The sequence below is a fragment of the Pleurodeles waltl genome, chromosome 2_1 (genome assembly GCF_031143425.1).
Source record: "Pleurodeles waltl isolate 20211129_DDA chromosome 2_1, aPleWal1.hap1.20221129, whole genome shotgun sequence".
In the NCBI taxonomy this organism is placed as follows: Eukaryota; Metazoa; Chordata; class Amphibia; order Caudata; family Salamandridae; genus Pleurodeles; species Pleurodeles waltl.
The window spans coordinates 777,117,851-777,406,208 of NC_090438.1; the positions used below are offsets into that span (position 1 = coordinate 777,117,851).

Sequence of the window (288,358 nt, forward strand, 5' to 3'; positions counted from 1 at the left end):
CGATTGCATCTCGAAACTCTGTCACTCTATTTGGTGACCTGAGACTTAGAGAAAACCATCTTTGCCCATTAGACTGCCCCTACACTTTTCTCCTTATGAGAAGAGTGTCTTTGTCTTTTAAACTTAGATAGACTGACGGCGATCTAACTGATGTCCTGAAGACGAAGACTAATCCTGAATGCTGACCTAATCAGAGGAGGGCAATTATATGTTGCTAATGAAAAATTCTTTATTTGCCTTTTCTTTCTAGGTACCAACTGCTGTATGTTTTTGATTAGAGACCTTAGTTAGATGTTTCCAAATTGGTGTTCAAAATTGTTTTGCATGACGCCCAACATGCTAATGCTAATTAGAGGTTAGACGAGGTATTCATTTTGACTGACAAACTGACGTGACTGACATGATAATATGCTGAACTTGTATCTTAGAACATTCAATGTATTGTGATCTGGTTATACTCATCTGATTATCTATGCTTCTGATTTCTGCACTATCGAAAGCTTACTGTGGCTGTCATCTTGTAATTGTGCTTATATGCTTCTTGACTTTGAGATTGATGCCTTTGCTACTAGATTGTAATCAATAGGGAATAAAACTCATAAAACTTCATTAAGGTGTGGTTATTCATGACTGAAAGGTCATGGTTGCGCCGAATGTTTATTAATGCCTAAAACAAGATATATTTTGGTGTTAAATATTGACAATGTTATTGACATATTGATTGGTGTTTTGATCAGTTATCTCGTCCTACGGTGTCTCACCACTGGGTCCAAAGATTCATTGGCCTAAAACGAGTCCTGATGTGTATAGATTAACATAGACGGACGCGTTAACACGTGTGTTCAGCTTCTTCAGTTTCCTGGACTTATGAATTTTTGTTCGGACTTATTATCCTTTATTATGGCTGTTCTTATTTTATTCTCTATTTTTCCCTTGTTTCGTTCTAGCTGACTTTCCGCACAAGAGGGCGTAATAATGACGTAATAATGTTATACATATGCCGATTGGTTGGCATGTTTGAACTACCTTTTGTTTCCCAGTGGCTCTTTTTCTTCACCTTTTGGGATTTGTAGTCATTTTGTTTTTCCTTGCTGCCATTTAATAAAGCAAGAAAAGAAACACATAATACTCACCTCCGTGTCTTTAATAAAACTAAAACTTTCTGTCATTAAAACTAGGAAAATCTACATTAAAAATACAAATTTTCGTGCAAATAGCTTTAAATGCACTACCTCTAAATTCACTTCGTGCATACCGCAAAATGGCGTCACGACAACCCCATATTTATTCCGTCATCAGCACGCAAGTCTTTTCTTGGTACTACACACTTTCTTTTTTCCGTTTATGCCCTTTTTTTTCTTGCGGGGGGGCGGAGCTTGTTTTGAGCCTATTTTATCAGGCAAGTACTGGTTTCGACGTTCTTTTGAAGAGAGATTGTGCTTGTTTTTTTCTGCAGTTTTGGCAACTCTGGCAATCCGATTTTCAAGCCGCCCTCACTGGACCATTGAAATCAGGTGGCTTTTTCCTTTTCGTTCACATGGCTTAATTTGCCCGGTGTTACTAATTTTTAAATTAGTCTCGCAGTTTTGTTTTCATTCCATGGTCTTGATTAATCGACGTTTTATTTGAAAAGGTTTCAAGTGCACGCTGTAAAAAAATAATCGAATCGTTTAATTCATACGGTTCTTTTTAGTATTTTAATAGTTGCTGGCCCCACATGTTTCACAGCAGAGTACCAAGAAGATCCTGTCAGAAAGTCACTAAACTTTGAATACAAAGTTAAACTGAGTTTGTTTACTGGTTTTTACACAGCTGTAAATGAAAACATGCATGCCGATGGCTTTTACGCCAACCTCTGATATTTTAGCGAGGTCTAGTTGTTCAACAAACGTACGGGATTGATTGACATTTGAGAATTATTAACCATACGTGCGAAATTGACATATGCCACGTGTGACACACTCACGTAGTACTAAGGGGCAGATTTATGAAAGAGGCGCTGCAGATAGTGCAGCGCCACTGTTCTTACGCCCGTTAGCGCCCCCTAACGTCACCATGGGTGTGCCATATTTAAAATAGGGCACACCATGACGTTAGTCAGGGAGACTAGCGTCATAATTTTTGACGATAGTCTGGTGCTTTGCAGGATTAGCGTCAGAAAAATATGACGCTACTCCTGCAAAGCACCCAGAGGCCCATTGAACACAAGAGCCTCTTTTTAAATAAATTCAGTTGAAAATGACGCAAAGAAATCTCATAGATTTCTTTGTGCCATTTTTTCACCCCCCACCCCTAGTGCTGGAACGAATCCTTCACATACATTATGCCTGGAACAGGCATAATATTGCTCAAGGGGTTACAAAGTGGCGCAGTGCTTGCTTTGTGCCACTTTGTAAACATGGTGCTGCGTATTTTGGCCTTGTAGCGCCACATTAGCATAAAAAATTACACTAATGAGGTGTTAGAATGGCTGTAGGCCCACATAAATCTGTGCCTAAGTGTGTAGTCAACCGGGCTTTACGTGCTTGTGCTTTTATAGCTGTACTGTTCAGTAATTACTACTGAAAAGCAAAAAAACCCACATTTTTATTTAATACAAATCCAAGACTGGCTGCAAGTGTTTTATACTTGAGATAACCATTGAACAATAGTATGGCTCTGAAAACGTTAATAAGAAAATACTGAGTACTACCTTTATTAAATGCTAACAAATGATTATCTCAAGAAATCTATTCGTGAAGGAACGTATAGCGAAGTAAAAAAGGAGGGTTTCAACTTCACTCATCTAAAGAAGGAGATAAGTTTCATTGTTACGCTTGGACACCAGCAAACTATTCTGCAGTTTAGCAGCTTGGTAGTGAAATAGTTTCTCATCTGTTTTTGACTGTTGCCCAGGGGCAATCAGCAAACGTTTTTTTGGACCTAAGTGCTGGATACTACAGTTTGAGTCAGTCCTTCAGTCAGAAGTTGGAAAAGTAAAAGGCTCGTGTGATTCCAAATAGGAGAGTTGGTAAATATAATTATTGTTAAGTTTTGTGTGGCCATCACAAATGAAGCATACATATGTAATGTCCACTGTGGTTGAACTTTGTGCAAATAATAGTAGAACCGATTTAATAATGTATTGATCAACTTTTACATCTACGCATTCCGCAGTACCCGAGCACAGACCTGCCACATTTCCTAGGTCCATTCTTAATGTTCTGTTCCAGTCCAGGTTTTTCTTCGAATTCTGGGCCTTTTAGCATTGTTCAGTCAATGAGACATGTCATAGCGAAGGTAAAGGAAAGTTTCAGTTCTAATAAGGACACGGAGGCGAGGTGTATGCAGTCCTTTCTTCACTTTTATTATTACAGCAAGTTCAAAGTTCAGATAAAAAAACACTACATATCCCATGAGTCCAAGAACATTCCCATGGTAACCATAAACCAATAGTAACACTGTCCGAATGTCTATATAAACCCATCAGCTCCAGTCCTTCCTCTTTTTTCACAGCTGCTCCCAATCTCCTTATGTGTAATATAATCCCTTTTTTGCAGACTTCCACAACTCCTTATGCTGTGTTGCACCAAGATGCACCGCTATATAACCGTAGTGCAGCCACCATACGTGAATGTTAAACGTAAGAGTTCAACCCCATTGCACATGTAAAGCTGCACTTTCCCAGCCACAATCCTTTTGTAGCTTGAATTGGGCTCCTTGTCCTTTTGGAACGCAGTGACCAGGTCAGTGGCGCTGAGTGGTCAGCTCCACAGTGAAACCTCTAGAGGATAAAGGGAGTGGAGTCCAGTGTGTTTATCAGTGCTCACTGAGGGAGATACCAAATAAGCTTATTACCCCCATTGCACTGCTGCCTCTTGTCCACTTCCCGCTATGGAGATGCTCAATTCGGAGAAGTCAGGCTTCACAGTACTACCCGGCGGGCAGGGCTATCTCAGGCTGTCTCTCCTAAGCGACACTACTGGAGTTTTTCACTATTGTTGGAGCAGCTCCCCGCTTGCGAAGGTGTAATAAGTTGCCTTTACCTGGTGGGGACTAGGGCAGGAATCCTTTCTTTGCACCCAACTGGAGCCCAGTGAATGTTCACAGTTGTCCACAAAGTCTTCCACAGTTTCCTCGCACTGCAAGGCTCAACCTGTGGAATAAAGCCCCTCAGACTCACCTCCAAGTAATGAACTGAATCCTTTGGCACATTCATACCTGTACCATGGAAACACATAGGCTCTGACTTCCTTGGTGCAAGTGAACATGCTGAGACAATCATGAGATTCAGCACCAATACATTTATCAGTGGTCCCTTCAGGCATACAGGGTCACCGCAGCATGGCAGTACGGGTTCACCCCGGCCCGCACAGCGCTTGACTCTCAGCTCATTCTCCAACGGCCCTCACCTGGCAAATGGGGGACACAGAGCCAACACGACACATGGGTATCACAGCGATCGGTGCACACCTTGCACTTGGAATTGTCTTTGCGGAGCTCCCTACTGCACCCACAGGGACACTGGGCTTGGCAGGTAGGCAGGCACTGGTGCTGTAGGATCCAGAGATGGTGATCTAGTTGTCCTGGGTGCACACTCAGGGCAGGCGTCCACGTCTTCAACCATGCAAAGGACATTTTCCTCTCACAGACACTCAGGACTACTCATAGATGATCTTGACTTTCCCTTCACGAAGAAAAGTACCCTTTTTGGATGGTCACCCCACACCTTTTGCACTAGATGCTGTTGGAAATGACTGAAAGTGCGATGGAGCCTGCTAACCAGGACCAAATACAAGTGCTCTCTCCCTAAATAGGTAACTGTGAATTGATATTCCCAACTGACAAGTACTTTAACCCCCTTATAACTCCCTATTATATGATAGCCAGTGGTATTCAGAGCATTGGTGTTAAAGGAGTAACCAGGGCCTGAAGTACTAACTGTGCCACACTGCGTTGCCCAAGCAAACTACTGACAGGCCTGCCATTGCAGACTTGCAGAGCAGTGCAAACTGATTGAACTGGACTGTGGCTACACCATGTGTGGCACAGCCCCATCACTGCTATTACCATATGTAAGTCACCCCTAAGCAGGCCTCCAGAGCCCAGGAAGCAGGGTGCATTATAGTAAAAATGTGGACATATAAGTGTAAGCCTATCTGTCCTTATTGTGGCCTTTTCCATTAAAGACTACTATAAGTGACTGATGGTCCATAGGATAACAAGTGCTGGCACCCGGGCAAACCCAAGGTCTCTATTATGGTACAGCCGAAATGGGTCATGTTTGCTATCAAACAATGTGCCTTCTTTTGTTGGGTGATGTGGCATGGACCCAGAATGCAACCTTAGAGGTTGCCTATCAAGTTACCCCTGTTATCTTTGCTCTGGCTGCCAGCTCACAACTGCTGCCATCAAGACAGGATTCCAAAACTCTGGGCAGAGATACAAGCCTCCCAGGAGTCAGGACAATGACCTGGATGGGAAAGAGGTCACTCTTTCCTCTCTCCCTGGAAGGCTAATGACCTGCACATTAAGGCAGTGAGCGTCAAAGGGCACACCGCCTCTGATATGCAAGCAGGCTGTCTCCCAGTGGAAGACAAAGCCGTCCCCATTCCCCCAGGCCCATTTGCATCCGGGCAGGTGGGAAAATTAACCAGGAGGCGTACACCCCATAATGCTAGCCAAACCTCTAGGGTGGGCAGTCTGGTCTGTACTGTCAAGGAATACCTCTACCATATTGAAAAGAGGCAGAATAGAGGATTTAAGGTAGAAAAGGTGCCACAACCCACCAAATGTGGTCACCTCGGGGCGGATTAGCTGCTCGGGCTAGTAGCCCATTGGCTGCTTGCACCCACACCTCTAACACTGCTAAATCTAAGACTTAAGAGCTCCCTTGGCACCAGAACCTCAGCTCTGCAACAACTTGCGACAAGAGGACACCCGCAACGACAACAGCAGGGACCTGCACTAGCAAAAGTTGTGAAACCATGAACCTGCGGCAGCCCCCTAGAAACTCCTTGACTATGACTCGTCCTGAACCAAATATTGCTTCCCTCAGCAAGAGGGAACCCTTTGTGACCCAGTGGCAAGTGCAGACACACTTGGACTAGTGGCATTAGTCCCCTGCCAACCGCAGGTAAAAAGTACTCACCAGATCAGAAGAAGCACTGGCCATCAGGCCCTCTAAGGAATCACCCAAAGACACGTGGTCCAGTGCATTGTCAGAAGTGTATTCCAGCTCCCTACTAAGTTACAGCTGGCTACCGTTTTCCGCTGGACCTCCAGAAGGGGAGTTAGCTTCTCCTCCAGCTTACTGCTGCCAAGGCTTGTTGGTGACCAGTCTTGTCCTTACTACTTTTACTTGATGCTGCAACTCGAGGGCACACTGCAACCCCTTCAGCCGCTGTCAACTATGACTCAAATGTCAAGATTTTGTATCCGTTTTCTCACACATACAGTCTCAGTGATAAAACCAGCAACCGCAGCTCCCGTTCATCTCCAAGGATAGCCAAACACACCTCTGCATCCGAGGAGCCAAGACTAGGTTGAGTTCTGCCTGGTGAATCGTGGTCCAGGGCCTCACCGAAGCTTAACCTCTTGTGAACTCCCACAAACTCTTTCTGCAAGTGACTGTCACAAGTACAGTTTTTCAGCACCTGCAACCCCGCATTCAGCACCAAGGACAGCAAGGACACCTCTGCACCGGGGCCTCACGAGCTAGGTAAAATTGGTCTGACTGTCATACGTTGGTCGTGGATCCCTATACTACCTTAACCACAAGTGGGTTCCACTGAGTTTACCCTACAATTGCCCTAGTGTCACTACTGACTTTTCCCATTGACCGCAATAGTGAGATTTAACAGCTTGTAAATTCACTTCTTTTATTTCTGATTTAAAATCTGTAACTCTGGTTATACGTAACTGATTCGCTTTGTTTTGGTCTCTAAAATTGGGTAAAAATCTGCTCTAGTTTTATAAATTGGTGTCAGATTTCATTTGAGTTGTGTCAATTACTTATCGTCCATGTTGGTACTCTGAACTGCTGAACACATGTTCCTTTAGTAAATCCTGACTGCTCTTTGACACACTACTAGGAATGAGCTAAGGATTTATTATTGTGAATCAGAGGGACCATCTTTGGAGTACTTTGAGAGTCTTACAAAATGAAGCCTAACTAATAGTCTACCTTCCTACACTTTATATGAAAGATTTTTCCAAAATAAAGAAGGTATGAATAAAACAGAGTAAGCCTATTTTTCTAGTTCTTCCTTTTGTGTTGGTGGGATCCACATAATGTTCTACTGGAGCACTTATCCTGGATTGCTACCTTGGTGTCATGACCTACACCTAAAAACAATGATTTATAGGTGGAAAGTTCAGGACTGGAGCCAGTGTCCATAATGACATGGAGTGATACGGTCACCCTAATTTGACCCGACCAGCTGCGTCCTAATTGCCACAGGCTGGAAATGTAAGTTGAAGTTCTACTCCAACGTATTGAAGAAACAATTTGGAACCACATTTGTGTGGATTCATCTTCGGTTATCACTGTATATTTGAGCTATGAGCTGTCTAGCTCCTCAAGGCCAGCACTAAGCACAGCTAATCTGTGGTGCTTCAGTTATTTTAACTAACTCACCAAAGACCATAGAAGAATTGCTTTACAACCCCTACAGAAGTTGCAAATGAGTCTCCTTTGAGTGATGACTGTGCCTGGTGAGCATATGACATCACCACATTTGTGTAATTTGTAAGACCCAAAGCTCATGTTCCCCTTCTCAGATTACCGCTAATCTCTCCCCGGTGCAGAGTGGACATGGACCCCTTAATAGTCTTGTGAACTAGGTGTCAGAAGAAGCATTCCAGAGCCTTACAACGGATCACCTGGACCTTGCCTGGGTGTGCAGTACCCCAGTATGTGGCTTGTCTACACTCTAGCCAGATCTAGACCTTCAGATTGGACCTGTGAGGTCATTAGTATGCACATTGTCCCTTGTGGGAAAATATTTCATTGAAATCCTAGAGTCAATGCACCCTGCACCCTTTATCTGTCAGTTTGGGTCTGCCTTGGCTTGAACCCATTGACACATTGTCATTAGCACCTGTTACACCCAATGTATGTGTGTAAAATTGCCATGAGACACTGACCTAAACCAGATTCAGTCATGGTCTCTATGGAATTTGTAGGCTGTACCAAATTTGTTTACGTGATCTAGGCATTTGAGGTTTCTGGCTACCAATTCCAGTTGATTGGCTAGCCTGAAAATCCACTCTAGCCATAGATTAGAATTGTTTAACTTTGGCTTGAAAAGTGGTACTGGACATGCACGTACTCCCTGGGCAATTATGAAAATCATGACTTCAAACATTGGAAAGTGAGGTTTTTTATTGTTTTGTTGTATTACTTTAATGATAATGTAAAATGGTAGTTTGTGTTTGTATTGGATCAGTAGTTAGTCCTCGTAGGGATCCAAAGAGTAGTATCTTTTCAAGACACCTCAGCATCGCCTCAGTTGGTTTCTATCTTAAATTATTTCAGCATTCTGTGCAGTCTGGATCTGTCCAAAATGTAGAAATCTCCTAAAAAATCATTGGCCCATTGTTTCATGCGAGGGGGTCACAGTTATTGTTTTTTGAGAACGGAGGATCTAAGAATTATGTACTCTGTTATTTTGTCATTTGTCATTTACTTTCACTGAAGTGATATTTTTCAAAAATTTCTATTATATTAGTTTTGGAACACCTTATTGAAGTATTATTCTTCTTTTAAAATAATAAACCATCTCGGGCATTCACTTCTTGATCAAGCTACCCTGTAAAGTCAGTGGTTCCTAGCAATCTGGTGAGGAAGGAACATCTGTAGTCTTAACGTGATACTGCAGGTGATCCCTACAAGTTTCACAGTCTGGGAAAGTCAGACACTAAATAGATGAACAATCTTTTTACCCGTTACTTTCTGGAATCATTACCCGTGATCAGGTAACATTTTAGAGCTCATAAATGAGAGATACCAGCAAGTAGGACACTCAGCTCCCAATTACTCTGACAAACTGTCTGCCTAATGTGCCCTGACAAAATCACTGGAGAAGATAACATAACATAGTGGCAATCTGCCAAGGCAAAGAGCTTACTGAGCTGTGAGCAAGGGAATCAATTACTTGTTACTTCATGTTCGCTAGAAGGAATCATGGTACTACAACTAAAAAGAACAAAATACAGTGCTATGTTAGCTCGCAAAGAAGATGAACTTTAAGTCCCTTGCAGAACGTATGAAGACTGACAGTGTGACAGAAACAACAGAAGATTATGATTGAGTACCATTGTATTTTATAACAAGACCGGTGGCTCCTATTATGCTTTCTTTTCTTGCTTTATTTTTAATGGCAGCTGCAGCCAAGAAAAAACACCAATCCCAAAAGGTTTGCAGAACAAGCAACCAATGGGAACAAAGACGAATCTAACCAATCAGATCCCAATACACATGAAGATATACCAATCCTGACTGCAAGCAGCCCTCTTTTCTTGCTGCTTGCAGTCGAGATAAGGATATCTCTTTGATGCTCTGATTCTATTTATTGTGCATTGTTTATTTAGCCTTTCAAAATATTACATGTTATTTTATGGTTGTTATAACTTTCATGCTGAGCGCGTGTTTGCGCTTCCATACGGTTTTAAAATTTTATTTTTAGACCTTTCTCCCTTCTCCCGTTGTCTCCCTCACGCCGAGTCCCAGCGTTCTATTACAAACTCCCTCCTCTCACGTTCCTCTTTCGGCCGGCTTCCAACGCGTCTGCATTCCACTGTGAACGCCTTTTGACGTGCGTCTTATTCCCTGCTATTACCGGCATTCAAAATCCGCTGCCCTTCTGTCGCGCAGACATACCAGCCTATTTCTAGACCTACCAGTCTCCGGTCGATCGCTTCCCAGCTGCATTTCTTTAACTGCCAGCCTCCTCACACTCGACAGTATTTGTCTTCACTGCTCTGCCACTTCCTGGTTAGGCGTGGCTTCATCGTTTCTGCTTTTTGGTTGGCAGACATTCTGTGAGTCACTGAACTTTTGTTCAAACCCTTCCCCTTTCTATTTAACCCTGTGTTTACCATTTTTTGTTTCTTGTTTTACCTTTCAGTAAAATTGATTTTTCAGCCTTTTTCACTGAAAATGATGGTTCTGAAGAGGCCTTTTCAAATAATTTAAACAACTTTATTCAATCTTCTGTAACCAAGGCAGTTTCTGCCTCTATGGCAAAAATTTAAAAACAAATCGAAAATACTGTGTCTTCCTGTCTCTCCCAATCACAATTGGCCCATTCTGAGGGGGGAAAGCAGAAAGCGCAAAGCCACGGAGGCTTCTATTTCTAATCAGCTAAACGCCTCTTCTGCGCTAAGGAACAGTGAGTTAAACTCACAGAGGACAGAGGACGAAGCTCCTCACATGCCTCCTAATACGGAGGGGAAAAATACCATGGGTTTAAAAAGTAAATCAAAAACAAAACATATTTCCAAAACCCATAAGATTGTGATTGAAGCCATTAAAGACACAGATGATGACATGGACGATGTTGGGTCCAATACAGATAATGACGATTTTAATACTTCTGATTTTTGGTTTGGGCCTCCTCCCAAAAAGGCAAAATCAGCATCATCTGATCAGTCCCCTTCCCCCCCTTTTAGACGCTGATGGTAATCCCATGTTTGACCCTGGCTTAATTAATCACCCCAATTCCACTGAATGGCTACACGTGGCAAATTACATCTTGGCTAAATTACGTCTTCCTCTAGACAAGCAAGTTAGATCCAAACTCCGTTCTAAGTGTCCTAGACCCTCGCTTCCCCTACACATTACATCCACTCCATCTATTGATTCGTCAATGATAACTTTCTTCTCTAAATTCGGGAAAGATCCCCGCAAGGGAGTAGACAGAGCTTGGTCTCTCTGCCAGGACAAAGTCCTTAATATAGTTGGTCCCCTAGCCGGTGTTTTTTAAATGGCTGAATCCGCAAGGCTCAATGATGACGCTATAGATCCTGAGGAATTGTCTCTCTGGATTCAGCGAGCCTTCTGTCTACTCGGCAACGCAAACTCTGCTATGACACATGAACGCCGCAAAGGACTTCTGCTCAAGTTGGATCCGAAACTTGCTAATCTGGCCGCTATGGATCCAGGGCCTAAAGCTGACGGACTCCTCTTAGGAGATTCTTTTTTCAAAGAGTTGAGTAGATAAGTTACCACTTTTGCCTCTTTAGATAAGGCACAGCAATCCCTCAAGAAGGTGTTCAATGCACAGGTTTTTGCCAGGGCCGGTAGAGGAAGAGGCCGCTTTACCGGCCGGTCCTTCAGAAATCAAGGCTTCAGAGTTTCCTACAATTCTCAACAGCAAGACTTCCGGCTGCAATTCTATCCCCAACGTTCCAGAGGGTTCAGGGACAGAAATCAACATAGTTCCAAGGCATACAATAACTCAGGTAAGCCAATTTTCTGGCCATCTTTCTATAGGGGGTCGTTTAAATTTTTTTCTCCACAGGTGGAAAGAGATTAGCTTAGATCCCTGGGTTCTCAACACCGTCAAAGGTTATGTAATAGAATTTTACGATACACCCATTCAAATGTTTCGTTCCCCGGTCTCAAATTCTCATCAAAAATGTCAAACCTGATCTCATCCGAAATCCAAGAACTTCTTCGAAAACGTGCTATTCAACACGCCCATCCTCTTCAATCAAGCTTTATAAGTCCCCTTTTTCTAGTAGTAAAGAAAAACTAAAAAATCAGACCAGTCATTAATCTCAAGCAATTCAACCAATTCGTCATTTATCGTCACTTCAAGATGGAAACAATCCTTCATCTCAGGGATTCACTTCTTTTGAACGACTGAATGGTCCGGCTGGATCTTCAAGATGCCTATTTAACAGTTCCCATTCATTACTCCCACAGAAAGTTTCTTCAGTTTCAATGGCTACATCAAACATATCAGTTTACCTGCCTACCCTTCGGCCTTTCCTCAGCCCCTTGGTGTTTCACCAAGTTAATGAAACCTATTGTAGCTCATCTCAGATCTCAAGGTTTCAGACTGATAATTTACCTAGACAGTATTCTCCTAATGCATCAAGACGTCTCTATTCTTCGTTCTGAACTTTCCTACACCATCTCTCTCCTTTCAGATCTAGGATTCATAATCAACAACGAGGAATCGGTCTTTCTTCCGTCGCAAAGCATGGAATTCCTAGGCTTTTTAGTCAATTCCACTCAAGGCACTCTTCAACTCCCAGAATCAAAAATAAAATGTATCAAATCAGAAATAATCCTCTCTTTACAGCAGACTTTTCTCTCCCTAAGGTCTCTTGCAAGAATTGTAGGACTTCTTTCTTCCTCGATTCAAGCAATCTTTCCAGGTCCTCTCCACTACCGAGCTCTTCAGAGACTAAAGATTCGCCATCCGCGCAAGGGTCTTGCCTATTCAGATTCCATCCCACTCGATCTCGAATCCCGTACAGAACTTCAATGGTGGCTAGACCATCTAGAAGCCTGGAACGGCAGGACCATCTTTGCATCAGCCCCATATCTTGTCTTAGAATCCGATGCAAGCCTAACAGGTTGGGGCGCAAGGTGTGTTCAAATATCAACTGGAGGCACATGGTCACCGCAGGTGTCTTCATTGCACATTAACTGATAGAGATGCTTGCAGGCTCCTTTGCGATCAGAAGCTTCACCAAAAACAGAGTCCACTGTTCAGTCCTTCTCCGTATAGACAACCCATCTGCAGTCAAATACATCAATCATATTGGCGGTACCAAATCCAAACCTCTAGCCAAATTAGCCCAAACTTTCTGGAAATTCTGCCTACACCGAAAAATTTCAGTTTGAGCAGAATACTTGCCAGGTTCTCTCAATTCAGTGGCAGATTGGTATTCGTGTAATCTCTCTGACTCCAGCGACTGGAAACGTAATTCTTCTGTTTTCAAGTTATTACATCACAAATGGGGTCCCTTCCAAATAGACCTCTTCGCATCTCGACTCAACTCCCAACTTCCTCTTTTCTTCAGCTGGAGACCAGATCCTCAGGCTCTAGCGACCGATGCTTTTCTTCAGCAGTGGTCCCATTCAATAAATTACGCCTTCCCTCCTTTCGTCATGATAAACAGAGTACTCGCTCATCTTCGGTGTCAGAAAGCCACTGTAGTTCTGATTGTCCCGTTCTGGCAATCCCAAGTGTGGTATCCTCCTCTTCTCGAACTATCTATCGATTTCCTGGTCCTCCTTCCTTCCTTCCCACCCCTCCTTCTCAATCCCCAAGGTCTTCCTCATGATCTCATCCTCAACAAATCTCTTCTTCTAGGAAAGTGTCAGGTCTTCCTCATCTTATCCAGGAATTTCACTAGAGGCTTCAACTTACATGAACAACTCCTGGGCTCCAGGCACATCCAAGGCTTACAAAGCAGCCTGGTCTATCTGGTCTACTGGTGTCTGGGAAAAGCTTATGATCCCTTTTCAGCAGATCTAAGTCTGATAGCTAATTTCCTTGCTTCTCAAGCTAGCTCAGGTAAATCCTACAGGGCCATCAATTTAAATAGGTCAGCTATTTCCCTCCACCATCCTTTCATAAATGGAAAACCTATAAGGGAACACCCTATCATCTGTCGCCTTTTAAAAGGAGTGAAATTCTCCAACCCTCCCCTTTTCAAATATACCGCCTTGTGGGATGTTAACCTTGTTTTACAAATGTTTTTATCTTGGCAGGTCAATGACTTGTTGTCTTTGAAGATGCTTTCCGCTAAATTAACCATGTTACTCTGTCTAGTCTCCACCAAACGTCTTTCTGATGTCAAAGCTTTGGATATCTCAGCCCGTCATTTTACTCCTACAGGCGTACTTTTCAATGTTTCTCAACGCACCAAAACCAATATTTCTTCTGTTTTCTATCCCTTTTTTCCCAATTATCCAAAATTATGTGTGGGAAATTTTTTAAAGGTTTATGAACAAAAGACTGCCGATCTTAGAACATCTTCAGCCTCCCAACTTTTAATTTCCTTCAGGAAACCCTATAAACCTGTTTCTTCACCTACTGGCCCGTTGGGTTAAATGGATAATGTCGCTTGCAGGCATTAACACCTCAAAATCTGGAGCCCATTCTGCTAGAGGAGCTATGGAGTCCAAAGCCTTCTGGGCTGGTTCCCGCTTGGAAGACATTCTAAGATCGGGAGATTGGTCAAATGATTTTACCTTTCGTACATTTTATTGTAAACCTGTTAATACTGCAACTTCTTTAGTAATTAATATGCTTTGAACAAGCATAATAGGAGCCTCCGGTCTTGTCATAAAATGTAGATTTTCCAAATAACTTATGATGGAAAGTCTTAATTTTATTAAAGACACAGAGGCGAGTATTATCCCACCGCATTTTGTACTAACTCTGTTCTATTTTACTCACCCTTTTTAGTTTCTACCAACGCTCCAGCGTCTACTTCGGGCTGAAGCTCCGGATTCTTCTACTCCTCAGAGCCTTCCTTCGTTCCAATCATCATTGAAACCTGATCCGTGTCCTCATCACCCCATCAAGTTCTCCTCTTCTCCTACTCTGAACAGAATTCAGGACTTCCTTGCATTTATCCTAGCCATATGTATAATTTTTTGTATTTTACCAATGTTTAAATCCTTCTCTTGACTATCTCGCAGTTGACAAGAGGGCTGCTTGCAGTCAGGATTGGTATATCTTCATGTGTATTGGGTTCTGATTGGTTAGATTCATCTTTGTTCCCATTGGTTGCTTGTTCTGCAAACCTTTTGGGATTTGTTTTTTTTCTTGGCTGCAGCTGCTATTAAAAAGAAAGCAAAAAAGAAAGCATAATACTCGCCATCATAAATTATTTGGAAAATCTACATTGTGCACTATAGGGAGAAACCCTGGCTGCATGTTGCAGAGAATAGTCATCTTCCCCATCCACTCTATATGCATATTCTCAATATCATGACAAACAGTACTTCACAGGAACAGAGCATAACAAGCTTGTTTTTCAGACTCATCTTATGCATTGGGACTAAAATTGCATCCTTCATATTGTGTTTAATTTTGAAATATACTTTTTTGGGAAGCATGTTGTGGCTTTTCAGAGGCATCAAGCGTTCATCATTTGATGGCTTTGATTTCAACCAAATGTAAACCAGTACCATGTATGAAGCATGTGGCTGTCCACTCAAAAAGAGGAAGATTCAGCAATAATCCTTTCCTCTCGCGTAGCTTATTCAGAGGAAAAGAACGTTCAGTGCTACACTGTGTCTCATTTTTTGGATTGCCCCTTTCTTGCTGACGCTTTTCAAATATTCCTACCTATTTTTCAATGAGTACCAGTTCTAGCCTGTGATTACAACTTGATACAGCTGGGTGTGTTCTGTTTTCATGTTTGATTTTTACAAAATGCCAGTTTATGTGCTCATGAAAAGTAAACCTGTCCAGTGCACTTGAATAAAAATATCAATCCTGACCTGCACTGCCCAGCCAGAAGATCCATATTAATAACGTTTTGAAGTTGGAAGGTGTGCATAGTGTTCTTACAGCATAATTGATTGTTTTACAACTTCTTATTTGCTTTCAAATTAAACTGTTAACTGTTAAAAGTTGGTGCACCTACACAGCTGGTTATTTGTTGTAGCTCTTCTGTGACAAACCTAAAGAAATCTGTCAGTTGTCGTCCTCTTGTATATGACACATGTCCCTTGAGTCAGGTTATGAACTTTGATCACTGCTGTTGGTGTAATTATGCAAGTTACTTTGCATGCAAGAGCAGAGCCCTGTGGGGGTGGAAAAGTGGTTTGGACACACCTATATAATCTGCTTTCACTGAAGGGATTCTCATCTTCTTCAGACATTTCCTTGAGAAAGAGTCAGTGTTCACATTGTAAGGTTACTTTGGACTAATCAAGTGCAGAAGTGGCATGATTTCTATCCTATTGGTGCAATGAAAGCTTTGGCTACCATCCATTTTAAAATTACACATCCCTCATTCTGTATCCAAGAGCTTCATCTTCACCCAGACCACACTGAGGCTCCAAAAAGCTCAGACAGTTGCTGTCCATTGAGATTTAAGGGGTTGATAATGCTTAATTTCTCTCAATCCCTCATAGAGAAATTGAAGTCTTGAAGAAAGATTGCAGTTAATGTGAGATGGAGATCTAGAGGGACATCAGATGTGAAATTCCTCTTTTTCAGAGTTTGAGGAATCCAAGTCAATATCTTCTTGTGGCACCTGCTTAGGTATTTGGGGGGGGGGGGAAGACATTGCATAGAAGATGTAGTGTCAAAAGTTCTTAGTCGTATTCTCTCCTCAAACTTTCACTACTTACTAGGTGAGTAAGATCTAGAATAAGAGAAAGAAGAGTCCTACACTTTTTGCCTGTGTTTGATGCAACTTTGACTGAAGTGCACTGGGTTTCTGCCTACCAGATCCCCAGGGCCAGTGTACCTTCCCCAAAACAAGACACCTGGTCACTTGATCCCCAAGTGACCAGGACCTGTAGCACCTTTGTGAGTCCCTAATAAGTCGTACCTCTAGTGCCTAGGAACCACAGAGGGGCCCTAGTAGCTGCAGTACAACTTGTGCCACTCTAAGGGACCGAGCACCAACCTTGTGCAAGAGTGCCACTACAGACTGCATGATAAGGTGCTCCCTAAAAGTGAAAACACAAAATGGGACACATACTGTGTGCCATGTCCCCTAACCAGTGCATGTAATATTTATAAGATACCCTACAGCAGGCCTCACAGCCCTAAGGCATTGTGTATAATATTACATGTGTGGACATATCTCCAAAATCAGATATTCTCCTACAAAGTCTTTGTCAATTTTTAGACATAGTGAGTGAACAGGGAGGCCATTTTAAGTACATGTGCTGGACACTGGTCAATACGAGTTCCCTAGCTACACGATGGCTTCACTGAAAATAGGATTTTTGGTACTAAACATCTCATATTCATAAACAATCACTCATTCTAGTGATATATTTATGAATACATGCACCCAGAGGGCACCTTAGAGGTGCCCCATGAAACCTTCCGACTGCTGGTGAGCTTACTGACCTGTTCTTGCCAGTTAGGAGTCTGGAGGTCAGAGACAAAGATGCTCTGGGAGAGGTGTTTACACACCCCTCCCAACAGATGACCTGCAAATCTGCATTGCAAGGCAAGCAGCTTCAAAGAGGCCCACTGTCTTTGGTATGCAGAACTGGCCTTCCTTAAAGGGAGATGCCGACCCCCGCTGCCCCAGGGCCATTCTGACACTGAACAGGTGGGAAAATTAGCTATGCAGGAGGTGTGTTACATTTTCAGACTGGACACACCCCTAGCGTGACCAGCCTGACATCGACACATCCTAGGAAATTCCACCATCTTGTGTGTTTTGGAATTTAGGAGCTCTGGACAGGGTGATGCCCACTCCCCACAGGAAGTGGTCATCTAGGGGGTGTAGTGACCCCAAGGGTAAGTAGCCAATTGGCTACAACCCTTCACTTCTTTAACGTTCCCTAAATTGGATCTGATACCAGATCCTCAGATATTTGGTGGACACAAAAGGAGTGGACAAGAAGCCTACAGAACCAGAGAACTGAGGAGCACAACAGACTTGGCGCCAACCCGGCTTGCCTGCCTGCTGCACCCGACCCTTGAGGAGCAATTGGCTTGCCATGCTGCTGCAGCCTCCAAGAAACTGGGAGAGCTGCCAGTGCTTTGCAAATCGCCAAGAAGAGCTCTCTTGGAGCAGATGAGCTGCTTCCCTGCATCTGCAGGCACCCAATGAAAGAACTATGAGGACCAGGACTGTCAAAAACCCTAGGCCAGACAACACAACTGCACCCAAGTTGCCTAGCCCCAGCTGAAGTGGGCCAACAATGCCAGCGTGGTTCCCAGGCCCTCCAGAGACAAATCCCATCCCGAGCTTGCCCTCTGTGGACTTTGCTAGCGCGCTTGGTCCTTAGTAAGTAAACTTACATGGCAACATGTATATGTTGATAAACCTTTTGATTCACATAAAGTATCCTAGCTACGGTGTAACTAATGTGCATCAATAATCAATACACAAACCAATAACCAAAAAATTAGTCAGTAGTTAATGACGTCAATATTCATGAAAAACCACAACTCAATATACGTTTAGCAAATTTTATTTCCCTATTGGTTACAACACTAAGGGGGTCATTCTGACCCTGACGGGCGGCGGAGGCCGCCCGCCAGAGTTCCCCCCTCCGAAATACCGCTCCGCGGTCGAAAGACCGCGGAGGGTATTCTAAGTTTTTCCCTGGGCTGGTGGGCGGTCGCCAAAAGACCGCCCGCCAGCCCAGGGAAAAACTCCCTTCCCACGAGGATGCCGGCTCGTAATCGAGCCGGCGGAGTGGGAAGGTGCGACGGGTGCTGTTGCACCCGTCGCGTATTTCACTGTCTGCCAAGCAGACAGTGAAATACTCGTAGGGGCCCTCTTACGGGGGCCCCTGCAGTGCCCATGCCAGTGGCATGGGCACCGCAGGGGCCCCCAGGGGCCCCGCGACCCCCCCCTACTGCCATCCGGTTCCCGGCGGGCGGACCGCCGGGAACTGGATGGCGGTAGGGGGGGTCGGAATCCCCTCGGCGGCGCAGCTAGCTGCGCCGCCTTGGAGGATTCAAAAGGGCGGCGGTACACTGGCGGGAGACCGCCAGTGTTGCCGGTCTGACCGCGGCTTTTCCGCCGCGGTCAGAATGCCCTGCGGGGCACCGCCGGCCTGTCGGCGGTGCTCCCGCCGACCCTGGCCCCGGCGGTCTAAGACCGCCGGGGTCAGAATGACCCCCTAAGTCATGAGGTTAATTCAAACTTTATTCAAATCCACTCAAGGTTAATTCGTTAGCGACCACCAATAACATAATCTAATCAGAACTTTAGAAAACATGCGTTTGAATGCCTCAACATAAGCCAATAACGATGAATATGTTAACATGAGTAGCAGAGTTCAGCAAATCAGTCCGTCAATCATTTGTCACCATATATGTCAACGTCTCAGAATAAGAACCCTACCTAACCCAGATTAGCATTAGCATGTGGGACTTGATGCGAAAACGGTTTAGAACATGAATTTGGAAAAACATCTAACTAGGAGAAAAACTATAAAACAGCGCAGTTGGTACCTAAAACAAAAAGGCACAAAAAGTCAATCAGTCACATTGTCATAGCTACCTACCTACGGTATGGATCAGCAACAAAGTCAGTCTTCGTCTTGAGGTCATCAATCGATCAGCATCGCATCAGGCTCTCAAGAGTATGAGCCCAGTGACAGAATCTCAAATCTCTTCGAAGATCCACGCCTAACCTTGAACATCTATTCTAAAGTTTTCTCCCCTTGTCACAACATTATATCAAAGTCACCCAGACTATCCCCCAATTCCTAATTGGTCAGTTAGTCACCAGTTATGACGCTACCCAATAATTTCAGTTCTTCAAATCTATGAATTCTACTATTACATGTTTCTCAAGGTGTCGAGTGGTTCACTGTACGATGTTCTCATCATCCGGCTCGTCAGGTATCAAAAATGTTGCATCATCTTCTCCAGTCAGTCTCTCCATTGTTCGAGTCCTGGGAAAGTACATCTTGTCTTCTTTACACAGTACTTGTTACATTTATGATTCGATCATCTCCTGTCAGATGGTTCACGCATAGGATGTTTGCTGAGCAGATTTTATTAAACAATAAGCAGTTCAGGGTCAGTTCAGCACATTAGTTTCTCTACATCGCACTAGTAATTCAGCTTCTGCATGAGGCCTGGCAAAACTAGGCCACAACTTCGGCTAAGTTAACTCTACAATATAATGCAAAACATACGTTATATATCTCAATATGACATACTACTACATTATTTTAATACATTTTCTATATTTCATCAGGGGTGTGGAATTTATTAAAATATCTACTTGTCCAGGGGACAGGTTGCTTCTCAAATCTACTTGTCCTGTAAAATGATCTACTTGTCCCTTTGATGCCATGTAGTGTGGCGCCAAATTATGGCAGCAATCTCATTATGTAAGAGCTCTGATAATAACCTCTCTGATATGCCAGGGCTACTACCATAGTAGGGCTTGAATACTTGAAGTTTCAATCCCTACTGTAGCAATTTCCTTATTTTGCCACCTTTCTGCAGATCTGCATACTGGGGCTGGAGGAAGCAGTAAGCAATAGTTCCAGGGCTGGAATGCCTCTGAGTCTGCAAACCTACTAACCTGCATGTTTTAAAGATTTTCACCAGCTTCTCTCTAATATTTTCCCATAATAAGAAAGGTTGGACATTTACTCCTTACAATGGCAGAATTAGAACTTCTTCCAGGGTTGGGAAGAAAGTGGCTGGAGGGAAAATGAACTTGCAAATGCTCAATAGATTTTCACATGAGCAAATCTACACATGCGTATTTAGCCATGCTAAAATACAGTTCACAAATATTTTATAGGGGTACGACATATACCATTGGTGCACTTTTGTGACTTTCTTTAAGAATCTGGAGCCACATGTAGGTAGGTTCAGATTTGCGACCTGCAAATTGCGAGTCAGAGCGAGTCGCAATTTGCGAGTCGCAAATCCGAATGTAGGATGGTGTCCCTGACACCATCTGTGATTCGCAAGGGCTTTGCAAATGCCCACCTCATGAATAATCATGAGGTGGATCGCAATTTGCGACCCCCTTGCGAATGGCGGCCCTCACAGGGATGGTGGCCTGCTGGAGACAGCAGACCACCATGTCTGTGACTGATTTTCAATAAAGCAGTTTTTTTTTTTTTTTGTAATGCAGCCCGTTTTCCTTAAAGGAAAACGAGATGCATTACAAAAACGAAAAATTAAACGTTTTCGTTTCATTTTTTCAGAGCAGGCAGTGGTCCGTAAGACCACTGCCTGCTCTGAAAAAATGTTTACAGTGACATTCACAATGGGGAAGGGGTCCCTAATTCCCTTTTGCGAAAGTGATAGCACCCATTTGAAATGGGTGCAAACTGCGATTGGTTTGCATCCGCGTTCGCAGAACAATCCTACATTGCACTGCGACTCGCAATGAGGAAGGGAACACCCCTTCCTAATTGCGAGTCGCAAACCCGTTTTGCGATTCGGTAACCAGGCTACCGAATCGCAAAACTGGGTTTGTGCATCGCAATGTGCTTTTTGCACGTCGCACACAGCGAAAGTCGATGTTTGCGACATGCAAAAAGCTGCCTACATGTGGGTCTTGGCCCCTAATTAGGTCTGGTGTTAACAAAGACATTTTGTTTTTATTAAACTTCTATTTCTCTCTCTTTCGGCTGGCTTTGCTGTGAGTAATTGCATTCTGCCCTTCCACAAGCAGTAGTTTTGTTCAGTGTCAGGAACTACAGTGGCAATCAGTGACGTAACGAAACCGGAGGCCGCCCCTTTGCAAAGAACATGGAGGAGCCACTCAGGGCAGGTGCTGTGTTGAAGGGGCCCCCTGGAGGGCGGCTGCGGGGCCTTTGTTATGCCACTGGTGGCAACGTGTGCTTTTAGAGTTCAAAAACGTTTTTTTTTTTTTTGCCAGTGTTTGTTACAATGTTGAGGGCCTGGTAGCTCCCACAACAATAAAGTGTTACAAAAGCCATGTCAAAACAAGACACACATTGATGAAACTAAAAGACTTATAAAAATATGTCAGATCAGTTGGCTTTGTCAGTGTTTGTTTATTTTCATGCTTCCCATAATCGTGTTGAAAATGGTTACACTGATTTTCCATTAGAAATATTTTTGGGAAATACTAGCATGCATCAAAACATTTTACTAAATGACACTTCATTTGCATCTAATCAGAGAGCATTCTGGGAGCATTATACTTAGCCTCATAGCCTAAACTTTTCAAACATGTGTATACACGTTTTTTTTTTTTTTTTACTGGAACCAACGTCAGTAGTGAAGTGTGACCTTAAAACATTTATTTACAGCACTCACCCTAATAATGAAGGTTTTCAAATAATGAACCATAAATACAAGTTCGAACAGCATTGTCTTTCGGAAACACATTACCTCAACTGCAGAGAGTTCCACTCTCTGTAAACTGGCAGCCAGAGGGTTTGTGCTGCAGAGGGTTGGGCCTACTTGTCCCAAGGACAAAGTAAACATAAAAACTTGTTGCCCTTGACCCCAAACAAGATGTCCGGGCGATAGGAATTCCACATCCCTGATTTCATACATGTTGTTCATTTTATTAGTACATTTGTGAATCTTGGTGACCACTCTCCAAGGGCACATTTACAAACGTGCACATTATTTTCTACATTATTCTTTTCTACATTTTATTAATATTATTCAAAATGCATAAACACTCATTAATATCTCTAATTAGCATATTGGCTTCAACACCATCCTGACAATGTCTGCAGCCTGATTCTGCCGACCCCGCTTCTTCGCAACCACCTCTGGTGACAGAGGTCCTCTGCACCTCTGAACCCGGACCCCAGACCGAGGAGAAGAGGACCACTGGTGTCCCTATGTTTCCCAGGCCCGTGAGACCCGAGTCCACTTGTTGGTTCCACAGGACTGCTCCCCCAGTCCACGCCTGCAACCTGTTTAAATGGGCCCCTTCTACCCTGACCGCCACCGGTGACGGTAAACCTGACTGTCCAAACCACCTGTGCACCCGGATGCCCTGGATCAAGGAGAACAGGACTAGTGGGGTCCCTACATCCCTGAGCTTTGCAAGACTTGAACCCCCTTGGTGGTTCACCCAGACTGGACTCTCCGGCCACCCCTGCAGCAAATAGCTGACACGGTACACCCGACGCTGACTACACCCACCACTACACCCAACTGCCCCTATGCTGCCAGTGGTGACCAGTTGGTGTGGCCTTGGACCTTGCCCCATACTTACCCTAGGTCCAGGAGATTGGTCACGGTAGTCGCTGTACTATACTGGTATGTAGTGCTTGTTCTTTGTCCTTAGGATTACATTACCACATCTGAAATATGGACTGTTAACTTTTGCAAACTCTAAAAATTCAAAAAGCGAAAAGTCCTCACCTGATTTAGTTGATCTTGGTATCAAAGTATATATAAAAGTATGTGTTATTCTTAGAAGATGATGTGGAATTTCTTTATTGAGCGTGTGTCTCACTGTATGAGTATGTGCCTTACACGCTTAGCACTACCCTCTGATATGCCTAACTGCTTGACCACACAGCCACAAAAGAGAGCATTTGGGATGTAATTTGTGCCCCTCTGATACCTCTGGGAATTGCTTGAACTCTTTGCACAGTGTACCTTATTTATGTTTTATGTCCACAATATAACAAGCCAGTTTCCTACATTGGTGGTACAACGGTAGGAAGAAGTCTTTGTGTGTACTGCACCACTCTGTCAGTATTGTGACTCCACTAAAGAATCCACAGTTGACTTTAGTTATCAAAAATATTCTTCAATTTGCTATTTTTTTATTTATCTAAATTTCTAATCTGGTCTGTTATGGCCTTGTTTAAGCCCACCAGTCCTTGTTATTTAGATATTTAAAAAGTATCGAAGATGTTAGGCCTTTAACAAAATCTAGTCTGCTAGATTTTTTCTAACTTACTAAAAAGGTTCCAACTATTCTAAAACCATATCTGAGCCAGCAGTTTCCTCCCAAGTGCTCATCCTGGGCTCCTACCAAAACCTTAAGTTGGCCCAACTTAAGGCCCTCTGCTAAGCATGGAAACTTGCCATGGGCCATTCGCCCGCAAAAGCCGGTCTGCTGTAGATACTAGTAAACATGATAGGACCATTGTAGAAAAAGAAACCCCCATTGGGGAGGAGGAGGATATGGATTCCTTCAGCACTCACTCAGTAACACCACTGGGAGCACTTCTGGCAGTAAAGTTGAGGAGGATCCTGAACTTCAAAAACTAGCCAAGAGGATCGAATTAGAAGCTAAACTCTTGGCTATAGAAAAAGAAAGGAATGCGATGGGCCTTGGACCCATCCCTGGCGGCAGCAATAACTTAAATAGGTAGAATGAAGTAGCTTCTGACCCTAGAATCCCCAAAAGGATTGTCCCCATGTAGAAGGTGATGACATCACCAAATGTTTTTTTGACCTTTGAGAGGGCTTGTACCATGAGGAAAGTCAGCAAAAAGTATTGGGGCTCTCTACTATGGGCAGGGCCGGTGCTAGGAATGGCAGTGTGGGCAGCTGCACAGGGCTCTGCCCCTGCTCAAATAAATGAGGCCCGCAGCAGAACACTGCCTTTAAAAAATATTCCAGCGTTACGGAGGCCTAACTGCGAAGCCCAAGGGAGGGGGCCCCCTACCATTGGACCTCGCAGCCATGGTCTGACAGGGCTTCAGATTAATTGCTGCATGAAAATAGCGATTAGATGAGTAATTGATGTGGCCCTCGGTGTAAAGTGAGCCTTGCCCCTGCGTGAATAAAAAGCAGGGTGTCCTGCAGGGCTCACAATAGAAGAAAGAATCATGTCCTGTCACCGAAGGCCATTACACACTTAGAATGCAGGAAAGAAAGAGATACGGCGGAAGAGGAGCATTTCATGGCAAAATCAGTATGAGTCTGGGCGAAAGACATAGCACGTAGAAGTGGGCAAGCCAATTAATTAACAGGACAAGCCTGGGGGGGCTTATCATAATTAAAAAAACTGCACATTTCTTTAACACAAGGAAGCGTTTTATTAGTAGATTAGGTTATATCACTGCATTGAGATTTATTCAGTGAAAGTTAGAATTTTTTAACATGAACTGAGAAACATTTGTGCCCTGGCCCTGATGATAATGGTTTTAGCAGGGCCACTGGAATTATGCAGCAGTAGCGGGCCAAATTATGCAGCAGGCTTTAGTAGATTATGTGGAAATAAAAGGCAAGTTATACAGCATACTTCATTATTTTGTCATTTTTAAACTCAGTAACACTGTTTGGGTATTGGTTGAACCTCAATAGTACAATTTTAATACCGAAATATAGCAATAAGCAACAAAAAGGTGACCAGTCCAGCTTTGCTAAGGGCCTTTCACTGAACTGCAACGTGTCGCTGCATTTTTACTAACTTTGAACCGTTTGAGCTAGAAACAATTTTTTATGTTGAAAACTGAAAATTATGTAGGAGATAATGGATTAGGTAGCAAATGCGGCAAGTCTGTAATTATGTGAAATTCGCCATTGCTGCACAATCTCATAATTCCAGTGGTTCTGGGTATTAGGTAATCAAGAGAAGGGCCACTGGAATTATGTGTCAGGAAAGGACGAAATTATGCAGCAGATTTTGATAACTTATGCAGCAAGAAAAAGCAATTTATGTTGTATAATGTGGTCCATTTTGTGAAAATACTACCTCATTAGTTTTAATTTTTCCCTGATATCACTATCTGGGCAAGTGTTTCATTTCATTAGTACCAGTGTGACACGCAAATTCAGCATTAAACAACAGAAAGATGACGCTTCAACTTTTGTGAAGGGCTTTCCACTGTGAAGCAACATGTGAAGCAACATGTTTCTGTGTTTTTAGTAATTTTTGATCCGTTTGAGCTAGAAACAAAATTATGTTTTTGTTAAAAGCTGAAGATTATGCAGCAGTTCCTTTATGTGGCAAATGTAGCTAATCCATAATTAAGTAGAAACTGCAGCGATAGCAAAATTGCATAATGCCAGTGGCCCCAGCTAAGAGGCACATCAGAGTTCATGTACCTGGTATATGGATTCTTATTAAGCAGCAAGAAAATTATATTCAATTACATCAAACACAAGACATGTCTATACAATCCACCCCCTGAATGTACATATTTGAAAGGGCTCTGGAGTGTAGAACGGGGGATGGTGAAATAACGCATCTGCCTAGGATCACACAATTTGGTCAAGCAGGTGAGGCTGGGATTGACCATAAGTTTTCCAGTTTTTCACTGCAATTCAGCCAATAGAGGGGTCTCGCTTTACATCATTAAAGCATACTGCTTTAAGTTTATTTCTTGGAAAATGAGACTAGAGCAGACTTCTCCAAGGCATAGCTCGTGAGCTACTAGTAGCTCTCCAAATGCCTGTAAGTAGCTCTCCTGTATGCAGACAGTTCTACTACATTATAAAGTTTTGTTCTGTTGAATTAATTGATGTTCCCCAAAATTAGACTGTCTTCAAGAGACTGTATTCAGAGATAAATGTGTATATTTTTAGAACTCATAAGCTGATGCTTAGAGAAACATTGTTGAATTTCCAAATTTAAAACTGGTATTTTAGTTGCTAAATCATATGGCCTTAGAGAGAATTATTACTAAAATGTCCTTGGTGGCATGGACATTCCAGCTACTGCAGTTGTGTATTAGCCATGTAGATGCATTCCACATTAATAAAGCCTTTTTTTACATTAATGCTGGCAGCTATGCCTGATGCACTAGGCCGATTACTGTTGGTAATTTTGCACATAGTGGCCACTAATGTAATCTTGTCTGATTTGCTTACTATTACAACACTGATAATATTAGTAGCTCGGAGTGATTTCCATTGACCATAAGTAGCTCTTATTACAGAAAAAGTTGGAGAGCCCTGAACTACAACATTGGCGACAGGCAAGGTCCACATGGTATTTTTGGCAATGTCACATAGCCAAAACCTTGACCATGGACATAAGCGCGCTTTGCAACAGGTAAAGATCACTTTAATGTTTTTCCAGCACAGATATTGGCCTGTATACACAAGATGCTGAGCCAAGGCCAGGATTCAAGCCTGGCTCCCCATGATGCATGATGGGCAGCTATAGCCAATAGGTCAAGCAGGAAAGCATTTTGAGCTAGAGGTTCGAGGACGATCTCAAGCTGAGCAGAGCCAAGGCTCTGGCTTGAGCTTTCAGTGGCTCACCCACCTATAATAGGATGCAAAGAGAGTATTATTAAGAGTGGCAGAATCCAAGAAAAAAATCTAATCTAAATCTAAACATCTTTTGGAGTGTAGGGGGGTGGAAGCAGAGAGGTGGGTGTAAAGAAAGCGAGCAGCTGAAACGAGGTAAGAGGGTAGGGTGAGAAGGGTTGTAATCAGCAGCACATAGGGGGTTTGTGGATGTAAGAAGATCAGAACCAGCAGATGCTTGTGACAATGGAGAAGTTGATATAAAGAGGGCAAGTCCAGCAACAAAAGTTGAGGCAAGAGAAGATAAGAGGGTGGGTGGAAAGATAATAGGATAAGAGCAGAGGCATTGAAGGGAAAGATGGCTGTAAGCGTGGCTGAATCAGAGAGACAAGGTAAGATATTTGGGGAGAGATGAGAGGTGAAGAGGAGATTATGCAAGTGTCAAGTGGATATAAGAGGGGGCTGAACAAGCAAGAGTAGATAATAGGTTGTGCAAGAGATGAGGTGAAAAGTAGAACATGGAGGTGAGAGGTGGGTGCAAGTGGGCACAATCAGCAAAAAAAAAGTAAGAGGCTAGAGAAAAGGTAAAAATGTTTTTGGACTAGTGCTTGCCGCTAAGTCTATTAAGCCGTCTGTCTTGAATTACTTATCTCTTTATTATCCGTGGAAAAAAATATAAAAAATAAATTTTAGTTTTGAAATGCATGGCCCACGTCCTGCTGCAGTGAATGCCAATGCCCGTCCTCATGTAGCTGCATGGTGTGCACTCAGGGCAGCGGTTGCAGGAAGCACAGGATCCCGAGCAGCTCCTCTACAAAGCCTGCAGTGCCGTTTCTCCTACTCTCTGGCTCTGTCTGCTGCACAGTGAAATGAGCATGGACCATCTATATTTTTGATTGAAATCCCGTGGGAAAGGAAGTGTTATGTAGTAGAACATCTGAGAGCCAGCACCATTCTGTGAACTAATTCATTTAGGTCTATGTGATAAGCAAAGACCACTACTGCCTGCTTTGGTTGACTTTGGTTCTCTTGAACTTTCTATCAAATCTCACTCCCAGTGGGACAATTTCCTGGACATGTGCTGATTGGAGATATAGAGATCACCGCTCCTGTCCAGACCTCCCTATGCAATATCTTGCTTGACTCATCCTCAGTTCCCATCAGTATAAAATATGTAAAAATCTATGGTTGTTGCTCTGTGCAAAAACCTTCAGCAAGCTCAAAACTTCTCAGCATCTTCTGAAATCACTATGCTATCTTTTTCTCGAGTGCCCCACAGTATTTTTATGTAAAGGGCAAAAAGCAGAAGTATATTATTATTATACTTTTCTTTGAGTCAGAGACAATAGATGAGTACGTGGCAGCATCTGTGGTGGATACCATTGTTTATGATTGCTGTTTCAGAATAGACAATTTCATTTGGTTAAGAGTTATTCCTGTTAGAAACCTGACTCTTCAAAGGTGGCAATATGGAGTAATCAAAGCTTACTTCAGGAGGTGCTAAAGGTAACAGAACTCAAATATAGTATGTCACACTAATCATACTCAACTTAACCAGCTAATCTAGCTATTTATTTTCAAAAAAGGGATTGATTTAGAGCATGTGGTTGTGGAATGAAATGCCAAAAAATTTATTCTGTGACTAATATTCCCCCAATTCCCAAAACACATCTTACAGTGTATCTGCGTGTGCAGTGTGTCCTGCAAAGTACCCCACCCTGCAGGATGTACGTGCTGCGAGGCCCATGGAAGAGTCTAAGCCTAGGTAGGAAATATGGAGAATCGACAATTTACCATATGGCTCTTGGCCATGCAAGTTGGTGAGATATATATTTTATTATTACTGTTGATAAACTGGGCTCCTTGTTTGGGCTGGCTTGGCCACTAGTGCACAAACTCAAAAGGCTGCTGCACGCTTAAGGTTGGTGTTCACAGAGTCAGTCTGACTGTGCTCACAAAGCAGACTGGCTCATTGTCATGTGCAGAATGACAATTGGCCGGTACAGTATGATGTGAGGCTAATGTGACCTTCTCCCACAGCAAGCAATCCCAGTCCTCAGGGAGTGACAGCAAGGCATGGGGAAATGGCTGCTTTTCAGGAGCACAGTTAGAATTGGATTCCTGTGGTAGGAGAGCAGAAGAAAGGGGCTGTGGATGAAGGAGGGTACTTGAAGAGTGACGGGGGCATTCCATAGAGTACATTAATGCACATGGAGTGATCTGTCAACACTGAGCCTATGCGAGCAGGTAGCCAGTAGTTTCAGGAAGGCAGATCTTGCATTGAAGGTTGGAAGACCAAAAGTGTTTGATGAGATACCTGGGGATTGACTGGAGTGACTTGTGGATGATAGAAATGGTCTTGCATTCAATTATCTGTTTAACCAAGATCCCAGTTGATTTATCTGAGGGCTGAGTGCAATTTGGTTATTAGTTCTCAGGCTAAATATGAGTTGAGTAGCATGGTTCTGGCCCCTTAGCAATTTGGCAAGTGTTTTCTCCGATATTAGGGATAAGTGTCTTAAATGCTTATAAACTGTAAGTCTCTGGTATTTAGCTTTATTTTTCATGTGAAGCAGGAACTCGCCCAACCTACCTATTCAGCAGTGTTACATTTCCTTTCCATACCACTGTAAACTGAACAAAATCTACTATAGTAAGCCCTTTCTGTTTTGTTGCTTCAATGCATCTTTAGTGAGTGACTCCCAGTGTAGCTTTGGTAGTCTTTGTTTCCTCTGGCAACTAACGGTTTTTCCTTTTAGTCATCTCTTATGTGTATTTTAGTTCAGCTCCTTGCATCTCTTACAAATGGAGTCTAAGAGTAATTGCTGTGTGTAGGCATTCAATGTGGTCCAGCTTGTAGTGCTTCTGCCAGCCAGTTTTTTAAGCAGACCACCTGTTTATAACATTTATGCAATCTCTTCTTCTTATCTGTTGCAATTTACAGTTTCTGTTTGCTGCAACTTTTGCAGGTCACTCACTCAATCTAACATGTATCGGTATATATTCATCCCCCACGCATGCTGAAAACTAAGGGGGTCATTACGACCCTGACGGCCGGCGGTAAGGTGGCGGTAACACCGCCAACAGGCTGGCGGTGTACCGCCAGCAATTATGACCGTGCGGAATTGCCACGGCTATACCTCCGGCCCCTCCAATATCCCGCCAGGAGTCCGCCTGGCGGTCATAATCCCCAGGGCAGCGGTGCAAGCACCGCTGCCCTGGGGATTATGAGTCCCCTACCGCCAGCCTGTCCGTGGCGGTACACACCGCCATTGAAAGGCTGGTGGTAAGGGGACTTGGGGTGCCCATGCACTTGGCATGGGCAGTGCAGGGGCCCCCAGGGATAGCCCCGTTGCGCATTTCACTGCCCGAATTTCGGGCAGTGAAATGCGCGACGGGTGCTACTGCACCCGCTGCACATCAGCATTGCCGCCGGCTCTATTACGAGCCGGCAGCAATGTTGATGTGACATTTCCGCTGGGCCAGCGGACGGTAACACTGTTACCGTCCGCTGGCCCAGCGGAAATGTCATAATAGGGAGCCAGGAATACCGCCGGCAATGGCGGTATTCTGTCTCCCGTGGCCTCGGCGGTCTTTTTACAAGACCGCCGAGGTCGTAATGACCCCCTAAATGCCTTATCTTGGACTTCACTGGTGTAATGGTGAGGGGGCTGGTCTGTCATTTGAAGTCACGTTGCATATCTCTGCACCAATCTGACTTGAAATGTTAATCATGCACTATTGTGGAAACACTTAGTGAACAATGGAGTAATTGTATCATTTTTGGAGAGCCTGGGCCCAGCTCCCCCCTTCTTTTGATTAATGTAAATGTATTTCCATTTAATGCAGCTTTAAAATATATGCACTTATTTTTGTTAGGATTATGTTTGATATTTTAGCTATTTTATTGACAATCTAGACTAGATAAGTAGTTTTTTTTCAAAGCTACTTCAGCAATGCCAACAATGTAATATTCAATTGATGTCACTTCCTGTGATGCTATATCCTAGAGGGGCCTCACAGTTTTCTGTTCTTCCTAGGGCTCCCACAAATCCCAGGACTGGCTCTGACTTGGGAGCTGTTTTCAGGCACGGGCAGGGATAGACTCCTGACACTCTATGGGACACATGCTGAGTCCTATGACCTCATGAAGAATACTCTGATAGAGGACTTTGGACTCACAAATGGGGAATATTGAATCAGGTTCAGGGAGACTCAAAACAAACCCTGAGTTAGTCCTGGGTTGATTTTTGTAGATTTTTCAGTGACAACACTAGGTGTTTGGTTAAAGGGAAATCAGGTGCACAATTATGATGGACTTTATAATTTGATGATAAAGGAACATCTGTTAAGTAACTGTACTTCTGAAAAGTTGCCTGCTGGACCTGGCTCCCCCCAGGAATTGGGGAGGAAGGCTGATCATTTGGTCAAAATTAGAGTGTCCACGAAAAGTCATAGAGGAGGTGACCAAAAGAAAAGGTCAGGGAAGAGCCCCTACCCCAACAGAAAAATGTGGACAACTCTTAAAATAAAGAAAATGAATCCTCTGTAGGCCCCAAAAAATCTGTTTAGGAGGGTGGACCCCAAGATACCTCTCAAAACAAAAGTGGGTACCAGGGTAAAAAGTGGGATGCCACCAAGGCGTGGTGCTTTGACTGTAACCAGACAGGTCACCTAATCAAGGACACATCCTGTCCTAAAAACAAACCCACTGGTGTGCCCCCAGGGTTTGCCAGTGTAGCCTTAGAGGGTGATTCCTCAGGTGAGGAAGACCGCATAGTCTTTAATTGGAAATTGGGATCCAAAGGTGAGTTGGAGATTCCAGAGGGGAGTAAACACTTCCACCACCTACTGGTGAATGGAATCCCAAACACTGCTCTGAGAGATACCTGTGCCAGTCACATCATTGTGCAAGGCAGACTTGTACTCTCAAGCCAGTATATCCCAGGTTAGACCAAAAGAGTAAGGGCTGTCCCAGGAGAGGTTACCGATAGGCCTGTGGCTTTAGTACCCCTAGAAATAGCTGGGTCCTTTATTTGGAGAAGGGTGGTAGTTAGGACACTCCCACCTTTGATTGTCTCCTTGGAAATTACGTCCCAGAGGTTGGGTAGAGCCCAAAGAGGAACTGTCCAGTGCTGGATCTCTCCTAAGTATTCTGGAGGTGTTGCTCCTGCAGTTAATGCAAGTATGCTCTAGAAGAAAATAAAAAAGAGAAAGTGTAGAAAAGGTGGGCAACATTTAGCTAAAGATCCACTGAGCCCAGGAGAATCTGTACCAGTAAGGAAGAACTCCACAGTTGGCACTAGTGAAGCCAGACCTTACTCACAAGAAGTCCTGACTAGCGAGGCAGCTGTTAAGCAGGAGTTGGTGGCTCCTCAGCAAACAGAAGAAAGAGTGGAAGAATGGTGTCTGTTATAGGCTGTAGTAGGCTCTCCCAGGTTGTGGCTGAGTCTCCTGGTCTGTTGGCTGGGGGTGTGGTTGAGTGTTGTGTAGGAAGCTGATTTCTTGTAGCAGTCCTTACTCCAGTATTGGAACTTTCATAGATTCACATGCTTGAATCATTCCCCGTCGTCGAGATGGGAGTCCTGGTACAATTTTCATAAGTAATGTTAAAACATATTGAAGAGAAAAAGGCCCTAGGCCTCTTCAATTTCATAGTCTATCAGAGTCATTTTGTGAAAAGGACCAAACCTGATCCTCCACCAATCAGGCGACAGCACCCTTCAGAACCTCCTGAGAGAAGCTCTAGCACCTCAGATTTTCTACTGCACATCGTGCTAGGGAGTCTCCTCAGAGCTCTGCTCTGTTTTCACACCTTTATTCAGCTCTTTTTCTCTCAGAGAAACTCATTTATTTGGATTTGTCAGCTATTTGTCAACTATGTCTGACAAGGAAAATAAAAGTCTCTTTAGAGACTGCAAGACTTGTGGGAAGAAAAGACTTCATTCTGAAGATCCTCATCAAGACTGCATTTACTGCCTGTACCCAGATCATTCAGCCAAGGACTGTAAGATTTGCCGTACTTTTTCTTCTAAGACCTTAAAGGATAAGGAAGGCAGATTATTAATATGGCTGCAGAAACTGAAGCATAGGAAGGATCCAGTTTCTGATTCTGAGAGTGAGGAATCATCAACATCCAAGAGATCAACTAAAAGGGCAAGATCACGCTCTAGATCTCCCTCACAAATCTCAAGGAAAGCCCTCAAAAAGACTGCTTCAGGGTCTTATAAGGGTAACAGCCCATCTTCTTCCCCAACTAAACTCTCAAGTAAAGAGGGGAAAAGACATTCTTCCAGTTCTGAGAGGCACAGGAAATCCTCATCTGTTCCACCATCTGTGCCTTTCAAAAAGCCATCCTCTGTGACTGGAAAAAAGGCCTCGTCGACGGATTCCCCGTCGACTGCACCGTCGGTGGGCGCATTGCCGACGACAACAGCTACTTCAGGTTTTCCATCTTCAACGGCTCCGTCGGCGACATCGTCGACGAGAACAAGTACACCACCGTCGACGAGAACTGCAACGACGACCTCAGCGTCGACGGCCGTCTACACCTCGTCATCGTCGACGGAGCTGATGTCAGTGTCAGCCCTACCGTCGTCGACGACTTCGTCGACGGTAGTCTCGTCGGCGAAGCTTTCTGCTATTAAAATAACGGTGCGTCCAGCATCAACTGCACCGTCTACGACAAAGTAAATTTACACGTCGTCGACGACACCGTAGACGAAGGAAAAACATCAAAAAAGAACAGAAAAGTTAACTCCAACCCACACTTCACCTAGTAAGGTATCCTCCCTGGTACCAGTACATCTTTTGGAGGGAGATGAAGATTCAGATGAAGATGGGCCTTTTGGAACAGCCCACAGCCCCTCTGAATTGAATGTAACATACCAGGAAGAGGAGGAATATGAGGAAGCTTATGATCCCCAGGCTTGCTTGGAGCATCAGCAGTATCAACAGGGAACGTATATTCCTTCCGACCTGCTAACTGGCCTTAGAGCGATGTTAGTGGATTACAACAGAAGGTTTCCTCCACAAGGAGAACAGCCTCCTCCATCGCCCATTTCTGGTCTTTCTACTCCACATCAAAGACCAACGTCTTTGCATCTCATAGATGTGCCCACCCCGGACATGACAATTCCCCAAGACACTGACATTTCAGAAGGAGATCAGGAGGAAGGAGAGCTCATAGATACTCACTCAGAGTGGGACGAGTATATTATTCCTGCTCCATCTTCTCCTTCTCATTCGAAGGTGGAGTCCCCACCTGAAGACATTGGAGGTTTTCACAATCTCCTAGAGAGGGCAGCCAAGCGTTTTGCTTTACCGCTACCTACGAAGCAAACAGATTGTTTCCTTTATGATTTTAAAGAGCCCTTCCAGAAGTCTGTGCGCTCTATCCCGATGGTGAACTACCTGTGGGAAGAAGGCCTTAAAGTCATGACTAATCCGGCAACAGTCACAGCAGTTTTACCACGTCTGGATAAGAAATACAAAGCTCCTGATGATGCACCAACATGCTTGACAGGACATCCTCCTCCAGATTCAGTAGTAGCTCAAGCGGCTCAAAGAAGATCAAAAAATCCTTCTGCTCCGATTTCCGCGCCCCCAGATAAGGAGGGTATGAGGCTAGATAACATAGGGAAAAGATTTTCGTCTATGGCCAGCCTAGTGCTTAGAGCTGCCAACTCCTTGGCTATTTTGTCTCGATACGACAGACAGCTTTGGGCGGATATTGCACCTTTTATTAATCAACTGCCAGAAGACGTAAAATCAGAGGCAAATAAGACTGTACAAGAGGGTCAACGCACGTCTGCAGAGCTTATAGACTGTCCAGGGATGTGGAATTCCTATCGCCTGACGCCCGGGACATCTTGTTTGGGGTCAAGGGCAACAAGTTTTTATGTTTACTTTGTCCTTGGGACAAGTAGGCCCAACCCTCTGCAGCACAAACCCTCTGGCTGCCTGTTTACAGAGAGTGGAACTCTCTGCAGTTGAGGTAATGTGTTTCCGAAAGACAATGCTGTTCGAACTTGTATTTATGGTTCATTATTTGAAAACCTTCATTATTAGGGTGAGTGCTGTAAATAAATGTTTTAAGGTCACACTTCACTACTGACGTTGGTTCCAGTACAAAAAACCAAAAACGTGTATACACATGTTTGAAAAGTTTAGGCTATGAGGCTAAGTATAATGCTCCCAGAATGCTCTCTGATTAGATGCAAATGAAGTGTCATTTAGTAAAATGTTTTGATGCATGCTAGTATTTCCCAAAAATATTTCTAATGGAAAATCAGTGTAACCATTTTCAACACGATTATGGGAAGCATGAAAATAAACAAACGCTGACAAAGCCAACTGATCTGACATATTTTTATAAGTCTTTTAGTTTCATCAATGCGTGTCTTGTTTTGACATGGCTTTTGTAACACTTTATTGTTGTGGGAGCTACCAGGCCCTCAACATTGTAACAAACACTGGCAAAAAAAAACCAAAACGTTTTTGAACTCTAAAAGCACACGTTGCCACCAGTGGCTTAACAAAGGCCCCGCAGCCGCCCTCCAGGGGGCCCCTTCAGCACAGCACCTGCCCTGAGTGAGTCTGGATAGGGGGCTCCTCCATGTTCTTTGCAAAGGGGCGGCCTCCAGTTTCATTACGTCACTGATTGCCACTGTAGTTCCTGACACTGAACAAAACTACTCCTTGTGGAAGGGCAGAATGCAATTACTCACAGCAAAGCCAGCCGAAAGAGAGAGAAATAGAAGTTTAATAAAAACAAAATGTCTTTGTTAACACCAGACCTAATTAGGGGCCAAGACCCACATGTAGGCAGCTTTTTGCATGTCGCAAACGTCGACTTTCGCTGTGTGCGACGTGCAAAAAGCACATTGCGATGCACAAACCCAGTTTTGCGATTCAGTAGCCTGGTTACCGAATCGCAAAACGGGTTTGCGACTCGCAATTAGTAAGGGGTGTTCCCTTCCTAATTGCGACTCGCAGTGCAATGTAGGATTGTTCTGCGAACGCGGATGCAAACCAATCGCAGTTTGCACCCATTTCAAATGGGTGCTATCACTTACGGACCACTGCCTGCTCTGAAAAAATGAAACGAAAACGTTTAATTTTTCGTTTTTGTAATGCATCTCGTTTTCCTTTAAGGAAAACGGGCTGCATTACAAAAAAAAAAAAACAGCTTTATTGAAAATCAGTCACAGACATGGTGGTCTGCTGTCTCCAGCAGGCCACAATCCCTGTGAGGGCCGCCATTCGCAAGGGGGTTGCAAATTGCGATCCACCTCATGATTATTCATGAGGTGGGCATTTGCGAAGCCCTTGCGAATCACAGATGGTGTCAGGGACACCATCCTACCTTCGGATTTGCGACTCGCAAATTGCGACTCGCTCTGACTCGCAATTTGCGGGTCGCAAATCTGAACCTACCTACATGTGGCTCCAGATTCTTAAAGAAAGTCACAAAAGTGCACCTATGGTATATGTCGTACCCCTATAAAATATTTGTGAACTGTATTTTAGCATGGGTAAATACGCATGTGTAGATTTGCTCATGTGAAAATCTATTGAGCATTTGCAAGTTCATTTTCCCTCCAGCCACTTTCTTCCCAACCCTGGAAGAAGTTCTAATTCTGCCATTGTAAGGAGTAAATGTCCAACCTTTCTTATTATGGGAAAATATTAGAGAGAAGCTGGTGAAAATCTTTAAAACATGCAGGTTAGTAGGTTTGCAGACTCAGAGGCATTCCAGCCCTGGAACTATTGCTTACTGCTTCCTCCAGCCCCAGTATGCAGATCTGCAGAAAGGTGGCAAAATAAGGAAATTGCTACAGTAGGGATTGAAACTTCAAGTATTCAAGCCTTACTATGGTAGTAGCCCTGGCATATCAGAGAGGTTATTATCAGAGCTCTTACATAATGAGATTGCTGCCGTAATTTGGCGCCACACTACATGGCACCAAAGGGACAAGTAGATCATTTTACAGGACAAGTAGATTTGAGAAGCAACCTGTCCCCTGGACAAGTAGATATTTTAATAAATTCCACACCCCTGAGACTGTGCAATGGATATAGCGACCACTGCTTTCAGACAGCTTGCAGGTGCTGCTGTATTAAGAAGACAGGGCTGGCTCAAAGCCACCTCATTTCGTCCAGAAGTCCAGAATAAAATCCTAGACTTACCCTTTGATGGCCAAGCGCTATTTGGGAAACATGTGGACGAAGCCCTACAGTCAATTAAAACAGACACGGACACGGCAAGGTCATTAGGGACCCTGCAATATCGAAGATCGTCCTTTCGTCCTGGGGGCGTGGCCAGCCCTCTTACAGAGGGGGATATCAACAACAGAGATACTCTTCCTATCCATCATCTTCACAACAATATCGGCCATACTACTCCCAAAGGCAACCGACTCAACCATCCTATAGTAGACCGGCAGGCCGTGGACGTTCAACCCGCCCCGCCAAAGATTCAGCTCGTAGAACCTGATGTTTTCGAGGCGCCGGCTACGCTCAGTCCTCCTCCTGTCACCCTGGGCGGGAGAATTTCCTTATTTCTCAGTCAATGGCAAACCATTACGTCAGACAAGTGGGTCCTACAATTAGTGGAACGGGGCCATACTTTAGAATTTGTCCAGATACCTCCCTCCAACCCTCCCCGCAGGACTCCTTCAAGATATCCTCAACAACTCAAAGAAGAGGTCTACAAGCTCCTTCTCAAGGGAGCTATAGAGAAGGTGCCTCGGGCTCAACGAGGAACAGGATTTTATTCCAGGTTCTTCATCATTCGAAAAAAGTGGAAGGATTGGAGGCCGATCCTCGATTTAAGGCAACTAAATGTATACCTAAAAAAGCAATCGTTTCGAATGATCAGCCTGCAAGACGTCCTTCTGCGTCTCAATCAAAGAGATTTTATGTCATCACTAGACCTCAAAGACGCATACTTCCACATACCAATCCACCCTGCCCACAGAAAGTATTTGAGATTTACCGTAGCCGGGAGCCATTATCAATATCGCGTCCTTCCCTTCTGGCTCACATCAGCCCCAAGAATATTTACCAAATGCCTAGCACCAGTGGCAGCCTTTCTCAGGAGAAGAAAGCACCAGGTCTTTCCATACTTAGACGACTGGTTAATAAAGGCAAAGACTTACGCAGGAGCACACAAGTCAACAAGAAAGTGCGTTTCCTTACTGACCAATCTCGGATTCACAATCAACTGGGAGAAGTCCAACCCTCTACCAGTACGCAGTATTACTTTTCTGGGAGCAAAACTGAACACAGAATCCGGCATGGCATGTCCCACGTTAGAGAGACAACAAAGGTTACTAACCCTAGGGAGTTTCATACACAAAAGACGAAAGGTTACAGTCCGTCTCTTCAAATCACTATTGGGCATGATGTCTTCATGCATACCTCTGATCCCTCTGTGTCGGCTAAAGATGCACCCCTTGCAGGAGCAGCTAAACCGTCAATGGCTCCAAGTATCAGGCACTTTCGAAGACCGGATACAAATCACTCCGATAATGATCAAAACCCTCAAGTGGTGATCTCAAAAGCATCATCTGTCAATCGGTCTCTCGTTTCTTCAACAGCCAGTCCCGTGGACCATAACAACAGATGCCTCACTGGAAGGCTGGGGCGCAGTATTACAGGACCTGAAAATAAGTGGCAAATGGCCAACTCATCTGGCATCAATGCATATCAATTGGCTAGAACTCAGGGCAGTGCACCTCGCCTTACAAGCGTTTCTCCCAAGAATCTCTGGATCGCGAGTGGTGATAAGAACGGACAACACCACTACGATGCACTATCTCAACAAACAAGGAGGTACAAGATCTCTCACCCTCTCCAGGGAAGCCCAAGCGATCTGGAACTGGGCCTCGCAGCAAGGCATCACACTATCGGCGGTACACTTGCCGGGAATAAACAACAAGGCAGCAGATGCACTCAGCAGGCAGAAATCGGACTGTCACGAGTGGGAACTAGACCAGACGGTACTGACCCAGATTTTTTCCCAGTGGGGAACACCAACAGTGGATCTGTTTGCGAAGAAGGACAACGCCAAATGCCAGTTCTTCGCAAGTTGGCATCACCAAAAGGGATCTTGGGGGAATGCGTTTTCGATAGTCTGGTCAGACATCTTTGCTTACGCCTTTCCTCCCATTCCGTTGATCCCAAGGGTCCTCACGAAGATGAAAACAGAACCATGCACTCTCATACTGATAGCCCCGTACTGGCCGCGCCAACATTGGTTCACAGAGCTCCTCATTCTGTCATTCAAACCTCCTCATATTCCACTGGAGCCGTTACCTCATTTACTAACAATGAACAACGGCCAAGTTCGGCACCCCGATCCGCAGTCAATGCGGTTATCAGCATGGCTCCTCGCCACAGAGAATTTGCGCATTTGAACATCCCGCAGGACTGCAGAGATATTTTGTCAAAGGCCAGAGCGGATAGCACTAACAAGGCGTATCAGTGTAAATGGAAAAGATTCTGTGCCTGGTGTCATCAGCGTCAAATCGACCCTCTACTTTCACCACCACAAGAGATATTGCCGTATCTCTTACAGTTAGCTCGATCTGGCCTAGCACACTCGTCCATTAAAGTTCATGTAGCAGCCATAGCTGCATACAGACGTTCAGATGAGACACCCTCGCTCTTCTCTTCTCGGCTGATTAAGAGATTTCTGAAGGGGCTGTTCAGGGTTTACCCTCCTTTCAGACCGCCACCTCCTTCATGGAATTTGAATATTGTTTTGGCACAACTGATGAAGCATCCATTTGAACCGATCCACCGTGCTTCCCTCAAATACTTGTCGTGGAAGGTTGCCTTATTGATAGCTCTTACATCAGCTAGGCGGGTCAGTGAGGTGCAAGCGCTGTCCATCCAAGAGCCATTCCTGCAGCTTAAACAAGATAGACTACTAATGCTCACTAACCCGCATTTTATTCCAAAGGTTCCGTCAGACTTTTACATGAACTAACCTTTGGTCTTCAAGTCCTTTTTCCCTCATCCATCTACTCCAGCGGAGAGAGCATTACACTCTAGACGTGAAAAGATGCGTTCAATTTTATTTGGACAGGACTAAAGCTTTTCGGCGCTCTAATCAGCTATTTGTGGCGTACAGTGCTCCTAGGAAGGGGTACCCGCTATCCAAGCAGAGTATTTCTAGATGGATGGCCTTGCTATTCGCTTCTGCCATCAGGCAGCGGGCAAACCTTTGCAGTCATCTGTGCATGCTCACTCGACGAGAAAAGTCTCATCGTCAGCGGCACTGTTTGCCGGAGTGCCACTACAAGACATATGTAGGGCAGCAACATGGAAGAACTGTCATACCTTCACTAAGCAATATTGCTTGGAGTCCCTCTCGCACGGAGAGGTAGCAGTGGGCCAGGCGGTTCTTAGGAATCTCTTCAGGTGAAGGTGAGCCATTTCTCCTCCATCCCTCCATCCTAGAACAGGTATGCACATTGGAAAAAAAAACAAAAAAAAGAAAAAACAGAAATGCATCTAAAGATAAGACAACGCTATCATAATCCCATAAGTAAGCGGGTTTTCAGACATTGATCATGTTACAGTAGTGTCTTATGATGTTTTATTACTGGTTTGTTATTCAAATTTCATCATGTATCTTCACAGGTATATCTCTATATATATTAGAGATAAGGAGATACTTATATTTATATATATAGATATATATATAGATATATATATATATATATATAGATAGAGAGACATATGTCAGTACACTCATATACTTCATCAATTCATGCATGATGATGATAAGGGTTTGTGGTTTAAGATAATTTGTTTATTAAAGATGTTGTCATTTTACAATGTGCATAGTTATTGCTTTCTACTCTGATTCAAGCATGTGAATCTATGAAAGTTCCAATACTGGAGTAAGAAAATAAGTTACTTACCTGTAACTGTAGTTCTCCAGTATTGGAATCTTTCATAGATTCACATGCGACCCACCCGCCTCCCCGGAGAAGCTCACTTCACCTCTTTCTTTCTATTTATACATATATTCAACATAATATAAGCACTTGTGCTTGGAAAATCTGAGGTGCTAGAGCTTCTCTCAGGAGGTTCTGAAGGGTGCTGTCGCCTGATTGGTGGAGGATCAGGTTTGGTCCTTTTCACAAAATGACTCTGATAGACTATGAAATTGAAGAGGCCTAGGGCCTTTTTCTCTTCAATATGTTTTAACATTACTTATGAAAATTGTACCGGGACTCCCATCTCGACGACGGGGAATGATTCAAGCATGTGAATCTATGAAAGATTCCAATACTGGAGAACTACAGTTACAGGTAAGTAACTTATTTTCTCCCCTCCCACCGCCCCACAAACATTCACACTTTTTGCTTGGTTTTTGATGCAACTTTGACTGAAGTGCATTGGGTTCCTGCTAAACAGGACTCCAATACCAGTGTTCCTTCCCCAAAACACGACACCTGGTCACTTGATCCACAAGTGATCAGGTCTCATGGCACCTTAATAAGTCCCTTATAAGGGGTACCTGTAGTAACTAGGGCCTAGGTACTGTAGAAGGCACAGAGGGCTGCAGCACAACTTCTGCCACTCTAAGGAACCCGGCACCAACCTCATGCAAGAGAGCAACTGCAGGCTGCATGACAAGGTTCTCCCTAAAAGTGAAAACACAACTTGGCACACAGACTGTGCCATGTCCCCTAAACACTGCATGTAATATTTGTAAGTCACCCCTACAGCATGCCTCACAGACCTAAGGCAGGATGCATTATGTTACATGTGTGGACAAATCTGCAAGAGCAGATGTGCCCCTTCTATGTCTTTGTTAATTCTTCTATATAGTGAGTGAACAGGGAAGCCATTTTAAGTACATGTGGTGGACTGTTGTCAGTACGAGTTCCCAATCTACATGATGGCTTCAGTGAAAATAGGGATGATTGGTATCAAACATTTCATATTAATAAACCCTCACTGATTCCAGTGATGGATTTATTAATACATACACCCAGAGGGCACTTTAGAGGTGCCCCCTGAAAACCTACCCACTGATAATGAGCTCACTAACCTGTTCTGAACAGTCTGCCACCAACCGACAAGAATCTGACCCTCAAAGGTGAGAACCTTTGCTCTCTGCAGGTCAGAGACAAAGCCTGCTCTGGGCGGGGTGTTCACACACCCCTCCCAACAGGATGACCTGCAAATCTGCATTCCAATGCAGGCAGCCTAAAAGAAGTCCTCTGCCTTTGGTATGCAGAACTGGCCTTTCTCAGAGAGAGATGTTGACAAACCTCCATCCCACATCACTTATATCGCGGATAATGCAATGAAATGCATTTACCACAATGTATTTACAACACATATGAGTTTACCACGCATGTCTTTACCACGAATTTCATTGTAAAGGCATGAATGGTAAAGGTGTATGTGTGGTAAAGGTTTTAAAGGGAAGTACAGGTATGTATTAAGTGGGTTGAATGATATATATATTATGGGCATTTTTAGATTTTAGGGTGGGCATGGGTTTTGGGGTGGTGAAAGCATTTTTAAGTTTTCAGGTGGTATGGGTTTTGGGGTGGTAAGGGTATTTTTTAGGTTTTAGGGTGGGTATGGATTTTGGGGTGGTAATGGCATTTTTAGGTTTTGGGGTGGGTAAGGGTTTTGGTGTGGTAAGGGCATTTTTAAGTTTTAAAGTGGGTTTGGGTTTTGGGGTGGTAAGAGCATTTTTAGATTTTCGGGTGGGTATGGGGTGGTAAGGGGTGTTTAGGTTTTAGGGTGGGTATGGGTTTTGGGGTGGTAAGGGCATTTTTATGTTTCAGGGTGGTTATGGGTTTTGAGGTGGTAAGGGGTGTTCAGTTTTTAGGGTGGGCATTGGTTTTGGGGTGGTAAGGGCATTTTTAGGTTTTAGGGTGGGTATGGGTTTTGGGGTGGTAAGGGCATTTTTAGGTTTTAGGGTGGGTATGGGTTTTGGGGTGGGAAGAGGTGTTCAATGTTTAGGATGGGCACGGGGTTTGGGGTGGTAAGGAAATTTTTAGGATTTAGGGTGGGTATGGGTTTTGAGGTGGTAAGGTTTTTTATTTTTTAGGCTCTAGGGTGGGCATGGGTTTTGGGGTGGTAAGGGTATTTTTAGGTTTTTAGGTGGGTATGGGGTTTGGGGTGGTAAGGCGTGTTTAGGTTTTACAGTGGGTATGGGTCTTGGGGTGGTAAGGTAATTTGTAGGGTTTAGGGTAGGTAGGGTTTTTGGGTGGAAAGGTGTGTTTGTGTGTGTATGTATGTATATATATATATATATATATATATATATATGTGTGTATGTTATACTTTCCTTTAGTTTTTACCATGCATATGCCTTTACCAACTATGCCTTTACTATGAAAGTTTCGTGGTAATGACATTTGTGGTAAAAGCATTTGCATTGTAAAAACATTTTGTGGTAAGTGCATGCGTGGTAATGACCATGCATTGTACTTACCGCTTTGTAAAGGCATGCGTTGTTCCATCATACATCCTACTGAACAGACACAGTCTAGAAAATTCTGCCTTCTTACGTGTTGTGGAATTTAGGAACTCTCAACAGGGTGATGCCCACTCCTCACAGAAAGAGGTCATCTAGGGGGGTGTAGTGACCCCAATGTTAAGTAGTCCAATGGCTACAACCCTCCACTCCCCTTAATGCCCCCTAAATTTAGTATTTACAGGACCCCCCTAATACCAGATCCTCAGATCTTCGCTGGACATAAAAGAAGGAGTTGACAAGAAGCCTATGGAACCCAAGAACTGAGGAGCACGACTGACTTGGCGCAAGCCCTGCTAGCCTGCCTGCTGCACCTGACCCTCGAGTAGCAACTAACCTGTCCTGCGGCTGCAGCCTCCAAGAAGCCAGGAGAGCTGCCAGTGCTTTGCAAATCTCCAGGAAGAACTCCCTTGGAGCAGAGGAGCTGCTTCCCTGCATCTGCAGGCACCCAAAGAAAGAACTGTGAGGACAGGGACAGACAAAAACCCGATGCCGGACAACACCTCTGCATCTGAACTGCCTAGCCCGAGCTGATGTGGGCCAATTGTGCCAGCATGGTTCCCAGGCCCTCCGGAGGCGAAACCGACACTGAGCTTGCCCTCTGTGGACTTCTTATTCTGAGGAGAAGAGGACCTCTGGTGTCCCTACGTCCCTCAGGGTTGTGAAACCTGAGCCCACTTGTTGGTTTGGCCAGAATGGTCCTCCAGTCCACGTCTGCAGCCAGTTTCTGTGGGCCCCCTCCACTGCGACCCCCAGAGGTGACAGTAAACCTGACGGTTCAAATCACCTTTTCACCCGCATGCCCCGGACCAAGGAGAACAGGACCAGTGGGGTCCTTATGTCCCTAAGCATCACAAGACTTGAACCCCTTTGTTCGTTCATTCGGACTTGACCCTCAGTCCACCTCTGCAGCAACTTGGTGCCCCGATCTATCCCCATAGACTTACACTGGCCACCCAATGCTGAACTGCACCATTGCACCCGGCCTCCCCAGTGTTGCCCGAGGTGACCCATTGTTGTGGCCTTGGACCTTGCCCTATACTTACCCTAAGTCCAGGAGATTGGTCCCATAAGTCTCTGTACTATATCTGTATGCAGTGCTTGTTCTTCCTTCTTAGAATAGCATTACCACATCTGAATATGCCCCAAGTGTCCACTTTTGCAAACTCTAAAAATTCATAACTGGAAAAGTCCTCACCTGATTCAGGTGATTTTGGTGTCAAAGTTTATATAAGAGTATGTGTTATTTTTATAAATTGGTGTCAGATTTCTTTATTGAGAGTGTGTCTCACTTACTGTATTATTGTGTGCTTACATGCTTCACACTACTCTCTCATATATCGGCTTGGCCACTCTGCCACAAAAGGGAGCATTTGGGAAGTCGTTTGTACCTCTTTGATGCCTCTGGGTATTGCTTGGACTTTTTACACAGTGTACCTTATGTTGGTCCACTATATAAAGAGCCAACTTCCTACACTTAAATGTCTCCGTAAGTGCAGTAACTGGCAGTTCGAAACTGAAAGTTTGCACAGGCTCATGACTGACCGTCTTCATGTTTAGCCTGCATGCACAAAGCCTAAACATAACTACCCTGAGGAGTGCGAGCTTCCTTTGTAAGCAACCCATATGGTTCAGCTTAATGTTCCCGAACAGCACAAATTTTTATGAAATATACTCAACAAATGTGCCAGATACCCAGTAGTGTAGTAATGGACATAGACATTAAACCTCCCTACTGCACAATAAACAATAGTACCAGGTACTCATAGTTTCTGATGCAGGACTGTTTGCTCCTGGCAAGGATACACATTTGTTTCTCTTTCTCTTTCTTTAGTCTTAGGTACCTCATGCAGGTTTCAACATAGGTGCAGACCTCCTCCCTTTTGTCTGGTTGACACTAGCTTGCACTCAGTGTTTCAATGTTGGTCTTATCCAGAATTTGGGTCTGCAGTATACCTCAGTCCAGTCTCCAGCTCTTCAGTCGTGGCTGTCAAAGTAATTGGGGAAGATGCGTCAGCAGATATATTATGTGGCTGCTTTACTCCTTTCAGGTAGATGTAGGCCACGCAGCAGAGCTCGGAAGCAGCAGCAAGCATGTAGCTTACTTGAGTTAGTGGCCCTCTTCCCGACACTCTGTGTCTGCAGCAGATGCGTCAGCAGTTTACAGCAAGCCCTATTCCCTCCTGGACTGGGGAAGTGGCAGGTTTGCAGGTCGGAAGACGGTAGCTGAGTGACTTCTAGGTGTTCTAGTGCAGCAGCAGTCTGATCAGGCACACCACCGGTCAACACCTCAGCAGCTGCATGCACCCCTTAGAAAGTGCCTCGATGCCGCAGCTCACTTGCACTGGTGTAGTCTGCATGGGCACACATTTGGTATAGTGCCATGGAGCTCGAGGCAGCAGCTCAGTTGCACTAGTGTAGTCTGCATGGGCACACGTTTGAGTTAATGCCATGGGGCTATGTATGGTACAAGACCATTTAGGAACATTTGGGGCAAATTCCATAGCTGAGATAGCAAAGTAGATTCAGGCACATTTGTCGTGTACTGCAATTTAGCTGTAGTCTCTGCTTGAGTGCGCAGAGTGCTCAGACACACATGGGACAACGGCCAGGGTTATTACTGTAAGGATTGCAGGACAATCCTTTCAGCCACCCTTGGCTGTGTCATGAATCTTCCGGAGTGGTGACCAGTTCTGAGCGTGGAGCACATCAGTCGCGCTTCCACGAGCCTCTGTCAGATGGGTCCCCAGCTCTGGGGTCTACTGCTCTTGCCCACGCCAGTAATCAGCTATCAATGCAGGTTTAGCTTGTTCCTTCCCTCTTCTTCCAGGTAGGTCCTTCAGGTGTTCTAAGACAAGGAGCAGCTATTACTCAGGTCTGACTCCAGGTGATTTTCCTTCACCCCTTTGGAGCTGGCTGCCAGGCAGCACCAGCCCTGCTAGCACAGTAGTCCTCTGGGTACTCAGTAGAGTACCTCCTCCTTGGTGGAAGAGAAGATGAAACTGGAACAACAAGTGTGTCAACAGCTTCCACTCATTTACAGGTGCAGCAGATAGGGTATGTGTGTTTTCTGTCTACCCTTCCAGAACCAGTTTGGTTCAATTCTTCTTTTCATGTGTCCTTTTCAGGCTGTTTTCCAAACTCAGCCTTTGTTTAGAGTGATGCTCCGCATAGCAGGGTCATCTCCATGCTTGGACACTCACCAAAGAGTCACAAATAGGTGTGAGCATGACCTGACTATTACTGGCACATCGGATACTGACCGTGAAGAGAGACAAAAAGCTGACCCCTTTCTAAAGGACCTGCCACACTCTAACAACAAGAAGTGCAGTCCAATACTTCACCCTTGCCTTCCACCAAATGGGGACTAATTAACAGCTCTCTGCAGCAAAAGGACCTCATTGAATTTCTAACGGAAGCTTGCCTGCTCTTTCCATTCCTCTTTCCCCACTTCCTTGTCTACGTCTTAATCCCTCCAGTCTCATAAATGTCAGCAGGACACTTTCACTCTCTGGTCAAGTAAGCTCCACTGTATCCTGTGCAACTCTGAAGGCCAGGGGCTTACAAAATGGAACCAATAGACCTCCTTCACTGTGGTTAACTCAGATAGATATAGTGCTTACCACGCAAGCCACACAATACATACATACATACATACACCATCTGCTTGGGAAAGCAGCAGAGGTATCCAGGTTCATCTATAGCAGTGGCACTATACACTATTAGGCCACCACTCCTGTGACACTGATAAAACAAAATTGGTCACACTAGGATCACTACGGAACATCGTATGACAGTACGCTGCCACCCCTGTATTACACGCTTCAACCCATGAAAGGACAGTTGTCCCCTGTCACTATAGAGAGAGCACTTGGAAGTCCCTCCAGGGCCAGAACAGGTCCAAGACTGGACTTATATCAAGAGTCAGGCCTAGGCCTTCACGTACATGCTAGGTTAGTGTGTGACTGGGGCCAACAATCTCCAAAAACCAGGGTACAAGAAACTCTCAGTTGGGCCCTCAGGGCAGGGGACATGACTACACCATGCAGGGGACATTCCCATCCCAACAGCTATGAGGAGAGATGTAGGGATAATTGCAAAACATTATTGTAGGGCAGTGATTTCTGTAATTATTCACATGCAATAGAACCTCAATTCTTTTTCAAGTGGAGCAAGGGAATGTTTTGCCATTCCCTGTTTCTACACCCCCTCTGAATGAAAACAGTACCAGCAGCGTGGGTTCGCATAGGACAAAAGCTATTGGCTGAACAGAAGAGAAGCAGTGTCCACATAGATGTATGACACTACTATGTCTGCAAGTGCCCAAGAAGCGTTTGTAATGTCTGCACAGAGGAGCCCAGCATTTAGGGATACCTAGAAACACCATGCGTATTCAAAAAAACACCCCCCTACAAATGGAATTCCTTGCATTGTAGTGTGTTCCTCCTCGCAGTATTGTAGGATCTGTGTCAAACTTTATGCAGGATCTTGTTTTCACTGCAAAAGCTACTGAAACCTGCTCATTATCTCTATTAGCTTTCTGAAATACATTCTTTGTCTACTAAACATGATTATGTAAATTGTTGAAAGAACAGTGGAAAGAGGAAGGGGAAATCAGAGCCATATCAGTTGTAGTTTATGGCGCACTGGTAACATATTTGCATCTCATTTTCCTGTCTGGCACGCAGAAAAGATGTATATGTGGACAGAAGATATTTGCATTGAATTTAGTGAACCAAAACTTACCTTCCCATCTGTGGTGTTTAACACAGGATTTAGGCTTTGGAGTCCCAAATAATTTATTTTAGGGATGGCTTACAAGGTCCTGAATGCTACATTCATTTTTGCCATCTGAAGCACTTTGACAGAGGGTTAAACTTGAAAGACCCAATGCAGTGGCTGTGTGATATCCAGCTCTTCGTTTTCCCATTGTAACTGACCAGTATGTTTTCCTCTGCTAATAACGTGTGCTAGAAGTCCTCTAACTGGTGCCCTATATGATATGTATATTTTGCTAACTAACTTAGTGCTTTGGGCAATAGGGCCCAGAGTAGTACTCTTTTTATCACCCTTTCCATGACTCTACTAATAATTCCTGGCAGCTGATTAATGATTTGGTGGTAAATGCCTTTTTTACCTTCTCCCCATTGCGGAGACTGCCTAGAGACTCTATATAAATCTACGTAGTCTGTTATGGGAGAGTGCCTGGTTTTCCCCGATTGCATGTGGTGTATGTGTGTGAATTTCATCCCTGTATGTAGTAAAGTCCTTTTATTTTCAAAAGCATATCTGGCCTTTGTTATGTTAATACAATTTCTAGAGCGTGAACATTGATTCCTCCTGGAGAATCCATGCTCTGAAGGACAAAACAGCTCATCAGGTCAGAGGCAGAAAAAAAAGAGAGCCCAAACTATCATGGGGGAAAGTTAAACAGCTATGTTTTAAGCCTTTGTTTTTTTTAAATATGTGCAATAACTTTCAAGACCTAAGGAAGAGATGGAACCTGCTCCAGTGGAGAGGGGCCAAGTATCCAAATGAGCGCTCACCACTTTTGCCCTTATGAATCCGATAGTGGTTAGCCAGTGCCTCATCTGAAGATCTAAGATTTTCTTAAAGGTTGGCAAAAAACTGACCACAGCTGCATTGTGGGCTGAAGCCTGATTGATAAGGGTCCAGAGGACAGTCGTTGATTTTTGTCTGGGCAGCAGACAGTAAATGTTTTTTCCATTTGGTGCCATTGAAAAACCCAAAATAGTGGTAGGATCTTTCCGGCTTTTAGCTTGCACAGGAAGATGGCTTGAATACGTTCATTTTTTACTAATTTGAGGGGGGGTTCAAATGCTTCTAAGAATCATGATTCTATGCTCTGAAAGGGGATAATGCTTGGTTCATAAGAGGGTGGCTTGAGGCATTGATTATATACGAGGGGTCCTTGGATGCAGTCTGTTGAGGGATTATCACTGCAGTGAATGCATGCCAGTGTTGATATGAAGTCCTATTTTGTTCTTTTTCCCTTTTCAATCAATAACCTGTTGATGCTGTTGCATTTGTTTTCCATCTGTGACATTGGAGACTGTTGGTTTGAGATCTTATTGACCGTGCATGTGTTTTATAAGGCTGAGAAGATGTTTCTACTTATGAAGTCTGGTGCTTCTAGGTTTATTAGCTTTTCTTGACTGTGATTTGCTCTTTTGCAGCCTGTGAATTCTTCTAAATGTAGTAGTGGGAAGAGTTTTGCTTTCTTTGTGTTGGCTTTCAAGCAGAGGAGTGGATGTCTATGTGGGCTAGTAGTCCAAGGTTCGGTGGGTGTAGTTCTATGTTCATGGTGGCGGTGTTGTCCCTAGTGTATATAATTTTTGCCAGCTGCATATAGTTGGTGCTGATGCAATGCTTCCTCTACTTATGCTATTAAAAGTGCTGAGATTAGAAAGCTAAATATAGGGGCCGAATGAGCATGCTGGCAAACTGCAGTCTATGATTGTAGTTGTTAGTAGTCACAAAGTGTGCTGCCAGACAATCACTCCTCGCTCTGAGACTCCCCAAGCATGCTTTTTTCGCACAGGAGAAGCAGACATTATTTGTGTACATTGTAAAATCCTATGGCAGAAAGAATTGAAACATATATTTTTGAGCCTAAAACATCTTTGAACTTCCAAATGTATGCAGTCTCTACATCTACATCTATGTCTTTTGCTGCCCTCTTTCTGAATTGTTCAACGGACTATACACTCTGGGGGTGATTCTGATTCGCCAGAATTCCGCCCCCATTATACCGCTCCGCGGTCAGAAGACCGCGGAGGGTATTATGAGTTTTTCCCTGGGCTGGCGGGCGGTCTCCAAAAGACCGCCCGCCAGCCCAGGGAAAAACTCCCTTCCCACGAGGATGCCGGCTCGTAATCGAGCCGGCGGAGTGGGAAGGTGCGACGGGTGCAGTGGCACCCGTCGCGTATTTCAGTGTCTGCAAGGCAGACACTGAAATACTTTGCGGGGCCCTCTTACGGGGGCCCCTGCCGTGCCCATGCCATTGGCATGGGCACAGCAGGGGCCCCCAGGGGCCCCGCGACCCCCCCTACCGCCATCCTGTTCATGGCGGCTTTCCCGCCATGAACAGGATGGCGGTAGGGGGGGTCAGAATCCTCATGGCGGCGGAGCGCGCTCCGCCACCATGAAGGATTCCCCCGAGCAGCGGTAAGTCGGCGGGAGCCCGCCGACTTGCCGCTTCTGACTGCGGCTGAACCGCCGCGGTCAGAATGCTCGTGGGAGCACCGCCAGCCACCGGCCGCCAGGGTCAGAATGACCCCCTCTGTCTTCTCACTTCATAAGTTGGCCAAATGATAAATATAGAAATGAAATCGTTTACAAAGCAAAAGTTCAGAATCTGTAAGACCAGTTGAAACTAATGTGTGAGCTAACGTATGTTGCATCCTGATTTATTAAACGCATGAAAAGTACCGTATCTACTCAATAATATAAAAGCTATCATGTATGCATGGTTAAGATGAGCATCGCTTACTATAACTACCCAACTCTGGCATTGTGTTTGCTATTACCGTCCCAAGAACGAAGTTCAAATGTTAGCAAAGCAGAACAGACCTTAGTGATCACAATAGGTAGGCAACAAAATGAAGTAATCCTCGGGATCAAAACGTGTGACTTGTGGGTTCCACATGTAACTCTAACCAAGACCTGCTGTATCCGTGCAGCGCTGTGCAGAATGCACATTGACATTACTAAACTGCTTGATTGCAAACAAGTTTTAAAAATGAAAATCCATAAATATAAATGAGCTATTGCGTTGTCTAGGGCTAACTTTTAGATTGTGTTTGAGGAAAAGGTAGCACAGTGGGAGTTGCAGGTTTGTGATGTGCCTTGTTTGACAGTAAATGTAGGTACCTAGGGACTCAGTTGGATTTACAGCTGAGGGCAGGCTGCAAGAGACACCTGTGGTGTTTTAGCAAGGTGTAGGAGTCTTTTGGCTAGTGAACAGGGCCTGTAAAGGTTCAAGATGCATAGCGGATGAGTTGAGGGTCTCCTGTGCAGTGGGGGTACTTTAAATATATCTCAGGGGAATTACCAAAATATTGTGGAAAAAATATTGTGTTACAAGAATATTGTGGCAAAAATATTATCAACTCAAAAATGCCATGGGCTAAATTATAGAATGTAAGAATATTGTGTTTTGGGTATGTAACATTGTTTATTAAGTATTGCAAATTAATGTTGTTTAACATATTTGTATTAAATATTATTTTTTAATTAAACACCATTACATTTACATATTTAAAAGATTGTAATTTGTATTTTTACTTTTACATTTATCTTTTTATCTACGAGCATATGCTTACATATTTTTTATACTGTTATGTATTTAAATGTTTTTTTAAAGTTTAAGAATTTAAATTGCACATCTAACACCTCCAAACTACAACCTTTTCCCTACTGGTTATAGTGCCCCAAGCACTGAACATTTTTCGTGTGCCACCTTGTAGCTATATACTCAATTGTGAAATATCAGGAGCCCTGTCAGAACTTACTGACCTAACCCTTAACTTTAATAAAGCAAGAAAGTGCTGCTGAGTGTGGTTAGAATTGGCACCGGCAACAGTAAGGGCACTGGGACGTCACGTTGTTCACTTTATTTCTCACTTCTGACCAGACATACAATAGTTTACCTATGAGAGCTGGGCAGAATGTAGAAGGGTGTAAGAAGAAAACTTGGATATCATATTTGAGATTGTTTCTGGTATTAATTTATATATTACTATTTTTTAATACTTGCCTCGTTTTGTAGAGAGGTTAGGCGATATGACCTGCATTCCACAAGGTTTTCCCCAAGATGGGGCAGCATCAACATTGTTTGCATCAGCCATAGATGGAGCTACTTTTGAAATGAAAGAGTTATAGAACCCTATAAGGAAATGTACCATACGTGCTCAGAAAGTTTTGTAAAACAATGTCCATGGAGCTTTAGAGATTCCAATAATTTTTATTGTTTAAATTACCTCTTCTTAGTCACAGGTTGTTTCAGTATGTCGACCAGAGATGCCAAAATTCATTTTATATTATCTTGCGTCAGATAAGCCTTGATAGACTTAGGATCAGTCAGGCCTGCCCCATAAAGTTACTGATAGTATTGATAGAACCATTCTCATTTTTTGTGTCATCCAGTTTTGCGTCCACATTGTCATTTCTGTTAAAGGGAATACATTATTTTGTTTGCTACACATTCATAGGATTTGTCGTTTGAGCTCGCAAAGTCGCATTCTGCTCTTTTAAGATCTAAAGAGTCGACTTCTAGGAGTCCACATTTAACACTACACCTGTGATTGTAAGTGTTGACATTGCATTTCTGCTACTTCTAACTCATCTACCAAGCTTGCCTTTTTCTTCTCTGATTTTCTCTGAGCAAACCTTCTCAGCCATCATATGTCCATTTAGCACCACTTTTAACACATTCCCATGTCATGTTTATTGAATACTTCCCAGTGCCATTGTATGATAGAAATGTCTTCATCTGACCTGCCTCTGCCATTTTAAAGGCTTTGGGTCTGATTTAGAACTTGGAGGAAGGGTTACTCCTTTACAACCGTGACAGAAATCCTCTCTCCCAAAATCTAGATCTCATGTGAAATAATGGGATTTAGATTTTGGGAGATAGAATATGCGTCACAATTGTGAGGGAGTAACCCTTCCGCCAATTTCTAAATCATGCCCTTTATGCCTAATGTAAAAGTCATAGTGTGGTGCAAACACTGTGATTCATAAAATCATATGGTTTGTGACCGCAAAATGGTTATCCTCTGTATGAAACCCATTTTGTGAGTCGGAAAAGCATTTATAACTCATTATCAGATGTGCACCCTATTCTGAATTGCATTTTGGGAGACTTGCCTCCTAATTGCATGCATTATACATTCTTCTTGCAGCACAGATCTTTTTAGGAGCACCCACGTCGCCCCACAATCCATTAGAAACTTTTGTGCTGCATTTGAAGAATAAAAAGAAAAAACTGGCAATATCAATGTCTTGGGTGCTTGGCAAGTTCATTTAAGATGTTCCACACTGTAAGCCAAAGGAGCACATCATTTAATTCAGTGAGAAATACCAATAAATAACTTGCACTAGACCCTTGCCTTAGTTTCCATCCTCTGCATGCCTCATCTCTCTAAAAGGAGCAAATTTGAAGTCACATTTATGTTTGCCTTAAATTCTATCATTGTACTTCTACAAATTACCAACACTTCATTTCAAGTATCTCAGTCTATCCTTCTTTGAAAGTCATACCCTGCAATCTAACAATACCTAATCTCTTCTAGCTCTTCTGTTAACCCCACCAAATATCTATTGCCCCATCTAATGATCACATCTAACCTCTTTTAATTTAATATACCACAAATAAACTGGTATAAATGCATGGAATGGTTTCCTTAAAAGCATAAGGCCGATCCCAATAATCAACATCAACCAATAACCAATGGATTAACCACTCACCTTGGTTTATGCTGCTTGGCATAAAACTCTTTAACGACTCGCCAATGGTACTAACTGCTTAAATAAACATTTGGAGAACACCACAACAGCTTGTAACTCAAAAAGCATTTGCTTTTGCGATTGCCCCAACAGACTCTAAAGTGCTTATTAATACTGTACCCCAAATAGCTACCAGATATTACCCTCTCCCCCCCCACATTTGCCATTTAGGAAGATTCACTTAACTGCTCCAGCCCCCAACACACCTTATCACTTATATTTCTCACCAGAAATGCTGCAATCATATTCCATGTGTCAACTGTTCTGTGGCCTAAGTGATCCGAACGTGACCCATTTGTTCTGCGATGGTCCTTTCATTGTTACCTGAAGCTTATTTTATGCTGCTAGTTTCTTAAGCCTGCTTCAGTGATCCTCTGTACCTTTGTGTCACACCTCAGCATAGATTACAAGACTGCGAAGTCTAAAGTTTTCAGCATCACTAACTCCTTAAAGATGCTGCAGTACATTTGTTATTAGCTATTTTTAGATATCTTTTATTAATTTTGCAAGCAAGGTACAACTACCATATAGAAGAAACAACATGCTTCCCCCATGCCCCCCCCAAATTCGCTCCCAGCAAACAACATGGAATTTCTCAAATATCGTAGTTTCTCCAAATAAGAAAGCTAATCCTTCACTGTTTATTGTTCTTTTATGTAGTAGAGTCTTCGTCCGTGTCATATTCAGAGGTTGCTCGTGAGTTGTCTGATATCGTGTCACCTGGGTGTTTGAGGCAATCTAACAGTGTGTCCCATTGTCGTGCTGTTTCTCGAGTTCCTCTCCCCTGTGCTGCCTCTTGATGTAATATATTTCCCTCTGCCTCTGCCCATTTTATCACTGTGTTCTGCCACCTCTGAATGTCCTTTCAATGAATCTTAATTTCTCTTTTGGCAAATATTAGTGCTAGGTCAATATATTTATTAGTAGTCTTTTTGGTGGAAGGGCGGGGAAAATGTCCTAATAGTGCTGTCAAGGGTGACAGCCTCAGTTTCCTGTCTGTATCCACAGACAAGTTCTTGAATACCTCTTCCCAGTAAGGCACTATTTTCAGACAGTGCTACAGCATGTGTTCCAATCCTGCCTCTGGTTCTGGGCAGCGGGGGCAACCCCCACCTCTGGTAGCATACATTTTTTTGGGGTAAGATAAGCTCTGTGGTAGATATAGAGGTTTAATAATTTAAAGCAAGCATTCCTAGTTGGCGAATATATATGTGTAGTAATCCTGGCCCATCTCTGCTCGTCTGTAGGTATCACCAACTCTGTCTGCCACTTCAACCTGAGTTTATCCAAAGGAATGGCTGTGTCTTTGTGTAAGGCCTTGTAAATTGCTGATATAACACCCCTTTCTCCCCCATGTGAGCAAATAATGCGGCATCCTTCATGTATTGGTGGTTTGTGACACCCCAACCTCCAGGACCTCTGTATAATCCTAATGATCGCGTTGTATAGAAGAAACATTCCGGAAGGGACATCAAACTGCTCCCTGAGCTCAGCAAAAGTACGTAACTCTTCGTTATGATACAGGTCCCCCAGTACTTTAATATTATATGTAGCTGGTTTCTTGATCCCTGCTAGGGCTCGCACCCCGGTACATGCATCAGACCTTCTATTGGTATTTCCGGAGCAATATGGGAGTGCTGTACCTGAGCGCTGCAGCGCTGCAGACTGCGTTCCTAACATACCTGTATAGTATGCAATTCTTGTGGTAGCTGCTGTTGTTTCCCTCAAGGGCTCAGCAGTACGCTCAGGAGAGCACCTAAATTATACTGTGAGTTACATTCTGCTGATTCCTCACCTAGAGATCTTGCCAGCCATTCTCCATGTCTGGTGCAGCCAGTCCCCCCTCTAATGTGTGTTTCTGAAGAGTGCCCAATGCCAGTCTGTGCCTGGCCGATCCCCAGATTAAACTAGTCATCATAGAGTTAATGTCTCTGAATACTGATTTTGCAACAATCAGCGGGAGAGTAGAGAAATAGTACAACAATGTTGGCAACATTATCATTTTTAGTAACGCCACTCTCCCTGTGACCGATAGCGAAGCGTTCTCCAGAACTGCATGTCAGTTCTCAATTTCCTTATTGCCTGATGTATATTCCCCTCTAATAAGTCTTCTGATTTATGGTATATGTTGACTCCTAGGTAACGAAATGTAGTGGGTGCCCAAGTTAGCCCTCGTGTGTCATTGATCTTCGGGACCCCCTCCATTAGGGGGAAGATTTCTGCCAATTTATCCGTAAACTCGATGCACCCCCAAATTGCTCCAACATAGCCATAGCTCCTGGTAGGCCAGTTTCTGCATCCCCCAGGAAGATCAGCATGTCGTCTGAATATATTGCAATATGGTGTTCTTGCATCCCCACCTGGAGCCCTTAAAAATAGGTGCCTGATATTGCCATTCGGGCAAGCGGTTCCACCGCAGTAGCAAAAAGCAAGGGCGACAGGGGACAGCCCTGCCTGGTGCCCCTGACGATTTGGTATGGATCAGATATTGTTCTACCCGTACGTACTCGCGCTTTGGTATTCGTATAGAGCGGCTGCGTCCAGCAGATAAAGTCCTGCCCCAGTCCCAATCTCAGCATTACCTTCTCCAGGAAATCCCATGGAAGGCTATCAAAAGCCTTTTCAATATCCACTGAAATAATCGCTGCCCGCTGCAAGGTTGGAGACGCAGAGTGCAGTATTGAGACTAATCGTCTTATGTTCTGTGCTGTGCTACGCTGGGAGACAAACCCAGATTGATCCCTATGGATCAGTGTCGTCATATAGGGTAGAAGGCGGGCAGCAAGTGTTCGACTAAGTATCTTATAGTCCATGTTAAGCATGGACAAGGGGCGGCAGGAGCGCACATCCCCCGCCTGCCTGCCAGGTTTTAGAAGGGGTATCATGACAGCTCTGTTTGTGGACTGAGGCAGAGACCCTGTCCCCCCCGCCTCTGCGTATAAGGTGCACAAGTGTGGGGACAGCTGTTCCAGCTATACACTATAAAACTCTACAGGGAGTCCATCAGCCCCCGGAACCTTTCCTCTTGCCAAATTTTGGACAGCGGCTTTGATATCCGCATTCGTGATTGGCTCAGCGAGGGCTTGTCTATCCACCTCCCCCAGCAGTGGGAGGTCAAGTTCGTCCAGATCTTTTACTTGGATGGAGCTCAGAGCCTCCACAGGTGGGGCATATAGTTGGGCATAATAGCTAGTGAATCTGGCGTTTATTTCATTCTGCCCATAGAGACAACAGCCTGCTGCGTCTTCAATCTCTATTACCAAGTTCTGAGGTCTCGGTGGAGCCGCGAGCCACGCCAGCAGTAAGCCCGCTTTGTCTCCCTCTGCGTGCTGCCTAGATAAGTACTTTCTGTAATCAAAACAGCTCAACTTTTCTGTTGCCATTGCAATTTTTTCTTTTACATCAGCAAGAAGAGGGGCCAGAGCTGGGTTATTGGGCCTGTGACACTCAGTGTCTCTAAGGGAATCTTCATGTTTCTGCATATCTAGTTCTAAGGTCCAACAAACCCCTATGTTCTCCGCTATACACTTTCCCCTAATGACCGTTTTGAATGTCTCCCATTCAATCGCTCTGGAGGACGCTGTTCCTGTATTATAGGCAAAAAAAAGCCTTTATTGCAGTCGATATCGAGTGTTTGAATGCCTCGTCCTCAAGCATTTCTGTTCTGAGACACCAAGTTGGTATGCTTGGTTTTTCTCTGCGCCAGGTCAGTGATAATAGCAGGGGATTATGATCTGAAATAGTGCGGCATAGATATTCCGCTGCTTCTACTACGCTTTGTATCTCAGGGGAGGCAAGGAATGCATCCAGACGTACATGCAAGTCGTGTAGTGTGGAATTAAAAGAATAGTCTCGGGCTACAGGGTGATTGTGTCTCCAACTATCACTAAACCTCCACTGTCGCTGCCATTCAGAGAACAGTCTAGCCACTTTAGTTGTTAGGGAACGCGGCGGGGGGGTGCGACCTATCCAATTCAGGGTCTGCAATACAGTTATTATCTCCCCCTATCAGAGTAGCTCATGTAAAGTAGGGTCCCACTTCCAGCGGAAACGTATTAAGAAAGACTCCCTGTTCTTGATTTGTGCATATATGCCCCCCTATTGTGATATCTCTACCCTCCAGCCTCCCAGCCACTAAAACATATCGCCCCTCCTTATCTATTATTTCATGCAACGTTTGGAAAGGTACTCCAAGGCAAACCCACATTAAGACACATCTTGGAAAGGCTGAGTAAGTTGTTGCAAATATTTGGCCACACCATCTCTTCGCGAGGGCCCTGACTTCTGGTTCTAAGAGGTGTGTTTCCTGTAATAAGGCTATGTGGACTCCCCTTCTCTTAAGCTGATTGTATACCTTGTACCTCTTACACATGCTATTCAAAACCCTAGCATTTCAGGTAACAATTTTATAAGTCAAGGGGGAACCCATAAAGTACAAGTGTGAGAAGTGATGCTGTATTTACTCCCCCACAACAGCCTGGGACTTATCCTCAAAAATACATTCCTAGTTTGAAGTACTGCTAAAGTCACTGTACTGGGAGCAAATCTACTATAATGCACATAACTAAAACCCCAATACCCCAACTCCCTTTCCCCAGGACCGGTATCTAAAACTATCCCCGTCCAAACAGTTAAAGCAGAAACTAACATCATGTGAGTAGGGCGACACCCCAGAGCCCGAGAGCCCGCATCCCGGCGCGTCTTGGGGCCCAATCAGGCTGAATCATGTTCCAACAATCTTATTACACAGCTGCTCCTATATCTATCATGGGTTATTATGTTGTGCAGTCAGAAGATAGAACCCCGGTTTCCCGTTGTGAGCCACTTTGAGTTAACCTCCCCTCTCCCCCTTGCAGGACCCATGCATCAACTGTGTAATATCCCACACTGTACTGTAAAATAAGCTGTTACAGTCTGACTGCATAGTCATTCTCCAAGATCCTCTGCATCTATGTACATGGTGTTCAAATATGATCCTCCGAGGATCTCGGGGTTACTTTAGGCATACTGACGGATGTGTCCTGAGAGGAGAAGGAATTACTACCAAAATTGGAGTCATGATCAGAGAGAGCCTCGGAGGACTGAGTTAAAGCAGAATTCCCCCACTCATAACTGCTGCAACATCCACTGCTTCTTGCATTTCCTTCAATGCCTTGTGTCGCGGAGGTGCCACCTTTGTTCCTCGCCTGCTTGACCTGTTGTGTCTCCTGTTGGTTGCATGGGGTTCCCAGCTGTGGATTGGAGGTCGAAGGGTCATTAGATTCCAACCAGTCCCATACCAATTGGGGAGAGGTGAAAAAGTGTGTCTTATCACAGTAGGAAACTCTCAGTTTAGCCGGGAAGAGCATAGCATATTGAATTCCACGGTCACAAAGCCGCCTTTTAGAGTCTTTGAAAGAGGCTCTTTGCTTTTGCGTTTCCCTGGTAAAGTCTGGAAATATCATTATCCATTGGTTTCCCAGCGTTATTTTCCCCTTCAGTCTTGCCTGTGCTAGGATAAAATCTCTGTCTTTAAAATGGAGTAATTTTGCAACAACCGGGTGAGGTCCTGCTCCTGGGGGAGGAGGTCTAGCTGGTACTCTGTGGGCTCTTTCAATGGCAAAGAAGGGGGACAAGACATCTGGAGCCACTGCTTCCTTTATCCATTTCCCTAGGAAAGTCTCCATATGCGCCGCACCCTGTTCCACCTTTTCAGGAAGTTCCACTAGCCGAATATTGCTTCTGCAGGCATGGTTTTCGGCGACTTCCACTCTTGTTTTCAACGTTTTTACTCGGTAGGTAAGCCCTATCAGGTCTGCAAAGAGGGCTTTTTGGTCTGGGGCCAGTTGTTCCAGAGTCCTTTCATTTGAAGCAACTTTATTGGTGAGCCTGCGATGGTCGTCTCTCAGCAAGGATAGATCCACCGTTAGAGTATCAATTTTTTGTTCAAGGGCCTCTCAGGAGTCTTGGATCGCCTGGAATATAGTGTCGAGTGTGGTCTCAGGGGTTGGTGCAATGCTGCCTGCCCCAGCGTTAGTAGCTTGCTCAGGTGGTTTAGCAGCACCCATACCCTCCATTTCCTGGGCCTACCTCCTTTTTGGCTTGCCGATCGTACCAGACTCACTCTCCCACTTCCTTTAGGGTCAAGCGCCGTTGGCATCCACAGAGTGCTAGTGTTTATTTAATCCAGTGGACAGGTCGACCAGCACCAGCAACTGCTCACTCAAATCTCCAGTAATTTCGGAGGGGATCAGCTCATATGGACCAGTTATTCCCTGGTTAGTGCCCCTCGCTGGGTGGTGATGCGGCCTTGTAAATCGGGTTGTATTCCTGTGCTTTACTTTGCTGCAGCTGCTCATGACGAGGACACCTCAGCCCACCATGCCACTCTCTTCAGGGTTCACAAGCGCTAGGGTATCTGTGTCCCTAGCTGAGCTCCGCTACACTGAATTATGTGTCAAGGGCCAGTTGCGGCACAGAGGGGTCGTGCTTACTTCTCCCAATCCCTTAGCACTGAGGAGGGGCCGGGGGATACATTGCTGATGGCTCCAGCCATCTCCCCCGAAGCCGCATGAACAGGCATACAGTAACAGAGCGAGCCTCCTGCTCTAGTAAGTTCAAGTGTGGTCTCTGTTTATCTTTACTTCGCCCGCTAGAAATACTCCGAGATGCTTGGAAGGGGGGTGCAGTCGCTCTTGCCGTACCTGGTTTTATTGTCTTTTCGACTGCCTATGCATCCAATTCACCTCTGGCTCCACTCTGTGCGAGTCGCACGGTCTCTTCCAACACTCGGACAGCAGCCGCCATTTTGGTACGCCCTGGCTTAGGGCCTGAGGGTTCCGTGTGGAGTCATGTCACCTCCCCCAGTCCCGGCATTGGTGGTCGTCGGTGCCCCAGTCTTTCAGAGCTCCCGGACACCGTTCAAAACTTTTCTTGAGGCTGCTGTGTCATCAGGATTTTAAGGGCCCACCGACGGCCGCCAGGAGCTCCGTGTCAAGCGTGCGGCTTCATCGGTCGCAGGCCATGTCCCCCTCTTACTTCAGCTATATCCTCCACAATTGGGTGCTTTCTGTTTTGCTGTGCAGTACCTGAGTAGATAGGGCCCTACTCCTGAGCGTGCTCATGACTCTTGCTTGTCACCTGCTTTTTCCTCTTCCTTCAGCTTAAAGATTTATTTTTTAATGATTTTATTCCATATCTTTTGTCCTTCCCAGTAAATGTCAACCTAAATGGGTGTCACTTGTAGTATTGCATTTTGTTGCTCTGCAAATATTGAGTTAGTGGTTTACACTCCATGCCATTCTGCACTCTTATAGTAGCTGTATGTGATGACCTTTACAAATTACTTCCTCATCTTCTCACACTGTTTCCATTATACTTTTTTAACAATATTAGCAGGGTTGATATAGTGAGAGCCCACTTTGTTTATTCTAGGTGTGTATTTCATTTCAATTGATGACACTTATGATTAACCAAGAACTACTTCGAGCATCTTTCACACATGCAAGTTTAAGTTGTTCTGTTCTAATTCAGATATTGTTTCATATTTGTCGATTTTCTAAGTCTTCTTTCTCCTGAATGATATTCTGGTCAAGCGTTGCCGCTCTAGCCCATAGCCTCCTATCAATTTTTCTATCCGCTATTGTGCCTTCCTGACCCCTGTTCCCCACTACCCAAACCCAAACCCAAGTTGTTTAATTCTCTGAAAATCTCCTGCAGGCCTCTTTTAATATCTAATTTATTTAAGTTAATATCTCCTTTAATACCCTTGAGAAAGAGTTAGCATATTGTCGGGCTTCAAGATGAAGTAGGTATAGATTTGTGTTTGGAGTTTGAAGGGATAGCATATATTTAACAGATGATTCTTTCCTCCCTCATCCACCTGCCTTACTATGAGCAAGTTTAGGGCTAATCCCTCCTGTCTATGGAAGTCTATTTCATCCTCAGCCTGTTTTCTGTAGTTTTGGCCATCTCCCCAGTTGATCTGAACAAGCTGCGGTCTACTTTCTCATGCAGGTACAGCCTCTCCAGATTCTCTCTTGTCCTCCCCTCACCAGCTGTTATGTGAAGTTCAGTTATCATGAACTTTGCCATCCAAGCTTGATGTGACTGTTCTCAAGCCTTATCACCCCCAACTTTCAGTATTTCATCAAGGTCTCTGTCTCAGTGGTTGTTTTAATTTCAAGGAGCATAATGTGAGAGAAAGGCAATTATTATTTACACTCTAGACAATTTATCAGTTTTGTTACCAGGAGTTAAATATGTCCACCTTCTCCATGCATCACAGGCTGTCAGAGAGGGCCATGGGGAAAGCAGAGGTTACTGGGCCCAACTATGGAAATTGTGGGCTTTTACCCCTGCTGTCCCAGAGCCCAGCTACTATGGGTCCTGAGCAACTAAACTAAATACTACCCATTCAGCACTTGTCTCTCACTGGTAGCACAGATTGAGCAGTCCACGGCTTTTCTGGGTGGGGTAGGTGCAAGGAATGTACATGCACAAGACTCGGAATACAAACGGTAACTGCAATAAGCTGATTGTCCAGTAAAATGTAAGCTCACCAAGTATAGAAACAGCACACTAAATAATCACCACAGTGTCTTAGCGTTAGCGAAGTCCCTGGCAGTGTCCGTAAGTCACCCTGTATCTTCTAATGTGGCTAGTTATTCCCCACTCAATATTGAAAGTGACTTTCAAATGCGGCCCACGTTAGTCAACCTGCAACAAAATCCTGTTCTGGCCTTAAGAGTCAACTTCAGTAGTGAAACTTGCTACGTTTGTGCAAATCCCAAGAAGACCTGATTTCCTAGTTCAGTGTTGCCGGAACCAAAGGCAGCTGGGGAGCGCAGGCAGACCAGAGCACATTTTCATGGGTTTGGCCATTTGATGCTGGAGGGCAATAACTACTTACTGTCTTTTCCTATTAATGCATTTGGGCTGCTACAGTCTACAGACAGTCCATGTTGCTTCCAAAATGGAGCCCGCAGGTCTCCATGCTATGTACGATGCACAAACACTCAGATACTAGCACTCCTGTGCAAGCATCACACGTTACACAGTGCTACACACAGTCATTATGTAGGCCAATTGTGAGTTAAGAACACAATCACGATCGGCACACACAGGAGATTTTAGGGTACCACAATCTGGTCTGCAGAAACACTTTATAAAAAGTAGGAAAACGGAGACTGACATGCAGTGGTGTTGGATAGATCACTTGATAGCTACAATTCCCACATGGCAAATACCATGGCTTCACTGCAAACACAGGAGCTAAGACCTACATTCCTCCCGATTACAAGGGCTACTTTAGGACTTGGGATATGTTGGCAAGGAAAAGGAAACTAACAACCTTCTCCTCACTGTTCACACCCATATGCTTCAATTCAGATCCCTCCCCAGCAATGAATGCCATCACGTACGTAAAATAGATTGTAAATGTTTCATGATGGAATCTTTTTTCAGAAATGCCCACATTCAAACATTTAAGGACCTCAAGCACCAATACCATCTCCCAGAAAGCATACGCTTTACCTTCTTTCAAGCTCGCCATTGGCTCCTTCACCCAGGCACGAATCCTTGTCCATTCATGTCACTGACAGCATTCGAGAAATGGCTCATGAGTACCCAAACGTATAAACACACTATCTGCACACACTCCCAATTTTTGAATGATGACCAAAGCACTACCAAATCCCCAGCACAGAGGAAGTTGGAGCGGGAACTAGGCGAAACTATCACTTGCACAAAATGGAGTAAAATCTATGGCAAAACTGTAGCATCCAGAAGGGAATGTCAGAGCAAGGTTACATAGTACAAATGAATATATCACTGGTATAAAACAACTCACAAATTAGCAGATTGAGGCAAATGGCAAGATTTAGGCAAAGCTTTTGAGATAGCTATTACTAGAGATCTCAGTGCTATCCTGCTGGATGTTTCTCACCAAAGAACTAGATCGTATAAGTTACTTAGATGCAGACAACTCGCATTAGCCCTTACAGCAGCAATACAGACTCTTTTAACGAAGTAGAGACTACAGTTCCTGCCATTTCCCAAGGATTAGCTTAATAGGCTATTGAACATGCTTGTCTTTGAGTATATCACACAACACTTAGAAAAGCAATATAAAACATACAACACAAACTGGGCCTTTCCTTTAGTCCACCAATATCTTGTCTAAAGAACATCCTCAACACTTTAGAGCTCTTTGCCTTATCCCAGACTAGAGGTTTTATAGATTACGTTTTACAGTACAAGGATTGACATCTTCATAAGCTACCTAAAACTCATTCTCACAGATGTTTACAAGACATGGCTCTGACAAGGTTGATTCTAACCAAGAGAGGGACATTAATATGCCGAGTACCCTTCACTTTGCTTGAGCTAGAGTAATGCTGGCGTATAGATGGGGAAAAAGAAGGCGAGTTCAAAGGTTTTTTTTTTTCTTTTTTTTGCATGACAGCAGACTAACACTCCTCTCCAGTCATTGATCTAGGTGATGGTATGTGTCTACTAATACTAATAAAAAAGGTTTCACTAAAAAGAACACAGCTTTGGAACTTTACTTGAGTATAGGCTGGTATCCACCACTCCAGTGACAGTTAAAAAGGCCTGTTCACACTACTGATTACCACTAAATGCTGAATCCGTATACTGTCTCCACTGCACTCATGTCACTTAATCCCTCACAAGGGCTGTAGAACATTACCACTGCATGGGTAGCACTTGGCGCACCCCTTACGGTCGAACAAGACTGCATTACTGTAAAACAGACCTAGGTCATGGCGCACATACAAAATATGTGTTCGCCCATTACCCAAAAAACAGTTCTTGGGTCCCGGATATCCATCCAGCTGCTACACTCAGGGCAGCTGGGGCACTCAGGCCAGGGATGCACGTCCGTCACCATGTCCGTCACTTTTACATCCACACACAGGCAAAGTCTTCTTTCACATTGATTCTGACAACCAGCTATACATCTTAGTCAGTAGCCAGTCTTTTTCACTCCACTGTGCTTTTATTTAATTCTCACTTTGAGGTTCAGACCTCCACCTGCATTTGTGACTTGATTTCCATGAGACACAGCTTTGAAGTTTGGTCAAACTTTTCCTGCTGATTTCACCCTTCTCCTTACCTTCTTCGAGGCTTAGCTCTGACTAGATTCACAATTAAAAACCTATTGGTATCAACTGCTTAGTTTCAGTTTGTCCCTAGCCCTCTCAGGTTCTCCATCAGGAACCATAGGTTTGTGCTCTTTTCTACCCTTTATACCTTGGTTGCTAGGGCGCCACATTATCTCCGGCTGCTGAGGAGTCACTTATTTGATGGGGGCTGCCTCTAAATGTTATTAAAGCGCAGATTCCCTTTGGGAGCAGATAGAAATATGGAGTTTAGGGTCTCTGAGTTCACAATTTAAAAATACATCTTTTAGTAAAGTTGGTTTTGAGATTGTGTATTTGAAAAAGCCACTTTTAGAAAGTAGGCATTTTCTTGCTTAAACCATTCTGTGACTCTGCCTGTTTGTGGATTCCCTCTCTAGGTCAGTTTGACAGTTGGGCTGGCTGATTGCACCTCTCTCTAGACAGTGACACAAAGGGTCCTGGGGTGTAGCCTGAATATCCTGATGACCCATATGGGCTTGAGGGGAGGAGAGGTCACTTACACCTGAATTGGCTGCGCCTGCCCTCACACAATGCACTCTCCAACATCCTGGTGTGTGGCTGGGGACTGGCCTGGACAAGAAAGGATCTTACAGACACTTGAGACTTTACTTTGAAGTTTGCCAACTTCAAAGGCAGAAAGGGGTATAAGTAGTGGACCCAAAACCCCAGACTTTAGATTACTTCAAGGAGTCAAGAGGAGCCTCTGCCTGGAGAAGAGCTGAAGAGCTGAGGAGAAGTGCTGCCCTCGCCTGTGACTGTGCTGTGTTAGGCTATCCTGCAGGTGCTGCTTCTGCCTGTGCAACGGGACAGAGACTGGACTTTGTTGCATTCCTGCTTGAGAAGTGACTCCAAGGGCTTGGAGTAGAGCTTGCCTCCTGTTTTGAAGCCCCAGGGACAGCAAAGGCTTCACCAACCAGACCTGAGTCTACTTGCTGTGGACTCTAGCTTGCCACAGGGTGCCGTTCCAGTTCCTGGACCCCTGGAAGTTTATTCTTGGAAGCAAAACAGTCTAACGATGCTGGACGACGCAGTGCGACTTTGCAAAGGACGCCGCTGTCCGGAACCACAATGACACTTTCCCCAAGGCTGTGGACCTCGCTGAGTGCTACGAATCCGACGACCCTGTGAGCTGACGCTGCTACCCCGGAACCGCGACGCTGTCTGCCCCGAGGTCATGGACCTCGTAGAAGTCCGACGATCCTGTAGGCCTCATGACGCTGCAGCCGCGGATCCCACCCAACTTTTCTGACACCGGAGTGTTGTAAGTCCAACGTCCGTGACGACCCGACGCCATCACATCGCCTGTGGCCCTTTGACTTTATCGTGACCCTGTAAGGTTACCTGCAGCATCGTGACTCTGACGGACTTCACATCTGCCAGATCCAAGGGACTGACTTTGCATCTGACGTCGTTCACCTCCACCATCCTGTAGTGAGGACCCCACGCCGGTGTGCGATGACAGTCATTCTTCCCCGTGGGATCGGAACTAACGTCGCACTGGACCCAGCAAAGCCGCTCTCCCCGAGTCCGTGCACCGGCCTGTTTTCTACTTGTTTCTTAAGGTACTGTACCTCGGGGTCCAACAATTCCATAAACGGCGCCATTGGCGGCGCACTGTAGAAAACGCCTCCGTCACGACGCCGCATTATACCAACTTGCAGTATTTGTGCCTCAAGGCACTGTTTTCTTGCTTTTAAGTGCTAAATTCGTATTTTAACTGTATATTGTGTATTTTTATCGTATTTGGTCTTGTTTATTTAGATAAAATATTGACTATTTTTCCAAACCTGTGTTGTGTCATTTTTTAGTATTTGTACATAAACATTGTCTCTGAGTTAAGCCTGCCTGCTCGTCCCAAGCTACGAAGGGGGTGAGCAGGGGTTAGCTGAGGCTGATTCCTCTTTTACCCTGACTCGAGTCAGCATCCTTGCTTGGACAGGGGGTAACTTGACTGAGAACCAAAGACCCCATTTCTAACATATATGTAATATCTGAAGTGGGCAGGACATAAATGGATTCAGAATGATATGAGCTTAAATGCTGTTACTAAAAAGGAGGTTGCTCTCTTACTCTGTGGCTCCCGCCAGGCCTTGAGGCATTACAGGGATAAAGTACACCTTTGCAGAGCCCCAGTGGGGCCATGGTGTGTGTCTGTACATGTCTAAACATGCAAATCGAAAGCTGTGGAGCTGGGAGTCTGGTGGCTTCAACTGCTAGGAAGTCAAGCCTTTTACTGACCATTAACATGACAATGCCTGTTGTTAGGTGACAGCAGATGGAAAGACTGGGTGTAACTTAGGCAATCAATACAAAGAAAACAAATGGCTGAGTGGCATCCGGTGTTGCTTTTGACATGCATGCAACTCACATTGAAAACTAACAGGACAGTGGACCTTCGTACATCTCCAGTCTCAACTTCGCGTTGACCGTCATAGTAACAGTACTTTGGTGTGTGCAATGTGTACTTGGTGGCGTCTGCACCTAGGGACGTAGGTGCAACATACTAGACCACTTTTAGGCTTATTCGGTATTAGTTCCCAGCCCCAGAGTGTGCAGATATCCTTCCACAGATTTCAGTGTCCTTAGCAGGGCGTCAGACTCCAGTCCACTGTCCCAGACCTCACACAGCCTCTTTCTGCAGGAAGGGAGCACTGACTCACCGCTCGCCCTCTTCAGGGCACTCTTGGGTCACTGGAAGTACACAGGCATGATGAGGGCAGCTACGGAGGGCACCTTTGTTGAAGCAGAAGTTAGAGGGCGCGAGGGGGAAACCGCAGCATGTCCCGGCCTGAGGAGAAAGAGAGGATGGGCGAGAGGTGCTGACGCATCTACTGAGCCAAAGCGCAGACACATTACAACTAGGAAACAGAAGCCTCCATTAAATGGGTTATGAGCAAAAAGACCGGCCCTAAAACAAACATGATGGCTGTTTCAACAGTATACGTTTCAATGCAGTTTCAGCGCATTCTAGGGATGTGATTACAAAAAAGTGTAAAGTGTGTAAAAAAAGATTTATGACCTACAATGACTATCAAATAAAATGTAAGTAATATCTTATTTCATTTTAAAGAAGTTGTTATTACATTTTATTTTTATATAACATCCTTTTTTTGTGTGCAGTATACAAATTATGTTAGTATACGTAGAAGGTTAACCTATTCCATTATTATCTACCCTGTTCTGGGGTGACAGTTAAGGACTCTAAATATTCAAGCATGTCCGTTAGATCTGCTTGGTGTGAGATAGGAACCTGAAGTTCTTCTATAGCTTTCACAACTCATCTGACATTTGATCTTGGTCTTTGAGTGTTGAGCTAATGTGATGAGATACGGACAAAATGTATAAGACTGTTTACAAAAATGGAGCAGAGTGAGTGAAAACAGTACAGATCATGCCAATTGCTTTTCAAAAAAGAAAAAAAAAAGTAGTTTGTAAAACAGATGTTAAAATGGTGGCCTGTGGATAGATATGGTACTTGATCCCTGCTTTCAGATAGGGCTAAACAGAGCAAGAGGCATGACAATTGCATGCTGTGGACAAATGGGGAGAAAGAATAAGAGAGCGATGGAGCCAGCTAAAGGGAAGCTTATGGGCGGCTGAAGCCCACAATGTATATACAATAGGTCTCGAAGAGACAGTGCAAGCGCTGTCTAACCGAGGCCTAAAAAGGATGGATGGATGGATGAGTGAGTGAAAGAATGGATGGTGCATTAAAGGGTAAATTAATAGATAGAAAAGATGAATGGATGGAAAGGCTGGATGGATGGAGCAAAAGGATGGATGAATGAGCGAAACGATGCATGGAAGTGAGGATGTATTAGTGAAAGGGAGGGTAGATTTATGGATGGATAGTTAAATGAGTGAAAGGGTGAATGGATGGATAAGTGAAAGGAGGGGTGAAGGGTGGTTGGATTAATGCAATGGATTGATGCTTTGATGGAAGAGGAAGCAAGCTCTTCTGGGGAGGGTTACGATGATTTGCTTTGCTTGCTTGGTGCCCTAAGAGCTTTGTTTCAAAGTAAGGTATTTTAATTTTCTGGCCACTTCCTTGATGTATTGTACTCTGAAACATAGCACTTTAGACTTGGAGACTATTGGTGTAACTTCTCTGCCTCAATGCTTTTCACCCACATCAGACTTGATTTATGTCATGCTCTGAAATTATTTTTACACTTAGGTGCTCGTCACAAGTTCTGTGCTTGCCCACATTTTGATTTCTCTCATGCCGTTCCTTAATTGGGTAATGTTTTCAATCTAATCATGCTAAAGGGGAAATTGAGCCAATTTCGCAGCAGCATTCTCTGCCAATGTATAATGGTGTGCAGCTATTTTTGGAGTAGATCCGCATATGAGTAGTTTAATTGAGGTTATAAAGGATTAGCAAAGGCAATCCACCTAGCCGCAGCATTCACGTGATGCAGCTTCAGCCAAAAAAATCTGCTTTTGGCTACTAAGTCCGGAAGATTTGGAAAACAGGAACAGCTGAACCAGTGTATAACGGGGATCAAAACAATTGCATAGGGCAACAACACTAAAAAGTTCAGAATCAACCAAGTTACGGAATGGTCAGAATAAGACTTGCAAAAAAGCCATCTAGAAGGCTCATGGGTTTTCGTTTTGCTTAGCTGCGGTGAATTAGCAATTTTCAAAGTTTTCTTTAAGGGAAAGTGTGTACAGAGCAGCCAGACCGGAAGAGCCGGCCAGTGATGAGCTTGCATTTTTTGTGCTCGCTGGCTGCATGAACGCTAGCCTGGATGGAAGTTGCAAATGTCGACCTTTGATAGGTCTTGTGAAAGTCTTTGGTTCAGCAGTGGCCGTGCAGCCACTAGGAAGCTTTACGGTGTCTGATGCAACCACACCGGCTGTTGTTGTTTAGTGGTCGAAGCAAGCAAGGAACCCTCTCCGTTTGATAGTGCCAACAAAATTAAGGACATGGAATTTGCTCTAATGATTAGTAGTATAGTTTACTTTATGTTGGTCTCATGGTGGGTGCTGTAACTGGGGCGTAGCTTGGTCAGTAAATTGGGGTGGGGCTTCACATTTTCCAACAATCACGCTGGCATGTAATGTCAAAATACATTATAGGACAAGCAGGACACTTGAGAGAGCTTAAGGGACAGTAGAAAGTGAGACACATGCGGATTGGTTGTGGTACTTGGTGAGGCATTCTAAAGTATCTTATGGGGTTAAGGCACCTGCTGCAGAGATCTTTGTGTGCCCAGCGTTTTTCAATGTATAATAATAACACTCTGGTGGTTAATGCAATTGCTGGAGAGATCTATTTTGCCTGGTCACAGTTTTGACTGATAACGTAGCATAGAAGTTTAATCTGCCTACCACAAAGAACATAGTATAACATGCAAACAGCACATGTGTATTTTATGTGGATGGATAAGTTGGTTACTTTTTTTTACACAAATCCTTTTATTAGTATAGACAACCCCAACTGCTGGGTTACATTTTCCATCCCGACGTTTTGTTCCTCCTGACCATGTACTCTTAGCATATAATATATCCACTGTGATGCAAGACAAGGGTTTACTATTGGACGGGAGTCCCCTCAAATAGTAACCCCTTGTCTGATGTTTACAGTGGACATGCGGTGTCAAATTACGTTTTATTGGTTGGGGAAACACAGCCAGGAAGGGCTGACTCTTAGCAAGCCATGATGGTGCACCTTGTTGCTCTCTTCGAAGTTTTCACCAGAATCCCTACATTTGGAAAGACTCTTAACCTATAATGCCTCACAATATGGGTGATATGTGACTCCTACACCTTGTAACCCTCATTATCTTAAGTAGCATTTCATGTGCATTGATTTACTCACTTGTATGAGCCATCATCTCATAATGTATGTGGTGTAAAGTGCTTTTACACCTTGCATTGGATGAACAGCTTTATAAAACAATAGAATAAAAATTAAATCAATGCTATTTAACTGGAAATGTATGTAATTACTCATACAGATACATCTGACATTTTTACGGTGCATGCATGTTACTTACATAGAGCAATTGAACAAAGTCAACAACCTGCTTCCAAATGATAGCTTCTCATGTCCTTATGAAGTAATAACCTACCTGCCTTTGTTTCTCTCCATTGTATTGGCATCTAGATATTAGGCTCCAGATATACCCAAAACTCCACCCAGGATAACACTTGAACAAAAGAAGGACTAATGGCACTTTATATCCACCTCTGTTTAGAGCCCAGCTGGAAGTAAATAAGAAAACCATCTCACCACCTGCAGGTTTCTGCAGGAAGTGGAAAGCAGACAAAGTTCTGATGCTTCCGAATGTGACCCATATTACACCAGAACAAGTTCAGCTTGTTTCATTATGGCCAGCCCGATATGGCACAATATTAGCTGCCAGATCCGGGAACCGGCAGGATCTCCCCCAAGTCCTTCACTGCTCCTTAGAAAAATGAAAAACTGATTTTAAAATCTTGGTATTGGTATTGCTCGTCAGTCGATGATTCAGGTTTGTAATGTTACTTGGTTGTAAACAAATCTGTTAATGACTTTGATCAAAGCACACAATGCTTCTGCTTTTGTGCCTGCAGACTACCTATTCCTGGGCACCACTTTGCTTTGCACTCAAGAATCCGAAATACATCTGGGTAGAAATTAACAAGATAATTTCAGAGTAACAACAGATCCCCAGAAAGGTATTTCCAGTGGACCCACGCCTTCTCCCATATGACCTACTAGTTAATGTTAATTTGAGCAGTTAAATGGGCAGATATCGGTGTCAAGGTACCATACAAGCGTGCTCTACAATTCATCCTAGCACTTCATGGCATTATCCTTTGCATATCATTTACACGGTAAATAACATATTCTAAATGTAGCTGTTCATATGTTTTTATTATTCAGTATTAATTAATAATATTTTTGTTCCTCTTTGTGGACCCTTAGCATACTTTACAAAATAGTGGCAAAAATGGTAGATTGTCTACATCCGTTAATAATTTCAGGAATGAATACTTGGTTTGTCCAATTCCAATCCACCGTGGCAGGCATAGACCATCAAACGCTTCTGCTGTTCCCTGTGCGTGTCTTGGCTATTCCTTGTTGGAAGGTGATGATTGTTCAGCATCACAAATGACAACTTCGTTGGCAATCTCAGTACAGTAAAGTGCATTTACTGCGAACTTCCCTTTCACCGACAAAACCAGTTCTCTCTCTCTGTCCTAATTGCTATAGGGCTGCGTAGTCAGCAGTTCTTCCGCAAATAAAAGGTTCAGTCACTCATGGCTCTGAAGTGAACAGGTGCGTTGGCAGCAGAGGAGCTGTGTCACGTGCTAGTGTAGGACAGAAAAAGCGAGATCTCTTTTGTGTTCTAAAAATTGTTTTTTTTTCTTTAAGGCACAATGAATAGTTCGAGAACTCCACAGGGAGACGAAAATGCTCCGAGGCAGCAAAGTAAAGTTGTCGACGAGGAGGAATGGAAGAAGAAATGGGAGCAAAAAAAGACCGCATTTCACAAAGATCAGGTGCACAGGTAAGTTCCTGTTAAATGTTCGTTAGGAACTTCGATTTGTTGCCCAGGCTACCTTATCGGCACTCCTACTCCTAGGTTTGTGGGCTGCCTATTGTGTGAATATCTCGACCATTTTTGTAGCTGTTTAACCCCTTCGCTGACAGACCTTTTCCCCCTCCTGTGCCAAGCCTTTTTTTGGCTATTTGGGGTAGTTCCTGCTTAGGCCCTCATAACGTTTTGTCCACATAAGCTACCCACGCCAAATTTGCATCCTTTTTTCCAACATCCTAGGGATTCTAGAGGTACCCAGACTTTGTGGGTTCCCCTGAAGGAGACCAAGAAATTAGCCAAAATACAGCTAAAATTTCGTTTTTTAAAAAAAAACTAATGGGAAAAAAAGGGCTGCAGAAGAAGGCTTGTGGTTTTTCCCCTGAAAATGGCATCAATAAAGGGTTTGCGGTGCTAAAATCACCAGCTTCCCAGGTTTCAGAAACAGGCAGAATTGACTCAGAAAACCCAATTTTACAACACAATTTTGGCATTTTACTGGGACGTACCCCATTTTAAAAATATTTTGTGCTTTCAGCCTCCTTCCAGTTAGTGACAGAAATGGGTGTGAAACCAATGCTCGAAGTTACACATTTCTGAAAAGTAGACAAAATACTGAATTCAGCAAGGGGTAATTTGTGTAGATCCTACAAGGTTTTCCTACAGAAAATAACAGCTGAAATAAAAAAATATTGAAATTGAGGTGAAAAAACATCATTTTTTCTCAATGTTTTACTCTGTAACTTCTTCCTGCGATGTAAGATTTTTGAAAGCAATATACCGTTATGTCTACTGGACTCTTCTGATTGCGGGGATATGTAGGGCTTGTAGGTTCATCAAGAACCCTAGGTAACCAGAACCAATAAATGAGTTGCACCTTGCAATGGGTTTTCATTCTATACTGGGTATACAGCAATTCACTTGGTGAAATATAAAGAGTGAAAAATAGGTATCAAGCAAACCTTTGTATTTCCAAAATGGGCACAAGATAAGGTGTTGAGAAGCAGTAGTTATTTGCACATCTCTTAATTCCGGGGTGCCCAGACTAGCATGTGAATTACAGGGCATTTCTCAAATAGATGTCTTTTTTACACACTGTCTTACATTTGCAAGGAAAAAATGTAGAGAAAGACGAGGGGCAATAACAGTTGTTTTGCTATTCTGTGTTCCCCCAAGTCCCCTGATAAAAATGGTACCTCACTTGCGTGGGTAGGTCTAATGCTTACGACAGTAAACGCAACATGGACACGTCACATTTTTACATTGAAATCTGATGTGTTTTTTGCAAAGCGCCTAGCTGAAGATTTTGGCCTCTAGCTCAGTCGTCAACTAGTGAAACCAACCAAACCTGCGCATTTTTTAAAACTAGACACCTGGGGGAATCCAGGATGGGGTGACTTGTGGGGCACATTTCTGTGGCAGAAAGTTCTGGAATCTGAGAGGAGCCACAAATTTCCTTCTACCCAGCGTTCCCCCAAGTCTCCCGATAAAAATGATACCTTACTTGCGTGGGTAGGCCTAGCGCCCGCGACAGGAAACACCCCAAAGCGCAACGTGGACACATCCAAAATTTTGGAAGAAAACAGAGGTGTTTATTGCGAAGTGCCTACCTGTAGATTTTGGCCTCTAGCTCAGCCGGCACCTAGGGAAACCTACCAAACCTGTGCATTTCTGAAAACTAGAGACCTAGGGGAATCCAAGATGGGGTGACTTGCGGGGTTCGGACCAGGTTCTGTTACCCAGAATCCTTTGCAAACCTCAAAATCTGGCTAAAAAAATACTTTTTCCTCACATTTCAGTGACAAAAAGTTTTGGAATCTGTGAGGAGCCACAAATGTCCTTCGACCCAGCGTTCCTCCAAGTCTCCCGATAAAAATGGTACCACACTTTTGTGAGTAGGCCTAGTGCCCGTGACAGGAAATGCCCTAAAACACAACGTGGGCACATAACATTTTCCCAAAGAAAACAGAGCTGTTTTTTGCAAAGTGCCAAACTATGGATTTTGGCCTCTAGCTCAGCCGGCACCTAGGGAAACCTAGCACATTTTTTAAAACTAGACACCTAGGGGAATCTAAAATTGGGGTGACTTGTGGGGCTCTCACCGGGTTCTGTTACCCAGAATCATTTGCAAACCTCAAAATTTGGCCCAAAAACACTTTTTCCTCACATTTCAGAGACAGAAAGTTCTGGAATCTGGGAGGAGCCACAAATTTCCTTCCACCCAGCGTTCCCTCAAGTCTCCCGATAAAAATGGTACCTCACTTGTTTGGGTAGGCCTAGCGCCCGTGACAGGAAATGCCCCAAAACACAACGTGGACAAATCACATTTTCCCATAGAAAACAGAGCTGTGTTTTGCAAAGTGCCAAGCTGTGAATTTTGACCTCTAGCTCAGATGGGACCTAGGGAAACCTACCAAATCTGCGCATTTTTGAAAGCTAGACACCTAAGGGAATCCAAGATGGGGTGACTTGTGGGGCTCTCACCAGGTTCTGTTACCCAGAATCCTTTGCAAACCTCAAAATATGGCCAGAAAAACACCTTTTCCTCACATTTCAGTGACAGAAAGTTCTGGAATCTGAGAGGAGCCACACATTTCCTTCCACCCAGCATTCCCCCAAGTCTCCCGATAAAAATGGTACCTGTGTGGGTAGGCCTGGTGCCCGCAAAAGGAAATGCCCCAAAACACTATGTGGACACATCAAAATTATTAAATACTAAACTACCCATTTTTGCTGGGGGGGGGGGGTGGACCTGCGTTTTTGGTCCTGGGCTCAGCAGCAATATAGGCAAACCTACCAAACCCAAACATTTCTGAAAACTAGAGCCCCGAGGGAATCCAGGGAGGTGTGACTTGCGTGGATCCCCCAATGTTTTTGTCAGGTGTTAGCCGCGGCGCCTACATTGCCGATCAGGATAATGTAGTCCTTTTGGACTACATATCCCATGACGCCTAGAGGGAAAGAGGTCGCTTAAAAATCAAGCACATACAGGAAGTAATGTGCGTTATTCGTTCCCTAGAACCCAGTCGGATGGACAACGAGGGCTCTTGTTGACGGCGTTTCCGAGGTTGAGTTGTTTGCTTAGGAGGTATAATTCCTCCTCCGGTTTTCCTTGGAGCCTGGGACTTTCCCGATATCAGCGGGAGTGTCGAGATATTTTCCCTGGGGAACCTGAAACGAAGGAGAGGTGGTAAGCGGTGAGACGATTTGGTGCCGGAATCCCTCGCCTTTCTTTTCCCATTATTACAGTTCGACAAGGACTCTGGTAACTTCTGAAGCACGGCGGTCTTTTGTTTGAGTTACCAATAAAGCACGAACGATTATCTTTGGGGCCAGAGAACATTATAGGTTTGGCTACGACAGAAGGTTAATGTTTATTTTTGCGGGACTTGAACTGCCGGGACGATTTTTCTTTTCAATACGTAATGAAATAACACAGGGTTATTCCTACAAATTGCGTGACTATGACATGGGGCTTAGTGGATTAACTGAGTCATAGGAAGGACTACGAGATAGGTTCTTATCGTCGTTAATTTTATTCCCTTTCTTTTTGTTTCTGTTTCCTCATTATTTTGTGACTATCTTGTATAAAAGTGGGTATTGAGCAACCCACTAGAGATCATCGGTGTTAGTTGTTGGCTTGTGGCGTCCATCTATGATTCAGATGGAGCACAGATAGGCGTTGGACTAGTTCTGCCCTCTTGAGTTATGGGCAGGTACGGTCGTTGGTACTTTAGCGAGACATTGCGAGAGTAGACAGGCAATGTGATACTAACACTGTGTATTCCTCTCTTTACAAATATCCCGTCCCTGCTGTTCCTTCCCCTTCCTTCCCTCACCTGATTACTCCAATGCACCGTGGGTTATATAGGTGACTTGGTGGTGTCAGGAGGTGGACCTTTATTTGCATCGCACCGAGTCTGAGGAGCTTCTACAACGTGACAGAATAACGCACCCACGAATAACGCTCCTCCCGCTCGGTGTGATGCAAAGATGGCGTCTATGGATGATGTATTACAGGCGTTAGTAGTAGTGCAACAAGAGTTGGCTAATTCTAGGGTGGAGGCAGCAGCATTAAAGGAAAAGGTAGAAAGGCTTACTAGGAATCCCTTCGATGCTTCAGCATCCACACCACAGGTAACCGTGAATGTCTCCCCTCCTATCCCTTTGGCCAGCCCGGAACGATATTCAGGGGACCCCAGGAAGGTTCAGGCCTTTCTAACTCAGTTGTCTCTACAATTCTCTTGTAGACCCGCGTTTTTTCCCTCTAACCTTTCCAGGGTAATGTTCGCTATTTCTTATCTTTCGGGAGACGCAGCCAATTGGGCCGTACCATTGGTCAGGAACGATGACCCCTTGTTATCGGATTGGAATGCCTTTCGGACGGCTTTCGAGAGGGTGTTTGATCATAGAACAACCACTTTTAGTGCTGACAGGGAATTACTGGAGTTGAGACAGGGGAGGTCTGATCTGGTCTCTTATCTCACGACCTTTAATAGATTGGTGGCAGAATCAGGGTGGCCAGAGGAGAAGAGAATGCCTCTCTATTATCAAGGTTTACGAGACGACATGAAGGATATACTCGCTCAAATAGACCCGCAGCCTTCCACTTGTACAGATCTTGTGAATCTTACCCTGAGACTGAACCACAGATTAGCAGAAAGAAGGGGAGAGCGTAGAGCGGGGGATAGGCGACCAGGCCTTCCAGAAAGGGAAGTGCGATCTGTTTTTACTCCCAATGATATAGGTGGGGAGCCTATGGACGTGGGAGCCGTTAGGGCACCCTTGTCAAAGTCCGAGAAGGAGAGTAGGAGGGTACAGGGGTTGTGCATGTATTGCGGCAGGAAGGGTCATTATGTAAGAGAGTGTCCCCAAAAACCACGTAAGAGATTCTCCTACTCCCCCACTCAAAAGGCAGCGGTTACGGCAGGAAAAACATCGGAGAAAGAGGATTTGCCCGTTATAGAACCCCAACCGGTGTTACGGTTAACTTCCTTAGCCCTTTTTCCACAGGAGGAAAAGGCGTCCCACCTTTTGTTAGCAGTGGAGCTGGTGTCCAAAGAACAAAAGTTTCCAGTATGGGCGATGATAGACTCCGGAGCCACGGGAAATTTCATAGATGCAGGGGTGGTTAGGAGATTGGGACTTCCTAGCATTCCGAGAAAGGACCCCGAAATAGTGTTGGCGGTTGATGGTACACTGCTGAAATCTGGCCCCCTTACAGAACATACTGAGGACGTTGGGTTGATCTTCAATGGGGTATCTCCGGAACATAAAGAAAGAATTAGACTGGATATAATAGAGGCTCCTCAGTATGAAATTATTTTAGGAATGCCCTGGTTAAGAAAACACAATCCTGTTATAGATTGGCAAACCAAGACGGTTAGTTTTCAGTCCTCGAGGTGTGAGAATATCTGCTTCTTGTATGACGAATCCCCCATGTTAGCATTGGCTCAAGGGTTACAGTTGGCCACAGTGATGGAGAAAACAGTGATATTGCCCTCTGTTTATACCGAGTTCAAGGATGTGTTCGACGAAGGTCAGGCTGAAACATTGCCACCCCATCGTGTATATGATTGCAAGATAGATCTGATTCCTGGAGCTCTCCTTCCTTCCTGTAGGGTATATGCTCTATCAGACCCAGAAACCAAGCATTTGAGAAAATACTTGGATCACTTCCTGGAGATCGGGTTCATTAGACCATCTTGTTCTCCGGCAGCCTCTCCACTCTTTTTCATAGCTAAAGCCAATAAAGAGTTGAGAACCTGCATCGATTATCGAATGCTGAACAAGAATACAGTGAGGAATAGATACCCTCTTCCTCTCATTCCTGTGTTATTGGAACAGGTGAAAGAGGCGATAATCTATACAAGGTTGGACCTGAAGGGAGCTTATCATCTGGTCAGAATCCGCGAAGGGGACGAGTGGAAAACGGCTTTCAAAACCCGTTATGGTCTGTTTGAGTACTTGGTAATGCCGTTCGGGTTGTGTAACGCCCCGGCGGCGTTTCAGTATTTTCTGAACGATGTTCTCAAGGAATACGTAGACCGTTTCGTGATCGTTTATATAGATGACATTCTGGTGTATTCCACATCCCTGGATCGCCACTTTGACCATGTTTCCTTAGTACTCCTAGCATTGCGACAGCATAGTCTTTTTTGCAAACTGAGCAAATGCGAGTTCCATGTCCGGAAGGTTGAGTTCTTGGGGGTGGATTTAAGCCCTGAAGGGTTTTGCATGTCGACAAGAAAAATACAGGCTGTTCAGGAGTGGCCAGTACCCACTAGTGTGAGAGACGTGCAATGCTTCCTTGGGTTTTCCAATTACTATAGAAGATTCATCTTTCATTTTTCTCACATTGTGTCACCTATAACAAGGTTACTAAGAAAGGGGGTGTCTTTTGTTTGGTCAGAGGAAGCAGAGGAGGCCTTTTGCTTTTTGAAACAGGCCTTCTGCTCCGCACCTATACTTCAACATCCACAGCCGGATGCCCCGTTTATCGTCGAAGCGGATGCCTCGGATATAGCGATTGGGGCCGTGTTATCACAAAGAAACAAAACCACCGGACAGCTTCATCCTGTTGCGTTTTTATCTAGGAAACTATCGGCTGCGGAACTTAACTACACGGTGGCAGAAAAGGAATTGTTAGCCATCAAAAAGGCATTCCAGGAATGGCGACACTACCTATGGGGAGCTCAACACCCGGTCACGGTATATACTGATCACCGAAATATGCAGTATATGAAGGAGGCAAGACAACTTACCCAGCGGCAAATGAGGTGGATGCTGTTTTTTTCAGAATACGAGTTTGTGGTGACCTTCCGTCCTGGGGTTGACAATCGCAAGGCAGATTCACTGTCTCGACAAGAGGACGTGAGAACCATCGCTTCAAGACCTGAGGAAGCAATCATCAAACCTGAAAGAGTGCTTTGTGTCCTTCATATCTCCCATTTCTTAGAAAAGGTTTCTAAGCATAAGTCTGCTGCTCAGTGGAAGAAATGGGCAGAGTTAAGTCAGGACCGTACCCTTAAGCATGGAATACCGTTGTAAGGTAATCGTTTGTATTTGCCAACACGTGAACTCCGAGTGCAAGCCTTTAATTGGTGTCATGATGCGGTAACGGCTGGTCATCCTGGTTACACCAAAACGGCGCAAATAGTTCAACGACATTTCAGGTGGGAAGGTTGGGCTAAAGACGTTGCGGCCTGGGTGGCTCGGTGTGAGATATGTGCACGGGCCAAGGGAGAAAACGCGAAGAGCCAGGGCCGACTGATACCTTTGCCCACTCCGGATAAACCATGGCAAACCATTAGCGTGGATTTTGTGGTAGGATTACCAATGGATCAGGGGTACAACGCTATCATGGTGGTAATCGACAGCCTTACCAAGATGGGTCATTTTCTCCCTTGTAGAAATCTGCCTACAGCCAGTCAAACCGCCCATCTAATTTTGTCTCAAGTGGTGCGATTACATGGTCTACCGAGAACCATTATTTCGGACAGAGGCCCCCAGTTTGTTGCTAGGTTTTGGCGTATGTGGTGCAAGGTGCTGCGCATTGAATCCGCACTGTCCACCAGTTTCCACCCACAAACCGATGGCCAGACGGAGCGCCTCAATCAAACCCTGAAAAAATATCTGAGGTGCTATGCAAAGGATGCTCAAGAATCCTGGGTTTCGTTGCTATGGCTGGCAGAACTATCATACAACAATGCTTGGCATAGCTCGATACGGGAATCTCCTTTTCGTGCTAACACGGGGTTCCACGCGGAAATGTTGCCCATAAACATACCTAGGGAAGTCACGGATCAACCTACGGTTCATACCATGATTAGGAATCTCCAATCCGTGCAAAAGAAGATACAACTCAATCTGGAGAAGGCCAAAGAACAGTATAAAAAGTGGGGTGATGAACATCGGCGTGAGGGGCCGGCATATCAGCCAGGCGATAGAGTGTGGCTTTCCACCAAGTATATACGCTTCAAGATGCGTAGCGTCTTTCATCCTCGTTACATTGGTCCCTATGAGGTGTTACGCCAGATAAACCCTGTGGCTTACCGTCTCAACTTACCTGCTTCCTTAAGGATCCATCCGGTATTTCATTGCAGCCTTTTGAAACCGGCTCTTTCAGCGACCCGGCAGGCGGTGCCTCCGGTGGTCAGAGATGGGCAGCTGGAGTACGAGGTGCGCAGAGTGTTGGATTCCAAACGACGGGGGGGTAAGCTGTGGTACTTGGTTTCATGGAAGGGGTACAATGCTGAGGATGATTCATGGGAGCCGGAAAGCAATGTCCATGCCCCTAGGGCGGTACGGCTGTTTCATGCCCGTCATCCCTCTAAACCTGGTCCTAGGAGGCGCTTTGGAGGCGGGCGTACTGTCAGGTGTTAGCCGCGGCGCCTACATTGCCGATCAGGATAATGTAGTCCTTTTGGACTACATATCCCATGACGCCTAGAGGGAAAGAGGTCGCTTAAAAATCAAGCACATACAGGAAGTAATGTGCGTTATTCGTTCCCTAGAACCCAGTCGGATGGACAACGAGGGCTCTTGTTGACGGCGTTTCCGAGGTTGAGTTGTTTGCTTAGGAGGTATAATTCCTCCTCCAGTTTTCCTTGGAGCCTGGGACTTTCCCGATATCAGCGGGAGTGTCGAGATATTTTCCCTGGGGAACCTGAAACGAAGGAGAGGTGGTAAGCGGTGAGACGATTTGGTGCCGGAATCCCTCGCCTTTCTTTTCCCATTATTACAGTTCGACAAGGACTCTGGTAACTTCTGAAGCACGGCGGTCTTTTGTTTGAGTTACCAATAAAGCACGAACGATTATCTTTGGGGCCAGAGAACATTATAGGTTTGGCTACGACAGAAGGTTAATGTTTATTTTTGCGGGACTTGAACTGCCGGGACGATTTTTCTTTTCAATACGTAATGAAATAACACAGGGTTATTCCTACAAATTGCGTGACTATGACATGGGGCTTAGTGGATTAACTGAGTCATAGGAAGGACTACGAGATAGGTTCTTATCGTCGTTAATTTTATTCCCTTTCTTTTTGTTTCTGTTTCCTCATTATTTTGTGACTATCTTGTATAAAAGTGGGTATTGAGCAACCCACTAGAGATCATCGGTGTTAGTTGTTGGCTTGTGGCGTCCATCTATGATTCAGATGGAGCACAGATAGGCGTTGGACTAGTTCTGCCCTCATGAGTTATGGGCAGGTACGGTCGTTGGTACTTTAGCGAGACATTGCGAGAGTAGACACGCAATGTGATACTAACACTGTGTATTCCTCTCTTTACAGATATCCCGTCCCTGCTGTTCCTTCCCCTTCCTTCCCTCACCTGATTACTCCAATGCACCGTGGGTTATATAGGTGACTTGGTGGTGTCAGGAGGTGGACCTTTATTTGCATCGCACCGAGTCTGAGGAGCTTCTACAACGTGACAGTTTTCTTACCCAGAATCCTCAGAAAACCTCAAATTTAGGTAAAAATAAAATTTTCCCCACATTTCTGTGTGGGATCACCGCACAGGGGCGAATTTCCTACCACCCAACGTTCCCGTCAGTCTCCCGGTAAAAATGATACCTCACTTGTGTAGGTGGGCCAAGTGCCTGTGACAGGGAAGAGACAAAAACATGTCGAAATTGAGGGGGAAGCAAAGCGGGTCCAAAAGGACAGATTGAAAAAAAAATTATTTATAGGCTGACAAGTGGGGCAGAATTTTTATTGGTGTAGATGAAACAATGCTGGGTGGTAGGAATTTTGTGGATTCCTGCAGATTCCGAAAGGTTCCATCACAAAAATGTGTGATTTCCAGCAAAGTTGGATGTTTGCAGGGCATTGTCGGTACGAAAATGGAGCGGGTGCATGTGAAGTACACCACACTGGACTCACCCATATGTTTAGTTTTCAGATGTTTTCTACATGGCAGCGCCCCAAAGTCCAAAAAGTGCAGCCCTCACCATTCTAAGTGGGACGATTTTGAGAGTTAGCCAAGCTCTCATGGCCCAAATGTAAAACCAAAACCCAAAATAACCAAATGTCCTGTTGCTTGCAGTGGGATAAGATGTTTTAGTGTGCGGGGGGAGCTGAAAAACTGTTACCCCCTTCAGTTGGGGTGGAGGCATCCACCACACAATCTTTTTTTTATTCCCTGCCATCTAGTAGCCTTCCCCCCCCGCGTCCCCTGGTTGTGGATCAGGGGTAATTGCCCCATCTACCCACCGGTGGGCAGAACAACTTTGGCCCCATTTATTTGGGGTGAGGGTATGGCCATACCCCCACCCTCTTATTTTGAAAAAAAAAATCTTCCATGTTCTCTGGTGGTCTTTCTGCCCTTCTTGGGGGCAGGTGGGCCTTCCAAAAATAGGCCGATCTGCCCCAGGGTGGGGGGGGGGGGGTGGAGGCAGATATGGCCTACAGTAATGTGCCCCATTGGGAGCTGCCCAAGGGGCTGCCCCCCAAACAAAACACACATACACACACACCAATCCCTGGTGCCTAAGCGGTTTCTGCCTCCCTGCGGGCAGATCAGCCTAATAGAAATAGGCCAGTTTGCCAGCGAAGGGGGGCAGAAATGGCCTAAAAACTATTTGTGCCCCCCCCCACACCCACTCCGGAGCGACCCTTGCCTTGCTCCCGTCATCAATATATATAAAAAAAAAAAATCCCTGGTGACTAGTAGCTTCTGCCCCATCGGCCTAATTAATATAGGCCGGTCTGCCCCCAGGAGGAGCAGAAAAGGCCTAGTAAAAAATTGGCCCCCAGGGAGCGACCCTTGCCTAAGGGGTCGCCCCCACCTTATCAATATAAATGAACAAAAAAAAACATCCCTGGTGTCTAGTGGCTTCTGCGCCCCCTGGGGGCAGATCGGCCTAATTAATATAGGGCAGAAAAGGCATGATAAAAAAATTGCCCCCCAGGGAGCGACCCTTGCCCAAGGGGTGGCCCCCATTATCAATATAAATAAATAAATAAAAATCCCTGGTGCCTAATGGCCTCTGCCCCCTGGGGGCAGCTCGGCCTAATTAATATAGGCCAATCTGCCCCCCGGGGGGGCAGAAATGGCCTTACATTAAATGTCCCCCCTTGGGGAGCGACTCTTGCCAAAGGGGTCGCTCCCCTTCTTTGTTTACACAAAGTAAACAAAATCCCTGGTGTCTAGTGGGCATTCCTGCAGCATGATCGCTATACGATCGTTCTACAGGAATTCATAGAGAGACAGGAAACGGGAAGGAAAAGCCTTTCCTTCCCTTTTCATGCCTCTCTGCCTCCCGTACCGAGGAGAAACTAATCAGTTTCTCCTCGGTCCGCGCTGGAAACATTGCTTCCAGCGTGATGGGAGTTGACCTCTGATGAGGTCAGCCTGCATTGGCATGCTGACGGTCAGCCCTGCCTTATGGGGATGGGGGAAGGCCCTCAGGGGGGAGCACCAGTGCTTCCCCCGAGGGCCCATACCAGGACGTAGTGGGTACGCCTGTGGCACCTCCGCGCCCTGCCACCGGACGTAACCACTACGTCCGTGGTGGGGAAGGGGTTAATGGTCCGGCAGTGGTTCATTGGTTTAGGCTGTAGGTAGTTGCGCTGTACAACCACACTTGTCAGAGATTTCATTCAGTTTGTGCCTGACTGAAAAGGAAATAAATGTGGAAATGAGACAACTGTGTTTAATTTAATGTTTTTCTTCAGAAATATATATATTTTTTTAAATGGAGAATCTACATCCTTGCAGTCGTATGAAATATGGGAAGGGCACAATGCTTTACATGCCATCGTTAAGCTCAGTGCCAACACCTATATATTTTCCAACGTTCTTTGATCAGAAGAAGTTAGAATTATTTTTTTTGCATTTTTTCAGGTTCTAAAAGTAATGACTGTCATGATGTCAACATCACAGTAGCTCTACATCATAAGATCGTTGGTTGATGCTATTACATAAAATTCCATTATATAAGACCCAGTTTAGAGGGAGGGACTGTGTGCTTTGTAATGTGAGCATTTTTTTATGTCTTTGAGGCTGTCCTAGGTAACCTTCTCTCCTTGCCTTGTATTGTGACCGCACTCTGTTGAACTGCCTTTCCTTGTTTTGTGATTGCCCTCTATATATTTGACAGTCTCTTAATCTATCTTGGGTAAAGGTGTGTTCATAGCATTGTGTGGTCATTGATACACATTCTCCGCATACTCCAGCCATTTAGTGTTGGGCGAGGACATTTTGAAAGGTGTTTTTGGGTCTCTCCTAGACAGCACAGACTGTCTGGTTACAAAAGACCTATTGTGCACTTAGAGTGGGCTTCCACCATGATTTATTGCTTACAATTGGTTGGCTTTATTGTAACTCTACTTTGCTTACTTCCTATTCAGTAGCTTGCGTTCATTTTCTTGTGTTTGTCTTTTCCCTAGAGTATAGCTGCTTTATTAAACTTATGATTGTATGACTCATGCATTTCAACTGCTCCCTTTTAGGAAACTATTTTTTATTTTTCATTGAGTACTCAGAGTGCCTGTGTGTTTTCCAACTGTATCTCTCCTGTGCTTCTCCCCCTCAAAATACAGCTTCAACTACTTACCCACTCCGCACTCTGTGCTGCTCTCTCTCATGTGCTTTCCACCCACACTCCCCTTCTTTCGCGCACTCGGATTTGTTTGCTCCCGTGTTGCTGTCTCCCTCTTGTGCTGCTTTTCTTTTTCTTTCCCACCCGTACCTCCAATAATGCTCATCCCCGCAGTCCTTTAAAGCGATTTTTCTCTTTACCGATCCAAACAACATCTGTCATCATGGATTGGTAAATTTAAAACAAAATAAAAGAAAAAAAGATGCGTGCATCATTCTGTAGGCACACGCAGTCGGGACTAGCAACATGGCTGCGTCATTGTGCTTCTTTTTTGCTTTTTTGTTCCGGTAAAGAGACAATCAGTGTGAGGACCAGGTACTGGGGTGTTTGCACAGGGTGCTATGGTAAAAGTAAGTAGTAAATAACAGAAAGAAAGGCAGGCAAAGTCTGCTGACCTCCAAACTCACTACTCTTCAAATGGATTATTGCTTTCTGCTTTAGATTGTGACCGATGTGTCAGACAATGAAAGGCAGCACAGAAACAGACCTTATCTCACCACAGTTCAGAGCTCCTCGTATCTGTGCTCGCAGTGCTTAATTTGGAAATAAAAAGTGCTGCTGCTCAAAGCTCTCTTCTGGAACACGCGGCTTCTGCAATTAAATGTGCGAGCACAGAATACTGAAGCACCATAATCCTAAAGCCATCTTTAGTCTCATTCATCAATTTACAGCCACTCCCTGCCCCTTCAGCTCACCCTTGCAGCTTTCTGCTTTCCCCCTTTGTGAAGCCTTTTAGTTTTTCTCTTCCTCCGTCTTTCTCATATGAGTCTTTTGCTTGCAGCAAATGCTTGAGGCATTAAAATAAGTGCCGACCCTCAAAAATAAGTCCTGGTGCCACGCACCGGAAACCACCGCCTCAAATTAAGCACTCTGTGCTGAGCAGCAGCTGAAGCATGTAATGAACGTAGGAGAGACAGAGCTTGACCCAATATTCTGATACTTCTGATTCTGTGCCTATGACAAGCCGTTGGGGAGATGCAGCAGTATGTATAACTATTTAGATCAACATATCCCCTGAAGAAGGGCTTTGGCCCGAATTGCATTGGTACTTTAAAGTGTTTATTTATGTAGTGGCTGTACACCATTTGGCAATGATGGGGCATAACACATGAAGATAAATGTGGCATTGATGAAGAAAAAATGTAACTAATTTACCATCAGTGGTGAATTGACTTTCTTACACTAGGAATACCATCTTTAAACAAGGTTAACAAGAACCTCAGTTTGAGATGGAATAGTAGTGCACAAAGGGGACACTGTTCCCAAGAAGGCAGCAGCGCTTCCAGTTCATTTGCATTTACGAACAAGATCAGAGAGCAATACCCTAGTGCACACTTAACCTATGAAAAGGGATCATTTTCAGAACACAACAAGGGGTGCATTGCCCATCACAGTTGAACACCTATGACATTTATATCATAATTATTGATTTATCACTCTTGCCACATAATATTCCACACAGTATTCAGATTGAAGCACAATCTGTTTCTAGCTCAGATTCATCAAAATAATCCTCCTGCCACCGAATGTGCAGCATGTAGGAGGCTGGCTCAGTTTATGGTGTACTCCTATGGTGTGGCATCCTATACTGAGTCCAGGCAACCCTTAGTGATAGTGTTTAGATGTCCAGATAGCAAAAGCTCTTCAGGGGTAGCTGTGGTGAGCAGTTCAAGCTTATCTAGGAGGAGTGTAAAGCACTTTCAATACCACGATAGTCAGTCAGTAACCATTCACAAGAAAGAACCACACCTGGTGTAGCAGAAATAAAGGTTGCTTTATTACAACACTAAAGCTATACTAACATTGGTATATATCCACCTGTAGATATCAACACACACAAATTTACACTTAGCATCAAGCAGGAAAAGCATAAAAATACATGGGGCCCTATGGAGGGGGCAAAGCATATACTAAGAAAGTGGTATAAGAATGGAGGTGCCCAACCAAGGTAAGTATGTTATGATCCAAAGGGCTGAGGGAGTAGGAAATTACCAGAGGTAAGTACTAGAAATCCCACAGGCGCCCGCGTGCAGAATTGTTATTGAGCCAGGTGTCCCATAGGCTAACATAGGACCGTTCCGGTTGGATTTTAATGGATTCAGGACCCTTCCCAGTGGACCCCTAGCAAACTAGTTGGCAGAAAGAAGGTTGGAGAGTTACCTCCTTCCCCCTGTGGATTCCAAGAAGACTGGAGTATCTACATCAGGGAGCCCAGGTGCATAGGGGTGAAGTGGCATTGGAAGCCCACGTTGTAGTCAATGGAAGCCTTGGTTGTCCAGTGGCTGTCGCGACCTGTGGACCAGGCCTGTGGAACCAGAAGGTTGATTCCGGACGTGAAGAACCTGAAAAAGAAGGGGACAGTGTCCGAACTACTCAGAGATATCCAGGGGGGTGCAGGTAGGCAATGCCTACCCTCTTGGAGGTGAATTTACTGCAGGACGGTGAACGAAGACCCTGTGCGGAGTCCAGGGGGATGCAGGAGATCCTTGGAGTCTCCCACGAGCTGTCCCACATCAGTTGCTGGATTGCAGGAGGGTCAGAGGCCAGCAGGACCACCAACGAGCCTTGGCAAATGCAAATTGCTGATTCAGTTTTTAGAGGACCAGCAGGGTCCTAATGACTCGACCCTTGAAGGGGAGTCAGGGCAGGCCTTCAGCAGAAAGGAAAGCCAGTCGGAGTCGGAGGAGCCCCACGTGTGACCCATTGGCATCAGGCACAGGAAGGCACAGAGTGGCCTCAGAAGCACAACAAAACAGGAATCCCACGTCGCAGGAGCTGCAGTGTGGAGCTGAATCTGGAGGTGCAGAGTGCTGGAGGTGTGGCTTTTAGGAACTCGAAGATCTCTTGGAGGAAGAGCCAACAAGCATTGGCAAGAGCAGCAGTCATGGTGCACAGGGGTTCCCTTCCGGTGGCTGCAGCAAGGGTCCACCTCTTCGAACTTGGTCAGAAGACAAGTTGGATCCAGAGGGGACCACAGATCCACCACCTGTGAGCAGAGTGGTCCAACGGACACCAGGATCCACTAGTCGGTCGTCATCATCTTGAGGTGCCTGTGGATGCAGGAGAGTGACTCCTTCACTCCAAGGGAGAGTCCTTCTTGCTTCTTGGATGCAGGCAGTATCCTTGTGACCCTGGGGGATGCACAGCCACGGATTTTGCAGAAATCTTGCTGGAGCTGGAGAAACAATGTTGCAGTGGGAGCCCCCGAACTGGATACAGTCTTTAAGTTCCAAAAGCAGACCAGCAGCGGTTCCGGAGGCCATGAGCAGAAGAGTTCCTTGAAAAGTCTTGCTTGACAGATCTGAGGCCCCACCCTCTGGGCGGCCCTTAAATAACCCTAAAAGGGGTTTGGTCTTTCTCTGTATGACCCACCTATCAGAGGCGGTCAGAGACATCATCTACCTGACCTAACCAGTCAGACGCTCCCAAAGGCCTCCATCCACCTTGTTTCCAAGATAGCAGAATCATCCTGCCACCTGGCACAGCTCTGTGCACCTTCCTAGGGGAGAAGCTAGACATGGGTGGGGGGTTCACTACTCTGTCATTTGTGTAGTTTCAGACCAGAGTGGGAACTGGTGGTTCCTAATCTAGTGCAAAGCGAATTATGCAAGGAGGCCACGAAATGTGCCTTTCAAAGCAGTCTGGTGGCGCTATAAGGCCACCCTAGCTAGAGACACCTATTTCAAAGGGAGAGGTGATGACACCTCTTCCTTACAGGAAATCCCTTGTTGTGCCTTTCCCTGCCTGAGTTAGGCTCATCAACAGGAGAGCAGAACAGTGTCTGGGGTCGGCAGCAGCGTGGGCTGGCAGCCAGACCCCATAAGGCTTCACAGGCAGAACTGGGGGATCCTCTAAGGAACCCCCAGAGTACATGGGATTGTGCAACTAGCACTGAAATATTTGTAGTTGCATGCTTCTAACATGTTTGATACCAAACATGCCTAGGTTTGGAGAAGCCATTATGTAGTTGGACCACTCATGTTGACCAGTGTCTACTACATACCTTAAGATGGCTTCCCTACACTTACAAAGCCCAGGGAATGAAGTCTGGGTTTGTAGAGGTATCCTCACACTTAATGACATGCACCCTGCCCTTGGACAGAAGGGCATACCAGAGGGGTGAGTTACAGTGTCCAAGTGCAGTGACCGTGATGTAAGGCAAGGCTTATATCTGAAGTGTAATGTGCATGTACCATTTCACACAGGTGCACTGGCAGGCCTGCAGACACAGTTTTGATGCTGCGAGTTGTACCATTGCCATGGATACCTAAGTACCATATAATAAGGAATTACATAGGTGCATTAGTATGCCAATTGTGGGTGTAAAATGTTTACCAGCAACCAAATTTAGAGGAGTAAGCACAGACACTGGTGTCCTGATTAGGAGGATCCCAGTGCACTACAGACTAAACACACTGACACCAGACAGAAAGTGGGGGTAACTATGTCAGAAAGATGCTACTTTCCTACAAAGCACAATGTGACTATTCGTGCTACATAATTTAGATGACCTGTGTTACATAATTTGCTGCATAATTGTGATGGTTGTAGCAGTGTTAAAGCACTGAGAAGTTGTTTGGAAACTGTCATTTTGATAATGAAACACATATTTCATAGAGACCAATTAAATATTTTCCATATTTCTGTGTCACTGTGAGGTGTGGGCTTTTGTACTACTACATTTTGTGCAACAGAAGCACCCAAACATGATCTGTCTAGCTATCTATCTAGAATATGTGACAGAACAACTAGGTCCTAAACAACGATAGCCTAAATCACTACTGCTAAACAACTAAAAAGTCTCTATAACGAAGTACTGAAAACTACTGTCTAAACAACAATTTTGCCTGAATAACAATTGCCTGAACAACAAATTTTAAGGTAAGCTTTTTCTTTTTTTTAATGGTTTATTAGTTGTTTAGAATTTTTATATATATATATATATAGATATATATATATATAGATATATAGATATACGTACATATATCTATATATATATGTGTGTGTGTATATATATATATATATATATATACATATATGTATATTCTAAACAACTTATATATATATATAATAATAATATACATACATATATATATATATATATATATGTATATATATATATATCGATGCAAAGCAGTCCTCTCACGGCGCGCTCCTCAGTTCGTGCCTGCGTCAGGGATAGACCAATTCCCTGTAATTAATTCCTTCCAAAAATAATTTTAAGTACTCCAAAAGACTTTGTATCAATATTTATTCTTCTTCAGAACAACCATCCTCATCACCAACGCGTTTCGACTATCACAGTCTTGATCATGGTAAGTGAGTGCGTTGTTTATGTTGCCTATTTATATGTACTTCCAATCTCTGCCATTAAGCAGCATTCTGGTAAAAGTAGTGCAACTAAACAAAATACAACCTAAACATGAAAAACAAGTGGAGGAACGAAAACAGAGAAAATTCATAAGGGATGAGGTGGATTACAATACAGGAAGGATCCTACCGTTTGCTAAAATGTTTGATATTTTAAAACAACAATTGTACACAGGACAACTGATGTTGGGGGAGCCTGACAATATAACGAATAGTGAAACGAGATGAAACTATTATACATGGATCAATCAACACCAAGAAGCAGAGGCAGAGGACGAGGACGTGGATGGGGAAAATCAGTGCCACAAGAAGAAAAAAATGGAGAAGGACACGAAGAGGGGCCAAGAAAAACAAGAGGTTACCCATTGCACAACAGACAAAGGAAATAATGGATAAGAATGAAGACAAGGGCGAGGATAATATTGTCATTAATTTATCAAAGCATGAACTAACAAAGCAAGATCTGAGTTTACTTCGGAGGGACCTTAAATTCTGCCCTGAAAGACATTTTGACTATGTAGAAACGAGAATTGATCTCTATAAGTTCATTCGAAAACTGAAGCTAGCTAAGTTCTTCCCCAAGAAGGAGCCCAAAATACAAGCGGCATCTAACCAAAAACAGGATAGATTAAAACTAAGTATTGAACAAAAAGCTGATCTAAAAAATGTGTTTGACCTGGCGCATAATCTACGAGAGGATGAGCTAACGGAAACACAAGTACTAACGGAATTAAATATTGACACAGAGGGCCAGGGCTTTTCTAAGTTTAAACCAAAATCAAAATCTTGCCCCAATTTGATCTCAGGAAACAAGATTGACACGTTCTATGAACTAGTGCTCACAGACTTAGAAAAAGTGGTGAATACGATACATATGAACTATAAAGAGAATCTAAGCTGTGTAGAGCGAGATGCGCTAAAGAAACCGGCCAACAATGGGGAATTAGAAATCAAACCAGCCGACAAGGGAGGGAACATTGTGGTGATGGAGAAGAGTGACTACTTGGAAGAGGCTCTCTGTCAACTAAATGTAACCACGAACTATTGTAAAGTATCAAAGAATCCCCTCAATCATCTAACCATGGACCTACAAAAGAGACTTCACAAATGGCACTCAGAACGTATATTGCATGATGATGAACAGCAATATTTGATGAATGAGTGTCCACTGTCCAACTATGTACTTTCTCCCAAAAATACACAAAACACTAATCAAACCACCTGGTAGACCCATTATATCCATCTGTGGGTCCTTATATGAAAATCTATCACAATATGTGGACTACTTTCTAGCACCGCTGGTTAGAAATCTAAGTTCATACATACGAGATACATGGGAATTTTTTAGATTTCTTGAGGACATTGCGTGGCAAGATGGATATCTACTAGTCACCATAGATGTAGTTTCCCTCTATACATCAATCTCACACACAGTGGGACTTAGAGCAGTAGAATACGTCCTGCAACAGAGAAGCATTCATGAGCTGAAACACTCAGAGATGCTATTGGAAATGGTAGAACTATGTCCGAGGAACAACGCATTCATCTTTAATCACCAATTCTATTCCCATACCTGTGGGACTGCCATGGGGGTTTCCTTTTCGCCAGCTACGCAAACCTCACCATGGGTTGGTGGGAGAAACATGTGGCTTGGAGGGAGGAGAATGATTCATGCATGGAAAAAACTGTCATATGTCTCCGTTACATAGATTACCTATTCTTGATTTAGAATGGTCAAGAGAAACAGTGTAAGGAATTCTTGGACATATTAAATATCAATGACCTGGGTCTACAATTCACATACAAAATGAGCAGGACAAGAATAGAATTTTTGGATGTGACTGTATATATTGAGGATGAGAAAATACAGACAATGCTACACCGTAAGACAACAGCAACCAATAGTGTACTACATGGCTCAAGCTTCCACCCGATTTCACTAAAGAAAAGTTTTCCTTATGGGGAATTCATCAGGATGAAGAGAAACTGTTCCGATGCAAAAGAAATGGAAATTAAGTTTAGAGAAACACAGCAGAGGTTCCTCAAGAGAGGATACAAGTATTGGGATGTAAAACAAGGGGAAAATAAAGGAAGATCTATGACACGTACACAGATACTGATGAACAGTCACAATTCAGTGAAAGAGGAGGATGATACAAACATCAGACTGATTCTGACCTACAGTAAAGAAAATCATAACATTTTGAACATTTTAAATAAACTTGGACTGTGATAAAAAAAAATCCAGATATTGGTAAACTCACAGGGATGCGACCGGATGTGACGTACAGAAGGGCACCCTCATTGAGAGACTATTTGGTAAAGAGCCACTTTATGTTGACAACACAAGAGAATTGGTTACAAGAAAAAAACAAAGGATTCACACGCTGCAATAAATGTAAAGCTTGTCGCATTGGCATCAATAAAAAGGACTTCTTGGATTTCAAAGGAAGAAATATACCCATAGAAGAGAAGATAACATGTGACACCTCAAACGTATATTGGAACATATAAGGGCGGTACAAAACGGAGATAGGAGCAATGCCCTAACAAAGCACCTACAGTGCCATGATGAAGCAGACTGGCAATATATGCGATATTATGGAATTGCCTGTGTGAAAAAACATGAAAGAGGAGGTGATAGGATACTGCAACTAAGACTTTTGGAGTCCAAAATGATTATCAAACTCAAGACTAAGGTGCCATATGGACTCAACGGTCATATGGTTGCATATACATGAATCTACATAGGACAAGGGAGCAGAAGCTCCCCTCTCCAATGATGTGCCCTTATGTTTCTTAAATGGATCTGTGGACCCTTAGTCGATTCACAAATTTACGGAGTATCTGGAAATTAACAAAATACCTCACCAAATGTAGCTATTTGAATTGTGCCCGGGATCCCATTTGTAACACTGATTTCTCACAAACAATCAAACTGATTTATGCCTTATGTCTAGAGCAATTCTGTTGATTTGTTTTTACCGCAGTACAAAGCATTTTCCTATCGGAGTTAAAATGGAAAACGCTCCATTTTTTAGGCCCTCCCTTCGCGCTACTTTTATTTTTTACCTCCTTGCAGCGATCACACAAACCTTGACATGCCAAAACGTAGCATTTTTCACTATTTGATTGAAATGTTTTGTGCAGATTTGTTAAATGCTTTCAAAGTTACAAGCATAGCAAGACTCGTCTTTTTAATGGAAACTCTTTTTACTATAGAGTTACTGTCACCGACGTTGTAATATATATTTGTGGAAGTAATTAGTATGTACGGAATTCTAATAATTCTCCTTACGTAAGGCATCACATTTTTGTAAATTACATCAGCATACTTTATTCATAGTCCTGTTCTGTTTTTTTCTCCACAGATTATTGCGTGCACACCTGAATGCTCTTCTGAACAATAGAACTGGACTCAGGATATTCTTCCCATTGTGTGGCAAAGCTGTTGACATGAAGTGGTAATAAAATATCATCTATTTTCACATGCCCTTCCTTATGAACAAGTTTAATAGATACCAGCAGAAAACGTAACAGTAACTTGTGCATCCTGTTCTACTTGAATTATTGTAAAGACTTGATTTAGGTTTGTTCTAACAGCATGAACCGGAATATGGTGTAAATTCTTCCATTAATTACAATAATTTTAAAATCTAGTTAAATTTGAGGGACAGAGTAATCATCTATCCAGTTTATTTGGGTTCTGATGTAAAATCTCAGATAGAACAGCTGCACTAAACTATGTGTAAGGCTTAATTTACAAATAATGTTTGGTGAATCGATGTCTCTTCTGGGCTTTCCACCCGTTATAGATAACTTCCCAATGGGGCTGACTTGGAGCGCGTAAGAGAACTGTAGTAGATGTCTTAACAAATTAATTTGTGCGTTCTAAGCATTCTGAAGACATTGTTGCTTCATCCTTTGCACTAAGTGTGAGTGGTAAACAGTTAGTGATATAGATACTCGTGATCCTGGTTGCCACTGTTGAAGCAAAGCAACAGTGACAATTTACCTGGCTGTTTGTCAGCATTCCCATTATGTAGATGGTATCCCAGTTTTGGAGATCTAAATTTCATTCTTGGGAGGCATCATTGCCCTTGAATGCCTAGCTGTTTAAATGTAAGGCTTCCGGCTACAGGATGTGTCATCGTTCAATTGGAAGTCATATAGAAAGCCATAAAGTCTTCAACCACAGGGAATTGCAAAACTAAAGCAAAAATATATTCTGCTCCATGAACAACATGGCAGGATATTAGCCCATTTTCATATGGAAGCAAAAGGGATCTTTAACCACAAATTGCTAGTGCAACAGTTGTAAGCATAAGAAAAAATTACAGTTTGTGCTACCTTTATGTTGAGCCATTATTGGAGGCTCTGTATGCTTTGTTTATATGAATTCCGAACTTTTTTCAACCTCCTGCATCAAACTACAAACTTGAGAAGATGGTGCAACGTTCCTGATGTATATCAGAATGTCACCACAAACCTCATATTGGTGATTCATATTCACACTGATTGACCATTCATTTCATCAACATGAATCCTCAAATATTATTAATGTTTTAGTTTATAAATGCTCATACAGCAACAGGAGAACCTGTCTAATGGAAGAACTCATTCAGCAGTTTCACTGAATGTTTTTAGTAATAAAAGCTGAATATTGTAACTGACGATCGTGGCCTTTTTGATTACCATGCGGTTGCCACTCAGTTGTACAAATCCAGTTTGAGATCTCTCCTCCTCTATTTACACCTGTTGCGTTTTTTGTTCGTATTGGTTGCTTTCCAGTAAAGACCATTGTGTGCAACCCGCACTGCCATTGAATTTTTCAATGTATCCTTCTAATGAACTGTACTGGGCTAGACTAATGCTTTGGCCATCATTGAGAAATCTTTTTTTTGATAATTTGTACTGTCTTTACTTTATACAACAGCTATAATATAAGGCCAGCGCCTTTTCAGTTGTTAATGGTGTGCTGTACATCTGTTAAAGACAAATAATCTGTTGACAGTGGCCTGAGGCTTTTGTGGGCCATTTCTGGAATCAGTCACGCCTTGAGCATGTGCTTGCGGCAATACAGTAGTTTGACATCTCAGAAAGTTATCTGAAGAATCAGATACCTAATGTAGATTACAATGAAATCTTGAGGACAGTCTTTTTTCTCCATTGACACATTTTAACCGTTTAAATAACTTATTTTTAGGATTGTCCTAAGTTGCATGAAGCAGTACTTGAATCATAAACCTGTCTTGTTGATCGTGGCTTTCTGATCAACAATGAAGCTTCATACCTGCATGTCAGAGAGTCCAGAAATATGAACATTTGTTTGAAGTAACGCTTCATACCATTAATACCAGATAACAGAGTGAAAAAGCTGTGTACAAATTAAATGTCTTGATTTGGAAATAACGTTGTTCACGGACTGCACACATATCGACTTTCTTCCTTCCGTTCCATCATAAACCCCATGGTGGTTTGGAGCTTTTAATTTTGCTGGTGGCTTTCTCTTTCTACATTGCAAGGTAACATTTATTGACAGCAGGATTATTGTTTTCTAAGGACTTTGCCAGTGAAAGATTACCTATAAAGTGCTAAACTATTTTTGGCGAAAAATGTAAAAAAGTGAAAGGGACTGCTGTGTCATTGCAGCAGTGCTAGAGCTTAAAGTTTAACCAGACGTCATCAAACAAAGGGTCCCATGGGATCCTTATTGTTGGTCGTGTTTCTTGGTGATGCATGAGTGGTTAAAGAGAAATGGAGGTTTTCTTCCCACAGGAAAACCCCTTCAAAAAATTGGTCGCCATAAGTAGAAAATGAAACAAATTCCCTGTTAGGGTTGATATTGGTTTCTGGTCTGCCATATATTTGCCATTTGTTTATTTAAACAGCAAGACAGTATTGTAATTACATTTTTATATTGATATTGTTTCAGGTGTCCATAATGACATGTATAAAAGTAACAGGCCAACAATGCAACATTGCAGCATTTCCCCACATATGCAATACACAGTTCTCATAAAAACGCACACGTGGGAGTACAGGGGGGTAAAATCTGCACATACTACATTCTCTTAACCAATAATATGCACCTGCTCAGTCCAGGACCTTAGGCCCAGGAGACGACTCTAGCGACCATCGCCACTCTCACAGCATCTCATCACTTCTCAAAAAACCTTCTTCTATTTAAAGGGTCACCTAGTGAGCACCTTAGGGCTACAGGCATAAATCACTACCCTCCCCCTTCTCCCTCTCTAGCTGTTCCACCATCTCTCACAATAACGCTAGGTCACCTTCCACATTCTCATTTGTAATTATTATATTTATATAGTTCTTACCTATGCTTAGTTTGTAAAATTGTAAGTGCCAGGTCCCTTGTCAGGAGGCCACTGTAGCTTGCAACACCCATTACCCCAGGAAGCCCTACCGATGACAGTACCAACACAGCTACTAATCATCACACTCCTACAAGTGTGGCAATTCAGACTATTCCAGTCCCGCAAATCTATAAGAATGTCTTGAGTACATGTATTTGCCATTTTTAACTTATATTGAATAAAGAACTGTTGTTGTGCTCACCTCTAAATTAGACAGGCAGCGCCACCATCTGGCAGATTGACATAAGTGCAACTGTTAACAATTAAGTGCCAGTGCAGAGCACCAGAAACTCCCTCCTCAAATTAAGCATTGTCACTTACTACCACTGACAAGGCGCTGGAGTGCTTTGTGTCAGGGCAGTATGCTGCTCCTGATGCCATGGTTAGGGGTTAGTCCAGTGTCTTTTGTGACTGTTGGTTTTTGGGTTTAGTTGTCTGTGGTCAATCAACCCTTTCTATGCATTCACTCCACTTTCTCTGTGGTAGATTAAATGAATAGGAGTTAGATGTTGTCATGAGCAGAATATGGGGGGAAGTGGATAGTGCAGATGTTTGGTGCAGTTAATAGATGAGATAGAGGAGGTTAGGTGCTGTTAGGTTGCAGGACTATGACTTTTAAAATAGGAGAGGTTGTGATCTTTGAAATGGGTTGTAGGTAGATTGCAGAACTACTTTACTAGCAATTAAGACAAATGTGAAAGGTACTTAGAGAAGGTTGTGCCCAGAGAGAAAAGGCGTGCAGGGGATGGGAGAGGAAGAAGAGAGTCATTGGAAGGGGAAAGGAGAGGTGCCAATTTTAAATTGTAAGTAACAGTAAAAGATCAGTTTTTCATATCAAATTTTATGAATAAAGAGGGCACTTTTTAAGCCAGTATGCAATTTGAGTATGCAATACTCTAGACTGAGTAAACATTGTTTGCATGTGAAGATGGTGCTATATTCAGAACTTCTGGTAACCACTAGACTCAGGCAAATAGTCTGCGATGCTAGGCTACCACTAGACCACTGCTTTAGCACGGACAATGGATCAACTCAAGGGTTAGACGCTTAAAATAATGACTGGGTGCAGATCTTGACCAGAGATGCTGCAAATGCTGGAGTGGATGTCTTCTCAAGTTTGGCTCACAATATTAATTGTAAAGCGAGGTGATATCTATTTGGGGTACTTCTGGTTTGACATGGCACAAAATGGAGGGAGAGTACAGCTTCCACAGACAATGCAAGTGTACTACCTGGATTCCTGTGATTGGAGGCTGGCGACCCAGACACCGAAATGTAATGAAAACTTTGTTAGCAAGGGACTGCTGATTAGACTTTATGAAGCACTTCCCTTTTATAGGTGGTAGGGGCGAGGGTTGGAACTGCAAATTCTGTTGGCAAGGTGAAAGGGATCCTCAGGGGAGGCCCAGCCTTTTTTAGGTCGAGCGTAGGTAGCGCCCATGCACTGTCTCTACGAGACATGCGATATTCACTCCATGGGCTTTTAGCCCGCCCATTGGCTTTTTATTCGTTACTTGTAATGTCCTTAAAAAATGGTTGCTTGCTGTTAGGTAATATATCTTCTTATTCCCTCCTTTTGCTCATTTGTTCCCTCCCGCAGAGCTGGGACTAACAACTGGTGTTGTTCCACTGTAGTCCTTATCTGTTCATTTCATACACTATTTTTTTTTGTTAGTTTCCATGTTGTGTTCCAAACGCCGCTTGTTTGGCTACTTTCCTACTCATTTTCCAAACACCTCCTGGTAGATCAGTTTGCTGCTCATGTTCCAAGCCTGCCGCCGGGTTTCAAATCGCACAAAGATACCTATACATAGGTGTGTCTTTTTTGTTATTGGTTTACTTTTTGACTTATCACTTTCCTGCTCTGTTTTCAAGTTGTGCTCCGTAATTTGAACTCCATCAGCGTGACGTTTTTTTTATGCAATAGCCTTCTCGCACCAGTATCTGGACTGCATTGGGAAACAGCTCTGCATCGCATCTATCTGCTGTCCCCGTTTAAAACTCACAACGTCACTGATAAATGGTGCTGTGACTTTTTTCAAAATAGCTATGTGTTTCTTTTCTATTTGTTTGTTTGTAATGTGCTTCAGGGCATTTAAAAAGGTAGCGTGTGTTTGCCTCCAAATTGATATGTTTAAATTGAAAACATTGTTTATGTAGGCATACTGTTTAAACAATGTGTTTGCCTCCGTACGTATCACTTGCAAATTAAAAGTATAGATAAGAATGGAAAGACACGCTGCCTTTTACATGCCCCTAATGCACATTAACTCTATCTGAGTGCTGCTCGTTTTCTTTCCACAGTGGCGCAATTTTAGGAAAAGTATTCTCTCACCGACAATTAATTGTATTTTTAAACTGCCCTGCACTGCATCCCCTGACATCATCTTTCAATTTGCACAAAGGCACCAATAAAAAATAAAAAATAAAAAAACTTTTAATAAGTTTAAACAAGACGTAGCATTAAAATACTGTTGCAATATAGCAAACACGACAGGACAGGACACGCTGCCTTTTAATTTGCATAAAGCGTGTGCAAGTAGAAAGGCAGCGTCTCTTTCTCTCATATGATAAACTGCTACAGTATTTTCATTCAACATCTTGTTTATGGTTTATTACACATTTGTGCATATTTGTTCAATCTTACACATTTATGGGTGCATTTTTGCGATTTAAAACATTTCCAAATGTTTAAGGTAATATGTCTTAGGGGTATCTAAAAGGTAGCCTGTCTTTTCCATCCAATTTGCAAATCCAAAAGTAAAAGAACGAAAACACACGCAGTTTTATACATACCATAAAAAGACATTCCCCTGAAAACACAAACTATTAACTTCACAAAAATTAAAATATACGTAAAACACCCCAGATGTCGTTTACCAGCTGATAATAAGTTTGGTGAAGCTAATAAACTAGGGTCATATCTCAGTGGTAAGCTTACCATCTGGTAATTGCGGACAATTCAGTAAAGGTTTACATTCCCAAACAAGACCTATATGCAGTCCAGGAGAGCGAAGCAATCTTTATAGCTATGCTTCTGCTTTCACAGCTCAACCAGAAACTATTCAGGTCTCCTCCGTCACCCCTCTCTCCTTGTTGCGCCCTTTTAACTGCCAATAAAATAAGGTGTCAGTGATTACCAAATGGCCTGCATCACGGCAGCCCGTCTCTTTTCCCCGATTAGAATCAGTTGACCCAAACAATGTACCTACACAATCCCTTTTCAACTTCAAAAAAGGATTTACAATAAAAACAAATGCAACATTTTGGAGATATAGCTAACCATCTCAACAGAATGCAACATTTGCAACATAAATATATAGCAACAAAGTCACAAGCACTCTGTCTTTATTATGCTGCAGAAACATATTACCAGTAAGCATAACAAAAAAAGACGTGTTTCAAGCGCAAACAAGTGTATAACAAACCGAAAGTTACAATAAAAAGATTCAGATTCTGTTTTGTTAACAGCACTTCACATGAGTGCTGCATCCTGGGTACGCTGCCTATCTGGTTAATATTTTATGAACTACTTCTCTGTTTGGAGGTGGGGGATGTTCCCCAAGGGAGGCAGGTATATATTAGCATAAACACACGCCAACTCTGCACCAGACGAAAGCAGAAAAAAATCATGTTGTTGTTATGCCTTCTTATATAGTAGTTCACAATTAAGGTGCATCAAATCAGTGTTGCTTCTCCTTCACTATTCACACTCAAACTACATGTGCACCATTTTGTCACCTTAACCTGCAAATATGCTTTTTTCTTAACAATGCAAACAATGTGTTCATGTCAGATACTCACGTTCTCCCAACCCCATGATTTATAACTTTATTAACAATTCACGTTGTGTACGTCAACATATTTTAGGGCTAATATGTAATGTCTGGTTTATTACAATAAACCCCACCTGTAATGCACACATTTCTAGATCTCCTTTGGGAAAGAGGGGTTTCTCAAGCACCATGCCAACTGTTCTCAAACCACTTTACATGGATGGCCATCTGTTTCAAAATATGCACTATAAATTAAATCAGAAATATTGCGTAACTTTTCATTCCAATTGTAATTTAAGATTTTTAAACGTTTAATATCTAGACATACTGGTGAAAAAAATGTGTGTTATAGAGCAAAATCTTGCGTGTGCAAACGAAATAAAAATATTTCAATTTGACCCCGTGCTTCCTTTCAACACCAAGAAATACATTCTCCATCATGTTTCGTTCGGCAGCGGCTCATCCTCTAACTTTAGGCAGTTAGCTAAATGTATTTACAAACAAAACCCATCTGTGGGTCGCAGCAGCAATGTTACCACTTCTGCATCTCCTTTTACAACCCAAGTAGAAACCATGCTACCCTCTTTGTCACACCCTTCTTCCTTCTTATTAAATAAAGTGTTGATGCTTTCCAAACTGCTTGCATGCGGGACGCCTGTCTCTCTTCTACGCTGAGAAACAATTTACACAAAGCTAAAACATTGGCAAAGCCATCGGCGAGTCCTGTTGTCTATGTCAATGCTTGTTCTTCCTTGATTAAGCTTTTATTTGGACTGATGTCAGCCTGTGGAACCCTCGCACCTTTGTTGTGGGTGCTGCAGGGTTTAAACTATCCTGCTGTGAGGTGCATCAATAGACAACAAGCATTTGCAATACAGTGGGTCTATCGTTTGCTCGAGTTAGAGCTATAAGTGTTGTAAGATCCTAACTGGACTTCTCTTGCCACATAAATTGAAAATGAAAAGTAAAACAGTTGACATAAGCGAGCCGATTCAAAGCACCATTGCCGCCATATGCGCATAGGAGAGACACAGAAGGAAAAATAAGTTTGTTCGTAGTCAAACATATCAGCAAAAGTGCAATTATCCATGTAACAGGGTCGATGGCCAAGGCGGTAACAAAACTGGCCCAAGGAGGAATAAACCTAAAGCATTTACCAATGATAACAAAGTATTTTTGAAAGGCAGTCCCATGAACGAGTGATAGTGATGTGCGTTGGGTAGGCGTGGTTAAAAGCTCACAGAGAGATTACAACAGGCCACAGTGCTTGTGTGCTCTACCTAAAAACAGTTTCTAGAGAGGAACCGGGAGGGGACATTTTCAGCGGGAACATGCCAGATTAGATCCTCAATATGTAGACTTTAGAAACATGTATCACCCTTGTTTTAAAGTGCTCCTGCCTTGTAGTAAACAAGCAGAAGTAAAACTCAACACTCAATAAAGTTAGTTAGAAAGCAGCAATGGAGACTGGCGTATAGAAGCATTAAGGATACAGAAGTCACTGTTGTGGTAACAAAAGTATTCACAGCAAGGCATAGTCGGTAAAAATGTAATGTATACAACGGAACGACTGTCACAGATTAACTTGTCTTCCACTGTGAGAACAGGAGGCAGCACAGGGCGAACGCAGATATAATCACCATTTCATCAAATACACTTAAACACAGTTTAAAAAGGCAACAACAGCATTATAATTTGGGGCAGATTTATTTGTTTATATCCGTGTGCTAATAATATAAAAAAGAAAGGTGGAATGTCTGGCACGACGACCAGGTCTTGGAGCAATTATTTCTGATTCTGCTTATAGTTATTACTGCTTCCATCCAGGCAAGACTGTGTTTTTCTTAGTGCCTCAAAAGGTAAAGAAGGTGCTTCCTACTTATCACTTCCACATTCAGTTGAATGTTCTATTAAACATAATAACTTGAAGTGTAGAATTTTTGGAATAACGATTAAAAAAAATAAAAACATTTTCTTTGTACCTCACATGCACGACCTCGTGTGCATTTCCCTGCATCTCACGTATGGCATCATATGCCTTCTCTCTTCAGCACACTTGCACAGACTTGTGCGTGTCTGCTTCATGGACCTCACATACAGTGTCATGAGTTTGTTCCCTGTATCTTACATGCACAATATCATGTCTGTTTGTTCCTTGCACATAACATGCACATTGTCATGGCATTGTGTCCTTGTACCTCACATGCACAGCCTCATGTATGCCTGATACCTGTACCTCAAATGCAGCATCATGTGTACCTGCTCCTCCTTGCACCACACATTCACAGCCCATGTGCCTGCACCTCACTATTTTCAGTTTTTTCTATGCATCTCACATGCACAGCTTCATGTCTGCTTGTACCACAAATGCCCAGCGCACGTGTGCCTGCTCCTCACATGCAGCATCAAATGTGCCCCCTCTCTGCACCGGACATACACAATTTCAGTTTGTTCGCTGCACCTTACAGTGCCATATCTAAATGTCCCTGCACCTCACATTAAAAGCTCCTTCTCTCTGCTCTGTAACTGAACCTCAAGTACTCAGCTGTTGTGTCTGCCTTTTTTCAGAACCACACATGTAGATAAGTATGTCTGCCTGCTTCTTGCACCTCACATTACAGCTGTCTGCCACACTGTGCCTCACCTCCACATAGTGTGGGTCCCTGCACCTCACAAGCCCAGTTCCAATCTGCCTTTCCCTTGGCACTTTCCCCATACATGCCTGAGGCTGTTCCCCACACATCATATGTACAGCGCTACTTGCCTTCCAGGCTCCTGTTTATAGGAAGCACACGCACAGATAAAAATGTCTGTCAGGCAAAAGCTGAAGTATCTGATACCCTCATTCCACCCACAAAATCTTGTATAGACAGCCCTGATTACGGGCACAGCTCTGTATTTAAGAACACAGCTACTCCCTTGCATGTGCAGCCATACACAAGTACTAGTCCCACGGTGCAGCTGAGGGCAATGTTTCTTAATCATCCCTTTCCCAGGACTACCTGGAAAGGACTTCCCTGAAAGTCTAACCAGCAGGCAGGGTTTGCTGTGGTTATGTTTGGGGAAGGTCTTTTAGAAGCACTGTAATAACATTCTCTCTGTACATTACCAGGTGATGGAGAGCTGCACTGCTTTCTGGTAAAGTAGACAGAGGTGGTCTATGAAGTTTTGGCACATTATGCTCCTCCAGGAGGCTGACCGAAAACAGAAAGCTCTTCACCAGTTCACAAGGTCCTTCCTTGACACCAAAGGAAAACCTTCATCTGCACCCTGCAAGCTTTTTCCCCTTCAATTCACCTGTTTCCCCACAGGTCCTCTTAGGCTTCCTAGCCTTCATATCAAGGCTCCCTGCCCCGTGAGTCACGACCACCATCTCCTGCAACTTACAGGCTCCTTCACTTGCATCCTGGAGGCTCCATCACTGGCAAGACACAAATTCCTTCTTCGACACCTCCAAGAATCTTTCCTCTTCACCTTACAGGCTCCTTGTCCACAGTCCACAGGTTTGTTCAACTGCACCTTATAAGTTCCTTCAATGCACTTCAGAAATTCCCTTTCCAGACCACAGAGTCCTTCAGTGACACCTGAAAGGTTTTTTCTCCATCAACTGGCCGTAGACTCATCAAGTGTATTTTATTGAAAGTTAAATCTGTATGCTAAATAAGAGATCAGAAATTGCAGTAGGCCTACAGGAGAATTAGATAAGTGATTCTGCTTTGGCCCTAGCACTGCCGGATGTCGGTGAAAAAGAGACTTAGGAAGTCATGATCGAATCAAGGGCTGATGTGATAGAAATGAAACAATCAAATACTCCCCAGAAAATAGTTTACAAGCAAAGTCAAAAACTAGGGAAAACATTACAAAATAATGAGTCTATAATGTATCTGAAGAAACATTAAAAATAAGAATAACAAGGGTTGTGGGGTAACAATCATCAATGATGTGTGTCTGTGGTATCTGTTGCTTTTACATTTTGTAAGGATGTGTGCTTCTTTGGGTGTTGAAGGAAGGTAGAGATGGAGTGAGAAAACCACTGTTTAGGTAGAACTCACTGATGGCTAATGTGTCATTATGGTTCTGTCACGGTTATGTATTGTATCTGAAAAATACAACAAAAAATATGTATTAAAAGGACAAATAATACAAAGAAAAGAACAGTGCTAAAATGAATTTGTGATAGGCATCACAGTAGACTCAACAATGAGAAGACTGGAATTGACAAAAATGAATCCATGTGCTCCAACACATAAACTCCATAAGTTTATCATTGCTGTCTGCATATCATGTCAGTAAGTGACATCTAACACAAGAATTGAAGTGCTAACCTTATTTAATGTTTGTTTAGGTTAGCAGATATGGGACACACAATTACTGGAGTGGACGTTAGTGAAATTGGACTAAAAGACTTCTTCACTGAACAGAACGTTCCATATGTTGAAGAAGACGTTCCTGAAATACCTGGGGCCAAATTATTTAAGGTTTGATTTGTATGTTGAACCATAGCTACCTCCACCTGCCTTCTAACCCTCTGATTTCCCTATGAGTGTTTTTTAAGATTGAAATAGTGGATTTGGTTTGCAAGTGTTCCTTGAAGACTGATCACATTTTGCTCCTAAAACCTCCTTCAAAGGCTAATTCTCTCTCATTACAGTTTGATTCTTCTTACTGTTTTGTTCCCAAGTAGTGGGATCCTGGTGATACATTCTGTGATGGCGATGGGAACTGATTCTCAAAGCACTTAAAATTGAGCGGAGGATGCAGCCGTTAGCTTCTGGCTCACCCCCTTCTACAACATTATATTTGCCCCATAGACGTAAATGCAGTGGATTGCATGTATTCAAATACTTGTGTGACACTTTATTTTCCAATTTTTAACATATCAACATTCGTAGAGAAAATATATGTTTGTAGCATGTCTGGCGGTAGATATACATGCTTTGCATACTTCTGCCATCTAGTGTTGGGCTCAGGCTTTTGCAATTTGTTTTTCATCTAATAAGAGCCTCACGTCACTAAATGTGATGTGACTCCTCCTGGTGGACACTGCGCATAGGCACTGACTCCATTTTAGATAATTGTTTTCTGCTTCTCAGGTTCAGACGTGTTTTGAGAGGACCCCGAGTTTCTTGTGTGCTGAACTCGGGTCTTCAGCCTGGATGATTATCTTTTGATCCTGGTGCATTGGCTATGACTTGTCACCATTCTTTCATCTTTCGGACACAGCAATACCTCCAGAGATACTGAAACTCTTTGTTGAGCTCTAGGGGCAACCGGGTCCCCCTGCCAACTGACCGCACCCTTTGTGGTTCATGTGTCATCTCCAGACTTCCAACACTAGAGAATGTTGATCGCATGTGGGTGATGGAATGGACACCCTTTCAAATTGACCTCACTGTTATTCCATATACATGTTGGCAGACCACCATAATGTGTGCACATTTGCATGCCTTTGGAACACCATGATGCCTCCTGTGTGTTGATCCACGCCTTCCAATCCCAGAAGTCTCTGAGGTACCAAAGGTACACCACAAGATGTACCAATAAACAGAGCCCCAAACATCTTTGGGGAAGAAAATTCCTGTAGTGCTGAAGAACAGGAAGACGCTGAGCCATCCCGACTCCGTCCTCACAGACTATACACAGCCCGGATACTGTCTACTCCAGTGCATCAGAGCATGAGGTGATGGAGGACAAAGCCCAGTGGCCCTCTTACTAAGACCACATCCAGGGTCTTGAGTGTACCATTAAGGCCAGAAACCCATACCATCAAGCCATGGCCCTCGGAAAAAGGCCAGTGCTGAGGTAAAACACCAGTCCAGCAGGAGTCTGGTGTTGAGCTCCAACTAAGCACCCAAACAGATGCCCCTTAAGTGCCCCTGCCACCTTTGGGCATCGATCGGCACCTGGATAATGCTTCAGAACCGAGCAAGCTGCCACCCCAAGGTGTCAAACCCCATTGACTGTCTTGCCTCTCCTGCTCCAATGGCACCAAGTACCTTTGCTCTGACCCGAAACAAGCAATAAGGTTTCACCTGCACTTGTGGGCAAGACTTCCATAACTCCAAAAAGCCTTCCTTGATGCCAGACTCTCAGTTGAAGCCTCTGTCATCAGTCAACTCCAAGGAAGTGGAGTATCCTGTACAGTGGAGATTGTAGTTTTTACCAGTACTGTAAGGCATTTTGATGTCTGCTGCAGATAATGTCACATAGTCTTTTAATGTAAGAGTAGTTACTCCAAGGGTTGAAAAAAGTTTAAGCCCCAATGTGGTGACCCTGTGTCTACCAAGAGCCAGGTTCCTCCCAACTCTTTAGTAGTCCACACCGTCCACTAGTGTGTCTGTGCGTAAGTCATTGGTGAGCTCTTATCCCCAAGGAGATTAAAAAGATTGATAAGGGAGTCAAGAGGGTAGTGGTTGGGGCAGCAGCGCATTGGTACATGGCTAATTCTGTTGCACTCCTATCCATGTATGAGAGGGCTCAGTGGGAGGAGATGTCGGGGAGTATAAGAAAAAAGGTGAGGAAATTGTGTCCGAGGACAAGATCATCTCATGTCATGGATATAGCTCTTAAAGGCATCAGTACTAGCATCCTCCACAGGCGTCATAACTGGTGCTCTGTCTCCCGGTTCGAACCCAAGGTCCAGCAGCAGCTCTTCTTCCTCCTGTTTGACAGGGAACAGCTCTTCAAACCCTAGGTTGATGAATTTCCGGTGAAAATAATGGGTGATACAGAGGCAGTGAAATCACTGAGGGTGCTATAAACTGCACCACAATGGGGCTCCTTTCCGGGTTACAGCAGCAAGACCTACAAGGGTAAGTGAAGAGGTGCTTCCAAGGGTACTGCCACTTCCAGACAGTGACTTGCCCTGCCTCTCCTCGATCACTCGCCACCTCTTTCTCTTGGGAAGAAATCACATCCAACCAGTGGGTCGTAGCAGTGGTGTGCTGCGGGTGTAACCTTGAACTACACATAACTCCTTCCAATGTTTCACCCTGTACGCATGCTCTCAGAAAGGAACACCTTTTCTTCCTTCAGGAACAAGTTCAGGCCCTCCCACAGAAGGAAGCCATAGAAAGAGTGCCTCTGCAAAATGGTAAGGACATTTTCATGTGAACCAGCAGGATGTCACCCCTCCTCCAATAGGGCGATTACATGATGGAGCTCAACCTCAATGACGTCTACTTCCACACACCCATTCACCCTGCTCATCGCTGGTACCTTAGCTTTGTGGAAAGTGGACAGAACTTCTAATTCAAAGTACTTTCTTTCTGGGTCATTGTGGCTGCAAGGTTGTTTACGAAGTGCCTCACAGTGGTGGTTGCGCATCTGCGAAGGGGGAGATTTCATGATTTCCCCTACCTCAACGATTGGCTAATCAAGAGCGGCAGCAGGCTGCAGTGTCTAGCCCACAAACAGGTAGCAGTTTTCCTGTTTCGCAGCTTGCAACCCCAGGAGATAGGGAAAGCGAACTCAACCAGCAAAGAGTCACCGCCTTTTAGCAGCTGCTGCTTCTTTTTTAGCACAATCATCAGCTCACGGTCAGGACTTTGATGCACCTTCTAAGAATGATGGGCTCCTGTATCGCCTTTGTATCTCAGGCTAGGCTGCATATGGGCCCACTGAAGAGGGTGCCTCACAGTTCAATAATGGAGAGTCACTTGGAAAATCTAGTGTTATTTGAGGTCAGGACTCATCACTATCTACAATGGTGGAAACTTGTTGCACGGCAGGCCTTTCTTAGACCCTGTTCTGCAGGTGACCATTAACACAGTTGCCTCTCTCACAAGTTTGGATGTGCATCTCAATTACATCACTGCACAGGGAATGTTGCCCCCTCAGCAGCTGGTTCGCCACATCAACTACCTGAAACTCTTAGCTGTTCATCTGGCTGTCAAAACCTTCCTCCAGTTCATTCAGGACAAAGAAGTCCTCATCAAGACAGACAACATGACTGCCATGTACTACCTACTGAAAAAGGAGGGCACACACTCTTCCCGGCTGTCACAATGCAGGGATATTGGCATTGGGCATTTGGCAACAATATATACTTCATGGGGGCACACCTTCTGAAGGTGGACACTGACTTTGTGGACCTGCTCAGACTCTTTGGGCCTTTTCAGTGAAAAGTGCACTATAATTGATTTGGTCAAGGATATTTGCCTATGCTTTTACTAATTTCCCACTACTTCCTCAGATGGTGAGGAAGTTAAGGCAAACATTGCTGATGTTCATACTGATAGCTCCTACCGCTATCCTACCACCTGTCCATCAGCCCTACTGACGAGCTCGTGTTCAGGCCGGTCCTTCTCTTACAGAGGCAAGGTCAAGCTAGATATCCAAACAATACAACCTGGTGATCTGACACTTAAAGTCCTAGAATTTTGGGTTTTCAATATTCCCTATGAAAATATGTCTATCGTAAGAGAAGCTTGACGTCCCACAACACAGGCCTGATATGCTGCAAAATACAAAAGATTAGTTCACTACTGTATTTCCAGAAATCTGGATCCGTTAAAGCCTACCGTCTAGGACATCATCTGTGATGTCCTCCATTTGCAAAAGTCAGGCCTCACATACACCTCTGTATGTTTACAGTTAACAGCATTTGAAGCTTAAATGCAGAACAGAGAACATTCATCCCTTTTAGAATTGCGGTTGTTACAGCATTCAGGGATGGTCTCTAGAGGGTTATACCCATAGAGTGCCTCCTTCCCCCTGTGTAGAATCTTAATATAGTCTTTACAAGGTGTATGTGGTCACTCTTTAAATCTTTGCACTCATGCCCCCTAAGTTGCTGTCCTGGAAGGTAACATTCCTTGTGACCATTACATGTCTCAGATGCATTAGTGAACTGCATTCACCTATCCTTCAAGAGCCATTTCTTCAGGTCCATAAAGGCAAGCTTGTTCTTGGAACTAATCCATAGTTAAACTTTTGGGTGGTTTCATCATTCCATGTTAAACAGACTATAGAGCTTCCAGACTTTTTCCTGCTGCCAGATTCGGTAGCGGAAAGAGTGCTGCACACCTTAGGTATCGAAAGAGCTCTTATACATAACACCGAAAGGACCAAGCCTTTTGGCAATTTTGACCAGCTCTTCAGAGGCTTTTCAAAACCTTACAAAAGTCATCCAATCTCTAAGGCAGGCATAGCTAGATGGATAGTGAGATTTATCCAAACCTGCTACTATGAAGCAAAGAGAGTCCTACCGGTATACCGAACGCACTTTACTAGTAAGAAAGGGTTCACCATGACCTTCTTAGGAAACATTATGACAACTGATATTTGCAAAGCAGCAACCTGGTGAACATCACACACTTCTACAACTGTGTGGATATCTTAGCCACCTAAATGACATGGTGGACAGTTTTAGGGACCTTCCTTAATACATCTGCATCTTCACACACCAGCCACCTCTTCTAGAGGGCATTGATTTACAGATAATGCAAAGCATATGCATCTCGAGTCATGCAAGCGCATTTGTTTGTAGCTGGTAGTGCTATAGATTCATGTGTCTGCTGAAAGCCTGTGTTTTTGCATATTGTATTGTATTGTATTGTAATCGTATTTATATAGCGCTTACTACCCCCGATGAGGCGTCAAAGCGCTTTTCGATGAGTAGCACGCTACTCTGGAACCCAACAAGAATTAGTGATGGATTAGTATCGGGAAATAATGAGTACAGTTTTAGTATTATTATGAGTTAATTTGAGCCGCGGATATGAGAGTTTGTTAGTTAGATTGACTGGAGTAATGGAGGGGTGGAGGAGGAAAGAAATCCAGAAGTGTTCATTTGGAGTATATCCTACATTTACTCAACCCAAAGGCTTGGGATGAGTAAAGGGGGGTGGAGGAGGGAAGAGAATGTGGAAGGGTTAGGGTGAGCATAGTAGCAGGGCGAGATAAATGCGGGAGAATTTAGTAGGGTTGTGTGGGAGGTCACAGTAGTAGAGTGAGGTTTGGTGAGTTAGATGTGGAAGCGGAGGGAAGAGCTTAGACAGAGTTATTTAGGAGATTAAAGTAGTAGAAGGAACTTGGGATGAGTCAGAGTGAGAATGGAGGATAGTTTGATAGAGACATGACATATGATGATGAGTAGATAAGTGTGATAAGATGAGAGCAGGAATTCATAGATATCTAGTATAACAACCCACCCAGGAGCTATGTTCACTGGAAACTCCATACATAATCTCACCCATTGTGCGAAAACAATCTAACATGAAGTCGATGCCCATGTGCAATGTCCACCAGGAGGACGGAGGAGTCATATCACATCTTGTTACGCAAGAGACGTCTTCAAAGAAAAAACACTTGTGAATGTCCAAACCCAGCACTAGATGGGAGGTGTATGCAAAGCATGAATCTACAGTACTATACACTACAAACAGATATTTACAAGATAAGTAAAATTTTCCTTGTGTGACTTCAAAAGTGTCTCAGTTTTGTAAGTATGTGGACTCATTTTATTTTTCTGATTATTGCAGAGCTCATCTGGAAATATTTCACTCTACTGTTGTAGTTTCTATGATTTTATCAGGTAAGAATTCATAGTATTTTTTCAGCATGTAGTTAATGTCTAGGTCATGTTTTCTGTTCTTCGTGGTTTACAATTTTGATTTTCCTCTAGTTGAACTGTGGCGTTTTATCTAAATTGCTTGACTTGTAGCTTGGATTGCCTATTACTAAATTACATTTGCTGACATTTTAGAAACTGGAAATGCGTTGAAGGACTGTGATTTGCAAAATGCCGGTTTGAAACTGCAAAATGTCATTTTACTAAACCCATTTTGTGACTCATTAAAGCCTTTTAAAATTGCAAAATGGGTATACTGACTCATTCCGTTTCGGAAGAGGTTGGTGTAAAAGGGACATTCCTTCCAATTTGCAAATCTAAATGAAATGTGTCAGTGGTTTATTACTTCAATTGTGGTCGCAAACCATTGAAATATTGACTACTTCTCAACGGAGGTGGTAAGCCATTTGAAAAGGGGAAGCGGTACTAGTTAGATGACTACCTTTGAGAATTGTGTCTGATAACCTTGGGTAGCTGGTGGTGGTCCAGAGGACCACTGCCTGCACCTCCATCCCCAATATGTTCCCAAACAGGAAACCTTTTTCATAGGCAGCAATGATGGTTTGCTGTCCCTTGACGCCACTGTTATTGTGCTTGTGCCTATCAAAGGGGTTGGAAATAGTGACCTGCCTAATTATTATTAATTAGGCAGTCGTAATATAACCCGTGCAACTGGAGAATTGTGACACAACCTATCAATACATAGAAACAGGTCCTAAATGGACAGTGAACATTTTTCAACCACTATTTGTGATTGGGTTGTTTATCCAACATGCTCCTGGTTCCTCAAACAAATAAGACACATGGGTAAAGGTTAGTTATCTGCATGATAACAGCATCGACTAACAGTATAAGACCATTCTTAGTTTTGAGAGCAGACCATTCTAAAAATGAAAACCCTTTCAACTCCAGCCTAAGGGCGTAGTAAAAACCACAATAGCTTAAAGTAGCTTGCCCTTCCTTCCCCCACTGACTGCTGCTATATGTTTTTCAGTTACATCCGCTTTCGGGAGAGGAGCTGGATCTCACAGGAGGTTCAGCCGTATTTTACACACGCTTGATGTTCCTAGTTAATCAGTTTCTTTCTGAGCACCCATGAGCCTCTTGCAGATGCCCGAAACTCCCTCTTCACCAGCAGCATGGTAAATGGAACATGAGCTCTAAAGCAAGTTAGGAATGTGGACTTTTCTGACCCCAGTTAGATAATACTAGACAACAATACTTGGAGTGCAGTTGTACCCTCCCTTCTCTGGGACACAGTGTCATTACATCTGCTGCACTAATGGCATTTTCTCCAATTGTATTATTTTCAGCAGAAACCGTTCTCCTTCTGCTGTGATTTTCAGACAGGTACAACCCGCTGTAATTGTGATACATTTGCAGCAGCCAAAGGGGATGGCTTAGGTGTGCAGAAACACGTTTTGTAGTATCATATCCTGATTCACAGAATCACAATAACTGAAATTTTGCAGATGCAATTAGCCCTTTTATTAGCAGAATATGGGCGTTCCCTGGGCAGGAGGGGGCAGTGACCATTGGAAATGTGGATTTGTCTACTGATTAACATATTTAAAACGATAGGTGTAAATGTGTAAATGGAGTGCACTAGGTTCTCATTAACACCCAATATTTACAGGTGCAGATGAACAGGTTTCTCCGCAAAGAAACAAGGAACATTCCGCCCCCCAAAGGTTAAAAAAAAAGTTCACGTTCATTAGCAAACTTCCTGCTATTGAGTTAGGCATACACAATCTACTGTTTGCAGAGTGTGTGTGTTTCAGTTATTTGAGAAAAATATGTAAATCCACTACAGTCACACAAGTAAACATGTGAAAAAGATTTAGGATTTTTAAACCATTTTTGTTTCAGCACAAGGCTTCAGATTCACCAAAAGTATCAAAGAGCAGCCAGCAGTTGATCACAGGTGCAGTTCCAGCAACACTACAAACTGTGTAGCAAGGCAGACATCCAGGCACAGTTATTAGTAGCCAGGCCGTTAAACATCTAACATGAACTGATGCAATAATGGAAAGGAAGGAGCAAAGAGTCTTCCGATGCACAGGGCAAACAATGACTCCAAAACACACAACTCCTTATTAGTAAAAGTGAATGGGGCACAGTCCTTTCTGTTTATACTAATTGTATGTGAATATTCCCATTGTATTTCCCATTTTTGATGTTTTGGGACCAATTCACAAAGTCATGAAAGCGTATATAAAAAGTACTTTAGGAATACCACTTTATGGTTTCCAAAATGCCCTTTTGAATAGACCCCCATAGTCTTTAGTCGAACTGAGCATCTTCTGACATGCACTGACTTCTGTATTTAATGGAGGATGACACTTGGCCCTCTTTATTTGTCCACTATCTGAGGACTGCAGCGCCAGTGCCAACACAGGAGTCAGACAAGAAACATCTGGTGCGATCTAGTGTAGTGTCCCGTCCACTTGCCAACCCACATGCCACAGTTGATGGTAAATCTCTGAGCAGCTCCAGTGCAGAGTGAGGGGCACAGTGATCCTGAATATATTATACGATACAAGTGCCCCGGCATCCTCTCCAGTCAAGGTGCTGCCTTCTGTGTTCCGCTTGTATTCAATTTCTTTTTCGTTGTTCTCTTTTTGTAAAAGATGTGTCTGAAGGCGGGGCTTGCCATGTCTTTGCAAACATTAGAGTGTGTGGTGTAGTCATGGGCCCTTGGCGCCTAGAATTATTGCCCTGTGCATTGTTCCAATTGAAGAAGCAGCTGTAACCGTCCCAGCCAAAGGCCAAGATCTGAAGAACTTTAATCCTGCGTTGATTATCCAATATAACAACTGTATGTGTAGAGTTAGACTAATTTAAGAATCATTCTATAAGAGCAGGTTTAAGGAAAAATGCCAAAAAGGGCAACGTCCAGTACCAATGAGCGGCACTTCACATACAGAAGCAAGATTATAATTTTGTTGTGAGTTGAAATGCCTCATGCGACAAGGTGTGCCTAGAGCTTATTAGGGCAGACACACTTACAGTGGCAGCTGGTAATCTTTTGAGAGTGCTCAGGGGAGTTAAGGGAGGGTTGCCTTGAATTCCAACATTCAAAGCAATCACTTTTTTGGTGGAGTGCTTGTGGGGGTTCTCTCATGGAGTCAGTTTTGCAAATAATTGGCTCATGTTGGAAAATGGGTTATTGGTAAGGGCAGGTAAGTACCTACACTTAGCAATAGACCACCAACCTCCATTTAGGTCCAGTTAGGTCTCAGCAAATTAAACCCAGCTCAACCCTTGGTAGCTTGGCAACGAGCAACAAGGCTTAATTTAGGAGACAGAGTGTAACGCATTCAAATATCACAAAACAGTAATTAAATAAAACACAGGAAACAGTTTAAAAATCCAAAATCAATTTATAACAATAGGTAAATTTTTTATCTTTAATATGACACAAAAACGAATAAAATCGGATAAGGGGAACCAGAGATATGAATTTGTAAAGAATTATTGTTTTCTAGCACCTAGAAACAAAAAGCACCAATCTGGTCATCTGGTCGCACCTCGACCGGGGCAAAGTCAAAGTTTAAGGCCAACCTCGATGGAGCCCGGCTCGGCTACAGCCCGCAGGAGGCATTGGTCAAAAGTTTACCTTTGGACTTAGTCGTTTTTCTGAAGATTTTCTTCAGCGGGACGAACCTGCCAATCCAATCCGACCTCCTGGAACTCTTCCTCGGATACGTGTCGTGGGAACCCACTGTGGAGATTTTTACCTTCGGACTTAGTCGTTTTTTCGAGGTGAAAATCTTTCGACCGGGGCAAACCTGGATCTTGATCCGACGTCCTTGAAGCCATCCTCGGATATGCTGGATGGGAGGTCGCGGTCAACTTCCTACGTTTGGACTTAGTCTCTTTTTTTTAGATTTTCCTCACCGGGACGAACCTGCAAGTCAGGCTGGGTCGCAGTTGAGGCAAGCCGGCTAGAGTTGCCGCGGCAGGTCGGTCCCTCTATGGAGCTTTTTTCCCTAAGTTCTCCGAAGTCCTCCGAACTTCTGGATCTTCTTCAAGAAGTTCTTTTAATGTTTTTGTGGGGTCCACAGCTCACCCCAAGGTTCCAGAAGCTCTGAGATGCTCCTTGGGGGTGTGGACTACAACTCCCAGAATGCACGTGGCACAAACTCCTTTTTGGCCACTGGACAGTGTTCAGCTGGTTGGTTTCTTCAGGAGTTGGTATAGGGGACTCTGGTTAGCAAGTTTTCACCTGTAGCAAACAGGGAGTCCCTCCTTGAACCAGTTGAAGCCAGGCAAAGTCCTTCTGGTGGTGAAGCCCAAGTGTGCAGCTGGTGCAATCCTTCAGAGTGCAGGGTCCAGGTGCAGGCCAGAGGTCCAACAGGGCAGTCCTTCTTCTCCTGTAGTTCTTCCTTGTTGGAATCTGTTGGGGATCTGATCTGTGGGTGCAGGTCTGCCAGTTTTATCTTTGTTCCTGGGTGAAAAACAGGGGGGTCCTGGTTCTCCAATCAGGGGCAGGGTCCTTCCCCCTGTGATGACCACTTCCTGGGAAGTGTGGCAAAAATCAATCCCAGGGAGCAACATTCCTCAAAAATCCATTGTGGCTGAAAGTGATTTTTGGAGGTTACATCTGGCTGAGCCCACCCACTGGTGTGGCTACAAATCCTAAACACACCCCTCTCCTGCCCTCCCCTAATCTAACCAAGGGGGCACCTAACTGTCTGGGTTTTCAGGATGTGGGGGTGTTGCTGGGTTGCTCCAAATGTCCTTCTCTGCCTTTGAAGACCAGTTTGGCAGCCCTCCCCCTTCCTGCCTCACCATCTGCTGAGGGGAGATCTCCTTCTTCAAGCACATCTCTTTGTGTGGAGCCAGGCCACTTCACACCTCATCAAGGCAGCCTGGCCAGGCTGCCAGAGACTGGCCAATCAGAGCACAGCAGCAAAAACCCTGCAGGGCTGAAGTTGGCAACTTTTTAGGTAAAGTTTAAAACTCTTTACCTGAACAAGTTATATTAAATCCCACAACTTGAAGTTGTGGGATTTATTATAACAATTAATTTGATACCAACCTCTTGGTATCTGTCACTTAAGGGGACTTTTCAAATTAAAATAAAGCCATTCTAGCCTATGGAGGCCATTCACTACAGTGAGGAAAAAACTAATTTGGCTATTTTACCTCACCAGGGCTTATAAAACAATTTTTATAAGGTCCCTGCTTATAATTACATGGCACCCAGCCCTAGGGGCACATAGGACACACCTTAGGGGTGACTTATATGTAAAAATAAGGTAGTTTAAGACTTTGGAACTACTTTTAATTCCAAAGTCGAATTTGCATGTAACTTTAATTTAAAAGCAGCAAGCAAGGCAGGCCTGCCTTTAAAATGACACTGGGCACCTCAGCAGTGCACCTATGTTGGCACTACCTATGCTGGGGTCCCTAAACCTCTATGCCCTACCATATACTAAGGACTTATATGTAGGTTAACTTTGCCAATTATAATTAGCCTAATTTGCATATCCACTTTACACAGAGCACTGGCCCTGGGACTGGTAAGCAGTACCCAGGGCACAGCCAAGAGTCAGTAACCACCTGTACCTGTCCAAAAAGTGTGGGGGTGACCAGGGCAAAAAAGAGGACTTTCCTACAACCTTGAATCGCAGAGAGAACCGATGCATTGTCTGTGCCACACAAGAAAATCTGACACAGTGCCTTATTTTTCACAACACCTCTGTGTCTCCCCTGCGTTGTTATTTTTGACACATCCCAGGTACCATGTGTTAAAAGGACACACCTACTGATTCTTAAGGATTGAGACTCATTTAAACCTTTAAAAAGTGATATCTTGACTTGAGCATATTGGATTTTTGTCATTTTGGTCTTATTTTATTCAGATAATGTAAGGAAATGGCTCCCTGTTGCAAGTACCCCCCACTTTTTGCCTGATACTGATGCTGACTTGACTGAGAAGTGTGCTGTGATCCTGCTAACCAGGCCCCAGCACCAGTGTTCTTTCACCTAAAATGTACCATTGTCTCCACAATTGGCACAACCCTGGCACCCAGGTAAGTCCCTTGTAACTGGTACCCCTGGTACCAAGGGCCCTGATGCCAAGGAAGGTCTCTAAGGGCTGCAGCATGTCTTATGCCACCCTAGGGACCCCTCACTCAGCACAGACACACTGCTTGCCAACTTGTGTGTGCTGTTTGGGGAGAAAATGACTAAGTCGACATGGCACTCCCCTCAGGGTGCCATGCCAACCTCACACTGCCTGTGACATAGGTAAGTCATCCCTCTAGCAGGCCTTACAGCCCTAAGGCAGGGTGCACTATACCACAGGTGAGGGCATAGGTGCACACGCACTATGCCCCTACAGTGTCTAAGCAAAACCTTAGACATTGTAAGTGCAGTGTAGCCATAAGAGTATATGGTCTGGGAGTCTGTCAAAAACGAACTCCACAGCTCCATAATGGCTACACTGAATACTGGGAAGTTTGGTATCAAACTTCTCAGAATAATAAACCTACACTGATGCCAGTGTTGGATTTATAAAAAAAAATGCACACAGAGGGCATCTTAGAGATGCCCCCTGTATTTTACCCAATTGTTCAGTGCAGAAGTGACTGGTCTGTGCCAGCCTGCTGCTGAGAGACGAGTTTCTGACCCCATATGGTGAGGGCCTTTGTGCTCTCTGAGGACAGAAACAAAAGCCTGCTCTGGGTGGAGGTGCTTCACACCTCCCCCCTGCAGGAACTGTAACACCTAGCAGTGAGCCTCAAAGGCTCAGGCTTCGTGTTACAATGCCCCAGGGCACTCCAGCTAGTGGAGATGCCCGCCCCCTGGACACAGCCCCCACTTTTGGCGGCAAGTCCAGGGGAGATAATGAGAAAAACAAGGAGGAGTCACCCACCAGTCAGGGCAGCCCCTAAGGTGTCCTGAGCTGAGGTGACCCCTGCCTTTAGAAATCCTCCATCTTGATTTTGGAGGATTCCCCCAATAGGAATAGGGATGTGCCCCCTCCCCTCAGGGAGGAGGCACAAAGAGGGTGTAGCCACCCTCAAGGACAGTAACCATTGGCTACTGCCCTCCCAGACCTAAACACACCCCTAAATTCAGTATGTAGGGGCACCCCAGAACCTAGGAAACTAGATTCCTGCAACCTAAGACGAAGAAGGACTGCTGAGCTGAAAAATCTGCAGAGAAGACGGAGACACCAACTGCTTTGGCCCCAGCTCTACCGGCCTGTCTCCCCACTTCTAAAGAAACTGCTCCAGCGACGCGTTCCACAGGGTCCAACGACCTCTGAAGCCTCAGAGGGCTACCTGCATCTAGAAGGACCAAGAACTCCCGAGGACAGCGGCTCTGCTCCACAAAGAAGCAACTTTGAAACAACACACGTTTCCCGCCGGAAGCGTGAGACTTTGCACTCTGCACCCGACGCCCCCGGCTCGACTTGTGGAGAACAAACACTACAGGGAGGACTCCCCGGCGACTGCGAGCCCGTGAGTAGCCAGAGATGACCCCCCTGAGCCCCCACAGCGACGCCTGCAGAGGGAATCCCGAGGCTCCCCCGACTGCCTGCTTCAAAGACCCGACACCTGGTAAGGACACTGCATCCGCAGCCCCCAGGACCTGAAGGATCCGACCTCCAGTGCAGGAGCGACCCCCAGGTGGCCCTCTCCCTTGCCCAGGTGGTGACTACCCCAAGGAGCCCCCCCCTTGCCTGCCTGCATCGCTGAAGAGACCCCTTGGTCTCCCATTGGATTGCATTGCGAACCCGACGCCTGTTTGCACACTGCACCCGGTGCCCCCGTGCCGCTGAGGGTGTTCTTTTTGTGCTGACTTGTGTCCCCCCCGGTTCCCTACAAAACCCCCCTGGTCTGCCCTCCGAAGACGTGGGTATTTACCTGCTGGAAGACTGGAATCGGGGCACCCCCTTCTCCATTGAAGCCTATGCATTTTGGGTACCACTTTGACCTCTGCACCTGACCGGCCCTGAGCTGCTGGTGTGGTAACTTTGGGGTTGCCCTGAACCCCCAACGGTGGGCTACCTTGGACCCAACTTTGAACCCTGTAGGTGGTTTACTTACCTGCAAAACTAACAAACACTTACCTCCCCAGGAACTATTGAAAATTGCACTGTGTCTAGTTTTAAAATAGATATATGCCATTTGTGTGAAAACTGTATATGCTATTTTGCTAATTCAAAGTTCCTAATGTTCCTAAGTGAAGTACCTTTTATTTAAAGTATTGTTTGTTAATCTTGAACCTGTGGTTCTTAAAATAAACTAAGAAAATGTATTTTTCTATACAAAGACCTATTGGCCTGGAATTGTCTTTGAGTGTGTGTTCCTCATTTATTGCCTGTGTGTGTACAACAAATGCTTACAACTACCCTCTGATAAGCCTACTGCTCGACCACACTGCCACAAAATAGAGCATTAGAATTATCTCTTTTTGCCACTATCTTACCTCTAAGGGGAACCCTTGGACTCTGTGCATGCTATTTCTTACTTTGAAATAGTACATACAGAGCCAACTTCCTACATTGGTGGATTAGCGGTGGGGTACAAGACTTTGCATTTGCTCGACTACTCAGCCAATACCTGATCACACGACTAAAAAGTCCTGCTAGGGCCTTGTGTTAGTCCCTGTTAGCATTTCTTTTAGAGCTTAAAAGTTTTGTAAAAGTTTGAATTAAGTTCTAGACATAGTTTTAGATTCTTAAAAAGTATTCCAACTTTTAGAAACATAGGGCCTGATTACAACTTTGGAGGAGGTGTTAATCCGTCCCAAATGTGACGGATATACCACCAGCCGTATTACGAGTTCCAGAGGATATAATGGACTCGTAATACGGCTGGTGGTATATCCGTCACTTTACCGTCACTTTTGGGACGGATTAACACCTCCTCCAAAGTTGTAATCAGGCACATAGGGGGTCATTAAGACCGAGGCTGCGGTAGACAGAATACCGCCGTTGCCGGCGGTATTTCTGTCTCCCTATTATGACATTGCCGCTGGGCCAGCGGAAATGTCACATCAACATTGCAGCCGGCTCGTAATAGAGCCGGCGGCAATGCTGATGTTCAGCGGGTGCAGTAGCACCCGTCGCGCATTTCACTGCCCGAAATTCGGGCAGTGAAATGCGCGACGGGGCTATGCCTGGGGGCCCCTGCACTGCCCATGCCAAGTGCATGGGCAGTGCAGGGGCCCCCAGGGGCACCCCAAGTCCCCTTACCGCCGGCCTTTCCATGGCGGTGTGTACCGCCATGGACAGGCCGGCGGTTGGGGACTCATAATCCCCAGGGCAGTGGTGCTGGCACCGCTGCCCTGGGGATTATGACCGCCAGGCAGAATCCTGGCGGGAAAGTGGAGGGGCCGGCGGTATGGCCGTGGCAATTCCGCCATGGTCATAATTGCTGGCGGAACACCGCCAGCCTGTTGGCGGTGTTACCGCTGGCCGCCAGGGTCGTAATGACCCCCTTAATGTCTACTGCAGAAGAGATAGTGATGGAACTCAACCTCACCCCTTACCTGCATCTTAGGATGTCAGAGTTAAGGTCTCTGCAAAATCAAAAATATTAAAACTGGTTCAAACCCTACCAAAGTACAGCTCCAGGAGCTTTTGGCAGAGTTTGCTAAACCTCTAAAAACAACCCCTCTGATGATACCTTCCCAGAGGGGGAAGCTAGTGATGTGGAGGAATTCCCACCCCCACTCCTAGTTAGGGAGACCTGGGTTTCTCCAACCCTGTCTCCACAAGTGATAGTCAGAGATGCTGCTTCTCTCACAGGAGAGTCCAGCAACTCTGGAAGCATTGAGGGCAGCCTCAATGAAGAGGACCTCCTGCTAGCCAGGATGGCCAAAAGATTGGCTATAGAGAGACAGCTCCTAGCCATAAAAAGGGAAAGACAAGAGATGGGTCTTGGTCCCATCAATGGTGGCAGCAACATAATAGGGTCAGAGATTCTCCTGACATGTTGAAAATCACTAAAGGGATTTTAACTAAATATGAAGATGGTGATGACATCACCAAATGGTTCACAGCTTTTGAGAGGGCTTGTGCAACCAGAAAAGTAAACCGAGCTCACTGGGGTGCTCTCCTTTGGGAAATGTTCACTGGAAAGTGTAGGGATAGACTCCTCACACTCTCTGGAAAAGATGCAGAATCCTATGACCTCATGAAGGCTACCCTGATTGAGGGCTTTGGATTCTCAACTGAGGAGTACAGGATTAGGTTCAGGGGGGGGGGGTCAAAAATCCTTGAGCCAGACCTGGGTTGATTTTGTAGACTACTCAGTGAAAACACTGGATGGTTGGGTAACTGGAAAAGAAGTGCATGACTATGTTGGGCTTTATAATTTGTTTATGAAAGAACACATTTTAAGTAACTGCTTCAATGAAAAGTTGCATCAGTATCTGGTAGACCTAGGTCCAATTTCTCCCCAAGAATTGGGAAAGAAGGCAGACCACTGGGTCAAGACTAGGGTAACCAAAACTTCCACTGGGGGTGACCAAAAGAAAGGGCTTACAAAGCCTCCCCAGGAGAAAGTGGGTGACACTAGAAACAAAGAAAAAGAGTCCTCTGTAGGCGCCCAAAAACCAGACCAGGTGGGTGGGCCCCAAGACACAACCCAAAACAAAGGTGGGTACCAGGGTAAGAACTGGGATGCCACTAAGGCATGGTGCCATAACTGTAGACAGACAGGGCACCACACCAAGGGCACTTCTTGTTCCAAAAACAAACCCCCTAGCAAAATCCCAGGGGTGACCAGTGTAGTCATTGGGGATGACTCCTCAGATGAGGAGGTCTTCATAGCCTTCAACTGGAAAAAGGGCCCAACAGGTGAGTTGGAGATTCCAGAGGGAAGTAGACAATTCCACCACCTACTGGTGAATGGAATCCCAACCACTGCCCTGAGAGACACTTGTGCCTGTCACACTATTGTGCATGACAGGCTGGTGTTCTCAAACCAGTACATCCCAGGTGAGACTGCCAGAGTAAGAGTTAGCCCAGACAGAGTCACTGATAGGCCTGTGGCTTTTGTGCCCATAGAAGTGGGTGGGACTTTTAGCTGGAGAAGGGTGGTAGTCAGTACAGACCTCCCCCTTGATTGTCTCCTTGGAAATGACTACCCAGAGGTTAGTCAGAGCCCAAGAGAGGAACTGGTCCAGTGCCAGTCCTCTCCCAAGGATTCTGAAGGTGCTACCCCTGCAGTAACTGCAAGTAGGCCCCAAAAGAAAAAGAAAGGAAAGCAGAGTAGGAAAGGTGGACAACCTTTAGCCAAGGTTCCAGCAAGCCAAGGAGATTCTGCTCCAGTAGGGGAGAACTCCAAAAGTGGCACTGGTAAAGTCCAACCTGACCCACAAGAAGTCCTGGCTAGTCAGGCAACTGTTAAACCTGAGTGGGTGGCTCCTCAGTTAACAGAAGAAAGAGTGGAAGAAGGGTGTTTACTACAAGATGTAGTAACCCCCCACTCTAACATAGCAGACAGGCACCCTGAACCCAAAGAAGCCTGTAATTTAGCTCCATCCCTTGCAGGTGAAGAGCTAAAGGTGTGGTTCTGGGCACTGACAGCTGTCAGTGGCCTCTGCTGGGTGTTAGCCTTTATGGCTGCACTATCCTTTGCATGGTGGTCTGACCCCATGCCAAATAGCAAGTTAGGCCCCCTGACCCTGTTGGTCATGGTGGGGTTACTTCAGCTCTGGGTAACCTCTTTGGGTAAGCTATGGGTGACCCTGGCTAAGATAAGATTAGCAGAGGTGGATACCTCTAACCCCAAAATAGAGAGAATGGGTGAAGACATTAAAAGCACAGACAAGAGGCAATTCAGACTAGGTCCTATCACTGTGGAAGTGGGTCAGTTCCCCAGAGGGAATGACCTGAACAGGAGGATGTAAGGCAGAGTAGGCCCTGCAACAAACCAGCCTATTTCCTCTACTCATCCTCGCCTGACAGACTAGGAAGACTCTCCCAGCTTTGGCTGAGTCTCCTGGCCTTTGGGCTGGGGGGGGCTTGTGTAAGGAAATGGCTCTCTGTTGCAATTACCCCACACTTCTTGCCTAATACTGATGCTGACTTGACTGAGAAGTGTGCTGGGACCCTGCTAACAAGGCCCCAGCACCAGTGTTCTTTCACCTAAAATGTACCATTGTCTCCACAATTGGCACAACCCTGGCACCCAGGTAAGTCCCTTGTAACTGGTACCCCTGGTACCAATGGTCCTGATGCCAGGGAAGGTCTCTAAGGGCTGCAGCATGTCTTATGCCACCCTAGGGACCCCTCACTCAGCACAGACACACTGCTTGCCAGCTTGTGTGTGCTGGTGGGTAGACAATGACTAAGTCGACATGGCACTCCCCTCAGGGTGCCATGCCAACCTCACACTGCCTGTGGCATAGGTAAGTCACCCCTCTAGCAGGCCTTACATCCCTAAGGCAGGGTGCATTATACCACAGGTGAGGGCATAGGTGCATGAGCACTATGCCCCTACAGTGTCTAAGCAAAACCTTAGACATTGTAAGTGCAGGGTAGCCATAAGAGTATATGGTCTGGGAGTCTGTCAGAAACGAACTCCACAGCTCCATAATGGCTACACTGAATACTGGGAAGTTTGGTATCAAACTTCTCAGAATAATAAACCCACACTGATGCCAATGATGGATTTATAAAACAAATGCACACAGAGGGCATCTTAGAGATGCCCTCTGTATTTTACCCAATTGTTCAGTGCAGGACTGACTGGTCTGTGCCAGCCTGCTGCTGAGAGACGAGTTTCTGACCCCATGTGGTGAGGGCCTTTGTGCTCTCTGAGGACAGAAACAAAAGCCTGCTCTGGGTGGAGGTGCTTCACACCTCCCCCCTGCAGGAACTGTAACACCTAGCAGTGAGCCTCAAAGGCTCAGGCTTCGTGTTACAATGCCCCAGGGCACTCCAGCTAGTGGAGATGCCCGCCCCCTGGACACAGCCCCCACTTTTGGCGGCAAGTCCAGGGGAGATAATGAGAAAAACAAGGAGGAGTCACCCACCAGTCAGGACAGCCCCTAAGGTGTCCTGAGCTGAGGTGACCCCTGCCTTTAGAAATCCTCCATCTTGATTTTGGAGAATTCCCCCAATAGGAATAGGAATGTGCCCCCCTTCCCTCAGGGAGGAGGCACAGAGAGGGTGTAGCCACCCTCAAGGACAGTAACCATTGGCTACTGCCCTCCCAGACCTAAACACACACCTAAATTCAGTATTTAGGGGCACCCCAGAACCTAGGAAACTAGATTCCTGCAACCTAAGACGAAGAAGGACTGCTGAGCTGAAAAACCTGCAGAGAAGACGGAGACACCAACTGCTTTGGCCCCAGCTCTACCGGCCTGTCTCCCCACTTCTAAAGAAACTGCTCCAGCAACGTGTTCCACAGGGTCCAGCGACCTCTGAAGCCTCAGAGGGCTACCCTGCATCTAGAAGGACCAAGAACTCCCGAGGACAGCGGCTCTGCTCCACAAAGACTGCAACTTTGCAACAAAGAAGCAACTTTGAAACAACACACGTTTTCTGCCGGAAGCGTGAGACTTTGCACTCTGCACCCGACGCCCCCAGCTCGACTTGTGGAGAACAAACACTACAGGGAGGACTCCCCGGCGACTGCGAGCCCGTGAGTAGCCAGAGCTGACCCCCCTGAGCCCCAACAGTGACGCCTGCAGAGGGAATCCCGAGGCTCCCCCTGACCGCGACTGCCTGCTTCAAAGACCCGACGCTTGGTAAGGACACTGCAGCCCCCAGGACCTGAAGGATCCGACCTCCAGTGCAGGAGCGACCCCCAGGTGGCCCTCTCCCTTGCCCTGGTGGTGGCTACCCCGAGAAGCCCCCCCGCCCCCCTTGCCTGCCTTCATCGCTGAAGAGACCCCTTGGTCTCCCATTGGATTACATTGCGAACCCGATGCCTGTTTGCACACTGCACCCGGCCGCCCCTTGCCACTGAGGGTGTTCTTTTTGTGCTGACTTGTGTCCCCCCCCCGGTACCCTACAAAACCCCCCTGGTCTGCCCTCCGAAGACGCAGGTACTTACCTGCTGGCAGACTGGAACCGGGGCACCCCCTTCTCCATTGAAGCCTATGCGTTATGGGCACCACTTTGACCTCTGCACCTGACCGGCCCTGAGCTGCTGGTGTGGTAACTTTAGGGTTGCCCTGAACCCCCAACGGTGGGCTACCTTGGACCCAACTTTGAACCCTGTAGGTGGTTTACTTACCTGCAAAACTAACAAACACTTACCTCCCCAGGAACTGTTGAAAATTGCACTAAGTGTCTAGTTTTAAAATAGCTATATGCCATTTGTGTGAAACTGTATATGCTATTTTGCTAATTCAAAGTTCCTAAAGTTCCTAAGTGAAGTACCTTTCATTTAAAGTATTGTCTGTTAATCTTGAACCTGTGGTTCTTAAAATAAACTAAGCAAAGATATTTTTCTATACAAAAACCTATGGGCCTGGAATTGTCTTTGAGTGTGTGTTCCTCATTTATTGCCTGTTTGTGTACAACAAATGCTTAACACTACCCTCTGATAAGCCTACTGCTCGACCACACTACCACAAAATAGAGCATTAGAATTATCTCTTTTGCCACTATCTTACCTCTAAGGGGAACCCTTGGACTCTGTGCATGCTATTTCTTAATTTGAAATAATACATACAGAGCCAGAGATGTATGTGATGCTTTCATGGTTAATTGACCGAATAAAGCTTGACATACAGAGCCAACTTCCTACAGATAAATATTATAATTTTTTCTAAACTGGAGTGGAGTACTTTTTGGAGGGGGAAAGGCTTAGCAATTAAAGGGTTAAGCCTTCCCTAGTGCCAGACACTATGGTTTGCACAAAATACTTTGACCAGAAGCACTACAACAGTACTGCCATGCGTGTCAGTGGAAGCGTGGTCTGTGGGGATTGTGAACATGTGTGCCTTTGAATGGGGTATATTTGTATGGGTGACTGAGGGCCTATATTGTATGCACTTGTGCACACAGTAAGTACCTTTTGCCATGTGTGGCAACATTACATGTATACCACTAACATACAACCAGTTCTTTAAATGGGGAGAAATATAAAGTGTAGAGAAATGTTTTGGAAAAATATTCATAATATGGAAAAAATTCTTCACTGTAAAGTTCTCCCCTTTTAATAATGGCTACATGTTTCAGTTTTAAATATGGCACCATGTTTACCATCTCCTGTGAGCAAGATGCCTTCTGTGTGTAAAGGTGACACTTTTTGGAATGGGAGGAAATTAAATTGAAGAGTTAACTTTTTGTATATATGAACTCCATAAAACCAATCATTCAAAATGAGTCATATTTCCAAATGTCACATTTACAAACAGCAGGCATCTTGTTCCCAGTTGCCTGAAGACACGGTGCCATGTTTATCACAGAAAAATACAGCCATTTGTTTAAATGGGAGGAATTTAAAGTGATGAGACATGCACCATAAAACATTAAAATGTAATTGGATTAGTTAAAAGTGCAGAAGAAAATTGTGGGCCTGATTTAGACATTGGTGGATGGATATCCTGTCTGCCGAAATATAAATCCTATCATTTCCTTTGGGATTTAGATTTCGGCAGACGGGATATCCGTCATTGTTCTGACGGAGTAACCCATCCGCCAATATCTAAATCAGGCCCCAACTCTTCATAGAAGTAGTTGTCATCATTTTAAATTTCTCCCATTTAAAAAAAATAACTGTTTTTTTCAGTACTAAATATGGCACAATGTCTTTGGTCACTGGGGGCAAGAGGCCTGCTGTTTGCAAACGTAGCACTTAGAAATGAGAGAACATTAAAATGAACAGTTAACTTAATCATTAAGGCAATTTTTCATTTTCATTTTCTCCCATTTAAAAGCACGCAGAAGCACCATTATGCTCCAATATTGAGATGACAAAGACTTTTATTTTTACCCCTGCCTCAGTCATCAATTTGACTAAGCACTGCTCATTATCTGGACCTGCTATCTGCAGCCTAATGATAATAGTGTAAAATAAACTCAGCCTTCCCTTAACTTTAAAAGGAAAGTGTGACCCTTTGCTGATTTAAAAATGAACTCAAGGCTGCGAGCTGCTCTGAAGATGTCTGATCAACTGGTTTGGAACACCTGGATTAGACTAATTGTTGTTGAAGACAACAATGTTGTATTATTTCAGTTGTTTATCTGTCGAAAAATGCCAAAGCATTTTTATAGCAAGGCACTTATAAGTGGCCTTCTATGTATGTATGTGGTATTTGTATACCCAGACCTAACTGAAAGGCAGCAGAGCTCTGTACAGTTGAAGGCCGTGATAATGACACTGACCCTGGACTGTGCATTAGAACATGCTTAAGGTGTTTTGGGGGTAGGGAGGATGGGGATTGGGCTAATGAAAGTCATTAATTTGCCCAGCAAATCAACTGGATAGTCCATCTCCAGGGGCATTGAGAAAGGGCCACTAAACCGCAAAATTCAAGCATGCAAAATCCTACTCTCAGATTCTTCTGTATTGTCAGAGAGCAAGCACTTGCACCCACTGTTTCCAAGAGTCCTTTTGACATTGTAAAACGTTTGCTTTATATCTGGACGTAATCCTCATAATCCTGTATACAACCCAGAAGGGTACATCAGCAGATATGCCTTAGCAAGCCCCAGGACCACTTTAGGCCTGATATTTGAATTCTGAACCCTTTTGTGCCCTCTCTGTGGCGATTTCTAACTGCCTAGAAATCTCTCTGTATTAGAAATCTTTTCTTTAATCTATAGGTTCCTTTAGCCCATGCATCATGTTCTCTTCCTTCCCTTTACTGCACTTACATCCCAACATCCATTTAAAAGGTGTGGAACAGCACTGTTAGCTGGAGAGGCAGTCAAGAAGAAAAGGAAAGAGTAGAGGCTAGTTGTTCCTAAACAGTTTTCAAGCATTCTTTGGGCAGTAACTCATGGATGGGCAATCTGTGGAGAGGCATTTTTTGGGCGTATTGTAGCTCTCAGATTTTATTCGTGTTTTTTACTGTTTTGTGTTGAATAAAAAGAACCCTTGACATTTATACATATGTTTCCGTATTAAAGCTTGAAACGTTTCTGGCTTCTTCAACATCATTACATTTTAAATAAACAGTTTATAAGGTCTGTTCATGTATTTTAAATGTATCTTTTATTTTTCTGACAGAATTCCTGCAAAGTATGATGGGATTTGGGATAGAGGATCTCTGGTAGCAATTAACCCATGTGATAGAGAGCGGTGAGTAAAATTCTTTAGCTCCACTCTTTCAGTGATTTATACGTTTTTGCAGATGAACTGCCAGTAAAAATTGCAGACTCTTTTGACTGAGTCTTTCTACTTTCACAACATTTTGCATTCCGATCAGCCAATTGACATAAATATTCTGGTAAAATACCATACCAGCACAAGTGTTTTACTTAATTTATTTTGCTCAACAAACAGTGGCCCCATTCCACCCAAATGTTTAGTATTGCACATAATCCCGCTGTTACTGCATGAAGCAACTCTTGATATTCTCATAAATGACTTCGTGGAAGGGGGTTATTTAATTTAAAATGTTCGCAAAAAGGGGTATTTTACTGTTCATTTTTCCAAATTTATTGCACTGAAATCCCAGAAGGGTACATCAGCCCTAGGGCCTAAGGGCATCTAAAAAGTGTAGGTCTGCCATTGAACCCAGAAGCATTATTCTTCTGCAGTAGCAAGTGCATGCATATGATCATGAAAAGTCTATGTAGCCTGTAAAACATCTGGAGACACAGCAGACAGTTCTGTGTCACATAAATAAAATAGTGTATTTATGTATTGGGACCCGGCAGAAAATTCTGTGACATGGAACGTTGCATAAGGCTCTACTATTGTCGCAAATTACCCTGTGCCTATTACTAATTCAACACCATTCAATATTCCATCATACCTTCTCTACTTAAAATATTAAATCACACCTGAATTGCTGCCTTTATATGTCATGATTCTGGCATCACATTCAGCGATGTTATTGATATGCGTCTTGGGCATGCATACATGTTCCAAGGTGGTGCTTACATTTTTCAGATCACTTGTAGTATGATGAGTGTAGTGTGCGTCCTAAATGTTCCAGATTTTTACCGGTATGCTACAGAGTGTGCCTGGGGCTATTCTCTTTTGCAAAGCATTTTGGAGGCAGGTGAATGTGGTAGGGAGGCTGGCCAGTATTCCATGTGCTATGGAGCTTCTTGTTTTGCCATTGAGTTGCTCATTATTCTCTCTGGATTGCTTAATGTACCAATTTCATATCCAGTATGCCTAGGTGGTGCTGACTGACCATGTGCTACTCAGTATTCATATGTCATGCTCATTGTGCCAAGATGCTTGCCAGTGGTCTAGTTTCCTGCGCAATAAGCTAGGAAGCAGCTAATTGATGATACTCTGTGTGTCATTGGGCTGTCAAATATGCCAGGGTGTGCAACTCAAAATACATGAGAAGTGTGAATGTCAAAGGGCATGTGGTGCTGCTCAGTTTGCTTTGCAGAGGTTAATGCTCAAAGGAGCTACTCAGTATGACATCAGGGAATCTCATTAGCATTGTGCCATTACACTAGTGGCCTACCCAATGCGGCGGGGATCTGCTCAGTATGTCAGGGTACTAATGCTCACTAGGCCACTGTATGGTGTACAATAACTCAGTAGGCACTCTGTGGCAGGAGTGGAGATCACTATGCCAGACTAGTCTCTGCTATGCCAATATCCAATACCTCATACCTGGGATTGTGTGCTGTTCGGTATATCATGGTTCTGCTCCCCTTCCTTTTTCACAATGTGCACAATGTCCAAGCCACTGTTGTTAGGCTTTATAAGGATCCGTAAAAGCCTGAATGGGTTTCTCTTGTGCATTAAAAGAGAACAGTTATATGCCTCTTACCTGATATCCTCTTGCCCTGTTGTTTGACTTCCTGGTATTTCATCTGGAGCGGAAGAGGTGTCACCTCTTTCTTTTGGACAGCCGTTAACTTTGGGTTGTGAGTCTTGGCATCAGCAGGGTATTTTTAAACCTTTCATATGCTACCTTGATAGTTCTGCATTATTGCCTAGTTTTTAAATAGTTGTTTGAAAGTAGGGCATCCTCCCATGACCCCTGAAATGTGTGCAGAGCAGTCATAACTTTTGATGTTTTACAAACCTTTATGTAAACAAAATAGTTGGAGGACTGCCTGCCATCCCTTAATCTAGTAAATTGCTCTGAAAATATTATGTCCGTCAGGGGCACAGTGAAGCACCCGCTGCATCATCTTCAGCAGGGAGTCAGAATAACTTTTTCTTTATTGCCAATTGAAGTCAGACTGAGTGAACAAGGAAGAGAAAAGGAAAGAAGACTTCAAAGAAGGGAGAAATGAATGAAAAAATAGAGGGAAGGAAGGTCAGAAAAAGTAAGAAGGGTGACTGGAAGAAAAGCAAGTAAAAATTAAATGATAAAAAATAGAAAAGGGGAAAGAAGGACAGCAGGAAAATACAAAATAAATAACAAAAAAAATAGACTAGGGAGGAAAGACGAAAGAAGGAAAAAGAAAGGAATAAAGAAAGAACAAAAAGAGAATTAAAATAGGAACGAGTACTGAAAGAAGGGGAGAAGGAAGGGCAGGAGTATAAGTAAGGCATGTAAATAATGAATGAGAAAAATTATGAAGGAATTAAAGATGAAGGGAAGAAAAGAAAATTACATAAAAAGGATAGAAAAGTAACAAGAAGGTGAAATGTAATGGAAGACAAATGGACAGAATGAAATTAAGATAGAAGGAAGGGATTAAAGGAGAGTGGAAAGGAGAAAATAGAATATCATGAAGTAGAAAAAAAGAATGATATGAAGGAGTAAAAGATAAAAAGATAGAAGGCAAGAATTAATGACAGAAGAAACAGAGAAGGAAAAAATTAATGAAGTTTAAAAGGAAAGAGAGCCCACAGAAGAAAAGATAGCAGAGAGGAAATAAGGAAAGGTTGTTATCCATGCAGCTATTTGGCCAAATTCTTTTAAAATCATGTATTAAAAGCATCACTTTGCACTATTTTTTCAATGGGGGTGGAAGGAATAATTCTCACAGGCCTGCATAGAAATGGTTAGGATCTACCACTCTGCCCGCATGTTTAGTGCCATGTTGGTCAAGGTGGGGGGCATTTTATATTTCTAGCTACTCCGTTGATGTCCTTTATCTTACATTGTTTAATCAATGGTAATAAAAATATTAATTGATTGTTTTGTATATATTTATTATGGTATTTTTTAAGAAAATTGTATACACTGTTTTGTCTGCTATATGGTCTTGCAGCTCTGAAAATGTGTTCTTGTTTTTTAAAAAGTTTGACTTGTATCTTTCTCTGTTAGCTATTCCAAGGCAATGCTTTCCTTGATGGAGCAGGACTGTTGTTATCTACTGGTCACTGTGTCATACAATCCGGATTTGCTAGAAGGTATGGTTCACTTTAAATTTATTATATTTTTTTCAACCTAAACTATTTTTATTGAGCAATTTTAAGTGCCACCAAGTCATAAAAGGTTTACCTAACAAGTTTTGAAACTGGAATATTTATGAGCTGAAATAAAATTATCTAAAACTTTACAAAAATAAAACAAGCCTCATTAGACAGTGCTGACGGCAAAGGTGCAAGTGATTAAATGTGAGGGGTTCCTGTATATTTAAAAAAATGCAGGCTTTAATTACATTTAAATAGCAATTCTAGGCCTAGGACACACAAAGCAAATGAACTACAACCCCCCCAAACCTCCATAAAAATCGACAAATTTTAAAACTCCTCAGGGATTTTCTGCCATGTCCCTTCAACCACAAAAATGGTTAACTAAAGCAAATTGAATATCATTAATGTAGTGCAAGAGTGATGGTTAGTAGGTTTGATTAAATATCTCTGATGTTCACCAAGGTGTAACAGATCATTCTCAAGATATTTGGAATATATTCACTTTGTTAAAGGCACTTTTATATTTTTCAAATATGTACCAGGTAGAAGATTCTGCTGAAGACCCATAACTCATGGCTCTGGCGTTAGTTCCTATTTATCAAGAGGTCCTGCTATCTGGGGTGTACCCCTCCCTATGGAAAGAAACTACAGTGGTACCCCTTAAGAAGAAGCCAGATGGTGATAGTCAAGACCTAAACAATTTACGGCCAATAGCACTTCTTCCCTATCTGGCAAAGGTTTTAGAGAAAATGTTGAATTTGGAACTGGTGGAAGCCCTTGATGACTCCCAACATGGTTTCAGAAAAGCACATAGCACGGAGACGACCCTAATCTCATCCTTTGATGCTATCCAGAAACTGGTAGATGAAGGTCAAGGGGTTACCCTACCTCTACTAGATTTGTCGGCGGCGTTCAATACTATCTCTCCTCACCTTCTAACGTCCCGCCTTTATCAAGTGGGGATTAGAGAGCGAGCGCTTCAGCTCTTGGAATCTTTTCTTACTAATAGATGGACCACTGTAAGCTGTGGCGATTTTAGATCCACACCTTATTTATTACCTTGTGGGATTCCCCAGGGATCTTCCTTGAGTCCCACTCTGTTTAATGTGTATGTTGCCCCACTGGCCAGTCTGATTAGTTCCTTTGGCTTCATTCCGTCCTCTTACGCAGATGACTCTCAGCTTATCATCCCAATTAAAAAGCCTTGGGAGGAGGTTGCGGATCGGTTCAACAACTGCAAGCTAACAGTGAGCAACTGGATGAACACTAATTGGCTTAAAATGAATGCCACCAAAACCGAAATTTGTTGTTTCGGATTAGGAAAGGAGTTATGGAGCTCACGTTGGTGGCCTTCAGAATGTGGCACGCTCCCCGTACCCACCACTGTCAGTAGGAATTTGGGCATCTTTTTTGATGATCATCTATCCTTTAAAAATCAGGTAAATCACACCTTAAAGACTTGCTTCTGGCTCATCAAAATGCTTAGGAAAATGTTCCTTATCTCTCACATGAATGGAGAGTCTCCGCTACCTTAGCACTGGTGATGTCAAAGGTAGCTTATTGTAATGCCTTATTCCTTTATCTGGATAAGGCTTTGATTAATAAGTTGCAATTGGTCTAGAACGCTGCCGCCAGAGCGGTTCTCAATCTTTCACGGTGGAAATCAGTCAGAGGAAGCCTCAAACAATTACATTGGCTGCCATTTGCTCAGCGTATTATCTTCAAATCGCTTTGTTTAATGTATAAAGCAGCTCATGGGATCGGTCCCCGTTATCTTACCACCAGGCTCTGTTGGCATGTTCCTAAGAGAAACTTGAGGTCCGCTAAAGCCTATTGAATTCAGGTCCCTCGTACTTATAAAGCTAAATGGAATGATAAAGCTTTCACCGTGGCAGCTCCCAAAGGTTGGAACTCGCTTCCCTTGATCATTAGGCAAGAACCCTGCTAGTTAAGATTTAGGAAATTGGTTAAAACATGGCTTTTCCCCCAATAGTACCTGTCTTGTACCTCTTTTTGTACTTTTACATTTTTCTTATTCTTTCTCATCATCTTCTGTTTCCTGGGTGGGGCCTCTGCATTCTTGTTTCCCCCGCGCTCTCTCCTTCTGCAATATCGCTTCGATGCTCTTCGTGAGTCGGAATGTGCTTTATAAATACGGGATACATACATATATAACGCATAGGGAAAGATCAACAGCAGAGTATTCACCTTCCCAAGTTTATTCTACTATATGGTTCCTAATTTGCGGCATAAAATACATGGGAGCCTGCAATCCCTGTATAAAAGCCGTCTCCAACTTCCTTATTTCACCCGTGTCTAGTAACCAGTAAAAAATAAATGATATAGCTGTTAAACTATTGTAAGTTATGACAGTTGAGTTCTGTGTCTCTGTGCCTACTGCCAGAGCCAGTAACCAGAGTGAAAGGCAGATCATGTACCATAATTATAGCTGCAATATAAAGCAAGGAAATATGAATGGTTTTTCCTTCTTTTGATAAGTTTTTTCTGGAAATGAAAAGTGATCAGCTGAAACAAGATATTTATGGGCACATAAATATAAGTCATTGAAGAAAACATAGAATCTCTGCATGTTTCTACACAATCTGAGCCACTGCTTTTGTAACTTGATATACAGGAAACCGATTCTAATATCTTTTTGGAAAAATTACTATTGGCTTTTTGTTGTGTTTTCACAGTACAAATACTAATTTTAATCTTCTGCTCTGTAGTGAACGTCAAAGAGCAAGACACAAAGGATTTAATCAGGTTTGGGAAGTATGAAGGTGTAACCGTGTATTATAAGAAATAAAATATCCTCTGTCATACATTAAAAGAATGCTGTCACCTCGGAGTTCAATGACCTTATAGTGGAAAGTGACCCTCGGTTCTGTTCCTCTATACGGTCTTTGGAACTCGTTGGGTGACTTGCAGTATTCTTACAATGTACGACAATGGGTAATTTATCCCAAATATAATAAAGAATCCGCCCCAGACAAAGTGATCAGTCTCCCTAGCTTGAACCATTGATGAGCATTCTTATGTGTCAAACTGGCCTATCTCTAAGGCAGGTTGAGGCTGCAAAATACTTTGGTTGACAACTAGCATAGTACTCCTTAGGTTGTGCTTGGTTGGAAGGATGCCAGTTTTTAGTGTGTGGTAAGTTTAAAGTATTTTGGTTGTGCTCCTATTGTGCCAGCTGTCATGGAGCAAAGAGGAGTGAAAGATGGAACAATGCATACGCAACATAGTTGTGTTCAGTTGTAAGGGTAGGTTTTAGTGATATGGTTTATATGGGAAGTGTTTCTTTGTTTTTTGTGACCATCACTAAAATAGCCTTATTATATCCCTTCAACAATGTTGCAGCAGGCAGATAGCTGAGCTGAGCTGTGATCAAGCTCATGATCCTTGTGTGAGTGTTCGATTCTGCTTCTTGGTTGTATGGGATCCTACTTCATATGTTGGGAAGGAGTACAGTCTTTACTGCCTTCTAGGTGTTATTTGATATTTCTTGTCTTTGTGGGGAGAGTGTTTGGTAGTTTTGGGCCTGTACACAGGGCGTTCTACCAATGCATGTCTTCTTGTATGACAGGTGGTTAGCAGGAGGGGATGGTGTAACGCAAAATGTTGTATTCTGTACCCTGTGGGTGATGGAGAATCAGTCAGCATCTGGTGGGCAGATAAGTACATGGAGGTCTGGGGTGATGTGGGCACATACTTGTAGTGGTTGTATGGCTGCAACATTTTTTAGATGATGAAGCTTTGAGACGTTGGTTCAATGTGGAAAGGAGATTATATGGCAAGGGTCAGTTACCTACTGTTTCATCTGTCACAGAGGTAGGAGGAAATGTAGTCTAGCCATGTTCTTCTAGGCTGATTAAAAGTGAGGGGTTGTGAACTTAGTCAGAAGCGCCAAACAGGTCCTGTCAGTAGTAGAATATTATCTTTGTGTCTGTTTGCACTTGTTGTCAGACCATCGAAGATTAAGGTCAGGGTGGATTCTGTTTGTTATTATCTTCAAGTCATCTGAGATTCACTACCTATGCCAAGGTGGAAATGATTTTGATGGTTAGAGAGTAGATTGGTTTCTTCCATAAAGTTGGAGATCTGAGTGAAATGTGCTCTTTCAATTTACCTAAAAGCAGACCACTGGAATTTGGTCAGTAGCTCTCCGAGTATGCTGGATCAAGGCTCTACTTGAGGACTGGCCTGATATACAATGTCTCAAAGTTAGTCTGCCAGGTGCCCAAGCTTGTTGGGGGTTTTAACGATGGTTCATGCTGGTGTCTCTATGTTTGTACTATGTATGCTCTTTTCAAAGGTTTGTGGAAGGCTGGGTTCTAATAGGAAGCCACTCATGCGTCAAAACTAAGGCCCTGAAAGTGGGAGTCCCTGTCATAGACATTAGATCACAGTGCGTGAAGGATGGGTGGGTCGGTAAGGAATCTGCAACTAGATATTGTCTCTGCCAGATAAGGCGTTACGGAAGATAAGTAACTTGTCCATCTGATAGATACATTTAGTTGCAGATTCCTTTCCTTAGAATAGACACTCAAGCAATATCATCCCCGGAGGTGGATCTACGGACTTAGGATCATACTAGAAAGTCCTGCATGACTGAACGGGCAGAGTGCCCATCCTTACGGACTTGACTGTCTAGGCAGTAGTTTCTGGTAAATGTGTGCAGAGATGCCCACATTGCCGCCTGACAGATGTCAAGGGCTGGAACTCTACGTGTAATGCAGTGGTCGCAGGTTTAGCTCTGGTAGAATGAGCACGCAAACCCTCAGGGGGTTGCTTCTTAGCCAGTGTGTAGCACATTTTAATGCAGAGTATGACCCACCTGGAGTTAGTTCTCTTCTGCTTTGCCCAACCTTTCTTCGCACCCACGTAACCAACAAAGAGTTGATCATTCACCCAGAACGCTTTGGTACGATCAAGGTAGAATGCCAACCCTATTTTTGGGTCCAGATGGTGGAGTCTCTCCTCTTCCTTAGAAGGATGTGGGGGTGCATAAAGAGTAGGAAAGGTGATGGAGTGGCCTATATGAATCGGTGTGACCACTTTTGTCAAAAAGGAAGCCCTAGTGAGAAGTAACACTTTGTCAGGATAGATGGAAATGTCGGGCGGCTTATATCAAAATGCCTGCAGCTCACTCACTCTCCTGCCAGAGGTAATGGCCACAAGAAAGGCTGATTTCAAAGTGAGAAGTCTGAGAGGACAATTATGGAGAGGCTCGAAAGGAGCGCACATCAAGAATCTCAAAACTAAATTCAAACCCCATTGGAGCATAGTGAATGGAGATGGGGAAAACATATGAGTAAGGCCTAAGAAGAAAGGTTAAACAACAGAATCTCAGAAAGGGGGTCAACAGACTTGTCTGTGCACCATGCCACAGGTTTCTTCCAATGACCAGCTTATACTGTTTTTGTGGAGGAACGTCTGGCTGCCAAGATTAAGTTACAAACTTTGGACGGAAGGTCAAAAGCTGTCAACTGCTCAAGAAGACTGGGACTGGACAGGTTCAGGTGTAGAACCCTTCCCTGCTTCTGCAACAGACGATACTCCTGAAGGGGCAGTCAGATCGGAGGATTGATGGCCATGCTCAGTAGCTCAGGATACCAGACTGTTTGTGACCAGTCTGGAGCCAAAAGGATTACTTGGGCCTGATCGTTCTTGATCCTTTTGAGAACCCTGTGATATGGGTGGAAAGGCTTACAGGAGGCCTAAGTTTGACTTGAGATGAAAACTGTTGCCGATCGATTGCCGCCTTGGAAACTCCAGTGCGCAATACTGGTGACATTGCGCTTTCTCTGCGGACGCAAACAGATCTAACCAAGGCTCTCGACGCTGCTGAAAGAGACCTTGCACCTCCTTTGGATGGAGACACCATTCGTGATCAACTAAGCAATGCCAGCTGAGTTTGTCCTCTCTGGCGTTCAGAGAGGCCGCCTGATGTTGAACCACCAGGAAAATGCCCTGATATTTCAGCCATGTCCAGAGGCGCAGAACCTGACAAAAGGTCCACAACCTCATCTCACCCTGGTTGTTGCAGTGCCTCTGATCTCTGCCACTCCCAGATGGCTGCCCCATCCCAGGAGTGATGCGTCTGTCACTACTGTCAGATCTGGTTGGGGAAGAGAAAGGGATCTGCCTCTGATCCAATCGCGGTTCGTTAACCACCACTGTAGATCTTGCACAGTTCCCTCCATGATCTGGACAATGTCAGAGAGATTCCCATGACACTGCACCCGCTGGAACTTTGAGTCCCACTGCAGAGCTCGCATATGCCATATGGCATGAGTCACCAGCGGGATGCAGGAGGCCATGAGGCCCAGCAGCCTCAGAGTCATTCTCAACGAAATCCAGGATAGAGGCTGAAACATCGGTATCATAGCCTGAATATCTCGAAATGGCCACTCAGGAGGATAAGCCTGAAACTGCACTGTGTCCAACATCTCTGATGAACGGAGCATCTGAGAGGGAGTCACGTGTGACTTTGTTACGTTTATAGTGAACAACAGGAAATGCAGGTGGTCTGCTGTAGTCTGGATATGGGAGGCGACAGCCTGGGGCGTGCCAGCCTTCAACAGCCAGTCGTCAAGATAGGGTAAGACTGAAACCCCTGATCTGCGCAGATGAGCTGCAACCAACACTCAAGGGGCACTGATAAGGCCAAAAGGAGCATGGTGAACTGAAAGTGCTCATGGTCTACCGTGAACAGCAAGTAGCATCTGTGGGCAGGCAGGACTGGAGTATGGAAGTAAGCATCTTGCAAGTCTATTGCTACCATCCAGTCTCCTGGGTTCAGGGCAGATAACACCTGAGCCAGAATGTGCATTTTGAACTTCTCCTTGAGGAAGAGATTAAGGGACCCACGGTCTAGGATAGGGTGGAGGCCCTTGTCTTTTTTGGGTACCAGAAAGTAGCAAGAATAGCAACCACAACCTATTTCTGGCACAGCAACCCTCTCTATGGCTTCCTTGACCAAGAGAGCTATAACTTCCTCTCGGAGAAGTGCTAAGTGATCCTTCATCATCCGATCATAGGAGGGTAGCATAGATGGAGGGGTATTCTTGATGGGGAGGGAATAGCTCTTTCAGACTAGCGGCAGAACCCACCTGTCTGACGTGATGGATTGCCAGAGGAGCAGGTGATGAAAAATCCTCCCTCCGACTGGTCCTTGGTCTGAAATCGTCAGACTAGGAAGGTTTGGAGGCAGCTGCGGGGTGAGGGTTTGGGGGGGGGGTGGTACGGAGATGATGAGTGTGGATTGGCCAGACCGTTGGCTCCCTGATCCACGAGGACAGTGGATACCACGTCCCTGGCGACACAGAGGCTGGGCAGCACGGTGGATGGACGGGAACAGACGTGGCTGGGCGTCCCATCCATAGCCACGAAAGGAAGGGATGAAAAGCAGAGTGAGGGGGGCGAAGGGCTTCCGTGAGGCCCAAGGACCTGGCCATAGCACGAGAATCCTTAAAGCGCTTGAGTGCTGAGTCTGCTTTCTCTCCGAAGAGACGAGTGCCATCAAAGGGCATGTTCATAAGATTGCCTTGGACATCCCCCAAAAAGCCAGATGCCCTCAACGAGGCATGGTGCCGCAGGGCCACGTGTCAAGGCAAGCACTCTGTCCAGTGAGTCGGTCATGTCCAGTCCACATCAGATTGTGAACTTCGCTGCGTCACTGCTTGGGAGAATACAGTTTGGGCCTCCACTGGGACCTGTGGCAGTACTTGCGCAACCATATCCCACTGTGTGTTTGAATAACGTCCCAAAAGGTATGCGTTGTTTACTCACTGCAATGTCAGGCTGGCGGAAGAAAACATCTTCTTCTCAAGTGTTCAGCCTCCTGGATTCCCTATGTGGGGGTACGGAAGGGAAGCACCATGAGAGGTAGAGGCTTGGATGACCAAGCTCTCAGGGGTGAGGTACTGTGTAAGGAAACATTGGTTGCCTGGAGCAGCACGATGGTGATAGGCATTTGTCCTGTTCACAGGAAACCCTGTGCTGGGTTTGGACCAGGTACCCAGCAGGACATCTGTAATGGGCTTCATTAAAGTGGAGCAGGGGTTTGAAGGATGAAGCTCTAGGTTGAAGTACCTCTGTCAGGAGGTTAGTCCTCACTGCCACTGAAAGCAATTTAAGGTCCCAGACCTCAGCTGATCTTCGCACCACCATAGAATAGGACACTCCCTCCTCCGTAGCCACGGTAGGGGTAGTAAGTTTGCCAGTATCTGGGGAGGTATCCCGGCCACTGGCTATATCCAAGTCCATTCCCCAGCCCATAGCGTCTTGGAGTCAGTATTTCAAAGGGTCCAGCAACCCCTCCCATTCCTCACCGTAACCTTGCCGATAGGAAAGGGGCTCAGGACCTGACATAGGAGGCACGGCTCCTGTCGGTGCCAGAATTGACGTTGTGCGACTCCCATCCGGCTGTGTGTCGGAGTCTGCAGTGAGGATGGGGAAAGTGCCATCCGGGAGGGTGGGCTGCTCTTGGAGCATTGGGGAACTTCGAGATGGTACAACCAACGCTGTCTTGGATCCAGGCACGGATCCATGGGTGCCCCTTGGAGCCGAGGCCGAAGCCTTCGGCACAGAACCCAAAGAGACCACTTCTGACTCCATGGGGCCTGATGGCACTCAAACTCTTTTAACTGGGCAGGGGTTGCTCCGACTCCCGGAAACTCATGGAGGCGCAGACTTGGCCCAGATGCAGGCTCTGGAGACGTAGGCCTAGAACAATGACGCTCCTGCCCCCTCATCGGCTGACGGACGAGGTGAAGTCGAAGAAGGTTTTGTTTTCTTCGACTTCTTCTTGTGCCTCGAATTTCCCGATCGTCCCCTAGGACTTAGAGTGGGATGATGACGATGGAGCACTCCGCACCTGCTGCAGAGACATTCTTCTTGGCTTGCGGGCAGTCGACCGTCGGGCCGCCATCAGCTTCAGGGACCGCTCCCTCAAAGCCTTTGGATGCATGACCGGACACTGGGATCACGACTTCAGGTTGTGGTCACGCTTCAAACACTAAAGAAACTTGAGGTTCGGATCCGTCACAGACATCCCCAATGACAGGATCCGCAGGGCTAGAACCTGGTCTTCCTAGATGACATGCTCGACCCAACAGGAGTTAGCAACTTAAAAAAACTTTGACAAAAAGTAGAAAAAAGTTCAGTCTAAAATTTTACTTCAGATCAGCACTGGCTAGCATGGAAAAAAAAGAACTGAAATCAGCATGCCAGAGTGGTGCCTCTATATGACCCATGACGTCATATCCGGCACGGACGATGGCGACGAGGAACGCAGAGCCAATAGACGCCTCCTAAATGCATGCAGGGGTACTGTTCAAGAAAAATCTCCGGATCCAGGCCGACTCCTGGGGAAAATTCTAAGGTAAGGAATATGCAACTAGATGTCTCCATCAGATAAAAAAAAATTGGGATGCAGTGTATAGTTTGACTGAGCGAGTAGTAAGAAAAACCTTTTGAATGCTTAATTCACATTAGATTGATGGCAAGATTCATCTAAGAAATTATGTCCTTGATTGATCTGCAGTGAGTTTTCAACATTTTGACCTTTGTGTTGATCTTATAAAATATACTTATCAGCTGATGACATCATGTAATACTGGTATAATAACCATTGTCAAGAAAGCAATGATCATTCCATGTGAATTCTAACTGTACCATGCTCCCCGTATTCTTTATGTCTGTTTTTCAGGACCACCATTCTATGTCCCTAATTCTGTAATCGAAAAGTTATATGGTGAGTTGTTTCCTTAATTCTTATTGTACATTGTTTGGATGAGGGATTATGTATTCCACACAGAAAAGTCTGCAGAATCATAATATTCAATTAAGTCTGCAATCTTGTTTGCATATTTGTTTCAGCTTCTCTTGTAGCCAGTAATAAGGTTTTCAGCGTGTATGTTACAAACCCTCACTATAAATAAATACATTTATCTATTGTAGTCCATATGTGAAGCCAAGTATTTAAGCTATGCTGTTTTCTGTCATGTAGTCTGTGGGAGTAAGAGCACTTTACATCCTGGAAATCAAACAACTCTGACATAGGAATAGGGACAGGAACAAACAGAGGATTGATACAGTTAGAAGACCCGTGGGCCCACACCAAACAAAACAATTTACTAATGTTAATAGCATGAAAGCAGGGAACTTATAAAGGCAAGGTAACAAAAGATTAAATACTGCTTTTTTGGTTTAGCATCTTATTATCCCTAAAAAGTAGCAGATTCACACAACTATCTTTTTACTTCCTTCCCTTTACAAAAAGTCTATTTGACATGAGGGTGTATGAAGTAGACTGTTTGTTCTGAGCAACATTGTTATTAAAAGAGCTCTCGTGAAAATTGACTTTACGTATTGTCTTTGGTAAGTGCTAGTTAGTCAAGATCTTAAGTGTCAGTTGTTGTAAAATTAGTGGACAGATGTAGGTGTTGTTATTCCAATAAATGCAAAGGTAAATGGCCAACATAAATACAAATAAAAAAAAGGTTATTTCTGTCTTGTGCAATATACTTTCTCACAAACAAAATTGTTTTCCACTTTCATGAGGCAGTTTTGTAGGCTGGGCACTTGTGCCGACTTGCAGAATGATGCCACCATCTGCCTTGCAGCTGCCAGCAGTTGTGAAATGACCCTTCTCACCCTAAAGATAGTGGGAATACCAAATTTGCATTTGCTTAAGGAAAACACTTTTAGTGAGCTTGACATTATCACATCTAAAAGTACACTATTATCTAGAGTAACACTGTCTCCAAAGTTTGAATCAGGATGACCAAATATATGAGAACATGTTAGAACCTCTACAACACAGACTAGATTTTCTGTTCTTGAATTGTTGAGATTTTACCTTATCTTCTACAACTTTAGGAGCAAATTGTAACCTGTTCTTTGTTTTTCATGAATCTTGATGAAGGCCCAGCATTCAGTCATGTTTTTTCCCAATTTACATCTTCAAAATACGCTCCTGTTTTTCAGGCCAAGGCCTAATGTAAATAGGGGATATTGGTGAATTCCAAGACAACAGCAACCTTTATATTTCTACCATTGGACATCTTAAGCACAAGCTAAAAACATGTATTTCTAAGCTGGAGTCAGAACCTACAGACCTCTCATCTCCCCTCGCGACAGTACCCTGTAGTGCATCCGAACATAGCGCAGCAGTCAGACTCTCCAACCAATATGTCTCCTTTATTTTGAGGGATGGGTTAGATACCTGCACGGTTCAATATGTGGTTTTATTTTATTTATTTTTATTATGCAGTAAAGCAAGATACAACAATGCAGCAAATAAAACACCCACCTAAGTTCCCAAGGCTACACAGGTGACTGCTAGGTTCACATTAAATGCATTAACACATAGGTACTGACATTCAAAATTTGTGGGACAAACATGCAGTTATGGCAGTGCTGTAGGTTTTGTGGCTGTTAAGTCCTGGGCCAGGGAGGGAGACTGTTGGTTCATCTAGAGTGCTAAGTATGTACTGAAGGGGCCCCAGATGTTTTTGAGACAAGTTCTTGCTGGCCTCAGCCCCCAGTAGTCTTCATGGTGTTCCTGACATTAGCCCCATCCGTGAGCCAATCTGACAGTTTGGGGCTGCCCCTGTGACCCTAATGGAACACAACTCCTCTTTTTGCAATGAGTAGAAATATTATCAAGCTGCGAGTGCCAGTAAGGACATCACTGACATACCCCAGTAGAGCAACGAATGGGGTCGTCTTACAGAGTCTGCTATCACCAAGCCTATGTAGGCTTATAGTGCTGTCCACTGTTTAGCGATTTTGGGGCTGGTCCATTCAAGATGCAGGAAATCTGAGTCTTCAGCCCCGCAGCGTGTGCAGCTCACCCATGGCACCAGGTCCATCCTCGCAAAGCCAAAGTATAAGTCTCAGTGGTTTTAATGTATCTGTGAGAAATTCACAGCTACCCCACACCATTGTTAGAAAGCAGATTTCTAGTAAGCTAAAATACAGGCTCAGCTCAGCAAAGTGTATATGTTCGCAGCTGATAGGGGAAAGGGATACGTGGTTAATACCATTGTCGGGGTGCTGATATAAGGACCAAGATTGTTCCTTTCTTGTAGGCTCTTCATGTATCTCAACTTCTTCTCCGGATCCCCTCCTCTAAATCTTTTTGTTTCATAGATGCTTGAGAGTTCAACCAGGTATTTGATATGATAAATCGAGTAGTCATATAATATTATTAGAAAAAAATTGTACACATTTTGTGGACCCAGTCTTCACCTTCTTTCAAGAAGACATTAGGGCTTTGCATGCCTGTCTTTGTGTGGCGTCCCTCCAAATGAACCTCAATGCATTTTTTTGATCTGCAGCCCCTTTCAGGGAGACATTAGAACTTTGCATGTTTGTCTTGGTATGGTAGTCTTCCAAATGCACCTTAGTAATTTTTTTGATCTAATCCCATTTGAGGGAGATATTAAGGCTTTGCGTGCCTGTCTTTGTAAGACGGCCATCCAAATAAACCACAGTACATTTGTGAGCCCCTGATAACTTAACTGGAAACAGTAGTTGATAGAACCTGGAATTGATGCAATAATCTTGGTGTTGCAATTGTTTTCTAATTGATGAGCCTACCCAAGAACTCATATCATTTGCCATGGTTTCTATTGAATTGGGAACTGGGGTAGTAATCCTTATACATGAAACCAGCATCACTATCGATATGCTCCTAAAATCACCACAGAGTGTTGGGCTTCCTTGCAATTCATATGAGGTCATGAAAACCATTAATTGTTGTTTGATCAAGAGTTAAATTGACTTCAAAGCTGCATTCAGCTTCTAAGTCGCTGGGCGCTTGGAAGACTGGTGGACATGTATCAACCTCTCAGATTCAAGGATCATACTCAAAAGTAATTATCAGACAACATGATAATGTGGTCTTTGTTCCCAGGGGAGATGCCCCTGATGTCATCACTCTTTCTAATGATTGTGGAGAAGGGCTTCACAGCCAAAGTAAAAGGAAGGCAGAGGACATTCATCCACAGCAGCCCGCTTTTATAAAACTGTGTTGTATTGGAAAACATTTAATGCCACTCTCAACTTAGGGGCTGCATTAATTGCAAATATAGTCCTGATTAACCTTGGAACCAGCTTGAATCTAGGGAGTTTCTGAGTTGGAAAATACTATTTGCTAATGTCTTTATGGCATTGAGGGAAAGAAGTCAGAACGCTGTTATCCTGTCTCAGTTAGCGATGCATATGAGATTACTGATTTACTGTACACTGTTCTCCAAATCCCTCCCCAAAATACTTCTCACAATCCCAGCCTGGCATACACTAATGTTTGCCAGAGAAGTGGCTCACGCCTTCTTGACAGAATTTTTGCCTATAGTTTTGCATTCAGGCTTAGGAGAGTAATTAAACTGGTACAAAGTGTGCAACGTGAACACTTTTTATAAATTTTAGGAATAACGAGTACCTAGTCAGTCCTCCCCTCTGTTCCCAAGATTGATGAATTACTCTTAAGAAAGTTAGAAAGGAGGCTGTTAGGCTCTGATGCTTTATTGCAGTTTAGCACATTATTTGTCACACATATTTCTTTGTTTTAGCTTAGGGCTTCTAAATTATAACAGCAGTATGACCACGGCACACAAATAGTATGATCAAAGTTCGTGTTGAGGAAAAGTATCCCTGGTATTCCCTGGAGGTTCGGGATGTGGACAAATAAAGTAGGAAAGTCCACAGTCGATGATGCACAGTGTCTTTTATTTGTAGGCACAGTTCGCCACAAACTTGCGTTGTCTTCAGAAAACAGCCAACACGTGTTTCGTCACACAGGTGACTTCATCAAGGCTGGGCCGTCCGGCCAAGGAAATGAGCATCATGTAGAGTCGACACTGATGTGAGTAAATACTAAGTAGTAGAGAGAGTTTTGTGATGTGGATCGCGTGTGGAGCGACAGCCTCACATCAGATAGTGAGTGGAGACGCGCTCGTGCTACACCCGACGACCTTTCCACACCGTACACAGGGTCCCAACCCGAGGCTTATCAGGGCCTTTCTCGCTTACCTTCAATCCATTGGTATCCAAACGCAAGTTTGTGGCGAACTGTGCCTACAAATAAAAGACACTGTGCATCATCGACTGTGGACTTTCCTACTTTATTTGTCCACATCCCGAACCTCCAGGGAATACCAGGGATACTTTTCCTCTACACGAACTTTGATCATACTATTGTGTGCCGTGGTCATACTGCTGTTATTATTATTGTGTACCTGGTACACATACTTGTGCCCATTAGGGTAGTTGGGCACCCGACCTGTCTGGCACCAATTTCTCGTTTTACTCGTTGTTACTCTACGGAGGTGCGGCTCTGCTCACCCCTACTACCTTTGTATTTTTGTCTTCTAAATTATCTTTATCTTCGAAGAGTAACTGGGACAGAACTATATTATCCAGATATTTCTAATTTCAGCCTGCCACCACTATCAGTTCCTGAGAGAAACACCAATGGGTCTGCTCCTTTGTTTCCTCACTTCACATCCCTAGTGATGATGTTACAGATCTGGGGCATAAAACTAGTCTTTAACTCCTAAACCAGGAGTCTGTCATGCATTTTCCCTTTTTGTAATATTTTGGTTGAACACTGCACATGGCAAACTCTGTGCTATTGGAAAGCAGTGTATTGAAGTCACCACATACTGCTACTAGTTTGCTTTAGACCTTCTGTAAGGTTGAATGTCTATGTCTTACTGTTCCACCCTGCTCCTAATGTCATAATTTCTAATGTACCTGTAATGTTTACTGCACAGGACTCATATCCCAGTTCCTATGGCACGAGCTCAAAATCATTTTAAAGAGAGTTGCTCACAGCAGAGAACTAAGGGCCTGATTTAGATCTTGGCGGAGGGGTTACTCCAACGCAATGGTGATGGATATACCATCTGCCGAAATCTAAAGTCGAAAACAATGATATTAAGATTTTGGCAAATGGGATATCCATCACAGTTGCGGCGGTGTAACCCCTCCGCCAAGATCTAAATCCGGCCCTAAGTTCTGTTGGAGATGAGTTTCACTCGACGTGGTACTCCATTTAAAAAGAGTGCAGATCATCCACAGTCCAGGCCATAACACGACTACAGTATAGAGTATCTGCCTCTTAGTGATTGATACAGGCCATTTTACCTCCACCTCAAGTTGAGGAGGATGTCTACCGTATCTGTCTGGTAAATCTGTTTAACTTGCCATGATATGAGTCCCTCACATTGCCCAGTGAAATAGACAGGCATTCAATGGGTGTACCTTGGTGTATATAGCATGGTTGTGTTGGGTACCCCACACGGATGCCATCAATGTGTGTGTGTATGAGTGTAGCCCAGATAAGGTAGGTTGCAATGTCAAACAGCAAAGATTTAATCTAGCTGCCTCTCACGTTTCCCTGCATGTTCCTGCATTGCTTATTCCTCTTTATGTACAGTCCATTATACCCTTTGTGTGTTGGGGTTACATCCACAAACATTCAGTGGAACTGAGAACGATCTTTTGTAGTCTTCTCACTGGATCAGACAGTTCAAAAGGTCCATCTTTGGCTTACAAGGAAGCATCGCCTTGACAATCACTGTTGCTGAAAGCATGACTACTGCTGCAAACTAAACAAAGACTCCATTCCCTCTCCTTGTGGTCAGCTGTTGCAGAAAAATATTGAAGGCCAACAATATTGTTTAGCTGTTAAGTCCACAATAAAAGGTTCTACTAGCAGTTGCCTGCCATAGCACCATAACTCTGAGACCATCAAGAAAAGTTTGTTACAGAGAGACAAAACTGAACTTTGAGCAAGGTGCAGTAGAACCTGACTGGATCCCCCAAAATATGCGTTGAGCTCTGAGTGGCAGATTGAATACCCCATCTGCCACTCAGTGAGGACTTAAGCTGGCTGTGTGAGTATTCATGAACAAACTCTCTGCCTTCGGAAGTCACACCAGTGGTGTAAATAGCTTTCTTCTTTGCCATATCAAAATTCAACAGTATATGTATGTTCAGCAGCACCTGATACAAGTTCTCATATGCCTATAAGTGTAACTGCTCCAGCTCTAATGACCAGAGTGGCAAGCCCCTCTCCATGTCCAGCTAAGCCATCCCACACTATTTCAACAGGGGTTTCTCCACTGAGAAGAGACTTTTACCTCCTAGAAGTTATTACATTCTGAGGAGTCATCATTCTTCAAGGGATTAATATAGGAAATCATAAACTCCTTGTTGAGCCTATTTGCCTCAAATAGCTTCCATCTTCCAAGAACTCACATGTCTAGGACGGCGACTTCCACTGTATTGTCATCTTCTTCTGTCGGAATGTATTCTCCAGATCCCTCAGATTCTCCACCTGTGCAGATTTCATTCATGGATGACTTTAACACCTTACCCAAGGTTTTAATGAGATGCAGCAAAACTGAATATCCCGATCCAAAACAATCTGGCAACTACTTCAGTGATTTTCAAGACTTTTTACCAATGCAGTTTATTGAGACCTATTCTCCCTATGTTGTCCAGTGTGCTAGAAATGCACAGACAACCATAATCTGAGCATCTGGTTTTATTTTTAGGAGACTGGAATTATCAACTAAAGAAAGGGATCCGTTATTTGGAAAAATCTGGTATAGACCCAGGTTTTGTGACTCTGGAGAAGTAGTATAGACAAATTGAAGGCAAGCATAAATCACTAGTAGATAGTAGACATACGAGGCAGGTATCTGTAAGGCACACCATGCCAAATGTTGTTTTGAAAGAGGTGATGCCACAAGGAAGATCAACTTTATTTTGACTGCAAATTCTTGTGTAATGGAAAATGAACATTTTATTGAAAAAAAAACTGTTTTACATTTTTGTATTTGAGCATATAATTTTTCACTTAGGAGATTAAGTAATCTGAGTGAAATACATAAAGAAAACAAATACATAACGGTTAAGAGAAATACAAATATTTCAGTTTGAGTAAAAAGAAAACCTGAATCTTCAATTTGATTGTTCCTCATTGGCAAAGAAGATATAAGGAGCACAACAGTAGTGTAGTAACAACTTTAAATACATGTAATAGGTTATATTTGTGGAATGTTAACTAGATTGGCTAGAGCCAGCCATAGAGCTCTTTCTGGCTCCTGCCTATGCAAATACAGCTCTGACATGTGTTCTGTAGAAATACAGGCCTATTGAGCAACACCCTCTTTTCCTGAGAATAGATCTGCAGCCCACGTTTCAGTAGCAAAAAAGAGTAACACTGTGTGCCATCCCAGAAAGGAGAGAAAACAGTACACCTGCCGCAAAGGCTTGCATCTTCTCTGTAACTGACTGACTTTTGGTGCTGCTGCTTTGCTAGGGAGATACAACAGATCTCAGTGGGCTCTCTGAAGCAGTACGCAGTTAACCTAACTTGTGGTATATATATATATTTGTTTTTAATCTTTCTGAGGGGATGATTGTGTCAAACCAAATTAGAAGTGCTCCAGAAGACTCCTCCAATGTGTCAGCCAGCTCATTTTATTGTCATTGATTGGGAATAAGATGTTCATCCTGGCTTAACCTGAACTGGACTATAACCAGAATCTAAAAAATAATTTTAGATCTTCCCTTTTCCTGTAATATGCTGTACATCACTAGTATATATGAAGTAATGCATAGGATCAAGACCAAAATGAAGACTCTAAAGGTCTAACCCATCTCCTCACCCGTCAGCGTTTCCTGTAAGCAGTGTTTTCTGTTGATGGATATGCTTTCCATGTGGACTGAAGGGAGAGCGGCAAGGAAAGTCGTCCCCCCACCCCCTAAGGTCCTATGCTTGATATTCTATACTGCCATTTATACTTACGTTATCCATCCAAAGTCCATATTCAGGTCTTCACAATAATCCCAGGCCCTCAACTTATATTTTTTGTACAGAACTTTGGGTGTGCACACTCATCCTGAGGAGTCATGGCATTGAATTTGAGGAACAAGCGCTGGGTACAGTCATAATATCTCCTCTCACGGAGAAACCAGGAGAAGCAGCTCACCTTTTGAAGCCTAAAGAGAGGAAAAAACTCCATCTCCACATCCACTTCCTCAGTCGTCCGAGAAGGAAAGAATATATTTACTTTTCTCTGGATGAAGAATCTGTGGCCCGGTTGAAAAATAAGAGTCTTCAAAGACGACTTCACAGATGGAGTCCTTTCAAAAAACCCATTAGAAAAATCTTGTCCCAATAGAGGGTTGAGTTTTATAAAGCACCATGATAGTGTGGACATACTTGTCCATCTCCCCTGCAAAGGGGTCATCAGGCAAAATTCCCAATGTCACTAGCCCAGCCTTGTAATTCATCAGCTCTCTAGAACTTTGGGTCTACCTTTAGTAGGATTTATCTTCTCCACACAGCTCATTGGCATTCCTAAGGATGCATATAGCGTGTTCTCCTCTCCTGGCCAAGAGGACTTAGTCTTAGAGGAAGCATGGTAACCAGGGTAGCCTGATGATTTAAGAAGCATGTGCACTGCCTTTTACCTCATAGTCCATACAGTATACATTTTTGACCTACTTAAATGAATTAATACATTAGAGGAACTTTCACTGGTCTGCTGGAAGGTGCCAGAGGTAGTAATTCCTCTGAGAAAATTGGAGCACATACAACCGAGAAGCGCTACCCCATAGTGATAAATGGCTGAAGCGGAAGAGTAGGGCACGTACGCATCACTAATAAGGTAGCACAGGAAACCAGTGGGAGTCATACAGGGTAAGTAGGCAAACAGGCCTGTTGCTCTCTCAGACCACCCAAACCAAAGAGTATAGACAAAACCTGAAATGGTGGCTTGAATATGTTATAGGAAGTGTATGATAATGTTTGCAACAATTCAATGTCCTCAGTGGCTACAGTAAAGGGACATAGCAGCTGTGGCACTAGCTCTGTGGGGTCTCCCTAAATGTTGAAGTTAACTGGAACAACTGTGTATTGGCAGTACTCTCTACACTCACAGACAAAAAACCCAAACGACCTAACTTAAATTCTGGTGCACCGTTTGTTTGGCATTGATGTTGAGTAAGGCTTTTTGTGGTTAGTATTCAGTATTTATAATTCTGATGATTTGTTTCTAAAGTTTAACTTGTTCCCTTTTTTTTTAGGCGAATCCTGTGACATCAAGTTACTAGAGACAGTCGATGCACTCGATGAACGACATAGAGTGTGGGGCCTTGATTATTTCCGTGAGACAATACATCTGCTCACACTAAAGGCTAATACTCCCTGATAATGAAATCATTAAACGACAAAGCACTCCTATGCTGTTCAACAATGATCCTTGTTTTATTTTTCAGAACACTGTATTAAAACCTTTTGGAAAATTATACTTTTGTATGAAATATAATGTTGCTAAATCTCATCTACTCAAGTGTTTATTTCAAGGGCAAGTGCTGTGTGCATCTGTGTGTGAATATTTTCTCTGTTGCTCCCTAAATGCAAATGATGCTTTCTGGAGACTCACATACTGTTCATCTCTTAGCCTTTAAGTGTCTTTGAGTTTATGTATGGATTTAACACAGATTCCTTTAAAAAAATATTGTGGAATAGCACAGTTAACAAAAAGAGTACATAGAAGCCGTATAGAATCACAATGGAGTCTATCAAGCTATGAAGTTCTTTGCAAAGCAGGGCAACATCTGCAACAGATAATGTTCAGTAAAGCAAGCACAAGCTTTCAATTAGACAGGCCCAATGCTTTTGGAACTTGTAAAGTCCTGGACAGCTTCCTCCACTCTTACATGTATTTCACCAGTTTATGATCAGTTTGAATTATATTCATGTGTATCTCCTCGGCACCCACCTCTACCCCGTGGTCTTTACTTTAGTACGGTAAACCTAGGGCTTATGTCTTGCATCCTTGTATTGTAATGCATTTGTTTTTCCTTTAAGAGGCCCAACAACCCAGTATGATATTGCATTTATTTTATACAATGTAGGATATTTATTTCTAACATAGTTCAACCACTCTCTTCAGATGGAACACCACCTGTCTCCAGTATATTCCAACATCAGGATCGGACTATGTGCAGTACATCAGAATCATTGAAGTCACAGAATGGGCATTTTTTTGAATGTGTAGTGTGTACCTTAGTAGAATAGTAGGGGTAAGGTGCATACTATGGAAGATTTTAAATTGAGTGAGTAGAATCTAGCATTGCTTGCCACCTTCTTTTATGTATGTCAGGGTATCCAAGCTTGCATCCAAAAGCTGCACACTGCAGTTCCTTTCCCATTTTATTTTCATTGGTAGGTCTTGACGTGGCCTCTCCTTAAGGAGCAGTCTGTATAGAGATGATAATGGATGCCCTCTCTTTGTCAGTGATATCAATCTTGGCAGCACTGCTGGTTCAGGTGGTCTACCAGGGAGCCTTTCTCATGCAGTATGTGTCACCCTAGTTAGTCTAGCGAATATTAAAAAATGTCATACCTTCATAACCATTTGTGCTCTAGCTTCTTAAAGAGTACTGAGGGACTCCCTACAGTAACGTTTCTTATCAACTTGTAACATGTCTAACAACAAAGAGAGTTTTAGGAATTCCCTTAGTCCCCACAGTGGCATCTGTTTCAGTGTGTATACTCTTTGCCCATTCCCAGATCTGGGACCTTTGGAGACATCAAATGCCAAACAAACTTCTCCACCTTTGGTGGTGTCAGAAACTGATATCTCCCTTCTATGTTCCTTTGACAACCACTCACCAAGATAGATTATTTTCTTGGTTCATACATCTTCAGTGTGAAGAGATGATGGTGCTAAGATGCCAAAACATATCACTATAATGCCTCTGTTCACAAAAGTAAGTTTACCCATGTAGTTTCACTCGTGTAAATCTAGTTGTAGTAATATGCTTGTAAGGTGTAATGGAATGTGGAAGGGGGCTACATTCCAGTAGGGATGATTGGAAGGTTGAGGCAGAGGACTGGAGACTGTGGAACTGAGAGGAAGCTGTGAGTTATATATGCTGTTCAAGACTGATGTAACTGGAATAAAGGACTTCTAAACTCCATCAGTCTTGTGTAATCACTACACTAGTTTTTAGCTATTCACCATTTTCTGGTGTAGATCTATACCTAAGTATAAACTTAACTTGTCTTTTCAGTGGGTAAAGACATCTAAGACTGAATTTACAAGTTAAAGGTTACTACTAGTAACATTTCACAGATAGATAAAGATCACCGCCATCGTGGCGGAGATCTCCGCTACTGTGGTGGAGTTCTCCTTATGGTAAAGTATATGGAAAATAAATAATGTTTATTAATTTAGAAAATATTTTTTAAATATTTGAATAGAAAATATATATGTAAAATACATTAAAATAATTAATCTTATCCTGGAACGAATAAAATGTTACAGCACATTAACTTGTGACAATTTTTTTTTTATTAAATAATTGAATCATTTAAATATGAATATTACTTTTAAAACAAAACTAAACCAATCTCACTAGCATTTTTATTTTTTATTAGTATTTAGTAAGTGTAATTAATAGCTGTGTTTAATGTAAATTATTATTAAAAGGTTAAAAATTAAATGTTTTTTAAAACCGGTTACCTATTAATTATTAAAATAATAAAAAGTTTAATGATCAGTTATGTATATATATGTGTGCATATCCAATTTATGAAAAAAGACCTGCTCTCAGAGCTGTTCCTACTGTGATTTTATTGAGGAAAACAGATCTCGACGAGTTTCGACTTTGAACACAGTCTTGATTACAATAAGAAATTGTGCTCACATAGGTGTATTTACATGACAAAGGTATAACACAGTCACCATCTTGGAATGACTTTTAAGCAAAACATCACTGACTTTAGTTAGCTTTCATTGCAAAAGGGACTATCTGATTGAGGCTTCTAGCTACAGATTCCTTACCTTAAAATGATCTCCAGGCATCAGAATGAATCTGAAAATTGTTTGTGTGCTGTACCCCTGTGCACCGATAGGTGATGTTTTTTCAGTTTTGTTTGGTATGGATGTCCACTAGAAAAGCTGGCTACAAGACCTGCAGTGCCAGCCACTGACAGATGTTGGTGACGGCCCCTCATCTTGTTTGCCTCTGGTGCCTCCAGTGTGACCATGATGCAAAGGCCTGCATTGACTGCAGTGTCATGCACTCCAAGGCCTTGAGGGAGCGATCCCTCAGGCCCCTTGTCACTCAACTTGTGATGCTGCAGCCGTCTTGAGGAAGGTCCCGGGATCGGTCGCAGGACCATCGAGCTTTGCCGCAGTCAAAGTCGTCTTGGCGTTCAGGTAAGTTCCACCAAAACAAAACGAGCAAGAAGTTGAAGAGGTCTTCGACTTCACCTTGTCTGTCAAATTCATCCAATGAGATGAGGGAAAGTTGTCATTCAAAGCTTGGCTCTGTGGTTGAGACTGCGCCTGGGCTGACTCTGCACCTCCCTGAGTTTCTGGAACCCAGAGCGAACCCGCCCTACTCCGTGAATTTTATGAGACCATGCACCTCATATTTGGGGGGCCTAGCAGGGCCAGAAAGCCCTAAACTGGTTCCCTGCCAGCGGGTCCACCGTGGCATCTTTCGGCCCCCTTGGATCCATGGATGGTTCTGGATTGGCACCGGTCATACCATCTTGACCTTACCTATGCCAGTCCAGATGATGAGGCTCCTGGCTCCCCCTGTGGCGTCCTCCTCAACTCAGACATGGAGCTGGAGGGGAGTCGTCCAATGCCTACTCTGGTGCTGACTACAGCCATCCAGACCAGAACCTGAGCCCTATTCCTACGGGCTAGAACTTGGGGGAGGATTGGGAGGGGACACTGAACCCTGGGGGAATACCAGCCCCTAGACCCCAGCCTGGACTGGAGTGAGGTCTTGGCAGATGCTAGTGGATTGGACACCTCCCCAGATACTAGCATTGTCTCTCTTCCTACCGTGGCTGCAGAGGAGGAGGCTTCTTTCGCTATGGTGGTGAGAACGGCGGCCGAAGTTCAAACCTTAGCCTGCCCTCAGTGACAGTCAAGACTAATGTCTTGACAGAGGTGCTTCAGCCAGGAGTGACTCTCTCGGAACCACTTCTCCCATTTAATGAAGCCCTTATGGATGTCCTGCTTGAGACTTGGTCCAAGCCCAGCACAGAAGCTCCTGTGAAAAGGACAATTGCCCACCGCCATTGCCCTGCCCCAAGGGACCCCAATCTCCTTACGCTACATCCTACCCCAGAAAGCTTGTGATACAAGTCTCCAATTCCAGTGTAAACCCTTTCACATTCCCTATATCCAAGAAGCTGGACATCTTAGGCAAGAAAATATTTTCTTCCACAAGTCTGGCACTGTTATCCATGAACACTGCATGCCTTTTTGGCCGTTACTCCCATGCAACTTGGGATTCGGTTGTGCACGTGCTGTCCCTGATCCCCGAGGAGGCTTGGGCCATACTCTCTCAAGCTATAGCAGATGAGAGAGATGCAGCCAAGTTCACGACTCGGTAAGCAGAGCAGTTTCTTCAACAGTGGCCCTATGGCACCACACCTGTCTGAGAAAACTGGCTTTTCAGGGGATGTTCAAGCCTCGCTTATGGGCATGCCCTTTGATGGCTTCCGTCTCTTCAGGGACAAGGCAGACTCAGTGCTGGAGCACTTCAAGGGTAGCAGAGCTACGGACAGGTCTTTGGGCCTTTCTGTGGCTCCCCTTGAGCCTCAGTCTGCCTTCCTTTCCTTTTGTGGCCACGAAAGGTGCTTCCAGCAGCGTCCTTACCCACCCAGACACCATGGCACACAAGCTCCCCAGCCTCTGCATGGTTGGTATCCCAGATCCAGAGGTCAGGGCTGGATATGCCATCACCTGCACCACTGGAGGTCAATAACATCAGACCGTTGGGTTCTCCAGTTTTTCCAAAGAGGCTACTCCCTCCCTTTCGTGACTACCCATCCATCCATGCTACCCACTTGCGACTGGTTGACAAAGGACTATCTCTCCTTACTCTGCCAGGAAATGACAATTTCCATGACCAAGGGAGCCATAGAGAAGGTGTTGATGCCAGAAGTTGGTAGAGGTTGTTATTCTTACTACTTTCTAGTGCCCAAAAAGGATGGATGCCTTTGATCTGAGCCCTCTCAATTTCTTCCTCAAGAAGGAGAAATTTAGAATGCTCTATCTCGCTCAAGTCCTGTCTACCTTGGGCCCTAGAGACTGTGTGGTAGCTTTGGACTTGCAGGGTGCATATTTTCCCATTCCCGTCCTGCTTGCCCACAGATGTTACCTGCGGTTCATGGTGGGCCACAACAACGTTCAGTTCACCGTGCTCCCTTTTGGGCTTACCAGCACCCATTGGGTTCACCAAGGTGATGGCGGTGGTTGCAGCTCATCTGCGGAGATCATCTTTACCAGTCTTTTATCTCAATGATTGGATGTTGAAGGCGGGCTCGCCCCAGGCAGTCGTCTCCCACCTCAAGACTATGGTGGACCTCCTGCACTCACTGGGCTTCACTATCAATGTGCCAAAGTCACACCTGCCTCCCTCTCAGATGCTTCCTTTCATTGGAACTGTTCTGCACATAGTGTAGTTTCAGGCTTATCCTCCCTAACAGCGCGTCCAGGATACTCGGGCTATGATACAGCTGTTTCAGCCTCTATCTTGGGTTTCGGTAAGACTGACTTTGAGGCTGCTGGGCCTCAGGGCCTCTAGCATCCTGCTTGTGACATATGCCCACTGGCATATGCGAGCTCAGCAGTGGACCTGAAGTTACAGTGGGCGCAGCATCAGGGGAATCTCTCTGACCTGGTCCAGATCTCAGTGGGAACTTCAAAAGATCAGCAGAGATGGTTAAAGAACCACAATTGGGTTAAAGCCAGGCCTTTTCCCTTATCAACCAGATCTGACAGCCATCTGAGAGGTGCAGATCAGAAGCCTCTGGTCTTCCCGGGGAATATGGACTCCACATTGATCTACTGGAGCTCCAGGCGATCCAGCTGGCATTGAAAGCCTTTCTGTCCTCCATCAAGGAAAGGTTAGTGCAGGTGTTCACGGACAACATCATGCGGTACTACAACAAACAGGGCAGGGTGGTGTGGTGAACCCTGAAATGTCAGGGTATATACCAGGTGGTTCAGCACCTGGTGGGCTATCTGAAGGCCATTGCGGACAAGCTCAGCCGAAGATGCCTAGCGGATAATGAATTGCTCCTCCATCCCGAGGTGGTGTAAGCTCTCTTTCAGCATTGGGGAGAGCCTTGATTAGATCCGTTTGCCACCGCAGAGAACATGCAATGTCAGTTGTTCACTGCATTGGAAATTCTGAGGCTGCTCTTGTCTGGAGGGACTTTTCGTCAGGAGTGTAGCTCAGGCCTGCTGTACCCCTTTCTGCCCATACCACTCCTGGCTATAGTTCTCAAAAAGATCAGGAACGACCAGGCACAAGTAATCCTTGTGGCTCTGGACTGGGCTCGGAGGATTTGGTATCCCAAGCTGTTGAGCATTGCCATCGGTCCTCCGATCAGGCTGCCCCTTTAAGAGGATCTTCTGTCACAGCAGCAGGCGAGGGTTCATCACCCAAACCTGTCAACACTCCACTTTCATGCATGGAGATTGAGTGGCGATAGTTGACAGCTTTCGACCGCCCTAAGTCTGCAATGTTACCTTGGCAGCCAGGCGTCCCTCAACCAAGACAGTATACGCTTACCGCTGGGGCAAGTTTGTGGCATGGTGTGCAGAAAAGCAAGTTGACTCTCTTCATGCATCGCATTCTAAGATCCTTCTGTTAATTATTTTTCTCCAGTGTTGGATCTGTCATAGATTCACATACTTAAATCATTCCCCGTTGTCGAAGTGGATGTCCCACGGTACCATAATAAAACAGTATATATATATATATCACTATCAAATACTATAATGGCAATGAAAAGTTAGTTTGATAGCCTAGGTCCTTTTTAAAAAAAGGACCAAACTTGAACTATGAGCAATCAGGCGACAGCACCTTCTAGAATACTCTCAACAGAGGCTGAGTCCCTCAGATTTTCTACTGCACGTCGTGTGAAGGGAGTCTCCCAGAGCTCTGCTCACTTCTTCAACTATTACTTCCTTTTGGATCATCCAAGATTATGGCCCTCATTTCGACCTCGGCGGTCTTTTGGAAAGACCGCTGAGGTATTGCCGCACTGAAGACCGCCAGTGCAGGCAGTTTTTCGTGTAGCGTATTATGACTGCTGGCAGCCCTCTGTCCTTTTTCGGACAGAGAGCCGCCAGCAGCCATACTGGCGGTCGGCGGGGAAGTGGAGGCTGCTCCACCTCCACCGCCCACCATCAGAACACCGCCCACCGAATCACATCCCATGATTCGGTGTGGGGGTGTTCTGGTGACGGGTGCTGGCGGCAGAGCAGCCCCATGGATCCCGTCCCCTCCCAGAGGATCACAGGAACAGGTAAGGTGATCATCCGTTAGGGGACGAGGGTGGGGGGTGTTGTGTGGTGTGTGCGTGCATGGGGGTGTGAGTGTGTAGAGGGGGTATGTGAGTGCGTGTATGCATGCGGGGGTGTTGTGTATTTGGAAATGTGTACGTCTGTCTATGTTTGACTGAGTATGTGTGCGTGTATGTCTGTATGTATATGTGCGTGTATGACTGCTGGAATGTTTGTTAGTATGTGTGCGAGTATGTGTGGTGGTGGTGTCTATGTGCATGAAGGGGGGAGTGTTGATGTGGGGAGTGGGGTACTACCACCTTTGGAGGGTGGCAGGGGGGTTGGGGGTGTGGGGGGAAGACTCGGGGTGGGGCAGGGTGGCGGGGGAGACCCCTATCAGTGCCTTCCCTGGCACTGATAGTGCCTACCGCCATGGATTTCGTGGTGGTTCCAAACCACACGAAATCCATGGTGGTATGCAGGGTCCTGATACCGCTGGCGGTCTGGTGACGACCGCCGTGCTGGAGACCGAAGTCTCCAGCCCAGCGGTCGTCACTACCCTGGCGGACGGAATGGAGAAGTGGCGGATGACCATGGCGGTAACCTCCATGGTCATAATTCAATTTGTTTTCCGCCGGCCTGTTGGCGGTATTACCGCCACTTCTCCTCTGTCCTCCAGGGTCATAATGAGGGCCTATATTTTATGTTTCATTTCTCAAACCCCTGGCACTAATATGTCAGACTAGCAGAAAACAAAATAAAGGACTACAGAATATGTAACCTTTTCCTCAAAAAATCTCACATTCTGAGAGATGAGGTTATTATTGGAACTACAGAATCTTAAATGTGTCACTTATGATGAGGAGAGTGTGAATTCCTTCACCTCAAAGGAGAGGTCAATGGGAGAGGTGCAAAGAGTCCCCAGAAAGCGCTCAGAAAAACCATAAAAAGACTTACTATAAGTCTCCATAAGGCGCTTCTCACAGGCAGAGAACATTGGAAAAACAGACCCTCAACTCCCTCTCAAACACTGACACTACATTGGCCTTGTCTACAATAGCCTAGGCTATGACAGCCATCATCTACGATGGCCTCATCTACGAAGGACCTTGTCTACGAAGAGCCTCGTCTATGATGACCTAACCTATGATGGCCTAATCTACGAAGGGCCTCATCTACGAAGGGCCTCATCTGTGATGGCCTCCTCTATGATGACCTTGTCTATGATGGCCTCGCCTACAATGGCCTCATCTACGATTGCCTCGTCTACAGCCTCATCTACGATGGTCATCGACGACAGTCGTCTATGGTGGTCGTCAAAGACAGTCGTGCATGGTGGTCGTTGACTACAGTCATCTATGGTGATTATTGAAAATGGTAGTCTATGGTGGTTGTCTCAACGGCAGCCTCATCTATGATGGTCATCCACGCCGGCCCCATCTATGATGGTCATCTACAATGGCCTCATCTATGATGGTCATCTACGACAGCCTCATCTTTGATAGTCGTCTACGATGGCCTCAGCTACAATGGTCTTCTACATCAGTCGTCTACGAAAGCCTCATGTATGATGGTCATCTAAGCCAGCCTCAAGTAGGATGGTCTACAACAGCCTCATCTATGATGGTCGTCTACGACAGCCTCATCTTTGATGCTCTTCTACGATGATCTACGACTGCCTCATCTGTGGTGGTCGTCTACGACTGCCTCATCTGTGATGTTTGTCTACGACAGTGTCATCTGTGATGGTCCTCTACCACGGTCGTCGACGATGGCCTCATCTATGATTGTCATCTACGACAGCCTCATCTAGGATGGTCATCTGTGACAGCTTTTTAGTAAGCTGACATACTGTGTGGTGAGCACCTATGGTGTTATCACCTTATACCAGGTCCGGGTATCTCCTATTAGTGAAGTGTAGGCAGTGTCTAGGAAGCCAGGGCTCTCTAGAGGTAGCTGGGAATGAGCAGCCAAGACTTAGCTAGGAGACATGCAAAGCTTATGCAATACCACTAAAGTCACACAGCACTTACAGACATGAAAGAACCACACAGTGTTACAAAAATGAAGGTACTCTATTATGGTAACACAAATACTAAAATACTTTGAAGGCACTATCCCCACTGGGGGTAAGTGAACACATTGTCATACACACATTAGCAATCAGTAAATAGCATAGAAAGCAATAGGCATTGGTAAAAGCAATAGCAAATAGTGAGGGCCCTAGGGGAAGGCTGAACCATATACTAAAAAAGTGGAATGTGAAAGACAGTCCCCCACCTAAGGGTGAGGAATCAGGAGAAGGGAGCAGGAGGAACTAGGAACCCCAAAAGGTAAGTACCAGGGTGCCCCCAGTGACCAGGAGAGGAGAGGTAAGTACCTGGCTTTCCCCAAACCCACTAGGGGGACTCTGGAAAAGGATTTTGCAAGACCCGGACAAGACTGGAAGAACCTAAAGGTGGATCCTAGTAGAAGAGGACCTGCAAAGGAAGGGGATCAAGTCCAGTTTGAGATGGAGTGTTCGGTTGTGGCCGGAGACCTACCCGCCCTTATGTGGATGCAGGACCAGGTCGACAGTGGAGGAGGAAGGTCAGCAGTGCAACACAGGAGCAGAAGAAGAGTCCCAGAAGTGATGTCCACTGTTGGCGTTCATGATGCAGTCCGTCAGTGGAGCTGGAATGCCACCAAAAAGCCTTGGCAAATGCAAGACTTAGAGAAGGTTTTGCAAGGCTGAAGAGGACCAGCAAGGTCCAGTGGACTTGACCCAAGGAGGGAAGTCCGGGGTGACCCTCAGCAGCTGGGAGAGTCACAAGAAAAGGAGGTAGCCCCCACAGGCGACCCTCGGGCAGCAGGCACAGGAGTTGCAGTGAGACCCACTCAGCACACCCTAAGAAGTGTCCCACGTCACTAGAGCAGCAGGCAGGAAGAAGTGCTGGGAGCCGGGGCTCCAAGAAGCCTGAAGTTCCCGTGGAGGAGGAACAAAGAAGCCTTGGTAGCTGCAAGAGTCGCTGTGCACAGGGGTACTGTACTGCAAGGAGAGGCAAGGGCTTACCGTCTCCCTAGTTGGACAGTTGGTAGAGAGGACCAAGGGGACCACTCCAGACCACCATCTGTGATGTAGGATCCACGCAGTTCCGTAGGAGAGACGATCCATGCAGCCGGACGTCAGTGCAGTTGATGCCTGCAGATGCAGTGGAGTGACTCCTTCACTCCAAGGGAGATTCCTACTACTTCTTGTGCAGTCTGAAGATTCATCGCCCTCAGAGGATGCACAGCTTGGGGAAATGTTGCAGTTGCTAGAAGGAGCCGGAGAAACAATGCTGCAGAATGGAGTCGCTGGACTTTCAGATTGTCGGTTCCTGGAAGGTTCATTTGCATTCCCAGTGGCCAGAAGATGAAGAAAATGATGCAGAGGAGTCCTGCTGGAATCTTGCAAATCGAATCTGAGGACCCACCCAAGAGGGGGACCCTAAATAGCCCAGGAAGCAGGATTGGTCACCCAGCAGGGAGACCACCTATCAGGTGGGGGCGGTGACGTCACCTACCTGATCTGGCCACACAACTATTTGCAGGGGCCTCTGCCCACCTTGGATTCAAGATGACAGAATTAAGTGGCCATCTGGAGGAGCTCTGGGCATCAACCCTGGGGTGGTGATGGACAGGAGAGTGGTCACTTCCTTTTCCATTGTTCATTTTTGTGCCAAAGCAGGAACCGGGGATCCTTGGACTGGTGCAAACCGGTTTATGCAAGGAGGGCACCAAATATGCCCTTCAAAGCATACCAGTGGCTTAGGGAGGCTACCCCTCCCAAGCCATGTAACACCTATTTCCAAGGGAGAGGGTGTTACCTCCCACTCTTACAGGAAACCCTTTTTTCTGCCTCCCTCTACCTGAGCTGGTCCAAGGGAGAGGGCGTTACCTCCCACTCCTACAGGAAATCCTTTGTTCTGCCTCCCTCTACCTGAGCTGGTCAAGCAGCAGGAGGGTGGGAACCTGTCTGTGGGGTAGTAGCAGTGTGAGCTGCCCTGAAAACCCCATAAGACTAGTAGGAGCAATGCTGGGGGTCCTCTAAGGAGCCCCCAGAGTGCATGAAATCATACAACCAATACTGGCAACAGTATTGGGGTATGATTCCAACATGTTTACTATTATGTAGCTGGACACAGGTAGTGACCTCTGTCCAGTACATGTGTAAAATGGCTTCCTCGCACTTACGAAGTCCAGAGTAATGGAGCTGGAGTTCGTATGGGCATCTCTGCTCATGCAGGGGTGCCCTTACACACAGGTACCTGGTCCCAGCCCTCTGGGCTAGGAGGTCCTACCATAGGGCTGAGATACAGTGACCTGGTGCAGTGAACTGTAGTGAAAGGGGGCATGCACCTTTTCACGCAGACTACAATGGCAGGCCTGCAGAATCTTTTTGCATGGGCTCCCATGGATAACACAATACATGCTGCAGCCCATAGGGAACCCCTAGGCCCTAATGCCCTGGGTACCTAGGTAACATATACTAGGAACTTACATGGGGGCACCAGTATGCCAATTGTGGGGTGTGCAAAGTCCTAAGCAACCAAATTTAGAGGGAGAGAGCACAGTCACTGGGGTCTTGGTTAGTAGGCTCTCAGTGAACACATTCAGAACATTCTAACTGCAGGCAAAAAGTGGGGATAACCATTCCAAAAAGAGGGTACTTTCCTATAAGCCTTATCTAGGATGGTCGTCTATGACAGCCTCATCTCTGATGATCGTCTATGACAGCCTCATCTACGATGTTCGTCCACGACAGTCACCTACAACGGCCTCATCTATGATGGTCGCCTACAACAGCTTCATCTATGATGGTCATGTATGTCAGTCTCATCTAAGATGTTCGTCTACGACAGCCTCATATATGACGGGTGTCTACAATGACCTAGTCTATGTAACCACGTCTACGTCGGCCTTGTTCACGTCTACATTGTTTAAACGGCATAGTTTATGATGGTGGCCTTGTCTATGACTACATCCTCTACGACTAAGGCCTTGTCAACGACAAACTTTGTTGACGTCAGCCTAGTCATTTACGTCCGCCCCGTCGATGACAATACAAAGACAAAAGCACGCAATCGTCAACAAGAACAAAACACACATAATCCAGGATATTTTAATGTCCAGAGTTAAGGGGACTAATATGAGCATTGCTACAATAGTCAGCAATATATGGAAAAGCAATGTGTCGAGCAATTACACCACTCTGGTGGTCATTCTGACCCCGGCGGTAAAATGCACTTACCGCCGGTCAGAAGACCGCCATAACACCGCCGCGGCCGCGGAAACCCGCCACGGTCATTCTGACCCGCAGAAGGCAAACCTCCGAAAATCCGACAGCCACAACCGACCGCAGACCAGCGGTCGGCGGAAAGGTGGAGGTGACAAAACCTCCACCGCCACGCCAACAGAAATACGCCCATGCCATTACGACCCACGAATCCACGCGGCGGTCATTCAAACGCGGTATTCCATTGGCGGGACACACCGCCGCGGTCAGAATACACACAAACGAACAAAACTCAGCCACATTGGACGATTTGAATCCCACACACCTGATACACATACACACACCACTCCCACACACACAATACAATATAAAACACACACCCACATCACCCACAAACCCCTACGCAAAAAAATTCTGAAAGAAGGCCAGAGCGAGACACCAGCATCCACAAACTAGCAGCCACAGCCACTCAACACCATCACCCACACACTATCCACACACAAAACAACACACACCACCACACTCAACACACTTAACTACACATACTCCACCCCACACATCATACACACCACCCCATGGCACCCCAAAGACAACCCCGCTTCACAGACGAAGAACTCAGGGTCATGGTGGAGGAAATCGTTCGGGTAGAGCCCCAGCTGTTCGGCACACAGATACAATACACCAGCATTGCCCGGAGGACGGAGCTATGGCAGAGGATTGTCGACAGGGTCAACGCTGTGGGACAGCACCCCAGAAATCGGGAAGACATCAGGAAGCGATGGAACGACCTACGGGGGAAGGTGCGTTCCATGGTATCCAGGCACAACATCGCCGTGCAGAAGACTGGCGGAGGACCCCCACCTCAACCCCCACAATTCACATCATGGGAGGAGGAAGTCTTGAACATCCTGCATCCTGACGGCCTCGCAGGAGTCGGCGGAGGAATGGATACTGGTAAGTTGAAGCTTCACTACTGCTTCCCCCCCACCTGCATGCCAAATCATACCCCAACCCTCACCCCCATCCTCGAACCCCACCCTCACCCCCACCCCCATCCTCACCCCCACCCTCACCCCCACCACCATCCTCACCCCCACCACCATCCTCACCCCCACCCCCAGCACACCTATTCCCCGCCAATGTCTCACCATCACAACCCACACATCCCAAAACCTAGGCCTGCATGCGTCCACTAAGCATGGACACCCATCACCAAAGCATGCCCAATGCATATACACATCCCCCCCACAAGCCACCCTCACCAAAGCCCCCACACACGAATGCCAGCACTTGGGGACACGAGAACCCATAGATACACCCATATACCACACATTGAAACTATAACCATACCTCTATACCCCTGCAGGACCCGACCGTCAACACACCGCGGCGGAGGGGCCAGAATTCTCCACACCCCCCACCCAAGAGGCCGTCAGCGATGACAGCAGCTCTGTCGACCTGGACACCGATGACCAGCCCGGACCATCGGGGACCTCTGGACAGTCGGTTCCCCTCACACAGGCCCAGGCCACTACAGACCCAAACCCCTCTGGGAACACCAGCACAGCTCCCACCCAGCGGGCCCATGCCTCTGTCTCCAGGGCGCGTCAATCTGCGGTGTGTCTACCACTACAGGGCAACCAGGATAACCCACCACCCCAACAACAACAGGGACCTGGGGGCAGTGGTAGTGGGCACACCGGCCAGGGGGCAGAGGCCCAGGGAAACAGGGCAACTCGGAGGGCAGCTGTGCGACAGGGGGGGGACGGGCCCAGGGAACCCACTCTCCACGAGGTCCTCACCACCATCATGGGAGCATACAACCGCTCCCAGGAGACGATGGCGACGGTACTGGCCCGGTTCCAGGAGATCTAGGTACTGCAGGAGGAACACTATCGGGGGTACAGGGAGGACATCAGAGCCATCAACACCACCCTGGTTACCATGGTAGGGCTGCTGCAGGACCTCGTCAACACCAGGGCGGACACTCAACAACACCCAAGGGCCCCTGCCACTAGCCTGGACCAAGAACAGCCAACCACCTCCGCCGGCGCTAGTGGACAGGAGGCCCCCGCACAGCAGCAGCCCACCAGACCCCCACCTCCTGCAGGAGAAGAACCACCCCGCAAGAGGGCCCTGAGATCTCGCAAGAAGACAGAGTAGGATGTCAAGACCCCCGCCAGCAATGGATACCACCTGATGTCATCCCACTGTCCCACATTGTCACCCTGTCCATCCTTGAACTGCCCATGCTCCATCTCTCCACAGGCCTCTGGACAATGCACCTGTGTGACTGTTACTCTGGACTCTGCCATGGACATTCCTTCACCATAGCCCCCACCCACTTGAAACCACCCATCCCATTTTGAGCACTTAAATAAACACCTATTTTGCACAAAACTATCTGGAGTCTGGCTGTGATTTCAATATATTGTAATTGACATGACAGTGCAAATATGTCCTTGTACATGGTGAAGTCAACAAACAGCTGCCACAAAGCTGTAGTCCATGGGGAAACGAAGCACAGGACTCGTAGTGGGGACCCCAGATCTGAAATAGGGAGGGAAAAGCCACAACTCAGTCATCATACACTGGGGCAAATAGACAGGCAGCAGAGATGCAGGAGAGTAGTTCACATTTACTAAATTATCTTTGAAATGTTACCTGTGTCCTATTGGAAGTACTGTTCAATGATTCTGTCCCTGTTGTCTGTTTCAGCCCCGTCATCTTCCTCCTCGTCACTCTCCTCAGGTTCCACAGCTGCCACAACACCACCGTCTCGACCATCCTCCTGCAGGAAAGGCACCTGGCGGCGCAAAGCCAGGTTGTGAAGCATGCAGCAGGCCACGATGATGTGACACACCTTCTTAGGTGAGTACATTAGGGATCCACCTGTCATATGCAGGCACCGAAACCTAGCCTTTAGGAGGCCAAAGGTGCGTTCGATCACCCTCCTAGTACGCCCATGGGCCTCATTGTACCGTTCCTCTGCCCTGGTCCGGGGATTCCTTACTGGGGTCAGTAGCCACGACAGGTTGGGGTACCCAGAGTCCCCCACTAGCCATACACGGTGTCTCTGTAGCTGGTCCATCACGTAAGGGATGCTGCTATTCCTTAGGATGTAGGCGTCATGCACTGACCCTGGGAATTTGGCATTTACATGCGAGATGTACTGGTCAGCCAAACACACCACCTGGATGTTCATTGAATGGTAACTTTTTCTGTTCCTGTACACCTGCTCCCTGTCTCTTGGGGGAACCAAAGCCACATGGGTCCCATCAATGGCACCAATGACGTTGGGAATATGTCCAAGGGCGTAGAAATCACCCTTCACTGTAGCCAATTCGCCCACCTCAGGGAAAATGATGTAGCTCCTCACGGATTTCATCAGGGCAGACAACACTCTGGATAACACCTTCGAAAACATGGGCTGAGACATCCCAGAAGCAATTCCCACTGTTGTCTGAAATGACCCACTTGCCAAGAAATGTAGTACTGACATGACCTGCACCAGAGGGGGAATCCCTGTGGGTTGGCGGATGGGGGACATCAGGTCGGGCTCCAGCTGGGCACACAGTTCATGGATAGTGGCACGGTTAAGACGGTAGGTCAGGATAATGTGGCGTTCTTCCATTGTCGACAGGTCCTCCAGCGGTCGGTACACGGGAGGATTCATCCGTCTCCTCGCCCAACCCAGCGGACGGTGCCTAGGAAGGACAACATGGAGCACACAGTCAAGCAACCCACAGGTACGTACTCACAGCTAGCACAGTAAACGATTCTCTATGCAGTGAATGGCGTGTCTGAGTGGCTATGCAAGGCCTAGGCCTGTGTGACGCAGTTGAAATTGAGCCATGTGGGCCCTGGAAATGGCGGCTGCCTGACCTGTGAAGTGTGACAATGGGATGTGAGGTCAATGCGCTGGCGTGGCACACCGCGGCGGGCGGCGGGCGAAGACCGCGGCGCGAAGCCGCATTGGTTAACATTGAAGCCTATGGGTTTCAGGAGCCAAGGGCGGCGGCGGTGGCGGGACGCACCGCCGCGGTACGCACCGCCGCGGACGTGACCGCCATTTTCTATCTACTTATCCACTTGCGACTTGAACTTTCACAGGAGAGGACCTATACTGCAAGTGTTGCTGTGACCTCGGTCTGGAAGGGACAATGGCTGCTGCGCCTGGGGAAAGGGCCCCTGCCTTCACTGGAGAGGAGTTGGAGAAACTTGTGGATGGGGTCCTCCCCCAGTATGCGCTACTCTACGGTCCTCCAGACCAACAAGTGAGTTTAATTCAATCTGGATTTGGGGCCACTGGCTGGCTTGGGGGCCTGGCGGGGGCCTGGCGGGGATGGGGGGCATGTTGGGCCTGGCGGGGGGCATGGCGGGGATGGGGGGCATGTTGGGCCTGGCGGGGGGCATGGCGGGGGGCCTGGCGGGGATGGGGGGCATGTTGGGGCTGGCGGGGGGCATGGCGGGGGGCCTGGCGGGGATGGGGGGCATGTTGGGGCTGGCGGGGGGCATGGCTGGGGGCCTGGCGGGGATGGGGGGCATGTTGGGGCTGGCGGGGGGCATGGCGGGGGGCCTGGCGGGGATGGGGGGCATGTTGGGGCTGGCGGGGGGCATGGCGGGGGGCCTGGCGGGGATGGGGGGCATGTTGGGCCTGGCGGGGGGCATGGCGGGGGGCCTGGCGGGGATGGGGGGCATGTTGGGGCTGGCGGGGGGCATGGCGGGGGGCCTGGCGGGGATGGGGGGCATGTTGGGCCTGGCGGGGGGCATGGCGGGGGGCATGGCGGGGATGGGGGGCATGTTGGGCCTGGCGGGGGCATGGCGGGGGGCCTGGCGGGGATGGGGGGCATGTTGGGCCTGGCGGGGGGCATGGCGGGGGGCCTGGCGGGGATGGGGGGCATGTTGGGCCTGGCGGGGGCATGGCGGGGGGCATGGCGGGGATGGGGGGCATGTTGGGCCTGGCGGGGGCATGGCGGGGGGCCTGGCGGGGATGGGGGGCGTTGGGCCACTGGCAAGGAAAATGCTGACAAACTTGAACGTGGTATTTCTCCCTCCCTGTACGTGTCACATAGGTCCGCGCCCATGAGAAGATCGGGATTTGGCGTGCCATCGCCAAGGAAGTCCGGACCCTGGGGGTCCACCATCGACGGGGCACCCACTGCCGCAAGAGGTGGGAGGACATCCGCCGCGGGACCAAGAAGACCGCCGAGTCTCTGCTGGGGATGGCCTCCCAACGTAGGCGGGGTGCCTGCCGTCAACTGAGCCCCCTGATGTTCCGGATCCTGGCGGTGGCCTACCCTGATTTGGATGGGCGCGTGAGGGCAGCACAGCAGACACAAGGGGGTGAGTACAAGCATTATCTACTCTGTTGTCGCGCAGTGGAGGTGTCTGGGTGGGGGAGGAGGGCTGGGGGTCCCCCTAGGCCAGGGCGATATCTGTAGGCTGGGCACCCCCGTAAGCCCCTGTGTCCCCAGCCACCACCCTCAGTAGTTTGTCAGTACAGCCATCCCTGGGCCGTGTCATCCATGGGTGCAGTTGTCAAATCTAGGCGTGTAGGGCATGTTCCACGGAATGCGTAGCGGACCACAAGTGCGCAACTTAGTGCAGGGGGCATCTGTGTCTGTCATGTCCGCTAACTGTACCGGAGATCCATCTACTCAATATCCCTTTATTTCTCTCTCCCCCCCCCTTTTTGTTTGTCTTTCTGTGCTTGTGTGCATCAGCATCATCAGGCGGAGGAGAAGTGGCATCGGGGCAGGAGGGAGCTGCATCTCACATGGCCCAGGAGGGCCATGCCACAGAGTCAGACTGGACCAGTGAGACGGAGGGCGAGGGGAGCTCCACGACGGGGACAACTGGACCCTGCAGCGACACGGACACGTCCTCGGAAGGGGGCTCCCTTGCGGGGGTGGCACCATCCGTGCCCCCCGCCATTACAGGTACAGCCGCCACCCAGCGCACCATCTCCGCCCTCCCAGCAGCCCCTCAGCGTTCGCCCCGTGCCCGCTCTGCCAGGAAGCCGGGCATCTCCTTCGCCCCAGGCACCTCAGGCCCTGCCCCTGTTACCCCCGCTGCCCTCAGTGAGGAGGTCATTGACCTCCTCCGAACGCTCATTGTTGGGCAGACTACCCTTTTGAATGCCATCCAGGGGGTGGAGAGGGAGGTTCATCGCAGCAATGCGTACCTGGAGGGCATTCATTCGGGTCAGGCTGCCCATCAGCGATCGTTCCAGGCTCTGGCCTCAGCACTGACGGCAGCCATTGTCCCTGTCTCCTGCCTCCCTCTACTAACTCCCTCCTCCCAGTCTCCTGTTCCTCTGCCTGTCCCACCCACACCATCAGACCAGCCTGCACACACCTCAACACCCAAGAGAAGCTCATCCAAACATAAGCACCACAGATCACGCAGACATTCACACACGCAACATTCCGATGCAGACATGCCAACAGTCACTACCACCTCTGTGACCCCCACCTCCTCGTCTCCCTCCTCCCTCCCTGTGACGTCTACACTCACACCTCCATTCACCTCACCATCAGCCAGTGTTTCCATCACCAGCACACCCTCCACTCCAGTCCGCACACGTGCAGTCACCACCCCCACTGCCATTTACACGTCCCCTGTGTCCTCTCCCACTGTGTCTGTCACCCCCTCTTCCACACCACACAAACGCAGCCACCCACCCACCCAACAGCCATCCACCTCACGACAGCCTATCCCTCCTGCACCTGCACCCAAAGACAGCAAACGTGACTCACCTACAACCACATCCTCTCCCTCCACTCCCATTCCCACTGTACCTACCACTCTCCATTGTCCCAAGAAACTCTTCCTCGCCACTACTAACTTCTTTCCTGACCCTGAGCCCCCCCCTCCTTCTCGTCGGGGTAAGAAGAGCACCTCAGCCACCACCAGCCCTGCAGCCCCCTTGACAAGGGTGCAGGGGTATTGGAGCCCGCCAGCCCGCATGTCTGGATCTTCGCCCAGCAGCAAGGGGACAGCCAGCCCACCCCCTGGGAAGAGGAGCAGAAGGCGGAAGGGGCGCCGCAGGAGCCCGCCTTCTACATCCCCCCCGGACACCACCCAGAGACAGTCACCAGCCACAGCTCCAAAGGGAGGAAAGGGCCACAGGCCCACGACTAAGGAGGGCAAGGGCAGCAAGTCGGAGAGGTCAGGCAGCAGGCCTGCTGCCCAGGAGGAGCCCACAACCCCCATAGCCGCTGCCCCGGGAGGAACCGGCACAGCTGCCCCGGGAGAGCCCACCACCCCCATAGCCGCTGCCCAGGGAGGACCCAGCCCAGCTGGCCAGGAGGGCCCCACCACCCACAGCCCAGGTGGGCATTGAAGGAGCACCATCCCCGCTGCCCAGGAGGGCACCACCAGGCAATGAGCAGTTGGCCATAGACCGGCCGCCGTCTCAAGAACCGCTGAACTGGGCCCCGCCGTCTCAAGCACCGCTCCGCTGGGCACCGCCGTCTCAAGAACCGCTCCGCTGGGCCCCGCCGTCTCAAGCACTGCTGAACTGGGCCCCGCCGTCTCAAGAACCACTGAACTGGGCCCCGCCGTCTCAAGCACCGCTGAACTGGGCCCCGCCGTCTCAAGAACCGCTGAACTGGGCCCTTCAAGGCAAGGACCGCTGAACTGGGCCCCGCCGTCTCAAGCACCGCTCCGCTGGGCCCCGCCGTCTCAAGAACCGCTGAACTGGGCCCCGCCGTCTCAAGCACCGCTGAACTGGGCCCCGCCGTCTCAAGAACCGCTGAACTGGGCCCGCCGTCTCAAGCACCGCTGAACTGGGCCCCGCCGTCTCAAGAACCGCTGAACTGGGCCCCGCCGTCTCAAGCACCGCTGAACTGGGCCCCGCCGTCTCAAGAACCGCTGAACTGGGCCCCGCCATCTCAAGCACCGCTGAACTGGGCCCCGCCGTCTCAAGCACCGCTGAACTGGGCCCCGCCGTCTCAAGAACCGCTGAACTGGGCCCCGCCGTCTCAAGCACCGCTCCGCTGGGCCCCGCCGTCTCAAGAACCGATGAACTGGGCCCTTCAAGGCAAGAACCGCTGGCCCTTTGGCAGACGTGGCAGGGCAGGATCTATCTCGGGCAGGGCTGCAGGATGTCCTCTGGCCAACTTGCCTCCTCCAGTGGCAGTGGGGTCTGTTATGGACTGTATGGACCGTGGCTTTGCACTCCCCAGGATGGCCCAGTGGGCAGGCCACCCACTGTATGGACTGTATGGACTGTGGCTTTGCACTCCCCAGGATGGCCCAGTGGGCAGGCCACCCACTGTATGGACTGTTTGGACTGTGGCTTTGCACTCCCCAGGATGGCCCAGTGGGCAGGCCACCCACTGTATGGGCTGTATGGACAGTGGCTTTGCACTCCCCAGGATGGCCCAGTGGGCAGGCCACCCACTGTATGGACTGTATGGACAGTGGCTTTGCACTCCCCAGGATGGCCCAGTGGGCAGGCCACCCACTGTATGGACTGTATGGACAGTGGCTTTGCACTCCCCAGGATGGCCCAGTGGGCAGGCCACCCACTGTATGGACTGTATGGACTGTGGCTTTGCACTCCCCAGGATGGCCCAGTGGGCAGGCCACCCACTGTATGGACTGTTTGGACTGTGGCTTTGCACTCCCCAGGATGGCCCAGTGGGCAGGCCACCCACTGTATGGGCTGTATGGACAGTGGCTTTGCACTCCCCAGGATGGCCCAGTGGGCAGGCCACCCACTGTATGGACTGTATGGACAGTGGCTTTGCACTCCCCAGGATGGCCCAGTGGGCAGGCCACCCACTGTATGGACTGTATGGACTGTGGCTTTGCACTCCCCAGAATGGCCCAGTGGGCAGGCCACCCACTGTATGGACTGTGGCTTTGCACTCCCCAGGATGGCCCAGTGGGCAGGCCACCCACTGTATGGACTGTTTGGACTGTGGCTTAGCACTCCCCAGGATGGCCCAGTGGTCATGGAGTCCCCTCGTGGATCTGGCGTCGTGTACTCAAGTGGCTGAGGTGCCCCCCCTTCCCTTCCCCCTGAGGTGCCTGTCCTATTTTCTTTCTGATGCCCCTGCAGTGTTCTCTCCGTGGAGTTCTTGTCGTGGGACTGGGCCTTGCCCCTTTGCACAGGACCCCTGTGATCCACGGACAGTGGTTGGACTACATTTAGTAGCTGTGTATATTTTGTACATAGTTTATTTATTTATTGGGATTACTGGTGTACATATTTCAATATATCTGCCCGTTTATGATCTCTTCTTTTGGTCTTTGCATTATTTCGGAGGGGGGGGGGTTTGTGGGTTGTGACAGTGATCTGTGGGAATGCATTGATGTGTGTGTTGTAGTGGGTGTGGGTGGGTGGGTGTGTGCCGGTAATCTTTTCCCTCCCCTGTGTCGTAGGTGCAGTACTCACCGATGTCTTCCGCGCCGCCGGGCGTGCTCCTGGTATATGAGCAGGTATAGGAGTGCGGGGATGACCTGCAACTCTGGTTCCATACTGCCGGAATCTCGCGTGGAGTGCGTAGAGGTGAGCGTTTTCCCGTTCGTAGTCTGTTTCCGCCGTGTTCTTATCGGCGGTGCTCCCGCCCCGGAAAAGGTGGCGGATTGGTGGGTCGTGATAGGGTGGGCGGTACATTGTCTGCCGCCTGGCTGTTGGCGGGGACCGCCGCGCTGTTTGTTTGTACCGCCGTGGCGGGCGGAGTGTTAATACGGCGGGCTGTGTTGGCGGTTCCCGCCAGGGTCAGAATTGCATATTTTAGACCGCCGGCCTGTTGGCGGCTTGGCCGCCGCTTTATCACCGACCGCCAGGGTCAGAATGAGGGCCTCTGTCTCCAACTTCAGAGCATAGGTGAGGTTCATGTAGCTCTAGTACTAGACCTATAGTCCATGTTACACTCACAACTGGTGTACTCCCCACCAGATGAATTTTGGTAGTTTCCATACCCTTTAGGGAGTGAGGGACCAAATACTTCCATCTTCCAATAGTAAACAAGCAACCAGTTTGTTTTTTCTTTATAATTCACTGGCAAAACGATGTAGGTATAACCACCAGATGTGGTCAGACATGGTCACATACATAAAATGTCCGCCGGAAGACAGAAGGGACAAAAACAAAAAGAAAAGAAAAAGATGCTGCATGGAGGTTGGAATGTCCTCATCATACAACATAGATTGCTCTATAGATATAGCTTCAATAGGAATCCCAGTCTGGCAGGGTCAGTGGTCCTTGGACGCCAAGGTTGATTCAAGGCCACAACATTTATAATCTGTGGTGTAAATATATCTAATATTTTTATCTTACCATGCTGACGCTCTTTTTGGCAAGCACATCAACAATACTTAGCAAGCAGTCAAGGCTCTGCAAGATCTTTTGGCACATTACAATTTTAAAATAAACACTCTTTAGAGGAACCCGCAAAAGTCACTTACTAGCATCAAGGAGAATACCAGAGGTATCTGACATAGCAACCCTCTCAGTAACCCTTAGGCTAGCTTACCTACAGTGACAACGGTCTGGTGTTGTTTACGCCATCTTATGGGAGACACAATTTCAAAAACGTTTTTCATATATGGCGGAAAATAGCATCGGACAAATAAGTCCTGGATCTCATCACATATAAACAGATGTTACACTTCACCCAGATTCTGCCAACTACACCAAAACGAGGGCTCCCACCAGATCTCCATCTCCTTCAGAAGGGTGTGCTAGCTATGCTAACCAAAGGTTCCATAGGGAAAGGCCCACATTCTCAGCAAGCAACGGGCTTCTATCCTCGTTTTTTCCTCATACACACGAAAACAGAGGAGTGGCGATCCATCCTAGACCTCCAAAAATTAAACTAGTATTTCCGGAAACAATCCTTTTACGTGGTCACCCTTGTCCACAGTACATGACAGCTCTTAATTCACAGGAATCATACTTCCACATTCCCACCCACTCATCAGAACTCTTCCATTTGGCTGCAAATCAGCTTTTTTCAGGAAGGACGGTCATCAGGTTTTCTCCTACTTCGACAACTGGTTGATAAAAGCACCAGCGGCATTTCAAGCGTCCAATGCCACAGATGCTTGCCTAAAGTTGTTTCACAAGCTAAGGTGGTCATTCTGAACATGGAGGTAAACCTCGCCCCACTGGCTGTGGCCATAACTACCGCCAACATGCTGGCGGTCCAGACCGCCAAATAATGAAGCACAAGTAAGTATTGCAACCTAGTACACATTGGAAGAAAGGGCACAATTACACATGCAACGCACTCCCAACCACTCCCACCATCCCAAGCTATACACACCATAACAAGATATACTTACCAGACACAAGCCAACAAAGACCTGCACCAAAGTACACACGTGCACACCACACCCCCACAGTGAAATGCTGAACAGCGTCACTATATTGCGCCAACAGCACTACTGGGCACTCAAATTTTATTTGCACCAAAAATTAATACTGTCCAAATAAGGCCGTTAGCCATTCCATTTGTAAATCCTTCACGGCCCAATATAGGCCGAACTTGACTCCAACATGTGCAACGGGTATTTCACTTTAAAGGGGCATCAATGCGGCAGTCAAGCACCTCAGGGAACAGGGGCACGGTTATGTCTGGAAAGGGGGGTTTTGGGCTTAGGTTTGGGAGCTGGAGGGGGTTTGGGCTTGCCCTTGGAAGGTGGGGGAGTGGGCTTCGACCGGGGATGGCAGAGGGACCTAGAGCAACACGGGGCTTCCTCCTCCCTGGGGAAGGGGCACAGGAATGGGAAGGGAAGACCGGGGCGGACTCGGACGAGGAAGGAGTGGACTGGGCAAGGAGATGGGCACGTTTAGGGACAAGACGGGGTTGGCCAGTGGATTCGAACAGGTCAGCACTGGAGAGGAAAAGCTTCTTAGGGGGCAGTTGGGGGGATTTGGAGGCAGGTCTGGGAGTGGAGGTTGAGGGAGTGCTTGTACCAGGTGTAGATGTGCCGGACATGGATGCAGGTGCTTATAAAGAATGCTGATGTGTGGTGGATGTGTGTGGTGTGTATGTCTGCGAATGTTTGAGTGTTTTGGAGGAGGGAGGGTGGACACAGTGGGGCAAGACAGGCTGCCTGTGTACGTGGATGTTGTCTGGGTGTCTGCAGGTCTGGTGAGTGTGCTGCAAGTGTCTGCCAATGTAGTTGTGGTGAGTGCCAGTGTGGTGTCTGGGGTGCATGTCTGGATGTAAGATGTTGTGGTGACTGCATAATTGGGGGCAGCAGCAGTGACTGAGGGTGCAGTGCTTGTGCGTGTGCATGATGAGGTGACAGAAAGGGTGGCAGGGAGGATGAAACACTGGGGGAAGTGGATGTTGTGTGTGTGCTCTGGTATGTTGGGTGTGTGCATGCCTGTGGTGGGAAGTGTGGTGCTTGTGTTTCTCTGTGTGCTTCTTGTGTGTTGACGTGAGTGCATGGCTGTCTGTACGTGTGCTTGGGATGGATGAAGGGAGTGGGGTGGTGGAAGGGGTAGAGGTGGTGGGAGGGGGGCGGAAAGACCAGGGACACTGGCTACCATCAAAGAGGAGGCCAGAGCCTGAAAAGATCTCTGTAGGCCAGACATGGCACCTTGAATGAATTCCAGGTATGCATTGCATTGCTGCATCTGCGATGCTAGCCCCTGGATGGCATTCACAATGGTTGTCTGCCCTACAGAGATGGTCCTCAGGAGGTCAACAGCCTCCTCCCTGAGGGCAGCAGGGCTGACTGGGGCAGGGGTGAGGTGCCTGGGGTGAAGGAGATGCCCACCCTCCTAGGTGAGCAGGCACGGGCAGCTGGGTGGGGAGCAACTGGGAGGGCAGTGATGGCATGGGGGGTGACGGGAGATGACATAGAATGGGTGTGCCAGTAGGGTCCACCACCACCAGGGAGCTGCCATCGGAGGAGGTATCAGAGTCACTACTGCCAATGGTAGTTGTCTCCCCCGTGGTACCCCCCTCGCCCTCCAACCCACTGGTCCTCTTGGCGTCCGCCGACTCTGCCTTCTTGGAACCGTGGGCTGCTGCATCCCCACTCGCCGGTGCCACTGCTCCCTTGCCAGATGCTGATGTACACAAAGGACACAAGAGCACAGGGGTGGAGAGACAAACATGGGAGAACTTTGTAAATACCTGAATATATGGAAATCTCTGGCTCACACACACTCACATTCAGATCTCACACCTACACGCAGCACCTACAACATTAGTCATTATACATTACCTACAGGAAACACGGACCTGATAAAATGTGTGGAGTACACCCATGGGAGACCATGCCCAGCCAATGCACTTAATGAGGCCACAAGGCATACCAGATGACACAAAGGGGACCCCCCCCAGGGGCCTATTGGGACCGCCCAAACTTAACCTCACACCATCACTGGGACTTTGAGGGGGCAGGACTGCAGGACCACACCTGTCTAAGTGCCTGGCACTAGAAAGCATACATACCACAGCACCAACATCCATCCATCAAAGCAGTATCACAAGTGTTGGTTCTCACCCCCTTGTGGCTGCTGTGCTGCCTTCAAGTGCCCATCCAAATCCAGATAGGCCACCGCCAGAATGCGGACCATTAGGGGGGTCAGGGTCTGACGGGCACCCCTTCCTCGTTGGGAGGCCTTCCCCAGCTGGGACTCTCATATCTTCCTGGCCCAGCACCTCATGTCTTCCCACCGCTTCCTGCAGTGGGTGCTCCGCCGGTTGTAGACCCCCAGGGACCGCACTTCCTTGGTGATGGCTTGCCACAGTCCCCTCTTCTGATGGGTGCTGACCTGTATGGGACACACAGAGCAAAGAAACGGACGTCAGTATGCGTGCACCGAATACAGATGACATGTTGTTTCCTATGAAACGGCCATTGTTGAAAGCCATGTTATCAACTCACATACAGTACATGCCAAACAGTCTACGGCTGGGCAGTCACAAATCGAACCCACATGCATACAGGCATCTGCTGCAATCACACACATCTAAGGATGACCGACTCCAACTCACGTGCTCCTCTGGTCGCCCATACAACTTGGCATACATGGGTAGGACCCCGTCCACTAGCTTCTCCAGCTCCTCTGTGGTGAAGGCTAGGGCCCGTTCCCCTGTGACCCACGCCATGTCAGGGACCAGAGTCAGGACACAGCAGCACACACAGTGGAGTACTGCCCTGCACAGGAATCAGGAGTCAAGTGTCAAGGGTCTGACGACATGCAGTAGGTTCCGCGGCGGTGTGACGGCAATCATGATTGGCCCAGGTTCCACATTGACAACCATGTAATCCAATGATTGGGTGCACGGCGGTGAACTTCTGTCATGACGACTAACGCCAGGGGAATTAAGTGACTTCCACTCCATCATACCTGGATGGCAGGAGGCTGCCATCTTGCTACTACCACGTCATCATAGCCTGGCCAGGGGCCTCATCCATGGCCTCCTAATCTCCGACCTTAGTCGCTTGCTGACATGAGTTTAGGATCCTCACATGCACCCTTCTTTGGAATTGTGTCCACACTGGTATGCTGTCATAACAGAGTTGACCCTGCACACATATGCCTAACGGTGTACCTAATAATTTGCATCTGTGTGTGCTGCCCACGTGTCACACTTAAATTGATACAGTAACATCATGTGATGCAGGTGTATGTGTACCCTCAATATGTGTTCTTTCCTCCACCATAGGTACAGAACCCTGTGGCGAGGGAGGGCCCCATCTATATACAGACCTCTGGTTGATTTGAAAACTGTGGAGGAACGTCACATCATTGTCCCCTCCAGACTCAATAGTGCTACAATCCTTGACCTCTGTGCATTACTGGATCCTGTACTGAAACCGGCTAATCGGAATCAGCATGCCATCCCTAAAACTGTGCAAGTGCTTTCTGTGCTCCATTTTTTGGCTACGGGCTTATTTCAGGTGACAGTGGGCATGGGTGCAGGGGTCTCACAGCTAATGTTTAGCCTCATCCTGTGAAAAGTCCTGGATGCATTCGTCCAACACCTGCAGACATATGTCCAGTTCCCCCAAAGGCCTGAACTTCCTGCCATCAAATCTGGATTTTATGCATTTGCCAACATCCCCCATGTGATTGGTGCCATTGATGGATCCCACATAGCTCTCATACCCCCAAGAGTGAATGAACAGGAGTACAGGAATCGAAAGAACTTCCACTCCATGACTATACAACTGGTGTGTACAGCTGACCAGTACATATCAAATATCAATGCCAGGTTCCCAGGCTTAGTCCATGATTCCTTTATCCTGAGAAACTGCAGTGTACCACTCTTGATGGGACAACTACAAGGGGACAGAGGATGGCTCATAGGTGAGTGTGCATGACACTGGATCTGTACATAGCTGACAGCCAGCCAATATGCATGTGAAGTCAGTTCATTATGGTTCTGTTTTGCCCACTTTTGCGGGTGATTCTGGCTACCCCAACTTGCAATGGCTTCTGACACCTGTGAGGAATCCTAGGACAGATGAAGAGAGGAATTACAATGAGGCCCATGGACGTACTAGGAGGGTGATAGAGCACACTATAGGTCTCCTGAAGGCTAGATTTCGTTGCCTCCATCTCTCTGGGGGATCCCTGTGCTATGTCCCTGACAAGGTGTGTAAGATAGTGGTGGCCTACTGCATGCTGCACAACTGAGGAAAGCTATCCCCCTTCTGGAAGAGAAGGGTGCTGTCCAACCAGCCCAGCAACCTCAGAGAGGGGATGAGAGTGATGGTGAGGAAAAGAGGGGGAAGATCTCAACTCCAGGACCCAGCTGATCCGCCTACACTTCCAGCGACTCTAAGGTACTGTTCAATGATGCTGATGTCTTCACTGCATAGTTTCAGTCTGACTCATGTAATTGGTAATATTGTGTCTACAGTCATTGACACTGTTAACTGATGACTGAAGTGGCATGTGCCAGGAAACCCAATATTGTGTACATTGTGATTTACTTCAGACACTACAGTGCATTGGATCCCCTCCTGCAATAAAGGTATGAATATGGAACTGATTGGCTAATGCACACACTCACAATTGATATCTCATAATGACGAGGGATATCGATTTGAGTGCATAAGTATTTTTATTAAGTGACACAAAATACGTATTTTGTTGGACAGTGATAGGGAGTGGGCTCATGGTGCATATCCATAGTCAGGTACATACGCTGAGCTGTTGGTGGCACTGGGTTTTGTTCCTTGTGTCCATTGGTAAATGGTGTGATGGTAGTGACATGTCAACAAGGGAGCACAGTCGCACACAAGGGAGACAGTTCAGGCCAGAGTCACTTCCTAGTGGTGGCCTTGGTCTTGGCTGGTGTTCCAGAAGCATGTCTGGGTCTGAGGGCATGTTTCAGTGACTGGAGCTGGGCTGCAGGGCTAGGGGTGCTGGTTCCCTGTGAGTCCTCTGGCAGTGCTACCAGTCCACTAGCTGCTGTAGACGTAGATGGCAGGGCAGTGTCCTGGCTAGTAGTAGGGGCTTGCAGGTGGGTGGAGGTCTCAGACTGGGTGTGGTACTGGTGTTGCAGCACCCCTGCAATGGTGGCATTGAGCTGTTTCCATTGCCCCACAGCCTCTTGGTGGTGTGCTATCTGCAGCCTCTGATTGTGCTCCAAGGTGGCCAGGATCTGGCCCATCCTGTCCTGGGTATGGTGGTATGCTCCCAGGACCTCAGAAATCACCTCCTGAGCTGTAGCATCCATCCTTTGGCTACCCCCCTGGGCCACTGATGCCCTCCCTCTGTCCCTCGCCCCCTGTGTCCTCTGCATAAGTCCGGCAGTCCCACTTGCACTGGGCCCTTCATCATCCTGCCTGTTGGTGGGTGGAGACTGTGGCCTCTGTGAATGTGGCCCACCAGTCTGTGGCCGGGAGACACTGGTGTGGGGTTGTTTGGCCAGAGCTGATATTGGTGGCTGGGTGGTAGGGCTGTCAGTGGTATCCTAGGTGGGGCTGCTGGAATGTGATAGTCCAGGACTGTGTGATGGGCCAGGGTATTCCACACTTTCCAAACATCCCTCTCTAGTCTCCTGAGTGGGGCCTCTGTCTCCGTGTGGGGCGCTGGCACTCCTTGGCATTTCCGTCTGGGTGGCATGGATGGTGGTGCCTGTGGGGGGGGGAATGGACGTGTGTGTCATGTACTTTTTGGGAAATTGATGCACAGCTCTGCCCTATTTTGTGCTTTTATTCTCCCTGTCGTGGCATGCAGGGTCCCTTCATGTACATATCTTTGCATTTTATGTGGGGGGGGTGGAGGTGCATTGTGGGTGCTGTAGTGCCACTGGGAATCCATGCAGGGGTAGGTGACTGTGCACAGGGGGCAGGATGGGGGCCTGTTTGTGGGATTGTGGGCATGCAGGGTAATTGGATGTGGGTGTTGTGGACTGGGTGGGGATGGGGTCCAGTTGGTAGTAAGAGGGGTGGGGTGTTGCATGCATTATAGGTGTGGTGACTGTTGAGGTATTGTAATTGATTTACCCAAGTCCACTCCTCCATTGAGTCCAGTGAGGCCCTCCGGGTGCAGGATAGCCAGTACCTTCTCCTCCCAGTCAGTGTACTCAGGGTGTAGGTAGGGGACCTTCACCAGTCTTTTGTACGGCGATGTTGTGCCTGGATGCCTGTGAGAAAGTAGCCTCTTTCTAGCATAGTTACCCCCACTTTTGTCCTGTTTGTAAGTGTGTGTCAGTGTGTTTTCACTGTCACTGGGATCCTGCTAGCCAGGACCCCAGTTCTCATAGATAAAAACCTGTATGTCAGTGTGTTTTTTCTGTCTCACTGGGATCCTGCTAGCCAGGACCCCACTGAGCATAGTTTGTGGCCTAATGTATGTGTTGTCAGTAGTGCTTGACTGTCACTAAGGCTCTGCTAACCAGAACCTCAGTGCTTATGCTCTCTCTGCTTTTAAATTTGTCACTATAGGCTAGTGACTCCATTTACCAATTTCAATTGGCACACTGGACCCCCTTATAAGTCCCTAGTATATGGTACCTAGGTACCAAGGGCACTGGGGTTCCAGGAGATCCATATGGGCTGCAGCATTTCTTTTGCCACCCATAAGGAGCTCAGACAAACCCTTACACAGGACTGCCATTGCAGCCTGCGTGAAATAGTGCACACACTATTTCACAGCCATTTTCATTGCATTTAAGTAACTTATAAGTCAGCTATATGTCTAACCTTCACTTGCTGAAGGTTAGGTGCAAAGTTACTAAGTGTGATGGCACCCTGGCACTAGCAAAGGTGCCCCCAAATAGTTCAGGGCCATTTCCCGGGACTTTGTGAGTGTGGAGATTACACGTGTGCACTACATATGTGTCAATACCTATATGTAGCTTCACAATGGTAACTCCGAATATGTCCATGTAACATGTCTAAGATCATGGAATTGTCCCCCCATTCCAAATCTGGTATGGGGGAGCCAATTCCATGTATCCTGGGGGATCCACTATGGACCCCCAGTACTGCCAAACCAGCTCTCTGCAACTTGCACTGCAGCTACAGGTGCTGCCACCTCACAGACAGGGTTCTGCCCTCCTGGTGTCTGGGCAGCCCAGTCCCAGGAAGGCAGAACAAAGCCTCCGGAAATACTTTGAAAGGTACAGATGGTTCATGGACCCCTTGTCCCCTGCTCTGGCACTAAACTTGACAAAGGAAAGGTGAGTGACCACTCCCCTGTCCATCACCACCCCAGGGATGGTGCCCAGAGCTCCTCCAGTGTGTCCCAGACTTCAGCCATCTTGCTTTGCAAGGTGTGGGGGCACTCTGAAGTGCCAGTGCCAGCAGGTGACGTCAGACACCCATCCTGATAGGTCCATACCTGATAAGGTAGCCAATCCCCCTCTCAGGGCTATTTAAGGTCTCTCCTGGGGGTTCTCTTCAGATTCTGCTTGCAAGTTTCCTTCAGGAATCCTCTACAACTACTTCAGCATCCTCTGACCTCGGATCAACCGCAGCCTGCTCCAAGAAACGCTTTAATTGCAACAAAGCATCCACAAGAGATACTTTTCTTCTGCAACCTCATCTCCAAGTCAGCAACTGCAACAGTTTCCATGGTGTACACGCTCTGGGGACTCCCTGTCTTCATCCTGCACCAGAAGGGCCAAAGAAATCTCCTGTGGCGTAACAGAGTCACTCCCCTGCTCCAGGAGGCACCTTCCAAGATGACGACCGGTACCCTTGGACTCGTCTCACAGCGACGAGCATGCTCCTAAGGACACAGAGGGTGGACATCATCGACATAGAATGTCCTGAGGTCCTGCTGATGCAATTTGGAGGAGGTAAGACCTTGCCTACCCAGAGAGCGATGGTACCCCTGTGTAAGGCATCTTCTTCACCTCCTGAGGCCTCTGTGCACTATTTGCTAAATTCCTTCGCTCACAGCCTGGCCCAGGTCCCCAGCACTCTGTCCTGCGACGCTCAACTCGCTGGGTTGTTCTCCGGCGGCGTGGGACTTTCTTTTGTTGTGCTGCATCAACCGCATTTTGCACCTCCTTTGTCCCTGGATCCTGCGACTCCCGGGGGTGCTGGCTGGCATCCTGAGGGCTCTCTAAAGTGCTGAGAGCTCCCTCATCCTCCTCACACAGAGTTGAGGCCCCCAGGTCCCTCCTGGGTCCATCCAGCACCATTTTGATGCAAAACTTACTTTTGTCGTAGCCAAGGCTTGTTGACGACTTCCAACATGAAATCACGTCTGCAACGATCTTCACGTCTTGGGGACATCCTTTGCATCGTGCAGGAACCCGCTGGCATCTTCCTAGGGTGCATTCCTGCAGTCTTCGACTAACCTGGGACTCTTCTTTTCCACCCTCTTCTGGGTTGGCAGGGTCTCCTGTCTTTCCTAGAACTTCTTTTGACTTCTGGACTTGGTCACCTTCCTTAGCAGGTCTTCAGGCCCAGGAATCCAGCTGTTGTTGTTCTCAGACTTGGTTGGTTGCTGCAAAACCCCAATCCTGAGGTGTAGTGTGTCGTAAGTAAACTTGCAGTACTTTACTTCTGCTTTTCTGGGCTCTGGGGTGGGGCAATTTACTTACCTTTGCTGTATTCTTACCCTCCCAGCAATTCTGCACACACTACGCTTGCCTAGGGGGGAATTCGTGATTCGCATTCCCCTTTCTTAGTATATGGTTTGTGTTGCCCCTAGACCTATTTTCTCCCATTGCATTCTATAGCATTTCCTATTGTTTGCATTATTGTATGACTATTTACTTGTCTAATTTTGGTGTCTAGTGTATATATTGTGTATAATACTTATCTCCAGAAGGAGTATTGTCTCTAAAATATTTTTGGTGCTGTGTCACCCAAATAAATACCTTTATTTTTGGTAACACTGAGTATTGTCTTTACTTGTGTATAAGTACTGTGCAACTATAAGTGGTATTGCATGAGCTTTGCATGTCTCCTAATTGAGCCTAAGCTGTTCTGTTATAGCTATCTCTATCAGCCTAAGCTGCTAGAACACTACTACATTTCACAAATAAGGGATAACTGGACCTGGTATAAGGTGTAAGTATCCAAGGTACCTACTACAAACCAGGCCAGTCTCCTACATTGGTGGTGCAGCGGTGGGATAAGTACTTGCAATTGCTTTACCACTTTGTTACCTGTGCTTTTCACAAGAAAAGCTTGCTCCAATACTTAGAGCATAAATAATATATAGCTAGAAACAATTTTCTAACTTTCTTAAAAGTTCTTTAAACTTTGCAAAAGTTTTTATAAAGTCTTGAAAAGTCTTCTTCTTTTTCTCTAAAAAGTTAGCTCTGTTATTCTACTAACTTTTTACTCACTTCCCTAAACTTTTTTCTTTCACTATGTCTTCTGTAGAAGTTTCCCCTAGAGTTGTCAAGACTACCTATGAGAGTCTAAACTTTAAAAGTTTGAGGGGTCTTTACACTGAAAGAAGTTTAGGGATTGGGAAGACCCCAATAAGGAGTTCCTCTTAAATCTTCTCTTCCAAGATGATCAGGGACTCAGCACTGGTCCAGTACCCAAGGTACCCACTACAAACCAGGCCAGCCACCTACAAGCCATAGACCTCACCTTCCCATGCAGATCGTTCCATCTCTTTAGGATGTCCTCCCTTGTGCGTGGATGGTTTCCCACTGCGTTTACCTTGGTTACAATTGTCTGCCAAAGCTCCATCTTCCTGGCGACGGGTGTCTGTTGCACCTGAGCCCCGAATAGTTGTGGCTCGACCCTGAGTATTTCGTCCACCATGGTCCTTAGCTCCCTTTCTGTGAAGCGGGGGTGTTTATGGGGTACCATGGTCTGTGTTGTGGGTGGTGTGTTGTGGGTGTATTGGTGAGGGTGGTGTTGTGTGGTTATGTGTGTGGCTTATAAGGGTGTTTGGGGTTTGTATGTGTTTTGGTGGTGTATTTGTGCGTGTGGTTTTTGTTATGTTGTGTTCAATGTATGCATGTTGTGTTGTCAATAGCCCTAATTACAATCCTGGCGGTCGGTGTTAAAGTGGTGGTAATACCGCAAACAGGGCGGCGGAAAAAAAAATGGGATTACGACCGTGGCCGAAACCCCCAACATAGACAGCCACTTTAACTTTCCGACCGCCACGGTGGTAGAAACAAACAGCGCGGCGGACACAGCCAACAGACAGGCGGAAGACAAAGTACCGCCCACTGTATTACAAGAGGCCTATCCGCCACCTTTTCCGGGGCGGAACCAATGCTATCAAAAGCATGGCGGAAACAGTACACAGAAGGGAAAACACTCACCTCTCGACACCCAACGAGGAACCTGGACGCCATGGAGCCCGAACTTCAGGTATTACCCATGTTGGTTTACCTCCTCTTCCACCAGGAGTACGAACGGCGGCGGCGGCGACCACGGTGAGTACTGCACCTACAACACAGGGGGGAGGAAAGAGAGTGACACACACGCGCAACACCCAACACCCCCACCCTCACCCACAACAACATACACATAAATACATGTAGCAAGATTACATATACACCCTCCCACCTCTTGGAAGAACGCAAGGACAAAAGGAAATGATTGTAATGATTGTAATCATGAAAAATCCATTAGTCAAAACTCCAAATACAGTATATACAAATATGTACACCAACTACACAAGTCCGGATAGTGTACTAATCATTGTCCATGGACCACTGGGCCCAAAATGCATGGGCGAAGCCCACACATGATACCTGACTCGAAACAGAGAGAACACTGCTGGGGCATCAGATCGAAAATACACAGGCACCTCAGAGAGAGAGGGAGGGGGGGCACCTCAGCCTGATGAACGCACGACGCCACTGCTGCACGAAGGGGCTCCATGCCCATTGCTGTATCCTGGGGAGTGCAAAGCCACAGTCTCTCAAGTCTCTCCAGTGGGTGGTTTGCCCACTGCTGTATCCTGGGGAGTGCAAAGCCACAGTCTCTCAAGTCTCTCCAGTGGGTGGTTTGCCCACTGCTTTATCCTCGGGAGTGCGAAGCCACAGTCTCTCAAGTCTCTCCAGTGGGTGGTTTGCCCACTGCTGTATCCTGGGGAGTGCAAAGCCACAGTCTCTCAAGTGGATAACAGTCTCCACTGGTTCTGGAGGGGGCCCGGTGCCCAGAGTGCTTCCAAGGACTGAGGTAGTGGATGTGATACTCCACTGGTTCTGGAGGGGGCCTGGTGCCCAGAGTGCTTCATCCTGCCAAGGACTGAGGTAGTGGATGTGATACTCCACTGGTTCTGAAGGGGGCATGGTGCCCAGAGTGCTTCATCCTGCCAAGGACTGAGGTAGTGGATGTGATACTCCACTGGTTCTGGAGGGGGCATGGTGCCCAGAGTGCTCCACGGGCAGTGTGGCCGGTACAATTCCCTCACCTGGGTGTGCGTGCCACGACATTTGCGAGGTTCAGGTAGCATGCTACGCCATGGAGGCAGCTACATACCCCACACTGCTGCGGCTGTGCCTTCCACCTGCAGGTGCAAACAGTGATGGAAGTCATGCCTCATGGAAGCCGCCCAGGGTCCAGGAACTCTCCTCCAGCCTTAGACGACTGACCACTGGGGATGGTAGCCATGTCAGCGGTGCTGCCTGTGTTTGAGGACGCCGCGGGTCGGGTGGAGGAAGTTGGAGGGGGTAGACTGGACACAGGGACAATGGCTGCCAACAGTGCTGAGGCCAGAGCCTGAAATGCTCTCTGTTGGGCTGCCTGCCCAGAATGAATGCCCTCCAGGTATGCATTTGTTTGTTGCAAATGCCTCTCTACACCCTGGATGGCATTCACAATGGTAGATTGCCCAACAGTGAGGGATCTCAGGAGGTCAATAGCCTCCTCACTGAGGGCAGCAGGGCTGACTGGGGCAGGGCCTGAGGTGCCTGGGGCGAAGGAGATGCCCACCCTCCTGGGTGAGCAGGCACCGGACTCACGCTGAGGGGCTGCTGGGAGGGCGGTGCTGGTAGGGAGCGTGGTGGCTGTACCTGTTGATGTGGTGGGCACAGAGGTGCCCGCCACTGCAAGGGAGCTCCCATCAGAGGAGGAGTTGCTTTCACTGCTGTCTGCTCCTGTCCCCGCCGTGGAGCTCCCCTCACCCTCCATCCCACTGGTGGCTTCAGACTCCATTGTTTCGCCTTCCAGGGCCAAGTGGGTTGCAGCTCCCTCCTGCTCTGGTGCCAATGCTCCTCCGCCTGATGATGCTATTGCATACAAGAACAGGGAGACCACAAAAAGGGGAGGGAAGAGAGAAGGAAGACATGTTCAGTGCATGCAACACCACTACCGTTGGCGGACACAACAAACAGGGAGCAGCCCTCTGCACTACGCCATGCACTGACAGTTCCTAGAAATTTCAGCTGACCATGGGGTACGAGGCCTAAGACCAATTGCTGCACACCTGGAAGTCACAGGAGCCTGACTAGGTGTAGATGGCTCTTACCACTGGTGGGTTTGGGGTGCCACATGGCCTACCTCACAAGGGACTTTGCCTACCAAGTTCGCCCTGGCCTAGGGGAACCCACTGCCCACCTCCCCTACCCAGACACCTCGTAATGCACGCTGAGTCTGCTGAATGAGAGTGTACTCACCCCCTTGTGGCTGCTGTGATGCCCTCAAACGCCCATTCAACTCCGGATACACCACTGCCAGGATCCGGAACATCATGGGGGGTAATGGTGTGACGGGCACCCCTCCCACGTTGGGAGGCCATCCCCAGGTGGGCTTCCGCCGTCTTCTTGCTCCAGCGGCACAGGTCCTCCCATCTTTTATGGCAGTGGGTGCTCCGTCTGTGGTAGACCCCCAGGGTCCGGACGTCCTTGGCGATGGCACGCCAAATACCCTTTTTCTGGTGGGCGCTGACCTAGAGGAATGGTACAGGGGGAAAGGAAATTACTTACCCATCCGGACCGTCATACTCATTGCCCCCCAGTTCCCACCCATGCCCTGATGCACATACACTCCCCATCCGCACATGCAAGCCTCAGCCCCCCCAATGTATCTTCCATCCACACCACTCAAAACAGGCATCGCCCATACAGCATGCTCACAGTGTACTCACCTGTTTGTCTGGAGGACCGTACAGTTGCGTGTACTGGGGGAGGACCCCATCCACTAGTTTCTCAAACTCCTCCGAAGTGAAGGCAGGGGCCCTTTCCCCAGACACATGATCCATCGTCGCTTCCAGACACAGGTCACCGCAGCACTTGCAGTGTAGGTCCTCTCCTGTTGAAGGTCAGGTATCAAGTAAGTGAACAGACAGAAAATGGGCGTCACGTCCGCGGTGGTGCATACCGTCACCTCCGGCGTACATCGTCATTGGCTCCGGGGACTCATAGGGCCCAATGTTAACCAATGCAGAATTGTGCTGCGGTCTTTGACCGCCCACCACAACGGTGTACAACGCCAGCGCAGGTACCTCATATTTCCTTGACCCACTTTACAGGTCAGGCAGCCGCCATTTCAGGAGGCCACATGGGATGGATGTTAACTGCGTTACACCTATCTAGGCCGGGAATATAGACAGATACCGGCACATTGCGGATTAATAATATTTCTGCAAATAACACATTGTGATACCTCAGTGTTGGATGACTCTCTGCTTGCTGTTCTCCTCCATAGGGCACGTCCGCTAGGGCAGGTGATGAGACGGCGGCATCCTCCGGTATACAGACCCCTGGTGGACCTGTCGACAATGGAAGAGAGACACATCCCAGTCACATACATACTTGATTGTGCTACAATCCAGGAACTGTGCGCCCAGTTGGAGCCAGACCTGATTTCATCTATCCGCCATCCCACAGGAATCCCTCCTCTAGTGCAGGTCCTCTCTGTACTCCATTTCCTGGCCAGTTGGTCTTTTCAAACAAAAGTGGCCATGGCATCAGGGATGTCACAGCCAATGTTCTCTAACTGTGTTGTCCAGAGTGTTGTCTGCCCTGCTGAAACACATGCGCAGCTACATCGTGTTCCCTCAGGTGGAGGATTTGCCCACAGTGAAAGGTGACTTGTATGCCCTGGGACATATCCCCAACATCATTGGTGCCATTGATGGTACACATGTGGCATTTGTCCCCCCGCAGGAATGAACAGGTGTACAAAAACCAGAAGAGCTACCATTCGATGAATGTGCAGATGGTGTGTTTGGCAGACCAGTACATCTCCCATGTGAATGCCAAGTATCCTGGCTCTGTGCATGACGTTTATATTTTGAGGAATAGCAGCATCCCTTATGTGATGGGGCAAATCCAGAGGCACCGTCTGTGGCTAATAGGTGAGGCCAAGGTCCCAATACAGTTGACATAGGTGTCTGGGTATGGGGCTGTCCCTAAGGGTTAGTGTGTGTCTAACAGTTGTCCATCGACATTTGCAGGTGACTCTGGTTACCCCAACCTGTCATGGCTACTGACCCCAGTGAGGAATCCCAGGACAAGGGCAGAGGAACCCTACAATGAGGCACATGGGTGAACTAGGAGGATGATCGAACGCACCTTCGGCCTCCTGAAGGCCAGATTCCGGTGCCTCCATCTGACAGGTGGGTCCCTATACTATTCACCGAAGAAGGTGTGCCAGATAATCGTGGCCTGCTGTATGCTGCACAACCTGGCTTTGCGACGCCAGGTGCCTTTTCTGCAGGAGGATGGGCCAGATGGTGGTCTTGTGGCAGCTGTGGAGCCTGTGGACAGTGAAGAAGAGGAGGCAGAAGAAGAGGATATCGACAACGAAACAACATCATCATGCAATACTTCCAGTGAGACACAGGTAAGAAGATGTCACTGCTTCCCACATCTCATACTATTGTTTGAGCTAGCATAAGTCTGTCATTTTCATTTAGTGTTTGGACCCTGACTTGTCACTTTGACTTTCCATTTCACAGATCTGGGTCCCACTTTGTGCCCTCTGCTATGTTTACTGCTGGCCTACAGCTGTGTTACATTGGTATGTGAACAAGTACATTGACATTGCTATATTCCATAGTTATTGCAATTACACATTTGTGAAAGCACAGACTGACTCCAGATTGTTTTGTGGTTGAAGTGTGTTTATTCCTGTGCTAATAAGTGGAGGGGGTTGTAAAATGGGCTGGGAGGATGGTGGGGAAATGTCATGGCAGAGTCCAGTCTATTTGTTTCACAGGTGCATTGTCCAAAGGGGCATAGGAAGTGGAGCAATGGCAGTTTAAGGATGGACAGGGTGACCTAGTGGGACAGAAGGGTGACATTCAGGGGGGTCTCATTTCATGGCGGGGGTCTTGGCAATGTTCTCTGTCTTGTTTCTGGATCTCAGGGACCGTTTGCGGGGTGGTTCTCCATCTGCAGGGGGTTGGGGTGCTGGTGTCCTGTTGTTCCTGTGGCGGTGCCTCCTGTCCACTAGCGCCGGCGGAGGTGGGGGGCCGTTCATCGTTCAGGCTAGTGTCAGGGGCCCCCTGTTGTGCCACTGTGTCCCTCCTGGTGTTGAGAAGGTCTGCCAGCACCCCTGCAATGGTGACCATGGTGGTGTTAATGGACTTCTAGTCCTCCCTGATCCCAAGGTAGTGTTCCTCCTGCACCCACTTGGTCTCCTGAATCTTGGCCAGTACTATTGCCATCGTCTCCTGGGAATGATGGTAAGCTCCCGTGATGTTGGAGAGTGCCTCGTGGAGAGTGGGTTCCCTGGGCCTGTCCTCCCCCTGTCGCACAGCAGTCCTCCCAGCTTCCCTGTTATCCTGTGCCTCTGTCACCTGAACCGTGTGCCCACTGCCCCCAGGTCCCTGATCGTCCTGTGTTAGTGAGTTTGCCTGGATCCCTGTAGTGGTGGACACACTGCTGATTGACGTGTCCTGGGGACAGAGGGATGGGCCCAGCTGGGTGGGTGCTGTGCTGGTGTTTCCTGAGGGGGGAGGCTCTGTGGTGGCTTGTGACAGTGTCAGGGGAACCGACTGTCCTGCGGTCCCAGATGGGCCGGGCTGGTCATCTTGATCCAGGCGTGCAGAGCTGCTGTCATCACTGTGGGCCTTTTCTGTGGGGGGACTGGATATGTCTGGCACCTCCTGTCCGGTGACGTTGGCTAGGGGTCCTGTTGGGATGTAAATGCATAGTTATTGTATCTGTGTGTGCCATTGTGTGCAATGGGTGAGTGACCCTCTACACCAGTGCTTGCATTATTGGCTTGGCCCTTGTGTTATTGGTGATTTTGGGGCATGAGTGAGTCTCTGTACTGGCCATGCTTGGGTGATGGGTGTCCATGCATTGGTGTTACATGCAGGGCTTGGTTTTGGGATGTGTGGGTTGTATTGGTGGGGTATCTGTGGGTTGTTGGGGTGATGGGTGTGAGGGTAAGGGTGGGAGTATGTGATGGCATGCAGGTGGGGTGGGGTGGGGGGGATAAGGTAGTAAAGATTTGCCTTACCAGAGTCCAGTCCTCCTGCTACTCCTGCGAGGCCCTCAGGTTGCAGTATTGCCAAGACTTGCTTCTCCCATGTTGTTTTGTTGTGGGGGAGGAGGTGGGGGTCCACCGCCAGTCCTCTGTACAGCATTTTGGTGTCTGGAGACCACGGAACGCACCTTCCCCCGTAGGTCATTCCACCTCTTCCTGATGTCATCCCGTGTTCTTGGATGCTGTCACACTGCGTTGACCCTGCTGACGATTCTGCGCCATAGCTCCATCTTCCTTGCAATGGATGTCTGCTGCACCTGTGATCCGAATAGCTGTGGCTCTACCCAGACGATTTCCACCACCATGACCCTGAGCTCTTCCTCAGAGAACCTGGGGTATTGTTGAGGTGCCATGATGTGGTGTGGGTGATGTGTGAGGTGGTGTCTGTTGTGATGTGTGTGGGGATGTGTTGGTGTGTGTTGTTTGAGGTGCGTGGATGTTGTGTAAGTGATGGTGTTGTGTGTCTGTGGATGCTGGTGTTGTTTTAGGTAGTGTCTATCTCTGGCCTGCTTTCAAATTTCTGGTAGTAAGGGTTTGTGGGTAATGTGGGTGTGTGTTTTATATTGGATTGGGTGTGTGGGTGTGGTGTGTGTATGTGTATCAGGTGTGTGTATTTCGAATTGTCCAATGTGGTTGTGTTTTGTATATGTGTGTGTATTTTGAGCGCGGCGGTGTGTACCGCCAATGGTTTACGGCGATTGAAAGACCGCCGCGTTGATTCATGGGTTGTGATACTGTGGCCGTATTCTTGTTGGCGTGTCGGTTTTGTTTTCGCCAGTTTATCATTGACCTTTGTGGTGGCGGACTTGTGTGGGTGTCTATATTGTGGCGGATTCCAGGCTGTGGGTCGTAACATCTGTTTCAGAAATCCGCAGCCGCAGCAGTATGTTGGCGGTCTTCTGCACGGCAGTAAGCGGGATTTACCGACAGGGTTATAATGAGGGCCAATATCTGTTGTGGTATTGGCGTTGCAAAGGATTGTGGGGTGTGTATGTGTGTGTTTTATAGTGTTGTGGATGTGTGTCAGATGTGTGGGATTCAGAGTTGCCAATGCGTGCTTTTGTTGTTGGTGCGTTGCATTGCTGGCCGTGGCGGTCTGTACCGCCAATGGTCATTCGGCATCTACTATCCGCCATGCTGATTTGTGCATCATTATTTGGTGGGCAGAGGATTTGTCTGCATGACGGTGGCGGGGTGTGGTTGCCTGCCTTTCCGCCGTCGTAGGCCCTGGTGGTGGGTGGAGGTTGCAGTATTTTTGAAGGTTTGTCTTTTTTGTATCATAATTCGGCGGTGTCCAGTCTTCCGCTACTGGCGGTCTTCTGTTCACCGTCACCACGGCGGTCGGCGGTGATTGCCGCCAAGTTCATAATCATGGCCTAAGTCTCCTTGTCAGTCATCAAAGAACATCAACTTCTCCATCCAAGAAGATACTGTTCCTGGGCCTCAACACTAGATGCTGTCCGAAACGAAGACTTTCCATTTTAAGACAAGCAATGAAGGCTCTAGGAACTAGTTAAAAAAAAATCAGTGCGTCTGTTCAATTAGCTTTTGAGCTTCATGTCCTCAGCGATCAATAAGATCCCTCTTGCATGCCTGAAAATGAAAGCCTTACAGGAGCTGCTGTAAAAACAACAGATTCAATCAAACAACTCTTTCCAGAGCCTGGTGAATTTCACACAGGTATGATGGAAACTCTAGCCTGGTGGTCCCAGACTACAGATGCTTCCCTGGAAAGTTGGGGCAGTCATCTACAGAACCTGCAAATCCATGGAATGTGGTCTCTGCTTCAGAACAGCATACATATCAATCCCCTAGAGCTCAAAGACATCTACTCAGTCTCCAAACTTTCCTTCCATTAATAGCAGAGTCTTGGTGATAGTTCTCACAGACAATACCACCATCATGCAAATGTGAATAAACAAAGCGGCACAAGATCACTGGCGCTGTCCAAAGAAGACCAGGAAATCTGGAGCCGGCTAACAACACACAGAATAACTCTTCGGGCTGAACATGTTCCTGGGACTAGAAATCTCATAGCAGACATGCTAAGCAAAATTGGAAACTGCCTCCATGAATGGCATTTTGATCAGTTGACACTAAGTATAATCTTCTTGTTCTGGGTAAACGGGCTCTGCATCCCTTTGCAGTAAACGAAAACCGTGAATGCCAGTTCTATGCAAGTTGGCATCCATATCCAGGATCGTGGGGGAATGCCTTTTGACAGATGGCCCGGGCTCTATGCCTACCCTTTTCCCTGATACCTTTAATACCAAAGGTTCTCACCAAGAGAAAAGTGAGTGGTGTCTCATCCTCATTGACCCCAGGTGGCCCATGCTGTATTGGTTCACAGGGATTCTCCTGCTGTCAGAATACAACCACTTTCACCTACCAACATTCTGTAAACTTTTGACCATGAACTAATGCCAGGTCCTTCATCCTGACCCAACCTCTTTCCAGGTGTATTCTCCAAGTCAAGGCAGAAGCCACGATAAAAACATGTAAACATTAATGAAAACATTACTGCCTATGGCGCCAGAAGTCAAACCAACATCATCTATTGGCATAATCTGGCAAAGAACTACCCTATCGCCTCTCCCTAGCTCAGTCATGGTTGGTACATGCATCCGTCATGGTACAGCTTGCAGCAATATCAAGATATAGATGCTCATCACATTTTCTTTCTTTCTTCTCTTGCAGAATCGTCAAACAGTTCATAAAAGATTTTTCCTCCAATAAGGGCTCATTCTCCAGACTGGCACCTGAACATTGTTCTATTTCAACTCATGAAGAGTTCTTTCAAACCCATTCACAGAGCGTACCTCATATTTATTACATGGAAGGTCGCCTTGTTACTAGCGCTCACTCAGACAAGTACAGTAGAGGAGATACAGGGTTTCTCAACTCAAGAACCTTCTTGCGCTTCACTGGCAATTTAGTACTTCTCTGAACCCATCCACAGATTTATTCCCAAGGTTCTTTCTGATTTTCCCTCAATGAACCTATAATATTTCAGACTTTCTTTCCGAATTCAACATCACTAGCATCGAGCTATATCTAAAATTCTACTTATATCGCACAAAATCATTAGAACTGACCAACTGTTAGTCTTTGATGGACACACTTGGGTGCTCCAGTCACAATGGCAACAATCGCTCTATTATTTTCAGCTGCATTCCAGTTTTGCCACTCAAAGACCAGCAAACCCTTCACAGAGAAAACGAGGGCACACTCAACTAGGGGAGTTTCCACCTCAGCTACTTTGTTTGCGGAAGTGCCTCAGGAGAAGATATGTTGCGTTGTGACTTGGAAAGGTGTGCATATAATTCATGCAGCATTATTACCTGGAATTGGCACAGCACAGTGATGCAGTGGCTGGACAGGTTTTACTACACCACTTATTTTAATGAGGGGTGCCTACAGTAACTGCTTGCTATTCTGATTCAAGCATGTGAACCTATGAAAGATCCAATACTGGAGAAGCATATAAGTTACTTACCTGTAACTGCAGTTCTCCAGTATTGGTATCTTTCATAGATTCACATGCGACCCGCTCTCCTCCCCGGAGAGGCTTCCCTTATAGCTCAGGATTATTTATTTCTATGTGTGCTTGAAAATCTGAGAGACTCAGTCTCTGTTGAGAGTATTCTAAAGGGTGCTGTCGCCTGATTGGTTATAGTTCAAGCTCTTTTAAAACGGACATAGGTAGGCTACTAAACTGACTTTTCATTGCCATTATAGCCTATAATGCTACAGCCTTTAATAATGCCTTTTCTGGCAGATTCCATACCAATCCACCCATCTTTCATGTTCTCTGAACAGATTTCAAGGGTCAATGCTGTTCCCCTTTTACGGCCCTAGTTTTCCCCACCAGTGGTCAGTATTCTTTGTGGCTCCGCGCTTCTGACATGGAAAGTTGCAAAAAGGAACTGATGTTAGCATGCTGGGCTGGAGCATATACTGTATAGGCATTGCACGTCAGTTCTGGTGCAGACAATACTGACGACGCCACACAGAGCCTGACCTCACCACCTACCAGCGTGCAAGGGTACTGCTCATGAAACATTTCCGGATCCAGTCTGACTTCTGGGTTTAATTATAAGGTAATGAATCTGCAGCTAGATAGTCTCTACTAGATAAGGAATTAGCAAAGGTAAGTAACTTGTTCTTCAGAAATGAAAATAAACAAAATTAATAATATTTTCCAAGCTTAAAGGAGGCACTCTATAGGTAGATCTAAAATGTTGAGTGCTTATTCTTATCCTTGTTGTAGTTTGACTCTTGCTCTAGGCAAGACTGCTGGTTTAAGGATATCAGTACTTATGTTTGTAAGTGACTATGCCAGCCCTACAACAAGTCACAACCGTCGTCCCAACCCTCTCGGCTCACAAGCAGCACCTCACCAAAAACCCACACAGTAAAAGGTGATTTGTGGCAGCTTTTACGCATTGACTCAAGAGTGTGACATCTCAGGGAGAGTGGTGGTTAAACGGAGATTACCCCTTTCTCACATAAACACCATGGGGGTCATTCTGACCTTGGCGGTCCATGACCACCATGGCGGAGTGCGGCGGAAGCACCGCCAACAGGCTGGCGGTGCTTCCTGGGCGATTCTGACCGCGGCAGTAAAGCCGCGGTCGGAAAAGGGGAGCCGGCGGTTACCTACCGGTTTCCCGCTGGCCCAGGGAACCGCCGTCCGCCGCGGTCAGAATGACCGCCCATGTCTCAATCAAACACAGGCAATGAATAAGATGCAGTACAGTTTCAATGGGTTTCACTTAGCAGAATTACAATCTGCAATAAATTGCCTGGTCTGCAATGATTAGGATGTTGAACAGTGCAAGAAACAGAATGGTAAAGACAAGAGTAATTAATACAAAGATTCCCACCATCTGCCAATAACATGAAATGACATAAAGTATGAGATATGTCTTAATACCCTAGCATAATGAGCCTAACCTCTTACCTAAAAGAGAGCTAGGTATGTTAAACCTAATCTGCCAATGCCATGTCAATGAGAAGAGCCTCCAACCCTTGTTACCTTGGAATGAGGACTCTAAACTCCATAGGGACACAAAGACTGGGTCAGCGTCAATGCAACGTCCAACATCGATAGCAGTGATGGCATCTGTTCGGAATACCTCTGACTATCTGTCAGAGGAGTAATTATACAGATCTGCTTGGAGTCCTGATGTAGGTCTGTTCCTAAACAATATATAACAAGACATGCTTGGGACAGTAATTTATGTAAACAATTCCCTCGAAAGCGTGAAGAGGGAAAGTACCTAATGTGAACAGCTACATTTTGTTTATCTTTATCGCTTGATATTGATGCCTTAGCACAGTGGCATTGATAACGCAAAACTAAAACATGGGCCTAAGTAAAAACAAGGCAGCTACCTTAAAAGATTTTATTAAATAAATGCGCTAAAACAGAGCAAGCTAAGTAGGGTAAAAGTCACTAGGTGACAGGGACACGAGTCTACAAGCCAATGGCTAAGCTAGCTCCTGTATCCCATTAAAACAAACTAGGATTCACTACAACCTATAATGATTTTCAGAACTGTTGTACCTGTTAGATTATTCTATGGATAAGACAATATATTCATGACCATAGTAACCTACAATCACAGTGACAACTGTTATGAGTCAAGCTCCAACCAGCACTGTAATATGACTTTTCGCTTATCACCCAATCCACAATATGTAAAATATCTTCTTGCATTTCTCTAGTAGAGTCTATGCTTTCTAGTCCATATCAAACATTACATTTATTCAAATGAGCACCAGTATTCCAACTTCCTGGCAGACAGCGACTATTGTCCCTATCTATAAGAAGGGTAAAAAACAACACCCTAATTGCTATAGACTGATGTTTTTAATTCATTTAGATGCCAGAATTGTGTGTCATGTTATTCTTCATGGAATTGAGGTGAGAGAGATCAAGTTTTAATATGATAGTGGCATAGAAGTTAGCATATAGTGACTAATTCTATCACAGGACCGGAGGCGAGGATTATGCAGATCTTTCTTCACTTTTTATTAAACAGCAAGTTCAAAGTCAAACAAAACATGAACAAAAAACTACAAGTTCCATGAGCCCGCCGCCATGGTAACGAGTATCCAATGAGGTGCACTCCTTCATGTTGGTATAAATATCCCGAAATGCGTCACACTTCCTCTTTCTTCACTGCTGCGAGTCAGATAAGTGCCTTTTTCTGCCTCCGGTTAGAAGTTTGTTTGTTGGCTCGCGTTACTGCTTCAATTGTGTTTTCCGTGTATTTAATTGTTATAGCAACGTTCGTTGCTACGAGCGGTCCGGAACAGACGTTTCCGCTCGAGCGTTTCATTTTTCTGTTTCGCCCTCGGCGTGTTTAAATACGCGTCGGACCCACCAGAGGGCGCGCGCGCTGCGTTTTTCAGCGTCAGAGAGCGTGTTACTCTCAGCTCTCGGCGCTCGCACCTCGCGTTTGTTATTTTCTTTAAGAATTGAGGGTTTTTACCTCAGTAGCACGTTTTCGTGCCTCTGGTGCAGTTTTTTCCCTACCTGTGACACCCGTTTGGGTAAGGATTACCCCATTGGGAAGGCATTATTTCTTGACTTTACTTGAGTGACAGAGAGGGTAGGGATTTACCCTATATATTATATATATTTTTGTTGGGTGTATACTCTGTCCAGTCCTCATTATGCAATCCTCTCAAGTGAATGAACCTTTTACCAACATGTCCCCAGGTGAGGGTCCCTCTCACCGTACCCTTCCCCCTGGGGTGGACGCTTTATTTTCACAGGCTATTTCTCACGCTTTAGCCCCTCTTAGGGATACTGTAGCTAAACTTACTGAACAGGTGTCCAGGGGTACGGGCATGTTTGGTGTGACGGGAGCGGAGGGTGATTCCTCTACCCTTTCGGCTCCCAGGAAAATGCGCAAGCGCGACGCGGGGCACCTGGAGGATGGTGAGTTTTTATCCAACCCCAAGAGTGCGCGCGCGCATAAGCGCTTACCCTCCCGGGAGGGCCGTTTGCCCGGGGTAATGGGTGACATGCTTCACCACCTATGGAACCCTGATTTGGGATCCCCTAAAGGCTTCATGGGAGGTTCAGATGAGGACTCATCATCTTTGGATGACGACTCAGGTCGCCCTTGGCGTCCTGGTGCTACCCTACCAGATCCTTCGGATCACGGCGATTCTGACTCCGATATGTTTGAACCGGAGGGTATCTACCATCCGCGTTCCTCGGAGTGACGTCCAGACCACAAGGTAGCGGAATATGTCGCCAGCAAAATTAGGCAACCTCTGGACAAAGAGGTGCGAGCTCGTCTACGGGCGGAGTGCCCACGCCCGTCTTTATCGGATAAGGTCGCTTTTACGCCTGACATTGACCCTAAAATGTGTACGTTTATTGCCAAGTATACCAAGGATCCCAAAAAAAGGGATTGATCGCTCCTGGAGGGCATGCCAAGATGAACTTCTTGATGTGTTAGGTCCCCTCACACAGATTATTCAATTAGCGGAGCGTGCCAAGCAAGCAAACACTCTCCTTCAGACAGACATCATAGCAGGATGGGCTCAGAGAGCTGTTTGTCTCCGGGGCAACGCGAACTGTGCCATCTCTGCAGAAAGACGCAGGTCTTTATTGATCAAAATCGACCCCAAGTTAGGGGAACTGTCTAACTCAGAGGCAGGGGCTGTTGCCCAAGGCAATTTATTTGGCGTCCCTTTTGTGAAAGAGTTAGGAAAATTTGTGGCTACTTTTTCAGCTTTGGATAAAAGCACAATCTTTAATCTTCCTAGGGTTTCTAGTGGATTCCCGATCGGCGTCTCTCAGTCTCCCGACGACGAAGATTTCCAAGATAAAGAAGGAACTGAGAAAAGTCCTTCGACGAGACCAGATTTCACTACGTCAGTTAGCCAGAGTGGTCGGCCTGCTTTCCTCTTCGATTCAGGCCATTTTTCCTGGTCCCCTACACTACAAAGCCCTGCAACGCTTGAAAGCGTTTCACCTTCGCCGAGGGGTGACGTACTCCGAGCTGATCTCCCTGTCTCAGGAGGCAAGGACGGAGTTGTTTTGGTGGCTGGACCACATGGAGGCATGGAATGGCAGGGCCATTTTTGGAGCAGCCCCGGATCTGGTGATCGAGTCAGACGCCAGTCGCCAGGGATGGGGGGCTCGTTGCGGGGACATCTCGTTCGGGGGTCGCTGTACCCCGCAGGAACTAACCATGCATATCAACTGCCTGGAGCTCCTGGCGGGATCATTTGCGATCAAATCTCTCACGAGAGACAAAGTCTCATGTGTAGTTCTACGGATGGACAATGTATCGGCAGTACAATACATAAATCGTCTAGGGGGGACAAGATCAAGAGCCCTAGCGGAACTAGCGAAAGATTTTTGGCATTTTTGCCTTCAACACCAAATCTCAGTCACAGCAGAGTATCTTCCGGGATCCCAGAATATCTGGGCAGACTGGAATTCTCGGTTTCTCCAGGATCCCAGCGATTGGCGACTACATCACTCGGTTTTTCAGGCGATCATGGATCGTTGGGGTCCCTGCTCAGTGGATCTCTTTGCGTCTCGTTGGAATGCTCAGCTTCCCCTATACTTCAGCTGGCGCCCGGATCCGGGAGCGGCGGCAGTAGATGCGTTTCTCCAACATTGGGGGACCCTTCAGGGTTATGCTTTTCCCCCGTTTCTTCTTATCCCGTGGGTTGCTGCTCAAGTTCGCCGCCAAGAGGCGACGGTGATTCTAATAACCCCCTGGTGGAGGTCACAGGCGTGGTTCCCGACTCTGCTGGAACTCTCGTGCGAATGTCCTCTTCGCCTCCCGGATTTTCCCTCAATACTCCTGGATCCGTCGGGTTTCTGTCACCCTCTAGTCCTTCTAGGTCATCTTTCCCTCATAGCTTGGAAGATTTCCGGCATCGTTGGCAAGACAACCGACTTTTGCAGGAAGCTAATAACTTCATCGCACAGGCCTGGGCCCCTGGTACATGCAAACGATATAGATCAGCATGGAATAGATGGTCTCGTTGGTGTGTGGGCAAACACTGCGATCCCATGGGGGCCAGTATTACCGACATCATCAATTTCCTTGCAGAATTAGCAAAATCCGGCTAGGCGTATCGCACGATCAATTCTTTTCGTTCGGCCATCTCCGCGGGCCACCCTCCCCTGAACAATCTCCCGATCGGGGAGCATCCCTGGATATGTAAACTTCTTAAGGGTATTAGACTCTCCAGACCTCCACAACCCAGATATTCGGAGCTCTGGGATGTGGACTTAGTTCTTAATCTTTTATCCTCTTGGCGGGACAACCAGTATTTGTCGACGAAAGAATTGTCAGCCAAATTAGCCATGCTTCTCTGCCTCATTTCCTGTAAGCGAGTGTCAGATATCAGAGCACTGGATGTTTCCGCTCGAGTCTTTACTCCAGAAGGAGTCACGTTTACTATTGCAAGGAGGACAAAGACTAATACCAGGTCGGTATCCTATCCCGCTTTTCCTGATTCCCCGAAACTATCTGTGTTTAGATGTCTCAAAGTCTATGAGGAAGTGACCAGTTCTTGTAGACCTCCAGGTGAGAATCAATTGTTGATTTCTATAAAGAGACCGTTCAAGGCGGTTTCTTCTCCTTCCATTGCCAGATGGATTCGATGGATTCTCTCTGAGGCAGGAATAGATATTCAAGTTTTTGGCGCCCATTCTACTCGGGGAGCTATGGCTTCCAAAGCCATACAAGTGGGGGGCGGATTAGAGGACATCATGCATGCTGCTGATTGGTCTTCAGATTCTACTTTTAAGAAGTTTTACTTTAAACCAATTCATGAAGCAGCCGCACTAGTGGTGAGTAAGCTTTGAACTTGCATAATCCTCGCCTCCGGTCCTGTGATAGAATACGAAATTTCCTAGCTATCGTGAAGGAAAGTTTCAATTCTATTAAGGACACGGAGGCGACTATTATCCCACCCACATACATTACGCTGGTATGTTCCCTCCCGATTACATCTATCTGCGTAGCAAGGTAGTATACTTGCGTTTATACCTTTATTTATTATTATTCTGCTCATATTCTAATTTACATTAGGCAGCACTTGATTCAGATGTATTTACATTTTATATTTAAATGTATGTTAAGGTTCATGACTTTATTGCCTTCGGTATGTTTCTGTGTTCTATTGGATTAGCATCTAATTATACCTCTTTTGTAGGTTTCGAAACTACAACCAATTGACTCTACCAGGATTCCTTCCGCAGTGAAGTCGAGGAAGTGTGACGCATTTCGGGATATTTATACCAACATGAAGGAGTGCACCTCATTGGATACTCGTTACCATGGCGGCGGGCTCATGGAACTTGTAGTTTTTTGTTCATGTTTTGTTTGACTTTGAACTTGCTGTTTAATAAAAAGTGAAGAAAGATCTGCATAATCCTCGCCTCCGTGTCCTTAATAGAATTGAAACTTTCCTTCACGATAGCTAGGAAATTTCGTATTAACCTACGTTTAAACGCCTAACAGCGAAAATAACAAAAGCTGTAAAATTTGTACATTTGTGGACCATGTGGCCGCCATTTGTATTGTGCACCAAGTTTTAATATGAGAAATTTAGCTTTCATATTCAATTTTATTAATGTGAGTTAGATGTGTGCAGAACAATAAATGCATGTTTAAATTAGTTCTAACCTGTCATAAATAATGTTTATTTGCTTTGCATATTTGATTTGAATTGTAAGGTGCGCAATAGATTTATTATTGTATTGAATGTTTTTATGTGTATTAAGGCTTTTCTAGCTTGACCAGGGCCGAAAGATTCATTTTGCAGCAGTAATGTTAAATTATTTGTATATTCTGGCCCCTCTTACCTGAATTCTTTTCTTAGTATGTTAATGTGATGTTGAATGTCCTATTGTATTGATGGTAAGAAACATGTTTGTTATTAATAATGGTGCAATATTTGTTCTAGCAGTTGAACAAGACAGAAAACTCATGATTTCTATGGGAAACAGGTTTAGTTTCTTGAGAGAAGAACCCAATGTTGCAAGTTATTAAAGAATGTAATATTTTGTTGGAACTGTTTAAAATCATTGAAGTGACAATTCACATTTGCTGAGAAAATTCGGAATAGTTGTATAATTGGTGGTGTCATCAACAGCCATTGGGCACCGAATTTGACGTCCGAAGTGAGACCACCCGAAGGACCAATGAATGGATCATGCATATTTCTGCTTTAGTGAGAAACTTTGAAATTTTAAAGTCAGTCTTCTCCCCTGCCTCAAAGCTGTTCAGAATTTTGTTGGAGTCCATCTATTTCTGTTCGCTGTCACCCTCTGTTTCTTTAAGTCCCCAGATGAGTTTTCTCATCTTAGTCTAATTGCCCTAGTTAGTTATGTTGTTCAGTGTTAATATGTCCAACTAATTCTGAACTGCTGATTCATCCTATGTGCAGCCTCTGTTTTGCACTGTCCCGATGCTGCTGTCAGCTGACGCATGATAAAGTGACCACTCTTGACAATTAAACACTTCTGTGTGCTGTCCCATGAGGAGAGGTAGAACTAAATGTGGTTTATTGTTTCCTTTTCAGTTAGATAATAACACCAATGTAATTTTATAGTGAGTCACCATAGAAGTCTTTTTTCAGTTTAAAAAAAAAAAATTATTGTTGCTTTTGCCCGCATGTGTTAGCCCGTCCCCACATATGCAAGTCCTAATCTGTGTTAGTGACAAGAATGGCCCAGCCCTTAAACCTGAAATTTGAAATTATTTTTTAAAACTGTATTTAGATGATTTATTGATGTCACCATCTTCCGTTGTGAAGTCTAATAATAAAGTGCATATTGTGTTGTTGCTAATCTAGATTATTCTTTTGGAGTGTTTAATAGTATTGATGTTCACTAGGTTCAATCTTTTCCGACGTTTTGGTCAATTTATTGTTTTTATGTATGTTTATAACTTAGTTTTGCGCACCATATATGTGACATTAATTTTGAGACTGTAATAAAGTTTTTAAACTTTATTCGGTTTGGTGTTTGATTTAGTGTTAAATTGTTCATGGTGTTTAGAATTGTATAATGTCATTGATTTGTGATTGAGTGATTCTGACTACTAGACTCTTTGCCAAGTCCAAAGATCTAGTCGGCCTCGATAGGTGAGAAGGCGTCTCACCTGCAGATGTGTGGTTTCTGAACCAGAAGTGGGGAGAAGATTCTTCCAGGTGCAGCGTGCCAACAGTTTTGGTAGCAGAGCTATGGTTTTGTCTCGTTAGGAGGAGAGATCGAATTTTCCCACACTGTGAGTTGCTTTTGGTGTAGTGTTGGGATTGATGAAATTCCAGTGTTGTATCACAAGTGTACAGTATGATTTCGAGTAGGGTTTGCACTTGCAATGCTTTAGCAAATTGTGGTGAAGCGTGACGTAAGAAGTGAATTGGAAGTCGGCGTAATACAGGTAATTGAGTAGGGAGTTTGCATACTCCAAGTAAGATAGTGGGGAGTTGGCGTACTCCAGGTGAATGTTGCACTTTTTGCTCCAAAATTGCCCACATGGTTGTTGTTGTTAATGGGTGCTGCGAAGCATAAGACTCTGGAGTATTGTACAAGTGTATGGCGACACTTGGTTCATTTATTGTCTACATTGAGGTGTTGGTCGATTGAGCGCTGTCATCAATACCAGTAGATTCCCCTTGAGTGTGTGTTGTTGATTGGTATCAGGTGAATCCTCAGTGCACCAGGAGAATCCGTACCAATCAGAGTGGGTTTGCGGGTCAAATCTTACTTGTGTTTGTGAGAAAGCCATAGCTGGAAGAGTAGCTTTTTGTGTGAAAGGCTACACTCTAAAGTTCTGTACAGCTTTCTAAGCATTTGAGTCCTACCTGTAGTGAGCAGACAGGTTTGTTTTTGTGACCGCAATATTTGCATGTAGGTTTTGCATCAGAGGTGTATGAGAAGTCTCAGCTGCTGAGTAAAGTGAGTGTGACGTGAGTTGTTCAGCACTGGGATATGTCAGTCGGTGAGGAAATCTACGCATATATTGATGGACAACGCTGCACTGTGTATGTTAAGAACAGCTTGTAAAAAGGATTGTGGGACTGAAAACTATTTCCTAGTTTCATAGATATTGTGTTTGTGAATTAGATTTGTGTAAAAATGAAGTTTTTTTTAAAGCTTTAAGGAGTGCATTGAGAGGAGATTTTTTTATTTCAGTTAGGAAGGTGAGTCTACTCCACCTGAGGGTACACCAGCAATCGAAGTGATGAAGGAGAGAAGATTTTCAACATGTCTCTGTGTAAATCAGTGGTGCAAAATAACTGAGAAGTAGGGTACCTTAGCTTTTCCTTGTTACGGATCTTTTAATTTGAGAATTTTAGAGAATTTGAGGAGGGTGTTGTATGAGTCAAAACCCCTTACTATACAAAGCACTTGCCATTTGGGAATTAGTTTCGAGACAGAAAGAGGCTCAGAAATTTGAAAGGAGAACAAGGAAAGCAGATAAGACACTAGCAGAAGCTAGATGGGATGCAGAGCAGAGAATGTGGAGAGCAGATACATTATACGCAGTGAAGCTGTTTCCAGCAACTGCACAGGAAGGTGATGGAAGTGTTAAGCCTAAAGCCAAAACGAAATCTGAGGAAGTTGTAGAACAGAAATTGGGGGAAAATAAAAGGGTAGCAGCTGTCGAGAGTGATTCGGATTATAACTCTGAATAGTCCCCCACCATATAATGCAGTTGAATCAATGAATCAGAATGTAGTTCCAAGTGTTGCCACAGCCCTAGCTGCTCAAAGCCAGGTCCAGATGATTCCAAATCTGCCTACTGCTAATATTGCCCAGGTGCCAGCAGTTTAGCCAACACCTCCAAATGTTAGTACAGTTCAGAATGGCCCAGTTCCAGTAATGTCACAGCCAATGCAGAATTCAGGAATGCCTCAGTTTGAATCCACACCTACTGCATAGACACCTGCACAGTATGTGAACCAGAGACAGACCATGCCTATGTATTCCCCGTTGCAGACACCACAGAATGTTGCTCAGAAACAGTAAAATCAAACTTTTGGTACAGTATTAACTGGCTACCTGACGTCAGTGAGATGCAAGGTAGGCATTCCCATCTAAAAAATGGTGCTAAACCCATAGCCCCATGTTTATCCCCCCATGCTAAAATGACGCACGGGTGGGTGGAGGGGACCTCTGGACCCATGGAAAGGGTCCACAGGTGCCCTCCTCAAGCCACAGGAGCACCTCCGTCCGCACCAGAGGGACAACGGAGCATGGGGGACCCCATCCCAGGTGAGTAGGGTAAGTATACGTAAGTATTTTTTTTTATTGAAGTGCCATAGGGGGCACAACTTGGGGCCCCCTGCATGGCACAGGTTGCAATGGCCATGCCAAGGGGACCCTTGTCCCCTGTGCTGGCCATTGGGGTGGTGGGCATGACTCCTTTCTTCATGTGGTATGGATGGTTTTGCGTCAGAAAATAATGCTAGGCTAGTTAGAGCCATTTTTTGCCTCTAAGCAGCCTAACCCCCTTCTCCCATACCGCCACCCCCACCCGGATAACATCATTTTTTTTTACGCTAGCCCACCCTTCGTGCCGGATTGCGCGATTCCATAAATTTGGCGCCCAACAGGCATCCTTGAATGGTTCAAGCCTGCGCTATATATTTTGACGCAAATATTGCACAAACGCAGTTTTGCATCAAAAAGTATAAATATGGGCCTTAGAGTCTATGATCATGTTATTTCAGTCTGCTTCAGTACAGTACATTGATGACCTGATGGTTGTGTCCATTACAAGTGAAACTTGCAGACAAAATACTATAGCGTTATTGAATCGTTTGGGTGAAAACAAACACAAGGTTTCCCATGCTAAGTTACAGTATTACCAGAAATAGCTAAAGTATTTGGGTCACCAAATTGAGAAAGTTGTGAGGAAAGTGTCCCGAGAAACAGTTGCAGCAATTACGCAAATTAATCCCCCAGTCACACAGAGAGATGTCATAATGGTTTTGGGCATGGTGAGCTGTTGTCGCCAATGGATTCCGAATTTTTCTGTAATTTCCAAACTGTTGCAGAAGTTGACACACAAGGAAGTCACAGACCCCTTCAACGAAGAATGCATGAAAGTTTTCACTGAGTTGAGAGAAAGTGTGTGCAGAGCTCCAGCTTTGGGAATGCCTGATTACACAAGAGGTCTTGCTCTGTTTTGTCATGAAGATGATGGTTGTACTCTTTCTGTTTTGACGCAGTCGCGTGGAGGAACAAACAGGCCAGTGACATATTTTGCAGCCTGTCGCTGCTGCTTTGACCAGCTGTTTAAAAGCTGCGTGCAGCACGGGTGTTAGCATAAATCAATGCGAAGACATTGTGAAGGGACACCATTTAATTGTTTATGTCCCACACTCAATTGAAGTTCTCAAAAACCCAATATTTGACCAATTCCCATCTTACTCATTATGAGTTTTTGATCCTTGGGTCAGCCAATGTAACTTTTAAGAGGTGTGCGGTTTAAACCCTGCCACGTTATTGCCTGTCAATGTGAATGATCCAAATGATGGTAGTGAAATGGAGCATGACTGCCTCAATGTCACTGAACTGTTCACCAAACCCAGACCTGATATTCAGGATACTCCTTTAGAGGAGAATGATCAAGTTGTCTTTGTTGATGGTTCCTGTTTAAGAGACAGTGAAGGTACCCTGAGAGCTGGATATTCAGTTTGCACCCTCTCAGAAGTGGTCAAAGCCTCATGGCTTCAAGGAGTCGTTTCTGCCAAAGTAGCTGAATTGGTTGCTCTTACAAGAGCATGCTGCGTATCAGAGCAGCTCAAAATTACAATATTCACATATAGTTAACAAGGATTTGGCATTGTGCACAACTTTGGGAAGTTATGGCACCAGCGAGGTTTCATGATCTCGTCAGGATCACCCATTTGAAATGGGGAGGAAATTTATAATTTATTGAATGCCTCAGTTACCTGAGAAGATTGCAGGTTGTTAAGTGTATAGCTCATCAACGGTTGAATGATTATGTATCGCTGGGCAATGCTTATTGCATCACCTTAATGAAGAGTGGAGTAGTGGAAGTGACACCAGTGAGACAAATCAAAATTTCCTGAAGTCATTTGTTGATATCTGGGATGAACTTAAGAGGTTGCATGAGGAGGCACAGATGAAGAACACAGAGTTGGATAAAAGCAGGTGGTATTCAAAGAGAGGGAGATGATGTTTGGATTTCAAATGAAGTTGTGTTGCCAGATTGTTTGTTGAATTAGATGGCTAGGTATTATCATGGTCAGGTTCATCTCGTAGAGATGCAATGATTCGCACATTCAAACAAACATGGTACAACCCCAGAGTTAGATTGATTGCAGTTTGTCACAGATGTGTTACATGCTAACAAATTAATGTTGGGAAACGCTCAGTGGTTAATTTGAGCCACATAAGCAAATCGGGAGGTTCATTTAACAGAATGCAACTTGATTTCATTGAGATGCGTGCCTGTAATGGATTGAAGTATGTATTGGTCATTGTTTGGTGTTCTCCCATCGTATGGATGCTTATCCAACACGTAAGAATGATAGTCTCACTGTAGATTTCTTTGGAATCAGATCGAGGAACTCATTTTAATAATGAGATTATAAAGTTGCTGTGTGCAGCACTGAACATTGAACAAAAATTGCATTGCAGTGTCAGACCAGAGGCATCTGGATTGGTGGAACAAATGAATGGAACACTAAAAGTTCGATTGGCAAAGGTTTGTGCCTCTCCAGTGTTGAAATGGCGTGATGCATTGCCATTTGTCCTGATGAACATGTGTAGTACCCCTGACAGGAAGACAGGATTGTCTCCCCACAAGATTCTAATGGGTCTTTCAGTGAGGCTACCAGAAGTACCTGCAAATGCACTTGTGAACTTAACAGATGACTTAGTGCTGGATTATTGCAAAGGTCTAGCTGATGTGGTTTGCTCTTTGTCTCATCAGGTTGAAGCAGCCACAGTTCAAATGCACAAAGAACAGTGTCATAGCTTGAAAGCTGGAGATTGTGCTTTAATAAAGAAGCAGGTGAGGAAGACTTGCTTAGAGCCAAGGTGGAAAGGACAGTTTAAAGTTATCTTGGTGCTGACAACAGCTGTGAAGTGTGCTGGTCCTCCGAACTGGATCCACACAAGCCATACACATAAAGTTCTGTGTCCACTCCAAAACATAGAGTCTGATCCCACAAGAGCAAATGCTGATGAAGAAGGGGTTCAGCTTGATCAAGCTGTGAGGATGGAACTGGTGGCTAAAACAGAAAGTGTGCAACTTGGTAAAGGTGCAAACAGCCTGCATGCAGACAAGAGTGCAGGAGAGCAAAGTCAAAGTCAACTGATTCCTGTCAGTACAGCAAAAATTGCAAAAGCAGTTGCACCCAAAAGAAAAACAGTGAAAGGAGAAATTGGCCTGCAGTTGCACATGAACTGGCTGCTGATAAACTCCCATCAATAACAGAAGCAGTCGAAGAGGAAAATCAAAGTGAATAAGAAGATGGTGCTGTAAGGAGAACGAAAAGGAAAAGAGTGCCAAGTCGCAGATACTCTTCACCTGAATGGATCTACCTTGTCACAAATTAATGGGAGAGTGAGTTTATGGCCTTTTGTTTTGACTGTGAGAATTCAGTTGAACATTCTGGAACTTGAAATCTCATTCGAACTGAGCTTTTAAATGACCTTGCCAATTAATCAACAAAGACATTACACTCTGAAAATGACCATAAGTGATCACCAGACTGTGTTCTACTGAAAACAAACATTTGAACTATTTTAAGAGCTTTTAGTTGAATCTTGAATAATTTTCTTGAAGATCCTTGAATTGCTGTATAGTGCAAAGATTTTTTTAAATCATTGTATTTTGATTTTTGCTTTTATATTTTGATTTTTCTCCTCTGATTCCACGGAAGCGATGAACCCTGGACAGGGCTAGCACAGTAGGTGTAAATGTGTAAATATGTATGATTTGGTGTAATTATAGTATGTATGGTTATGTGCATTTTATTGATTGTGGGAATGAGTGTTTCATTGAAAGTAGAGGTGCAAAGCACAGCAACTCCAGTGCAGAGAGTGACAACATCCAAGCAGGATAAGATTTATAAGGATGAGGGATTTTTTCATTTAGATGACACAAAGGGAGACTTATTTTCCAATGTTTATTATAGTTTGCTGTATGAGTATGTGGATATGATGAATGTGCCTGGCTGTTATGTGTGTACGCAAATTCCTTTGTCAGAACAAGAAGGGGGTCGCTTATCATAGCTTATGGGATTAGGTGCAGTACATTCAGTATTTATATTCTAACTATGACTTAGTTTTCTCTTTTCCCATTAACCAGCATTTGAGCAGCATTGCAAATGCTAAGAACATGGATATCGTAGGAGGATTCTCTTTGAGCCTATATTGACATTTGGCAATTCAAATGCACACCGGAATAATTTGCCATGGCTTCTTACACAGGTATAAAAGGAGTTAATTAATCAAGTAGATGATAGAAGAAAGGCAATGAAAGAAAGGATGGACAAGGGAATAGCAAGAAGAAACATTTCACAACACACCTGATGCACAAGGACGCTTAGCTTTAGATTGGCAACATGTAGGGAAACTTTGTATATATAGGCCACAATCAAAAGCTGACAATAGTTTTGTAGAACATGTGTTCCTGTTCGAGAGTGTATGGGATTTTATGCTAAATGGACAAGACCCCACTGTAGTTGTTGTTCATCACATATGTGGTAAGAACGCTTATTACAAATTGCCAAAAGGCTGGTATTGTACATTTTATTTAGGGGTGTGTTTTTCAGAAAATTTACCAAGTGGACAACATTGACAATCTAGCAGGGATTGAGACACCTAAAATGAGATTTTAAAGAGGAGCAAGTGGCCCAGAGATTACAGAAGATATTTTTGGAGCTTTTATTCCATCAGTGGGTGTGATCTTGAATGACAGAAAGATAAGGAACTTATCAACGATTATAGATAAGATTTCAACTGATTTTTTAGGTGCAATGCTCCTAATGCAGTGGTTCCCAATCTGTGTGCCGCGGCTCCCTGGTGCGCCGTCAAAACTAGCCACGGGCGCCGCACACAGTTTGGGAACCACTCGGAGGTGCTTTGAATCGGTAGCTTTCATCATGGTATTTATTGTAAACAGAACACCCTGCATTAATTACTGTGACCAGCGGAGGGCGCCAAAGTACCATTAATAATATCCCTATGACAAAAGAACAAAAATAGTTTCCAATAAATGATTTTCAGCAACCTGAACAAGGGAATAAAGACAAACTGTAAATAGTGTAGGAACAGGTAAATAGAGACAGACATGAGACTCCAGAGCGCCCAGCCTCTGTGAAAAATCTGAATGTGGGAACAATGAAACCAGAGTTCATTTCTCTGGCGCTGACAAAGCAAGACGGATACCAGAAAGACATAATGTATGAAGGTGTCTGAGAAGAAAAGAGAATATCCAAGAAAAACTGAAAAATAATAACTGACCCATTCTAGCACAGGAAGGAGATGTCAGAAGCAGCGCCAGAAGGGTTACATCCTTTCACCAGTTTTGTCAAAGGAGGAGATGTGGCCTAGCAGTTAGAGCTGTTGACTTTAGAACTGGGGAACCAGGCTGGAGTCCTGGCGTTGGCTACCATCCTTTGATTCTGTGCAAATTACTTAATCTCATCAGTGCCTATTTAAAAATAAAGCCTGACCCTATGTAGTGTCATCTGGTGCTCTTCTAAAGCTCTCTAATGCCCTCATGAGTTTCATCCCAATTATTTTCCAGGCTAAAAATGGTAGTACTCCCGAGGCTGGGATTACGTTCCCCCACCTGCCAAAAAAAAGTAACATAATGGGGAGCCGTTGCCAACACAGCCAATAGGTCAAAGGAGCCGGGGATCGAAAAAAGTTTGGGAACCACTGTCCTAATGGAAACAGAAATGGTTGCGGCAAGGTCTACGATTCTGCAGAATTGCCTTGCGTTAGACATCATTTTAGCAAAGAAGGGTGGAATATGCCGAGTTTTAAAGTCACAGCTCTGCTGTACTTACATATCCAATAACAGCAGGGAGATAAGGAGATACCTATCTAATTTGACAAGTCTGAAAAATTACCTAAAGGAGACAAGTGTTTGGGAAACAATAGGTGAAAGATTCTGGAAGGTAGGATATTGGTTTGGTAACTTGAGAATTGGTTTTGTGAAAATGATCCTGAAATCTTTATTGATTTTGACAGTGTGCATATTTTACAAGGCTTACAATTTCTGGAAAAGGAAAAAAGAGAAGACCAAACACACGGGGGAAGAAATGGGAAAGGAGAATATGGGAAATGGGTATTATCAGACGATGAAGAGAATCATCGCAAACTTAAATCTATGTGTTATCAGACTACAAAGTTTTGATTTTGTCTCATTGTAAATGAGAAAAAGTTATTTTGTGATGGCATAGATTGCCATCAGAGGAGGGACTGAGAGAGATCAAGTTTTATTAATATAATATCACATTGAAGTTAGCATATGGTGAGTAATGAACCTACGTTTAAAGGCCTAACAGAATAAATAATACAAGTTGTAAAATATGTACTTTTGAATTATGGTGGACCATGTGGACGCCATTCATATTGTGCACCACATTTTAACATGAGTAATTTTGCATTCATATTAAATGAAGTACTAAAATGAGTTAATATAAAGATTGTTTTTATTAAAATGTATATTATGAATTCAAGTACTAAATGAATATGAATTAATTGTGACTTATTGAATTAATTACATTTTAATAACGTGAGTTACATGTGAGCAGAAAAATAAATGCACGTTTAATTTAGTTCTAACCTGTCATAAATAATGTTTGCAATTTAATAATTTGCTTTGCCTATTTGATTAGAATTGTAAGGTACACAATAGGTTTATTAATGTATTGAATGTATTAATGTGAATTAGGGCTTTCCTAGGTTGACTAGACCTGAAAGATTAATTTTGCAGCAGTAATGGAAAATCATTTGTATATTCTGTCCCCTCTGACCTGAATTCTTTACTTAGGATGTTAGTGTGATGTTGAACGTTCTATGGTATTAAAGGTAAGAAACATGTTTGTTGTAAAAATGTTGCATTATTTGTTCTAGCTGTCGAACATGACAGGAAACTCATGATTTCTATGTGAAACAAGTTAAGTTTTGTGAGAGAAGAACCCAATGTTGCAAGTTATTAGAAAAAGTAATAGTTTGTCTGAACTCCATGAAATAATTGAAATGACAATGCACATTTGCTGAGAAAATCCGGAATAGATGCAGAATTGGTGGTGCCATCAACAGCCTTTGGACACCGAATTTGACGTCTGAAGTGAGACCACCTCAAGGACCAATGAATGTATCGTGCATATTTCTAATTAGTGAGAAACTTTGAAATTTTGAAGTCAGTCTTCTCCCCTCACTCAAAGCTGTTCAGAATTTTGTCAGAGTCCGTCTGTTTCTGTTTGCTGTCATCCTCATTTCTTTAAGTCCCCAGATGAGTTTTCTCATCATTGTCTAATTGCCCGTTTTTGTTATGCTGTTCAGTACTAATATGTCCAACTAATTCTGAACTGCTGATTTGTCCTTTGTGCAGCCCATGTTCTAGACTGTCCTGATGCTGCTATCATCTGACACCAGAGGAAGTGACCACTCTTGCCAATGAAACACTTCCGTCTCCTGTCCCATGAGGAGAGATAGAACTGAATGTGGTTTCTTGTTTCCTTTTCAGCTGAATAATAACACCAGCATAATTTTATAGTGAGCCCCTTAAGTTAGATTACTTTTTCAAATTATTTTCGTATTTTTTTTACTTTTGCCCACATGTGTTAGCCCGTTCGCACACATGCAAGTCCTAATCTGTGTAAGTGACAGGAATGACCCAGCCCTGAACACTAATATTTGAAATTGTTTATTTAGACTGTATTTTGATGATTTATTGATGTCACAATCATCTATTGTGAAATCTAATAAAAAAGTGCATATTGTGTTGTTGCTAATCTATAATTATTCTTTTGGAGTGTTTAATAGTATTGATGTTAAGTAGGTTAAATCTTTTCAGATGTTTTGGTTAGTTTATGGATTTATGTATGTTTATAACTTAGTTTTGCGCACCATATATGTGACATTAATTTTGGGATTGTAATTTAGTTTTGAAATTTACTCGGTTTGGAGTTTGATTTAGTTTTAAATTGTTTATGGTGTTTAGAATTGTTTATTGTATAATGTCATTGCATTGTGATTAGATGGTTCTGACTACTACACTCTTCAAAATATGTGTGGGTGTACTCAAATGGGAGAAATTAGGCACTCTGGGTAATCAGGTAAAGAAATCACAAAAGACATATCCTTTGATGGTGCACCCTTGAAAGACCCCACCCCTAGGCATTAGTATGTGCAAAAGCACTCATAAATACCATTGAATACAAGAGGCACTCATAAACAGTATTCTAAAGTCAATTTGTCATAAATTCGAATAAGACAGTACTCATGGGCAAATAATCAATCAATCATAACTAAGTTTTATGTATTGCTACAAGAACAAAAGGGGAAAAGATGAATGATATTTGTCCTGTATGTCAATGTTCTTCATATACAATCCATATCCAAATTAAAAAAGACCGAGTAATCAAATTTTGTTGCTCCCAGTTTGTTATATGTTCCAAAATCAGAGTTCAGAATTCTTCAATTCAAATAAATCGTATTCCTCAACGGTATCTTGTGGTTTGTATTAGTTCCACTCCTTGTTCAGATTCACAGCCAGCCAACACGTGTTTCGTCAGGGAATTTCCCAATGACTTCCTCAGGGCTGCAATTACAAGTACCCATTATTATAGTCTTGGTCCATCTATACGAATATAGAGACCACCACCAGTGTGATATATATGGTGGGATGGAAAATCATGCAATTTCTTGAAGTATCTTTGTTACCAATTGAAAATATCATGCTTGTGTCATCATGCATTATTATCATTAAATTATATGCCACATTATCAAACAAAAAGTCATGAAATTAGTGCTCAAAGAGAAAGGAGTTGATTATGTGTATCTATAAAAGATAAGGATAACTGAGCCACCTATCCAAAATAGCCACCATCCCTAGTGATACGTGTGATTGCTGTTGTAGTTAAGCATAAACCCAAACTCTTACCAATGTTATATAGATCCAAGATACATATTTGAGGTAATTCTTTACTATCGTATCCAAGTAGCTCCTATTCTGAGATATCTATTGTTAAGGAAATGCAAAAACTTAATAGAGATCCATACTGTACAAAAACCTTAAATTTACCCATAGCACTCAATTTACTGAGATCGCACCTCATGTTGTCTAACTACACCAGACCATCTCTAATGATCCGTTCACCCTATGCATGTCTGCATATGTAGAAAAAGGGTTTTATAATTAAATAGACACAATTACAACCGAATAACTAAGAATAGTAACCCATATTTCCCCAAACCTACACCAAATGTTCAAATCCCCATGTCCAGGTGAAGCTAACTTTTTTGTATTTCTCACTCCCTTTGAAAATATTCAAATCCTCTTAATCCCTCTAACCCATTCAAAAAGTATATATCTCACTGCCCCCAATGACTCACCTTATAAATCAATGTGCAGCGTATCCAGTGTTCTACAACCCAATGCGAGTGCGCATAGGGTTGTACATTATCAAACCGCCATAGCGTCTCCGCGTCCAAACAAACCCGAAGGGTTGGACGCTACTTAAGTTACCTAAGATCTCGCGTGGATCATCGTGATCCACATAACGAGAGCACACGGGTATCGCCCGCCATCCTGCTGGTAGATTAACGCCATTAGCTAGCGAAATCAGTCATAAAAATAGAAAACGGACTATACCCTGCTGCCATCTTGCTAATGGTATAACACCCTTGAACTGGATTATATTAGAGAAGTAGTGGAAGGACTATTCCGATGGTGGCCATATTGAAAGTATAACTAAACAGATCTCGGGTTAGAACCTAAAAGGTGTGTCAATCGAGTGTCAGTGCAACACAAGAAACGAGAGATAATCAAAGTGTAAACCCATTAGGTGTAAATAATAAGTGCCTAATAGTGCCACCAACCACATTTACAGAGCTGTGTCATGCAATATTTGATCAAATGAAGATTAGTAAAAAAGTTTTTTTTTTAAATATTAAAAAGTGCAATTGTTCACAGAAAAACCTTTGGGTGATGATGCTAGAGTCAATTCACTTATATCCAGACGAAGTAATAATTATTACCCTCATCAACAAATTGGTAATCCTATCAACAGTTGGCAAAACCGACAATGTAGAGCATGTGCGTGACATACATGATACATAATAATTGTCACATTATGAACAAAATTACAGTTCAAAATAAAAATTATAATTTACATAAAAAAGAGGGGGGGGAAACTTTCATGTCATATACCAATATTCAATAAAGACTCAATAAATGTGAACTCACTTGTCACATTTAACCTAATGCAATGTATCCATACAATAATTAGTAGTGTTTTCTATATAAATCCAAAACCAGTTAGTATAATTTCTAAATAACAACATATTATTTCTGAGATGTTATCATCCTGATGTACAACCCATATTTCCTAATCACCAAGAAAATATTCAAGTTCCCTATCCGTATTAAGACCTGCTTTTAGTCGTAGTATCCACATGGCCTCTCTCCTCCTTAACGTCAGTTCCCTATTGCCTCCCCTTGGGTCGATACCTATTTGTTCCATGCCAAAGAACTCAAAAGATTTATAGGGTCCTTGCTGTTCGCATGATAAAATATCGGCTACTAGTGGGTATCCATAATCTTCATGTGCAAGTTCCCTCGCATGCTCTCCTATCGTGATTCTTAATGGACGAATAGTGCTCCCAACATAGTACCTATTGCATTGCACCATGTACACTACAAAAGGGGTACCACAGTTAATGTGTGTCATCATCTTAAAGATTTTACCCGAAATATCTGTAAATTCTGTTCTCTCATGACTGGGCCATTTGCATAGCCCACAATGACCACAGTTATAAAAACCCGTCGTCCGTGATGACAACCAGTCCTCCTTCATGTGTTTTAAGGGGTAGCTTGGACTGAGAATACATTTTAAGGTTTTGCCCCTACGATATGTAATTTCAGGTTTGATTCCCACTGTGTCTTTTAAAGAATCATCTTGTAACAAGATGTGCCATTGTTTATGTCCAAACCTACGTAACATTTTTGCAATCTGTGTGTAGTCCGTTATTAGTCTAACATGTCCTTGTTCATTTGGAGTATTACACTCCTTGGGTTTCAATGTATGCTCCCTTTGTATATTTTTAATTCGGAATAAGGATGACTATCAGTATCTGTTAGTAGTCAAACCCAGATATCCATGTATTTACACTCTACCGAAAATACACAAGGTATTGCCATTCCCTCCGGGGAGACCCATTATTTCGGGAATTTCGGGACCAACAGAAAAAATATCTGAATATGTAGACGTTTTCCTCCAACCTATGGTTAACAATTTACCATCATTTATTAAGAATACCACACACATCTTAAGTGACTTCGAATGGGATACCAATATGACACTTGTCACTTTGGATGTTGTTTCCTTATATACGTGCATAAAACATGACTTAGGTTTGAAGGCGATTGAGGTGTTTCTTAATAGAAAATCAGTAACTCTGTGGGACCACATGAGAATGATACTAGACATGATTGAGTTAATTCTGAATAATAACTTTTTTCTATTCAAGAGAGATTGGTTCAGACAAAAACAGGGAGTGGCGATGGGCTCGAGATTCTCCCCTTCTTACGCCAACCTTTTTATGGGCTGGTTTGAGGAGAGGTGGGTCTGGGGCCCTGAGGCCGCCAAATGGCACTCGGACATTTTATATTGGGGTCGTTATATTGACGATTGCCTTATGATTTGGACAGGAAATATGGAGCAACTGACTGAGTTTTGTAAATATCTCAATGAGAATGATATGAATGTAAAATTTACTTATCAGTATAGCAAATATTCCATCGACTTTCTGGATGTACAATTATATATTGACAAAAATAGTATTCAAAGCAGGCTATATAGAAAATCAACTGCCTGCAATTCTATACTGCATGCTGCAAGTGCCCATCCACATCATCAAATTTCTGCAATACCATATGGGGAAATGATACGGGCATGACGCAATTGTAGCAAAGATAAGGATTTTGAGATATGCATTGAGGATATGTTCAAGCGGTTTGAACAAAGGGGATATGATAGGCACATTATAAATAATGCAAAACGACGAATTAAAAATATACAAAGGGAGCATACATTGAAACCCAAGGAGTGTAATACTCCAAATGAACAAGGACATGTTAGACTAATAACGGACTACACACAGAATGCAAAAATGTTACGTAGGTTTGTACATAAACATTGGCACATCTTGTTACAAGATGATTCCTTAAAAGACATAGGGGGTGATTCCAACCCTGGCGGGCGGCGGTAGCCACCCGCCAGGAGGGAACCGCCAAGCGGCCGCCATGCGGCCGCAATAACGCAGCCCCCATTCCAACATTCCCGCTGGGCCGGCAGGCGCTAACCATGTTAGCGCCCGCCGGCCCAGCGGGAATGAGGCCGCAACACAGGAGCCGGCTCCTAATGGAGCCGGCGGTGTTGCGGCCGTGCGACGGGTGCAGTTGCACCCGTCGCACTTTTCACTGTCTGCCATGCAGACAGTGAAAAGCAGGCCGGGGCCCTGTTAGGGGGCCCCTGCACTGCCCATGCCAGTGGCATGGGCAGTGCAGGGGCCCCCAGGGGCCCCAAGACACCCCTTACCACCAGCCTCTTCCTGGAGGTGAAAAACGCCAGAAATAGGCTGGCGGTAAGGGGGTCATAATCCCCAGGGCAGCGCTGTAAGCAGCGCTGCCCTGGCGGATTATAGCCCCCGGGCAGAAATGGCATAGCAGACAGTGAAAAGCGCGGCCGCAACACCGCCGGCTCCATTAGGAGCCAGCTCCTATGTTGCGGCCTCATGCCCGCTGGGCCGGCGGTCGTAAACTTGGTTTGCGCTTGTGAGAAAGTAGCCTCTTTCTAGCCTTGTTACCCCCACTTTTGGCCTGTTTGTGAGTATATTTCAGGTGTTTTCACTGTCTCACTGGGATCCTGCTAGCCAGGGCCCAGTGCTCATAGTGAAAACCCTATGTTTTCAGTATGTTTGTTATGTGTCACTGGGACCCCAGTGCTCATAAGTGTGCCCTGTAAGTGTTACCTGTGTGATGACTAACTGTCTCACTGTGGCTCTGCTAACCAGAACCTCAGTGGTTATGCTCTCTCATTTCTTTCCAAATTGTCACTAACAGGCTAGTGAACAATTTCACCAATTTACATTGGCATACTGGAACACCCTTATAATTCCCTAGTATATGGTACTGAGGTACCCAGGGTATTTGGGGTTCCAGGAGATCCCTATGGGCTGCAGCATTTCTTTTGCCACCCATAGGGAGCTCTGACAATTCTTACACAGGCCTGCCACTGCAGCCTGAGTGAAATAACGTCCAAGTTATTTCACAGCCATTTACCACTGCACTTAAGTAATCTTATAAGTCACCTATATGTCTAACCTTTACCTGGTAACGGTTGGGTGCTAAGTTACTTAGTGTGTGGGCACCCTGGCACTAGCCAAGGTGCCCCCACATTGTTCAGGGCAAATTCCCCGGACTTTGTGAGTGCGGGGACACCATTACACGCGTGCACTGTACATATGTCACGACATATGTATAGCGTCACAATGGTAACTCTGAACATGGCCATGTAACATGTCTAAGATGATGGAATTGTCACACCAATGCCATTCTGGCATTGGGGTGACAATTCCATGATCCCCCGAGTCTCTAGCACAGACCCAGTACTGCCAAACTACCTCTCCCGGGGTTTCACTGCAACCTCTGCTGCTGCCAACCCCTCAGACAGGTTTCTGCCCTCCTGGGGTCCAGCCAGGCTTGGCCCAGGAAGGCAGAACAAAGGACTTCCTCAGAGAGAGGGTGTTACACCCTCTCCCTTTGGAAAAAGGTGTCAGGGCTGGGGAGGAGTAGCCTCCCCCAGCCTCTGGAAATGCTTTAATGGGCACAGATGGTGCCCATCTCTGCATAAGCCAGTCTACACTGGTTCAGGGATCCCCCAGCCCTGCTCTGGCGTGAAACTGGACAAAGGAAAGGGGAGTGACCACTCCCCTGACATGCTCCTCCAGTGTGCTATAGACCTCTGCCATCTTGGGAACAGAGGTGCTGCTGGCACACTGGACTGCTCTGAGTGGCCAGGGCCAGCAGGTGATGTCAGAGACTTCTTCTGATAGGCTCTTACCTGTGTTGCTAGCCTATCCTCCTTCCTAGGTAGCCAAACCTCCTTTTCTGGCTATTTAGGGTCTCTGCTTTGGGGAATTCTTTAGATAACGAATGCAAGAGCTCATCAGAGTTCCTCTGCATCTCTCTCTTCACCTTCTGCCAAGGAATCGACCGCTGACTGCTCTGGACGCCTGCAAAACTGCAACAAAGTAGACGACTACTGCAAACTTGTATCGCTGATCCGCCCGCTTTCTCGACTGTTTTCCTGGTGGTGCATGCTGTGGGGGTAGTCTGCCTCCTCTCTGCACTAGAAGCTCCGAAGAAATCTCCCGTGGGTCGACGGAATCTTCCCCCTGCAACCGCAGGCACCAAAAGACTGCATCACTGGTCCTCTGGGTCCCCTCTCAGCACAACGAGCGTGGTCCTGGGAACTCAGCAACTCTATCCAAGTGACTCCCACAGTCCAGTGACTCTTCAGTCCAAGTTTGGTGGAGGTAAGTCCTTGCCTCCCCACGCTAGACTGCATTGCTGGGTACCACGTGATTTGCAGCTGCGCCGGCTCCTGTGCACTCTTCCAGGATTTCCTTTGTGCACAGCCGAGCCTGGGTCCCCGACACTCTAACCTGCAGTGCACGACCTCCTGAGTTGTCCTCCGGTGTCGTGGGACCTTCTTTTGTGACTTCGGGTGAGCTCCGGTTCACTCTTCTTTGTAGTACCTGTTCCGGCACTTCTGTGGGTGCTGCTTGCTTCTGAGTGGGCTCTTTGTCTTGCAGGACGCCCCTTCTGTCTCCTCACGCAATTGGTGACATCCTGGTCCCTCCTGGGCCACAGCAGCATCCAAAAACCCTAACCTCAACCCTTGCAGCTAGCAAGGCTTGTTTGCGGTCTTTCTGCACGGAAACACCTCTGCAAGCTTTTTCACAACGTGGGACATCCATCCTCCAAAGGGGAAGTTTCTAGCCCTCTTCGTTCTTGCAGAATTCACAGCTTCTACCATCCGGTGGCAGCTTCTTTGCAACCACAGCTGGCATTTCCTGGGCATCTGCCAACTCCTGACTTGAGTGTGACTCTTGGACTTGGTCCCCTTGTTCCACAGGTACTCATCTGGAAATCCATCATTGTTGCATTGCTGGTGTTGGTCTTCCTTGCAGAATTCCCCTATCACGCCTTCTGTGCTCTCTGGGGAACTTAGGTGCACTTTGTACCCACTTTTCAGGGTCTTGGGGTGGGCTATTTTTCTAACCCTCACTGTTTTCTTACAGTCCCAGCGACCCTCTACAAGCTTACATAGGTTTGGGGTCCATTCGTGGTTCGCATTCCACTTTTGGAGTATATGGTTTGTGTTGCCCCTATACCTATGTGCTCCCATTGCAATCTATTGTGACTATACATTGCTTGCACTGTTTTCTATTGCTATTACTGCATATTTTTGGTATTGTGTACATATATCTTGTGTATATTTGCTATTCTCATACTGAGGGTACTCACTGAGATACTTTTGGCATATTGTCATAAAAAGAAAGTAACTTTATTTTTAGTATATCTGTGTATTGTGTTTTCTTATGATATTGTGCATATGACACCAGTGGTATAGTAGGAGCTTCACACGTCTCCTAGTTCAGCCTAAGCTGCTCTGCTAAGCTACCTTTTCTATCAGCCTAAGCAGAGTGTAAGTACCCTTTGGTACCACTACAAACCAGGCCAGCCCCCTACAGCGCCCGCCGGCCCAGCGGGGATGTCGTAATGGGGTCCGCGGGAGTGCAGCCACATTGGCGGCCGCACATCGGTTACCGCCGCCCGCCAAGCTCGTAATGACCCCCTATGTTGGGAGCACTATTCGTCCATTAAGAATCAGGATAGGAGAGCATGCGAGGGCACTTGCACATGAAGATTATAGATACCCACTAGTAGCCCATATTTTATCATGCGAACAGCAAGGACCCTATAAATCTTTTGAGTTCTTTGGCATGGAACAAATAGGTATCGACCCAAGGGGAGGCAATAGGGAACTGACGTTAAGGAGGAGAGAGGCCATGTGGATACTACGACTAAAAGCAGTCGAAACGGGTCTTAATACGGATAGGGAACTTGAATATTTTCTTGGTGATTAGGAAATATGGGTTGTACATCAGGATGATAACATCTCAGAAATAATATGTTGTTATTTAGAAATTATACTAACTGGTTTTGGATTTATATAGAAAACACTACTAATTATTGTATGGATACATTGCATTAGGTTAAATGTGACAAGTGAATTCACATTTATTGAGTCTTTATTGAATATTGGTATATGACATGAAAGTTCCCCCCCCCTCTTTTTTATGTAAATTATAATTTTTATTTTGAACTGTAATTTTGTTCACAATGTGACAATTATTATGTATCATGTATGTCACGCACATGCTCTACATTGTCGGTTTTGCCAACTGTTGATAGGATTGCCGATTTGTTGCTGAGGGTAATAATTATTACTTCATCTGGATATAAGTGAATTGACTCTAGCATCATCACCCAAAGATTTTCCTGTGTACAATTGCACTTTTGTATATTTAAAAAAAAAACTTTTTTACTAATCTTCATTTGATCAAATATTGCATGACACAGCTCTGTAAATGTGGTTGGTGGCACTATTAGGCATTTATTATTTACACCTAATGGGTTTACACTTTGATTATCTCTCGTTTCTTGTGTTGCACTGACAACCGATTGACACACCTTTTAGGTTCTAACCCGAGATCTGTTTAGTTATACTTTCGATATGGCCGCCATTGGAATAGTCCTTCCACTTCTTCTCTAATATAATCCAGTTCAAGGGTGTTATACCATTAGCAAGATGGCGGCAGGTTATAGTCCGTTTTCTATTTTTATGACTGATTTCGCTAGCTAATGGCGTTAATCTACCAGCAAGATGGCGGGCGATACCCGTGTGCTCTCGTTATGTGGATCACGATGATCCACGCAAGATCTTAGGTAACTTAAGTAGCGTCCAACCCTTCGGGTTTGTTTGGACGCGGAGACGCTATGGCGGTTTGATAATGTACAACCCTATGCGCACTCGCATTGGGTTGTAGAACACTGGATACGCTGCACATTGATTTATAAGGTGAGTCATTGGGGGCAGTGAGATATATACTTTTTGAATGGGTTAGAGGGATTAAGAGAATTTGAATATTTTCAAAGGGAGTGAGAAATACAAAAAAGTTAGCTTCAACTGGACATGGGGATTTGAACATTTGGTATAGGTCTGGGGAAATATGGGTCACTATTCTTAGTTATTTGGTTGTAATTGTGTCTATTTAATTATAAAACCCTTTTTCTACATATGTAGACATGCATAGGGTGAACGGATCATTAGAGATGGTCTGGTGTAGTTAGACAACATGAGGTGGGATCTCAGTAAATTGAGTGCTATGGGTAAATTTAAGGTTTTTGTACAGTATGGATCTCTATTAAGTTTTTGCTTTTCCTTAACAATAGATATCTCAGAATAGGAGCTACTTGGATACGATAGTAAAGAATTACCTCAAATATGTATCTTGGATCTATATAACATTGGTAAGAGTTTGGGTTTATGCTTAACTACAATAGCAATCACACGTATCACTAGGGATGGTGGCTATTTTGGATAGGTGGCTCAGTTATCCTTATCTTTTATAGATACACATAATCAACTCCTTTCTCTTTGAGCACTAATTTCATGACTTTTTGTTTGATAATGTGGCATATAATTTAATGATAATAATGCATGATGACACAAGCATGATATTTTCAATTGGTAACAAAGATACTTCAAGAAATTGCATGATTTTCCATCCCACCATATATATCACACTGGTGGTGGTCTCTATATTCGTATAGATGGACCAAGACTATAATAATGGGTACTTGTATGATTGCAGCCCTGAGGAAGTCATTGGGAAATTCCCTGACGAAACACGTGTTGGCTGGCTGTGGATCTGAACAAGGAGTGGAACTAATACAAACCACAAGATACCGTTGAGGAATATGATTTATTTGAATTGAAGAATTCTGAACTCTGATTTTGGAATATATAACAAACTGGGAGCAACGAAATTTGATTACTCAGTCTTTTTGGATTTGGATATGGATTGTATATGAAGAACATTGACATACAGGACAAATATCATTCGTCTTTTCCCCTTTTTTTCTTGTAGCAATATATAAAACTTAGTTATGATTGATTGATTATTTGCCCATGAGTACTGTCTTATTCGAATTTATGACAAATTGATAAGTATTGACTTTAGAATACTACTACACTCTTCGCCAAGTCCAAAGATCTAGTCGGCCTTGATAGGTAAGAATAGGGATGGTGTCTCACCTGCGTGTGCATAGTTTTTGAACCAGAAGCAGGGAGAAAATTCTTCCCAGCACAGCGCACCAACAGAGGCATGGGCAAAGAAGAATAAGATGATTAAAATGGTGCAGTTTGGATTCAGAGCAGAATTTGAGACCTAAGAGAAGTGCTTGAATTTGTACCTACACTGTCGCCAAAAGGAACTCTATACCCTTCCTTTATGGATCTCTGTGGTGCTTTTGACTGGATAAACCAATCAAAGCAATGGGGCATCCTGAAACATATTGGCCTACCAGATCATTTTGTAAATATTTTACGGGCCCTGCACTGTGGGGAATCTGCCTTTGTGAGACATGGGCCAGAGGGGGAGTGTACTCAGGGACATTTTAAGGCATGGGCAAACTAGGCACTGGCCCAGGACCCCAGCCTTTCAGGGGGACCCATGATAGAGTTGGCCCTGTTCTACAGAGCCCTGTCCTAGTGACCTTGAGTGATTCTTAAACTTTGATTGTTTTAAATACCGGTTTCCTTTAATGTAATTTAAATATGTATAATGGTTGAGAGTTTAACAGACATTTTATAGATAAGTGTTGGGGTTATAGTTTCCATCACCTTGCAACATCCTTAAAACATTTATTTACAAACAGGACCTCAAATATGAGAATTTGGAGGAGGGTTCAAAGAGATTATTTTTAATGATATGAGTAAGTTGCCTCTGTATTACACTTTTGAAAACACACATTACAGTTCCTGAATATTATATGGAAGCTCATTTACAATTTGGACCAATGCGTGAGTGACATGGCCAAAAAAGAAATGAAAGAGCTGTAATTGGATCATGAATGCAAAGCTATTCCGAACAAGGAGCCTGAAAATACATTTGGCCCAGGGCTACCAAAATCCTTAAGATGTCTCTGAGTGTACTGAACCTTTTGGGCTAGCCAGAGGGATTCACCTAGGCTGTGTCCTTACCTCTAAATTATTCATTCTGTATATTAAGGAGTTGACTGATTTTCTGATCGCCAACAGCAAGGACCTACCAAAGGTGGGACACCAGTTTGTTTTGGCACTACTATATGCAGATGATGCCGTCTTAATTGCCTGAACCGCTAATGGTTTGAGAGGTCTTGTTGATAATTTTATCAAGTTTATGGATAGCCTGGATCTTTAAACAAACTTCTAAAACTCATTACCTGGCCTGTGGTAACCAATGACAGCAGGTTAAGCAAATCTCTATTAAGGAAAAATCGATTACAAGAGTGTTTGATTTCTCCTATCTAGGCGTGACCTTTGATGCATCCAGCTCCTGGTTAGCTTGCATGTCGCACAGGTGTGTTCATTATAATCAATCTGCGGGGGCGTTTTCTGACCTAGCTAGAAAGGTGGTAACTAAACCTGCGTTGCCTACCCCTGAAATATACAAATGCAAGTTTGTTCAAGTTTTGTCTTATGGTGCAGCTATAAGGGATTAACAAAAATGCAAAAAAATGCAACAGTAGTTGACTCACTTCTGCAGATGCCTTTTAGGACTCCCACAATCTAGTTTGCACTTCTGCATACATGAGGAGTTGGGGCTCTCAAGAACTTCATCAAGTTAGCACCGCTCCTTTTTGGATCGCTGTTTAGACAAGCGAACAGGCCATTCACAACCATATTGTCATTAATGACTACTTAGCTTGCAAGTGGGGCCAAAAGAAATGAATTGCTAAGTTATATTAAGAATACCACTGAAGCATTGGGTAGACCCAAACTGTTAAATCAGACGCTGATTGGGTCAAACATTTGTTTGCTTTTCCGAAGGGCAAATCATAAATAGGAAGAATAAAAAAATGCCCACTGTTAGGGACTATGCTAGGATCCACACCTTTGAAGGCATGGATCCATACTTAGATTTTGTAAAAAATACATGGGAACGGTTATTGCTAACTAATATTTTAGGCACTATTAGGAGTCAGTTGTGCCTTCCTGTGGCTAATATGTCTCAGCGCCTATTTAAATTTGTCCCTGTGACAAAGTTTCCACTGGGATTTTGACACATTTTTTTTGTAAATGCTATGTGGCTTCTATGTGCAAATTTGTTATACCAAATTTGAAAACTGATCGGTTTTTACCAGCACAGACCTACAATTTACTTTTTATGCATGTTATCTACTCTGATGGTATGTTTTGCAGTTGGTAGCTCTCAAAAATGTGCCATTCGCTTGCACAAATCAGTAAATTTTTATAAATCTGGTATGTGAATTTATTTATCTTTTTATGATCATGTCGAGCAATGTATGTTTTTTATGGGTGTTTTATACTTCTGGAGCTATTTGTGTTTTTAGCTTTGATGCATTTTGGTGATTGGTATTCCCATGATGCTCTTTTAATTTGTTTCTATAATCCGAAATAAAGATTTGATTTGAAAATGACAGTTAGATTGGTGAAACATCAACTCAATGAAGCCCAAGTGGGCATTCCCTCCACTACTTTACTTAAACAGAAATCATTTCTCATCTGTAATGTTATGGCTCGGGCCCACTGTACTGGAAGAAAAGGGTAGGGGGTGTGTAGACGGGCTGACTACATGGATCAATGTACGCGAACAAAAGGGTAGGGAGTGCGCAGACCGGCTGGCTGCATATCCTCTTACCTTTAGTGACAAGAGCCCCTTTCTCCTCTTCCTCAGTGGAAAAAAAAGGTTAAAATGGTCCTTCCAATGTTGCCCCCTTTGTCCAGTGGGTGAAATACTATGCTTTTGTCAAACGGATAGTACTCGTGTACCTTCCTATGAGACTGTTAGACCTGACAGCCTTAGAGTAGTCATTCCCCAACTTTTTGCCTGCCTCCCTCCACTTTTCTGACTCTGGTTTTGCTGGTTTTAAGACTCTGTGCACTTTACCACTTCTGACTAGTGCTAAAGTGCATGTGCCCTCTCCCCTAAACAAGGTAACTTTGGCTCCTACCCAATTGGCTTATTTAATATACCTGTAAGTCTCTAGTAAAGTGCACTAGAGATGCCTAGGGCCTGTAAGTTAAATGCTACTAGTGGGCCTGCAGCACTTATTGTGCCACCCACATAAGTAGCCCCTTAACCATGACTCAGTCCTGCCACTGTGAGGCCTGAGTGTACAGTTTCACTGCCAAATCGACTTGGCATTTCAAACTACTTGCCGAGCCTTAAACTCTCCTTTTCTACATATAAGTCACCCGTAAGGTAGGCCCTAGGAAACCCATAGGGCAGGGTGCTATGTATGCAAAATGCAGGACATATACTTATGTGTTTTACATGTCCTGGTAGTAAAAGAACTCACAGGTTCATTTTCCACTACTGTGAGGTCTGCTCCTCTCATAGGCCAGCATTAGAACTGCCCTTAGATACTTTTGAGTGGCAGATTCTGATCTGAAAGGAGTAGCCCTGTCATGTTTAGTATGGTCAGAATGGGAATAAAAAATCCTGCTTACTTGTGAAGTTGGATTTAATATTTCTATTTCAGAAATGCCACTTTTAGAAAGTGGGCATTTCTCTGCACTTGCTGCCATCTGTGCCTTACAGCCTGTGTCCAATCCACATCTGTGCTGTGCTGGTTGACAGCTCCCCTTGTGCATTCCACCCTGACAGCTGTAAACACAGGACACTCAGTCACATCTGCATTCACCTGCATACTGAATGTGTCTCCCTGGGCAGGAAGGGTGGAGGGCTCTCCCTTACACTTCAAAGGCCAGCGGCCTGCCCTCACATAAAGGACTGATAACACCCCACAGGGATCCTGGAAGATAGGGCTGGGTTGAAAGGGGAATATGTGCACTTCAAATCCACTCTTTGAGGTTTACCCCACTTCAAAGGCATTTTTATATACATATATCTACTGGGTCTCTGATCCCACCAAATCATACACTTCTGGACCTGTAACTGGACTCTGTCAGAGGGACTGCCTGGCTGCCCAAAGGACTCTTCTTGACTGCTTTGCTGAGAAGGACTGCTGTTCTGCTTGTTGCCCTGCTGCCTGCTGGCCCCTGACTCTGTTGGAAGGACTCTGCCTTTCCCACAAGTGCTCCCCAGGGGCTTGGATTGAGCTTGCCTCCTGTTATGAAGTGTCAGGGCCACAAAGACTTCACCCAAGAGGAGAAAATCTCTGTACATCGGAAAATCGCCTCAACGCCTGCAGAAATCAACTCAGTGCCTGCCTTGGGCTTCAAAATATCCCTGCATCACAGTGAGGAATCAAGGCTCTGCTCCTGGAAATCGAGGCATCACCTTGCAGCATGGAAAGAAACAACGCACCATCTGTGCAGTGCCGGAAGATCCGATGCAACACCTTATTTTTTGATGCATCTCCTCCTCTGAGGCACCTGTGCGTCGTTATTTTTGGCTCATCCAGGTACTGTGTGTTACAAGGACACAGCCACTGATTCTTAAGGATTGAGATTAATTTAAACCTTTAAAAGTGATATCTTGACTTGTGCATTTTGGATTTTTGTCGGTTTGATCTTATTTTATTCAGACAAATATTATCTATTTTCCTAGACTGGTGTGGAGTACTTTTTGTGGTGTTTTCACTGTGTTACTGTATGAGTTATTGCACAAATACTTTACACATTGCCTCCTAAGTTAAGCCTGCCTGCTCTGTGCCAAACTACCAAAGGGAGCACAGGATAATTTGGATTGTGTTGTGACTTACCCTGACTAGGATTGTGCTCCCTACGTGGACAAGGGTGTATACCTCTGCCAACTAGAGACCCAATTTCTAACAGGGACCATGTCAGATTCTTTCTCTTATATTTGTCATTCCTAAGTTTTGTAAGTTCCCTTATTGTTTTCTCATTGAAGGCATTGATCATATCAAAATGAGACTGTGGCATTAAAAGTAAATACTGCAGCTGAGAAGCAAAGAATCAAGGGTTATTGTGGACTTTCAGACTAAACCCCCAACCAGACTGAGTACAGAGGAAGAACTAAGAATCCATTTAAGGAAGTACTTAACTGGTTTCTTCCAGACTAGAATTAGTGGATATTAGGCTTTTGAAGTTCACGGGATGTGGGAGGACCATTTTAAACATTTTTGTTAGGGTAGTTGTTGATTGACTGACAGCTTTCCTGTTCACTTTTGTTTATTTTGACCCTGCAAGTTCTCTTTGTAGTTGCACAATTCTTATCTCACCAAGTGTGCACTGGGCATCTTTAAATATCTTTGGAATGTATTGTATTTATGGAAAAAAATATATAATTTTTGGATGGTGTGCTTTTAGGGACTTTGATTGTAGAGATACTTCATATATCTTGCCTTGTTTAGCATTAATGATACCACTGTGAACCCTTGTTCCGTCCATTGCGGTTTAGAAAACCAGTTAGAACTGTCATGTAGCAACGCTTGCGCCATTTTCTTCACTTTTGTTTTGCAGGGTTTGTGGGTTACATGTGTTTCTCTGGTTCTTGGTGTATTTGACCTATTGTCAAGATTCCAGTTTCCAGTTATGGTTAAGTCTTGTGTTTTATTTTAGTCTGCAGTAGTGCTGACATGATAAATTCTTTATATTCTTAGGTAGGTGGGCATTACTTAGACGGTGAGTTCTCTACAAAGCTATAGTTTGTGTTGATTGCTGTATTGGAATTGTTGGTTTAGAGAACCCATTCTAGCTTTTATTTTGTTCGCAGTCCCCATGGAAGCCATTAGTATTTGCCTGAGGGGTATGCGTTTATAGATGGACTCTTACTATTGTTTTCTGAACCAGGTCTGCTGTACTTTTTTCCTAAGGTTGTAGTTTTTTTCCTCAGATATACAGTGTATAAGATGAACATGTGTGATCTTATTTATTTGCTTATTTGTTTTGAATTCACTCATGTGCACTGTGGGTTAAGCATGCATGCTTTGGGTATTCTCGCCTCATTCTGTTAGATCCAGCTTCTGGTATCTGCAGCAGTTTTCCTTTCTGCTTGCTCCTTTATGGAAGGAGGGTGAAAGTCTACTAGTTGCAGGGACTGGAGACTGACCGTCCTTTACAGAGCAGTATATAAATAATTGTGTTCACCTCTTGGGCTTTACATGCATTGCTGGTCAATGTTGTCTTGCAAGATTCCAAAACTGTCTGTATCTCCCACATATGTTTTTGATGCTTTTTATCTTTGATGTACTCGTTATGGTTGTCGGTTATGAAGGCTCTTTAAAGATTTGTAATGCAAAAGGATATTTGGCCAGATTCTGAATGCTTATGTTTGCTTCTGAGCGTTCCACAGTTTTTTAGGTCTTATTTTAGACAGCTTAAGCTGTTCGTCAAAGCTCAAGCCATAAGAAAAGAAAGAAAAAAGAGTATACAGTAAAAGAATATATAAGAACTGATTATTTGATTGGCAAGTAATTGTATGACCTTGCCTTCAGAGAAAAGCACTCTTTTTATGTGTTGTTACTCTGAGCTTGGGGTGTCTGGCAGTGATCATGTCTACTTGTTGATGGGACAGGTTGCTTCATAAATCTACTTGTCCTGTAAAAAAATCTACTTGTCTCTTTGGTGCCATGTAGTGTGGCAACAAAAATGGCAGCAGTCTCATTATATAAGAGCTCTGATAATAGCCTCTCTGATTGTGCCAGGCCAATACTGTAGTGGGACATGAATACTGACAATGTACTTATTTTGCCACCTTTCCGTAGATCAACATACTGGGGTGGGAGGTAGTAGGAAGCAAAACCTCCAGGATTGGAATGCCCTTTTAATTCTGTGCAGACCTACTAACTTTCATGTTTTAACTGTTTTTACCAGCTCTTTTCTAATCATTTCCCATACTGAGAAAGGCTGAGAAAATCTACACAGGCATATTTGCTTGCTATAAAATACAGTTTACAAATATTTTCTAGGAGTATGATTTCCTGGTATATGCTTGTGAATTCATGAAATATGTAAATCAGCACTAACTCATAGACATATACCATGGGTACACTTTTTTGCCTTTCTTTAAGAATTGGGCCCATAATTAGGTCCGGCGCTAACCCAGACCTTTTGTTTTTATTAAAATCCTCTTGCTCGCTCTATCTCTACCTATGAGCTGGCTTCTTTCTAATCACAATCTGCTCTTTCACCAATGAGCATATTGGCACACAAAGTAGTTTGTTCAGTGCCTGGCACTACTGTGGCAATGTGTGCGTTTTGAGACCAAAAAATGTTTATGCTTTTTGCTAATATTTGTTGCATTGTTGAGGGCCCAGCAGCTTCCACAACAATAAAGTTTTAAAAAAGCCATGTCAGGGCGTGGCCCACGGGAACATGGAGTGAGACACGATTAATCTCTGGTCCGGACCCCGCTCTCCTTCTAGCACCATCTAAGGAACCAGGACCAATGCTCGAATGGTGCGACTCCTGTACGAGGGGGGAGTCGTTGTGCCCCAATTAAGCATTCCCAGCAATATCGGCCTGGACTCCTGCCTGCAGCCTACTTCGACCTGCTATCTTATCTCCAGGGAACAGCGACAGGCTGAACAGAGGATGGTTGCATGAAACAGGCCAACCAGGCACCAGCGCATGACTGAGCTGTGGCATCCCTGCAGTGGGGACTTCACCAGGAACCTGTTGATGGACTGCCATCTTGGAAAGAGCGCGTTGGATGCCCGCGTACCAGTGCAGGCCTCACCAGGCTCCCAGCACTGACGGATCTCTTGGTAGATCGGGGGCTGTAGCAGCAAGACTCCAGTGTCCAGCAATTTGACCACTGATCCACCCAGTGCAGAGCTGTTGGCACCTTGCAAGCGGTCACCACCTGAAGCAGGCGCTCTGGGAGACCCGGGTGTCCACGTGCGTCCCAAAAGATTCTGAGAAGCCAATAAAGCAGTATTCTTCAAACTGGGGGGTGAGCTCCTCTGGGGGGGCCTCAATTGATCCTGGAGGGGCACCAGTCACTGGCCAAAAGAAGCATTATGCTGAAAACTGGGCTATAATGAGCCATCAATACCATCATTTATATCCAAGCTAAGAGGATATCTCAAAGGGGAAGGGACTCCAAGTACTCTTCAGAACCCCCACCCCACCCCAACTTCTAAAACCACACTGTGAATACTTTTACATATTATTAGGCCTGCCTGACTAGAATAGTACGTTTGGCATCATTTATGTGAATTCTTTTTTAAAACAGTATCAGAACTGCAATGTTTAAATAAGTCTATGCATTATAAACATTGCCAATTAAAAGAAATAATTATGAAAAATTCAGAGGGGGTCTCCAATGATTTTTTTTCACTTGGAGTGGTGCAGCATTAAAATGTTTGAAGATCACTGCCATAAAGATATCACCTTTGCGCACCAGGGGCTAGCGCTGTGGGCCCATTGTGGCTCTTCCCCCAGGCCCTAAATTGGAGGAGACTGCAGCGGGCCTGTGAATCCTCCGGCCTTGACGAGACTCAGACCCGCCAGCTATGGGGCCTCCTGCTCTGCCCCCCCCTGTCTGCCCTGCCACTGAAGTGAGGAGTGTGCTGTGGGGGAGCGGTGACCCCTCCAACCACCCCTCTTAGCCCCCTATGTGCCAGTTACACCCACAGTGACTGTCCAGGGACCACCTTCAACCTCTTTAGCGCCACACCATAAGAGAGGGGACTTGCTGTGGGCCAACCGTGGTCCCAAAGGCTGGTCCCTAGCCTGACAGATCCCATGATATTTAGTACATGTACGCCTGCTGCCTGTGACCCACCGAGCGCCAAGGAGACTCTCGCTGGGCACCTGTTTGGACTAGTGAGGTGCCCATACAGACCTGAAATGTCCCACAAACCAAGCATTGGGTGGTGTTGCACTCCTCATATGACATCTGGCAGACACACTGTCTATATCTGCTACCCCTGAACCCTCCGAGGTGGACCTGCTAACCTGTTGGGCTGCTCCCTTGGCTGATTCCTGGGTTTAACCTGCAAGGCAACTGTCCCTGATTCGACCTGCATCAGAACTGTTGGGGGCGGGGCCCTCTTCCATTCCTAGCAACCTTGGCCTAAGCTCCCCCACTGCCTTCTGGGATGTTAAACGCACCATTGCTCTGACTTTCCGCCATCACTGAGACGGCCTATAACCGAAAGACTGTGGGATCCCTTGAGTTGCTTTCTGCTCCCCTGAGAACTCCCTAGGTGGCTGTCATACCACATCGCAAATCTACAAAAGACACTCCATTGGGCCACATAAGAACAGTCTGTTAACTTTGCTGTTGCATAAAGCACTTCTGGCTGGCATGGAATCCAGGGCCCCTTGTGGAGACACAACACCAATACCCATATCCCAAGCCTTCATGAACCACATCCTGCAGGAAATCTGCCCTGAAATCGGCTATCTCAAAATAGACTTTAAGACCTGGATCCAGGACATCAGGTGCAATGTCAATGAACTGAGGGTCTGGGGGGGTAAGTAGATTATTTACAATGCACAGTGGATGTCCGATCAGAAGACCAAGAAGTATTTTGGCCATAAGCGACGGCATTGAAAGAACAGCAAATCAAATTACAAATGAAGCAGGAAGACTTAGGAAACAGAAGCTGTCGGAACAATATTGGCAAAAGGGGGGTGCCCAGAGGAGTGGAGGGCAGTGACATAATAGCCTTCACTGTTGAACTTTTACATATGATTCAAGGAGCTGGACTGAGCCCATCCTGTGGCATCCATACCAGGACACCCTGATTCCGTTCCGGACATCTTGACGCAGGCCCATTTCTTTACCAAAAAAGAAGCTATCTTGTAGGCATCACAGAGTAAAGCTAATTTGATCTTCCGCGCCCACACTGTCCAGCTTTTCCAAGATCTCTCACCCGCCACCCTGCCCCACCGCAGAGACTTCAGGCCTGTCACCGACAAACTGCAGGAACTCAACATCCTCTACCAGTGGGGCCATCCACACGCCATCAAGTTCACATGAGAGGGCAAACACAGTGTTCTCCGTTCTCTATCTGAAGAAAACAACTCCTGAAATGACAGATGGATTAGCGGGATGAAACTCTGACGCCTCCTCCCTCGCCCTCTCACGAACTGCTGTGCCCCTTCTGGATCACCGTGAAGTCCCACCATACTGACAACCATTGCAATGAAGCCGCCTTTTGGGAGATTAAAAGAGACATCACCCAAAATCTTTGCCGCATGGAAAGGGGACCCTCCCTGGCCTCCTCAGCTAATGGATCCTTATAATCTTGTACTTTCTTCACACTTCAGCCTCAGTCGCAGCTCTTTGAAAGGGCAGGGCAGGTGCGCTTGCGGGTTGAGCGGGGTGGGGCCTCCGTTGCTGCTGCTCCTCTGTCCCTTGTCACTCCAGATGCAGACACAGTCTCCCAGCCTGTCCTGCGGCCAATCCTGACGCTGCTCAGAGCAGCATCAGGATTGGCTGGGAGCGCCCAGCCAGGATGCTCCCAGGCAGACTAGGAGCCTGTGTATGCTTTCTCCAGCCTGGCAACTGTGTTGTTGGGCTGGAGAGAGCCTACTCCGCATGTGTGTTTGGCCGGCCTGAGATGGCCAGCCAAACACACATGCCCTCTGAGGGGAGTGCTCTGTGCACTACCCTCAAGTGCTTGTCACTCCCAATGCCCCACCCCTTTTCAAGAAAACAATAATAAACACAGTTTATTATTGTTTTCTTGAAAAGGTTATGTAGCTGCCGCTGCTGGCGGGAGGGCGATGCCCCTCCGTCCCAATGGAGGAGCCGACCCTGTTCAGCCTACTCTATGTCAAGAAAAGCTGAAGCTATTTAAACACTGTGACTCCAGCTTACAGAGATCGGCATTGAACCTGTGGGGAACAGACAGGCCCCGGCCTCCTACCTTGGGACTGTGGCACCTGGTTTGCCCCAGCAGACCTCCCTCCATACTACCCAGTATGCCTTCTAATTGGCAGCTCACCAGACATGAGGAGTCTTTGGCCCTGCTCCCTCACACTTGTCCTTGACTTCTACTGGTCCCAGGGGTCTGGAGTGCCCAAAGGACTTCAATGACATACAGGCCCAATCATCCTGAGAGGAGAGGCATCCTCAGCCCTCAACTGGGCGAAACATCAATGCCAGACGTTCCCCCTCGATTTAGACTTTAGGCGAGTGATTCCTCCATTATGACCAGCGGATCCAGGTGCCGGCCATCTCAGGACCTGAATGGAGATGTTAGGCCCATCACCCTTAAATGAGAATTTACTGATTTGGGATTAGTAACTGCATGGAGTTATAGACACCCTGACACAGGATTACTCCTTTAACTCACATGTCCATACCTCATACTCCTGCACAGCTTATCTTTTTTGCACTCACTCACTGCTCGAAGAATTGGACACTGCCACCATCTTGGACATATCCATTTCTGACCATACCCACTTAGAACTTGTATAGACCCGGAGTGGGGTCCTGAAACGGGCCCCCCAGCACCGGTGTTTGCCCCCACACTTGCTTGAAGATGACACCAACGTTCCTGAGATCCAAAAAGAGATCACAGATTACTTTGACCCAAACGACCGGCCACGGATCTCAGGGCATACACTTTGGGATGGCTTTAAAGCCACCATCAGGGGAGTTATATCCTCCATAGCCATTGCCCGTGTGAGGGAATCACGGTTAGTTGAGATGGTTCTAGCTACCGAGATCAAGACTCTTCAGCGTCTCGACCAAACTGTCCCCTGCAGATGCAACAAGAGACAGTTGGCTCTGCTGCGGGGTCAGCTAAGGGCTCACAGGACTAATAAGGCCGAATTATCCTTACTCGCCCTGAAGCAACAGTACTATGAGGGGGGGATAAGGTGGGGCCCTCTTTTTAGGACAGAAGACTCAACCTGGTCCACTACTGAACAGGTGAAACACCAAGCATTCCACAGCTTCTACCAAACTCTCTCTAACAGGGAAGACGCCTCACAAGATTTCAGAGACTCTTAACTTAGCACTTGTGCATGGGACCCTCTCGACCCTCAACATACTAAACTCTTGCAAGACTCCTGGCCTGAATGAACTTCCAGTAGCTTTTTATCGAGCATTCCTTCCTCTCCTCCAGGATCGCATTCTGACACTATTCAATGTGTTCACAGCAGACATGGGCCTAATCCCTACGATGGCAGCGCCGGAGGCTGCTTTCATTCCCATGCCTGACATATATCCTTCCCTCCGTGCCTCCTACAGCCCAATTGCTCTCTTAAACACAGATGCTACACTAAGATCTTAGTGAAATGGTTGGAGTCACACCTCCCTGGCCTGATTGAACTGGACCAGGTAGGCTTTATCCACACCCGATAAGGGGTGGACAATAGCTGTTGCACTGCATATTTGGTTGAGAAACTCTACTGTCACAGCACCCCTTCCTGCCTTTTCTCATTTGATGCGGAAAAGGTTTTTGACAGGATCAGCTGGCCATTCTTAAAAGCTGTTCCCATAAGATTGACTGGGCTAAGGCATGATCTCAAGGATTATGGCCTCTTATGGCTCCCCTACGGCCATAATTTGAATTAACGGTCAACACAGAAAGCCAATCCACCTGGCTAGGGGCACTAGGCAGGGGGCCTGCTCTCACCCTTGCTGTTTACCTTGGTCGGAGGAAACCTTGGCCATCACTATCTGACAGGCAAAGGCCATCGTGGGCATTCCCTTCAGTGGACATTCCCTCAAACTTAGGGCCTGATTTAGATCTCAGCGAATGGAATACTCCATCAGAAACGTGATGGATATCCTGTCCTTTGCAGATGACCTTTTGCTCACCCTCACCCAACCTACCCTCTCACTTAGAGTTATTTTAAGTCTCTATAACTCCTGGCCCAAGGTAACTACAACTCGTACCCTTGCCATGCACGGTTTTCCTTCAATAATTTAACTTCTAATGTTCCACTGATACTTTTATTAACGTTATACAAGTTGTCATGAGTGCTGTAATATCTGGAGTAACTAACTGCATGTTGAGGGCATGAGTTATAGTTACCTTAGGATGCATTACTGAATTTCTACGGTTGTGTGCAAGTAAATTCAGAACCTAACTATAACGTCCCTGTAACCTTTGTTTTTCAAGTGAATTTCAAAGATTTATTTAATTATAATTCCTAACTATAGATTCCCTTCAACCTTTGTTTTTTTCAGTGAATTTCTATGTTTTTTTAACGTAAAGAAATTTTCATTACTATACTTTAATCCACCCCCCTATAACCACCCAACCCTGCGTTGTTCATGGCCTTGCGTGGCAGGGGTTAGCCGCAGCGCCTGGCTTGCACCCAATTACTCCAGCCAAACCCCCTAACCACCCAACTACACGCTGCACATGGTCTCTGGCTAAGCGCAGCAGGAGTTGGCTGTAGGGTCTGTCTCTCTGGGTATGAGAATAGGTGTGAGAGGGTGTCTGGGTGAACAGACAAGCATCATAATGGACTGCAAACAGAAGGACGTTCCTAGGGTGCAAGGAAAAGATAAATTGAAGAATTTGTTTTTTGCTAAATCTGTTATTAATAGTGTTGTTCAGTTGTAAATAATGTCTTATTGGTTCTATATAATGTGCTTTTTCCCTATCCTTGTCTGTCTCTCTTTCTCCTCCCACCCTCAACCCCCTATTGTTTGTGTAGCTTCTTATATCCCACCCACCACTCTCCCGTTGTCTGTGTAGCTTTTTATATCCACCCTCCTGTTGTTCATGTTGCTTCTCCCCCAAACTCTTGCATTGTCCGTGTTGCGTCTTCCCTCCTACCTCCCACCCTCTCGCTGGATCCCCGCTCCCGAACCTTTATCAGACAAAAACAAACTGCATTGAAGCGCCCAGCAGTGCACGTTTCATAGTGGGGATTATTTTTTTTTTACTGTCCTTTTGCCTCCCACTCTTCCTTTGTCCATGTTGACCACCCCACTTCTGTTCCTGTGTCTCTATTGCTCATATCCACTTCTGGTCTGTCAGCCTTCAGAGAAAGCAGCCTGAATAAGAATTGAAAGATTTTCCCCTCATATAAAGACTATGGGCCTGATTACAACTTTGGAGGAGGTGTTAATCCGTCCCAAAAGTGACGATAAAGTGACGGATATACCACCAGACGTATTACGAGGTCCATAGGATATAATTGACTCGTAATACGGCTGGTGGTATATCCGTCACTTTACCGTCACTTTTGGGACGGATTAACACCTCCTCCAAAGTTGTAATCAGGCCCGCTGTCTTAGCCCTGCAAGCCTCTCAAAGGCACTGGCTCTGCCTGTGATTGGCATACATCTGTTTCATCTTACTAGCACCATTCAGGCTTTGCGACCCTTTGGAGGCACGTCAGGACAGGTTCATGTGAGAGCTATTTGGCTTTGACAGTGCCATTTAGCCCTATTATAGAGCAGCGTGGATAAAAAATATTTAAAAAGGTACAGAAGTTATTTTAAAAAAGCACTGACACAGGAAGGTAAAAATCCATGTATAACATTTTTTTTATGATCTTTTAGCCTTGCTGCACAACAACCGCGAGGCTCTACAACGTGGTTAAAAGACATTGGCCAAACCAATACTTACTGGCTTTGTTAATGTTTTTTTTTGTGGAGTTCTTCTTAAAGCTTTCTTGAAGCAATGTAGCTCAGAATTTCCGGACTGCTGCAGATTTAACCTCCTGGCCATGTAAGAAGAAAGGGAAACACCCATAAATGTAAGATTAACAGAAAGTAACTTTGTAAAAAAATTGTTTTTGAGAGATTTTCATTTTTGACTTGTGAGTTTGGATCATTAGAGAAATAATTTTGCTTGAATAGACATTGCTGATCCAGGCCCAATTTTTCTGGACGACAATTTTAAAAATGGCGGATGTGTTGCAGTGATGTAATATTTCAGGGAACATGAGTCAAAACATACGTTTTTGGGGTAAAGCAGTCTTAAAGAGAAAGAAAATAACTCCTCAGAGCAACCCTTCCACCATTTTCCAAAATGGCGGTTGTAGAGGAGGAAAAAGAGACAGATATAGAAATTAAACAAATAATAATGGTTTTTAATCCTTTTATGTATACACCACACAATGCTTATGATCCAAATATGAAAAGCTAATGTTTATTACTCCTGTTTTAGACATATTTTCATAGTTCATTTTATTTATTTTTTTCGGCAATCTCTTGTGGTACATTTGCAGAATGTTGAACATTTGAGAAGAGGATATCACCAGGCACATCTTTTTGTAGCACAGGTTTTGCAAGTACATGTACGTGTAAGTTCTGTGTGTAGAGGCTTTAGAAATTCCGTAGGCTTTAACACCCCATCAATATCTTCCCAACTAAATTCTCACAGATCTTTCTCTACATATGCATGATCCATAACATTTACACATCTTCTGATCAAGTACAATGCTCTTTTAATGTGTACATGCCCAGAACGCATTATCCGCACATGCACAAGGTATTTCTACGTCTTTAAAGTCACATTCTTCTTCTGTCTCAACAAATCCTTTTAGAAACTTCACAGGTCGAGCAGTTAAAGCCCAAAGCTTTGTTCCAGTTTTGCTCATAGTGTCATCACCAGTAAGAATATGTACCTTGATAAGAACACTTAGCATCTCTGGGTCAAGTTTCTTGTACAGAATATTAAATAGGATTAAGAGACTTTTCTCGCTTGTTCCATAATGTATCCATAATTCTGACAATCCTTGACTTATGAACAATGCACAATGATAACATCTGTGTCATTTGACAGTATAATGGCTCGATTGGGACCATTTCGAACAGCCCGCTCGACATGTGGCACAACACAAAGGTCAGCATCCTCCAATTTGCTGTTAAGTTCTTGAACAATATGGGCTGTACCTTTTGAATATATCTCTGCAGGCACCAACTCTTCATTGACCATCATTCCACTTGCAATAATTGGAAATTCAGTGTCCACTGAAGCATCTGCAAGGTTTTGGCGAGTTAACATCTCCAAGTTCATCTGGTTCGATGTTGATGAGCAGAATTGATTGAGTTGCACAGGCATAGGTTTCAAATTTTTGATGTAGGCAAGGTCAATTGTTCCCCTTGTAGACATTTGTCTGATTCTGTCACAGTGTCCTTTCCTCGGGATCTGCATGCCGCCGCACAACAGGCCCTCCTTCCGGTGTAACCACCTCAGAAAGCTATTATAGCACAGAGTTATGGTGAAGCCAGTCGAGGGGAAGGGAATTAGGGTAGGGAACAGCAGGGAGAGAGATCTGAAAAGGAAAAATGGTTAAGCATGTATGTATATACCTGTTCATAACAGCATTAACATTCAATTATACATTTAGGCTAAGGCGCCTCCGTGAATGCAAGTGTTGAGACTCTTATGGAATAAACAAAGGTGTCTTAGTGGATGCAAGAATTGAGACCCTTATGGAATAAACAAAGGTGTGTTAGTGGATGCAAGAATTGAGACCCTTATGGAATAAACAAAGGCGTCTCAGTTAATGCAAGAGTTGAGACCCTTATGAAATAGACAAAGGCGTCTCTGTGAATGCAAGAGTTGAGCCCCTTATGGAATAGACAAAGGCGTCTCCGTGTGTGCAAGATTTGAGACCCTTATGGACTAAACAAAGGCATCTCCTTGGATGCAAGAGTTGAGACCCTTATGGAATAGACAAAGGCGTCTCCGTGAATGCAAGAGTTGAGACCCTTATGGAATAGACAAAGGCGTCTCTGTGAATGCAAGTGTTGAGCCCCTTAGGGAATAAACAAAGGCGTCTCCGTGAGTGCAAGAGTTGAGACCCTTATGGAATAGACAAAGGCGTCTCCGTGAATGCAAGAGTTGAGACCCTTATGGAATAGACAAAGGCGTCACCGTGAATGCAAGTGTTGAGACCCTTATGGAATAGACAAAGGCGTCTCCGTGGATGCAAGTGTTGAGACCCTTATGGAATAAACAAAGGCATCTCCATGAATACAAGAGTTGAGACCTTTATGGAATAGACAAAGGCGTCTTCCGTGAAAGCAAATGTTGAGACCCTTATGGAATAGACAAAGGCGTCTCTGTGTGTGCAAGAGTTGAGACCCTTATGGAATAGACAAAGGCGTCTCCGTGGATGCAAGTGTTGAGACCCTTATGGAATAGACATAGGCATTTCCGTGTGTGCAAGAGTTGAGAACCTTATGGAATAACCAAAGGCGTCTCCTTGAATGCAAGAGTTGAGACCCTTATGGAATGGACAAAGGCGTCTCCGTGAATGCAAGAGTTGAGACCCTTATGGAATAGACAAAGGCGTCTCCGTGAATGCAAGTGTTGAGACCCTTATGGAATAGACAAAGGCGTCTCTGTGTGTGCAAGAGTTGAGACCCTTATGAAATAGACAAAGGTGTCTCTGTGGATGCAAGTGTTGAGACCCTTATGGAATAAACAAAGGCATCTCTGTGGGTGCAAGAGTTGGTAGAATCATGATACTTCAGGATGTCATGAGCATTAGACAAAACTGGGCGTGGGCGTTTTCTGAATCCTGGAACAAGAACAATTAGTAAAATCATGATACTTCAGGATGTTGTGAGCATTAAACAAAGCTGGGCGTGGCCCTTCTCTGAATCATGGAACAAAACAATTAGTAAAATCATGATACTTCAGTATGTTGTGAGCATTAAACAAAACTGGGCGTGGCCCTTCTCTGAATCATGGAACAAGAACAATTAGTAAAATCATTATACTTCAGGATGTCGTGAGCATTAAACAAAAGTGGGCGTGGCCGTTCTCTGAATCATGGAACAAGAACGAACTGAGACCGCTGAACCTTGAGAAGGCAAGAGCTTGGACCATGGACATACTCTGAACATCAATCATGCAACTACTATGCATTCATAAACATAAAACATTTGGTCTCAGTCTAGAAATTTGCAAAGACTTAAATATGTATCTCACATATAATCAAAGACTTAAATATGTCTCTCACATATTATACTTCCAAAAACAATGAAACTATGATTTGCTTATCTTTGAGATGTTTTCACATTTGTCACCTAGGCCTGAAAGTTTTACTCATGTAAACTGAAGCGCCTTGATTATTGGACCAAGGGAGCTTTACTCATATGAACTGAAGCGATTTGATTGCTGTGCGAAGGGCGCTTTACTTCCAATGAACTGAAGCGCTTTGAATGTTGTGCCAAGTGCGCTTTACTTCTGTGAACTGAAGCGCTTTGAATACCATGCCAAGTGCGCTTTACTCCTGTGAACTGAAGCGCTTTAAATGTTGTGCTAAGGGTGCTTTACTCCTGTGAACTGAAGTGCTTTGAATGCTGTGTGTGTATTTAAAGCGCTTTAGTTCACAGGAGTAAAGGGCACTTTACTCCTGTGAACTGAAACGTTTTAAATGTCGTGCCAAGTGCTCTTTACTCCTGTGAACTGAAGCGCTTTGAATACCATGCCAAGTGCGCTTTACTCCTGTGAACGGAAGCGCTTTAAATGCTGTGCCAAGGGCACTTTACTCCTGTGAACTGAGGCGCTTTAAATGCTGTGCCAAGGGCGCTTTAATCCTGTGAACTGAAGCGCTTTGAATGCTGTGCCAAGGGCACATTAATCATGTGAACTGAAGCGCTTTAAATGTCATGCCAAGTGCGCTTTACTCCTGTGAACTGAAGCGCTTTGAATACCATGCCAAGTGCGCTTTACTCCTCTGAACTGAGGCGCTTGGAATACCCTGCCAAGTGCGCTTTACTCCTGTGAACTGAAGCGCTTTAAATGTCGTGCCTGCGGCGCTTTACCAGTGTGGCCTAAAACACTTTGCTCATTATGCTAAGGGGCTCTTTACCTTTTGGAATTAATGACTTCCTTCAAACTTGGATTCAGCAAGGCCTTACCCCTACGAGTACAACCTACTCATTTTTTAATGCACCATGGAAACAAGGATACTTCGGTTGGATGACACTCTGCCATTCAGGAACTCTGCTCTTCTCCAGAGAAATCCCCACGAGATCTGGCTGCATCAACGTCTTCAAAATAGTGAGCAACGTGCTTGGGTGTGGCTGGGCTTTATAGGCCTGCCACACCCCAAGATGGCTGCTGCCTCTAAAAACATGGGAATTGTAGTCCCTTCGTGGAATAGCACTGATAAGTGCATCTTGTCCACCAATGACCTGAACCTGCAGCTCTATGAGTTTTGCTACAGGGCAGACAATGTTGATGGCCACCTTTGGAGCAAGAGGGGATGACAAGTGGCACGCAGAAAGCGCTGCAGAGCCACGCATGGGAGTTTCGGGCGGGACCTGGACCGCGCATGGTTCTGTTCCTGACATTACACCCCTCTCCCAAGCGTGGTCAGGGCACGGTTTACCGGGATGGAGGAGGTGAAATCGTCGCACCAAATGTTGTGCCTGGACATTTTTCTCAGGTTCACATGAGTCATTTTCCAGTCTGTATTCCTTCCAGGACACTAAATACCAAAGGGAAGATCTAAGATGTCCGGAGTTTAGGATAGATCGTACCTCTTACTCCCAATGACCTTGGCCTAATGGAGGAGCAGGTTTCGGAAGTGAAGTGTGAAACACTTGCTGGATTTTTAAGGACGATGGCAACTTTAGTTTGTATGTTACAGGGTTCACCTGTCAAAGCACTTCATAGGCCCTTATGAATTTTGGATGGAACATATTTTCACTCTTGACCACAACCTCTGGTATGGTTTGGGCAGAAGGAGGCAGCCTGACAGGCAAAATGTGGGGACGGCGTCCACATGAGCCATAGAAAGGAGTTGAGTCTATAGAAAAATGGTGGGAGTTGTGAGCCAGCTCTGCTACAGCTTGAATCTTTTTCATAGTCATTAGCACGCCATTAGCTTTGGGTTCGAAAAACAACAGAGAAGCTGGTAGTGATCTTGATGATCTAATTAGTTCGTTGAGTAAGCATTGATTGAGATATTCTCGTAAAACTTGGTTCTTTTTCTCATAGAAGACATCAGGATATTCTGAATACTATTTTGGCAGGTGGCCGTGGCAACAAAATGTTGGGGATTTTCCTTTTTGTCTTCTCTTGGTAGAAGACACTTATCTAGGCAAGAAGATGAAGAAGGATGTAAAACCTGGTTGCGCCAGTCTATACTTGGATTGTGTAACACTAACCTCAGCATTCTTGTCATCTTTGCAAATTATTTGTGTTCGTGAGGTTTGCATAGTTATGGGGCCTCCTGCCAATTCACTACCATCAACTGCATGAACAATTTCAGGGACCTTTTTCTTTATACTGGGTATCTGTGAATTTAGTGCTGTTTGTTGATCCACAAAACTTTTGATTGTTCCTGATTCTATTAAAACCTGTACAGTTTGTTGTTCTAAGATTCAAAAATATTTGGTAGGTGATTTGTGCAAGAACAGACTGAAGGGATTGTCAATTTGCCCAACAGATCCCCTTCGTTTTTTTCTCGGGCTCTTTAGTGTTTCCTCTGGCCAAGTGCTTTCCACCACTAACTGAATGAAATGTGATAAACATGTTATCAAGTCTTTGTTTCCTTGACGTAATCCTAGTAACTCTTTGTTTTCACTAAAGGAACTGTCCAAATAGCGGCATCTCTAGTCTGGTATGATAAGAAGAACACAATTCTAGATTATGAGTCCAGAAAAGCACAGGGACAACAAGTAAAATGCAATTCCACATGTGTGAGGAAACACTGAACCTTATCAACCAAATTGTCGATTTTTTTTTTTTACAAAAATTGATTCAGTTAGATCACTTTGCACTTGATTAATTACCTGTATGAGGGTATTTTGAGGTGGCCATCTTGATCAGCCGACCGGGAGGAAAGTATAAACTTGTGGGCTCACTATTCTGTCAAAGTGTCCTTTCCTCAGGATCTGCATGCCGCTGAACAACAGGCCCACCTTCCGGCATCTCCAACTCAGAAAGCTATTATAGCACAGAGTTATGGTGAAGCCAGTCGGGGGGAAGGGAATGAGGGTAGGGAACAGCAGGGAGAGAGATATGAAAAGGAAAAATGGTTAAGCATGTATGTATATACTTGTTCATAACAGCATTAACATTCAATTATACATTTAGGCAAAGGTGTCTCCGTGAATGCAAGTGTTGAGACCCCTATGGAATAAACAAAGGCGTCTCCGTGAATGCAAGAGCTGAGACCCTTATGGAATAGGCAAAGGCACCTCCGTGAATGCAAGTGTTGAGACCCTTATGGAATAGACAAAGGCGTCTCAGTATGTGCAAGAGTTGAGACCCTTATGGAATAGACAAAGGCGTCTCCGTGGATGAAAGTGTTGAGACCCTTATGGAATAAACAAAGGTGTCTCTGTGAATGCAAGAGTTGAGACCCTTATGGAATGGACAAAGGCGTCTTCAGGATGTCGTGGGCATTAAACAAAACTGGGCGTGGCCCTTCTCTGAATCATGGAACAAGAACAATTAGTAAAATCATGATACTTTACCGCCGCGGTCAGAATGGGCAGGGAAGCACCGCCAGCCTGTTGGCGGTGCTTCCGTCATTCTTACCATGGCGGTCTTGGACCGCCAGGGTCAGAATGACCCCCTTAGTCTCAGTCTAGAAATTTGCAAAGACTCAAATATGTATCTCACATCTCATCAAAGACTTAAATATGTCTTTCACATCTTATGCTTCCAAAAACATTGAAACTATGATTTGCCCACCTTTGAGATGTTTTTACATTTTCCATCTAGGCCTGAAAGTTTTACTCATGTAAACTGAAGCGCCTTGATTATTGGACCAAGGGCGCTTTACTCATATGAACTGAAGCGCTTTGAATGTCGTGCCAAGTGCGCTTTACTCCTGTGAACTGAAGCGATTTGAATACCATGCCAAGTGCGCTTTACTCCTGTGGACTGAAGCGTTTTAAATGTCCCGCCAAGGGCGCTTTACTCCTGTGAACTGAAGCGCTTTGAATGCTGTGCCAAGGGTGTATTACTCCTGTGAACTGAAGCGCTTTAAATGTCGTGCCAAGTGCGCTTTAGTCCTGTGAAATGAAGCGCTTTGAATACCATGCCAAGTGCGCTTTACTCCTGTGAACTGAAGCGCTTTGAATACCATGCCAAGTACGCTTTACTCCTGTGAACTGAAGCGATTTAAATGTTGTGCCCGGGGCGTTTTACCAGTGTGGCCTGAAACGCTTTGCTCGTTATGCTCAGGGGCACTTTACCTTTTGGAAGTAACGACTTCCTTCAAACTTGGATTCAACAAGGCCTTACCGCTACGAGTACAACTTACTCGTTTTTTAATGCACCATGGAAACAAGGATACTTCGGTTGGATGAAACTCTGCCATTCAGGAACTCTGCTCTTCTCCAGAGAAATCCCCACGAGGTCTGGCTGCATCAAAGTCTTCAAAATAGTGAGCAACGTGCTTGGGTGTGGCTGGGCTTTATAGTCCTGCCACACCCCAAGATGGCTGCTGCCTCTAAAAACATGGGAATTGTAGTCCCTTCATGGAATAGCACTGATAAGTGCATCTTGTCCACCAATGACCTGAACCTGCAGCTATATGAGCTTTGCCACAGGGCAGACGACGTTGATGGCCACCTTTGGAGCAAGAGGGGATGACAAGTTATGCGCTGAATGCACCGCAGAGCCGCGCAGCGAAGTTTTGGGCAGGACCTGGACCGCGCATGGTTCTATTCCTGACAGATTCTGTCACAGTCTTTGAGAGATAGTTCAAGATAACTGTCAAAGAAAATGCACACTGACTTTGATATATGTAGGACAGTCTGAATGACGTTTCAGGAGTTTTGCATGGATGAAACATTGGCCATTCGCAATTGTGACATATAGATCACAACAGCAGTTTTCAATGAGGACAAATTTTCTAATTGAAATTCTTCGGGTGAAAGTTTTTTTTGACCTCTTGTACAAGTTTGTGCTTCACGGGTTTGGTTGCAGCATCTCCATCAAATAATGCGCTTGATGGAAGAACATCATGCAACATTATGGGGCTCATTCCGACCCCGGCGGTCAAGGACCGCCGGGGCCGGGGATGCGGGAGCACCGCCAACAGGCTGGCGGTGCCCCGCAGGGCATTCTGACCGCGGCGGTTTGGCCGCGGTCAGACCAGGAAAACCGGCGGTCTCCCGCCGGTTTTCCGCTGCCCTGGGAATCCCCCATGGCGGCGCAGCTTGCTGCGCCGCCATGGGGGATTCCGACCCCCTCACCGCCATCCTGTTCCTGGGGATTCCGACCGCCAGGAACAGGATGGCGGTGAGGGGTGTCGTGGGGCCCCTGGGGGCCCCTGCAGTGCCCATGCCAATGGCATGGGCACTGCAGGGGCCCCCGTAAGAGGGCCCCACTTTGAATTCCAGTGTCTGCTCAGCAGACACTGGAATTCGCAACGGGTGCAACTGCACCCGTCGCACCTTCCCACTCCGCCGGTTCCATTCGGATCCGGCTTCCTCGTGGGAAGGGGTTTCCCGCTGGGCTGGCGGGCGGCCTGCTGGCGGTCGCCAGCCAGCCCAGCGGGAAAGCCAGAATGGCCTCCGCGGTCTTTCGACCGCGGAGCAGCCATATGGTGGTTCCCTCCAGGCGGGCGGCTCCCGCCACCCGCCGGGGTCTGAATGACCCCCTATGTCCTTGTTAAATTCACCACTTTCTATTGCTACATCCACCTCTCTATGTGTTTGCGAAAGTTGTTTTTGTAACCTGTTTTGTAGTGGCAAGTTGGACAAAACTCTTACTATGGCAATTAAAGTGTGGAAGTTTAGCTTTAGTTATTGTGTCAAACAGCCCTTTCTCTTTCAATAAAAATCTCTCCTGCTTCACTACTGAGTATAATTTTGATCCATATTCCCGGACATCTTGTAGATGTGTCTTTCTATCGTTATCCACGTGTTGTTTGGTCACGAAGTTGTATAGTTGTGCAGGCTCAGTCATTTCAAAGCAGTTTCCTTGCTGCTGCATGTAATGTAGAAGGCTGTCAATATGTTTCTTAAAATGTCCCCCTCTCCTTTTCACAAGTTTGTGATGAAGAACAGGTTCACAATGATCCATTAATGTTGAATTTGTCATCTGTCTGAAAACTTTGCAAATAGAAAAGACTTAGGGGGTCATTCCGACCCTGGCGGTCATGGACCGCCAGGGCCGGGGACGGAGGAAGCACCGCCAACAGGCTGGCGTTGCTTCATGGGCAATTCTGACCGCGGCGGTAAAGCCGCGGTCAGAAAAGGGCAACCGGTTTACCCCTGCCCAAAAGAATCCTCCATGGCGGCGCTGCTCGCAGCACCGCCATGGGGATTCCGACCCCCTTCCTGCCATCCTGGTCCTGGCGGTAAAAACCGCCAGGAACAGGATGGCGGAACAGGTGTCGTGGGCAGTGCAGGGGCCCCCTAACAGGGCCCCATAATGATTTTCAGTGTCTGCCTAGCAGACACTGAAAATCGCGACGGGTGCCACTGCACCCGTCGCACACCAGCAACTCCGCCGGCTCCATTCGGAGCCGCTTCATCGTTGCTGGGGCTTTCCTGCTGGGCGGGCGGGCGACCTTTTGGGAAAGTCAGAATGACCGCCGCGGTCATTTGACCGCGGTGCGGTCTTCTGGTGGGGGAACTTCGCCGCCCGCCGAAGTTGGAATGACCCCCTTAATGGTAAACTAGCTGCCTTTGAGCAACATATTCACTTTTATGAGTCTGACCAACAATTCTCTTGGAGCTTTTCTGTGATCTCTGGATCTTCTATTCCAGTTTCATATCTGGAGGCACAGCATTAAAACTTCCCTTACTGTCTTTCACCACAAAATGTCTTTGTATTAATTTTCTGTAGAGGTAGGGGTTTTACACCTCTAGCTTCTTCACTCTTTCCAGATACTAGGACCCATATCTCAGGTAGTTCATGCAATTCAATTAGTGAAACACAGTAATCAGTGACTCAGGAGTCTTCATGTGCAGCTCCAAATCACCTTCCCGATCAGCATGTTCATTGTTGTTCGCTAGAGCTATCATGTGTAAAATATTTTCCCAGTACTAGCAAAGTTCTGATTTTTCTTGACATTCTTTGACAAACTCTGTGAACTTGGTTTTCAGATTTTGAACTGAGTGTGAGAACATTGCGTGGCTTTGCATTATGTCTTTTGAATGAAGTATACTCTGTGCCTTGTTCACTACTGAGATAAGATGCAAAACTAATTTTCATTCTTGTTCCAGAAAGCATTCCAATGAAATGTTTCTATAGCCTCAGATATGAGCATACCTTGTAATGAATTAACATATTGAGTGCCACTCAGTACGGACTGGTATTCCATTTCTTCCAAAGATTTCAACCTCAATAAGTGCATTTTCTATGCCATTTCCAATAAGAGAACTTTTTGCACACCGCAACACAATTTTTGTCATGTGTAAAATGCCCATCTTTGGCAAAAGATCATCAGATTCTACTGGATTGCTCATAAAAATGTCAGCTTAAATACGGAAAACACCTTTGTTGCAGAAAATTAGTAGGATAGGCTGGGCTTCAAGCTGAGCATGCACAATTTGAATTTTTTTTAGAGCTCTTTATACTGTTGCGTAGTTTGTGACTGAAGTTTGTATTACTGGTAAAAACCCAACCTTCTTCAGTGTGACGGTATTCTGGGAGATCAGAGCATGAATTCCAGCCCCCAGAGGAACTATCTTTTCTTTATCCTTCAGTCCACACCTAATAAGCAATATGATAAATTCAGTTAAATCAGCTTTACATACTGCAGCATCAGGTAGAAGAAAATGCATGTCCTCAGCCACTTTGAAACTTTCTGGTAGACTGGGATGTGTTGGTGGCTTGTAATCATTTTCACATGTTGGCAAGACAATTGGGTTATATGTTTGCAGCTTTGTTTATGTCTACAGCTGACACAGCTTATTTTCCAGCAGCTACTTTATTGGTACAGTCTTGAAAAAGCACCATGGCAGTTTCATGTGTGCTGGATGTTCCAGACAAGGAAGAGCCGTCTTCAAAATCAAAAATATCAAGAGCAGCAGTAATAAATTATTTCCTGGTAAAGTGACTTGGAAGTGGTGTGCTGTCAGATTCACAAGATTTTACAGTATCAGCTGCTAACAAGTTCCTGCTCCGTGCTAATTATAACTTTTTGATACACCAATCATATTCATTGAAGTGATCAGCTCTCTACTTTTGCACTTGTCATACATTGTGTGGGAAGTCATCATGCGTAGCGGAGTTTTAGTTTTGCCATGATGTAATTCATAAAACATGATTTGGAAAAGACAGTACATTTGCACAGCATAAGCCTGTCAGTTCATGGGATTGTGCTCCACTTGTTCGCTTATATCTTCAAAGCCATCATCAATGTTGTCGGCTTCTGTTCTGAATTCAAGAACTTTAGTTTGTAACACTTTTTCTTTAATGATGTTAAAGAATGATATAAAAAATATTAAGACAACATCAGGCACTCTTGTTGACTCCCATGATTTGCGGAGCTCTGGGGCATCACAAAATCTATTGTTAAGTCCAAAATCCAGATCTTTCAGGACATTTCTTAATATTGTTCTTGCTGATTTTACTGCATCCTGTGATCTTATTTCGGCGCAAGAATGTAAGGATTCTTTACAGGCAGCCTTGAGAGCAAGTAGTTCCTGTTCTAACACAGAATAATTGCGCTCGGCTTCAGTCAGTATGTGGGATAAGTAAAAGACAGGATGTTCCAAGCCATTGTCTTCTTGTTTCTGAAGTAAGACTGCACCTATAGCTCTCTCGAAGGCGTCAGTGACCACTATAAACTTCTTAGTAGTATCCGGGTGCCGTAAGAAAGGAGCTTGGTTAAAGGCCGTTTCAATTTTGAAAGGCCATCTCTGCACTTTCAGTCCTGTCTTATCCAGGTGACTGATTGACACCTGATCTGTTTGATATAAGTCAATAAGGACGCTCAATGAAGGACCACACGCCAATTATGAACATGATTTAGCTTTACTAGAATTTCAGGTAAATGTATGGATTTGGCAAATCAACGAAGTAGAATAAAAATAGCAATAAAGAGCATCTATTTATATATAAGCACACAACAAAGAGCAACTATTTATATATGAGCAAAGAGTTCATTGACAAATATAAGCTTTGATTAACTGTATACGAAATGCATGTTTCAATTACTGCAGCAAGCTCACACTACGATGTTCAGGAAGCAAAATATAAACAAGCTGAATACTTCAGATTATAAACACAGTGCAAGCATAATAATCAATCATAATAATAGAGCAGAAAAACAAAGGCCTTTCATCCCTGGGTGGAACTTAACTTAGTCCACAAAATGCTGGGAAGCCCCCTACCACCCGCTTGGACCTCTCTCCCCCTCGATCGTCATGGTCTCTGAACAGCAAAAACAGGGAGGCAGCGCTGTGGGCCTGGCGATGGCAGCTTTCACAACCCCATCTGCGAGCTTCAATCCCCTCACCCGCACTTCAGTGCTTAAATAACCTGAAGCTTGGATTCTATCCCTTTCTAGCATTTTCTAGCTATGTTATCAGCATGTGTCTCTTGGCTGCTCTGCCATTCCCTAGCCATTGTTTTCATTCCATCTTTTTCCTGTACTCTCGTTCTCAAGGTTGAGACTACCTCTGTCTTTGTCTCCTACACATCCTGTTTCTTCCACATGCAGCTGCAAATAATTTTTATCTATGGAATGTTGGAAAACAAGCTTGAAAACAAAGTCGTGGATTTTTCCACGATGTTCAGGTTTCAGCAGGCATCACGCTCATCTACACTGTTCAAGCTAACTAACCCTTCGCGTCACAATGTCTTCCGCACCTTTCCCTATACTGATCACTCCACCCCTTGGATGAGCGTGATGCATGCGAAACAAAATAATTTATTTTGACGTTTCGCTAGCAAGGTTGCTACGAATACTTGTCAGCGTTATTCTAAGTTCCTGCATCTTAGCATAAAGCTGTTTTGTGCGTACACATAGGGGGTCATTCCGACCTCGGCGGTCTTTTCAATAGACCGCCGAGGGACCGCCGTACGGAAGACCGCCAGTGCTGGCGGTCTTCTGCACGGGCCATTCTGACTGTTGGCTGCGCTCCACCCGTTTCCGGGCGAAGAGCCGCCAACAGCCATACTGGCGGCAGGCGGGGAAGTGGAGGTAGCTCCACCTCCACCGCCACGCTAACAGAAAACCGCCCAGCGAATCACGACCTGTGATTCGCTGTGGCGGTGTTCTGTTGGCGTAGCGGTGTCGGCGGAGCTGCCCCCATGGGCCCCGTTCCCTCCCGGAGGATCATCAGGAACAGGTAAGGTGATCGTCCGCTAGGGAAGGGGGGTGGGGGGGAGTTGTTAGTTGTGTGCGTGCATGGGGGTGTCCGTGTGTGTATGTTGAGGGGGCGTGTGAATGCGTGCATGAATGCGTGGGGTGTGTGTATGTGCATGAATGCGTGCGTGTATGTGTGTGTATATGTTGGGGATCAGGGTGGGGGACGGGGGTCCTGCAACCTTTTGGGGGTGGCAGGGGTGGTGGGGGGGTAGGGGTGGGAGTCGGGGTGGGGGTTGGGGGTGGGGGAGACCCCTATCAGTGCCAGGGAACGGATTCCCTGGCACTGATAGTGCTTTCCGCCATGGATTTCATGGCGGTCCCAAACCGCATGAAATCCATGGCGGTAAGCCGGGGTCAGGCGGGCTGGAATACTGCCGGCGGTATGTGACGACCGCCGGGCTAGAGACCCAGGTCTCCAGCCCGGCGCTCATTATCGCCGTGGCGATCGGAACGGTGAAGCGGCGGCTGGCCATGGCGGTAACCGCCATGGTCAGAATACATGAAAAAAGACCGCCAGCCTGTTGGCGGTCTTACCGCCGCTTCACCGCCGACCGCCACGGTCGGAATGACCACCTTAGTCTACATAGTATAGTCATTAGCGTAACACAAACAATCAATAACCAAATTAAAGGATGTAACACTATATTTAGCGTCTTTGTAGCTCCTGGTGCCCAGCCTAAGAAGATGTCATACCAATGGTGCTCAGTTACTTGGTGGATGCGTGAAGCAGTGTGCATAAGCTGCTTGGCGTCTATGGTCATCTGTATAGTGGTATCCTTGGTATATTTAGCTGCCATATCACATTTAGCAAATGTGACTTGTGCGTAGTGCCTGATTGCCTCTAGTCTAGGTAGCTTAACAACAAGCGGGATGTTCCATTCTAAATGTGCTCGCATTTGCGTCTGTAATGTGGTTGTGGTGAACGTAGTCGGTCGGTATAAGATGTGAGTGCTTATGTCAATAATGCTGGTAATATTGCACATACACATTACTTGCTCTCAGGTGGTTTGTACAAATCCGTTAATAAGTAAGGGATTATTAGTAAGGTAACATATACTCTCTGTCCCTATCTGATATAAGTCTGTGCCATTAATAGGATAAGGTAACCATTCACATTCTCCTGGTATTGGGTGAAGGCATGGATCTAGCACCCGTCCAGTGTGGGTACATACCCACCCCTTAGACCAATCTGCACATCTAGTGGGATCTACAGTATGATTTGTTTGATCAATCCACTTTTTGTCAGTGTGAGGTATCCACCATTCTTTACCTATCACTACGGGGAGCAATATAAAGGGGCACCATATTTCAGGAAGAAGATCACTGCTTGCTATATCAAAATGAGCATAACACATTTCTCCCTCACAGTGAAACTGTATGGGCTTTACCCATATTTCTTCAGGCAAATGCAATTGTTGTCTCCAATATTCACCCTGAAGCTGTCCCCATTCCGCTTTGAAGTCTGCATACTGTTGATTAACAATGCTTTGCCATAGTATGCACTGGATGCCTTTGGACACTGTTTGTGTGTTTTGAAAGCTTTTTCTGAATTGTTCATAAGTGAAATTATGCCATTGCCAATCACGATACAACCCACGCAGGACCTTCCATACTTCTTGTGAGTGTGTGGGCCCCCATTGAGAAATTACTTTTATGGCCTCTCCTGTACTATATCCTGTAGAAGATAGATTATTCCTAATGGCTTCAATATCAAAAGAATTCAGGGACCCTACCCCGATTCCGGTGGCCCCGGCTATCAAGGACTGTAGATCTCTTCTAATGCACAACTTTAGCAAGGGCCATAACCGTGGTCTCCATGGTGTGCATAACGGATCATACTTTGAGACATTTCCCTTGGCAATATTTATCTGTAACACAATACGGTTAATTATGCTTGCATGCAAAGCTTGCTTACATCCTATTCTATATCAAACTATGGAAACGTTGCCTAAGTTGCTATCCATGCATCTTTCGGCTACATAAAACATGAAGGCTGGTGGTTTGGAATATCGAGCTCCTTTGGTTCCATTGTTCATCGTAACAACCACCATCTGTCCTGGTAAAATACTTTGTTTGTCAGAACAATCATAGGGTGTGCACCGATATGCCTGTGCTGGTGTAAAAGGTTACAATGGTATCACAATATTTACATATCATGTTTAGCGTATAATTCAAAGCCTGTACTGTTGCTGGCGTCCCCTGCCACTCGTTCAGCCGTTGGCATGTCGGATTTGCTGTACAGTTTCCTTCCAGGTCACAGCTTTGGCAGCCATCCACTTGCCTCCAGGTACCTTCACGTTGCAAAGTGAAACATTTCCCTGGTCATCAGTTATGTTTGCGGCTTGAGGTGCACAAGTGACATGAAGGTCCGTAATGACATTCTCTGCTACATTCAGTCAAACCCAAACACCTCTTCCAGTTGTAATTATGACCGCAAACAGGAACCACGTCATCGACTCAGATGTCATCATTTACGACTGTGGGGTAAGTCTCACTGCAGGTACAAACACAGGTACATTAGAGTTCTTTAAAAGTACAATATACGTACTCCCTACCCCTTGACTCAATATCTCTCCTGCCTCTGGCTTTTTCCCTGGATGGTGCACCCATACTTTTCTTCCTGTGCTTCCAAATCCCCCCTTACCTCTCTGGTTGTTATCGGGGGGCAGATCTTTCTTCAATGTGGGTGATGTACGCTTGTTCACAAATCAATTGAGCGAGTCTGTCATGTGCTTGATATGATACAGCAGCATCTCCTTGGTTCAACAATGGTACTTTAACTTCTCCTCTATAATCTGGGTCTATGACTCCCCCTAGCACCGACACTCCCTTGATGGCTAGGCTGGATCGAGGGGCATTTCTACCATAGGTTCCAGGGAGTACTCTTACTCCTATTCCTAGGGGAACAGTTTTCACCTGTCCTATGGGTATTTCTCCATCCTCCAGAGCAAACAGATCCAGTCCTATACTGCCAGAAGTAGCCTGCAAAGGTAATCGAGCTCAAGGGTTTGTTTTCCAGACAATCATTGTATGGGTGGTTTCTTTATCATGCCATGTCATCCGAATGAAAGGAGTCTGCTGCCCAACTGGTCTGTTGTTCAATTCGAACAAGGCTTTGTCTAAATTGCTACTCCATTCTTTTAGAGTCTGATGTGCTGATAGCTTTTTTGGCTGATCTTTCAACAATCCGTTATATCTCTCAATCATGCCTGTAGCTTGTGGATAATAACTAAGGTGCAAAATCCACCGAATTACCTGTTCCTGCTCCCAGTCCTGCGCTGCTTTCCCTGAAAAGTGCGTGCCCCTATCTGTTTGGATCTCATCAGGTACCCCATAATGTTTTATCAGGTAGTTTAACCCTCGCAAAGTGGACTTCTGGTCTGCAGACTTACAGGGCATACCCAACATAAGGCCAGAGTAGGTGTCCACCATAGTCAATACGTAGCTTTTTCCTCCTTCTTTTGGTAGCTCCCCAATATAGTCCAATTGGTACACCGTAGCAGCTGCAGTTCCTCTTCTGATATGGCCACTAGGCTTCCTTTGCAGGGACATTTGTCTAATCTGGTTGCATGTGGGGCACTCCTTTACTGCTTGTTGCATTTGTTCTTTAGTAACTGGAATCTGTCGTTGCTGGGCCCATGCATAAGTGCCATTCTCTCCTAGATGTCCGGATGTTGCATGGGCCCAGTTTGCTAAAGCAGCTTCAGCTTCCTCATTGATGACCACTGTTCGTGTTTTGGCCATCTGATCTGCGGTATTGTTGAATAGAGATGCAAGTGAGGTGTCCGATGGGCAATGGGCATCCACATGTCCCACATAGATTTGACATTTTTGCCCTTTCTCCCACATCTCTTCCCATAGCTGCTTGCCTCCCCAAATGGGGGTGCCTTTAATTTTCCTTCCATCCTTGCGCCAAGTCGGGCCCAGCTTACTTGTCCTTGGTAAGTGGCCCAGCTGTCAGTGTACACAAATGTTTTCTCTCCGAAGGGGGCCTGTTCGATCACTGCTGCTACCCCCTGCAGTTCTGCAAGATGGCTTGATCCATTATCTCCTCCTCGCAGCAACAGCGTTTCTGTAGCAGGCTGCAATGCAACTGTTTGCCATTGCCTTTTTCTTTGATGGTACTGGGCGGTGCCATCTGTGAACCATGCATTTTGGTGTTCTTCTTCAGTGAGTTGTTCAAAAGGAGGGGCTGTTTTAAATGGTGAGGATTCCATTACAGAGGGTTCTGGCAAGGGGGCCATTGCCTGCAAGTCCACTGCCCCTAGCATATCTTCTTGTAACTTCAACAGTCCTTTGCCCTCTGCTGCAGATACCATTTCCACTTTACGATGGTAGACTCCTGCGCTCTGCCTACTTTAGTGCCAACCCCTCCTTCTCTTATCCAGCCTAGTAAGAAGACACGTGTTATTAAGGTGACCGGCCAGTCACCAGTTATGCGTTATGTTTCCCCTAATGCCCAATATGCCCCTGCTAGTTCTTTTTCTAATGGGGTCTAATTGCCCATGGATGGTGTTAATCTCTTTGACCAGAATCCTTGTGGAACCCTCTTTTTCCCCTGCCTCTGCCATAGGCTCCACATACTATCATTTACAGCTCAAACGGGTCTCCTTCTGTGATGGGACCAAACGCAAAATAATTCTGTAATGCATCTTTTGCTCCCTCAAAGGCCTCTTGCTGTTCAGGTCCCCATTGGAAAGCGTGCTTTTTTCGTGTGACTTGATATAATGGTCTCAGTATTAATCCTAAGTGAGGGATATGTTGTCTCCAGAATCCCATCAAACCAAGAAATCACTGTGCTTCTGCCTTAGTTGTAGGAATCTGTAGCTGCTGTACTGTATCAATCACTTTCTGTGGTATTCTTTTTACCGGCCCTGACCAAATAGCGCCCAGGAATTTTACTTCTTGTGCAGGGCCTTGGACCTTTTTCGGGTTAATAGCCCATCCCCTCTGCTGTAAGTACTGAATTAACCATTCCAGTGTGTCTGAGACTTGTTCTTTGGTTTCACCTGTGATCATGATGTCATCAATGTAATGTGCAAGTCGGGTGTTTCCTGCCGAGAAGTTGGCTAAATCTCTGGCTATTAGTCCATGACACAATGTGGGACTATGTACATATCCCTGGGGCAACTTCCTGAATGTGAATTGTCTGTTCTGCCAGCTTATTGCAAATTGGTCTTGACTGGCCTCATCAATGTCAATTGAGAAAATGGCATTTGCTAAATCAATTATGGCATGCCATTCCCCCACATCTTTACTCAACTGTTCCACTAGCGTGATGATGTCTGGGACTGTGGCTGCCAAGGGTGGTGCTACTTTATTCAGTTGTCGATAGTCGACAGCCATTCGATAGGTATCATCTGGTTTCTTCACGGGCCATATGGGAGAGTTAAATGGGCTTACAGCCGGCCTTAACACACCTGCATCTAGCAGCACCTGAATGGTTTCTGAAATCTCTTTATGACCTCCAGGTATGCTGTACTGTTTAATGCACACCGGCTCCTTTGGAGGAGGCACATGTAATGGGCCCCACTTTGCATGCCCAACCAGAAATGTCCTAGATTTCTTTATATGTACGCTCCTCACACCAAAAGTAAATGTTCTCCATTGCGTATCAATAGTTTTGCCTAGTAACAAATCCATGTCAATAATGTATTCTGGTACTTCAGCTATTGATACTTCTGCCGTGAACGGAGGTCCTTTACCAATTGACAATTTGAGTTTAATAGGTTTGGCCTCTGTCTCAGCACCCCTGTACCCATTTATGATCACACCCTTTCCTGGCAGCCTCTTAGGGTTTCCATTTATCAAAGTTACTTCCGCACCTGTATCGAGCAGTGCCATAACATGTTGTGTTCCTTTTTGCCAATAAATAATAAGAGGTACATATGGCCGCATGTCCCCGGGGCTTATCTCTTGCACTGCTCTGACTCCTGGGGTTTGGCCTGACCTTCATAATAAGGGGTCTGGGACTTCCCAGCCATCGCTGGGCAAGTCAGGATATAAGGTTGAGACAGGCACCTTCCTACTTTTCCCTGATTCTGTTTTTTATTTCTCCGACTCTTCCTTTGGTGGTGCTGAGGGCTGCTTTTCATCTAATGCCTCCTTTTCTTTCTGTCTACGCTGCAATGCTTTCCATTTATTAAGCAGTTAAGGGGTAGGCTTCCCGTCTATCTCCTCTTTCTTCACCCCAGCATTCAATAAATCTATCCACATCTGTCGTCTGGTCACTTTTATTGTAGACTCTCCTCCCTTATACTTATTGTCTTGCCCCACAGCTCTTGCTGATTTTTGCCTGTCAAGCCCTTCCTATTGTGCCATTAATAATACCACATCCCCCACTGGTCTTCCCTGAGCGGGTCCTAGAAGAGCCAACAAGGCACCTTTCATATGCGGAGGGGCATTCCTGATCAACCGTGCCCTGATCCCTGCTGTCACAGGTTCAACGTCAGGTCCTAAAAACTTTAGGGAATGCACTGCGTTCTGCATCCCTATTTCTCACAGTTGTTCATTTGCCTCTGAAATCGTATGCCAAGGGCCCCAACTCTCTTCCACATCTATAGCAGCTGGGTACAATTGCTTCACTCCTTCCATCAACCAACCCATTAGAGAGAAAGCTTGTTGCCCCTGTGCACCTCATAACTGTTGCCCTAACATGGCATGTGTAGTTACTGATCCCATTTTCAAAAGTTCAGTTGGTGATAAATATGTACCATCTGCTCCAGTGTCCCACAATCTCACCAACCATTTAAACAAAGGCTCTGCAGGCATCTGCCTAAACATAAGGGTTATCTCCAACAACTCACTCTGTGTATAATCTCTTACCAAACGAGAATTCTGTATTTGCCCACCATTCACTCCCTTTTATTTGTTTTGCACGAGTGGGCGAACCTCCATTACACTTCCCCTTTCACCTTCAATTTCACCTACACTTCCTTCTCCACTTCCAACTCCACCTAGTTCTGCTACACGTACTTCCACCTCATCCTCCCAATTCCAGTCATCATCATTATCCGAGACTGTTCCATCCCAAGTATAAGGATCCCAATTTTCTTTGCGTACCAATGCCCTCACTTGCACAGCTGAGGGTATTTTAGGCTTCTGCCTACTCTTCTGTTTTGCTACTCGTACTGCTAATGCGGTGCACCTTTCCTCCATTTGATCACTCGAGTCACTGCACTTTCTATAGTCTCTTTCATAAGTAACTGCCTTTCCTGCAAGGCTGCAACCTCATTCCGCAACTTTCTTATTTCTGCATCTTGTTTTAATGTTTTCCTGCATACCGTACGGAGCACAGACAGGAAAAGCCATCCCACTTGCCCTGCTGCTTTCACCTCCAGCTTCGCCCCTCTTAGCTTCACACTCTCGACCGCATCTTCCACTAAGAGAGGAGTACGTCTCTCATTGAATGCTTCCCATAAAACCGTCGCTGCCCACCGGTTCAGGAGTCCTGCCACACCAGAGAACGGGTCAGTTGCTAACCATCCGGGAATGGATCTGGCTTCTGCCCCATGCTGCCCTCCGCTCTCTGCCCCACTCTTCTTACGTCCTCAAAGAGGCATTATTGACTTATGCCCCACTTCTGGTACCAAAATGTCTTATCCAGGTGACTGATTGACACCTGATCTGTTCGATATAAGTCAATAAGGACGCTCAATGAAGGACCACACGCCAATTATGAACACAATTTAGCTTTACTAGAATTTCAGGTAAATGTAGGCATTTGGCACATCAACGTTGAATGAAAATAGCAATAAAGAGCATCTATTTATATATAAGCACACGACAAAGAGCATCTATTTATATATGACCAAAGAGTTCATTGACAGATATAAGCTTTGATTAACTGCATACGAAATGCGTATTTCAATTACTGCAGCAAGCTCACACTAGGATGTTCAGGAAGCAAAATATAAATGAGCTGTATACTTCAGACTATAAACACAGTGCAAGCATAATAATCAATCATAATAATAGAGCAGAGAAACAAAGGCCTTTCATCCCTGGGTGGAACTTAACTTAGTCCACGAGATGCTGGGAAGCCCTTTGCCGCCCGCTTGGACCTGTCTCCCCCTCGAGCGACACGGTCTCTGAACAGCAAAAACAGGGAGGCAGCACTGTGGGCCGGCGATGGCAGCTTTCTCAACTCCATCTGCGAGCTTCAATCCTCTCACCCGCACTTCAGTGCTTAAATAACCTGAAGCTTGGATTCTAACCCCTTCTAGCATTTTCTAGCTATGTTATCAGCACGTTTCTCTTGGCTGCTCTGCCATTCCCTAGCCATTGTTTTCATTCCATCTTTTTCCTGTACTCTCATTCTCAAGGTTGAGACGACCTCCGTCTTTCTCTCCTACACATCCTGTTTCTTACACATGCAGCTGCGAATAATTTGTTTCTATGGAATGTTGGAAAACAAGCTTGAAAACAACATCGTGGATTTTTCCACGTTGTTCAGGTTTCAGCAGGCATCACGCTTATCTACACTGTTCAAGCTAATTAACCCTTCGCGTCACGTCTTCCGCACCTTTCCCTATACTGATCAAGTCAAAACAAATCCTTTCTTCAGATTTTCTCCTCTGATGGTCTGAGTGATAAAACTTCGTTGATGGGCAAAGTCTTGTATGAATTGCCAATAGAAGTTGCAGAGATCTAAGAAGCATTAGGTTTCCTTAATAGAAGAGGGAGAGGGCCAATCCAAAACAGATTGTGCTTTGTCTGGAACCATAGCTATTCCTGTTTGATTGATGCAGCACCCAAGATACTGTACTTCTGTCTTGTTAAATTCACATTTTCAGGTTTGCAGTATAGCTGATTCTGTCTGATTCTTTCCAAAACCTGAAGGACATGCTCAGTATGCTGTTCAGGTACGCGAGAATATACTAGAACGTCATCCAGATATATTACCACACTGTGATTCAATAAATCAGAAAACACGGAGTCCATGAATCGTTGGAATATTAAGGGTGCATTTGTTAAACAAAATGGCATGACTCAGTATTCATAATTACCAAATGGAGTACGAAAAGCTGTTTTCCATTCATTCCTTATCATGTAGGAGATGATAGGCACCCCTCAGATCAAATTTTGTAAACCTCTTGGCACATTGGACTGCGTCAAGTATATCCCTAAAAAGGGGTAAGGGATATCGATCCTTGATGGTTGTCTTGTTCAATCCACGAAAGTCAACACAGGGACACAGACCTTTTGATTTCTTTGGAATGAAAAAAAGAGGAGCCCCAGCAGGAGATGAAGAGGGGGCGATTAAACTATTCTGTAGATTATCATCTAGGTAGTCTTTAAGTACTGTCTTTTCTTGTTCAGTCAACGAATACATCCGTCCAAACTGAACCACTTCACCCGAAAACAAAGGAATGGCACAGTCATGGACCCGATGTGGAGGTAAAACGGGTTTGCTAGGCTTCTGGAATACATCACAGTAGCCTTGATAACAACTTGGTACTCCCTGTATCATGTTAATAGAGCAGCATGAATCTTTGGAAGAAAGGATCAAACCTTTAGGGGACCAATAAGAGTTTGTGAAGTAATAGTTCTTTTGTCAAAATTGTGATGATAAAGATATGGTTCTTGTTTCCCAATTAATATATGGGTTGTGCAAAGTCAGCCAGGGAATTCCTAATATCATGGTGTGATGGAGAGGATATTAGATCAAAGGTAATGTTTTCCAAAACGCAGACAGAGGGTGGGTGTAGTGTCCACCAACGGTCCTGAGGTTAGCGGGGAGCAGTTGTTGTGTAGCCATTTTAGTTATAGCTCCATGCACGTTAGTTTAATACACTAGGCCGCTGTTCACCTTGACCTAGATCTATTTTATTCAGCTTCGCATTGTAATTTTTACAATAACCAGTTTTACGGTCTTGTTTTAATTTCTTCTATCTAACTGTTTTGCTTAGCCCAGCACTGTGTTCTCAAACAACACATTCTTGATCACTTTGAGCTTCAGTCAAGGCTACAGTTTGGTACATTGCCGGTAAACGTGGTAGAAGTTTAGCCTCCAACATTCTTAGAAAATACGTATCCTTACCTAGGGACATTTTCTTAGAACATTAGCTGTGTTATTATAAAAACACTTCCTAGTCCCATTACACGTTAAGAGGGAGATTCCAGCCAGGAAACCACAACTGTATGCTGAATGCTTCGCTGCAGATGCTAACGCAGACTACAGGCCTTTGCTCAGGTATGAGGGTTGATGTCCTCCCGGGGGAACCGGAAAGGCAGGATTAGAGCTTAACATGCTGTGCTCAAATTATGATTCAGATAGAAAATAGTCCATCGACTTAAGTGGCAATATGATAGCATTATTCTTATGCTTCAATCTCATCGTCACCATTTTAATATCGTTATGTTGTGTCCTCCTGGTTATTGCAGCTCACGCTTTGCTATCTAAAATGCAGTTGTTTTATTAAACCAGTCTTTAAAACTTATACTGCTTTCATTGTCATTTATATATGAGACCGAATTGTGAATGAGAGAACCGGATGCGATCTGAGTGACCACGACTTCCTTGAGAAGTATGATATGTCATGCGCTCGGCTGCCCAATCATCTCTTCCTTTCGGGAGAGATGAGGCACTGCTAGTTAACCAGAGCAAAACCAGGATTTGGAGCGACAGGTGTCACCCACCGTGGGTCAGACTCAGTCTCCCACACTGTGAAAGATCTTGCTGCTCAAAATCCAGTAGTCTCATTAGAATAATAAGAGCCTACACGACATGGCGCCGCCAACGTTTGGTCAGGCTCTAATTTTCAGGTCCTCCGGAGTATCTCTGTCTCATTATATATAATGACACCTCAATGCCGTATGCGGAGATGTCCGTGGTACTGAGGATTTCCACCACAGCTGTGTAGGTAATCCTATTACAACTGGTGGTTGTTCAAGCTTGAACTTTAAAAGGAAACCCCATTTTGGTGTGCCTTCTCTGAACTCATAGTGTTACTATCATGGCGAATCCCCAACATGTACAAATAGCTGTTAACAAGAGACAACCTCTCACAGCACACTTATTAGAAAATGGCCTAACGGCCCAAGGAGGTCCAGTCACATTCGCGGTGGATGCCCACGCAGCTTATAGAACAGAACTTATTTACTCTTGGGGCACATTTCCAGCAGTTGGTGGGAACACAAATACATTTCACCAATATACACCTGCGAATGAGCCTGGACAATACAGAGCGTACGCATATTTAGAGATACCTCTATCTGATCAAGAACATAATAATTGGCTTGATGGCACCCTACCCCATACAATATCACCAGTAAGGTTAGGTCCACTACTTAATGACGGTCCTACCTGGTCTTTATTGGCCACCTATACACCACATCCTGCGGTTGGAAATTTAGCAGTAGCTGAGGTTCGTCGCTTATACATTGAGTTAACAGCAATATATAGACAATTAATACAATTTGTGATGCAAACATTAAAAACAAACCCAGCACGTGCTGCTCCAGCACACCCACATGCAGTAACGCCAGGTATAAATCCTGCGACTGTACATTCGATTATGGGTAAAGTACCCGCCAAACGAGAAGAAACTCTGTTTCGGTTAGCACAAAAAATGAATACGCTGGAGGCAGTATTTCCCCATACGGGACCTCCGGATAATCATAGAATAATAACTATGGCCCTCATTCCGAGCCTGGCGGGCGGCGGAGGCCGCCCGCCAGGCTTCCCCCCTCCGAAATACCGCTCCGCGGTCGTAAGACCGCGGAGGGTATTCCGAGTTTTCCCCTGGGCTGGCGGGCGGTCTTCACAAGACCGCCCGCCAGCCCAGGGGAAAACTCCCTTCCCACGATGACGCCGGCTCGTAATAGAGCCGGCGGAGTGGGAAGGTGCGACGGGTGCAGTTGCACCCGTCGCGTATTTCAGTGTCTGCTTTGCAGACACTGAAATACTTTTAGGGGCCCTCTTATGGGGGCCCCGCGACTCCCCCTCCCGCCATCCGGTTCCCGGCGGGAGAACCGCCAGGAACTGGATGGCGGGAGGGGGAGTCGGAATCCCCATGCCGGCGCAGCACGCTCAATCAATTCAATTCAAAGAAGCTTTATTGCGGCTACAAGAGCCAAAAAAGCGCGAGCAGTAATAAATACAAATAAATGCACATGATAAAATAAAATTGCAGGTAAATATGGTGATAAAAGGGAATGAAATATAAATAAAAATTAAAATGGAATAAAAATGAGATAGAATAAAATGGAATGAAATTAGAAAAAATGAAATGAAGTGAAATGCACTCTGCAGGATGTTGGGACAGTCTTATTTGGAGTCTTTGTCCAGGAGAGTTTTCCCTCTAATAAGCCAACTAGCTCCGAGGAATTTGGCGATAGCGATCACTAGCGTTGGTCTGGTGTCTGATCTAAGGATTCGCAGAGCTAGCGCAGAGCAGCGTGCTCCCAGTAGTCTGCATGCCGGGGCCAGCCATTTCCTACGGGGGGCAGTATACGCGGGGCATGCAAAAAGGAGGTGAGGGAGATTCTCCACGGGGGCTTTGCAAGCAGGGCATGCGGTGGATTCGTTGTGTGACCAGCTGCTGGTGAAAAGTCTTAATGGGAGTGTTCCAATGCGGAGCTGGAAGTACAGTTTCCTTTCCCTTGGGGCCGTGATTAGGTCCCAAAAAGTTTCGTACTTGCATGACTCTTTTAGGTTGGCAAAGTCACAAGATAATGTAGTGTGGAGTGCAGCCCGAGTGTCTTCGTTGTTGGCCCTTTGCCAGTAAAGTTTCTTTAGTTCGCTTTTCGAGGGAAAGACTGACGTGGCTGGTGAGTTCCAGAGATCATCGAGCCCGATAGAGTGGAGTAAATCCTTGATGGATCGTAGCCAGGGGATTCTGTGCAGGTGATCGGCTTTTAGGATGACCTGTAGAGCTTCGGTGAAGATGACAAGTTCCGGAGTGGTCCAGAGACGCCGCCAGTACAGCAGAGGTCGCAGGCGGGCTTTGTGACCAATGCGTTTGATGCCGAGGTCCTTGAAAAGAGGGAACAGTGGGGTGCTTAGCGGAAGGGACACAAGGTTTCTTAAGAAGTTGTTTTCAGCGGTGGTTAGGTCTTGGGTTTTGGTATAACCCCAAAGTTCAGCCCCGTAGAGCGCTGAGGAAACTGCCTGGGCTTCGTATAATTGTAATGCTGGGCGAATTGGTTTTGTGTGTGAGAGGTGGAAGTTTTTTAGTAGAGCCCCAGTTGTTTGTCTTAATTTAAGGGCTTGTTTTCCTATGTGTGGCTTCCAGGACATGTTGTCAGTGAGTGTTATGCCCAGGTAGCTAAAAATGCCCACCTTCTCGAGTGAGGAGCCCTCTAGAGTAAATTTCCCTTTGAAAGATCTGTGGGGATTAAGGGTCATTAGTTTGGTTTTCGTTGCGTTGATTTCGAGTCCCTGGGATGAACAGAAATGCTCGAAGCACGCAAGGAGTTTCCTTAGACCACTAGGGGTCTTAGATATCAAGAGAGTGTCATCGGCAAAGAGTAAGACTGGGATTTTTTGTGTGCCAAGTGAAGGTGCGTCAGCCTGCAGACTGAGGAGGGAGGGGACAATTTCGTTGATGTACAGGGAAAAGAGGGTCGGGGCAAGTACGCAACCTTGCCGCACACCCCTAGAGACGTGGATTCTATCGGTAAGTTGGCCCTTGTTGCCCCACCTGACTTGTGCGTAGTTGTCCTCGTGGAGTCGTATCAAAATGGCAAGGATGTGTTCCGGGATTCCCATCCGAGAGAGAGTGACCCACAGTTTGTTGCGAGGTACTAGGTCAAAAGCAGATTTGAGATCCACGAAAGCTACATAAAGGCTGCCTTTACCGATGAACACTGTTTTCCAATATAATAATAGGAATCTGAGGGCTTGATCAGTGGTGGAAATCTTCTTTCGGAAACCGGCTTGGAGGGGGCTAAGGATATCGTGGTCAATTATCCATTCTTCTATCTTCCCTAGGAGGCAGTGGCAGAAGACTTTTTGGACACAGTCAATTAGACTAATGGGTCTATAGTTACAGGGAAGAGATCTGTCGCCCTTTTTAAAGATTGGAATAACAATGGCCGCTTTCCAAGAGTCGGGAATTGGCGCCCCAGATGCTATTGCGTTAGCTAGAATGGTGAGATATCTTGACCAGGATGCTAGGTCTGTTGAGAATAGGTCTGCTGGGACGCAGTCTGAACCAGGGGCCCTGCCGCGTTTTAGAGTGCTTAGAGAGTAAGTTATATCACTTTGGGAGAACAACAGGGGTGCTGCGGTGGTTGGTGCTAACGAGTGAAATAGGAGGGGGCCCGTACAAACAGAGGTGGGGCTATCATGATCAGGGGAGTACAGACTACTAAAGTGGGCTATCCAGTCTCTTGGGGCAATATTGGTTGTGATGTCCAAACCACTGGTTTCGGGGCCTCGCGCTGCCAGGGACCAGAACAGACTATAATTTCTCTCGCGCACAGCGTCGCTGAGTGATGTCCACCATTTGCTATCTTGATCACGCTTGGCTATGCATATTGCAGATTTATAGGACTTCCTAGCTACGCGGATGGCGATGGGGTCCTTGGATTTAATGGCTTGAACTAGGCGCTTGTTTAGGGACCGGCACGTTTTGTTGAACCAGCGGTGCCTGGCTTTGGGTCGTTTTTCGTCGTGGGCTGGGGGTGCTGAGAAGTGGGTTGCAATATCCCTAAAGCAGGAGGTGTGGATTGAGCTAATTTCCTGGTGGGGTGTTGCAGAACCTGCCTCTAGGTCCCATAGTGTGGATTTTAGGGTGTTGTTGGCAGCATTGATGAGTGCGGGCCGGGCCACAATATTGACCCATTTTAGGTGTCTTTTGTTGTTGGCCAGGTTAATACCCTCGGGTGCTACTGCTGCGGGGTTAGACGTGGCTGGGAGGTTACCTAGGGCTAATGTGTGGACAGAAAGAGGGTTGTGATCACTTTCGGTCCTTTCGATGATTGTCATATCGATGACTAGAGGCCATAATCTTATATCGAATAGGCAATAATCGATTCTGCTGGTGTGGTTCGTTTTGTTGTATGTGTGACTACCGTTGGTGTCTGAATTAGTTCTGCCATTTAGCGCCCTGAGTCCAAACTCCATGGTCAATGATTTTACCTGAATCGCAACCGACGTCCACCTTTTGATGGGTGCAATGGACAGGGCGGGGATAGACCAGACTTGATCTTCCTCGCGGGTGGACCTGAGATCGTCCCAGTCAAGGGGTTCGAATGTGACGTTGAAGTCCCCAGCCACAATGGTTTTATGATGGCGGGGATAATTTTGTAAGAGGGCTACGAGGGCGCAGAGGGTTTTGGAGACTTGACCCCCCCTGACCCCTCGAGCGTAGATATTAAAGATGTTCACCACAGAGTCAGGCCCAAAGGATAGACGAAGGCCTAGCAGGTCGGGAGAGGCGGTAGGTAGCTGTGATATATGGCAGCTAAGTGATGTTTTGATCCAGATGGTCAGACCCCCTGAGGGCCTGCCTCTCGTGCTGGCCACAGCGGGGATGTGGAAATTTGAGTAGCCTGTTCGGAAGAGTGGGTCGAGTGACCATGTTTCCTGTAGGAGACATATGTCATGTTCGTCAATAAATGAGGAGAAGGATGGAAGGGGAAGAATAGGTTTCAGACCTGCCACGTTCCATGAGACAAGTCGTACCCCAGATTGTGACTGAGTTGTCCTACCTAAATGCCCGGGGTTTTTGAGGTTGGCTGTCAGGGGTTGGTTTGGCAGATGTGGCTGGGGGAGCAGGGATGGGTTGATGCCAATGTTTGCCCGTGAGGTTTGTGGTGGTTGGTGATGTTCCTCTGTTGGAACAGGCCTGGTCCTGATCAAGGAGATTCTTGCGGGCCTAGACAGCAGCTCTAGGTTTGGTGGGCAATGTGCCTGCAAGATGGGTGGAGCATCGTTGTCATGATTGCTCGGTGAGCCGGAAATGGTCGCGGTATCATGGGTAGGGGGGTGAATACATGGACAGACAGTGGTGGGGTAAAAGGAGGATCTGGGGGTGATGGATGTTGGAAGGTTGCAAGGTTTGCCTGCATAGATTTTAGGTGGGGCTGTGAGTCAATCATGTTTACCAAGAGGGGATAGGTTTTCTGCCGGGTGGTAACTCGGGCGTTCCTCGTGGAGCGTGGGTGACCTGGGCTGTTTAAACTGGATGCGTGAGTGTGCAGGTGGGCTTGTTCTTGCGTCTAGGGCCACCAGATTGTTCGCCATGGTCCTGTTCTTGAGTGTCAGTTTTAGGATATCAAAGTGAGTTCCCGGGTCTGGCCGTCGTACTACGGTAATTAGGTCCTCACGTATTATGGATCGGCAGCCTCTAACATGGCGAATCCAGTGGATTGCCTTGTTTTTGATAGAGTCTACCCCTTCCTTGCGCGCCAATGTGGTTAACTTGGGAACGTTAACCATTAGAACTATATTACCTAAATGGGACTGGTCAGTGGCAGGTTGCGTAGAGTATTTTGAGGCGGTGTTGCTCATGGGTTTGAGGGTATTATGATAGATGTCTAGTGAATTTCCTATGCCTAAATTGTGGAAGAGGGGAGACTGGTGGGAGTTCATGGTCTTTTCTTTGGTAGGGTGAGGGCCAGCGTGGCTAGAAGCAGAGGAGTTGGGCGAGTTTGTTGTGATGCCTGATAGGATTGGATTTTGGACAAGGTTACTGGTGGTCGTGTTATTTGCGTGGGTTAGCTGTTTTACTATTGCAAGTAATGAGTTAACCATATGCTTGAGTTCTGTGACTTCCTTCCTTAGAGCTTGTATGTATTCGATATGCTGTGGGGTTACATGAGGAGAGTGCGTGTTGGTTGCTGCTGGCCCATCTGCCAGGGTGTCTGGGTTGATGTCGTCGCGTGATTCAGGGAGGTTGGTTAGGGGATTGAAGCGGTTACTGAGCTGGATGGAATCGTTGATGGCAAGTGGTAGGTCTTCTGCTAGGGAGGGGGCCGCATGGGTGATAACGTTCCTACTTTCACCCGCCCCTGTAGTGACAGTAACTTGTTGCCCACGTTTCATGAAAATCTCAGCGATTTTCATGGAACCTTCCTTCCTGCTAGTTGAAGTGGGCCCCTCCCCAGTTGCAATAGAAATGTTTCCCTGGGGGCTAGTTAGTATTCCGTTGCATTCGCCCAGGAGAGAGTCGATTCTATCCATAACGCAATTGCTAGCAGCATGCTTATGCCTTTTTCGCTTGGCTTTTAGTACTGCCCCGGCCCCTGCCTCTATTGCTTTCCTTTTGCCCATCTGGTGTTAGTGTAGGTGCAGGGTTAAATGATAAGGTGTCAGATTAAATGGAGCAGCTGACTGGGGAGACAGAGTAGGAACTAGCAAAAGGGACTGAGTACAATATGGCCTTCTTGGGAGATAGATGTTAGGGGGGAGGCCCAGCCCAGCCTCTGTCAGCCGCTGACGGGCGCAGGACGGGCCCGCCCTTGGCCCGGGCTTCGCCCGGGCGCTGCCCGCGCGCGTCCCGCGACGGCGGGAGCGCGAACAAGTTTTAAAGGGCTCCTGCCCCGCCTCCAGAGATCACACAGCGCTTCCCGCGACGGCGGGAGCGCGAACAAGTTTTAAAGGGCTCCTGCCCCGCCTCCAGAGATCACACAGCGCCCCCAGGGGCCCCGCGACTCCCCCTCCCGCCATCCGGTTCCCGGCGGGAGAACCGCCAGGAACTGGATGGCGGGAGGGGGAGTCGGAATCCCCATGCCGGCGCAGCATGCTGCGCCGGCTTGGAGGATTCCTTTGGGGCAGCGGGAAACCGGCGGGAGACCGCCGGTTTCCCTTCTCTGACTGCGGCTGAACCGCCGCGGTCAGAATGCCCCGCGGGGCACCGCCGGCCTGTCGGCGGTGCCACCGCGTCCCACGGCCCTGGCGGACTTGTTCCGCCAGGGTCGTAATGACCCCCTATGTGCTTGTCCTTTGGGATGGTCCTTACAGTAGAAAACTGTAATACCTGGGCTACAGTATTTGCTGCGCTCTACACAACTGCACACAGTACACAGGCACTTGCCAATTTACCAGAAGTGCTGAAACAAATTCAAGATGAATATGGGGCTGCCCTAGCCCTAAATTTGGGGATGCAATTGATGGGCAATTTTGTCACAGTGTCCTCAATCATTTTAAGTAACCTTAAAAGGGAAGCAGTCGCACTTGCAGTGCGCATGCAGCTTCATGACATTCCGCAACAATATCAAGAACTAGAGCTGGCTAAAATAATAGCAGAAACCTATTCAAGTATCGGTCGATATAGCCTAGGGGCCAGACCACAAAAACCTCAATTCCAGGATAAATCAAATAAAGACAAACCCAAACAACAACCTGAGGGTATTAAGAAATGCTGGGATAAAAAGCAACAAACGCCTAAAAAAGAAAGGGGAGAATCTCCACGTACGGAGACCCCACAGAATAGGTATAGTCTCAGAAATAGAGATAATATCAAAACGCCTGATAAATATTAATATACTGATACACGCCAATCTCGTTCCTTTCAGGACTCATTGGAAAAGAGAAATGAGAGAGTTGGGCGATCAGAGTGAAGAACAGAGTACGTGAAACCGAGACAGGAATCACAGCACTCTTCGGAGGTTTCTATTAAAAAGGAAAAGAAACCTGCCCAACAAAAACAACAATTTAAAAAGAAAAAAGTGGCAGCAGTCGCAGTCCGACATGCCACACAGGAAGAGGGTCTTCTTGAAGAACAAGAATTGGGCTCTAGCATTGCGAGACAGCGCGGCAGAGGTCACAATAGCTCGCTGGAATCTTCTAGAGCATCTGGAGGTGAAAGCAACTGATGACTTTATACAAGTAGAAACAGCGGACATGCGTGTCTCCAAGCCTGATAGGCTGTACAAAGTAACACTGCAATTAGAAGTAGACATTGAACGCACAATAGACGCAATCATTTGGGATCGCGTAGTAAAAGTGTATGATGTCTTATTGGCCGAACAAGATTGGTCGTCTGACTTTGTCCGTACCTGCCCATATGGAGAAGATGTCATTAAGCCTTCCTTCTCGCCCCTTGTTCCAGAGGAACTAGCTGAATCCTATTCCATTGAATGGGCTCTAGCACAAGCACCTGCATTATACAGAAATCACGTAGGATGGGATAAAGACTCCCCCTACCATGTAATTCCCATTAAAAGTGAACCTCAGCCAGAACCGCAGTATCCTATAAAACGGGAAGCAAAAACACCAGTGAGAAAATACTCACGCAATTAGAGTACCAGGGTGTGATTGAACCCTGTGTCTTGCCAATGAATAACCCTTTATTCCCCGTAGCTAAACCGGACCATTCATACAGAATAGTCTTAGACTACAGACATCTAAATAGTGATACACGCACCTATGCTATACAAAATTCACATAGCACTGCACTAATGAGCAACATAGTGCGTAAAAAATACAAAACAACACCAGACATTTCCAATGGGTTTTTCTGCCAGAATATAGCACCTGAAAGCAGAGACTTAACAAGCTTTAGCGCACTAGGCTCTCAGAAAAAATTCTGTAGTTTACCTCAGGGGTATAAGAACAGCCCAGGACTGTTCGCGGCTTGGGTCACTGCCATTTTACACGAGATCGACCCTGAAGCATTGTCCTATGTAGGTGATATATATCTCACGGATGATGAATTACTACTACATTTAAGACGGGTAGCCCGCATTGTTGTAGGGTTTGCCGAATTTGGCTACAAATGTAACTTCAAAAAAACAAAAATTGCCTTCCTCAGCGTCCTGTTTCTAGGATATGAGCTGTCAAGTGAAGGGAAGAGCCTAGCGCCACAATTCTTAGAAAAGTGCGCACAGTTACAACCACCAAATACGATTACAAAACTCCAATCATTATTGGGTTTCTTAAATTTTGGCAGAACCTACATTCCAGATTATGCTACACGCATAAAACCTTTATATGACTTAATACGTCCAAATTTTTCAAGTAAATTCTGGACAACTGAACATACATGCATCCTTAGAGAATTCCAGACAGACATGCTTGCAGCACAACATTTACATACAAGGGACAACAAAACACATTTGGTCATCAGGGTAATAGCTGGGGCCATCGGTTTCACCTATGTGACATTTAATGAAGGTGAGACAGTCCCAATTGCATACAAATCACATTTGTATTCAGCAGCTGAACAACGCTTTGCTCCCACAGAGAAAATTCTCACTGCCGTACAGATGGCTGTTATTAAAGAAAGACCTCTTGCCCAAGGAAAACGCATTATTGTGGTTTCTCCAATCCGAGCCCTAGAGGCTGTTACAAAAGCTAGCGTTCCGAACGCAAAAGCACTACATCCACGTTGGATACAATGGGCTAGGTCTCTAACAGCCACTGATGTAGACTACATTTTTGACCCAAAGTTACAAACTCAGGAATTCCTACACTACGAAGTAGAATATCCAGTTCCAGCAAATACCTTGCCTATTGATCAGTATCATAGAGTCATGTACACCGATGGCTCTGCACCACCTGCAATCGGAACTAAACATCAATATTCTGCTGCTTGCTCAGTTGTAAGTGGCTACATGGAAGGGGATACATTTTGTCCTATACATACCTTTACACAGACCCTAGGGGATTGAACAGCACAATTGGCTGAGCTAAAAGCTCTGCTGATGGCACTGGAACACACGGATCTGTCACAGTCTACGCTGATTGTTTGTGATTCATATTATTGTATCCAGTCCTTTAATGAATACCTGCATTATTGGCGCCAGAATGGGTTCAGAGACTCCAAAGGCAACACCATTAAACACAGACTACTGTGGGGGGAAAGTAGCTGACCTGAAAGGGACACTACCAAATGTCCATGTTGTACATACATTTGGACACCATCTCGTTGGAATACATGTTGCTAGAAATACATTGGCTGATGAAGCGACAAAGTCAGCAGTGGCAGTAGCCACTGTAGCTGCAGTGACTTGCTCGAGTTCTAAACCAGACACAGAAATTTGGGCTGCTGTGAAAGCTACGGCTGATGGTACGCCCCATCCTAAAGGATTTTCTAACAAATATAATTATCATATGGGAAGTATGCTGAATGCTGAAGTTAAGATACCAGGCGTAGGCGTACGAGACATCCCTAACAAAGATATAAGACCACAATTGATTAAAGCAGCGCATGAGGGGGTGGCATCTGCACATGCTGGTGTGGCGGCTACTATTTCAATCGTACAGGCCCGTTATTGGTGGCCAGGTCTCTACAAAGAGACTAAGCAGAATGTCCGTGGTTGTGACATCTTTCAACTTTGAAATTTGAATTTGAATTATTGAAAGGACCTTTGACCTCCTGAAGGCCAGGTTCCGGTCCCTCCATCTGACAGGTGGCTCCCTGTACTCCTCACCCAGGAAGGTGTGCCAGATCATCGTTGCATGTTGCACAACCTGGCCTTGAGATGCCAGGTGCCTTTTCTGAAGGAGGATATGCCTGGAGATGGTCTTGTGGCAGCCGTGGAGCCTGTGGACAGTGATGAAGAGGAGACAGAGGAAGAAGATGTTGACAAAAAAAACAATATTTTTCAGCAGTACTTCCAGTGACACACAGGTAAGACACTGTAAGTTTACTTTACATTTCAGTTTTCTGTAGGACATTGTACATGGCAGCCTGTTTCCCTATGTCTATGGCCACTGACTGTACCCTTTGGCTTCTCTATTTTCAGATATCTGCGCCCCACTCTCGCTCCTGTTACGTGTACTGCTGCCTACCAAAGGGCATTCCAAAGTATATTTCACTGTACATTTGAGTTGCAATCCTTTGATAATGTTGTACTAATACGTATGTGAATCATTTGACAGACACGGGATTAGTATTTGTTCCAGGGGTGTTTATTTAAGTGCTCATAAGTAGAGGGGGATGTGCAATGGGCTGGGCTGATGGTGGAGGAAAGTTCATGGTAGAATCCAGTCTCTTGGTATCACAGGTGCATTGTCCAATGGGGCATAGGAAGGGGAGTAATGGCAGTTCAAGGTGGACAGGGTGGACAGGGTGACAGAGTGGAACAGAAGGGTGACAATCAGGAGAATCTTATTTCCTGGGGTCTTGTCAATGTTCTCAGGCTTATGCCTGGATCACAGGGACCGTTTGCGGGGTGGTTCTTCTTCTGCAGGGGGTGGGGTGCTGGTGGCCTGTTGTTCCTGTGGTGGGGCCTCCTGTCCACTAGCGCCAGTGGAGTTCTCTAAGAAGTGAGGTGCAAGGCTTTTGCCTTCATTTGTGAGTTCATATCCTAAGAATATGACACTGAAAAATGCAATGTGAGATTTCTTAAAATTAAATTGTAAGCCTATGCCAGCAAACCACAAAGTAATGCTGTCCTTTCTGGCTAAGTGTATGTCCAACACATCACTCATTAGATAGATATCATCTACATAAGACAATGCATCTGGGTCAATATCATGAAGAATTGACATTATGCAGGCAGCAAACTGTTCTGGACTGTTCTTGTACCAGATGACCAGGGGTGCAAAGGGATGCTGAAAGCCAAGCACGGAGAAGGCAGTCAAGGCCCTACTCTCCAGTGCTAGATTTTGACTGAAAAAAACAGTTGGAAATATTCAAGGTTATTTTGGTGGTCATTACAACCCTGGCGGACGGTGTTAAAGCGGCGGTAAGATTGCCAGCAGGCAAGCGGTAAAAAAAATTGAATTACGACCGTCGCAGAAACCGCCAACAAAGACAGCCACTTTAACACTTCGACCGCCACGGCGGTACAGACAAACAGCTTGGCGGTCAACGCCAACAGACAGGCGGAAGTCAATGTACTGCCCACAGTATCACAACCTACCAATCCGCCACCTTTTACGGGGCGGATTCACCGCGGACAAAAACACGGTGGAAACAGGACTTCGAAGGGAAAACGCTCACCTCTACACGCCCCACGAGGAATCTGGATGCCATGGAACCAGAGCTGCACATATTTCCAGCCCTCATCGTCTTGCTCCTCTACTAGGAGCACGAACGCCGGCGGTGAAGACAACGGTGAGTACTGCACATACGACACAGGGGAGGGAAAAAACAGAGACACACACACACGCAATGCGCAACACCCCCACCCTCACCCACGACAACACACACTAATACATATTTATACATTATAGTTACACCCCCAACCCCGCCGGAAGATGCTAAGACAAAAGGAAATGAGTGTGATCATTGTAATCTATTAAAATCAAGTACACAAAAATATATACATACACCATAAACAAAATATACAACAATCTTAGTAGTCCAGGTAGTGCTCCAATGAAGTCCGTGGAACAATGGGCCCACACGGTATGGGCGAGGCCCACACAAGATCCCCAACCATGACGGAGAGAACACTGCAGGGGCATCAGAGAGCAAGAAAACAGGCACCTCAGGGGGAGGGAAAGGGGGGCACCTCAGCCGGTTGAGTGCATGATGCCAAATCCACAAGGGGGCCACATGCCCACTGTTCCATCCTGGGGAGTGCAAAGCCACAGTCTCTCAAGTCTCTACAGTGGGTGACTTGCCCACTGTTCCATCCTGGGGAGTGCAAAGCCACAGTCTCTCAAGTCTCTACAGTGGGTGGGTTGCCCACTGTTCCATCCTGGGGAGTGCATAGCCACAGTCTCTCAAGTCTCTACAGTGGGTGGGTTGCCCACTGTTCCATCCTGGGGAGTGCAAAGCCACAGTCTCTCAAGTCTCTACAGTGGGTGGGTTACCCACTGCTGCATCCTAGGGAGTGCAAAGCCACAGTCTCTCAAGTGGATAACAGTCTCCACTAGTTCTGGAGGGGGCCTGGTGCCCAGAGTGCTTCATCCTGCTAAGGACAGAGGTAGTGGATGTGATACTCCACTGGTTCTGGAGGGGGCCTGGTGCCCAGAGTGCTTCATTCTGCTCGTGACTGACTCCGTATCGTCAGTGCTCTTGGCGCTCATGGGCCAGTGGTGCTTGTGGCGGCGGTGCCCTGTTCAGCGGTGCTTAGAGCAGCGGTGCCCTGTTCAGCGGTGCTTGGAGCGGCGGTGCCCTGTTCAGCAGTGCTTGGAGTGGCGGTACCCTGTTCAGCGGTGCTTGAGGTGGCGGGCTCCTTTGCAGCGACTCAGCTGCTGGCGGTCCTCTCTGTCCCAGCAGGGCTTTGGCTGGCGGTCCTCTCTGTCCCAGCGCGGGCTTTGTGCTGGCGGTCCTCTCTGTCCCAGCGGGGCTTGTGCTGGCAGTCCTCTCTGTCCCAGCGGGGCTTGTGCTGGCGGTCCTCTCTGTCCCAGTGGGGCTTGTGCTGGTGGTCCTCTCTAGCCCAGCGGGGCTTGTGCTGGCGGTCCTCTCTAGCCCAGCGGGGCTTGTGCTGGCGGTCCTCTCTGTCCCAGCGGGGATGATGGCGGTGGCCTCCTGGGCAGCGGGGATGATGGCGGGGGCCTCCTGGGCAGCGGGGATGATGGCGGTCTCCTCCGCCGTGCTGCTCTTCCCAGACTTGCATTTTTGGTTTCTTGTGGCCCTTCCCCACCTTTGAAGGTGTCGCAGCTGATTCCACACTCCCACCGGGACCCCTGGGAGCGGCTTTGGTGGCTGGAGTCTTCCCCCTCACCCGCCGGGCACTGGCCAACTTCTGGTGCTTGACAGGTGGGGGACTGTCCGTGCTGTGGCTCCGTGCCACACTGGCTACCTTGGTGGCCGGTGCACTCCAGATTCCGGTGACTACAGGCACCACTGGTTCCAGAGATGTTGTGGCTGAGGTGCTAGGTTGGGACATGGAGAGTCAGGACCTAGGAGACGGACGGGGTGGGGGAGGTGTGGGAAAGAGGTCAAGGTTGGACAGGAAATGTTTTTGGGAGACACTGGGACGGGTAGCTGGAGGGGGTTTCGGAGTAGAGGAAGAGGTTCTGGTTGTAGGAGGTGTTCGTTTGCTGACTTTGGGTGAAGGTGCATGCGCTGGAGGCTGTCGTGAGGTGGATGACTGTTGGGTGGGTAGGTGCCTGCGTTTGTGTATCTTGGTAGGTGGCGTCACAGACACACTGGGAGAGGACACAGGGGACGTGTGGATGGTAGTGGGGGTGATGACTGCACGTGAGCGGGGTGTGGTGGTGTGTGTGCTGGTAATGGCAGTAGTGGCTGTAGATGTAGTGCATGCAGGTGCGAGTGTAGACGAGACTGGGAGGGAGGAGGGAGACGAGGAGGAGGGGGACACAGTGGAGGCAGTGGATGTTGGTGTGTCTGCATGTGTGTGATGCTTGCGTGAGTGCCTGTGGGATGTGTGGTGCTTATGTTTGCCAGAGCTTCCCTTGTGTGTTGACGTGTGTGCATGCTGGTCTGAAGGTGTGCTTGGGATAGGTTGGGGTACAGGTGATTGGGTCTGGGTGGAGGAAGTTGGAGGGGGACGCTAGAGACGGGTACAATGGCTGCCATCAGTGCTGAGGTCAGAGTCTGAAAAGCTCACTGAAGGACCGCCTGACCAGAATGAATGCCATCCAGGAATGCATATGTTTGTTGTAACTGCCTTTCTACACCCTGGATGGCATTCAAAATGGTAGACTGCCCAACAGTGAGGGACCTGAGGAGGTCAATGGCCTCCTCACTGAGGGCAGCAGGGGTGACTGGGGCAGGGCCTGAGGTGCCTGTGGCGAAGGTGTTGCTCACCCTCCTGGGTGAGCGGGCATGGGGAAAAGGCTGAGGGGTTGCAGGGAGGGGGGTGCTGGTAGGGGGGTGATGTCTGTACCTGTAGATGCGGGGGCACAGATGTTGCCGCCACCACAAGGGAGTTCCCATCAGAGGACGAGTCCGTGTCGCTGGTGTCAGCTCCTGTCCCCGCCGTGGAGCTCCCCTCGCCCTCCGTCCCACTGGTGAACTCCAAGTCCGTAGTTTCGCCTTCCATGGACATGTGGGATGCAGCTCCCTCGTGCTCCGGTGCCACTGCTGCTCTGCCTGATGATGCTAATGCACACAATAACAGGGAGACCACAAAAAGGGGGGGGGTGACAGAAGAAAGACATGTTCAGTGCATGCATTACCGCTACCGTTGGCGGACACGACAGACACAGAAGCCCCCTGCACTATGCCGCGCTCTAGGGCTCCACTGTTCAATCCCTGGGACATGGCCTACTAGGCTATGGACGACATCTGCACACATGGATGACACAGGGGCATGACTAGGTGTACTTGGCACTCTACAGAGGTGGGGTGGGGTGCCACATGGCCTGCCTTATGGAGGGACCTTGCCTACTAAACTCGCCCTGGCCTAGGGAAACCCACAGCCCACCTCCCCCACCCAGACACCTCCACTGCGCGCTAAATCAGCAGGATGAGAGTGTACTTACCCCCTTGTGGCTGCTGTGATGCCCTCAAGCGCCCATCCAACTCCGGGTACGCCACCGCCAGGATCCTGAACATCAGGGGGGTCATGGTGCGACGGGCACTCCTCCCACGTTGGGAGGCCATCCCCAGCTGAGCCTCCGCCGTCTTCTTGCTCCAGCGGCGAATGTCCTCCCATCTTTTCCGGCAGTGTGTGCTCCATCCGTGGTAGACCCCCAGGGTCCGGACGTCCTTGGTGATGGCACGCCACATATCTTTTTTCTGGTGGGCGCTGACCTACATGATTTGTACAGGGGGAAGAGAAACTTATTACCAACTGCACCGTCACAGTCATTGGCCCACATCCCTACCCTTGGGATGTGGCACATGCACTCACCGTCGTTTCATGCACGCCGCACTCTCCCCTCTTCCTTCTTACATCCACCCCTCTCCACACAAGCATAGCCCATACAGCATGCTCCCAGTGTACTTACCTGTTTGTCTGGAGGACCGTAGAGTAGCGTGTACTGAGGGAGGACCCCATCCACGAGTTTCTCCAACTCCTCCAATGTGAAGGCAGGGGCCCTTTCCCCAGACACTCGAGCCATTGTCTCTTCCAGACCGAGGTCACAGCAGCACTTGCAGTGTAGGTCCTCTCCTGTCGAAGATCAGGTATCGAGTGATTGAACAGATAGAAAATGGTGGTCACGTCCACGGCAGTGCGTACCGTCACCGCCGGCGTACATCATCATTGGCTCCTGGGACCTATAGGGTCCATTGTTAACCAATGCAGCATTGCACCGCGGTCTTCGACCGCCTACCGCAACGGTGTACAGCGCCAGCGCAATTACCTCACATCCTATTGTTCCACATTAGAGGTCAGGCAGCCGCCATTTCAGGGGCCCACACGGTTTTATTTGTAACTGCGTCACACATACCTAGGCCTAGACTCAACACACATACAGGCCACTTTTCGTAGTATGATTCGTGTTCTGTGAAAGCTGTGGGTACGTACCTCTGAGTTGGTTGACTCTGTGCTCACTGTTGTCCTTCATAGGCACCGTTCGCTGGGACATGTGAGGAGATGGCGGCATCCGCTGGTGTACAGACCGCTGGTGGACCTATCGACAATGGAGGAAAGACATGTGATCATCACATACAGGCTTGACCATGCCACAATCCAAGAACTGTGTACCCAGCTGGAGCCAGACCTGATGTCAGCTATCCGCCATCCCACAGGAATCCACCCCCAAGTGCAGGTGCTGTCAGTGCTCCATTTCCTTGCAAGTGGGTCATTTCAAACAACAGTGGCCATAGCATCAGGGATGTCCCAGCCTATGTTTTCCAACATGTTGTCCAGAGTCCTGCTGAAACACAAGCAGAGCTACATCGTTTTCCCTCATGTGGAGGATTTGCCTACAGTGAAAGGTGATTTCTATGCCCTGGGACATATCCCCAACATCATAGGTGCCATTGATGGGACACATGTGGCTTTGGTACCCAGCGGCAGGAGTGAACAGGTGTATAGAAACCGGAAGAGTTATCATTCCATGAATGTGCAGATGGTATGTTTGGCCGACCAGTACATCTCCCATGTTAATGCCAAGTTCCCTGGCTCAGTGCATGACGCCTACATCCTGCGGAATAGCAGCATCCCTTATGTGATGGGGCAACTCCAGAGGGACTGTGTGTGGCAATTAGGTGAGCACCTGGAAGCAAGTCAGTGGGAATGGTAGTCTGGTCTGGGGATATCCCTACAGGTTAGTGTGTGTCTAACAGTTGTCCCTTGCAATTTGCAGGTGACTCTGGTTACCCCAACCTGTCATGGCTACTGACCCCAGTGAGGAATCCCAGGACAAGGGCAGAGGAATGCTACAATGAGGCCCATGGGCGAACACGGCGGATAATCGAGTGGACCTTCGGTCTCCTGAAGGCCAGGTTCCGGTCCCTCCATATGACAGGTGGATCCCTATTCTACTCACCAAAGAAGGTGTGCCAGATCATCGTGGCCTGATGTATGCTTCACAACTTAGCTTTGCGACAACAGGTGCCTTTTCTACAGCAGGATGGTCCAGATGGCGGTGTTGTTGCAGCTATTGAGCCTGTGGAGACGAGGAAGCAGAAGAAGAGGACATCGACAACAGGGACTCGGTGATCCTGCAATATTTCCAGTGAGACACAGGTAATAATACAAACCTGCCTACTACATGTACTTTAACATTACTACCTCTCTACTGTCTGTCGTTTTCACCCAGTGTATGGTCACTGAGTTGTTACTTTCCCTTACGATTTCACAGATGTGGGTCCCACTGTGTGACATCTGATTTGATTCCTCATGGACTAGAGCTGTGTGACATACGTATGTTGACATTACAATTGTAAGGGCATTTTGCCACAGTAATTGTTAATACACTAATTTGAATCACAGACTGACTCCAGATTGTTTTGTGCTTCAAGGGTATTTATTTAAGTGCTCAATATTGGAGGGGGTTGCAAAATGCGAAGGGGTGATGGTGGAGGTATGTCTATGGCAGAGTCCAGTCTATTGGTGTCACAGGTGCATTGCCCAAATGGGCATAGGAAGTGGAGCTGGGGCAGTTTGAGGATGGACAGGGTGACAAAGTAGGACAGAAAGATGACAATCAGGGTGGTCTCATTTCTTGGCGGGTGTCTTGGCATCGTTCTCTGTCTTTGCCCTGGATCTCAGGGACCGTTCGCGGGGTGGTTCACCCTCTGCAGGGGGTGGGGTGCTGGTGTGGTGTTCCTGTGGCGGTGCCTCCTGTCCACTAGCGCCGGTGGAGGTGGTGGGCAGTTCATCGTCCAGGCTAGTGTCAGGGGCCCATTGTTGTTCCACAGTGTCCCTCCTGGTGTTGAGTACTTCCTTCAGCACCCCTACGATGGTGCCCAGGGTGGAATTGATGGCTCTGAGTTCCTCCCTGAAGCCCAAATACTGTTCCTCCTGCAGGCGCTGGGTCTCCTGAAACTTGGCCAGTACCGTTGCCATCGCCTCCTGGGAGTGGTGGTAGGCTTCCATGATGTTGGAGAGAGCCTAGTAATGTGGGTTCCCTTGGCCTGTCCTCCCTCTGTCGCACAGCAGCCCTCCCAGTTCCCCTGTGTTCCTGTGCCTCTTTCCCCTGAACGGTGTGCACACTGCCACTGCCCCCAGGTCCCTGTTGTTGTTGGGGTGGTGGGTTAGCCTGGGTTCCCTGTAGTGGTGGACACACTGCTGATTGACGTGTTCTGGGGACAGAGGTATGGGCCCGCTGGGTGGGTGCTGTGCTGGTGTTTCCAGAGGGGGAAGCTCTGTAGTGGCCTGTGACTGTGTGATGGGAACTGACTGTCCCGAGGTCCCCGATGGGCCGGGCTGGTCATCTAGATCCAGTTGAACAGAGCTGCTGTCATCACTGTGGGCCTCTTCTGTTGGTGGTGTGGACATGTCTGGACCCTCTTGTGCGGTGACGTCGGGTAGGGGTCCTACAAGGGTGAAAAAGCATGAATATTGCATCTGTGTGTGCCAAGGTGTGCAAGGGGTGGTTGACCGTGTACCCCAGTGCTTGCATTCCTGTGTGGGACCTTGTGTGAGGATGGTTTAGGGGGGTGTATGGGTTTGTGCAGTGGGCATGCTTTGGTGTTGGTTGTCCATGCTTTGTTGTTGCATGCAGGGCTTGGTGTTGGGATGTGTGGTTTGTGATATTGGGACATTTGTGAGGTGTTGGAGTGATGGGGGTGAGGGTGAGGGTGGGGGTATGTGATGGCATGCAGGTTGGGTGGGGGATGTAACAGTTAAGATTTGGCTTACCAGAGTCCATTCCTCCATCTACTCCTGCGAGGCCCTCAGGATGCAGAATTGCTAAGACCTGCTCCTCCCATGTTGTTAGTTGTGGGGGAGGAGGTGGGGGTCCGCCGCCAGTCCGCTGAACCGCAAGGTGGTGTCTTGAGACCACGGAACGCACCTTCCCCTGTAGGTCGTTCCACCTCTTCCTGATGTCATCCCTATTTCTTGGGTGCTGTCCCACTGCGTTGACCCTGTCCACTATTCTTCGCCATAGCTCCGTCTTCCTAGCAATGGAGGTGTGCTGCACCTGTGATCCGAATAGCTGAGGCTCTACCCGGATGATTTCCTCCACCATGACCCTGAGCTCGTCCTCCGAGAACCTGGGGTGTCTTTGCCATGCCATGGGGTGGTGTGGGTAATGTGTGGGGTGGTGTGTGTGGTGATAAATGTGCTGATATGTAGTGGTGTGTTGTGTGAGGTGCGTGGAAGCTATGGCGGTGATGGTGTTGTGTGCCTGTGGATGCTAGTTTGTTGATGGTGGTGTCTCTCTCTGGCCTTCTCTCTGTGATTCTGGTCGTAGGGGTTTGTGGGTGATGTGGTTGTGTGTTTTATATAGTATTGGGTGTGTGGGAGTGGTGTGTGTATGTGTATCAGGTGTATGTATTTCGATTTGTCCAATGTGGCTGTGTTTTGTAGATGTGTGTTTATTTTGAGCGCAGCGGTGTGAACCGCCAATGGAATACCGCGGTTGAAAGACCGCCGCGTGGATTCGTGGGTCGTGATAGTGTGGGCGTATTTCTGTTGGCGTGACGGTGGAGGTTTTGTTTTCGCCAGTTTATCACTGACCTTTGGTGCAGCGGACTTGTGTGGGTGTCTGGATTTTGGCGGATTCCGTGCTGTGGTTCATAATAGCTGTGGTGGATTTCCGCAGTGTGTTGGCGGTGTTCTGCACTGCGGTAAACGGCTTTTACCGCCAATGTTGTGATGACTGCCTTTGTATTTTGCAGTACTGTGTGTGTTTTGTATTGCAAATGTGTGTGTATGACTATTCAAGTGTTTTTAGTTTAAGACAATTCTGTATGAATGATCCACTTTCAAAACAGTAAAAAGTGGATTGTTCATTTTGGAGATGCAGGTTCAATCACTCCCTGGTACACTAACTGAGATAGGGTATTCCTAACGGGTGCTTTCTCATCCCGTTTAATAGAATGTTGTGGATTGCTTGCAGGCTGGATCTAAGTATATTATATGATAAGGAGAGTCCTTATCCCAGCCTACATGATTGCGATATAATTCTGGGGCTTGTGCAAGTTCCCATTTTGCTACATAAGCTTGTTTGATTTCCTCAGGAACAAGGGCAGAGAAAGAAGGAAGGATTAGTACTTCACACTGCGTGGAAGAGTGGACAAACTCTGGGGGCCAATCATCCTCCGCTAAGAGAATATTATAGGATAATGTTAATTTTTTGTCCCAAAAAATTACACGAATAGTGTATAGAATGTCAACCTCAATTTGAATATCTAGATTTTAGATTTGATCGAGACGGGCAACGTGCCATTCCGTGGTTTCAACCGTGACATCTTCATCAGTTGCTTTCACTGCCAGAAACTCCTGGAGAGTCCAATGGACTATGGTGACCTCTTTCGTGCTGTCAAGGAGTCACCGCCCATGTCCCATTCAGGAGAAGGTTTCTCAGGGCTTGGGGCATGTTTCACGGTTATGGCCGCAACCGTTTTCTTTTGAAACAAGGGTTTGTAGTGAGGTTTTTCCTTCTGATTGATCATCACGTCAGATGAGCGTTGAGTCATTTCTCGGTTTCATGTGCTCCTCCTGTCTGTGATCAGACCTTCCTCCTCTCTCATACTTTCTGTCAGATGAGTACTGGAAGGAACGAGAAGGACAGGTATCAGTGTCCTGATATCTGTCTGGGGTTTTAATCTTTGTGTGATCACACAAATTATATTTCCACTCAGAGATCTTCAGATGGAGCAGAACTTCCTCTAGGTTTAGCCTTTACTTTAGGTTTATTTCTGTCCCATTGTTTTTTAATGAACTCTGAGTTCTGTTTGGCAGTTTCCTTGCTTGTGCTAGGTTCGCCAAGTTGTTATTTAGGTGGTCTGGCCCCCAAATTATTGCAACCAAGTTGAGTAAAAACTTCAGCCATAATGGTCGGCAGCTCACATTCCCGGTTGGCAGCAGCGACCGCGGTAAACCTCTGACATACAGTCAGTGCGGCAGCTTCGCCTTTGATGTTCAATAGAATCATCTCAGAAATATCAGGAACATTTCTCATTAATTTCATACCTAAACCAAGGGCTCGCCCAGCCCCATACTCATCCTGCACTTGCTTCAAAATGTCCGGTAACACCCCCAAAGACGGAGTGACATGAGTTAGGGTATAGACAGCTGCAAAGACTGTTCACCATGTGTTAAAGTCCATTATCTGGGGTACCGTTCAATGTGGTAAACACATAGTTAATATTCTATGTTTATCCTGTGGCCCAGTAAGGGGAAACAGATCCTCAATCTGGTCTATTTTTTTGGCAATCCAAAAGGGAATTTCCTCACGTTCTGTGAGTATTTTACCCATAACTGCATTGATAATCACACTACAAATTATCGGAGCAGAAGGCAACTGTGGAACACCCACCGCTGCCTCTCTCACAGGAGCAGCCATTAAAGTGCGTGTAACAAACTAAGCTCACATTGGTAGAGTTGAACAAGGTTAGTGTATAACTGTTGAAGATCAGCAACAGCCGAGTTACATAAATCAGGATAAGGAGTATAATCAACGAAGACTGGCCAAGTGGCCCCTTCATTACTAAGGGGTTCCATGCGTACTGGGGCAAGTACATGTTCTAGAGTGCTTCAGAACCAGGTGGTGCAATATTAGTGTATCAATGGAAATAATTAGTATGCTCAGCCGGAACGCTGACCCAAGAATAAAAAACTTGCATTCTGTAACCATCATGTGCCTTAACCGTGAAAATACCATCACCACCCGCATTAGTGAGGCTGTGAAATATGACAGGTTGATGTACAGCCGGCCTGCAGTTTACTGCAATTTGAACCGGTTGTGGTGGAGCTTCCATCTTAAAGACAGAAGTGGTGACAAAGCAGTGACACCAAAAATGGAATATCCTTTTAAAAGTGTGAGCTCAAATACCCACCTATATTAAAACATACTGTGAAGGATAAATTCCACACACCACAGACGTCTCCACTGAAGGAGTGAGCACACTATATATAATAAGGAGTACTACTCGCTCAACGCTACTGAAAAATAAGCTCCCTATAACAGTCCATATCAGCCACCATCATATGCTAGAAGTTAACACACTGAAAAGATAGCATCACTACTTATTTAGTCCCAATCTCAGCAATCATTGGCAATCCAGACTTTTCCCACAATAACAGTTCTCATGATTTACATTTGGTATGTTAGTGGCATACATATACTCTGTGAGCTCTATCACAACGGTGCTTCCCTTAACTTTGTTAAGTGCAAATCATTATTTGACTTCAATGGGTGCTACCACTTCCATTTCGGGCAACTGCATCTCTGACTCAGGCAACAGAATGTTAAAAGTTTGCACCAAAATGGACTGTGCATTAAATAATTTTAATTTGTTGTGAATGCACTCACATTTATCCCCTATTCTTTTCCCCAAACATCAAAACTAAGCAGGCTTTTGAAGTGGTGAGGCGAGTGGTGAATGTACACATATATTACTTGATCCTAAAGGGAAAATGTATTAGCACATGACATTTTTTGATCTATGATACTGTATGTGCAGTGAATGTGGTTGTGTGCTGTCAAAGCTTCTACATGTATCCATAGTAAGAAGAACAATTATAAAATCCCTTGCAGATGGTCCCTGAACTTGGTCAGATTAAGCATTCTATACCTAGGCATACAACAAATTTTTGGGGCAGAAGTTTCCAATTAAGTGGTATGTTTCTTATATGGTAATTATATGATCTAGATCAGTGGTTTTTAACCTTTTGGCTTCTGTGGACCACAACTTCACCTTTACTGGAATCCATGGACTTCTGTGGATTCATTTGAATCCTGGGACCTTCACAAAACAATCTACAAAAAATACAGAAACTAGCATCTACTAAACAAATACACAAATTATTAATTATTTTATTTAATTCACAAACACATAAATAAATAAATAAAAAAATGTAATGGAAAGGTTTGATCTTTTCTAAATTTAATGGAGGCCACTCGTTGTCAGATCTCTGATAGAAAATCAGAACCAACTATACTGAGGTACAGAAATAGTGTGTCAAAAATATCGATTACAAAAATATGTTTCCCTTTCCCTGTTTGACACAGTACCATCCTCATCAAGTTGCAAAATGACAAAAGCCATTTACCACTCCAGTCACAGTACTACAGCTTTGGACTGGTAAAATACCACCAGCGACACTCTAGATTTGCTCACTTCAAATGTCTGTTTATTTAGCAAGGTTTTTAAGCATAGGATCTGCACAGTGCTATCCATGTTGAGCTAGATAGGGACAAAGTATTTTGTCATTTGTATAGCACAATCTTTAATCATAGGATTGACACAGTGCCATCGTATATATAATTTAAAATAGTAAATAAATAAATTAAAAAAAAAATAAAAAAAAAATATATATATATATATATATATATAGTTAAAAATAGTAAATCTTTAATATTTTAACATATAACATCAATATGATATAAATGACATAATATTACATAATATTTAACACTATACATACATCTATACATTATTTATTTTATATGAACCTTACATGACTTGATATTATAGATTAACATTGCGTAAATGCTATTCAGTGATGATAAGATGCAAGTTTTAGGATGGTCGCCGTTTTCTGAATCCACAATACGAGGCATTGTTAGTTTTGTCAGTTTTTTGTTCCATTGATTTTTGTTATTTAAAATGTAATGTCACACTGACACTCTATCCGTGACAAAGGCTTTTGCCGAAACGCATTGGCGTTTTGTTGATTTCTGAATTAAATTGGATTTTTACACTTCGGGAGTGTTCTGGTCCTCCTTGAATTGAGGGGAGCATTTGAAAGAAGGACATTTTGGGCATCTCGGAGCCCGACCAGGACCGCTGTGCTGTTGTGTCCACACTCCGGGAACTGCTTTCTGTTTGAATATAAAACTTTTCAAGTGCTGAAGCCACTGTAATAACATTGTGCTGAGGTTGGAGTTGGAGTTTTCGTTTGGCGTCTGGTGAGCACAAACAAACTTTGGAGTACTATTTGCACATTTCTGAACGGTCAGAATGCGCAAGCGTTTAAATGAAAAGCAAACCATTGTGAACGCTTGGTGAACTGCCGCATGGAATAGGTGGTGAGTGCGGAGCTTAAGAAAGTGCTCCTATATGAAAGCTTCTAAGTACTGTACGGGGCACCGGAGACATATCAATGAGCAGAGCAACATTGTTGATTCTTATTGTGATGTTATGTTCACAGTGTACGACTCGTGCTCAATATTGAATGGAATATAAGTATAGCTTGTTGAGCTCATTTCCGACATGATTGGATGGTTGCATTGAGTACTAATGGCACAATATTGAAAGTGGAAATTTGCCTTTGTACATTATGCTCTAAAGTGACATTTATAGAGCATTTTTGTGAACTGACCAATCAAGATCACGTCTCTCATTGAAATGATTTACAGGAACAGAGTGGATAATTTATAAGACAGACTGCTTTTATACCCACATCCGTCTTAAGAGTTTGGAGCACAATTGTTCAGAATTTATAGAAAGTATTGTTGATTCAGCAATTATGGCTTCTGGTTGGGAAGCCCGACGAAAGGAGAAAATCGAATAAGTTATTTTTTTCCCAAATGGATGAAATGCAGCCTATTCAACCTGGTTGTGGTTATATGAGATCTAAAGTGAAACTACAAACATTATACGAAAAATTGGAGAAACTGCATAGAAAAGAACCGTCTAAGTGGTGGGAGATCGAGTCATTGCAGAAATATATTGAGGTAGAAAGGGTACCTAGAGGTTTGAAAATTTACACTATACCAACATATGAGTATCCAGATCCAGAAATGCTGGAGGAATGGGCTAAGACCTCTAACCAGAGTTTTTTTTAACATGTTGCGAATATTAATTAAATATGCAGACAAGGATAGAAGCAGAATTTTTGATGAAATTGAGAAAGTCAGGTCAGATTTGCTAACTATTGTCACGCAGGAAATACTGGATGAATTCACGAAGAATCTAGAGAAGAAGCTTTCCAAATTGGAGAAGGAGATTACTAATAAGAAAGAGAGAAAATTAATACGTGATTTTAAGGATTATCAAGCAGGTCGTATTTTAATCTTCCAGCGTAAATATGATCAGATGTATGATGAAGAAGTGTCCAGAGTGGTTTTAAAGGATCCTGAAGTGACTAATATGCCTCTGGGGGAGCAAGAGGAGAGTGACGTCTCAGATGGCAATCTCTGATGTATCTGATTCAGTACTGACTAGAGGCTTAACATCGGATAAAGTGGTTCATAGATCCAATTTTTTTA

The 288,358-nt window shown here is 45.6% G+C and overlaps 1 protein-coding gene across 1 annotated transcript; it reads left to right on the forward strand.

Moving 5' to 3' along the window:
- Window positions 1-1,412: 1,412 nt before the first annotated feature.
- On the forward strand, window positions 1,413-151,049 carry TPMT (thiopurine S-methyltransferase). Its single transcript, XM_069218303.1, has 9 exons — window positions 1,413-1,514; window positions 72,355-72,490; window positions 93,869-93,961; window positions 104,996-105,128; window positions 111,135-111,187; window positions 128,389-128,460; window positions 131,579-131,664; window positions 141,389-141,433; window positions 150,793-151,049. The coding sequence occupies exons 2-9, from the start codon at window positions 72,360-72,362 to the stop codon at window positions 150,915-150,917; spliced, it is 738 nt and encodes a 245-aa protein (XP_069074404.1). The 5' UTR covers window positions 1,413-1,514; window positions 72,355-72,359; the 3' UTR covers window positions 150,918-151,049.
- The last annotated feature ends 137,309 nt before the right edge of the window (window positions 151,050-288,358 follow it).

What these genes read in the sequence shown, in the direction of transcription:
- TPMT (XM_069218303.1), top strand. Translation starts at nt 72,360, where the DNA reads ATGAATAGTTCGAGAACTCCACAGGGAGACGAAAATGCTCCGAGGCAG. An exon ending in AACCCATGTGATAGAGAGCG is followed by an intron (nt 128,461 to 131,578) that starts GTGAGTAAAATT and finishes TTTCTCTGTTAG; the next exon opens with CTATTCCAAGGCAATGCTTT. An exon ending in TGTAATCGAAAAGTTATATG is followed by an intron (nt 141,434 to 150,792) that starts GTGAGTTGTTTC and finishes CTTTTTTTTTAG; the next exon opens with GCGAATCCTGTGACATCAAG.